This window comes from Stegostoma tigrinum, chromosome 9, assembly GCF_030684315.1.
Source record: "Stegostoma tigrinum isolate sSteTig4 chromosome 9, sSteTig4.hap1, whole genome shotgun sequence".
Classification (NCBI taxonomy): Eukaryota; Metazoa; Chordata; class Chondrichthyes; order Orectolobiformes; family Stegostomatidae; genus Stegostoma; species Stegostoma tigrinum.
In genome coordinates this window covers 33,321,699-33,610,056 of record NC_081362.1, presented here as the reverse complement: position 1 = coordinate 33,610,056, position 288,358 = coordinate 33,321,699, and the positions used below count along the sequence as shown (strand labels likewise).

Here is a 288,358-nt window from a genome sequence, read left to right as displayed (position 1 = left end):
CCTCCTTATAAATTTCATCATTGCACAAATCCCACATCCTTCATTTCATTCCTTGCTGACCACAGTCACTTAAGAATTTCCATATTTATCATTTAAGATTGTCATCTTCATTTTAAATCCCCTTCTCTTTGCATCTGTTACCTGTTCCAGCTCAGCCATCCTGATCACTCCCCTCCAAAGCTCTCCATTCCATTCCCATTGTCCTACCACTGGTAGCAATGTATTCAACTGCTTAAACATGTTATAATCTTGTATACCTCTATCAAATCTACCTGATCTAGTAACTTTTCTGGAGCCATTCTGAATCTCCTGTGCACCCTTTCAACAACTCTTACATTCTGAGTGATAAGCATCTCAGTACATTATTTAAGTGTGGAGCTGGATGAACACAGCAGGCCAGGCAGCATCAGAGGAGCAGGAAAGCTGATGTTTTGGGTCTGGACCCTCCTTCAGAAATGGGAGGAGGGGAAATAAATAGGGAGAGCGCGCAGCAATGGCAGAAAGCGGACAGAGGAGCAGATAGGTGGAGAAAAGATGGACAGATCAAGGAGGCAGGGATTAAGCCAGTACAGGTGAGTGGAAGTAGGAAGTCAGGGTGGGGATTGGTTAGTGAGGTGGGAAGAACAGATAGGTGGGAGAAAAGATGGACAGGTCAAGGAGGCGTGGATGAGAGAGGGGCTGGTCTTGGGATGAGGTCAGGGGAGGGGAGATTTTGAAGCTTGTGAAGTCCACATTGAGACCATTGGGCTGCAGGGTTCCCAAGTGGAATAGGAGGTGCTGCTCCTCCAGCCTTCGAGTGGCATCGTTGTGGCACTTGAGGAGGCCCAGGATGGGCATGTCATCCAAGGAGTGGGAGGGGGAGTTGAAGTGGAAGTTGTTGTCGTTTGTCACAAACTGAGTGTAGGTGCTCCATAAAATGGTCTTCAAGCCTCTGCCAAGTGTCCCCAGTGTAGAAGGGGCCTCATCGGGAACAGCAGATACAATGTACCACATTAGCGGATGTGCAGGTGAACATCTGATTCACGTGGAAGGTTTTCTTGGGGCCGGGGATGGAGGTGGTGGGGGGGGGGGTTTCAGGGGCAGCTGTAGCACCTCCTGCAGTTGCAGGGACAAGTGCTGGGGGTGGTAGGGCTAGTGGAGAGTATGGAGCAGACGAGGGAATCACGGAGAGAGCGGTCCCTCTGGAAGGCAGATAGGGGTGAGGACGGAAATATATCCTTCGTAGTGGGGTCAGATTGCATGTGGCGGAGAATGATGCGTTGAATGCAGAGGTTGATGGGGTGGTAGGTGAGGACAAGGGGATTTCTGTCTTTGTTGTTACTGCGGGGAGGCAGTGTGAGGGCTGAGGTGCATGAAATGCAAGAGACGCAGTCAAGAGCGTTTTCAACCACTGAGCAGGGGAAATCGCGGACCTTGAAAAACGAGGACACCTGGGATGTCCGGGAGTAGAACACTTCATCTTGGGAGCAGATGCGGTGGAGGCGAAGGAATTGGGAATAGGGGATAGCATTCTCGCAGGAAAGTGGGTGAGGGGAGATGTATTCTTTACCTGTCCATCTTTTCTCCCACCTATCCATTCCTTCCACCTCACTAACGCCCACCCCCACTTCCTACCTACGAGCCTCATTCCTGCCTCCTTGACCTGTTTGTCTTCCCTCCTACCTACCCACCCCTCCCTCCTCTCTAACCAACCACCATCCCAACTCCCTACCTACACACCTGTACAGGCTTCTTCCCCACCTCCTTGACCTGTCTGTCCTTTCTCCACCTGTCATTGAAAGAAATAGGGAGAGGGGGAAGGCAGACTCCTTCCCCTCCGATTTCTGAAGAACTGTCCAGACCCGAAACGTCAGCTCTCCCGCTCCTCTGATGGTGCCTGGCCTGCTGTGTTCATCCAGCTCCACATCTGGTTATCTCCAGCACTGGGAGTTCCTACTATCTCTCAATGCAATATTTAGTTGTGACCTAGCTCTTGCATTATCAAGGATCTCTGTTTTCTGTTCTAGTTCTCAAAACTCTTCTTAAGAAGCTCTAGATCCCACATACTTGGCCAACTGAATGATTAGTCCTGGCATGTTCAAACATGAATCTACAGCTCCTTCTGTCCTTGCATACCAGAGAAATGTGTTATTATCTCAGTATTGCCTCTGTCTATACTTTTTCATTAATCAATCACCTCTCACTTATCCGGAACAAATTTCATGTGCCACTTGTCTCTCCATTCTACTAGCTTATTTTTGACCCATCACAGTTCACTGTTATCAAAGAACAGTACAGCACAGCCAACAGGGCCCTTCAGCCAATCAAGTCTACCCCAGCATCCCCTGCCTCTTCACTTATCAGTCAAGATGCCTCTTAAATATTTCTATTGTATCCACCTCCACAGGCAGCATATTCCAAGCACTCACCACGCTCACTGTCAAAAAAAAGACTTGCCTCTCATCTCCTTTTCGAACTTACCCACTTCTACCTTAAACATATGTCCCCAAATATTTGGGAAACTGGGAAGAAGACCCTGACTATCCATGCCTCTCCTAATTTTGTGAACCTCTATCAGGTGGCCCTCAACCTTCAATGATCCCAAGAGTCACCATCCACCACGTCCTTCTCCTTTATGAATACTAATGTTAAGTATTCATTAAAAAGACCTCACCCACTTCTTCCAGTTCCACACATAAATCCCCTCCTTTGTCAGTGAGTGGACCTACCCTTTCCTGAGCTATCCCCTCTTGTTCCTTATGAAGAAAACACCTTGGGATTTTGTTTAATCGCGTTTGCCCGAGACACTTCATAGCCTTTTTCAGCACTCCTAATTCCTTGTTTGAGTTCCTTCCACAAACCAAGCATTTTTTTTCCCAATATCTCTTCTCATTGGTAAAACAGTCCAAAACTGTCAACATCCTAGTAAGGCATTTCTGTACCCTCTCCAAAGCTTCCACATCCTCTGGTAGTGTGGAGACCAGAACGGTACATAATTTTCCCCAGATGTGGCCAAAATAAAGTTCAATACAGCTACAACATGACCTGCCAATCTTTATATCTACACCCTGAAAAATTAAGGCAAGCATTATGGATAGAGTCGATAGCCAGAGACTTTTCCCCTAGGGCAGGATGACTGCCACGAGGGGGTCATTGTTTTAAGGTGTTAGGAGGAAGGTATAGAGGAGATAAATGAATAGGCAGGGGATGCTGGTGTAGACTCGATTGGCTGAAGGGCCCTGTTGGCTGTGCTGTACTGTTCTTTGATAACAGTGAACTGTGATGGGACAAAAATAAGCTAGTAGAATGGAGAGACAAGTGGCAAATGAAATTTGTTCCAGATAAGTGAGGGAGGTTCTTCACCCAGAGAGTTGTGAGCGCATGGAATAGTTCGCCAGTGGTAGTCGTGGAAGCAGAGTCATTAGTGGCATTTAAACTACTGCTGGACATGCACATGGACAGCAGTGAATTGGGGGGAACGTAGGTTAGGTTATTTTATTTTTGGATTAGGATTATTCCATGGCACAACATCATGGGCTGAAGGGCCTGTACCGTGCTGTACTTTTCTATGTTCTATACCATATGACCTCTTATCCACTTGTGTTGCCTTTTTCAGGGAATTATAGAACATTACACCCAGGTATCCGTGTTAATGCTTCTTAGGATTCTTCCATTTACTGTGTACTTCCCTCCGGCATTAGAACCTCCAAAACGCATCACCTCATATTTGTCCAGATCAAATTTCATCTGGCTTTTCCTTGTCCAAGTCGCCCACTTCTCTGTCTTCTATGACTACGTCAATTCTGTATCCATCTTGCCAGCTCACTGCGGATCCCACGTGACTTCACCTATTGTACCTGTCTGCCATGAAGAACCTTGTCAAAGGCCTTGCTAAAGTCCATACAGACAATATCTATTCCCCTGCCCTCAATCACCTTCGTGAAACGTGACCGCCTCCCCACAAAGTTTTCCACCTATCGCCAGTAAGTCTGTACTTTTCCAAATGTGTAAATCCTACCCCTAAGAATTTTCTCCTACAATTTCACTACCACTGACAGGAGGTTCACCAGCCTGTAATGTCCAGAACTATTTCAGTTGCCCTTTTTAGACAAAGGAGTCACAGTAGCTATCTGATGGCTCTCTGGGACCTTTCAACTAAACAGGCTACAAAGGTTTCGTACAAGGTCGCAGCAACCTCCCAACCTGCCTCCCTCAGCATTTTGGGGTAGAACCCATCAGATCCTGGGGGCTTCTTGACCTTGATGCTTTTTAAAAACACTCTATAGTACCTCCTTTTTGCTATTAACATGCCCAGAATATCACCATACCCCTCACAGGACTCACTACCCACCATGTCCTTGCCATTTGTGAATACTGATGCCAAGTACTCGTGAAGGGCTTAACCACTGACTTCAGCTCCACACACAAGTTCATTCTTTTCCCTTGAAGAGATTTACCCTTTCCCTAGCTACCCTCTTGCTCCTTATACACGTATAAAACTCATTGGGTTTAACCTTAATCCTATGCTGAAGACATTTCATGGCCCCTTTTAGCCCTCCTAAATCCTTAGTTGAATATTTTCCTGCCAGCTTTCTGCTCTTTGAGGACTCTGTCTGTCTTCAGTTTCCTAAATATTGCATAGGGCTTTAATTTTCTTGGGCTTTGCTGTTGATTTCACTACTAATTCAAAGTTGCCAAATCTCGCCATCTTTATCCTTCATTTTCACGGGAATTTGCAAGTTGAGAAGTCTAAAATCAATTGTCCTTGAAAAGATTCCTCCAGCATCTGCAGTTCCCATTATCTCTGACCCCTATATGACAGATGTGGGTTTACCCTCAAAGAGCCACCCCCCGCCATCTACATTCCCCAGTTCCTGTCGAAGTTTGTGGTTGCTAATCTTCATCCAATTCAGTACTTCCACCAAGGGACTACGATTATCTTTATCAGTAACATAAAACTTACAAAATTATAGTCACTGATCCTGAAATGAACTTGGATCATCTGGCCAGACCGATTCCCTAAGACCAGGTCTAGCATGGCCCCTTGCCTAGTTTGTCTATTTACATAGAACATAACAGCACAGTACAGGCCCTTTGGCCCTCAACGTTGTGACGACCTGCCATACCAATCTGAAGCCCATCTAACCTACACTATTCCACGTACATCCATATGCTTGTCCAATGATGACTTAAATGGACTTAGAGTTGGCAAATCTACTACCATTGCAGGCACGGCATTCCATACCCTTACTACTGAGTAAAGAAACAACCTCTGACATCTGTCCTATATCTTTCACCCCTCAATTTGAAGCTAAGTCCCCTTGTGCTCACCATCACCATCCTAGGAAAAAGGCTCTCCCTATCCACCCTATCTAACCCTCTGATTATTTTATCTGTCTCAATTAAGTCACCTCTCAACCTTCTTCTCTCTAACGAAAACAGCCTCAAGTCCCTCAGCCTTTCCTCCTAAGACCTTCCCTCCATACCAGACAACATCCTAGTAAATCGCCTGTGCACCCTTTCCAAAGCTTCCACATCCTTCTTATAATGCGGTGACCAGAACTGTACACAATACTCCCAAGTGTGGCCGCACCAGACTTTTGTACAGCAACAGCATAACCTCTTGGTTCTGGAACTCGATCCCTCTATTAAGAAAAGCTAAAACACTGTATGCCTTCTTAACAACCCTGTCAACCGGGGTGGCAATTTTCAAGGATCTGTGAACATGGACACCGAGATCTCTGCTCATCTACACTACCAAGAATCTTACCATTAGTCCTGTACTTTGCATTCCGGTTACTCCTAGCAAAGTGCATCACCTCACACTTGTCTGCATTAAACTCCATTTGCTACCTCTCAGCCCAGCTCTGCAGCTTATCTATGTCCCTCTGTAACCTACAACATCCTTCATCACTATCCACAACTCCACCGACCTTAGTGTCGTCTGCAAATTTACTAACCCAACCTTCTACGCTCTCATCCAGGTCATTTATAAACATGACAAACAGCAGTGGACCCAACACCAACCCTTGCGGTACACACTAGTAACTGGTCTCCAGGATGAACATTTCCCATCAACTACCACCCTCTGTCTCCTTTCAGCAAGCCAATTTCCGATCCAAACTGCTATATCTCCCACAATCCCATTCCTCCGCCTTTTGCGCAATAGCCTTATCGAACACCTTGCTGAAATCCATATACACCACATCAACCGGTTTACTCTCATCTACCTGTTTGGTCACCTTCTCAAAAAACTCTAAGGTTTGTGAGGCACGACCTTCCCTTCACAAAGCCGTGCTGACTATCCCTAATCAATTTATTCTTTCTAGTGATTATAAATCCTATCCCTTATAACCTTTTCCAACACTTTACCAACAACTGAGGTAAGGCTCACTGGTCTATAATTACCAAGGTTGTCTCTACTCCCCTTCTTGAACAGGGGAACCACATTTGCTATCCTCCAGTCATCTGGCACTATTTCTGCAGACAATGACGAGTTAAAGATCAATGCCAAAGGCTCGGCAATCTCCTCCCTGGCTTCCCAGAGGATCCGAGGATAAATCCCATCCGGCCCAGGGGACTTATCTATCTTCACCCTCTGTAGGATTTCTAATACCTCTTCCTTGTGACAACGTTGTCGTTTTCTAGAGTGAATACTGTTGAAAAATATTCATCTAGCACTTCCCCTATCTCATCTGACTCCACACACACCCTACCACTACTATCCTTGATTGGCCCTAATCTTACTTTCATCATTCTTTTTATTCCTTAAATACCTATAGAAAGCCTTAGGGTTTACCCTGATCCTATCCGCCAACAACTTCCCATGTCTCCTCCTGACTCTTCTGAGCTCTCTTAAGGTCTTTCCGGGCTACCTCGTAGCCCTCAAGCACCCTAACTGAGCCTTCACATCTCATCCTCACATAAGCCTTCTTCTTGCTCTTGACCAGAGATTCCACCTCTTTCGTAAACCACGGCTCCTGCACTCTACAGCTTCCTCCCTGCCCGACAGGTACATACTTATCTAGGGGACACAGGAGCTTTTCCTTGAATAAGCTCCACATTTCTACTGTGCCCATCCCCTGCAGTTTCCTTCCCCATCCTATGCTCCCTAAATCTTGCCTAATCTCATAGTAATTGCCTTTCCCCCAGCTATAACTCTTGCCCAGTGGTATATACCTATCCCTTTCCATCACTAAAGTAAACATAACAGAATTGTGATCGCTATCACCAAAGTCCTCACCTACTTCCAAATCTAACACCTGGCCGGGCTCATTACCCAGTACCAAATCTAATGTGGCTTCGCCCCTTGTTGGCCTATCTACATACTGTGTCAGGAAGCCCTCCTGCACACACTGGACAAAAACTGACCCATCTATCGTACTCGAACTATAGTGTTCCCAGTCAATATTTGGAAAGTTGAAGTCCCCCATGACAACTACCCTATTTCTCTCACTCCTATCGAGAATCATCTTTGCTATCCTTTCCTGTACATATCTGGAACTATTTGGAGGCCTATAGAAAACTCCCAACAGGGTGACCTCTCCTTTCCTGTTTCTAACCTCAGCCCATACTACCTCAGTTGACAAGTTGACGACGGTAAGCAGGTTAGAACTCTCACTGATTTTTCATTTTTGTTATTTTTATTCTTTTATCAGTTTTGAATTATTAGCTGGAAATAACTGGTGGACTCTGGAACAGCTTGTGCTCAGAAGAAAAGATGTTCATCCAGCCCCACACTTTGTAATCTTGGATTCTCCAGCATCTGCAGTTCCCGTTATCTCTGACTAAACAAACTTTGTTCGTTTGTGAGGCAGGGCCAGAGGGCAAATTGTAGGATAAGCCTTGATTTTAAAACTTGTAACAGACACTGCCATCTTTTTAAACAGAATGCTCCTCCTCGGATTGCTAAGTCAACTAAGTTGGCTATTAACGAGATCAGCACCTGGGAGTGGTTCAGGCAAGTCTGGAGACACACTAGCAGAGGGCAGTTAACTGAATGGTAATTGAGGCCTCATGAAGAATTGATCCATTTATAGGGTTGAACGAGAATTATCTTTGTTTTTTTGAACTATGTTTTCTAAGGGATGGTTCTACGCTGTTGCTGAGACAGCATGAAGGTTTCAAAGCTCCCTGCCTACTCTGACACTGTTTGGGCTTCTGGAAGCCCAAAGAGTAGAAAGCTGAGTTAGAAGTATTACCTATGCCCAAGTGAACTGAGGTGACCCTAATGAACATTTCAAAAAAGAAAATCATGGAGTCACAAAAGAGCCAGAAGACACAGTTTAAAAATAAGGGGTAGGCCATTTAGAACAGAGTTGAGGAAAAACTTATTCACCCAGAGTGGTGGATATATGGAATGCTCTGCCCCAGAAGGCAGTGGAGGCCAACTCTCTGGATACTTTCAAGAAAGAGATAGAGCTCTTAAAGATAGTGGAATCAAGGGTTATGGGGATAAGGCAGGAACAGGATGCTGATTGTGGATGATCAGCCATGATCATAATGAATGGCGGTGCTCGCTCAAAAGGGCCGAATGGCCTACTCCAGCAACTATTGTCTATTGCCTGTGAAACAACATATCTAGAAAACCATTTAAGCAATTTCGCCAATTTTTTTCCTTTTTTTTATTTATCCCCGAACAGTGTTTGTTTGGCTGGCTTTTGTTAAATCTTTTGTAAAAAACTCAAAACAGGTGTCTGGGAATTTATTATTCACAAAGGCTAAGATTGGTTACAGGTAGTTTTCCTATAATGCAACAGTGGCGTTCTTGTATGACCTCGTGGTATAGAAAATCATGTTTTGGGGACGGCGGGGGGAAGAAATTGCTATACCTGAACAGCAGAAAGTTAATGTTATCCACTATTCATCAATCATGTTACAGCTAATTTGCGTTAACAAAACACACATTATAGCAGAACAAGCTGTATTCAAAAGTCTGATTAGGAACCACTAGAGTGACTATTCGAGGGTCTTCAATAGTTTAATTTTACTGTAGTGTGAATAGAGAGATGAAAAGTCTGATTTAGTTCATCTGTTTCTTTCCATGTCGTACAGACAACAAAATTCTCATAATTCAGCCAGGAGAACTCTTCTGGCTTGTCCATAGATAGACCAACAACGCAGGGGACAGTAATGGACCTCAGGTTTGAAAATTTGCACAGGCGCTAATTTAGGTGCTATTACAGGAGCATTATGGGGACAGTGAATATGACTTAGACAGATATAACATAATTATAGAAAAGGATAAGGATGGACCAGGAATAAAAGTTCTAAACTGAAAGCAAAGCAAAAGCAAATTTTTACCAAGATAAAATATGATTTGACCCAAACAGACTGGGAGCAGCTACTTGCAGATAAAAAAAAGGTCAGAGCAGTGTACGGCTTCAAGCAGGATGTAGCAAATGTGCAGGGCAAATATAGAATCGCAGAATCCTACAGTGTGGAAACAGGCCCCTTGGCCCAACAAGTCCACACCGACTTGTTAGGAGCATCACACCCAGACCCATTCCCCCTACAACCTACCTATGCTAAACATTCCTGAACACTATGGGCAATTTAGCATTGCCAATCCACCTAACTTGCACATTTTTGGACCGTGGGAGGAAACCAGAACACCCAGAGGAAACCCACACAGACACAGGGAGAGTGTGTAAACTCCGCACAGACAGTCGCCCAAGGGTGGAACTGAACCCGGGTCCCTGGCGCTGTGAGGCAGCAGGGCTAATCACTGAGCCACCGTTGCCATCCAATTGGCAAGCCAGATATGTTCTTGTAAAGGCAAAAGGTGAAAACAAGGCTAAAGAAACCTGAATATGCAAAGGTTATGGGAATGTGAGAAAATTTGTGAAATACCAAGGGTTCAATACAGCAGAGTGCCCAGTGAGCTATAAAGTGCAGGAGGTTTGAAAAACCAAAGACCTCAGGCCCAGGTGGGAGAGAGCACATGCATGGGGGAGGGAGGGACAGAGACAAGTACAGATTCAGAGGGAGTGTGTGTGTGTGTGTGTGTGTGTGTGTGTGTGTGTGTGTGTGTGTGTGTGTGTGTGTGTGTGTACATGCAAGTGAGACACACTTTGTGGACATGACAGGGTCTAAAGTGTGTATGTGTGTACCTTAGAAATAAAACCAGTCTGAGTCCAAACCAAAACACAGATTCTCAACAAGGCCTCACAGCTAATATCCATTGTCTAATCTAAAATGTCACCTCTTCTTTCCACAGATAAAACCTTTAGTTCTCTCAGGACAGTGACTTGAAAGGAATTAGAGGATTTACATATACATATTAGTCAATTAAAACCTTCTAACAAATTGAAGAATTAACTTCATCCTACAGTTGTTTAGTACATTCTCGTTATAAATTCTGTATCTGATAATACCTCTCTCTCTAACACCTGGAGGAAGAACAAGGCTCTAAAAGCTTGTGTTTTCAAATAAACTTGTTGGACAGCAAAAACTGCAGGTGTTGGAATCAGAGACAACAGTATAGAGCTGGAAGAACACAGCAGGCCAGGCAGCTTCAGAGGTGCAGTAAAGTTGGCGTTTTGGGTAGCGACCCTTCTTCCTGCTAAGCTTAGTGTACTTACACTTTTTGATATCAGATAGGGTGGAGATCCTGTGCAGAATGAAAAACACACCTCCTTTGGAGATCTGGGAGAGGGAGGCTCTGAGTAGGGGTAAGGTAGATTGTAGTGCCAGAAAATGCTGGTGCATTTACTTGAGAATCTGTAGAGAAAGTCATTTTTGGCAACTCTGGATGCTCTGTAGGTAGTGGTCGTCATACTGGTGACGAAATTGGGATAGCCTGAACGTTGTTTGAAGTTCATTGGGGATGCCCTGTCTGCATAGGCAGGTTCTGAGAAGGAAGACGTGGCTGTAGTACTGGGTTTGTTTTAGTATGTGGTCAAAAAGTTTCAAGGCAAAGGAGATTATCAGAGGGTTGCAGTGGTAAAGGGATCCAGAGGGAGGAGGACAACTTTTTCAGATGGGCAATGCTGGAAATCTGAAACAAAAATAAAAATTGCTGGAGAAATCCAACAGGTCTTGGCTGCATCTGTCAAGAGAAAGCAGAGTTGATGTTTTAAGTGCAGTGACCCCGGACTCGCCAGTTTCCTTTAACCACTGTCCTTAAATAATGGAGGAGTTTCTAAACTAATAATTTCCAAATTGAGAACTTTGGAATATTAGCAAATGTAATTATAAACCCTGACAACGACATAAAGAAAAGTAGCATCATCTGCGGTGCAGATGAAACTATAACATTATGAATAAACATTGTTAGATTAGTTGGATGGGCAAGAAGTTGTCACAAATGGATTTCATAATGGGGATAAAGAAAGCATCGACTAAAGAACTTAACAAATCAGACATGGTAGTTTAAGTGGTTAAAAAGCTAGAAAAAGTGGAGGTGCAAAGAAATTCATCATGAACATGCTACAAAAATGGGTGAAAAGCTTAATGGAATACTAGACTTGACGTGGAGGGCAGAAGTCATGCTTCAACCATACTTGGTCAGACTTAATGTTAAGTGTCGTCAGGCATTCTAAGTACCGTATTCCAGGAAGGATGTATTTGATTGGAGTGAGTGCGGTGTAGACTTACCAGAAAAATACTTAATTTGTACGTAATATTTGCCACATATAACACTTCCACATGATAAGTCTTTTAAGTTCTCCTCCCGAGAGAGAGCAGCAGAGGAAAAGACAATGAATATTTTTATGGCCAAGTTAGATTTAGATTTCTGATTCATAAGGAAGTCAAAGGTATGATGCTAGACAGGAAGCAATGGCCACAAATCAGATCAGCCCTGATCTTATCAAATGGTGAATTAAGGGTCCTACTGACCTGCTTGGTCTCCTAAAATGTATTCTCTGTTTCAAGTTTCAAATACAGGTCTATAAAAAAGTAATTGATGCAAGACGAATTATTAACTTTGAAACAGATTTAAATATCTGTATGTGAATTTGCTCGCTGAGCTGGAAGGTTAGTTTTCAGACGTTTCGTCACCATTCTAGGTAACATTATCAGTGAGCCTCCGACGAAGCGCTGGTGTTACGTCCTGCTTTCTATTTATCTCGTTAGGTTTCCTTGGGTTGGTGATGTCATTTCCTGTTCTTTTTCTCTGGCTCCAAATCAATCTACCATCCCCTGAGAAAAAGAACAGGAAATGACATCACCAATGCAGGAAGTGACATCACCAACCCAAGGAAACCTAACCAGATAAATAGAAAGCGGGACGTAACACCAGCGCTTCGTCGGAGGCTCACTGATGATGTTACCTAGAGTGGTGACGAAACGTCTGAAAACTAACCTTCCAGCTCAGCGAGCAAACTCACATCCAGAACCTCAACCTGAGCTCCAAATCTTCTCAAAACTCGCTAGATTTAAATATATTTGTTCATCAAATATACTAAATGATAGGACCCAAAAACAGGTAGCTATATGGTATTAAGTCATGTGATCTCACTGAATGATCTAATAGGTCCACTACTACCCATATGCTATTGCACTGAAGCAAGGACACCGTGGGAGTTACTCAGGGTGGATATTTTCAAGCAACTTGGTCAGTCATGCTATCACACCTCTGGAGCAAGTGGGACTTGATCCTGGGCCTCCTAGCTCAGAGGTAGGGACACCAAGAAACCACAGGAATCCTCAGTTTCTCTGGCTAGTGTTCAAGGCCCACCTACATCCACTTACTTCAATTATAAGATAACATAGCATGGAGCTGGAGGAACACAGCAAGACAGGCAGCAGAGGAGCAGAAAAGCTGACGTTTGGGGTCTGGACCTTCCTTCAGAAACGGCGGGTGGGGGGAGAAGGGGGCTCTGAAATAAACAAAGAGGGGGTGATGATAGAAGGTGGATAGCGGAGCAGACAGGTAGGAGAGAAGATGGACAGGTCAGGGAGGTGGGAATGAGAGGGGGGTGCTGGTCTTGGGAGGAGGTTTGGAGTGGGGAGATTTTGAAGCTAGGAAAGCCCACATTGAGACCATTGGGTTGGAGGGTTCCAAGGCGGAATATGAGGTGCCATTCCTCCAGTTTCTGGGTTAGTTGAAGTGGTTCACGATTTTGTCGCAAACTAAGTGTAAGTGCTCCACAAAGCAGTCTCCAAGCCTCTACATCAATTACTTTCCTTTAGTCATAATGTCACAAGAAGGAAGGGTCACTAATTAATCCATTATGTTCAGTACTGTTTATCTTTCATCATGTACTGAAGCAACCCAAACCACCATGTGGCAAGACCTAGACAACATCTAGGCTTGGACTAACAGTGTGGAACTAGAGGAGCACTGCAGGTCAGGCAACAGAGGAGTTGGAAGAGATAGTAAGAACTACAGATGCTGGAGAATCTGAGATAACAAGGTGTTGAGCTGGATGAAAACAGCAGGCCAAGCAGCATCGGAGGAGCAGGATAGTGGCGTTTCAGGACTAGACTCTTCTTCAGAAAAGAAGAAGGGGGGGGGTCTAGGCCCGAAATGTCAGCTATCCTGCTCCTCTGATGCGGCTTGGCCTGCTGTGTTCATCCAGCTCTGCACCTTGCTATCTCCGAGGTGTAGGAAAGTGGGTTGATACTTATTATCATAGAATTATGGAATCCCTACAGTGTGGAAACAGACCCATTGGCCTAAGAAGCCCACACCAACCCTAGCAGCATCCCACCCAGACCCCACCCCCTTGTAATATCCCTGAACATTACAGGCAATTTCGGATGGCCAGTCCACCTAACCTGCACGTCTTTGGACTGCATGGGGGGAAACTGGAGTACACAGAGGAAACCCATGCAGACATGGGGACAATGAGCAAACTTCACACGAACAGTCACCCAAGGGTGGAATTGAACCCAGGTCCCTGGTGCTGAGAGGCTGCAGTGCTCACCACAGAGCAGCCCTTTAGTTGGGGCCTCTTGTTCTTCTCTGAAAGCACCACTATGTAGCAAGGAAGGAAATTTGAAAACGGTAGATCAATTTGGCTGCTTTTCCAGGAACATAATAAGTGGATGGTATTCTGTCACACTTCTGATTTATTAGTATTAGTATTAGATTAGATTAGATTGGATTCCCTACAGTGTGGAAACAGGCCCTTTGGCCCAACAAGTCCACTGTCCCTCGAAGCATCCTGGAAGGAAACTAACAACAAGAGCACACAAACACCAATTGGCTACAAAAAGACACAACCAATATTCGCTCATCTCATTCCACGTGGACAAGGAGAACACGATTGCGACTGGAACAACACTAAGGTCCTGGAACAGGCTAGGCAGAGACAGGCATGAGAATTCCTGGAAGCACATTCTACTACGAATGAAACCCAGAAGCGAGGCAACCCATCTCAACTGACTCCAGAGTTTAAAAACCAGGCGGGAAAACATACCAACGCTTCTTTGGAGGCCACACCAAGGGTGTTACCAAGCATTGTGACAAAATGTCTGCGAAACAAGAAACCAGCTCGGCGAGCCAACCAACCTCAAACTCAATATTAATTACTATTATCCAAAGACAAGGTTCCAAGAGTTTGGCGCAGCATGTTCCTGATAGTTTGAAAAGCAAGGCTGGCAGGTATAGGGAACACTAGATGACTTGAGGCTCTGGTCAAAATAAGCAGCAGCTAGGATCAAGTGAATCCTTTGAGAAGTACAGGGGATGCAGGAGTACTCTTAAGCGGGAAATCAGGAGGGCAAAAAAAAGGGACAAGATAGCTTTGACAGACAAGGCAAAGGAGAATACAAAGATTATAATAATATATTAAGGGCTAAAGAGTAACTAGGGAGAGAATAGGGTCCCTTAAAGATCAACAAGGTCATCTATGTATGGAGTCACAGATGATTAGATCCGAAAAGAATATTTCTCACCAGTGTTTAGTGCATTCTAAGACGTGGAAGCTATGGAATGCACGAAAAAAAATAAAGATATCTTGAAAAGAGTTGACATGACACAAGAGAGGTGTTCAAGGTCTTAAAATGCATTAAAAAAAGTGTGTAACCCAGGACATTGTAGGAAGGTAGGGAAGAAATTACAGGGCCCTTAGCAGTGATATCATCCACAGTCACGAGTGAGTGCTGGAAGACTGGAGGGTGGCTAATGTTGTGCCATTATTTAAGAAAGGCTGCAAAGAAAAGCCAGGGAACTACAGAACAGTGAGCCTGACATCAGTGGCTGACAGGTTGTTGGAGGGGATTCAGAGACAGGATCTACATGCATTTGGAAAGGCAAAAGTGCTTAGGGACAGTTGACATGACTTTGCATGTGGGACTCTCAAATTTGGTAGTGTTTTTTTTGAAGAGGTGACCAAGAAGACAGATTAAGGCAGAGTGACAGAGAAGGTCTTTAGCAAGGCCCTCTACACTCATCCCAGCCTCCTGAACCTGTCTGTCTTCCCTTGACTGACCAACCACCATCCTAACTCCCCATCTACACTCACCTTTACAGGATCCATCCCCTCCTCCTTGATCTGCCAATCTCCTCTCTACCTATTTCAGAATCCCCTTCTCCTCCCCCATTTTTGAAGAAGGTCCAAACCCAAAATGTCAGTTTTCCTGCTCCTCTGATGCTGCCTGGCCTGCTGTGTTCATCCAGCTCTACACCTCGTTATCCCTCAACAAGGTAGACTGGTTAGTAAGGTTAGATAACCTGGAGTACAGGGAGAATTAGCCAACTTGATACAAAATTAGCATGTTCAGTAGGTGACAGAGGGTGGTGATAGAGAGATTTTGTTCAGTCTGGAGGCTTGTAACCAGCAGTGCGCTGCAGGGATTGTTGCTCAGTCACTGTTGTCATTTATATAAATGATATGGATGAAAATATAGGAGGCATGATTAGTAAGTTTGCAGGTGACACCGAAATTGGTGGTATAGTGGACAGTGAAGAAGACTAAGAGTACAAGCGTATCTTCATAATCTGGGCCAGTGGGCCTAGGAATGGCAGATCGACTTGAATTCAGGTAAATGCAACAAATCTGAACATGAGTTGCACAATTAGGATAGGTCTCTGGGGAATATCCTTGAACAGAGACAGATCTCTGAGTGCAGATACATAGTTCTCACAAATTGGCGTCACAGGTAGACAGCATGGTGAAGGCAGCATTTGGCACGCTTGACTTCAGTCAGAGCACCGAGCATAGTTATGGTTGTATGAGATATTGGCAAGCCACGTTTGTACAATTCTGGAAGGATGTTGTAAAACTGGAAAGGGTGCAAAAAAAATTATAAAAGGGTGTTAACAAGACTGTCTCCTCTCCACCTATCCTCTCCTCTATTCATTTTCTAACCGCCTTCCCCCCCCTCCCTATTTATTTCAGAACTCCCTTCCCCTCCCCCATTTCTGAAGGGAGGTCTCAGCCCAAAACATCAGCTTTCCTGCTCCTCTGATGCTACTTGGCCTGTGTTCATCCAGCTCTTACACCAGGCTTACTTCCATGCTGTGTAATGCTACGACTCTATAAACTATCTTGCATTTAAAGTCAACTATTACAAAAGTTCATACTTTCACTTTATCAGGCTTTAATAGACAATTTTCAACGTTTTGTCATTCTCGCTCATTCTTTCCCCACCGTATTTCTCTTTCTGGACTTGACACAGCATTGAACTCACTTACTTTGCCTCCCTTTTGATTCCATGTGATGTTCATTTTACAATCATTCAGCCTTACTGGTTAAAGTGATAATTAAACTTCTTTGCACAGATCCTCTATTCCTATTTCCCTCACTGTACGCTAAAGTAACCTGCACTTAAAGTAACTAACCAAACAAAGACTTTTAAAAATCAAAATTTCACTTGCCCAAAAAAGTCTTTCAAGAAACCAACTATCCAAAATCTCCAAGCCAGGAAACGGTCATACCACAAGCATCATGCATCAACAAAGATTAATTGTTATGCAAAAACGAACTTCAGGTGAAAACGTAACACTCATTTATTATTATTTTCCTATTCAGTCATACATTTCTCCACTAGCTACTGAATTATCAATAGCATAGTTTCAGCAAAATTAGTACAGGAATAAAGAGGCCCCTAAAACAGCCATCACCTTTAAAGGAATAGACAGCTGCAAAGTGACTTTAAAATAACTGATTTCAAAATAATCAACTCATTTTAACAAAGGGACGAGAAAGAAAAAAAAAGCAGTGCGACGGACAAGTTCAAGAAACTCTTCGCTTACAGTAACTTCTGTTCACATTGAAATGATTTAAGTTCGCTGTGAAGATTCCTCTCATTTGGTAAGTGTTTTAACAGGGGCTCAATAGTACATTAACACCTTTATGGCCACATTAATATATCAGTTCACCCGAACGAAATTACTTGACGCCTGACAGTAACTGCTCCTATCCGCCGAGGGGCAGTCGAGAAGAAAGCAATCTTCTTAGTCACGCAGAATCAATCCCATTCATCCAACGTACACTTGAAATGTCACAAAAACAACTATAAACACTGCGAAGCACTTGTTCCCCAATTCTGAACTTTTATTACCGAATCCTAGAATTCCCCAGCCAGTCTGAGCGAGTGAAGTAGAACTTCCGGACATAAATCCCAATATAACTCTTAATTAGTTGGCTTCCTGTCTTCCTCCGGAAGCGAAATATTCCGCATTTAGCTTTTCCATACCACTTACTATTTCAAGATCAAGAACTGCAACTTCTCAATACTCAGACTTCCTCCAGTCATGGATTTAAATTGCCAAAACCCTCAGCCCTCAGACCCGTTCTCTTCTCAAGCATTCGTTCACCTGCAGGCCCAGTTCACCAAGAATCCGGCCCTGAGGTTCGAGAGAGCAGAGCCACCGAACAGGGAATAGTCTCATGCATCCCGTCGTCTGGTTCCACTCACCCCTTCCTCACAATGCGAAAGTTACTCTTCTGAACAAACACTTACAAGTCCATGATACCGAATAAAATATTCTGCTGAAGTCGGGTATTCTTCAATCCTGGCAACCACAGTCACACACACATACGACACGTCAGAGGCAGATAACACCGATCCAACCAACAGCTGGCGCTCCTCCTCACGTGATACCAAGCTATTGAAAGTTGGTTTAGTGGTATCGTTTTGTCAGAGTTGTACAAAATCATCTTCATTTCGTCTTATTACAGCAAGTGTTTTTTTTTGCAACGAATAAACAAACAGCTGTGAATAACAGAAATTAACGGTACAGAGGAAAGTCTGGTTTAGGGTAGTCTGTACCAGCGTGAAAATATCTCTTGGAACCTAAGATATCGCAAGCGCACCTCCAAGTCGGTTTCAAAAGAGGTGAAGTTATCTACTTCTACCTTTCAGGCAAGAAGTTCCAGCATCCCACCATCCTGTAGAGGTAACCCATCCCTGCGTATCCTACAAATTGCTGTTCTTTATCTCTGTGCCAAACGGAAAAAAATCCTTTCCACCCTACTACTACTACTACCTCTACAACAACAACGAGCTACAAACCAACCTGTTTCATAAAGGTAGAGGAATCACCAGGACCTGATCAATTGTATCCTAGGCCATTGTGGGAAGCTAGGGAAGAAATTACGAGGCTCCCAGCGGACATATTTGTATCATTCACAGTCTTCACTGAGGTGCAGAAAAAAATTGGAGGATGGCTAATGTTGAGCCATTGTTTTAAAAAAGGTTGCAAAGAAAAGCCAAGGAAGTACACACTGGTGACTCTTACACTGGATTGGTTAAGTTGTTGGAGGAGATTCTGAGAGACAGATGTACCTGTATTTGGAAAGACAAGGACTGATCAGGAATAGTCAGCATAGCTTTGTGCATGGGAAATCATGTCTTACAAATTTGACTGCATTGTTTGAAGAGGTGACCAAAAAGACAAATTACGGCAGAGTGACAGAGAAGCTCTTTAGCAAGGCCCTCAAAAAGGTAGACTGGTTGGTAAAGTTAGTTAACCTGGAATACACGGAGAATTAGCCAACTTGATACAAAATTGGCTCATCAGTAGGTGACAGATGGTGGTAGTGGAGGGCTGTTGCTCAGTGTGGAGGCCTAAAACCAGCAGTGTGCTGCAGGGATCGGTTGTGGATCTACTGTTGTTCGTCATTTGTGTATACGATTTGGCTTAGAATATAGGAGTCATTGTTAGTAACTTTGCAGAGGACACCAAAATTGGTGGTATAGTGGACAGAGGAGAAGGTTATCTCAGAGTCCAAGGGAATCTTGATCAACTGGACCAGTGAGGGCAGAAATAGTTTTGAGAATCTCCAGCATTTTGAGTGAAAAATGTGATGTTTCTAACTTAAAACTGAAGACACTAGTGCCAGCAATTATAGTTTTAAAAACAAACATTTTAAACAAAAACAACCCCAACTAGTAACAACACGGGATATGTTGTAAGAATTAATGAGTCCTTGTCAGAAATTTACAATAATAATGGGTGATTTAAACCTACATATGAATTGAACACAAGATTGATAAAAGTAGCCTAGAGGATGGGTTTATAGAGTGTTTACAGGAAAGTTCCTTTGTGCAAATATGCTAGAGCCAACTAAGAGCAGCTTGGATATTTTCCTAATGAACTTGTTCAAAGGTGTTTTAACATACATTTGAAATAGAGTGGGACTTGAATGCAGGTCTCCTACATCAGAGATAGGGTCATTACCACAGCTCCACAACAGCATCCCAAAGAGTGGATTATTCTAGATTCAGAATTATAAATTCAGAATTGATAAATCTCATGGTAAAGAAGTCCCTCAAAAGCAGCGATCATATCATTTTTATATTTCACATTTAGTCTGAGGGCGACAAGAGTGGATCGAGTTTTAAACTGAAATAAACATATTTGTGACGGTATAAAGATGGATCTGTCTAAAATAACTAGAAATCTTGGTAACAGGGTAGACAAATCAAAATACAGTGGAAGACACTTAGGAAAATATTTTATAACACTCAGCAAAGATGCATTTCAGTAAGAAAGCATGAAAAGCATGCATCAATCACTGCTAACGAAGGAAGTTAAAGAAAACATCAAACTGAAATAAAAAGCATATAATTCTCACATTTTTATACAGAGATTTATGGCAGTTCAAAAAGTGTGACAATAAAAAAAGGGCTAAAAATAATAAGGGAGAAATTATAGTGTGAAACAAAGCACGTGTTCTGAACAAAACGATCTTTCATCACTTACCCATAAGCAGAAATTTTCCTTTTATTGAAAAACACTACTTTTTCCACTTCCTCTGTCTATGAACTCTGACTTTGCAAGGCCTGCAACAACACTAAAGCAGCAGTAGAGAAGAAGTTGGGTTTCTTTCACATTCTCAGAAGCAGGCGTGAGAGGATTCTTGCAAACATACGTGGAGACAGAATTCAAATGGATAAAAAGATTTTTCAATCAATCAATGACAAAATATCATTTTATCAGAGATAGTAGGAACTGCAGATGCTGGAGAATCTGAGATAACAAGGTGGAGAGCTGGATGAACACCGGGCCAAGCAGCAGAGGAGCAGGAAGGCTGACATTTCGGGCCGAGACTCTTCAGAAAATGAAGAAGAGTCTAGGCCCAAAACGTCAGCCTTCCTGCTCCTCTGATGCTGCTTGGCTCGCTGTGTTCATCCCACGCTACACCTTGTTATCTACCATTTTATCAATTTTGCTTGTAAAATAGAATCCAAAATTTCATTGTTGGAGTTAGCAGTCTGGAATTCTTTTCTGTGAATGATTGATTGGTTACCCAGCTGTTAAAGAGATTTTACTCTTTGGAATTTTCAAAACTCTTCCGAGAAGATTTTGCTGAAACATGATTTCTGCATCACTGTTTTGATCAGTACAGTGTGGAAACAAGCCCTTCAACCCAACAAGTCCCCACTAACCCTCACTGCATGCCACCCAGACTCATCCCCCTATAACCCACCTAATCTACACATCCCTGAACACTGCAGGCAATTTAGCATGGCCAATCCACCTAACCTGCACATCTTTGGACTGTCGGAGGAAATTAGAACACATGGGAGGATACCCACACAGTCAGTCACCCAAGGGTGGAATCAAACTTGGGTTCCTAGTGCTGAGGCAGCAGTGCTAACCACTGAACCACCATGCCACTCTGAAAAGCATGGTGAAAGGAAGTTTTTGGTTGCAGAGTTCAGAAATACAGATTGGAAGAAAGGCTGTTCGGGCTCAATACTCCGGGGTCATGTACCCAAACGTCTGGGAGGAGCAGAATAGCTACTTAGCCACAGAACATTCCAGGAGTTAAGCAGAAAGACATGAACCCATCTTCTTGAGGGATGAGTATCATAGGGATGTGCTAAAATATATGTTATTAAAGAGGCTACAAAAGAATCTTAGTCCAATCAGATCGAGTAAACATTGTTTTATGAGTGAGAATTTTTTAAAAATTCTTTGAGGAGTTAACAAACAACATGGATAAAAGGGAACCTGTAAAGAATCATGGAATCTCTGTAGGTGTTGTTTACTTCAATTTTGTAAAGACACCTGACAAGATGCCATATCAAAATGATGTATTAAAATGAGATTCCCTGGTGAAAAGGGTGATATATTAATGTGTACAGAAGATTGTTAAGCAAACAAGAATCAGGAGTAGGCATAAAAGTAGCCAGATGGGATGAAGGATAACCCAAGGTCATTTTAGAAGTATATTAAGACCAACTTTATTACCAAGAAAAGAGTGGGGCCTACTGGCGACTCATGTTTCTCACTTGTATTCACAAAAGAGAAAGAAAGATATTGTATTTGGGTGAAGTCCTAAAGCATGTTAAGGTTAATAACATTAAGATCAATAACAAGGTGCTATTAGATGTTTTAGCAGGCATAAAGGTGCATAAATCCCTGGAGCCTGATGAAATGGATCCCAGGCTGCTGTGAAAGGCAAGAGAGGAGATTTCTGGGGCCTTGGCGGAGATATTTAATATTTCGCTATTAATATTTAATATTTCACAGACGATGTGCTAGGTGACTGGAGGTTAGCTAATACAGGACAGCAAGACTAGGCCAAGTAATTACAGATCACTTATCTGACGTCAGTGATAGAAAATAATTGGAAAAAGTTCTGAGGGGCTGGATTAATCAATGCTTGATCAGGAATAGTCAGCACAGATTTATTAGAAGGAGATCCTGTCTGTCTGATTTAAATTGAGTTTTTATGAAAAGGTGACTAAATACATTGTTGAGGGTAGTGCATTTGATGTAGTTTACATGGTCTTCAATAAGGCATTTCAGAGGCTGGTCCAAAAGGTAAGAATTCATGGAACCAAAGGCAAGTTTGCAAAGTGCAACCAAAATTCAGTTGCAAATAGGAGGCAAAGGGTAAATGTGAAGGGATATTTTTGCGATTGGAAGCCTACGACCACCAGTGTATCACAGGGATTAGTGCCAGGACCCTTGCTGTTTGTTATGCACATTAACAAATTTCACGTGAATGTACAAGGTATAATTAGCAAGTTTGCATATAACACCATAAGACACATGAAAAGAATTAGGCCATTCAACCCATCAAGTCTGCTCCTCCATTCAATCATGGCTGATTTGCTTGTCAACCCTAATTTCCCATAACCCTTGATCCCCTCATCAATCAAGAGCTATCTTTCTCAGTCTTAAATAAACTCAATGACTTGGCCTCCACAGCGCTCTGCAACAATGAGTTCCACAGATTAACCGTCCTCTATCTGAAAAAGTTCTTCCACATCTCAGTTCTAAAAGTTTCAATCTGAAGTTGTGCCATTGGGTCCTCGTCTATTCGACTCGTGGAAACATCTTCATGTCCACTCTATCCAGGACCCTCAGTATTCCGTAAGTTTCAATCGGATCCCCACTTCTCCTTCTAAACTCCTTTGAGTACAGACCCAGGGTCCTCATATGACAAATCCCTCACCCTGGGATCATTCTTGCAAACCTCCTCTGGGCCCATCCAACCCCAGCACGTCCTTCCTTAGATACAGCTCACTGTATTCAAATGTGGTCTTCTACAGCCTCAATAATATATTTCTGCTCTTGTATTCAATCCCTCACTGCATTCACCTTCCTCACTGCCAACAGAACCTGCATGTTAACATCAAGAGAATCCTGAACTAAGACTCCCAAGTCCTCTGTGCTTCAGATTTCTGAAGCGTTTTCCCATTTAGAAAATAATCAATGCCTCTATTCTTCCTATCAAAGTACATAACCTCACACTTTTCCCCATTGTATTCCATCTGCTATTTCTTTGCCCACTCTCCTAGCCTGCCCAAGAACTTCTGCAGCCTCCCTGCTTCCTCACCACTACCTGCTCCTCCACCTATCTTTGTGTCAACTGCAAACCTCGCAATAATGTCCTCAGTTTCTTTGTCCAGATTATTAATGTATAATATCGATATTTGTGGACTTAAAACGGATCCCGCAGAACTCCACTAGTCACCAGGTGCCATCCTGAAATAGACTCCTTTGTTCCACTCTCTGCCTTTTACCAGTCACCCAACCCTAACACCATGGTCTCCTGCATTATTTAGCAGGCTCCTGTGTGGCACCTTGTCAAAGGCTTTCTGGAAATCCAAACAGATCACATGCACTGGCTCTCCTTTGTCTAACATGTTCATTATCTCCTCAAAAGAATTCTAAAAGATTTTTCAGGTATGACCTCCCCTTTGACAAAGTCAAGCTGACTCAGCCCTACTTTTCCCAAGCATTTTCAAGTTCTTGGCAATCTCATTCTTCAGAATGGACTCTTCAATCTTAACAATGACTGAGGTCAGGCTAACCAGTTGAATAGCTTCCATTCTTCTGCCTTCCTCCTCATTAATGGAACAGACCAGCACATCAGTGCAAAAGATAAGGCTGAAACTTTCACAACAATCTTCAGCCAGAAATACTGAATGGATGATCTATCTTGGCCTCTTCCAGTGGGGCCCATCATTACAGATACCAGCCTTCAGCCAATTTGATTCACATGTTATCCAAAAATGGTTGGAGACACTGGATACTGCTAAGGCTATGGGCCCTGAAAACATTCCGGCAATCGTACTGAAGACTTGTGCTCAAGAACCTGTCATCCTCAGAGCCAAGTTCTTCAAGTACAGTTACAACACTGGCACCTACCCAACAAATTGAAAAATTGCCCTGTGCTTAAAAAGCATAACAGATCTAACCCGGCCAGTTATCAGCTCAATGACCTTCCCTCCATCATAAAGGTCACAAGTGGGGATATATGCCAATAATTGCACAATGTTCAGCCCCGTTCGTGACTCCTTGAACACCTGAAGCAGCCCATATCTAAATACAAGAGTTGGACAATTTCCAGGCTTGGGCTGACAAGTGACAAGTTACATTGGGGCCACACAAATGCCAGGCTATAATCATCACCGCCCCTTGACATTCAATGCTGTCACCATCACTGAAACACCCACTATCATCGATGATCAGTGGTTATCATTGATCAGAAACTCTGCTGGATTCACCACAAACACAATGGCTACAAGAGCACATCAGAGGCTAAGAATACTGCAGTGAGTAACACACGGCCTCACTCCCCAAAGCCCATCCACCATCTACGAGACACAAGTCAGGAGTGTGATGGAATACTCCCCACTTGTCTGGATGAATGCAGCCCCAGCAACACTCATGAAGCTTGACACCATCCAGGACAAAGCAGTCTGATTGGCTGGCATGCATCCACAAGCATCCACTCCATCCACCACCGATGCTCAATAACAACAGTGTACTATCTACAAGATGCATTGCAGAAATTCACCACAGATTCTCAGATAGTACATTCCAAACCCATGACTAATTCCCCCTGAAGGCAGTAGATATGTGGGAACACCACCACGTTCGAGTTCTCCAAGCTGCTCAGCATCCTAACTTGGAAATATTTCACCATTTCTTCACCGTCACTGGTCAGACTCCTGGAATTCCCTCCATACTGGCATTGTGGATCAACCCATAGCAGGTGGACTGCAGCGGTTCAAGACAACAGCTCACCACCACTTTCACAATGGCAACAGGAATAGGTAATAAATGCTGGCTGGCCAGCAATGCCTACCTCCAAAAAAACAAATAAATTAAAATGGGTGTTACATTAGCCACTTCCCAGTACTCCCTCACTTCAGCGATTCCTAAAAGATCACCACCTCTAAGTTCTCAGAGATCTTCAGAACTCTGGGATATAATCCATTTGGTCCATTTATCCATCTTTAGACTTTCAGCTTCTCTAGTACATATTCTCCTTAACAATGGCAATATGCTCACTTCTGTCCCATGACTCTCTTGAAGTTCTGGTGTGCTGCTAATGTCTTCCACTGTGAAAACTGATGAAAAAGTACCTGTTCAGTTCCTCCATCATTTCTTTGTTCCTCAATACTAATTCTCCCACCTCATTTTCTAGCAGTCCAACATATAGTCTTGCCTCTCTCGCCTTTTAGATATCTAAAAAAAACTCTTGCAATTTTTGTAATATTACTAGCTAGCTTACTCTCATATTTCATCTCACTGCTTTTATTGATTTTTCAGTAATCTTTTGCTGGCTTTTAAAGGCTTCCCAGTTCTCTGGCTTTCCACTAATCTTTGCCATTTTATTTTTGCCTTGCTTTTATGCTGTCCATGATGTTCTTTGACTGCCATGGTTGCCTTGATTTCACCTCAGTATATTTCTTATTCCTTGGAATGAGTTACCCACAGAAACATCTGCAAATGCTGCTTGATCTTGTTTTCTGCTAGGCTCCCTTCCAAACAATTCTAACCAGCTCATGCCTCATGTCTTTGTGGTTACCTTTACTCAATTGTAATACCATTACATCTTATTCCAACTTCTCCCTCTCACATTGCAGGATAAATATTATCATACTATGGTTACTGCCCCCTAGAGGTTCCTTCACCTTAAGCTACATATCAAGTCTGCCTCATTAGATATCACCAACTCCAGAATTGCCTGTTTCCTGATGGGATATAGCACAAGCTGTTCCAAAAATTTATCTTATAGATGTTGTGATTGTAACGAAGTCAGCCAGCTGGACATCTACAACAGAAGTTGCTGGGAAAGCTCATCAGGTCTGGCAGCATCTGTGAAGAGAAATCAAAGTTAACATTTTGCGTCTAGTGACCCCTCCTCAGAAGGGTCCAAGTTCATTTAGTTTTGAATATAGAAAAATCGAGTTCCCTGATTGGGGTTGTTAATCTGGTCCAATCAGGGAGACCTTGCTTATATAAGATGATGAATGTCAGAGATATGGAGTTTGCGAATGCCTGATTCAGTGAGAGACAGTGCTATTAGTCTGAGTGTAATACAGTACGGAAACCCAAACTGGTCCATGCTGCCCACTCAGCTAGTTCCAACTGCCCACATTTGGTCCACATCCCTATAAAAACTCTTCTCATCAATCTATCAAAATGTTTTTAAAAAATATTGCTATTGTACCTGCCTCAGCCACTTCCTCTGGCAGCCCATTCCACATATGGACCACGCTGTGTGAAGAGGCTGCTCCTCAGGTCTTTCATAAACCTATCCCCATTCACCTTAAACTACATGCGTTCATCCTATCTCTGCCCCTCATGATTTTATACACCTCAATACGGTCCCCCTCATTCTCCTATGTTCCAAGGAATAAAGTCCTATCCTGGCCATCCTCTCCCTACAACTCAGGCTGATTAGTCCCAGCAACATCCTCCTAAATCTTCTTTGCACACTTTCCAGTTTAACTATATCTTTCCTATAACAGGGTGACCAAAACTGTACACAATATTCTAAGTGCGGCCTCAACAAAGACTTATATAAAACTTAAGCATAACATCCCAACTCCTATACTCAATGGTTCGAAAAATGAAGGCCAGCATGCTAAACGTCTTCTTCACCACCCTGTCTACCTGAGACGCCGCTTTCAACGAATTATGTGCTTGTACTTCTACATCCCTCTGTTACAGTATATGTTCTGAGGAGTGTTGTGTAAATGGCAAAGTCCTACCTTGGTTTGACTTTCCAAAACACAACATCACACACTTATCTGTATTGAATTGTGTTTGCCAATCCTCAGTCCATTTCCTCGTCTGATCAAGATCCCTCTGTAAATTTAGATAACCTTTTTTGCTAGCAAACGATATTTCCTAATTTTGTATCATTCGCAAACTTACTAATCATACCTTGTACATTCACATCTAGATCATTTATGTCAATAACAAATAACAAAGGCCCCAGCACCGACAGCTGTGGCCCAGTCTGAGAACCAATCTTCAACCATCATCCTCAGCTTCCTATCATCAAGGCAATTTTGAATCCAATTACCTAGCTTTTCCTGGGTCCCACGCTACCTTCCATGTCTGGCCTGCCACGTGGGGCCAATTCAAAGGCCTTACTGAAGTGCATAAGACAAGATTCTCTGCCGTACCCTCATCCACTCTCTTGGTAATCTCTTTGAAAAACTCAAAAGATTTATCAGATGCGACTTCCTGTGCACAAATCTATGCTGACTATCCCTAACCAGACCTTAACTATCGAAATGTTGGTTGATCCTGTCCCTCAGTATCCTCTCCAATAACTTGCCTACTGATGTCAGACTCCTGGCCTGCAGTTCCCTGGCTTGTCTTTGCTCCTTTTCTTAAACAATAGAACAAAATTAGCCACCTTCCAGTCTTCCAGAACTTCACCAGTGGCCATTATCAAAGAAAAGGACGATTGGCGGTGGGATGCCAGACTCTGAAGTGTTATTTCAGTAGGCATTCCAAAAATTCCTTTTCTTGTGATTTACTCCCAGCCTGATTTTCCCAGCTCGTCTGCATTTTCATAGAATCCTTATAGTGTGGAAGCAACCCATTCAGCTCGTCAATTTGTCACTAACCTCCAAAGAGCATCCAACTCAGATGCAACACCCAACCTATTCCTGTAGGCCTACATTTCCCATAGCTAAATCACCTAGCCTGAACATTCCTGGATACTATGGGCAATTTAGCAAAGACAATCCACTTAACCTGCGTATCTTTGGACTCTGGGAAGAAACCAGAGCACCTGAAAGAAACCCACACAGACAATGGGAAAATGTGCAAACTCCACACAGACAGTCACCCAAGTGTAGAATCAAACCCACATTCCTTGCGCTGAGAGGCAGCAGTGCTAACCATTGAGCCATATTGACGTCCCCTATTATTATTGTAATAGTGCTTTTCTTGCATGCCTTTTCCATCTGCTGATCTATTTTCTTTCCTTCATCCTGACTACTGCAAGGATGCCTGTACACAACTCCTAACAGGGTCTTTTTTCCACTTGCGGTTCCTCAACTCTACACACACAGATTCTAACACTATCACTTCTTGCTTTCAACTTAATTTCCTTTCTTACAAACAAAGCAACTTCACCTCCTCTGGCCATCTTCCTTATTTTTCAATAGGATTGTGCATTTCTGAATGGAGAACTGTGAATATCCTTGAATATTTAGCTCTGCGCCTGATCCCCTTGCAGCCATGTCTCTGTGATACCCACAATATAATATCTGCCAATTTCAAAAGCCTATTTCAATCTGTACTACACATTCATTGATAACACGGTGTGAAGCTGGATGAACACAGCAGGCCAAGCAGCAGAGGAGCAGGAAAGCTTGATGTTTCAGGTTGGGACCCTTCTTCAGAAATGGGGGAGGGGAAGAGGATTCTGAAATAAAAGGGGAGAACGGGGGAGGCGGATAGAAGATGGATAAAGGAGAAGATAGGTGGAAAGGAGACAGACAGGTCAAAGAGGCAGGGTTAGAGCCAGTGAAGGTGAATGTAGGTGGGGAGTTAGGGAGTGGAGAGGTCAGCCCAGGGAGAACGGACAGGTCAGGGAGGTGGGATGAGGTTAGTGGGTAGGGGATGGGGGTGGGGCTTGAGGTGGGAGAAATGGTTAGGGAGGTGGGGACTAGCTGGGCTGGTTTTGGCATGTTGTCGGGGGAGGGGAGATTTTGAAGCTTGTGAAGTCCACATTCATACCCTTGGGCTGCGGGGTTCCCAAGCAAAATATGAGGAGATGCTGTTCCTGCATCTTTCGGGTGGCATCATTGTGGCAACGCAGGATGGACATCTCATCCAAGGACTGGGGGTGGGGTTGAAATGGTTCGCGACTGGGAGGTGTAGTTGTTTGCTGCGAACTGAGTGTAGGTGTTCCGCAAAGTGGCCCCCAAGGCCTCCATTTGGTTTCCCCAATGTAAAGGAAGCCACAACAGGAACAGCAGATACAGGTGAATATCTGTTTGATGTGAAAAGTCTTCTTGGGCCCTGGGGTGGGGGTGAGGGAGGAGGTGTGAGGGCAGGTGTAGCACTTCGTGCTGTTGGAAGGAAAAGTGCCGGGTGTGGTGGGGTTGGAGGGGAGTGTGGAGCGAACAAGGGAGTCACAAAGAGAGTGGTCCCTCCAGAAAGCAGACAAGGGTGGGAGGGAAAAGTGTCTTTGGTGGTGAGGTTGCATTGCAGATGGCAGAAGTGTCGGAGGATGATGCGTTGGATCTGGAGAGTGGTGGGGTGGTACGTGAGGATGAGGGGAATTCTCTTTTGGTGGCTAATACAGGGACGGGGTGTGAGGGATCCATTGCGGGAAATGCAGGAGACACGGTCTCTGTTTGGGGGAGGGAGAAAAACAAGGACATCTGAGATGTACAGAAGTGGAATGCCTCATCCTGCGAACAGGTGTGGCAGAGGCGAAGGAATTGGGAATAGGGGATGGCATTTTTTGCAGAAAGGTGGGTGGGAGGCGGTGTATTCTAGGTAGCTGTGGGAGTTGATGGGCTTGAAATGGATATCGGTTTCGAGGTGGTTGCCTGATATGGAGACAGAGATCTAGGAAGGTGAGGGACGTGTTAGAGATAGTCCCAGTGAACTTGAGGTTGGGGGTCGGAGGTGTTGGTGAAGTGGACGAACTGTTCGAGCTCCTCATGGAAGCACGAGGTGGCGCCGATACTGTTATCAATGTAGTTGAGGAAGAGGTTGGGTTTAGGGTCAGTATAGGTACGGAAAAGGAATTGTTCCACGTAACTTACAAAGAGGCAGGCATAGCTTGGGCCCATGTGGGTACACATGGCCACCCACTTTGTCTGTAGCAAGTGGCGGGGGGGGAAGAGAGCCTATATAGTCTCTCCTTACAGCTCAATCTCTCCATCCCAGGCAATGTAGTGGTGAACCTCTTCTGTGCTTTCTCTAGTACTATCACATTCTTCCTGCAGTGAGCTGACCAGAACTGCAAACAGTACTTTTGCTGTGGCCTGACCAATGCTCTGAAGAGTTCTTTTCATCCTCAACTATCACCCCCTCAAATTCTGAATCCAATTCATCATCCTCCAACATTTCTGTCACCTACACTCAGACCCCAACACCAAAAAGACATTTCTGTCCCCAAGCCTGTCTACTTTCCACAGGGACAATCTATTCCATGACTCCCTAGTCAGCTGAACACTCCACATCAATTTCTCCACCATGCCCAGTACCTTTCCCTGCAGTTGGAATCATTGAAAATAGCTAAAATTCAATTGCAAATGAAGCAGTTGAATGAGAGGAAATGGCAAGGGAAAAAGAAAGAAAAAATGAATAGCCCAGGCAGAATGGATAGTTGCATGAAGGATAAGAATGGCAAGTGTAGGGAGCATTGGATAACGAGAGATATTGTGAGCCTAGTCAAAAAGAAAAAGAAAGCATTTGTCAAGGCTAGGAGACTGGGAACACAAAGCAAAGTGGAATACAAGAAAAGCCGAAAGAAACTGAAGCAAGTTGTCGGGAGGGCTAAAAGGGATCAGGAATAGTCATTGGCCAACAGGGTTAAGGAACATCCCAAGGCTTTATATGAAGAGCAAGATGGTAGCCAGGGAGAGGGTTGGCCCACTCAAGGACAGGGAAGGGAATTTGTGTGTGGAGCCAGAGGAAATGGGTGAGGCATTAAATGAATACTTTGCATTAGCATTCACCATAGAGAGGGACTTGGTGGATGATGAGTCTGGGGAAGGGTATGTAGATAGTTTGGGTCATGATGAGATCAAAAGGGAGGAGGTATTGGGGGTCCTGAAAAACATTAAGGTCGACAAGGCCCCAGAGCCTGATGGGATACACCCAGAACACAGAGGCAAGGAAGGAAATTGCTGGGGCCTTGAGAGAAATCTTTATATCCTCACTGGCTACAAGGGAGATCCCAGAGGATTGGAGAATAGCCAATATTGTTCCCTTGTTTAAGAAGGATGACAGGGATAATCCAACTAATTACAGGCTGGTGAGCCTTCCGTCATTGGTAGGGAAATTGAGAGGATTCTTTGAGACAGGATTTCTACCCACTTGGAAATAAGTAGGCATATTAGCGGGAGGCAACATGATTTTGTGAAGGGGAGGCCATGTCTCACTAACTTGATTGAGTTTTTTGAGTCAGTAACTAATATGATTGATGAGGGTGGGGCTGTGGATGTTGTCTACATGGACTTCAGTAAGGCCTTCAACAATGTACCCCGTGGCAGACTGATACAGAAGGTAAAATTGCATGGGGTCAGAGATGAGATTTCAAGATGAATACAAATCTGGCTGAGTCAGAGAAGACAGAATAGCAGTGGAAGGGTGCATTTCTGAATGGAGAACTGTGACTAGTGGTGCTTCTCAGGGATCAGTGTTGGGATCTTTGTTATTTGTAATAAATTTAAATGATTTAGAGGAAATTGTAACTGGTTTGATTAGTAAGTTTGCGGATGACACAAAGGCTGATGGAATTGCGGATAGCAATAAGGATTGTAAGAGAATACAGCAGGAGATAGATTGGTTGGTGACATGGGCAAAGAAATGGCAGACTGAGTTTAATTTCAGAAGATCTAATCCAGGTGGAAAATATACAGCAATCTGGCAGAACCCTTAAGAGTGCTGATAGGCAGAGGGATCTATGTGTACAGGTACACAGGTCACTGAAAGTGGTAATGCAGGTGGAGAAGGTGGTCAACAAGGCAAACAGCACATTTGCCTTCATTGGTCAGGGCACTGAGTTTAAAAATTGGTAGGTAATGTTGCAGCTTTAGAGAACTTTGGTTAGGCCGCATTTGGAATATCGTGTTCAATTCTGGTCACCACACTACCAGTAGGATGTAGTGGTTTTGGAGAGGGTACAGAAAAGATTTACCAGAATGTTGCCTGGTATAGAGGGCATTAGCTATGAGGAGAAGCTGGAGAAACTTGCGTTGTTCTTTCTGTAATGATGGAAATTAAGGGATGATATGATAGAGGTCTACAAGATTATGAACAGCATGGACCGAGTGGATAGTCAGAAGCTTTTTTTCCAGGATGGAAGAGTCAGTTACTAGGAGGCATAGGTTTAAGGTGCAAGGGGTAAGGGTTAAAGGTGATGTACGAGGCAAAAACACAGAGGGTGGTGGGTGCCTGGAACTTGCTACTGGGGGAGGTCATGGAAGCAGATGTGGTAGAGACTTTTAAAGTCTATCTTGACAAATATGTGAAGAGGATGGGAATAGAGGGATACAGTCCCCGAAGGGTAGGGAGTTTTAGTTGTGATGGGGTAGCATGTCAGTGCAGGCTTGGAGGGCTGAAGGGCCTGTTCCTGTGCTGTAATTTTCTTTGTTATTCATTCTTTGTTCAGAAAGAAAAGAATAAGACAGAAATTTTGAACTTTGGAAGTTTGTACTGAAAAGGGAAAGTTGACTTATAGTAGTGGAGGTAACAGGTACAAGATGGGAGTACTGATGAGGTCAGTGATGAAGAGCAAGCCCAATCTAGCCAAAGACCTTTTGGGAATCTGTTTAAATACATCTAAGTATTGTCAAGGTTTGACAGTAAAGGTACCAAATTGAGGAAGGGCAAATTACATTAGTACTGGGCAGGAACTAGAGAGTGTTAATTGGGGGGGGTGGGGAGGTGTTATCGGATAAGTACATATTTGACATGTGGGAACTGTTTAAATGTCTGTCGGGGAGAGTTCAAGATCAGCATGTTCCAGTAAGAAGGAAGGACAGGGAAAGATAAGGGACCCTTGCATAACAAGAGAGGTTGTGAATTTAGTCAAAAAAGGATAAAAGAAGCATATGTAAGGTTTAGGAAGCTAAAAATTGGGCAGGACCATGAGGAATACAAGGAAAACATGAAAGTACTCAATCAGGGAATTAGGAGAACAAGAAGAGGCCATGAAACTACCTTGGTGAGTGGGGTTATAGAGAATCCCAAGGCATTCTATAAATACATTAAAAACTAGCATAATTCAGGAGAAGGTAGGACTACTCAAAGAAAAAGGAGAGAACTTGTGCTGGTAGGTGAGATCTTAAGTGAATATTTTGCATCAGTATTCACCCAGGAGAAGGATATGGAGGTCAGTGAGATTTGTGTGGAGCATGCTAGTATGCCAGAGCATTGAGATCAAGAAAGTAGTGGTGCTGGATCTCTTGAAGTGCATTAAAATGGAGAAGTCCCCAGCATCCAATGGTTCTGAGGAAGGTTCACCAGACCCAAAACATTAACCTGATTTTTTCTTTACAGATGCTGCCAGACCTGCTAAGCTTTCCTAGCAACTTTATATTTGTTCCAATGGTATCTAGCCCAGGTTATTGAGAGAAGCAAAAGAGGGGATTGCTAGGGCCTTGACCAAAATCTTTGTATCCTCACTGGAGAGGTCCTGGAAGACTGTCAAGTAGATAATGCTGTTCATCTGTTCAAAAAGGAAAATAGGATAATCCAGGAAATTGTAGACCAGTGAGTCTGTGGTTGGGAAGCTATTGGAGAGAATTCTGAGGTCTGATTTAAGCACATTTGGAAGGGCATGGCCTAATTGGGGACAGTCAGCATGGCTTTCTGCAGGGCAGGTCATGTCTTACTAACTGGATTGAATTTTTCAAGGAAGTGACTAAGATGATTGATGAGGGTAGAGCAGTGGAAGTTGTTTACATGGATTTTAGTAAGGCTTTTGACAAGGTCCCTCATGGTTAGTCCATCCAGAAGATTAAGATGCATGGGATCCACAATGATTTGGCCATGTGGATTCAGAATTGGCTTGCACATAGAAGACAGAGGATGGAAGGGTGTTTTTCAGGCATGACTAGTGGTGTTCCGCAGGGATCCGTCGTGAGACCACTGCTGTTTGTGATATATGTAAGTGACTTGGATGAAAATGTAGTTAGGTGCATTCATACGTTTGCAGACAATACAAAGATCAGTGGAGTTGTGGATCGTATAGAAGGTTGTCAAAGGATACAGTGGGATGGATCAGTTGCAGGTATGGTGGAAAAATGGCAAATAATCTGGCTAAGTGTGAGGTGCCACACTTTGGGAGGTCAAATGTGAAGGATGAGCTTACAGTTAATGACAGGACTCTGAGCAGCATTGACATACAGACGGACCTTCAGGTTCAAGTGCATAGCTCCCTGAAAGTGGCCATGCAAGTAGGTAGCGTGGTAAAGAAAGCAAAATGGTGTGCTTGCCTTTATTGGTCAGGGAATTAAGTACAAGAGTCAGGCAAGGATGTCATGTTGCAGCTTTATAAGAATTTGGTTCAGCCAAACAGAGTATTGCGTTCAATTCTGGTCACCACATTACAGGAATGATGTGGAGGCTTTAGAGAGGGTGCAGGGGAGCTTTACCTGGATACTGTCTGGTTTTGGTGGTCTGAGCAATAAGGAAAGGCTAGAAAAATTCAGGTTGTTTTCTCTTGAGCAGCAGAAACTGATGGGGTGACTTTATAAAAGTCTATAAAATTATGAGATGCTTAGACAAGGATAATGGTTAGAATATGTTTTCCGGAGTTGAAATGTCCGATATGAGGGGGCATAAATTTAAGGGGGAATGTTCAAAGGAGGCATGAGGGGCAGGGTTTTTACACAGAGAGTGGTAGGAGTCTGGAATGCACTGCTAGGGTGGTGGTGGAGGCAGATACAATTAGGGCATTTTAGGGACTTTTAGTTAAGTACATGATTATGCACGAAATGGAGGGATATGGTCCAAGGGCAGGCAGAAAGGATTTGTTTCATTTGGCATCATGTTCAGCACAATGTTGTGGGCCAAAGTACCTGTTCCTGTGCTGTACAATTCCAAGTTCTATATGTTCTCTGTTCTTTGAGGTGGACACAGATGCGTTTTTCATTTCATTTGAGAAAGTGGCTAAACAAATGAAATGACCACCAGCCACATGGGTATTGTTGATTCTAACAAAGTTGGGAGGTAGAGTTATTGAGGTGTTTGCATCTCTGTCAGAGGAGGTATCTGGGGAATATGGGGTGAAAAAAACCACCTTAAGTGCATATGACTGAGTGCAAGCCTACAGACAATGGTTTGGGAATCTAAGGTGGGAACCTAGTCAAACACAGAGTTTGAAAGGATCAAACAAAGTAACTTTGAAAGATAAAAGCATTGAAAACTGATCAGACATGTGACACTCAGACTGTTACTTTGGAGTTCAAAAATTCACTTCCTGAAATACAGAGAAATCATGTGGAAGAGCAGAGAGTTAAAACTACAAGATTAGCAGCAGAAATAGTAGATGATTATGAGTTAGTTCATAAATCAAAGTTTGGCTTCTGACATGAATTTCAATCTGTAAGGGACAGAAATTGTGGAAAAGACAAAGTGGTAAAGGAAAAGGAGATCTCACTGAAGACAGTAAATAGAACTTATCACAGGTTAAAAAGGAAACCCATGAGGGGAGAAGAGAAGTAAAAAGCCTCATGCGTTTTCACTATAATAAAATAGGTTCATAAAGTCATAGTTTTGGTAGTTTTAAAAAGAGCACAGAGAAGATGGATGTGGTAAAGAAGGATAAGCCACTGGAGTTTGTTAAGGTGGTAAAGGAGTGGAAGTTAAACAGTGGAAGCTAAAAAGCTGCAAAGAATATACAGTCTGGTCAGGGGCTGTTTGAGACGAAAGTACCTGACAGTTTTTAAGAATTTTCCTACGCAGGTAAGGTTTAGATCTCGATATAGATTCAGAATTTATTGTCACATTTACTCAAGTACAGAAGTACATTGAAAAGTGCACAATGGTGTCATCTTAGGTACAAAGGTACCTGGGTAGAAAAACGTAGGCACAAACTTGTAAAAGAAACAAAATTTAAAAAGTTAAGCATTTCCTTCATCGAAGAAGTAGAAAAATAATGAAAAGATAATAGCTCACATTGTAGTACTTCATAATATAAACTATAAAAATAAAGGAATAGGGTTAAAAGTCTTTGATGTGTCCTCCGCTTAGCTTGCTCTCTTGGAAACCTCAGCTGCCTGCTCTCAATGCCACCACCACAGATATGAGAGGACCTCCCTTGCCACTCGCTCTTCCCATGTTGGGCTGTGATGCCCTGGCTGCTGCTGCTGACTCCCTGTTCTCCTCCTGCTGTCTCCAGAACATGCCCAGGCAGGACCTACTCACACATCGAGACACCACATCACCAGGCCAAGACTGGACCAAGACACTGCCATGACCTGCTAAGATACCACTAGGGTGAAAGACGACCACAGGCCACTGAGATACTGCCATGGGCCACTAAGAGACTGGGCCAAGACACCACCACACTGGGCTAACAGGCCAGTATGTGCCACAGAGACTGAGCCAAGAGACGGTCACAGACCAAACAAAACCCAGATGACATCTCGCCAGATCTATGTTGAGGGCCAGAGTGAAGAAGAGAAGAAAGAAAAGTAGTCAAGGGATAGAGCGAGAGTGCGAGAGAGCGAGAGAGTGCGAGAGAGCGAGAGAGCGCGCGAGAGACCGAGCGAGAGTGAGAGCGAGAGCGCGCGACAGCTCGAGAGAGCACGAGAGCGAGAGCGCGAGAGCAAGAACGAGCGCGAGAGCAAGTGAGAGAGAGCGAGAGAGAGCGAGACAGAGCGAGAGTGAGAGCGAGAGCACGCAACAGCGAGAGAGCGAGAGCGAGAGAGAGCGAGAGCGAGCGAGAGTGAGAGCAAGAGAGTGAGAAAGCGAGTGAGAGAGAGCGAGAGAGAGCGAGACAGAGAGAGCGAGAGAGAGCGAGAGAGAGAGCGAGCGAGCGAGAGCGAGAGAGACCGAGACAGAGAGAGCGAGAGAGAGCAAGAGAGCGAGAGAGAGCGAGAGTGAGAGAGGGAGCGAGAGAGCGAGAGAGCGAGAGCGCGAGAGAGAGCGAGCGAGAGAGCGCGAGAGAGTGCGAGAGAGAGCGCGAGAGCGAGAGCGAGCACGAGAGCGAGCGCAAGAGCGCAAGAGCAAGAGAGCGAGAGAGCGAGAGCAAGAGCGAGAGAGCGAGACAGAGAGCGCGAGAGAGAGCAAGCGAGAGAGCGCGGGAGAGTGCGAGAGAGAGCGCAAGAGAGCGAGAGCGAGCGCGAGAGGGAGAGCGAGCGCAACAGCGCAAGAGCACGAGAGCGAGCGAGAGAGCAACAGAGCGAGCAAGAGAGCGAGAGAGTGAGAGCGCGAGAGAGAGTGCGAGAGAGAGCGAGGGAGCGCGAGCGAGAGTGAGAGCGAGAGCGAGATAGAGAGCGAGAGCGTGAAAGAGAGCGCACGAGAGAGCAAGAGCGAGAGCGCGAGAGAGCGCGAGAGAGCGAGAGAGCAAGAGAGAGCGAGAGAGAGAGCACGAGTGCGCGAGAGAGAGCATGAGAGAGCGCGAGAGAGCTCGAGAGAGAGCACGAGAGAGAGCACGCGAGAGAGAGCGCGCGAGAGCGAGAGAGCGAGAGCGCGAGATGGAGCGCGAGAGAGCAAGTGTTCAAGAGAGCGAGAGAGCGAGAGAGAGCGCAAGAGAGAGAGCGCGCGCGAGAGAGCCCGAGAGAGAGTGCGAGAAAGCGAGAGCGCGAGAGATCGAGAGAGCGAGAGTGCGAGAGAGCGAGAGAGTGAGAGCAAGCGCGAGAGCGAGCGAGAGAAGCAAGAACGCGAGAGCGCGAGAGTGCGAGAGCTCAAGAGAGAACGAGAGTGCGAGAGCGAGAGAGAGCAAGAGAGCGAGAGAGAACGAGAGAGAGAGAGCGAGACAGAGAGAGCGAGAGAGAGCGAGAGCGAGCGAGAGCAAGAGCGAGAGAGCGAGAAAGCGAGCGAGCGAGAAAGCGAGCGAGCGAGAGCGAGTGAGAGCGAGACAGAGAGAGCGAGAGAGAGCAAGAGAGCGAGAGAGAGCGCGAGAGAGAGCGCGCGAGAGAGCAAGAGAGAGCGAGAGCGAGCAAGACAGAGAGAGCGAGAGAGATCGAGAGAGCAAGAGCGAGCGAGAGCAAGAGCGAGAGAACGAGAAAGCGAGAGGGCGAGAGAGCGAGAGAGAGAGAGAGCGAGACCGCAAGAGAGAGCGCGCGAGAGTGCGAGAGAGCGCGAGAGTGCGAGAGAGCGAGAGAGCGCAAGAGAGCGAGACCGCGAGAGACAGTGCGAGAGAGAGCGAGGTAGCGCGAGCGAGAGAGAGAGCGAGAGAGAGCGCGAGAGAGAGCGCGCGAGAGAGCAAGAGTGAGAGCGCGAGAGAATGAGAGAGCACGAGAGAGCGAGAGAGCACGAGAGAGAGCGTGAGAGAGAGCGCGAGAGAGCTCGAGAGAGAGCACGAGAGAGAACACGTGAGAGAGAGCGCGCGAGAGCGGGAGAGAGAGAGCGCGCGAGAGCGGGAGAGCGAGAGCGCGAGATGGAGCGCGAGAGAGCAAGTGCGCGAGAGAGCGAGAGAGCGAGAGCGCGAGAGAGAGCGCGAGAAAGTGAGAGTGTGAGAGATCGAGCGAGCGAGAGTGCGAGAGAGCAAGAGAGCGAGAGAGCGAGAGCAAGCGCGAGAGCGAGCGAGAGAGCGAGAACGCGAGAGCACGAGAGTGCGAGAGCGCGAGAGCTTGAGAGCAAGAGCGTGACAGAGCAAGAGCGCGAGAGAGCGAGAGCGTGAGAGATCGAGCGAGCGAGAGCTCGAGAGAGAGCGAGAGTGCGAGAGCGAGAGAGAGCGAGAGAGCGAGAGAGAGCAAGAGAGCGAGAGCGAGAGCGAGAGAGAGCGAGACAGAGAGAGTGAGAGAGCGAGAGAGAGCGAGAGCGAGCGAGAGCAAGAGCGAGAGAGCGAGAAAGCGAGAGAGAGCAAGAGAGCGAGACAGAGCAAAAGAGCGAGAGAGAGAGAGCGAGAGCGCAAGAGAGAGTGTGCGAGAGAGCGAGAGCGAGAGTGCGAGAGAGCGTGAGAGAGCGAGAGCGCACGAGAGAGCGAGGGAGCGCAAGCAAGAGAACGAGAGAGCACGAGAGAGCAAGAGCCCGAGAGAGTGAGAGCGAGCGAGAGAGCACGAGAGAACGAGAGAGCGAGAGAGCGCGAGAGAGCGAGAGAGCGCGAGCGCGAGAGAGAGTGAGAGCGAAAGAGAGAGCGAGAGCGAGAGAGAGAGCACGAGAGCGAGAGAGAGCGAGAGAGACCGAGAGAGCGAGAGAGAGCGTGAGAGAGAGCGCGAGAGAGAGCCCGAGAGAGAGCGCGAGAGAGCAAGAGAGCGAGAGAGCGAGAGCAAGCGCAAGAGCGAGCGAGAGAGCGAGAACGCGAGAGCGCGAGAGAGCGAGAGCGTGAGAGAGCAAGAGCGCGAGAGAGCGAGAGAGCGAGAGCGTGAGAGCGCGAGAGAGCGAGAGCGCGAGAGAGCGAGAGAGCGCGAGAGAGCGAGAGAGCACGAGAGAGCGAGAGGGCAAGAGAGAGCGAGAGCGCGAGAGAGAGCATGCGAGAGAGAGCGTGAGAGAGCGAGAGCGCGAGAGTGAGAGAGCAAGAGCGCGAGAGAGCGAGAGAGAGTGAGCGTGAGAGAGCGAGAGCGCGAGAGAGCGAGAGTGCGAGAGAGCGAGGGCGCAAGAGCGAGAGCACAAGAGAGCGAGAGAGCAAGAGAGCGAGAGAGAACGCGAGAGCGCGAGAGCAAGCGCGAGAGCGAGCGAGAGAGCGAGAACGTGAGAGCATGAGAGAGCAAGAGCGTGAGAGAGCGAGCGAGCGAGAGCATGAGAGCGCGAGAGAGCGAGAACTCGAGAGAGAGCGAGAGTGCGAGAGCGAGAGAGAGCAAGAGAGCGAGAGAGCGAGAGCGTGAGAGCGAGAGAGCGAGAGCGAGAGAGAGCAAGAGAGCTAGAGAGCGAGAGCGAGAGCGAGCGAGAGCGAGAGCGAGAGAAAGCGAGACAGAGAGAGCGAGACAGAGGGAGCGATAGAGAGCGAGACAGAGAGAGAGAGAGCGAGAGAGCGAGAGAGAGCGAGATTGAGCGAGAGGAAGAGCAAGAGAGCAAGAAAGCAAGAGCGCGAGAGAGACCGCACGAGAGAGCGAGAGCGCGAGAGAGCGTGAGAGAGCACGAGAGAGAGCGAGAGAGCAACAGAGCGATCAAGAGAGCGAGAGAGTGAGAGAGCGAGTGAGAGCGGGAGAGCGAGAGCGCAAGAGAGAATGCGAGAGAGAGCGAGGGAGCGCGAGTGAGCAAGAGAGCGAGAGAGCGCGAGCGCGAGAGAGAGCGAAAGCGAGAGAGAGCGCGAGAGAGAGAGAGCGCAAGAGAGAGCGTGAGAGCGAGAGCGCGAGAGAGAGCGCGCTAGAAAGCGAGAGCGCGAGAGAGCGAGTGAGCGCAAGAGAGCGAGAGAGCACGAAAGAGCGAGAGAGCCAGAGCACGACAGAAAGCGCGAGAGAGAGCACGCGAGTGAGAGTGCGCGAGAGCGAGAGAGCGAGAGCACGAGAGAGAGCGCGAGAGAGAGCGTGAGAGAGCGAGAGCGCGAGAGAGCGAGAGAGAGCGAGAGCGAGCGTGAGCAAGAGCGAGAGAGCGAGAAAGCGAGAGCGCGAGGGAGAGCGCGCGAGAGATCGAGAGCGAGAGTGCGAGAGCGAGCGAGTGAGAGAGCGAGCGCAAGAGCGCGAGAGCATGAGAGCGAGCGAGAGAGCAACAGAGCGAGCAAGAGAGCGAGAGAGTGAGAATGTGAGCGAGAGAGCGAGAGCGCGAGAGAGAGTGCGAGAGAGAGCGAGGGAGCGCGCGCAAGAGATCGAGCGCGAGAGAGCGCGAGAGAGCGAGAGCACGAGAGAGCGAGAGAGAGCGAGCGCAAGAGCGAGCGCGAGAGCGCGAGAGAGCGCAAGAGAGCAAGAGCGCAAGAGAGCGAGAGCAAGTGGAGAGCGGGAGAGCACGAGAGAGCGAGAGCACGAGAGCGCGAGAGAGCGCAAGCACGAGAGAGAGCGAGAGAGACAGCACGAGAGAGAGCGCGAGAGAGAGAGCGCGAGAGAGAGCGCGAGAGAGTGAGAGCGAGAGAGCGAGAGAGAGCGAGACAGAGAGAGCGAGAGAGAGCGAGAGAGAGAGCAAGAGAGCGAGAGAGCGAGAGCGAGCGAGCAAGAGCGAGAGAGAGCAAGACAGAGAGAGCAAGAGAGAGCGAGAGCACGAGAGAGAGCGCGAGAGAGAGCACAAGAGAGAACACGCGAGAGAGAGCACGAGAGAGCGAGAGTGCGTGAGAGAGCACGAGAGAGCGCGAGAGAGAGTGCAAGAGAGAGCACGCGAGAGAGAGCGCGCGAGAGAGAGCCCGAGAGAGAGCACAAGAGAGAGCGCGAGAGAGCAAGAGAGTGAGAAAGCGAGAGCACGAGAGAGCGAGAGAGAGCGCGAGAGAGCGAGAAAGCGAGAGCAAGCGCGAGAGCGAGCGAGAGTATGAGAATGCGAGAGCGCGAGAGAGCGAGAGCGAGAGCGCGAGAGAGCAAGAGCACGAGAGAGCAAGAGCGTGAGAGCACGAGAGAGCGAGAGCTCGAGAGAGAGAGCGAGAGTGTGAGAGCGAGAGAGAGCGAGAGCTCGAGAGAGAGCGAGAGTGTGAGAGCGAGAGAGAGTGAGACAGAGAGAGCGAGAGAGAGCGAGAGAGTGAGAGAGAGCGAGAGAGCGAGAGAGCGAGAGCGTGAGAGCGCGAGAGAGCGCGAGAGAGCGAGAGGGCACGAGAGAGCGAGAGCGCGAGAGCGAGAGAGCAAGAGCGCGAGTGCACGAGAGAGCAAGAGAGAGTGAGCGCAAGAGAGCACGAGAGAACGTGAGAGCGAGAGAGCGAGAGCGCGAGAGAGAGCGAGTGAGAGGGGGCAGGAGAGCGTGAGAGAGCGCGAGAGAGTGCGAGTGCGAGAGACAGTGTGAGACCGAGAGCGCGAGAGAGAGCGAGAGCGAGCAAGCAAGAGAGCGAGAGCGAGAGCGAGCGCGAGAGAGAGAGTGAGCGCAAGAGCGCGGGAGCACGAGAGAGCGCGAGAGAGCGAGAGAGAGCGCAAGAGAGAGAGCGCGAGAGAGTGCACGAGAGATAGCGCGAGAGAGCGAGAGCGCGAGAGCGAGAGCACAAGAGCACGAGAGAGTGAGAGCGCGAGAGCGAGAGTGCGAGAGAGCGAGAGCGCAAGAGCGAGAGCGCAAGAGAGCGAGAAAGCGAGAGCGCGAGAGAGCGAGAGAGCGAGAGCAAGCGCGAGAGCGAGAGAGAACGCGAGAGCGCGAGAGCAAGAGAGTGAGAGAGCAAGCGAGCGAGAGCGTGAGAGCGTGAGAGAGCGAGAACTCGAGAGAGAGCGAGAGTGCGAGAGTGAGAGAACGAGAGAGCGAGCGAGCGGGAGCGAGAGAGAGCGAGACAGAGAGAGCGAGAGAGCAAGAGAGAGAGCGAGAGAGAGCGCAAGAGAGAGCGCGAGAGAGCGAGAGAGAGCAAGAGAGAGCGAGAGAGCGAGCAAGCGAGCGAGAGCGAGAGAGAGCGAGTCAGAGAGAGCGAGAGAGAGCGAGAGCGAGAGAGAGCACGAGAGAGCGCGAGAGAGCGAGAGCGCGAGAGAGATTGCGAGAGAGCGAGAGAGAGCACAAGAGAGAGAGCGCGAGACAGGCCGCGCAAGAGAGAGCCCGAGAGAGAGCATGAGAGAGAGCGCGAGAGAGAGAGCGAGAGCACGAGAGCAAGAGCGCGAGAGAGCAAGAGCGCGAGAGAGCAAGAGAGAGCACGAGAGAGAGCGCGAGAGAGCGAGAGCAAGCGCGAGAGCGAGCGAGAGAGCGAGAGCGAGAGAAAGCAAGAGAGCGAGAGAGAGCGAGACAGAGAGAGCGAGAGAGAGCGAGACAGAGAGAGCGAAAGAGAGTGAGAGAGCAAGAGAACAAGAGAGAGCGAGAGTGAGCGAGAGCAAGAGCAAGAAAGCGAGAGCGTGAGAGAGAGAGTGCGAGAGCGCGAGAGAGAGCACACAAGAGAGCGAGAGAGCGCAAGCGAGAGAGCACGAGAGAACGTGAGAGCGAGAGAGCGAGAGCACGAGAGAGAGCGAGTGAGAGGGGGCAGGAGAGCGTGAGAGAGCGCGAGAGAGTGCGAGTGCGAGAGACAGTGTGAGACCGAGAGCGCGAGAGAGAGCGAGAGCGAGCAAGCAAGAGAGCGAGAGCGAGCGCGAGAGAGAGAGTGAGCGCAAGAGCGCGGGAGCACGAGAGAGCGCGAGAGAGCGAGAGAGAGCGCAAGAGAGAGAGCGCGAGAGAGTGCACGAGAGATAGCGCGCAAGAGAGAGCACGAGAGAGAGTGCGGGAGAGAGAGCACGAGAGTGCGAGAAAGCGAGAGCGCGAGAGAGCCAGAGCGCGAGAGAGCAAGAGAGCGAGAAAGCGAGAGCGCGAGAGAGCGAGAGCGCGAGAGAGAGTGCGAGAGAGAGCGCGAGAGAGAGTGCGAGAGAGCGAGGGCGCGAGAGAGCCAGAGCGCGAGAGAGCAAGAGAGCGAGAAAGCGAGAGCACGAGAGAGCGAGAGCGCGAGAAAGAGTGCGAGAGTGAGCGCGAGAGAGAGAGCGAGAGCGCGAGAGAGCGAGAGCACGAGAGAGTGCGAGAGCGAGAGATTGAGAGCGTGAGAGAGAGTGCGACAGCGCGAGAGAGAGCACGAGAGAGCAAGAGTGCGAGAGCAAGAGAGCGAGCGAGAGCGAGACAGAGAGAGCGAGAGAGCGCGAGAGAGCGTGAGAGCGTGAGAGCGAGAGAGCGCAAGAGAGCGAGAGAGCGAGAGCGCGAGAGAGAGCGAGTGAGAGAGCGCAGGAGAGCGTGAGACAGTGCGAGAGAGTGCGAGTGCGAGAGACAGTGTGAGAGCGAGAGCGCGAGAGAGAGCGAGCGAGAGAGCGAGATCGAACGTGAGAGCGAGCGCGAGAGAGAGAGTGAGCGCAAGAGCGCGGAAGCACGAGAGAGTGCGAGAGAGTGAGAGCGCGAGAGACCGAGAGAGATAGCGCGCAAGAGAGAGCCCGAGAGAGAGCACGAAAGAGAGAGCGCGAGCAAGCGAGCGAGAGCGAAAGAGAGCGAGTCAGAGAGAGCGAGAGAGAGCGAGAGAGCGAGTGAGCGAGCGAGAGCGAGAGAGAGCGCGAGAGAGTGAGAGTGAGCGCGAGAGCGAGCAAGAGAGAGCGCGAGAGAGCGAGAGCTCGAGAGAGATTGCGAGAGAGCGAGAGAGAGTGCAAGAGAGAGAGCGCGAGAGAGCGCTAGAGAGAGCGTGAGAGATAGTGCGCGACACAGACCGCGCAAGAGAGAGCCCGAGAGAGAGCGCGAGAGCATGAGAGAGCGCGAGAGAGATTGCGAGAGAGCGAGAGAGAGCGCAAGAGAGAGAGCGCGAGAGAGCGCTAGAGAGAGCGCGAGAGATAGTGCGCGACACAGACCGCGCAAGAGAGAGCCCGAGAGAGAGCACGAGAGAGAGCGCGAGAGAGAGCGCGAGAGAGAGCGAGAGCACGAGAGCGAGAGCGCGAGAGAGCAAGAGCACGAGAGAGCAAGAGAGAGCACGAGAGAGAGCGCGAGAGAGCGAGAGCAAGCGCGAGAGCGAGCGAGAGAGCGAGAGCGAGAGAGAGCGAGACAGAGAGAGCGAGAGAGAGTGAGAGAGCAAGAGAACAAGAGAGAGCGAGAGTGAGCGAGAGCAAGAGAGAGAAAGCGAGAGCGTGAGAGAGCGAGAGATAGTGAGAGCGAGAGCGCGAGAGAGAGCACGCAAGAGAGCGAGAGAGCGCAAGCGAGAGAGCACGAGAGAACGTGAGAGCGAGAGAGCGCAAGAGAGCAAGAGAGCGAGAGCGCGAGAGAGAGCGAGTGAGAGGGGGCAGGAGAGCGTGAGAGAGCGCGAGAGAGTGCGAGTGCGAGAGACAGTGTGAGACCAAGAGCGCGAGAGAGAGCGAGAGCGAGCGCGAGAGAGAGAGTGAGCGCAAGAGCGTGGGAGCACGAGAGAGCGCGAGAGAGTGCACGAGAGATAGCGCGCGAGAGAGAGCACGAGAGAAAGCGCGAGAGAGCGAGAGTGCGAGAAAGCGAGAGCACGAGAGAGCCAGAGCGCGAGAGAGCAAGAGAGCGAGAAAGCGAGAGCGCGAGAGAGCGAGAGCACGAGAGAGAGTGCGAGAGAGAGCGCGAGAGAGAGTGCGAGAGAGCGAGAGCGCGAGAGAGTGAGAGCACGAGAGAGTGCGAGAGCGAGAGCGTGAGAGAGAGCGCGAGAGCGCGAGAGAGAGCGAGAGAGAGCATGAGAGAGCGAGAGTGCGAGAGCGAGAGAGAGCGAGCGAGAGCGAGAGAGAGCGAGACAGAGAGAGCGAGAGAGTGCGAGAGAGCATGAGAGCGAGAGAGCGCAAGAGAGCGAGAGTGCGAGAGAGAGCGAGTGAGAGAGCACAGGAGAGCGTGAGACAGCGCGAGAGAGTGCGAGTGCGAGAGACAGTGTGAGAGCGAGAGCGCGAGAGTGAGCAAGCGAGAGAGCGAGATCGAACGCGAGAGCGAGCGCGAGAGAGCGAGCGAGCGCAAGAGCGCGGGAGCACGAGAGAGCGCGAGAGAGCGAGAGAGATAGCGCGCAAGAGAGAGCCCGAGAGAGAGCATGAGAGAGAGAGCGCGAGAGAGAGCGCGAGAGAGCGAGAGAGCAAGAGAGCGAGAAAGCAAGAGCGCGAGAGAGCGAGAGCGCGAGAGAGCAAGAGAGTGAGAGAGAGCGAGACAGAGAGAGCGAGAGAGAGCGAGAGCGAGCGAGAGCAAGAGCGAGAGAGCGAGAAAGCGAGCGAGCGAGAGCGAGACAGAGCGAAACAGAGAGAGCAAGAGAGAGTGAGAGAGCGAGAGCGTGAGAGAGAACGAGCGCAAGAGCGCGGGAGCACGAGAGAGTGCGAGAGAGCGAGAGAGAGCGCAAGAGAGAGAGCGCAAGAGAGTGCACGAGAGATAGCGCGCAAGAGAGAGCACGAGAGAGAGAGCGCAAGAGAGAGCGCGAGAGAGCGAGAGTGCGAGAGAGCGAGAGTGCGAGAGAGCGAGAGAGCAAGAAAGCGAGAGCGCGAGAGAGCCAGAGCGCGAGAGAGCAAGAGAGCGAGAAAGCGAGAGCACGAGAGAGCGAGAGCGTGAGAGAGAGTGCGAGAGAGAGCGCGAGAGAGAGTGCGAGAGAGCGAGAGCGCGAGAGAGCGAGAGCGCGAGAGAGAGTGTGAGAGAGAGCGCGAGAGAGAGCGCGAGAGAGCGAGAGCACGAGAGAGTGCGAGAGCGAGAGAGCGAGAGCATGAGAGAGAGCGCAAGAGCGTGAGAGAGAGCGAGAGAGAGCACGAGAGAGCGAGAGTGCGAGAGCGAGAGAGAGCGAGAGAGCGAGCGAGAGCGAGAGAGAGCGAGACAGAGAGAGCGAGAGAGCGCGAGAGAGCGTGAGAGCGAGAGAGCGCAAGAGAGCGAAAGTGCGAGAGAGAGCGAGTGAGAGAGCGCAGGAGAGCGTGAGACAGCGCGAGAGAGTGCGAGTGCGAGAGACAGTGTGAGAGCGAGAGCGCGAGAGCGAGCGAGCGAGAGAGCGAGATCGAACGCGAGAGCGAGCGCGAGAGAGAGAGCAAGCGCAAGAGCGCGGGAGCACGAGAGAGCGTGAGAGAGCGAGAGCGTGAGAGAGAGCGCGAGAGAGCGAGAGAGATAGCGCACAAGAGAGAGCCCGAGAGAGAGCATGAGAGAGAGAGCGCGAGAGAGCGCGAGAGAGCGAGAACGCGAGAGAGAGTGCGAGAGAGAGCGCGAGAGAGAGTGCGAGAGAGCGAGAGCGCGAGAGAGCGAGAGAGTGAGAGCACGAGAGAGTGCGAGAGCGAGAAAGTGAGAGTGTGAGAGAGAGCGCGAGAGTGTGAGAGAGAGCGAGAGAGAGCACGAGAGAGCGAGAGAGCGAGAGAGCGCGAGAGAGCGAGAGCGAGAGCGCGAGAGAGAGCGAGTGAGAGAGCGCAGGAGAACGTGAGACAGCGCGAGAGAGTGCGAGTGCGAGAGACAGTGTGAGAGCGAGAGCGCGAGAGCAAGCGAGCGAGAGTGCGAGATCAAACGCGAGAGAAGCGTGAGAGAGAGAGCGAGCGCAAGAGCGCGGGAGCACGAGAGAGCGCGAGAGAGCGAGAGCGCGAGAGAGAGCGCGAGAGAGCGAGAGAGCGAGAGCGCGAGAGTGCGAGAGAGCGAGAGAGCGAGAGAGCGAGAAAGCGAGAGCGCGAGAGAGCCAGAGCGCGAGAGAGCAAGAGAGCGAGAAAGCGAGAGCGCGAGAGAGCGAGAGCGCGAGAAAGAGTGCAAGAGAGAGCGCGAGAGAGAGTGCAAGAGAGCGAGAGCGCGAGAGAGCGATAGCGCGAGACTGCGAGAGAGCGAGAGAGCAAGAGAGCGAGAAAGCAAGAGCGCGAGAGCGCGAGAGTGCGAGAGAGCGAGAGTGCGAGAGAGCGAGAGAGCAAGAGAGCGAGAAAGCAAGAGAGCGAGAGAGCAAGAGCGCGAGTGTGCGAGAGAGCGAGAGTGCGAGAGAGCCAGAGCGCGAGAGAGCAAGAGAGCGAGAAAGCGAGAGAGCGAGAGCGCGAGAAAGAGTGCAAGAGAGAGCGCGAGAGATTGTGGGAGAGCGAGAGCGCGAGAGAGTGAGAGCACGAGAGAGTGCGAGAGCAAGAGATTGAGAGCGTGAGAGAGAGTGCGAGAGCGCGAGAGAGAGCGAGAGAGAGCACGAGAGAGCAAGAGTGCGAGAGCGAGAGAGCGAGCGAGAGTGAGAGAGAGCGAGACAGAGAGAGCGAGAGAGCGAGAGCGCGAGAGAGAGCGAGTGAGAGAGCGCAGGAGAGTGTGAGACAGCGCGAGAGAGTGCGAGTGCGAGAGACAGTGTGAGAGCGAGAGCGCGAGAGAGTGCGAGCGCAAGAGCGTGGAAGCACGAGAGAGCGCGAGAGAGCGAGAGAGATAGCGCGCAAGAGAGAGCCCGAGAGAGAGCACGAGAGAGAGAGCGCGAGAGAGAGCGCGAGACAGCGAGAGCGCGAGAGAGCGAGAGTGCGAGACAGCGAGACAGCAAGAGAGCGAGAAAGCAAGAGCGAGAGAGAGCGAGAGCGCGAGAGAGCAAGAGAGCGAGAGAGATCGAGACAAAGAGTGCGAGAGAGAGCGAGAGCGAGCGAGAGCAAGAACGAGAGAGCGAGAAAGTGAGCGAGCGAGCGAGAGCGAGATAGAGCGAAACAGAGAGAGCGAGAGAGAGTGAGAGAGCGAGAGCATGAGAGAGAGCGAGCACAAGAGAGAGAGCGCGAGAGAGTGCACGAGAGATAGCGCGCAAGAGAGAGCACAAGAGAGAGCGCGAGAGAGAGTGCGAGAGAGCGAGAGTGCAAGAGAGCGAGAGAGCGAGAGCGCGAGAGAGCGAGAAAGCGAGAGCGCGAGAGAGCCAGAGCGCGAGAGAGCAAGAGAGCGAGAAAGCGAGAGCGCGAGAGAGTGCGAGAGCGAGAGAGCGAGAGAGATAGCGCGCAAGAGAGAGCCCGAGAGAGAGCACGAGAGAGAGAGCGCGAGAGAGAGCGCGAGAGAGCGAGAGCGCGAGAGAGCGAGAGTGCGAGAGTGCGAGACAGCGAGACAGCAAGAGAGCGAGAAAGCAAGAGCGCGAGAGAGCAAGAGAGCGAGAGAGATCGAGACAAAGAGAGCGAGAGAGAGCGAGAGCGAGCGAGAGCAAGAACGAGAGAGCGAGAAAGTGAGCGAGCGAGCGAGAGCGAGATAGAGCGAAACAGAGAGAGCGAGAGAGAGTGAGAGAGCGAGAGCATGAGAGAGAGCGAGCGCAAGAGCGCGGGAGCACGAGAGAGCGCGAGAGAGCGAGAGAGAGCGCAAGAGAGAGAGCGCGAGAGAGTGCACGAGAGATAGCGCGCAAGAGAGAGCACGAGAGAGAGCGCGAGAGACAGTGCGAGAGAGCGAGAGTGCGAGAGAGCGAGAGCGCAAGAGTGCGAGAGAGCGAGAGCGCGAGAGAGCGAGAAAGCGAGAGCGCGAGAGAGCCAGAGCGCGAGAGAGCAAGAGAGCGAGAAAGCAAGAGCGCGAGAGAGTGCGAGAGCGAGAGAGCGAGAGCGTGAGAGAGAGCGCGAGAGAGAGCACAAGAGAGCAAGAGAGCGAGAAAGCGAGAGCGCGAGAGAGTGCGAGAGCGAGAGAGCGAGAGTGTGAGAGAGAGCGCGAGAGCGTGAGAGAGAGCGAGAGAGAGCATGAGAGAGCGAGAGTGTGAGAGCGAGAGAGAGCGAGAGAGCGAGCGAGAGCGAGAGAGAGCGAGACAGAGAGCGAGAGAGCGTGAGAGAGCGTGAGAGCGAGAGAGCACAAGAGAGCGAGAGAGAGAGCGAGTGAGAGAGCGCAGGAGAGCGTGAGACAGCGCGAGAGAGTGCGAGTGCGAGAGACAGTGTGAGAGCGAGAGCGCGAGAGCGAGCGAGCGAGAGAGCGAGAGAGAGCGAGAGAGAGCGAGAGAGAGTGAGAGAGCGAGAGCGTGAGAGAGAGTGCGAGAGAGAGCGCGAGAGAGAGAGCGAGAGCGAGAGAGAGCGAGAGCACGAGAGAGTGCGAGAGCGAGAGAGCGAGAGCGTGAGAGAGAGCGCGAGAGCGCGAGAGAGAGTGAGAGAGAGCATGAGAGAGAAAGAGTGTGAGAGCGAGAGAGAGCGAGAGAGCGAGAGAGCAAGAGAGCGAGCGAGCGAGAGTGAGAGAGAGCGAGACAGAGAGAGCGAGAGTGAGCGAGACAGAGAGAGCGAGAGAGCAAGAGAGCAAGAGAGAGCGAGAGCGAGCGAGAGCAAGAGCGAGAGAGCGAGAAAGCGAGAGCGTGAGAGAGCGAGAGAGAGTGAATCAGAGAGACCGAGAGATAGCGCGAGAGCGAGAGCGAGAGAGAGCGAGAGCGCGAGAGAGCGAGAGAGAGCGAGAGAGAGCGAGAGCGCAAGAGAGCGAGAGAGAGCGCGAGAGAGAGCGCGAGAGAGAGCGCGAGAGAGCGAGCGCGAGAGAGCGAGACAGAGCGATAGCACGAGAGAGAGCGTGAGAGAGAGCGAGAGAGAGAGCGAGAGAGAGCAAGAGAGAGCGAGAGAGCGAGAGGGAGAGCGCGAGAGAGCGAGAGAGCGAGAGAGAGAGAGAGAGCGCGAGAGACCGAGAGAGAGAGCGAGCGAGCGAGAGCGAGAGAGCGAGAGAGCGAGAGCGTGAGAGAGAGCGAGTGAGAGAGCGCAGGAGAGCGTGAGACAGCGCGAGAGAGTGCGAGTGCGAGAGACAGTGTGAGAGCGAGAGCGCGAGAGCGAGCGAGCGAGAGAGAGCGAGAGAGAGCGAAACAGAGAGAGCGAGAGAGAGTGAGAGAGCGAGAGCGTGAGAGAGAGTGCGAGAGAGAGCGGGAGAGAGAGAGAGTGAGACAGAGAGAGCGAGAGTGAGCGAGACAGAGAGAGCGAGAGAGAGCGAGAGATCAAGAGAGAGCGAGAGCGAGCGAGAGCAAGAGCGAGAGAGCGAGAAAGCGAGAGCGTGAGAGAGCGAGAGTGAGTCAGAGAAACCGAGAGATAGCGCGAGAGCGAGAGCGCGAGAGAGCGAGAGAGAGCGAGAGCGCGAGAGAGCGAGAGAGAGCGCGAGAGAGCAAGACAGAGCGAGAGCGCGAGAGAGAGCGAGAGAGAGAGCGCGAGAGAGCGAGAGAGAGCAAGAGAGAGCGAGAGAGCGAGAGGGAGAGCGCAAGAGAGCGAGAGAGAGAGAGAGCGCGAGAGACCGAGAGAGCGAGAGAGAGAGAGAGAGAGCGAGCGAGCGAGAGAGAGCGAGACAGAGACAGCGAGAGAGAGTGAGAGAGCGAGAGAGAGCGCAAGAGAGCGAGAGAGAGAGAGAGAGCGAGAGAGAGAGAGCGAGAGCGAGACAGAGAGAGCGAGAGAGAGTCAGAGAGAGCGAGAGCGAGAAAGCGAGAGAGCGAGAGAGAGCGAGAGTGGGAGCGAGCAAGCGAGAGCGAGAGATAGCGAGACAGAGAGAGCGAGAGCGAGACAGAGAGAGCGAGAGAGAGAGAGCAAGCGAGCGAGAGAGCGAGAGAGCGCGCGAGAGAGAGCGCGAGAGAGCGAGAGAGAGCGTGGGAGAGAGCGCGAGAGAGAGCGCGAGAGTGCGAGAGAGCGAGAGAGAGCAAGAGAGAGCGAGAGAGCGATCGAGCGAGCGAGAGCGAGAGAGAGCAGTCAGAGAGAGTGAGAGAGCGAGAGAGCGAGCGAGCGAGAGCGAAAAAGAGCGAGACAGAGAGAGCGAGAGAGAGCGAGCGAGCAAGTGAGAGAGCGAGAGAGAGTGCAAGAGAGAGCGCGAGAGAGCAAGTGCGAGCAAGAGAGACCGAGAGAGAACGAGAGCGCGAGAGAGCGAGAAAGAGTGTGAGAGAGAGCGCGAGAGAGAGCGCGAGAGAGCGAGAGAGCAAGAGAGAGCGAGAGAGAGAGAGAGCGCGAGAGAGCGAGAGAGAGCGAGAGAGCGAGCGAGCAAGCGAGAGCGAGAGAAAGCGAGGCAGAGAGAGCGAGAGAGAGTGAGACAGAGAGAGCGAGAGAGCAAGAGAGCAATAGAGAGCGAGAGAGAGCGAGAGCAAGAGCAAGAGAGCGAGAAAGCGAGAGCGCGAGAGAGCGAGAGCAAGAGCGCGAGAGAGAGCGTGCGAGTGAGCGCGAGAGAGCGCGAGCGAGCAAGAGAGCGCGAGAGAGTGAGAGAGCGAGAGAGCGAGAGCGCGAGAGAGTGCGAGTGCGAGAGACAGTGTGAGAGCGAGCGAGCGAGAGAGCGAGAGCGAGTGCGAGAGCGAGCGCAAGAGCGAACGCGAGAGAGAGGGCGAGCGCGAGAGCACGAGAGAGCGCGAGAGAGCGAGAGCGCGAGAGAGCACGTGAGAGCGAGAGAGCGTGAGAGAGCGAGAGAACGAGAGAGCGAGAGCGCGAGAACGCGAGAGAGAGCGAGCGAGAGAGCATGAGAGAACGCGAGAGAGTGCGAGCGCGAGAACGAGCGAGAGAGCGAGAGAGTGAGAGATCGCGAGAGCGAGAGAGCGAGCGAGAGAGCGAGAGAGCGAGCGAGAGAGCGAGCAAGAGAACGAGAGAGCGAGAGAGAGAGCGCAAGAGAGAGTGAGCGAGAGAGAGAGAGCGAGAGAGCGAGACAGAGAGCGAGAGAGTGAGAGAGAGAGCGAGAGAGCAAGAGAGCGAGAGGGAGAGTGCGAGAGAGCGAGAGAGAGAGCGAGAGAGAGAGAGAGAGAGCGCGAGAGACCGAGAGAGAGAGCGAGAGAGCGAGAGAGAGAGAGAGAGAGAGCGAGCGAGCGAGAGAGAGCGAGACAGAGACAGCGAGAGAGAGCGAGAGAGACAGAGCGCGAGAGAGCGAGAGAGAGCGAGAGAGGGAGCGAGCAAGCGAGAGCGAGAGTGAGCGAGACAGAGAGAGCGAGAGCGAGACAGAGAGAGCGAGCAAGCGAGCGAGAGAGCGCGCGAGAGAGAGCGCGAGAGAGCGAGAGCCCGAGAGAGCGAGAGAGAGCGTGAGAGAGAGCACGAGGGAGAGAGCGAGAGCACGAGAGAGCGAGAGAGAGCGAGAGAGAGCGAGAGCGCGAGAGAGCGAGAGAGAGCGCGAGAGAGAGCGAGAGAGAGCGCGAGAGAGAGCGCGAGAGAGCGAGAGCGAGCGCGAGAGAGCGAGACAGAGCGAGAGCGCGAGAGAGAGCGCGAGAGAGAGCGAGAGAGAGAGCGCGAGAGAGCGAGAGAGAGCAAGAGAGAGCGAGAGAGCGAGAGGGAGAGCGCGAGAGAGCGAGAGAGCGAGAGAGAGAGAGAGAGAGAGAGCGAGCGAGAGAGAGCGAGACAGAGACAGCGAGAGAGAGTGAGAGAGAGAGAGCGCGAGAGAGCGAGAGAGAGAGAGAGCGAGAGAGAAAGAGTGAGCGAGAGCGAGAGAGAGCGAGACAGAGAGAGCGAGAGAGAGTCAGAGAGAGCGAGAGCGAGAGAGAGCGAGAGAGGGAGCGAGCAAGCGAGAGCGAGAGATAGCGAGACAGAGAGAGCGAGAGCGAGACAGAGAGAGCGAGAGAGAGCGAGCAAGCGAGCGAGAGAGCGAGAGAGCACGCGAGAGAGAGCGCGAGAGAGCGAGAGCGAGCGCGAGAGATAGGGCAAACGCAAGAGCGCGAGAGCACGAGAGAGCGCGAGAGAGCGAGAGCGCGAGAGAGCACGTGAGAGTGAGAGAGCGAGAGAACGAGAGAGCGAGAACGCGAAAGAGAGCGAGCGAGAGAGCATGAGAGAACGCAAGAGAGTGCGAGCGTGAGAACGAGCGAGAGAGCGAGAGAGTGAGAGATCGCGAGAGCGAGAGAGCGAGCAAGAGAACGAGAGAGCGAGAGAGAGAGCGCAAGAGAGAGTGAGCGAGAGAGAGCGAGAGAGCGAGACAGAGAGCGAGAGAGTGAGAGACAGCGAGAGAGCAAGAGAGCGAGAGAGTGAGAGCAAGAGCGCGAGAGAGAGAGCGAGAGAGAGTGAGAACGAGAGAGATAGCGAGAGAGCGAGTGCACGAGATAGCGCGAGAGAGCGCGAGCGAGAGCAAGAGAGCGAGAGCAAGAGAGCAAGAGCAAGAGAGTGAGAGCGAGATGAGCTCTGGCTGAAGCATCCGACTCTGGTGCCATCTTGGAAATTATTTCCTGATGTGTCCCAAGAAGAGCAGATAAACAAATTAAGATTTTAAGGGATATTCAATCTTTGATGTTAAGGGGTGAGGTGACATGTAATTCAGAAGGAAAATTGCTGGAAGAGGTGGTAGTACGTGGAATTTACGGTGAGAAGAATCTTCCTTTATATAAAGTGAGGTTGGAGAATTCAGTGAAAAATGTTGGTAAGAGCAATGGAGAAATTCGCTGTTCTAGAAATACAGTTTATTTTTGGTAATGACATACTTGGATCACAGCTGGGAGTGATACCTATTGTGACTGAAAGGTCAGTGGAAAATCAGATCATTGACATATTACAGGGACTTTTCCTGATTGTGGTAACAAGGTCACAAAGCCACAGGTTGTAAAAGGAGAAATCAAAGAGTAAAGATAAGCAAGTTGAAGTTCAATTTATCAAAAATTGTGTTTGATTAAATGATTGAGGAAAAAAACAAGCACAGGTGGAGGACAAAGTGGATATCTTTAGTTCTGACAGGTTAGTTGAATTACAACAAAGAGATGAAAAAATAAAAGCATCTGTATCCAAAATCATTCTTAGAAGAAGAATCTGACTATATCCCAGAACGTTACTATCTTAAAGATGAAGTTTTGATGGTGAAATGGAAACCATCACATATTCAGGAGAATGAAAAATGGGCAGAAGTTCATCAAGTTGTATAACAAGTGGGTGATAGAAAGGTGGTGTTGTGGGTAGCAAATGAGCTACCAATAGGAGGTCATTTGGGAATAAGGAAAACTCAAGTCAAAATATAAAAACCTTTTTTATTGACCTCAACTGCAAAAAGACGTGAATGAATTTTGCCAGACATATTACACATCAGTAATACGAAAACCTCACGCAGTGATAAAAGCAGCATCTGAGGAACTTTTAACAAGAGTTTTAATTGATTGCCCAGATCCACTCCCTGAAACAAAAAGGGGGAAATCAATATTTGTTGAGCATAATGGATGTGTCTACTAGATTTCCAGAAGCCATTCTAATTCACAATATCACATAAAAGGATTGTAGAAGAGCTATTCAAAATTTTTTTACCAGATATGTACTACTCACAGAAATACAATTGGATCAAGGATCAAATTTTACATCAAAATTATTCAAGATAGTTATAGATAGCTTAGGAACAAGATAATTCAAATCAATTACATACCATCCCAAATCATAAGGGATCGTTAGAACAGTGGCATCAAAAACCTTAAAGACCATGTTGGGGGCTTATAGTCAAGACTATCCAGAGGATTAGGATAAAGGAATTCTATTTGTACTTTCTGCAACTAGGCATGGGCCTAGTGAATTAGTTTTTAGACATGGGTTGAGCGAACCACTGAAATTATTTAAGGAGAAATTGGTGAGTCAGAATTCAGAGTCTACAGAACAGAACCGACTCACCATTTCATAAGTAATTCATAAGGCCCGCCATTTTTCAGCTCCAGCTGTAAGAGCCATAACTGAGTCATGAAACATATCTTCCAACACGTATTGAAATATCGTGTGAGAATCTGCGAAGAGAAAGGAGGCTTTTGGTTGGGATAAGGGTGAATGTTGCCTGACCTTTCACGCCTATCTCTCCTTGTTTGGAATTTCTGTGCTTAATTATATGCAACCCAGGTATTCTCGTCGCCATTGGTTGCAGCAGGAGGCAAGATTTGTTGGGTGTAGGCTTACTTGCTGTGAAATTTTCCATTTGCTCTGAACCTATATTTCCATCAATTTATCCTACAACAAACAACCTAAAACAGCTATTTCATGCACGTTTTGCCAATTACAGCAATTTCTTTACCATTGCTACGATACGTTAACGTCAAATGCAGTTCATTATTACCTATGTTTGAAATGATTAAATATTGGTAGGTAACAAAGATAAATATCTCACCGGCAAACGTTTTCTTTCAACAGCCAACACTGATTTGCAGTACATCAACAATTACTACATTTGAGAAAACAATTTTGTTTTAAAGTGCAAATATAAGACATAAGTATATAACATAAGTGCTAATTAAAATAAAAACATTACTCGCCTATAATATCGATTATCTTTGTCGAGAATCAGATCATCCTTTAAATCTATATAAACTCCTTTAACCCTTTTGCAGAAATATTTCAGTTCAGCATACAGAGGATTTTCAAACCATGGATCTGAATCCATGGCTTGCTGGTGTTTCCAAGTGCCGGCTGACTCCTTACAGGATCGAATATCGTCGGAAACAGTACGGAATCATTAGAACCCACCTTTATTTGCCCAAATAATGAAAGCAAACATCGTTTCAATGTACGTGATGAAATAAATCAGCTGCCCCTTTGTTCTGGAGTGATAACGATTAGTCAATAAAATACACAGAACCGTATGTCAGGAGGATACTGGCTACAAACTAGTAAGAGTGAGGTCTATATAGTCACTGGACATGTAAATCCTATCCGTCCATGTCCATATCTCAATATCAACATGTCCAAAAGCTGCCCCAATATGTATGTAATGAAGGGATTGAACATTTAAAGTGATGAACCTTGAGATACTGATCAAGTCGGTTGCATAAAATTGGATAGGGGTGAGATTCTTTTGTAGTGCTGGAGTTGCACTCATCCAGGCAAGTAAAAAATATCCCATTGCCCTTCAGACATGACCATTGTAGATGGTGGAGAGGCTTTGGGAAGTCAAGAGTTAAGTTGCATGCCACATTCACAGCTGTTCTTGTAGTGACAGTATTTATAAGCCAGTTAAAAGTCTGGTCACTGGTAACTCCCAGTATGGGCATGATGGGAGATTCAGTCACCATTCACTCAAGGGGGGACATGGTTACATTCTCAAAGACAACACAGTGCGGAGTTGGAGGAGACAGGTCAGGCAGCATCAGAGGAGCAGGGAAGTTAACATTTTGGGTTGGGACCCTTCGAAAGGCAAGTGCATAGTACCTCTATAGCGTAAATGATAGGTATCAACACAAATCTGAATATTGTCCAAGTTTCTGAATGTGCATGTGGACTGCTTAATGTTTGAGGAGTTACCAATGGAACAGAACACCATGCCATCAATGGCAAACATCTGATTTCTGACTTTGTATGAAGCAGTTGAAGATGATTGGGTCTAGGTTGCTACCCTGAGCAATGGGTCTAGGCCCAAAACATCAGCTCTCCTACTCCTGTGATGCTGCTTGGCTGCTGTGTTCATCCAGCTCTACACCTTCTTATCTCAGATTCACAAGCATCTGCAGTTTCTACTATCTCTGAAACAATTCCAGGAGTAGTGACTTGGGATTGAGATGATTGGATTCTACTGACTATGAACATCTTCCATCATGCTGTATGACTCCAACCAATAGAAGAGCACTATTTCAAGGAACACACAAAAATCAAAAACTTTGGAATAAAGCGTTCCCTACCTCAAGCAGTGAATAATGCACAGCAGCTCAGCAACCTGGAAGGTGCAACACATGAATAATAATAATGAGGTTACCTAAAAATTTAAGTGACAAGCTGAGCATCAAATCAAATTACAACAGTGACAACAATTTATATTTATACAGCACCATTAATGTAATGAAGCATCCCATCATGATTCACAAAGGACCTTTACAAAACAAAGTATGACACCAAGATATATATTATGAGATAACCAAAATGTTGGCCTAAGGTCATTTTAAGTTATGTTTTCAAGGATGAAAATGAGATTAGATTAGATTCCCTACAGTGTACAAACAGGCCCTTTGGCTCAACAAGTCCACACTGCCCCTTGGAGCATCCCACCCAGACCCATCCCCCATAACCCACACACCCCTGAACACTACAGGCAATTTAGCACGGCTGATCCACCTAGCCTGCACATCTTTGGACTGTGGGAGGACACCAGAGCACCGGGAGGAAACCCACGCAGACACGAAGAGAATGTGCAAACTCCGCACAGACAGTTGCCCGAGGCTGGAATCGAGCCTGGGTCCCTGAGGCTGCAGTGCTAACCACTGAGACACTGTGCCACCCCTAGATGTAGAGCAATTCCCTGCCCAGTGAAATGGTTGAAGCTAACTCACTGAATGTTTGTAAGGCAAGGCCAGATAAATTTTTGAACAGTAAAGGAATTAACGGTTATGGTGAGTGGGCTGTTAAGTGGAGCTGAGTCTCAAAGATCAGCCATGATCTTATTAAATGGCAGGGCAGGCTCGAGGGGCCAGATGGCCTACTCCTGCTCCTAGTTCTTAAGTTCTTATTCCATGGCTTGGGATCGAGGCAACTAAAGGCACAGCCAAATATCACACTATCCCTACAGTGTGGAAACAGCTCTTTGGCCCAACAAGTCCACACCGACCCTCAGAGCATCCCACCCAGACCCATCCCTGTGTAATCCACCTAACCTACACATCGCTGAACACTATGGGCAATTTAGCTTAGCCAATTTACCTAATCTGCACATCTTTGTACTCTGGGAAGAAACCAGAGCACCCAGAGGAAACCCACATAGACACAGGGAGAATATGCAAATTCCACACAGGCAATCACCTGAGGCTGGAATCAAACCTGGGTCCCTGGTGCTCTGAGGCAGCAGTGCTAACTATTGTTCCACCAGGCATTGGGAATGCACCAGAGGCCATAATTAGACAATAGATATGTCAAATGATTGTGGGGCTGGAGTAGACTACAATGATAATAAGAGGCAAGGCTAGGACGCAATTTGAAAAGTAAGGACAACAATTTTAAAATCAAAAGATTCATTAATTATTTGCAAATGCAGGCCATTGAGCACTGAGATAATGGGTCTTGCTGTGAGTTAGGGTGAAAGTGCAGAATTTCAGATGACCTCAAATCTACAGAGGGTACAATGTGGGAGACCACCCAAAAATTCATTGTGTTAAGGATATAAAAGAGCTGATGTGACAATGTTTCCTCTATTCTCCTCATTTCAGAGTTGCCTCCAACAAGATGTGTGAATGATAGGGAATGGTTAAAACAGTTGCAGTGTCGTGATTTCCAGTCATAAAGACAAAGTTGCAAGTCTCTGAACTTGCAAACAAGATTATGGTCAAAATTTCTATAGAGGCAAATCCTTGCAGGTGGAAACAAATTAGACCCCTTCACTCTGCCTTGATTAACAGTTGTTGGCAGGATTCTATTTTTCCAATTGGAGGAAATGTTCCCTTTTATCATATCATTTTCACACGATCTTTTCTCTACCTAATTCTTGAAGTAATATGATTTACTGTCTAAAGTCTGTTTTGGCCATAGGTTCAATAGTTCTACAGCTCATACAAACTATTCCAAACTAAAAGCCATTGCTATGGAACAGGGTGTCTAATGATGGTTGCTTGCACCCTCTTCTCATAAATCAATTTTCCTGCACCTTTTCTCATTAAGATTCAGGATCACAGATACTGTGTGAGGTTGGTGGGGTGGGGCTGCAATTTTGACTGTTGGTAAATGCAGTGACAATAGAGCTGTAAATTCCATAAATGGCTTAATCATTGGCGTACCTGTTGGATCTCCCATCCATAGTCATTTATTTGAAAACATTCATAGAAATGAGTAGCAGGATTAGGCCAGTCAGCTCTTCGAGCCTGTTCTGCCATTCAGCATGATCATGGTTGTTGCTCTATCTCAATTCTCACTTTCTAGTGAAGTCTACAGGTTGATCACCCTCTCAGTGTATAAATGTTTTGTTATCTCTGTCCTAAATGGCCCACTCCATATCCTGAGATTGTGATTCTAGATCCCCCATCCAGAGGAAAAATCCTCTCTGCATCATTTGTCTAGCTTCTTAACAATCTATATATTTCGATCAAATCCCCCCTCATTCTGTTAAACCTTACAGAATATAAGCAAAATCAAACCAAGCTCTTCTCATACAATAGTCCTGCTATCCCTAATTTTAGCTTAGAATGTTTGCTGCATCCTGTCAATGGCAAATATACCCTCTGTTAGATGGGGAGACCAAAACTGCACAGAATAATCTCACCAAGGCCTGTATAACTGCGGTAAGACATCGACTTCTGAACTCAAATCTCTTGCAGTGAAGGCTAACATTCCTATTGCTTGCTGCACTTGTCTGTTTACTTCCTTTGATTGCTGTATATAGTCACCCAGATCCACATTTCCAAATATGTCACCATTTAAATAATATTCTAGCTTTCTGTTTTTCACACCAAAGTGTATAACTTCACATTATCCTTGCTATAATGCATTTGCTTTGTGTTTGCTCGTATATAACTTGTCTAGATCACCCTAAAACCTTCGTGTAACAATTTAAGAGCTCATAATCCCACTTGAGTTTATGTCATCAGCAAATTTGAAAATATTGAATTTGGTTTCCTCATCCAAATTATTTATATATATCGTAAATAACTGAGGCCCAAGCAATGACTTCTGCAGTATATCACTATTGATGGCCTGCTACCTAAAAATTCCCATTTCCCATTTGCTGCTTTCAGACTGTCAACCAATTGCCGCTATATTATCCCTCGTCCTATTTTGCCAACTAACATCTTATCAAAATCCTTCTTGAAATCCAAATACACCGTATTCACTGGTTCTTCCTTATCTGGTTCTACTAGGTACATTCACAAAATCCTGGTGATTAGTTTAAGCAAGATTTCCTTTTCATCAATCGATGCTGACCTTCTCTAATCCCATAAATGCTTTCTAAGTGTTTTGTTATCATATAGAGGACAAATTCTTGGAGTGTGTAGAAGATAGTTTACTGGATAAATATGTTGGGTAACCAACTAGAGAACAGGCCATCACAGACTAGGTTTTGAGTAATGAAAAAGCAATAATTGCCAACCTGCCTGTGCAAGATACCTCGGGAAAAGTGACCATAATATGATAGAATTCTTCATTAAAAGTCCTGAACTTAAATAAAGGAAATTTTGATGGTATGAGGCCCAGGTTGGCTATGATAAATTAGGGAAAATTTCTTAAGGAAATGATCGTAGCTTGACAACGGCAGATATGGAAGACTGTATGGAAAATAAAATGGCCAAGGCTAATAAGGGAAATTAAGGATAGTATTAGATCCAAGGAAGGGGCATACAGAAACAGCAGCAAACCTGAGGATCAGTAGCAGTTTAGATCTCAGCAATGGATGATGTGGAGGTGCTGGTGTTGGACTGGGATGGACAAAGTCAGGAGTCACACTACAGGATAATAAGAACTACAGATCTTGGAGTCAGAGATAACACAGTGTGGAGCTGGAGGAACATAGCAGGCTAGCCTGCCTCAGAGGAGCAGGAAATTTGGCATTCCTGACCCAAAACGTCAGCCTTCCTGCTCCTCTAATGTTGCTTGGCCTGCTGTGTTCCTCCAGCTCCGCACTGTGTTATCCCAGGAGTCACACAACACCAGGTTATTTTCTAACAGGTTTATTTGATGTAACAAGCTTTTAGAGTGCTGCTCCTTCGTGTGGTAAAGTGACAAAGGAGCAATGCTCAAAAAACTTGTAGTTTCAAACAGACCTGTTGGACTCTCACCTGGTGTCATGTGACTCTTGACCTCAGCAAAAGATGACAAAAGGATACAGAGAGGGAAAATAGATTGGAAGAGTGGTTTGTGAAGAGGAACAATGTGGGAGAAGACAAATTAAATACATAAAATAAAGCAAAGAACTGTGAATGCTCAAAATCTGCAACAAAAACAGGAATTGTTGGAGAAACTCAACAGGCTCAGCAGCCAGGCAGAGAATGGCAGAAAGAAATGGAATTAAGGTTTCAAATCTGGAATAACTTCTTCAGAAGTGAAAGGTGTTGGAATATGTGTACTTTTGACAGACACAAAGTCCCGGTGCAAATGACAAAGGGTCATCAATGATGGAGTTAGAGAAAAAGAGATGTAAATTAAGGTGCAAAATGTACAGAATATACCCAGATGAACAAAGTGAGAATGCGCAAACTCCGTACAGACAGTCAACTCGCATTTGGAATTGAACTCAGGCCCCTAGCATTATGAGGCAGCAATGCTAACCAATGAGCCACCATGCCACCCATAAATATCGGCATGAAACAAAGATGGTTTGTTGACTTGGCAAATAACAGGGAAGTCATAGTCACTCCTATTTAAAAAAAGCAGGTACCCAGAAAAGTGATCATCCAGTTTGATCTCACCATGATCTCACCAGATCTCACCAATGTTAAGGAGTCCTTTAAGTAAAATGTATGTTTTGGTCTGGCTTCATAAAGTAGGACACAAATCGCTTCCCAAAAATCAATGGAGACCATTGGGTATGGTGAGAGGGAGGACATCAATATTATTAGAGAAACAATGTTGCACACGCTATCGAGAATAAAGGCCATTAAATCCCCAGGCCCTAGTAAACTACATCCCAGAAGTGATTGTTCCAAAAGTCATTTTTCAAGATTCTACAGATTTTGGAACAGTTTCTACAGTTTGGACAGTGGCTAATGTAACACCACTATTTAAAAAAGGTAGTACAGACAAAACAGAAAATGATAGATCGGTTAAGCATGACATTGGTAGTGGGGAAAATGCTAGAGGTCTTTACAAAAAATTTAATAGCAGAACACTTTGCAAACAGTGACAGTATTGAACAGAGTTAATAAAGTGTGGAGCTGGATGAACACAGCAGGCTGAGCAGCATCTCAGGAGCACAAAAGCTGATGTTTCGGGCCTAGACCCTTCATCAGAGAGGGGGATGGGGAGAGGGAACTGGAATAAATAGGGAGCGAGGGGGAGGTGGGCCGAAGATGGAGAGAAAACAAGATAGGTAGAGAGGAGAGTATAGGTGAGGAAGTAGGGAGGGGATAGGTCAGCGCAGGGAAGATGGACAGGTCAAGGAGGCAGGATGAGGTGGTAGGTAGGAAATGGAGGTGCGGCTTGAGGTGGGAGGAAGGGATGGGTGAGAGCCCAGTTCTTCCCCTCCCCCCACTGCATCACAAAACCAGCCCAGCTTGTCCCCTCCCCCCACTGCATCCCAAAACCAGCCCAACCTGTCTCTGCTTCCCTAACCTGTTCTTCCTCTCACCCATCCCTACCTCCTCACCTATACTCTCCTCTCTACCTATCTTGTTTTCTCTCCATCTTCAGTCCGCCTCCCCCTCTCTCCCTATTTATTCCAGCTCCCTCTCCCCATCCCCCTCTCTGATGAAGGGTCGAGGCCCGAAACGTCAGCTTTTGTGCTCCTGAGATGCTGCTTGGCCTGCTGTGTTCATCCAGCCTCACATTTTATTATCTTAACATCCTGGTAAACCCCTTTTGTATCTTCTCCAAATCCTCCACTTCCTTCCTATAATGTGGTGACCAAAAGTGCAAACAATACTTCAAATGCAGCCTAACTAGAGTTTTATAGAGCTGCAACGTGCCTTACCCACTCTTATACTCAGTGCCCTGACTGATGAGGACAAGCATGCTGTATAGTTTCTTTGCTATCTTACTTACTTGTGTTGTCACTGTCAGGAAGCTATGGACTTGCACCCCAAGATTCTTCAACAGGTAGTTCTCCTATAATGTGATAGTTGCATTCTTATGTGAACTTGCGCTATAGAAAATCATGTTATAGAAAATCATAGAATCCCTTACAGTGGCCCTTTGGCCCAAAAAGTCCACACTGACCCTAGGAGCAACCCATGCAGACCCATCCCCCTATCACCTAATCTACTAATCTACAGATCCCTGAACACTATCAGCAACTTAGCCTGGCCAATCCACCTAGCCTGCACACCTTTTGGAGGTTGGGAGGAAACCAGAGCACCTGGAGGAAACCTACACTGACATGGGGAAAATGTGCAAATTCCACTCAGACAGTCACCTGAGGGTGGAATCCAACTGGGTCCCTGGTGCTGTGAGGCAATAGTGCTAACCACTGAGCCACCGTGCCGCCCCATCGTGTTATAGCTACATCACTATACCCATACAGCAGAAAGTTCACTGTTGTACAAACAGCATCTGCTATTTATCAACCGCGTTACAGCCAATTTGTGTTAACAAAATATGTGTTATAGCAGAACTACCTGTATATGTCAATGCTTGTAAGGGTCCTCCTATTAATTGTATACTTTCCTCTCGCATTTAACCTGTCAAAGAATCTTAGAACCCTTACAGTGCGGAAAGAGATTATTTGGCCTATTAAGCTTGCACTGACCCTCCAAGGAGCAAACTATCAGGAATACAGTATTTACCATGGGTAACCCACATCGCCTGCACATCTCTGGGCACTATGAGGCGATTTACCATGGCCAATCCACCTAGCCTACATATCTTTGGGCAGTGGGACAAAACCAGAGTACCCAGCAGAGTACCCAGAAGAAACGCGCACAGACTTGGGGAGAAATGCATTACTTCACAACTTGATCAGTGCTTGGATCAGTGCTATTCACAATATATATTCACGATTTAGCTGACACAGCTAAATATTATCTCTAAATTTGCTATCAACACAAAGCTGGGTGAGAGGATAAACTGTGAGGAGGATGCAGAATTGCTTTACTGTGATTTGGACTAAGTGAGTGAGTGGGCAAATGCATGACAGATGAAGTATAACGTAGTAAACATGTGGTTATTCACTTTGGTAGCAAAAAGAGGAAGGCAAATTATTATCTGAATGATGATAGATTGGGAAAGGGGGAGATGCAATGAGATCCAGCTGTCCTTGTACTCTGGTCACGGAAAATAATCATGCAGGTGCAGCAGGCGGTGAAGAAGATAAATCGTACTTTGGCCTTTGTCGTGAGAGGATTTGAGCACGGGAGCACAAATATCTTATTGTCTTGATGAGATCACTTATGCAGTATTATGTGTATTGTTGGTCTCCTTATGTGAGGAAGAACATTCTGCTTTGGGAGGGAGGGTAATCAGGTTTACCAGACTGATTCCTGGAATGGTAGAACTGACATATGAAGATTAATTAGATTGGTTAGGACTACAGTCACTGGAATTTAGAAGCATGAAGGAGGATCTCACAGGACTAGACAAGGCTAAACTCAGGAAGGACGGTCCCCATGAGCAAGGAGACCAGAACTTGGGGTCATAGCCTAAGGATGTGTTCTAGGTCATTTAGGGCTAAGAAGAGAAGAAATTTCTTTACCCAGAGAGTGATATGCCACAGAATTATCTGCCACAGAAAGTGGTTGAGGAGAAAATATTGTATCAATGGATATGGGGAGAAAGCAGGAATAAGGTACTGAGTTGGATGATTGGCCATGAACAGTTCTGAGGAAGGTCACTGGACTCAAAATATGAACTCTGATTTTTTTCTTCACAGATGCTGCTAGATCTGCTGAGCTTTTCCAGCAACCGTAGTTCTTTCAGTTTTCACTTCTTTTAGTACTCTAAGAAACAAATTTTCTGACTTTTGGAATTTAACAGAATTCAATCCTATTAATTTCTCTAGTACCATTTGTTTTACTGATACTGATTTTCTTCACTTCCTCCTTCTCATGAGGCTCTTGGTTCCCCAAGATTGTAGGAAATTATTGGTGTCTTACTTTGTGATGACAGACCCAAAATGTGTTCAAATCATCTGCCCTCTTTTTGTTCAATTTCTGACTGTAATTTAAGACCATAAGACATAGGAGTGGAAGTAAGGCCATTTGGCCCATCAAGTCCACTCCGCCATTCAAATCATGGCTGATGGGCATTTCAACTCCACTTCCCTGCACTCTCCCCGTAGCCCTTGATTCCTTGTGAGATCAAGAATTTGTTGATCTCTGCCTTGAAGGCATCTAACGTCCCGCTGACTGTAAGGAGCATACATCTGCTTTCACTAATGTTTTTCTCTTAACATGTTTACTAAAGCTTTATAGTCAGTTTTTATGTTCCTTGCAAGTTTACTTTCCAACCCTATTTTCTCCCAGTTGATCAAACATTTTGTCTTCTTTTGCTGAATTCCAAATTTTATATATCTCCTCTTTGGATCTAATTTCTTTTGTAAGTTGTGGTTGACCTTAGTTTCAGATTCAATATCTTCACTCTCCACCATGATGAACAATTCTATCATTTGATGGTTGCTGTTCCCAACAGACCCCAAACAAACAGATTGTTAATTAATCCTTTCTCATTGCTCAATTCCTAGTTCATGATAACCTGCTCGCTACTTGTTTCCTCAGATCAAAAAACCCATCATGGAAACATTTCAAAAACTCCACAGTATTATTGTTAGTTTGGTTGGTCCAATCTGCATGTAGATTAAGGTCACCCATAATTGCAGTTGTGCCCTTATTACATGTATCTCTAACTGACAGTTTAATGTTCCCCCATACATTTCTGCTCCCATTTGGGGGCCAATAGACCACATCAATTTTTTTCTGCCCCTTAGTGTTTCTTCTCTCCACCCAATATAGATACTACATCATGATTTTCTAAGCCAATATCCTTCCTCACAGTTGCATAGATTTCATCCTTTACTAACAATGCTACTCCACCCCCTTTTCCTTTTTGTCTCTATTTCCTAAATATTGAACATCCCTGGATTTTCAGTCTCTATCCTTGGCCACCATAACTGAAAGTATATTATAACTTGACACATTTATTTGTACTGTAAATTCATCCACCTTATTGCAAATGACTTTACACTTGTTTTTTAACCTTGTTAATCATCTTAGCTTTATTCTGCACCAGAGCCCATGTTCTTTGCACTTATTTGTTCTACTTTCCACTTTTACTACTTACTTTTTTGTCTTTCATTTCTATCATTGTTTCCCTGTTCTCTGTCACCCACAGTCTTGTATCCATCCTCTGCCATTTTAATTTAAATCTTTTTAAACAGCACCAGCACACAGACTCCCAGTTACATTAGCCCCCATTCTGCCCAGGTGCAATCTGTCCTGTTTGAACTAGTCCAAATTTTCCAGAATCTAAATCATTCCCTCCTCCCCACATTATTTCTTCCAATATTTATCTGATGTATTCTTTTAATTGGACGCTCACAAGCGCATGACTCTGGTAGTAATGCTGAGATTACCACCTCTGAGATACTATGTTTTAATTTACATCTAAACTCTCTCTACTCAGGTTTATATATGTCATTGGTACTGATACATACCGCGACCATTGGCTGTTCACCCTTCACCTTCAAAAATGCCTGACAGCCTTTCTGAGCCACCCCAACTATTAGATTCATTTAAAGTAATAGGGAATTAATCCACAATCTTTTTAAATATCTGTCTTTATTTCTTATTGTGTGTTGACTACATGGTTGTAAGTTAAGATCTCTACAGCAACAGCCATTTCCGTGCCTTTATACATATTTTTCAATTGATCCTCTCTGAAACCGCAAACTGCTCTCCATACCCGAACCACTAGCTGGACATATGCTCATGTCTGCCCTGGAGAAAGCCCTGGGAAAATTGATACAAGAGAGATCTGGGTGTTCAGGTCCATTGTACCCTGAAAGTGGGAACGCAAGTCGATAGCATGGTCAAGAAGGCATACAGCATGCTTTCATTCATCAGATGGGGTATTGAGTACAAGAGTGTTACAGTTGTATAAGACTCTGGTTTGACCACATTTGGAATACTGTGTACAGTTCTGGTCAGGGAGGGTGCAGGGAAGTGGAGTTGAAATGCCCATCAGCCATGATTTGAATGGCGGGGTGGACTTGATGGCCTGAATGGCCTTACTTCCTCTCCTATGTCTTATGGTCTTATGGTCGCCACATCACCGAAAGGATGTGGATGCTTTGGAGAGGGTGCAGAGGAGGTTCACCAGGCTGTTGCCTGGTCTGGAGGGTGATGGCTATGAAGAGAGGTTGAGTACATTAGGATTATTTACATTAGAAAGACGGAGGTTGAGGGGGGACCTGATTGATGTCTACAAAATCATGAGAGGTATAGACAAGGTGGATAGCAAGAAGTTTTTCCCAGAGTGGGGGACTCAATTACTAGGGGTCATGAGTTCAAAGTGAGAGGAGCAAAGTTTATGGGAGCTCTGCGTGGAAAGTTCTTTGTGCAGAGGGTCGTTGGTGCCTGGAACACCTTGCCAGCAGAGTTGGTAGACGCAGACACGATAGTGTCTTTTAAGATGTATCTGGGCAGGTACATGGATAGACAGGCAGCAAAGGGATACAGACCTTTAGAAAATAGATGACAGGTTTAGACAGAGGATCTTGATCGGCGCAGTCTTGGAGGGCTGAAGGGCCTGTTCCTGTGTTGTAATTTTCTTTGTTCTTTGTTCATAGTCACGACATTTAGCTGCTTGTCGATCTGCTGTGACTCCCAGTGTTGTTACTACGGTCTGCATGGTTCGAAGTTTAGATTCTGTTCCAGGCAGTCAGCCTCTTCAGTGACTTCACCATACATTCTACAAATAGTCTCCCAACTGGGGACTATAACGTCTAACATTTTTGCTTTTTCAGCTTTTAATCCTGTTGCAAAGGCAGATTTCAGGGGTTCTAGATAACTGCTGTCAATTTCTTCCAAGTCTGTGTCCTTTGCCAGGCTGGAATGTTCTATACAGATTACCACAGACCTTTCTGGATAGTCCTTTAAATCCTCATTACATGTCAACAGAAAGGCAGTAATTTTATTTCAATCTGTTTTGGGTTGGCTGTAATTCTTCAATCAGTTCTCAACGGCTTTCCATCCATCACTGAGGTCTTGTCCATTGTTACCTAATTCTTCTCTGACTTTCTTAACCAGTTTCTTGCTCGCATTACCTCCTAAAAGGTTGGGCAACACTTGTACTCCATCCAGAGGGTGCAGGCATGATGTATTTTTAAGCTTTTCCAATTCAATCCACATTTCCATGCCTCCCTTTTCAGGTGATGCAGTTCTTTGGACCATCTTTCCACCAGTTTGGGATTGGGAGGCTTGTGGTCTGCCAATTATGTATATTCATTTTTAACTATACCTTTGTTATCCTGTCTATTCCTCCTTATGGGTCCTGGTCTGTACAGGCCATAAACAGTCCATTTCCTCAGACTCACTAGAACTGGGACAGATTGTTTTCCCCCATTTCCCAAAACCTGCACTTAGAACACAGAATATAGATCAGCAATAGCACAGTACAGGCCCTTCGGCCCACAATGTTGTGCCAAACTTTTACCGTAAACCTAAGAACTATCTCACCTCCACTGCTACCTTATACTATCATCCATATGCCTATCTAATAGCCACTTAAATGCCCCTAAAGAGGCAAAGTCCACTACCCATTTCATGTCCCTACCTGAGTAAAGAACCTACCTCTGATGGCTCCCCTATATCTACCTCAACTCACTTTAAAACTATGTTCCCTCATAATAGCTACCTCCACCCTAGGAAAAAGTGTCTGGCTGTCCACTCTATCTGTACCTCTGATCATTTTGTACAACTCTATCTAGTTACCTCTTATCCTTTGTCGCTCTAAAGAATAAAGCCCTAGCCCTCTCAACCTTTCCTCATAAGACCTTCTCTCCATTCCAGGCAACATCCTGGTAAATCTCCTCTGCACCTTTTCCTACGCTTCCTCATCTTTCCTGTAAAGATGCAACCAGAACTGGTCACAATACTCCAGATAACAAAGTGTGGAGCTGGATGAACACAGCAGGCCAAGCAGCATCTTAGGAGCACATAAGCTGACATTTCGGGCCTAGACCATTCATCAGAAAAATGGCAGGGAGACAGAGTTTTGAAATAAATAGGGAGAGAGGGGGAGGTGGATCAAAGCTGGATTGCAGTAGGAGAGAGATCCTCTGAGGTTTGTCCAGAGGGAGGAGAGTAACTTATTCAGATTAGGCATCCCTGGAAGAGGCTTCGCAATGAGGTTAAAATTGTATCAGAGATTAGATTCCCTACAGTATGGAAACAGGGTCTTCAGCCCAACAAGTCCACACCACCCCTTGGAGCATCCCAGCCAGACCCATTCCTCTATAACCCACACACCCCTGAATACTACAGGCAATTTAGCATGGCCAATCCACCTAGCCTGCACATCTTTGGACTGTGGGAGGAAACTGGAGCACCTGGAGGAAACCCACGCAGACACGGGGAGAATGTGCAAACTCCACACAGACAGTTGCCCAAGGCTGGAATTGAACCCAGGTCCCTGGTGCTGTGAGGCTGCAGTGCTAATCACTGAGCCAGATAATGGGAACTGCAGATGCTGGAGAATCTGAGACAACAAAGTGTGGAGATGGATGACCACAGCAGGCCAAGCAACATCTTAGGAGCACAAAATCTGATGTTTTGGGCCTAGACCCTTCATCAGAAAAGGGGGAGGGGGAGAGGGTTCTGAAATAAATAGGGAGAGAGGTGGAGGCAGATCGAAGATGGATTGCAATGGGAGAGAGATCCCTTGAGGTTTGATACAATATTAACCTCAATGCGAAGCCTCTTCCAGGGATGCCTAACCTGAAGTAGTTACCCTCCTCCCTCCGGATAAACTTCAGGAATGGGAGGAGGATTAACTGCACCTCCCAGTCGTGCACCTACGCTCGGTTCGCAATAAACAACTGCGCCCCCAAGGTGTACACCTATGCTCGGTTTGCAATAAACAACTGCACCTCCCAATCGCGAATCATTTTATCTCCCTCTCCCATTCCTTAGGCGACATATTCATCCTGGGTCTCCTGCAGTGCCATAACGATGCCACCCATAAGTTGCAGGAACAGCAACTCGTATTCTGCTTGGGAACCCTGCATCCCAATGGCATCAACGTGGATTTCACTGGCTTCAAAATCTCCCCTCCCCCCACTGCATCCAAAACCAGCCCAGCTCATCCCTGCCTCCCTAACCTGTTCTTCCTCTCACCTATCCCCTCCTCCCACCTCAAGCCGACCTCCATTTCCTACCTACTAACCTCATCCTGCCCTCTTGACCTGTCCATTCTCCCCGGACTGAGCTATCCCCTCCCTACCTCCCCACCCATACTCTCCTCTCCACCTAACTTCTCCCCTATCCATCTTCGGTGCGCCTCCCCCTCTCTCCCTATTTATTTTAGAATCCTCTCCCCATCCCCCTTTTTTGATGAAGGGTCTTGGCCTGAAAATGCATTGGTAAAAGTTCAGAGGAGGTATACTATTTAATACCTGGAATGAGTGGGGTACATAAGGATAGGATGGATGGCTGGGCTTGTTTCATTTGACTTTAGATGAGTGAGGGTTGACTTGTTTGAAGTGTACGAGATTTTGAATAGTCTTGACATGCTGGATGTGGAGAAGGTGTTTCTTTTTATTGGTCAGTAGAGGCTCAGGGGTACTGTTTTAAAATTAGGTATCACCTGTTTTGGACACAGAAGAGTGTGATAATGCTGTGGCTTTGAGAGGCATATTTTGTCCTGGTGTCTTTTAAGAGAGAGATTGAACAAGAGGTGATGAGTGGCTTGTGGTAATGTAAACAGCTTGTAAGGCCTTGGGATTTTGTTTTAAAAAGTGGAACAGTAGAAGCATCCTGAGTGGGTGTCTTCCAGCTCTTACAGACGAGGATTTCTAGATTTTTTCCTAGTTTATAGTTTTAACTTTCAGTAGTTTCTAATAGGGCCGCAACAGGATTGGAATCTGCAGTAAACGTCTCCTGTCTGCTACTCTCTGTGCTTGATTTATCCGTGAGACAAGCCTATTTTCTGAATTTTGCCATTGAGTGTGTTTATGGAATGTTACGATATTGGAACAGTTAATTTGTAACAGTTACGATATCTATTATTCTGTAAGTTTTCTAATAGAGTTAAGTTATTCTAACTTCTTTCCTTTGTTGTAGTTTAACTGGAGTATATGAATAAATTGTTTAACGTCAAGTAGTTTGTCCAGTCAAATTGCATCTATAACACAGCACTTTACATTTGCCTTTTTCAAAAGAAAATGTACGGGTCGAGCCTACATACTTAAAATATTTTGAGGAAGTCTGGTCTCTAACAAGAGAACTTTTTTTGCCTCTCAGAGGGTTGAACAACTTTGGAACACTTTGCTTCAGAAGGCAGTGGAGACAGTGGAATTGACTATTTTGATGACAGAAGTGGATAGATTTGTGTTAGGCAGGGGAGTCAAAGATTATCAGGTAGTTGGGAATGTGGAATACAAAACACAAGAACAGCCATTGAATGGCAGAGCGGGTCTGATTGAGATTGTTGACTTGGAAAAGGATGTTGCTGTTGGATCACCTATTCTCACACCAGATTTGGACATCTTGTCAAGGCACCACTCGTGGTACTTCCCCAGTGCTTCAGAGGTGACCTGTGTAAATTTTCCTTGTGCCTGAAATATATAGGAGTGTGGGATCACTGCTGCCAAGTAAACCATGAATATAGGCTCAAGTTTGAGATCCTGGTCCTGAAATACTATGTTCCTCATTTGGCCGAAACTTGAACTGGACATATTGAAAGAAATAATGATGCGTAACTTCAACCAATGGAACCTTTTTAGACAAAATCAAAATCAATCCAACTTCTGTCATTGAGTTGTATTATGCAGATAATGCTTTGTTATGTGCTCACTCAAAAATTAAGTTCCCACCCATTGTCAATTCTTTCTTTGAAGCATTTAGGAAAATGTGCTTTTCACCAAACATCTGAACAAGTAAGGTCTTCTTCCAACCATTCTCCTTAACACAGTGCTTCCCCCGATTAGTAATGCTAAAATCAAGACCCTGGAAAACACGAACCATTTTCCATATCTTGGGATTCTTCATTCAACAAAGGCAGGCATATGCTTTTGTCATCATCATCATTGGTAGTCCCTCGCAGACGAGGATGACTCTCTTCCGCTCACAGCGTGAGTCCATAGGTGGCTGGCCAAACTGATGTGGCAGGCTCTGTAACACTTGGGAGAGAATGTGGTCACGAGAAGGTGTGGGTGGAGTTTTGATGTGGCAGTGCAGTCCTTACACTGTTTTCACTTGGCTTATAATTTATCTTCCAGCAAGTCTCAAACTGCTTGACTCCTTCCCAGTTGGTCCTCCTCCACTTTGGATGGTCTTAGCCAGTGATTTCCAGGTCTCTGTAGGAATGTCACACTTCACCAATGAGGCCTTGAGGGTATCACTGATGTGCTTCCTCTGACCACCTGGGACTCGCTTGATGTTTAAGAGCTAGGAGGAGAACACTTGTTTGAGGAGATTTGGGTTGGTCATGTGGATGATGTGCACACCCCATCGCAGCCATTCAAGGGTGGCCAGTGCCTTGACGCTGGGGATGTTGGTCTGGTTGATAATGTTTCTGTTGGTTCATCTATCTTCCCAGCAGATGCACAGGCAGCATTGGTGGTAATGCTCCAGCGCCTTGAGGTATCGACTGTAGACAATTCACATCTCAGAGCAATACAGGAGTGCAGGAACCACCACAGCTCTGTAAACCATGAGGTTGGTGTCAGATCTGATGTTACTGTTCTCGAGCACCCCTTTCCTCAGGCAGCTGAAGGCTGCGCTAACACATTGGAGGCAGTGCTACGTCTCTTAATAAGTAGCTGCTTTGGCCATTGGAACACTCTCCAGGTACTTGAAGTGGTCAACATGTTCTAAGGCCTCCCCATGAACCTTATGATCACAGCCAGGTTGTTGGAAGACCTTCATGTTGTGGATGTTCAAGGTGAGATCCATGCTCTCATATGCCTCCATAAAGATGCTGATGATGGTCTGGAGTATATCCTCTGACAATTGCACATGTGCAAAAATCATCCACATGCTATAGGTCTATGGTGCTGATTGGGGTGATTTTGGTTTTGGCTTGAAGGAGGAGGAGGTGGAATAATTTCTTGCTGGTTCTGTAAGTTAGCTCCACTCCAGCAAGGAGCTTATTGGCTGTGAGGTAAGGTGAAGCATTGCTGCGAAATAGATGGATAGCAGCATTGGGCTGATGCTGCAGCCCTGCTTTACACCAGTCTGAGCAGGAAATGGGTCAGTGGTTGAGCTATTGGTCATTACTGTGACTTCCATGTTATCATGGAGCAGACGAAGGATGGTGACAAACTTCGTGGTGCAATCAGAGTGGAGAAGGGCATAATGCAATGATGTCAGGTAAATTTCGAGTTTGAGTAATGTAACTATTTCTGCCTATTGGAAAGGCATCAGGCACATGAGCACTTGGCTCACATTATGCTAGCATTTGAGCAGATTGTCTCTTCAAGATGATGGGTGCATGCTATTTTTCTCCCAGACCAGTTTAATGTTCTACAATCAGCAGTTTAACCCTGAAAATTTAATCACAAACAATACTTTTCTTTTAATTAATTTGAACAAATGAAAAAATTGGAAGGGGTTTGTGTCAGTTATTTTTTTCAAAAGCCCTGCTTGCTCAGTTGGTAGATATCGGCACTCTTAATCCCAGGGTTGAGGTTTCAAGTCCCACATATTTGGGTGATGAGTTTTTTTTCTTAAATATTTGTTCAAAATTCTTTTTCATTCAGATGGGTAGTGTCTGGGTGGGGTGGCAATTCTGAGCAGGCATCTTGGTAGAGTGATGGTAGGCAGGGTGAGAAACTGACAGGATGATTGGTGGATGGGATGGCAGATATGTCAGATGGTAGGTTGGTGAATTGATGAGATGGAGAATTAGTCAGTGAGGAGTGTAACATGTTGGTAGCTGGCTAGGATGGCAGGTTGGTATGGTGACAGTTTGGTCATCTTTGAGGCTCACCTGTGGAAGATAGCATCTTCAAAACAGATGTGATGGAGACAGAAATTGGGAGAATGGAATGTAATATTTACAGGAAGCAGGGTGTGCGGGTTGTCCAGGTAAATGTGGGAGTCAGTGGGTTTGTCATGGATGTCCGGAGCCAGTCCACCCCAAATTAAAGGAAAAAACAAATGAGATATGAACAAACTGCTCAAATGGATTTTACATACCTATTTAAAAGTGATGAAGTTAAAAGGCTGTGGAGACAGGGCTGTAGAGTGGAACTAGCTGGGTAGCTCTTTTGGGAGTTGGTACAGGTACAGACACAATGGGTCGAATGGCCTCCTTCTGTACTGTAAAATTCTATGTTTCTATACAAATACTCGCAATGTTGCAAAGAGGCAGTGCTGGGTTTAGTGTATATTTGACAGAGTCATGACAGTCATGAAAGCCATGAAACTACTGGTAGCAGATTTCTGACCAACAGGTTGACCAGCATCGTGGTCACCTTCAATGTGGCTCTACAACCGGCCAAATCAAAGCCAGGGCACTGCAGTAGATTTTGATCTTGTTTCATAGACATCTATCTGGCTTTTTCCCTCCGAGAATCAAAGTAGGACCAAATCTGCCTTCATTTGAGGGATTATCTAAGTCATGGGTTTTGAGAAGATTTGTAGCTCAGGTTGAGTTTCTGGATGTGAGTTTGCTCGCTGAGCTGGAAGGTTAGTTTTCAGACGTTTCGTCACCATTCTAGGTAACATCATCAGTGAGCCTCCAGTGAAGTGCTGGTGTTATGTCCGGCTTTCTATTTATCTGTTTAGGTTTCCTTGGGTTGGTGACGTCATTTCCTGTTCTTTTTCTCAGAGGATGGTAGATGGGCTCCAAATCAATGTGTTTGTTGATAGAGTTCCGGTTGGAATGCCATGCTTCTAGGAATTCTCGTGCATGTCTCTGTTTGGCTTGTCCTAGGGTGGATGTGTTGTCCCAATCAAAGTGGTGTCCTTCCTCATCTGTATGTATTAGTCAGTCAGATAAGTGTTTTTATCCATGTTTCTGTGTTGTCTGTGTTGTTGTTTCGTGTGAGTTTGTCTAGTTTTTTTCTACAGGTCTAGTTTTTTTTGTTTTCAGCGTTTGCCGTTGTCTAATGTCTATGGCTTGTTGTACTGTGTCTGTCCATTCATGGTCTGTCACATTAGTGTGTAAAGTTTTTTGGCGTGAAATTTCCCCATTGTATTTATGGAGTCTGTTGGGGGCATTATTGATACACGGTTGGCCGTCCTGCAGCGGCTTCCACCCCTGCTGGCTACGTCCAGGCCAGTCATCCTAGGCGGAGACTTCAATTGCATCATCGATACAGATGGAAGATCCGGCATGGGGACAGCGGGTGGAGGGAGTCAACTGGACATCACGTCCAGATTCCTGATGGGCACGGTGAAGGATGCCAAGCTGCTCGACGTCTTCAGCACCCCTGCAGACGGAGCAGAGCGGAGGTACACCTGGTCGCGGCCAGACGGGTCTATTCTCAAGGATAGACTTCCTGTTTGTGTCACGGGCGTTCTCGGTCACGTCCACTGGTGTCGAGCCGGTGTTCTTCTCTGACCACTGCCTCCTGCTGGCTGGCTGTCACTTACAGGATGACCAGCCGGCCGACGTGGAAGCTCAACACGACTCTGTTGACCCCAGAGAACGTCGAGGAGCTTAAGAGGGAGTACGCTGGTTGGAGAACCGTGAAACCCCTCTTTGAGTCTCCGGGCGACTGGTGGGAGATGGTGAAGGAGAACATCAAGAGGTTCTTTGTCCTCAAGGGTGTTCAGAAGGCGAGAGAGAGGCAGGGAAAGCTGTCGCGGCGCAGAAAAGGGTGCAGAACCTACTCCTTCTGCAGTTGATGGTGGTCGATGTCATGGAGGACCTCTGCGAGGTGAGGGGCCAGCAAGCCTCGCTCTTCGCCGCGGAGGCCTCCATGTTAATCTTCCGGTCCAGGGTCTGCTCCGTGGAGCAGGACGAGACGTGCTCGCGTTTCTTCTTTCAGAAGGTGCACAAAGAGAGCTCTGTGCTTACAGGCTGAACGAGGACGATGGCTCGGTGACGTCGTCTCGGCCCGACATATTGAGGATCAGCAGATCCTTCTATGCCAGACTGTCCGACACGAAGCCCACGGACAGCACGGCCTCTGAGTCATTCCTGTCGTCTATCATGGAGGTCTTAGACAACAGCACGAGGGAGTGGCTGGACTGGCCGATATCCCTGGACAAGCTGACCAGAGCCCTCAAGTCCTTGGAGAGGAATAAGGCTCCCGGGAGCGACGGCTTACCGGTCGAGCTGTATTCCGCTCTGTGGGACCTGGTCGGCCAGGACCTGCTGGAGGTGTACAATAGTGCGCTTCGGGCAGGGGAAATGTGCAAGTCCATGAGGAAGGGCATCATCACCCTCATTTACAAGAGGAAGGGGGAGAGGGAAGAAATTAAGAATTGGCGCCCCATTTCATTATTGAACGTGGACTACAAAATCCTGGCAAAGGTAATAGCCAACCGGGTCAGGTCTGTCCTGGAGTCGGTGATTCACCCTGACCAAACCTGTGCTGTGCCGGGCAGGAAGGTCGCTGAGAGCCTCGCGCTCATCAGGGATACGATTGCCTGCGTGCAGGACAGGCGGGTGGACACCTGCCTCGTCAGCCTGGACCAGGAGAAGGCCTTCGACAGGGTCTCTCATGCTTACATGAGGGACGTCCTCTCCAAATTGGGGTTTGGGGAGGGCATCCGCAATTGGATCCAACTGCTCTACACCAACATCGTTAGTGCAGTCTCGATCAACGGGTGGGAATCGGACAGTTTTCCCGTCAGATCTGGAGTCAGGCAGGGCTGCCCGCGCTCTCCTGCCTTGTTCGTGTGCTGTGTGGAGCCCTTCGCCGCATCCATCAGGAAGGACATGAGCCTGAAGGGCGTGACTATCCCAGGCAGAGGAGGCCTTCAGGTCAAGACCTCCCTGTACATGGACGACGTCGCCGTCTTCTGCACCGATCGTCGGTCGGTGAGTAGGCTGTTGGACATCTGCGGCCAGTTTGAACTGGCCTCGGGTGCCAAAATCAATAGGGGTAAGAGCAAGGTCATGTTCTTCGGGAACTGGGACGACCGCTCCTTCATCCCCTTCACCGTCAGGACAGACTACCTGAAGGTGCTGGGTGTTTGGTTCGGTGGAGCTGGGGCTTGCACTAAGACTTGGGAGGAGCGTATCGCCAAACTGAAGCAGAGGCTGGGCAGGTGGACGCTCCAGTCCCTCTCCATCGCGGGTCAGAACCTGGTTGTCAGGTGCGAGGGGCTTTCCGTACTGTTGTATGTGGCGCAGGCCTGGCCTATTCCCTGGACCTGCGCCGCTGCAGTCACCCGGGCCATCTTCCACTTCATTTGGTGGTCGAGGATGGACCGGATCCGCAGGGACACCATGTACAAAGACCTGGAAAATGGGGGAAAGGACATACCAAACGCCACCCTCGCCCTTACGGCTACCTTTGTGTGCAGCTGCATCAAGCTGTGCGTAGATCCTCAATACGCAAACACCAAGTGTCACTACTTACTGAGGTTCTACCTGTCCCCGGTGTTGCGAAGGATGGGCCTGGCCTCATTGCCGAGGAACGCTCCGAGTAGTTCGACCGTCCCGTACCGCCAGTCCTTCGTGGAGAAATTTTTGAAAGGAAACACCTTTGACCACAAGGCTGTCAGGCAGTGGTCAGCACGTAATATCCTCGAGACCTTTCGGGAAAAGGAGAGGGTGGATCCTGTCGTGTGGTTCCCCACGCAGACTGCCAAAGTCGTTTGGCAGAATGCCTCATCGCCAGAACTTTCAAACAAGCACAAGGACATTGCTTGGCTGGCGGTGAGAGGGGCTCTGCCAGTGAGATCCTTTATGCATGCCCAGAACCTCTGCGCCACCGCACGCTGCCCTTGAGGCGGCTGCGGGGAGGACGAGACTGTCGATCACCTCCTCGTCCAGAATGGAAAAAAGGGCCCTATCTGGTAACTGGGCCCAGCTGCCGCCTTCCCCAACTGGTCAGGGGGCCAACGGAGACTGTGCGGGGTGACAACTGCCAGGGTATTTTTTTTTTGTTTTTTTTCTTGTTTTTTTTCCTTTAGTTGGTGTACGTACCCCCTGGGTAACCCAGAGCAGCTTGCATGACTGGGTAGGTGTATAAATATGTTTTATTTTTTCTACATCTTATGAATAAAGTATATTTTTTTAAATAGAGGTGACGAAACATCTAAAAACTAACCTTCCAACTCAGCGAGCAAAAATTCACATCCATTATCTAAGTAAGCACGTGTAAACCGTTGCCCAGACAACACAGATTAAATAAAAACCAAAAGAACTGCGGGATGCTGTAAATCAGGAACAAGAACAAAGTTGCTGGAAAAGCTCAGCAGGTCTGGCCACATCTGTGGAGGAGGAAATAGAGTTAACCGCAGGACCCTTCTGAAGGTCAGCGGACCCAAAACGTTAACTCTGTTTTCTCCTCCACAGATGCTGCCAGACCTGCTGAGCTTTTCCAGCAACTTTGTTTTAAAACGTAGAATTAATGCCGGAAAAATCTGACAAACCTATCGTGATTAATTATTTTTATGGAGATGGAGGGAATTTGATAAAAGTAGTTAAATCTACTTCATAGCACAGACACAAAACAAAAATTGCTGGAAAAACTCAGCAGTTTTGGCAGCATCAATGATGATAAAGCAGAATTAATGTTTCGAGCCAGTCACCCTTCATCGGAATGTTATCTCCTGGTTTCTTTCTACGGATGTTGTCAGACCTGGTGAGTAAAATTACCCATAATGCTGCATAGTCCCGGCATACCCCGCGTACTCCTTTTCCGGCTTGCTTGGAGAAGTTGAAGATGGCGGCGATAGAAGGAGCGTTAAATGTGTTGGGGCAGAGAACGTCTGGAGATTCAATTCGTACCCAGAATGGTAAACTGCAGTAGATTGAATTTACGAACGGAAAAAGTTTCCTATTCTCAGTTCTTTGAGTGGTATTTCCGCAAGCAGAAAGATGTGGGATCATGAGCAAGGTCCCTCGTGGGATAAAGACATGTGCGTTATGGGTGGATGAGTACGAGGAACGCGAATTCGAAAAAGGAGCTATGTCTGCGAGTTCGGCTTGTAGTTGTTGGGTTGTAGTACCGCATGTAGGCTCGGCCCCGCTAGTCTCCTCCGAATGTTCCAGAAGCTTCCCGCGTAGAGAACCGCCCCCACGTTCGCGTTTTCATTCAGTGTTTCAATAAAAATCTGACATGTTGTAGGACCTCAAGATGTTGAAATGATATTTAGATGAAGAGGGTCCATTTATTCTGTGAATTGCTTGAATTTATTATGGGATCAATTTAAACTGGAGATGAGCATTTTTATAAACTGCGTGTTAAAATTAGATGTGAGGCTGGATGAACACAGCAGGCCAAGCAGCATCTCAGGAGCACAAAAGCTGACGTTTCGGGCCTAGACCCTTCATCAGAGAGGGGGATGGGGGGAGGGAACTGGAATAAATAGGGAGAGAGAGGGGGAGGCGGACCGAAGATGGAGAGTAAAGAAGATAGGTGGAGAGGGTGTAGGTGGGGAGGTAGGGAGGGGATAGGTCAGTCCAGGGAAGACGGACAGGTCAAGGAGGTGGGATGAGGTTAGTAGGTAGCTGGGGGTGCGGCTTGGGGTGGGAGGAAGGGATGGGTGAGAGGAAGAACCGGTTAGGGAGGCAGAGACAGGTTGGACTGGTTTTGGGATGCAGTGGGTGGGGGGGAAGAGCTGGGCTGGTTGTGTGGTGCAGTGGGGGGAGGGGATGCACTGGGCTGGTTTAGGGATGCAGTAGGGGAAGGGGAGATTTTGAAACTGGTGAAGTCCACATTGATACCATATGGCTGCAGGGTTCCCAGGCGGAATATGAGTTGCTGTTCCTGCAACCTTCGGGTGGCATCATTGTGGCAGTGCAGGAGGCCCATGATGGACATGTCATCAAGAGAATGGGAGGGGGAGTGGAAATGGTTTGCGACTGGGAGGTGCAGTTGTTTGTTGCGAACTGAGCGGAGGTGTTCTGCAAAGCGGTCCCCAAGCCTCCGCTTGGTTTCCCCAATGGAGAGGAAGCCGCACCGGGTACAGTGGATGCAGTATATCACATTGGCAGATGTGCAGGTGAACCTCTGCTTAATGTGGAATGTCATCTTGGGGCCTGGGATGGGGGTGAGGGAGGAGGTGTGGGGACAAGTGTAGCATTTCCTGCGGTTGCAGGGGAAGGTGCCGGGTGTGGTGGGGTTGGAGGGCAGTGTGGAGCGAACAAGGGAGTCACGGAGAGAGTGGTCTCTCCGGAAAGCAGACAGGGGAGGGGATGGAAAAATGTCTTGGGTGGTGGGGTCGGATTGTAAATGGCGGAAGTGTCGGAGGATAATGCGTTGTATCCGGAGGTTGGTAGGGTGGTGTGTGAGAACGAGGGGGATCCTCTTGGGGCGGTTGAGGCGGGGGCGGGGTGTGAGGGATGTGTCGCGGGAAATGCGGGAGACGCGGTCAAGGGCGTTCTCAATCACCGTGGGGGGAAAGTTGCGGTCCTGAAAGAACTTGGACATCTGGGATGTGCGGGAGTGGAATGTCTTATCGTGGGAGCAGATGCGGCGGAGGCGGAGGAATTGGGAATAGGGGATGGAATTTTTGCAGGAGGGTGGGTGGGAGGAGGTGTATTCTAGGTAGCTGTGGGAGTCGGTGGGCTTAATACAGACTAAGGGGGTGGCCATGGGCACCCGCATGGGCCCCAGCTATGCCTGCCTCTTTGTAGGTTACGTGGAACAGTCCCTCTTCCGCACTTACACAGGCCCCAAACCCCACCTCTTCCTCCGGTACATTGATGACTGTATCGGCGCCGCCTCTTGCTCCCCAGAGGAGCTCGAACAGTTCATCCACTTCACCAACACCTTCCACCCCAACCTTCAGTTCACCTGGGCCATCTCCAGCACATCCCTCACCTTCCTGGACCTCTGTCTCCATCTCAGGCAACCAGCTTGTAACTGATGTCCATTTCAAGCCCACCGACTCCCACAGCTACCTAGAATACACCTCCTCCCACCCACCCTCCTGCAAAAATTCCATCCCCTATTCCCAATTCCTCCGCCTCCGCCGCATCTGCTCCCACGATAAGACATTCCACTCCCGCACATCCCAGATGTCCAAGTTCTTTCAGGACCGCAACTTTCCCCCCACGGTGATTGAGAACGCCCTTGACCGCGTCTCCCGCATTTCCCGCGACACATCCCTCACACCCCGCCCCCGCCACAACCGCCCCAAGAGGATCCCCCTCGTTCTCACACACCACCCTACCAACCTCCGGATACAACGCATTATCCTCCGACACTTCCGCCATTTACAATCCGACCCCACCACCCAAGACATTTTTCCATCCCCTCCCCTGTCTGCTTTCCGGAGAGACCACTCTCTCCGTGACTCCCTTGTTCGCTCCACACTGCCCTCCAACCCCACCACACCCGGCACCTTCCCCTGCAACCGCAGGAAATGCTACACTTGTCCCCACACCTCCTCCCTCACCCCCATCCCAGGCCCCAAGATGACATTCCACATTAAGCAGAGGTTCACCTGCACATCTGCCAATGTGATATACTGCATCCACTGTACCCGGTGCGGCTTCCTCTCCATTGGGGAAACCAAGCGGAGGCTTGGGGACCGCTTTGCAGAACACCTCCGCTCAGTTCGCAACAAACAACTGCACCTCCCAGTCGCAAACCATTTCCACTCCCCCTCCCATTCTCTTGATGACATGTCCATCATGGGCCTCCTGCACTGCCACAATGATGCCACCCGAAGGTTGCAGGAACAGCAACTCATATTCCGCCTGGGAACCCTGCAGCCATATGGTATCAATGTGGACTTCACCAGTTTCAAAATCTCCCCTTCCCCTACTGCATCCCTAAACCAGCCCAGTGCATCCCCTCCCCCCACTGCACCACACAACCAGCCCAGCTCTTCCCCCCCCCCACCCACTGCATCCCAAAACCAGTCCAACCTGTCTCTGCCTCCCTAACCGGTTCTTCCTCTCACCCATCCCTTCCTCCCACCCCAAGCCGCACCCCCAGCTACCTACTAACCTCATCCCACCTCCTTGACCTGTCCGTCTTCCCTGGACTGACCTATCCCCTCCCCACCTACACCCTCTCCACCTATCTTCTTTACTCTCCATCTTCGGTCCGCCTCCCCCTCTCTCTCCCTATTTATTCCAGTTCCCTCCCCCCATCCCCCTCTCTGATGAAGGGTCTAGGCCCGAAACGTCAGCTTTTGTGCTCCTGAGATGCTGCTTGGCCTGCTGTGTTCATCCAGCCTCACATTTTATTATCTTGGAATCTCCAGCATCTGCAGTTCCCATTATCTCTGTTAAAATTAGATGCGTGATTCAACTTTTCCAATTAATATTTATTGAATGTTGCTCCAGAAATTGCTAGCAAAGGTTTTTTTTTCATTTTGTGGATCTTCCCTGTGCTGCTCGGTTACCGCGTGCTTTTAAGATTTTATGCTTTTTATACATTCAAGCTTATGATATGAATCCTCAGCTTTAAGACTTGCTCATGGTTTTGGGGTAGATCCGTAGCTCGGTGTGGGTGTTGGGGTTGGTTGGCTAGCCGAGCTGGTTGAACGAAACGTCTGCGGAATGACAAACCAGCTCGGCGAGCTAACTAACCTCAACTTGCTTGCTCATTTGTTTGTCGATAGGAATAATTCATCGTTATGCAGGTGTTCATTGCTTTAGATGGGGGAATTTTAATTACCTTAATATAGACTAGGATAATACAGGTGTCAAGGTGATGTCTTGAAACCGATTCAGAAGTTTTTTTGATCAGTGCCTTTACCTTCTAGTGGGGAAGGATGTATTGCTGAAACTGATTCTAGGAATGCTTTCCTGCTCTTGGGATGCTGCTTGGGCTACTGTATTCATCCAGCTTTACACCTTGTTAACCAGGAAATAGGTGTGTGTAAGGGAGTGTTTGGGGAAGTACCATATACTGGGGAGGAACAGATCGCAAGCAGTCAAAATGAAAACACTTGTTTGGAAAATGACCATTTTTAGCATGTTCAGAACAAATGTGTCTCAAAATTAGAGTTGCTAACTATTGGGGCAATAACTGCCTTTTAATAAGAATTGTCATGATACAGAAGGATTGATAGAACATGTGGCACATGTCTGCACTGGTTTTCCTGCAGGTATTATAGTCAACCATACTGTTGCAAATTGCTTCTTTTCAAAGAATCTTGTATTGCCACCTTGGATGACTGAGAAGGAGCTAGTTTGGCTACTGCTAACGAATTGATCCATAAGGGGCAATGTAGAACAGCCAAAACACTTTCTTAGAGAAGAAGCTAAAGCAAAATTTATGTGGTAGATGTCAAGTTGTGAATGCAAGTGAGAATCAGACTGAAACACAAAAATATCATGAGAAAGGGTTACTAGCTAACATAAAAGGAGCCCAGAAGTTGCTTTTTGAGTGGATTGTGATGTTGATTGAGAACCACAAAAGTGACACATGTTTGGATGTTGTGGCTGAACTGCTGTCTGCTTTGCGAGAAAGGGAATGGTTCTGAATAGTAATAGTGTTGGAATAAGTAATTGAGACATTGAACATGCTCATAATTGACAAAGAATTGATGTCAGTAAGCCAGACTAAATACTTCTGTGGATATTCTGCAATTATGGATGGGAATTGTGGAGATACTGTCCACAATCTTCCAATATCACGAGGCACGTGAGTAGTGTTTGAGGGCTCAGGAATTGTCAATGTTACACTCTTATTCAAAGAAGCAGTCACAAGCTAGTTGGCGATGCCTAACCTGAAGAAGTTCCCCTCCGCCCTCCGGACCAACCTCAGGGAATCTCTCTCCCATTGCAACTCTCTTGTCTCCATCTTCAGTCCGCCTCCCCCTCTCTCCCTATTTATTCCGGAACCCTCACCCCATCCCCCTCTCTGATGAAGGGTCTAGCCCCGAAATGTCAGCTTTTGTGCTCCTGAGATGCTGCTGGGCCTGCTGTGTTCATCCAGCCTCACATTTCATTATCTTGGTTTACCTTGAGAAAGCATTTCAGAAAAAATTCTGGAGACATTTACGTTACTTGGATAAGTGTGATTTAGCTGAGGAAAGACAGCATGAATTTTAACAAGTTGCATTTTAACAGATTTATACAGTTGACACAGCTGATGTGGTATAAATGTACTTTGAAAATGCATTTTGAAAAATGCCATGTAGCAGCTTTCAAGTGAAACGATGCCTGTGGAATAAAAGAAACATTGGCAAAAATGACTGAGTAATGGGGACTGTGCACTAAATATAAATCAATACAGACACTTTTTCAAATCAGTGTAGTGTATATTGAAATGTTGACCTTATTGAAAAACAGGAGGGGCCAAATGGCTGGCTTCTCCTATATCTTTTGGATTTATTAGAATGGAATAGAATTCCTACAGTGGGGAAACAGGCCAATCTGCTCAAGAAGTCCACAGATTCTCTGAAGAGCATCCCACCCAGACTCACTCACTCACTCCCCTGTCCTTGTCACCGTTTGTTTCCCATGGCTCATCTAGGTAACTTACATATCTCTGGATGCAATGGGTAATTTAGCACGGCCAATCCATTTAGCCAGCATGTCTTGACACTGTGGGAAGAAACCCACACAGACACAGACACAGAATGTGCAAACTCCACAGTTGTCTGAGACTGGAATTTAACCTGGGTCCCTGGTGCTGTGAGGCAGCAATGTTAACCACTGTGCCACCCCTAGTATTAATGACTTAGCTAAAAAAGTTACAATAACTATGTCGATTGGAGAAATTTAAGTTCACAAAAAGTAACAGCTCAGTACATTGGAATAGTTTCTTACAATGAGAGATGAAAGCAACCCTGGGAATGAAAGATGGAGTAGATTTATGTCTCATGTGACTGAATTAATGAGGGATCTTAATAAGATTGTCTAGAAAAGACTAAGACTTGAGAGCAGAATTAGACCATTCAGCCCATCCAGTCTGCTCTGTCTCTCAATAAGATCATAGGTGACCTAACCATCCTCCCTCCACTTTCCTGCCTTTTCCCTATAATGTTTGATTTCTTTACTGATTAAAAATCTGTCTGTCTTAGCCTTGTATAGATTTGTGACACAGCCCTCTGTGGTAAAGAGTCTCACCATCTCACTATGCTGAGAGAAGAAATTCCTCCTCACCTCTGTCTTAAATGTGCAGCCCTTTATTGTAAAATTATGCTGTCTGGTCCCAGGCTTTCCTACAAAAGCCTTTCTACAACTACCTGTTATGTGCCTAAAAATCTTGCATATTTCGATAAGGACATGTCATTCTTCTATATTCCAGTGAGTATAGGACAAATCTACACGACTTTGCCTCTGTAAGACATTCCCGACTAGACATTAGCCTGGTAAACCTTCTCAGGACAGCCTCCAATTCCATTATATCACTTTTTAGATAAGGAGCCCAAAGCTGTTAAGTATTTCAGCCAAGGCCTGGCTAGTGCCTTTCATAGTTTCAGCAAAACCACCCCACTTTTATTCTCTGGTTCCATGCCTTGAATGAAGCTCAGGTGGGGTGGGGGGGCGGTGGGGGCAGGGGTACCACTTCATGTAGTTGCAAGGGAAGGTGCTGGGGTTAGTGGGGAATGTGGAGCAGACAAAGGAATTGTGGAGAGAGCAGTCCCTACCAAAGCCAGATAGGGACAGGGAGGGTAATATACCTTTGGTTGTGGGGTTGGATTGTAGGTGGCGGAGAATGATGCGTTAGGTATGGAGGTTCGTGGGGTGATTGCTGATGACAAGGTGGATTGTCTTTATTTTTGTTGGGGGTAGAGAATGTGACGGCAGTTATGTGGGAAATGCAAGAGATGCAGTGAGGGCTTTTTTTGACCACCGAAGTGGGGGTGTTGCGGTCCTTGAAATAAGACACCGGGGATGTATGGGAATGGAATACCCCATCTTGGGCGCAGATGCGGCGGAGGAGTTGGGAGTAGGGGATTGCATTCTTGCAGGAAGGTGGGTGACAGGAGGTGTAGTCTAGGTAGCTGTAGGAATTGGTGGGCTTGATATTGGTGTTGCTTTCAAGGTTGTCACCAGAAATTGAGACAGAGGGGTCCAGGAAGGGGGGAGAGAGATATCAGAAATGGTCCAGGTGAATTTGAGGTTGGTGTGAAAGGTGGTAGTAAAGTTGGTGAACCGTTTAGGCACCTCACGGGAGCAGAGGACAGTGCCGATACAGTCACCGATGTAGTGGAGGAAGAGGTGGAGGATAGTGCCAGTATAGCAGTGAAAGAGGTACTGCTCCATATATCCTGTGAAGAGGCAGGCATTGCTTGAGTCCATGTCAGTTCGCGTTGCCACCCTCTTAGTCATTAGGAAGTGAGAGTTTTGTCAGGACAGGTGCACCTACCTGTGGCTGCAGGTGAAGCACATCTGTCAATGTAGTCTACTGTGTCCACTGCTCCCAATGTGGCCCTCTGTACATTCGTGAGACTGTGTTTTTGTAGAGCACCTGCGAACCATTTCAACTCTCCCTCCTCCTCCCTGGGTGGCATGTCTATCCTGGCCCCCCCCTCTAGTGCCATCCACAAACTGGAGGAGCAGCTCCTCGTATTCTGTCTCCAGACCCCGCAGCCTGATGGTAAAATCCACGTTTAGGCCAATTTCGAAATCTAACACCTCCTCCACCCCCCCCCCCCCCCCACCCGCCTCATCCCATGTCCAACCCTTCCTCTCATCCCTTGACCTGACGTAACTTGTCCGTCTTCTCTCCCACCAATCTGCCCTCCCCATCTCGCTGACCAATCCTCACCACTTCCTACCTGGACTCACCTATCACCATCTCACCTCCCAGCACCACCCCTCCTCCCTCTGTTTATTTCTGAGCTCTCTTCCTCTTCCTCATTTCTGAAGAAGGATCCTGACCTGAAATGTCAACTTTCCCTGCTCCTTTGATGCTGCTTGGCCTGCTGTGTTTCTCCAGTTCCACACTGTTGTCTCTACTTTTAGACCGTAAGACATAGGAGTGGAAGTAAGGCCATTCGGCCCACTGAGTCCACTCTGCCGTTTAATCATGGCCTCGGGGCATTTCAGCTCCACTTCCCTGCACTCTCCCCATAACCCTTAATTCCTTGCGAGATCAAGAATTTTTCAGTCTCTGCCTTGAAGACTTTTAACATTTATGCTCCATTGCCTTTGTAATAATGGCTAGCATTCCATCTGTCTTCTCACTTAGCCACTGAACCTCAATGCTGGGTTTTTGTGATTTGTGGACAAGGATTCCCAAATCCCTCTGTCAGCATCTCACTAGTCCTTCTCCATTTAAATAATAAGCTCCTCCATTCTTCCTGCCAAAGGATGTAACCTCGCATTTCCCCACATTAAGCTATTAGGATACATTTGCCAAGGTTTTACCCGCTTAAGCTGTCCATACCCCTTTGCGTACTCTTGTACTCTTGTCATCCTTACCACTTGTCCCCTATTACTCCCCCCCCACCCCTCAACCTATTTTAGTTATCTGCAAACTGGTCTATTGTACGTTGAGATAACAAGGATGGACGCAGCAGGCTGAGCAGGAAGGCTGACTTTTCAGGCCTAGATCCCCGCAGGACCGAAACGGCGGCCTTCCTGCTCCTCTGCTACTTGGCCTGCTGTGTTCATCCAGCTCTACACCTTGTTACCTCAGATTCTCCAGCATCTGCATTTCCTACTATCTGAAACCATTGTACATTGACTTGTCTTCCAAGTAGTTAATGCGATGTAAATAATTGTGGTCCCAGCACTAATCCTCCGGCATGTCACTACGTACAAGTTGCCATCTTAGAAAATCACCCTCTTACTCTACCCCTGTCTTCTAATAGCCAATCTTTTATATATGCAATTAAAATATATTATCTTCAACGCAATGGGGTCTTATTTGGTACCTTACCACTGCTTCTCATTTTCCATTGTGGTTGTGTACTCTTCAGATTCACTGGAATTCTTTGTCGAACATTATTTTCACGTCAGGAAACCATCCTATTATGTCTAATTTTCATATGTAGCCCTAAGTGCTCTGCCATGGCATCCTTTATAATACACTAACGTTTTCCCAATGTGAGATGTTAAAGTAACGAGCCTATAGTCACCTGGGTACAGCAAGGACCGCAGACACTGGAAGCCAGAGTCAAAAATATGTGGAGTTGGAAAAGCACAGCAGGTCAGACAGCGTCTGAGGAGCAGCAAAGTCACTGTTTTTTGATCAGAACCCTTCATCAGGACTGGAGAAGGGAGGGAATGCCAGAAATAAATGGGTAGGAGGTGTGGGTTGATGAGATGGAGCTAGGTGGATGTGGGTAGGGGTTATTGTGGTTGGCCAGTGGATGGAGTGGATAGGTGAGTGAGAAGATGAACTGGTTGGGAGTGGAGAGATTTTGAAACTGATGCAGGTAAAGGTTTATTGTGGGAAGGGTAGATGGATAGGTGAGTCAGAAGATGGATGTGTGGGTAGAGGAGAAATTTGAAGAAAAGCTTAGTTTTTTTTCTACTTCCTTCTTTAAATGTGTTTTGTTTGCAGTTTTCCAGTCTTCTGGAACTTGTTAGAATTCTTTGATTAGTACCAGTGAATCCAGTAGATTTCTTAATATCCTAAGATACATCCCTTCACGACTTGTTACCATTTAGCTCCATTATTTTCCCTGGCCTTTTTTCTCTAGTGTTAGCTACTTTATTTATTTGTCTTTATTTATTCTCCTCCTTTTGCCTGTATGTAGTAATATAGACAATGTAGTAATTTTGGAATGCTATAAGTATCTGATGCAAAATATTTACCCAACTCCTCTGCCACTTCCTGATTCCCTAGTATTTTCCCTGCCATGTTTTCCAGGGGGCCTATTTGGCTTTGGCTTCTTGCTTCCTAGTTATATATTTAACAAAGCATTTGCGGTTCCTGTTGATATTACTTGGAAGTTTACCCTCAAAGGTTTTTTTCTCCCTTATCTACTTCCAAGAATCACCCTTCCTTCCCAGAAAATCACTGTGCTGTGAGTCAAGAATAATTTTCTTCAAAAGCTTGCTGAAGTTCCTCGACTGCTTTAGCTGCTAAACCCCCTTCCCAGTTGACTGCACTCAGCTCTACCATAAATCCAGTGTCACTATCCTTGTTTATGCTTAACACCATTGTTTTCCCTTCTCTAAAAAGTGAATGCTGAATTCCACCACGTTAAGGTCACTGTTTCCAAGGGATGCTGACATTGTTCATTAAACTTGTATTGTTATGCATCACCAGGTCAAAAAGAGTCTGATCCTGGTCGGACCCACAACAGAATTGTTCCAGGAAGCCATCTTAAATACAACAATTTCTTCGTCATGGCTTTTTCTGTCAGTCTGACCATCTCAATCTACGTGATTTGAAGTCACCCATGCTGTCTTTTCCCCATGACCTCATTATCTCTTGATTTAATCTCTGTCCTAGTGTATAACTTGGTGGGTGGGAGAGGCTGTAGATGACTATTGCCATCAATGTGTTCTTTTTACTGCATCCATTTTCATTTTTTAATCAAAGAATGATTACAATGTGACAACATTTCATACCAGAATTGCAGGTGAAAAACTTGAGTCAGTAGCTGGATCCTTGAACTTTTAAACCAAGTAACTGTAAGATAACAAGTCATTAGTCACACTGGGAAGTCATTCACAATAGTTTGAAGATTCTGGTTTCCTTGCTAAGAACCCAGCACTGCTTACCACAGCATCTGTTCAAATTACATCCTCCTTAAGGAGCATGTTAAAGGAAATGCTGTGCAGATGTGCTTTGAGAATGATATCAGTAATAGAAGCTTCTAATTTTCAGGAGAGGCCTGTAATTGTTTTTCTTGGACCAGAGATGCTTAATGAAGGATTGAAATGGAGATGTTAGTTGTGTTCCTAAAGTGTTGTTCCTAGCCATGCCTCTAGCCAAGCTGTACCAGTGCAGCAATGATACTAACAGCTACCTAATGAAGTGAAAATTACCTAATTATGGCCTGTCTACAAAAGCAAAATAATGTTTTGGAGTAGATTTGTAGCTCGGATTGTGGGTGTTGAGGTTGGTTGTCTTGCTGAGCTGGTTTCTTGTTTTGCGGACGTTTAGAAAAAGCAAAATTAAATTCAAATATTGCCCCATTGTCTACTTTAAATTATGAGCAGAATGGCAATCCGTGTCATTAATAGTGTTATGCAATGGCATTTAATCCTCAATAATATGCTCACTGACTCAGTTGAAATGGAGTTCATAATATGCCACGGTGGCATTTTAAGCATCTTCTCTGTTAATCCTGTTAAACAACTGTACTCCATTGCTTGTAACTGACTTCCAAAGATAATTCTCATGTCTTTTTATGCCGGTTTAATTTTTTTTCAGTGATGGCAGCAGCCTCCATTGCCAACATTGTGAAAAGCTCTTTGGGACCAGTTGGCCTGGACAAAATGTTGGTGGATGATATTGGTGTAAGTAAAATTTGCCACTCTTTAAAGTTTTGGCACCGGATGTAACCTCCACTGAGTAATCATTTGCTTTTTCGTAAGCATGAAGTGACTTGTAATATTTGGCCAAAAGGCTGTCTCTTGACCTGTGCGATTGAATACAACAAAGTCTAGCTATTTCCTCACTCCTAAATACATGCAATTTTGCTTTTATGGATTTGAGTGCAATCTTTTCCATTTCTGTGGCATTTATCCTGATTCCCTTTCACCTTTCACTCTATATGTCTTGCAGTCTCCCTCTTTTCAAAGGCTCAAGCCTCCTCACTTTGCTGTTGCTCCCTTCCTCATACCAGTTTATTCTGTGGGAACGAAAACTTGCAATTTCTATTTACTGAAATGTTACTTGCTTAGCCAAGTAAACATGAGAACCATGGGGTTCTCAAAAGTTTGAGGTAGGACAGGGAATATCGGCAGAGTTTTGAAGACATGAGAATTTTAAAATTGGATCAGGAGTTACTGTATGTCAACTAGCTTTGGAATAATGGTGGAACAGGCAGTTAAGGTGTAAGTTCAGGTACACAGCAGAGCTTTGATTTATTGCAAGTTTATACAGGGTAGAAGGGGAGCCTGGCCAGGAGGGCATTATAGTAGCTAGGTCTAGGATATAATTTGCATGTGTGTTAACAGATAACTTGAAGCAGGAATAAAGTTGATGTTGCATAGTTGTGTTTTTGAAATTCAGCATGCAGTCCAACATCACACTGATGTACTGTCTGATTCCTCTGCCTGGTAGCTACCCAAAGCTGATTAGGTTTTGTGAAGGGAACTGCATTTGAGAAAGGACCCAAAATAATGGACCACAGACAGTGAAGAGGGTGGTTATATTGGGGGAACAACTAGGTGAGGCAGACTAATGGCTTTAATGTGAGAGATGCCTCAACGCGTACTGTCTTGCTGAATTGGATTTCACAAACTGTTGGAAATTTGAAAATACAGTGCTAAGTTACTCAAGATTTTTGGTCAGAGGAGTTCAATGAAGAAAGTGGGATTAATAGATGATGAAATGTAAGAGCAATTCAAGGAAATGATCAGAAGTGGCCTTCCCCGTGGTAGTATGATAGTGGTTGAGAGATCATTTGAGATTGTGAAATGGGGAATATTCTATTTGGGACAAGTCTTAGGAAAAAATGATCAGTGACCTTCTGAGGAGTGTGTGCAAAAAGTGAGAGAACTGCAGAAGACAGAAAAGTGCAAGGGGTAGATAAGGCTTGCGTCTAGAATGCCAGTCAAAGCACTTACAGAATTGAAATGAGGACCTTGGCTACACAGGTGTAGTTACATGTGAGATCAAAATGTAATGAACAGTAATTATGAGAAAATGCACCAAAAAACTGAAGTTTAAGTTAGAAGTGCAATGGTTTGGCTGTAGATTGGTAGGATCAGAGATGTACTGATCTTCAAGTGCCTGGATGGATGACACCAGAAACGATTAGACAAGCTGTACTTCTAAGCATTTCTCTAAAGCAGTGATCACTAACACCAGTCGGTCACCAGGCCTGTGAATTGATAGTCCTTAAACTATGTAACAGCAAAGTGCCACTCCGGGTGCAATTTTTCTAACATTGAAATTGCGAACCATAGTAAGGTTAGTAGGTTCTGTCACAATAATTCCCCAGATGTCAGTGGACATTCATGTGACTAATCGGTTTCCAGTCCATGTTCCTCCAATCACCATTAAGATTAAGCTTTTGGTTAATTTGACAAACTGATCTGTAGGCCATGCTCTTCAGTGACTTGCTTTACTGTCTAACCTTCCGTATGAAAAATGATTATTGAAAGCGAGCAGTGTTAACTTGTGAATCAATTTCAAACTTCTTTTCGTTGTGTAAGTTTAAAATGGATGTAAGTTATAGACAGCAATTTATCCATAGAACACAAGTGGTCTGATGCATATCAGCAAGCCAGATTTTTGCCCTATTGTAGTGAGAATGTAGGCTGCTGGTAAATTTGACTAGTTTGATTCAGCCTCTGAGTCTGCTGAAGAGACATCATAAGACTATGCACAGATCTCTCCCCCCACCCCCCAATTGCTTTTCTGATTGTCATTTGACTTGATCTGTCCAGTTTAATGTTGATTTTAATATTTAATAAACTGTGTTCAAGCCAGCATTGTTGCCTTACACTTCAGTTTTGTTTAAGTTAAGTTCTGTTCTCTGGAATGTTTATTTGAGAATTTTCTTTCAGTGATAGTGTGCTTTCCATGCTTTCCTATAGTAATATCACGCTTGCATTTGTTTTAAAAGCCACAAAGCTGTAGAAGAATTGCATCAGTGATAATGGGAACTGCAGATGCTGGAAAATTTCTTTTACAGCTTAACAAAGCGTGAAGCTGGATGAACACAGCAGGCCAAGCAGCATCTCGGGAGTACAAAAGCTGACGTTTCGGGCCTAGACCCTTCTTCAGAGGGGATGAAGGGTCTAGGCCCGAAACGTCAGCTTTTGTGCTCCCGAGATGCTGCTTGGCCTGCTGTGTTCATCCAGCTTCACGCTTTGTTAAGCTGTAAAAGAAATTTTTTTCTTAAAAGTATGCTCATCGAGAATTAGTGCTGTCCTGCAAAATACATGAGCTATTGTGAATGGGACAGAATAAATTATTTTAAGATTTCTTATGGATCTAAAGGTTTTGCTATTTCTTAAATTTTATGTACTTCTGAACTTTTAGGACGTCACCATCACTAATGATGGAGCAACAATTCTCAAGCTGCTTGAAGTGGAACATCCAGCTGCCAAGGTGCTATGTGAATTAGCTGATCTGCAAGACAAGGAAGTGGGGGATGGTACAACATCAGTTGTAAGTAGATTTATCATTGCTGTGCTTTGTGTGCTTTTAACAAATGCTGGTGAGAAATATCTGTGAATTTGCCTGCGTTGTTCTAAAGTACAAATTTTAAAAAAAGATTATTTGTGGGATGAGTATTTCTGGTTGGTCAGCTTTTAATGCATGTCCTTAGTTGCCCTTGAAAGTGATGGTGAGCTGCCTTCTTTTAACTGCTGCAGTTCACATGCTGTGGGTAGACTTGCAATGCTGCTCGCTTAATTATGTTAAGTCTTGTACTGGATGGGGAAAGATGGATGATGTGAGCATTCATGAATACCAAAGCGTCATCAATGGGGTACAGAAAAATAATTTTTCCATGCACTGGTTCACGTCCTAAGTCTTGGGATCTCAAGATACTGTCTTCCGAAGGCGAAGGGAGGTGGGGGAGGGTTGGAGGTGAGATGCCTCCACCCCCCCCACCTCCCTCTGCTTCCGCCCGCCCCCAGAGGAGGTTAGTATTTTGAGATCCCAAGGCTAATGACGTGAGCCGTCAGTATATGGAAAAATTATGTTTCTGTACCCCATTGATCCCAAGTTGACAGTATTGAATTATGCTTTGTTATTCATGAATGCTACACTTTACATGTAAGTGCTGAAGTTTATTAACTGGAAATTGAACTAACCACTAATTTTAATTTTAGCGAATTTCACATTGAAACTTCAAAAGTTGGATTTTCAGAACTAAAAATGTAACTTTGCATAATCTGCAATATTTAAATTTCTTAAATTGTTCAATGATTTGGTTTTGTGTATGAATTAAAAAGATAGTGTTGCCTGTTTTTAATTGATTGTTCTTTGTTATTTTGTGCATGTTAGATTAACAAACCTATCTGTCAGCTTTAAAAATGCATTCTGGATGGGACGAATAATTAATAGTAGACAGATTGTGTTCCTTTATCCTTAATGCAGGTTATTATTGCTGCTGAACTACTTAAGGGTGCAGATGAATTGGTTAAACAGAAAATTCATCCAACCTCTATCATTGGTGGTTATCGCCTTGCCTGCAAGTAAGTGAATATTTTTTCTGAAATGTCAAGTGTATGCAAGTTATATAATTACTTGAACTTGACAGATGTGTGGTGGCTTTTAAAGTTTTATACTAATTTCTGTGGCATGAAATAGATAGCTGTATGTCCAGTTGAATTTTGCTGTTGAAATTGTTTTTTTCAAGTGTATTAAAACTTGAAGTACTGAATTAGTTTTTGTAGCATTGTATAAGGGTCAGTCACTGTCATTAATGCAGGACACAATGATAGGTGCAAAGAATAGGACAGAAGGAATGTTGAAGTAGTTGTTAGATTAAGTCCAATTTGGAGCAAGCATGTGGGAAGAGTTTGTTTGCAACAATTTAGTACAGGTGGAAATGTTTTAAATAAAAGTCTGTCAATCGCTTTTGAATTGAACGAGAACTCAAGTGAACTTGCTGTGCATGAATATGATGGAAGTTGTCTTCAACAGTGCTATCAAGCAGCACTTGCTTAAAAGTAGCCTGCTCACTGATCTCAATTTGGGTTTTGTCACAGCCGTTCGGCTCCTAACCTCATTACAGCCTTGGTTCAAACACGAACAAAGCAGCTACATTCTAGAGGTAAGAGTGACTGCCCTTGACATCAAGGACACATTTGACTGAGGGGGACTTCACCCCAGCAAAATTCCAGTCTGTAGGAATTGGAAGAAAATGCCTGCTGGTTGAAATCACCTAGCACAAAGGAAGATGATTGTGGTTATTGGATGTCAGTCATCTTGGCTGTAGGGCATTTTGCATGAGTTCCTGAGAGTAGATATTCTTACCAACCTGTCCAAGAACGTTATGACACACCTCTGGAGCAAATAGGACTTGAAAGGCCTTGTGACTCGAAGGTAGTGAGTCCTAGGCCCAGTCAACAGGGAATATAGCCATTGACACATGACATTAAATCAAAGAATCCCTACTGTGTGGAAGCAGTCCACTTGACCCAATGAGTCCAAACTGACCCTCTGAAGACCAGCCTGTCCACTACTCTATCCCTGTGACCCTGCATTCCCCATTGCCAAACCAGCTAGCCTGCACAACTTTGGACTGTGGGAGGAAACCAGACCACCTGGAGGAAACCCACACAATAGGAGATTGCGCAGACTCTACACAAAACTTCCCAAGGGTGGAATTGAGCCTGGACCCTTGGTGTTATGAGGCAGCGATGCTAATCACAGCCACCATGCTTGCCCTAATGCTGTCAATGGCATTGCCGTCAGTGAATCTCCTACTATCAACATCCTGGATGGGGGTTCTTCACTGACCAGAGCTGAAGTGGGCTAGCTATGTAAGTGGTTTGGCCACAATAGTGGGTCAGAAGCTAGGAATCCTGCAGTGAAGAACACCATCTGACTACCAAAAACGGTCTGCTGTCTGCAAGATTTCCTGAATGTGATTGATTACTCCTCACTTGTATGAATGACTACAACACAATACTCAAGAAACTTGACACCATCCAGGAGAAAAGAAAACCTTGATTTCCTCCACATCCACAAACATTTACTCCCTCTGCCACCAACATTCATTAACAACGGTCAGTACTATCTAGAAAATGCACTACAAAAATTGTCCAAAGTTCGTTAGACAGCACCTCCAAACCCATGACCACTACCGCCGAGAAGGATTAGGGTACGAGATACAAGGAAATGCAATCACCTGTAATTTCACATCCACGCTCTCCTGACTTGAGAATGTATCTCTTTCTTCAATGCAGTGGGGTTGTAATCCTTGAAGCTGCTGCCTAATAAGTTCTACCCCAGCTACCAGTGATATCCACATTGCGTGAGTGAATTTAACGAAAAGTATTTTGAGAATCTTTGGGTTTTACAAAGTCTTGAGTATGACCATAACTTTGTGTATTTTTGGAGGAGCTGAGAATGTTTATACTGTGATTTTCTTTAATAATAGTTGAGATATGAATGCATACTCTTACACGTTGCCTATTTGCTCTGCCATGTGGGAAATGTTAGATATTTGATGCTAGAGCGGTCATGTTATCACAACCAAGACATCTTACAGTCTTTTTCAGAAATTCAAGGTTGACACTTAATTATTCCTCCATGGTGCAAATGGGAACACCACTACTCTTTCTTTTACAGTAATATTGTACACAAGATGAACTCTATTAATAAGCACAATTGCTCCAATCAGTGGTATTAATCGGAACGTTTTGTCCCCCTTAAAAACTTGCTAATTTAAGAGAGTTGTAGAGCAGTAGTTGGTACAGCTGTAGTCTTAATATTTGAATTTTAAAGAGGAATAGGTATTTATTTTCTTTAAAAAGAAAGAAATTCTGTAGAAATTGCTTTTTTGCTGACGGTTATATTTGATGAATTGATTAACTTTTCCAAGAACCCATATTGTTTGACTAGCTTGACTTTGTTTCTTGGCTTGCTAGTTATTGCTTGTGGGGAGAAAAATATAGTCACAGCAATGTACTGAATTTGTTTCTGTACAAATGAAATGACTGCACAGAAGTATGAATGCTGTTTTCATGTTGCTGTTGATGTATTCTTGCTTTTACCTTGTAATAGATACATTAAGTAATTAGAGTTGTCTTGCCGTGAATTGAGTTACATTCAGAACGAGAAATACTAGGTTCTGAGCCCACTTAGATGACGTTTTCACAGAGGTAGTAGGAGATAAGTGTGTGGAGCTGGATGAACACAGCAGGCCAGGCAGCATCAGAGGAGCTTTGGGTCTGGACTCTTCTTGAGAAATGGGGAGGGGAAGGGGGCTCTGAAAGAAATAGGGAGAGGGAGAGGCGGAGAGAGAGGCAATGATGGAAGGTGGATACAGGTGCAGATAGGTGGATAGAAGATGGATGGGTCAAGGAGGTGCGGTCAGGCAAGTAGGTAGGAAGTGGGGTGGGGGTTGGTCAGTGAGGTGGGAGGAGTGGATAGGTGGGAGAAAAGATGGACAGGTCAAGGAGGTGGGGTCAAGATGGACTGCTCTTAGGGTGAGGTCGGGGATGGGGAGATGATGAAGCTTGTGAAGTCCACATTGAGACCATTGGGCTGCGGGGTTCCCAGGTGGAATATGAGGTGCTGTCCCTCCAGCCTTCGGGTGGCATCGTTGGGGCACTGGAGGAGCCCTGGGATGGACATGTCATCTGAGGAATGGTGGCGGGGGTGGGGGGGAGGAGTTGAAATGGTTCACGACTGGGAGGTATTGTCGTTTGTCACGAACTGAGCATAGATGCTCCACAAAGTGGTCTCCAAGCCTCTGCTTGGTTTACCTGATGTAGAGGGGGCCCACATTGGGAACATACCACATTAGCAGATATACTGTTTAACGTGAAAGATTTTCCTGAGGCCTGGGATGGGGGTGGGGGGGAGGGGTGTGGTTTAGTGGGGTGTGAAGAAGACAAGGTAGTCACTTTTACCATGTTTATTTGCAGCAATTTGGGTATAAGATGAAGTTGCTTTAACCATTCAGATGATGAGAGGAATATCTGTTTTAAAATATATCTGCTTTACAAAGGAAGACCATTTGTAACTTTTAATTTTTTCATGTTTTTTCTTTGTGAACATTCATTTTATTTAGGTGTTTGTATTAATGTGCTATATATTTTTCTCTTGTAAAAGATTCAACCATAAACGTTAATAAATTACGACAATGTAGTATAAATATATTCCTTTTTATTAACAGGGAGGCAGTCCGTTACATTCAGGAGAACTTGACCATTAATATGGATGAACTAGGCAGAGAGTGTCTTGTCAATGCTGCTAAAACCTCCATGTCATCAAAAATAATTGGAGTGTATCTTTTGAACAGAAACAAGGAGTGCATTTGGTTTGTTGGAAGGATAAATTCAACGTGTGATTTTCTTCTCCTTGTATTCTAGTAGGCATTCCAAATAGATTAATTGAGAATGTGATATTTACATCTTGGCAAGGAAAATGACACTTTTTTAAATGTTAAGCTGGTATTGCTAGTTTAGCACTTCGGTTTGGACTTGATGTGCTAAATGGCTTGCTTCCAAATAGGAGGAATTCTGTTAATATAGTTTGGTAAATCCTTTTTCTTAAGGTACTTAGGCTGGCATGATAGCTCATTGGTTAGCACTGCAGCCTCACAGCGCCAGGGGCCTGGGTTCGATTCCAGCCTCGGGTGACTGTACAAACTCCACACAGACATTCTCCCTGTGTCTGCATGGGTTTCCTCCCACAGTGCAAAGATGTGCAGGCTAGGTGGATTGGCCGTGCTAAAATTGCCCATAATGTTCAGGGGTGTGTCAGTTATAGGGGGATGGGTCTGGGTGGGATGATTCAAGGTGTGATGTGGACCTGTTGGGCTGAAGGGCCTGTTTCCACGCCATAGGGAATCTAATCTAAAATTGTGCTACAAAGTATTGTTATTACCTTGAGATTTATGATGTTTTGTTGCTGTTCTGTTTCCATTTGTCTTGGGAAATAATGATTGCAGCAATGGTTTCTTATATCTTGCTAACTAACAAATTTGATTTGGATGTAGATTATTCCAATTTAGTTTTTTTATGCTTGTGCATTTGAGACAGATGTTATTGAATTTTGTGAATGAGTGGGAATCTATCTGCAAACAGTTCCATCTAACGGTTCCAAGTTGACAACAGATTTAAAGGTGTTGTGTACTCAGTGAAATGTAATCTCTTACCCATGAGGAGCTCTTACTTTAAGTAATTTTCAGTCACTTTTTTAAACTTCAATAATTCTTATTAACCTTGACTTGAATTGCACAGCAATGCAGATTTCTTTGCCAACATGGTGGTAGATGCTGCTCATGCAGTGAAATTCACAGATGCTAAAGGCCAGGCACGCTATCCAATCAAGGCGATAAATCTGCTTAAGGCTCATGGACGGAGCCAGAGAGAGTGTCTTTTGGTGAATGGCTATGCACTTAATTGTACTGTTGGTTCACAAGGTAAATGTTCGTTCTAAATGGTGAAATTGAGGCACTTTTAAATGTCAACTATAACACCACTAAAGTGTAATGGAGTGAAGTGACCTCTGTGTGAAGGCAAATAGAGCATGACTTCTCAGCAAGTGAATGTTCTCCGCAGTCAACTTGGAACCTTTACAGACTGCAGGGACCTGAACACTGCTGCTATACCTGCTAGTGCAGAAATGCAAGATGTAATACTTGCAAGGGTGTTACTGACAAACTTTGTGTAAAATCAATTCCACTTATTTACAAGTGACCTCTGTGCATGATCTGATATGGTAATTCAATACTGTCTACACTGTGATTTGGAATAGTGATATTACAAATAATGACTGGCTATAAACAGCCAGACCAGCATTCACTAAAGTTAGTTGAGTAAGAAGAATATTAGAAAACAAAATAATGCCACTGAATGAAGGGTAGGTATTGGGTCATGGCCATGTCACTAGTCCAATAATCCACAACCCCAAGCTAATGACCTTGATCCTACAGTAACCAGTGATGAAACTGGTTTTCTGTGTAAATTCGGAATTAAAAGCTAGCCTGGTAGCAATTATATATCAACAGTTGATCATCATTTTAAAAACCCATCTGGTTTACTCGTGTCCTATAGACAAATGAATCTGCCATCCTTAACCTGGTGTGGCTGAGATGTGACTAACCCGTGACCTGTTTGTGCCTAATGAATCTAAAGGGATATTTTTGACTAAGTGTTGTAATAGACCGGTCTGTCCATATAGCTGTATGAATTTCAGAAGTAATGTTCTACACACCATTTTTAGTTTAAATAGGCTCATGGATTTATCTGGTTATGACTTGGATTAAGCGAGGAAGCATATGAAATAAGACTCTGGGCTCAAATTGGAAGGAAGTGGCTAATGATGTCTTAATCAGTTCAAATAATGTAGAGCCAATTTTAAAGCAAAGAAGGGATATGAGATAGCATTAGCACTTAAGGTTAAGGATGATCTACAGATTAAACAAGTACATTAAGAGCAAGCGGGTAACTAGAGAAACTGTAGGACCTCTTGAAGATCAAGGAGGTCATCATCTTTGTGTTGAACCCCATGAGAAGGGAGAGATACTACACGATTATTGGGCGGCACGGTGGCTCAGTGGTTAGCACTGCAGCCTCACAGCACCAGGGACCTGGGTTCAGTTCCAGACTCGGGTAACTGTCTGTGCAGAGTTTGCACATTCTCCCAGTGTCTGCGTGGGTTTTCTCCAGGCGTTCCGGTTTCCTCCCACAGTCCAAAGATGTGCAGGCTGGGTGGATTGGCCATGCTAAATTGCCCATAGTGTTCAGGGGTGTGTGGGTTATAGGGGGGATGGGTGTGGGTGGGATGCTGCAAGAGGCAGTGTGGACTTGTTGGGCTGAAGGACCTGTTTCCACACTGTAGGAAATCTAATCGAATTTATGGCATCAGTTTTTACTGTGAGAAAGAAATGCAGTCGAGAGAATGCAGAGAAATTAACTTGGTTTTAAAAACAGCTCATAGAACATTGAGCAGTACCGCACGCTGGAGGCCCTTCGGCCCACGGTGATGTGCCGAACTTTTACCCGAAACCTAAGGTCTAGCTAACCTCGACTGCTACCTTTATACTATCATCCATATGCTTATCTAACAGCTGTTTAAATGCCCCTAATGAGGCCAACTCCACTACCCTCTCCGGCAATGCATTCCACACCCCTACCACTGAGTAAAGAACCTATATCTGGCATTTACCTGATATCTACCTCCTTTCACTTTAAAACTATGTTCCCTTGTATAAGCTACTTCCACCCTAGGAATTCACATTACAGAAGAGGAAGTTCAGCCAGTCCTAAAGAAGAAAAGGGTGGATAAATCTCTGGGACATGATCTGTTGTATCCCAGAATATTGTGGGAAGTAAGGGAGGGATTGAGACCCCTTCCAGAAATATTTGCATCATCTGTTAAGTGGCATGAGGTGCCGGATGACTGGAAGGTGGTTAATGTTGTAGTGTGGAGCTAGAGGAACACAGCAGCCTAGGCAGCATCAGAGGAGCAGGAAAGCTGATCTGTCGGGTCAGGACCCTTATTCAGAAAAATGGTGCCGACCCAAAATGTCAGCTTTTCTGATGCTCTTCTGATGCTGCCTAGCCTGCTGTTTCTTGAGCTCCATACTGTGTTATCTGCGACTCCAGCATCGGCAGTTCTTAATATCTCTGGCTGATGTATCGTTGTTCAAAAAAGGTTGTAAGTAGAAATCAGGGAACTATAGACCTGTGAGTCTGACTTCAATTGTAGGTAAATTGTTGAAAGTGATTGTAAAAGGTAGGATTTATGGACATTTGAAGAGGCAAAAATTGATTAGGGATAATGAGGAAAATTGTCTCACAAACTTGATAGTTTTTTGAGAAAGTTACCAAAAAGTTTGGCAATTGCAGACCAGTAGACGTTATTTGGATTTTAGTCAAGCCTTTGACAAGTTTCTGCATGGTAGACTGATTACCTAGTAAAATTAGGTCACATGGGATTCAGTGTGACCTTGCTATTTGGACATATGGCTTAGTGGCAGGAGACAGTGATTGTGAAAGGTTACTTTTTGGGCTGGAGACCTGTGACCAACAGTGTTGCACAGGGATTGTTTCTGCATTCTCCTTTGGAATTTGTATAAATGATTTGGATGATATGAAAGGCATGATTAGTAAGTTTCACATGACACCAAATTTGGTGGCAATTGACAGTGAAGAAGGTTTTCTAAGATTACAAAGGAATCTTGATCAAATTGGTCAATGAGCAGTAGAATGGTGGATGGAGATAAATACCAGGCATTGCATTTTGGTGCGACAGGCAAGAGTAGGGCTTATATAATTAATGGTGGGGCCTTGGATAGTGTTGTAGCACATGGGCCTAGGTGTGCAGGTGAAGTTTCTGTCTCACACACGATGATTAAAAAGGCATTGGCACACTTGCCTTCGTTGCTCAGCCCTTTTGAGTGTACGAGTTAGGAAGTAATGTTGAAGTTGCACAAAGACAGTGGTGAGGCCTCCTCTTGGAATACTGTGTCCAGTTCTAGTCACCCAGTTATGGGAAGGATATTATCAAGCTGGAGAGGGTTCAGAAGAGATTTACCAGGATGTTGCTGAGTATGGAAGGTTTGAGTTGTAAAGAAAGGCTGGATAGGCTGGGACCTTTTTCACTCGAGTGGAGGAGGTTGAGAGGTGACCTGATAAAATAATGAGGGGTAAAGATGGAGCTCATGGTCATTGTCTTTTCCCTAGGATGGAGGACTTCAAGTCTAGCGGGCCCGTTTTTAAGGTGAGGGGAAAGAGGTCTAAGACACGAGATGCAAGTTTTATTAGATGGTTGTATTTGTGATGTGAACTTCCTGAGGAAGTGGTAGATATGGGTGTAATTACAACTTTTAAAAGACATTTGGATAAGCATATGAATAGGAAACATTTGGAGGGTTAGGAGCAGGCAGGCGTTTGGTATGGAATTATGTTTGTGGACTGGTTGGACTGAAGGGTCTGTTTCTGTGCTATATGACTCTGTATGTCCCACAAATGTCTTCACTCACACAGATGAACACAGTATGTTATGTAGACAGTACAAAATTGCAAGGTTTTGCTATAGTTTGAGTGAGGAAGCATTTCAATGCAGGTAATTAAGGTTATCCATTTTGGACGAATAAAGAATGGCTTTGAGTGTCTAGTGATTAAATGCTGCAATGGTGAATAAAAGTATTTGGGACTTTGTGTGTGTCCATCTGTAAAGTATGGTTGCATCCAAAAGCCAGATGGAATGCCACTAGATTAGAGAATTTGAGTATAATAGGGAGCAGGTGCTGCTAAAGGTTTAAAAGGTGTACACACAAGGCTTGTTAGAGATCAACACCTTAGGTTGTATGTGTAGTTCTGAGCACTGCCATTGGAAAGGGTATGTTGTCTTTGGGGAAGGAATTCAGGGCAGATTCACACGAATAGGCTATCGGAACTAAGCAGTCCAAGTTGCGGCAGTAACACAGAAGATTGAACTGTGGCAGTGTGGGCTTAATTCAGGGGTGAAGCTCTTGGAATTGATATCATGATTCAAAAAGTGACTCTGGTTTGGCTGTCCAGGAACCAGGTCTAGAAGCTGAGCAGATGCTGTCTGGGGAAAGATACTTTCTTTTTTCATATTTGTAGACTGCTAGGAATAGAGAAAGAGTTCTGAGTTTGGTGATGAGTTGATATGGTTGAATAATCGGTTCTTGGATTATTTTCTGTAGTTGATAAGTTTTGAAATGGCAGGAGAACTTGGCCTTGTGGAATGCTCCTCATGCAGTGTGAGAAATCAAAGACACTTTGTTGCACTGTGTCTGGAGCTGCAGATGGACTCCCTGTGGAACATCTATGAGGCAAGTGTGTCATGGATACGACTTTGTATGCTGGTCACAAACGGTGAGGGCTGTACACTGGAGTTGGGTAACCACCGAGAAGCGGTCTAAGCATGGGAAGGCAGTGGCAGTTCCACATAAGCAGGTATACCATTTTGGGCACCTGGGAGTTTTAGACTCTCAGGGGAAAGCTGTAATGGAAACACAGCTGGCATTGTTGTACAGCGGAAAGGATCGAAGCGTGGGTGAGCAGGAGTGATAGGGGACTCTGTAGTGAGGGGCGCAGATGGGCATTTCTGTGGCTGCACGTGATGCTCCAGGATGGTGTTGTCTCCTCGTTTCCAAGGTAAAGGATGCTTCTGAAGGGGGAGGATGAGCCAGAGGTTATGATCCATGTTGGGTACGAACAACAGAGAGAGAGGTGAGGCTCTGCAAAGGGAATTGGGTAGGAAGTTGAAAAGCAGAATGTCTCGGGATTATTTCTTGTGCCACTGAGGCTTAGGAATAGGAAGATAATATACTTAGGCACATTGCTAAAGAGTTGATGCAGGAGAGGGAGGCTTTAAGGTATGTAGAATTTGGGACGTTGTCTGGGGATGTGGGACCTCTACAAGAAGGATGGTTTGCACCTAAACGGGAAGGGCACCCCACAATCCTGGCAGGGATGTTTGATAGTGCCAGTTGGGAGGGTTTAAATTAGTATGACGGGGCTGGGAACCAGACCAGTAGGTCAGCAAGTAAAATGACCGAGGAGCAATCAGACAAAGACAAAGAAGGCAGGACTGGTGGTGTGAGGTGTATTTGCTTTAAGGCAGACGAATTTCGAGATCGGAATAATACATGTGACTACGATATGACTGTTACGGAGACTTGGTGGAGAGGGTTTCGGAACTGGAAGCTTAACGTTTGCGGGTGGGAATGTTTCAGGAAAGATCGAGAAGGATGTAAGAGAACTGGGGAGTAGTCCTGTTAATAACTAAGGGAAAATCTCGCAGCTGTACTGAGGGAGGACTCATCCGGCTAGGTGAGAGCACAGGATTGGGAAGGGTTTTTAAGGTCTTAATGAAAATTTGTAGCTTGGGTTGAGGATGCATTTGTTCGTTAGCTTGCTGATCTGTTTATTCTGTGTGGTATGCAGATGTTTTATTACCCTTCTCCGCAACATCAGTGCGACTTCTAATTGAAGCATCGGTGTTTTGCTTCCTTCTGGATTTGTATGATCCTCTGGTGCAAAGGTCTTGTTGCTTCTGATTCTATTGTTTTTTGTGACAGTCTGTCTAAGGGGTCTGTTTGTGTTTGTTTATTGAGTCCTGTGTTGAGAACCAGGCTTCCAAGAATTCCCTTGCGTGTTGCGTGTTTCGTGTTTGCTTGTCCAAGTATGATCATTGTCCTGGTCAAACTTGATGGTCCTCATTGTGTGTATTGAGACAAATTAATATTGGTCATGTCTTTTTATTACGAGCTGGCCTTAGTGTATTCTGGTTGTCTGTTTCCTCTCTGTTTGTCCAATGTAATGTTTATTGCACTCGCTGCACAGTATCCTGTATATCACATTGGTTTTGTTTACTGTTGGTATGCAGTCTTTAGTCTTTGATAACATTTGGTACGATGTTGCTGTAGATTTGTGTGTAGTCATGATTTTTATGCTTCTTAGGAGCCTGAGTCATTTTTTTTGTTACATTTTTTGATGTAGGGTAGCACTGTTAGTGTCTTCTGTTGTACCGTTCCTTTGACTGTTGTCTTTGTTTTGTGGGCATCTGCGGATGAAACTACTTGGGTTATGGGTGAAAACTTTGTGTAGGTGTTCCTCTTCCATTATTCAGAGTCTCAGGGTGCTGCAGTGTGATGCAGCTCACTTAAATAGTGTCTTGGTGGGGTGGTCGCTATTGAAGTTAAGGATTTGGTCAGTGTGTGTACCTTTTACGTCGAAGAACAGGAGTTGTTTGTTGAAGCCTTAAATTCAAGAGCAACCACCCCACAATACACAAACAGCTGTATCAAGATACTACCTTGGTGAGCCTCATCACACTGTAACAACCCCAGAACTTTGGAGAATGGAAGAGGAACACCTACAAAGTTTTCACCACCAACAGAAACCCTGGAGGTTTCATCTGCAGATGCTTTAAACGATAGTCAGAGGGCACGATACAACACTTGCAACACTTCCCTATATCAAAAAAAATCAAATGTCTACCAGATGCCTAAGACGCATCAAACCATGATTGCACACACACCTACAGCAACACTGCGCCAAATAATATCAAAGACTGAAGGTGCATACCGACTATAAACATGACCGTGATGCATAGAACACCATGCAGCAAGTGCAATAAACATTACGTTAGACAAACAGGGAGGAAACTGACAATTGGGATACATGAACACCACCTGGCAGTTAAAAGACACAACCAATATTTACTTATCTCAATACGTGCAGACAATGAGGACAGTCAGTTTTACTGGGCCAAAGTGATCAGACATGCAAGAGAATTCCTGAAAGCCTCAACGTGGAACCCTATTAACAGACATAGAAGTAGACTGCTGCTAAACACAACTGGAAACGACAAGACCATCACTCTAGAGGATCATTATAAATCTGGAAGGAAGCTGAACACCATTCTTTGATTAGAGGTTGTACTCAAAATGTTGTCTTGAAGGGTAACAAAACGTTTGCATACCACAGAACAACCAGTTTGGTGAGCTAACAAACAACTGCATTAGAAATGATACACTCACTTTGAGGTTATACTATAGTCCTCCCGATAGCCAGCAGATGGAGAGATTATGGAATATGTGAAAACAGTGGTGATGCTATGGTGGGTGATCACAACTTCCCCTGTGTTGGCTGGGACTCGCTAAGTGTCAATGGTTTGGATGGATGAGTGGGCTTTGGGGACTGGATATAGGTAATATTTGTTACATGTGTCCAGGATGGTTCTTTTGAAAGAAAATGTAAATAGCCCAACAAGGCCACTCTAGACCTGGTATTGGGCAATGAGCTTGACCAGGTGATCAGAGTTTGTGTGGAGGAGCATTTTGGGAACAATGGCCATAATTTTCTGTTTTATGTTAGCTATGGATGAGGGAAGGAATAGTCATGAAGTCATACAGCATGGCCTTTGGCCCAACTTGTCCATGCCGATCCAGTTTCCTAAACTAAAATAGTCCATTTGCCAGCATTTTCCCCATATCTGTTCCAAATGTTTCCTATCCATGAACCTATATAAATGTCTTTTAAATGTTGTAGTAGTAATTGTACCTCCCTTTTACCACTTGCTCTCTGTTTGTTCTACGTACGCACCACTCTGTGGAGAAACAGTTAGCCCCTTGGGTCCCCTTTTAAATCTTGCCCCTGTCACATTAAACCTATGCCCTCTATTTTTGTATTCCCCTACCCTGGAGAAAAGACTTTGGTTATTCACCTTACGTATGCCCCTCAGGATTTTACAAACCTCTATCAAATCACTCCTCATCCTCATACACTTCAGCCCTTGGCTGAAAGTATTGAATTATGGGAAGGTGAGCTGCCATGAGATGGGAACTGGAGCTGTAATAACTTAAATTTAAAACACCAAAACCTGAACTATACCATCCTTAACCACCTTCATGTCACCAAAGCACAGGAACAATCCATCTGTCATGTTGGAATGTTTTAAAAGATAGTTGACTAGAGGGTTGGCATCAGCATATTCCTGTGAAAATCGAGGATAAGGATGGCAAGATTCAGGAGCCTGAAGTTGAGAGTTTAGTCAAATAGAAAAGGGAGACATAAAGTTTAGGAAACTGAAGGCGCATAATCCTCCAAAGAAAACAGCAGGAAAGAACTTGAACAAGGAATTAGAGCTAAAAGTATAGAAATTGGCAAGTCATGTCGCAGCTGTATAGCACTTGAGTTAAGCCGTTACTTGGAATATCATGGACAGTTCTGGTGACCGCATTACCGGAAGGATGCAAAGGCTTTGGAGAAGGTGCAGAAAGAATTTACCAGGATGTTGCCTTGGTTGGGCGGGGGGTATCAGTGATGAGGAGAGATTGGACAAACCCAGTTTGTTTTTACTTGAACATTAAGGATGAGGAGTGATCTGATAAGTGTACAAAATTGACTATCTGTTCTATTCATGGTACTCAATCTTTCTCCCAAGGGCAGAAATGTCCCTTACTAGGGTACACGGATTGAAGGTAAAAGAAGGGTATGTCTTTAAAGGAAATGTCAAAAGCGAGTTCGTCTCTTTCTTCTCTCCCCCCCGAGGGTAGTAAGTGCCTGGAATGCATGATAATAAAATGTGAGGCTGGATGAACACAGCAGGCCCAGCAGCATCTCAGGAGCACCCTGCAATTGCCTGGAATGCGTTGCTAGAGATGGAGGCACATCCAGTAGCGACATTTAAGATACATCTTGATACATAGAACAAAACAGCGCAGAACACTCCCTTTGGCCCTCGATGTTGTGCCGACCTGTAAGCTAATCTAAGCCCATCCCCCTATACTATCCCATCATCCATATGCTAAATCATACATATACAAACAGGCAGGGAGTAGAGGCATAAAGACAGTGTAGAAGCAACAAGATCAGTGTAGAAGCAACAAGATTTTTATTTAGGGCATCATTTGTCAGTGCTGCCTTAGTAGGCCAATGGACTTGTTCCTGTGCTTTGTTGACATGAAGGTGGTTAAGGATGGTATAGTTCAGGTTTTGGTGTTTTAAATTTAAGTTATTGTAAAGATTAACAAAGCTTTATTGGACGATCAAGGGAAGGAACAGTATAGCCTTCAGATAAACTCGATCAATGAGGTAAGAAATTAGAAAATACTTCCCTCAAAGATGTGGATCTCACTCCAGAAAAATCAGTGGGTGATTTTTTTAAAAAATGTGGTGTTGTAAAAGGGCACTTCTAAAAGACCGAACAGTGGAAGGGGTTGAGTTTAAATTTAAACTTACGTCCATTTTAAGTTGTTGTCTAAATAACTGGTCACAACATTTGATCTCCCATGATTTTAATTTTGTTAACTTGATGCTGAATAGATCAAGGCAGACATTTACGTTAATATCTTGTCATATAACTATATCCCAAAGCTGGAACTAAATATTCAATGGTCATGTGACTTCCTTGGAAAGGAAAGAGCACTGGGGTAGCATTGTCGATCCACCTCTGAATGAATATGATCGCAAGAAATGATCTTAATTTGTAAGGTGTTGTCTGTGAATGGAGGTGAGGAGGAAAGAAGGCACAAATAGGTGTAGCTTATTGTCCTCTTAAGAGCGGCAATAGGGTAGGATAGAAATGGAGATAATGAGGGCATATAACAAGGCACATTAATCACGGGTGACTAATCTTCATGTTGATTGGGATGGTCAGATTGGCAGAAGTCCTGAGGAAGAAATCATAGTATTCAGAACAGTTTCCACAAGTTGTGGATCCAACCAGAGATCAGGCCGTTTTGAGTCTGGATACCCATGTGGCAGGTTCAATAAATGATCTCACCATGGAAGATTCCCTTTGCAACAGTGACAATAAGATGATAAAATTTAACATTCCAAGTGAGAGGGAGGAACTTAGCTCGGAAACAACTAAATCTAAATAAGGATAATTACAAAGGTGTGAAGGAGGAGCTGACTGAAGTGGACTGGTGAATCAGGTTTAGCAGCCAAGATTGCTAAAAAAACAATAGACATTATAAGAAAACAATTCATGACTCCCAAGTAAGATATGTTCCAGTGAGGAATAAGGTTTCTAGAAAAATGAATGAGCCAACTGTGGTTAACCAGGGGAGTTAACGATAATGAAACTAAATAAAAACAAAGATTAGAAATATTTAGATTAGAAAAAAGATTAGAAACATTAGGAGTAAGTGGCAAAGATTAGAAATAAGTTACGATAGGAAAAGTTTTAAAAGCTAACAAGATGACCAAAATAAATGAAGGCTAAAATAAACTGAGGGTCAATCTATGAGTAACATCAGGATGGACAGCAAGCACTCCTTCAAACGTTTTGAAAAAGGAGCATGAAACCCAAGTGAAACTGTAGAAAATGAGGCTAGGGCAATAATGAGGAACCAGGAAATGGCAAATAGGAAGAGTAAGTACTTTGCATAAGTCTTTACAGAAGGAGACAGTAATTACTAACATTTCCTTGGCTGCACAAGCCTGCAGGTGCTGCATGGTTCTGTACATTGTGGCATTGACTTCCAGTTTGCAGAAGTCACAACTGCATACAGGCCTCTGAGACCTACAAAGTTGATAAGAAAATTAGGGGAATGCTCTAATAACAGCATTCCAAATTTCCAAATTGTTTCAGGGGTAAAAGGGGGAGAGGGAACTAATAGGGCTAAAGACCAATAATACCTGATGAGATGTGTCCTCAGATATTAAGTGAAGTAACTGCAGAGATAATGAGTGCACTGGTGCACTTCAAGGAATCCTCAGATTCTGGAAGAGTCCCAAAGTCTGTAGGACAGTTGAAGACTGGCTAATTGACTGGGCATAAACTTTGGTTCATGGCATATAATGTGGGTAAATGTGAGGTTATGCACTTTGGCAGTAAGACTGCAGAAGGAAATGGAACAGACAATTTGGGAGTCCTCTTCCATGAATCATAAAATGAGCATCAAAGTTTACCAGGTACAGCGATAACAAGTAGAATGTTGACTTTTTTTATTTTAAAGGGGGTGGAATATTAAAGTAGAGAGGTTTGCGAAAATGTATAAGGCACAAACAGATCATAGCTGGAATACTATGATAATCTTTGGACCTCTTTAATCAAAGCAAGTATCTACTGGCGTGGGAGGCAGTCCAGGGAATGAGCTACCCTCTTAGGACGAGGTTGTGTAGGCTGGGCCTGTACACATTTAGAAGAATGAGTGTTGATCTTGTAGGAAGATACTCGGTCCTTGGAGGACTTGATAGATGCAGAAAGGTTGTTTTCTCCCTGGGGAACAGCCAAGGATCAGCGGGCACAATCTCAGAATAACAGACAAGTGGAATTGTGGAATTCTTTACCACAGAGAACTGTTGCAGTGGGGTCATTAAAGATTACGGGGAAAAAGGAAAGTAAAATTGGGAGTATTCAGATCAGCCATGATCTCGAGTGACAAGGCAGTCTTGGTAAACCATGCATATACAATAATACTAAGTTGTAATCTGAAGGTAACCGGTGATCTGGTTGCATGAATACAAGCAACCCAAATGCCCAGCCTTCCTTTGTGTATTCAGTCTGTGGATATTGTCAGCTGAAATCAACTGCAGACTCGTGAACAACATCGCCAAGCTTGGAACTCTTACCAGTTAGGTTGAATCCCAACCACTGCCATGGCGAAGGCTGGGCAACACTAACAATTATGACTGAATCTGACCTGCTCTGTCAGTCAGAATACCTATGTGGCACTTCTAGGCTAGATTGTGAAATACTCTTGAAGTTATGTTGTGGTTTACTTTGTTTTTATTCATGGGTTGCGGACGTCACTGGCTAGGCAACATTTGTTGTCCATGCCTAATTGCCCAGAGGATGGTTAAGAGTCAACCACATTGCTGTGGGTGTGGAGTCACATATAGTCCAGACCAGGTAAGGATGGCAGTTTGCTTCCCTAAAGAACGTTAGTAAACCAGATGGGTTTTTCCCCTGACAATCAGCAGTGGATTCACGGTCATCAGTAGATTGTCAATTCCAGATATTTATTGAATTCAAATTCCACCATCTGCCATGGTGGATTTTGAACCCAGGCCCCTAGAATATATCTGGGTCTCTGGTTGAACAGTCCAGCAATAATACCACTAGGCTATGCCTCCACTTTTGAACCAGTTTAAGCTTGATCTGATGTTTCTGATTTTTGTTTCACTAGAGTTAACTATGCTCTATATTAACTTGCATGACTTGAGCTTGATTTTGAGTTGATTACATTGAATTTGAAATTTTTTGGGCCTTAGGAATGACTAAAAGAATTATTAATGCAAAGATTGCATGTTTGGACTTCAGCCTACAGAAGACAAAAATGAAGTTGGGTGTTCAAGTGGTCATCTCAGACCCAGAAAAATTGGATCAGATTAGACAAAGGTACTGCAGAATTGAAGCTGGAGATCGGAATGATGCTTTTTACTACAATTTACTGTCATTCAAGTGAATACTGAGATGTTTGATTTATTTGTTTTTTTTTTATTATTCTGAGATTGTAGTTGGGGAATTTTGAGGGTTTTGTTTGTGATTTGAGTTGGGGGATTATCTCTCTTCCCCTTAACCCCTTTTTGTAGTTGTCTGAGACCTGAACACCTTAACTATTTGTTACAAAACTGCTGATTACAAAGAAGGAAATTTGGGTAGTTCCTTCACATGCTTTTCTGGCTCCCTGTCAAACAGAAACATTGTTGGCCTGTTCTGTCGTTGCAGATCTCATTCTTTTCTGTCAGGTGTTTAGTACATCTCCAGAATCTATCTCTCTCCATTTTTTTCTTGAAGGTGGTTCAAAACAGAACTTCATTTCTGCCTACTGCCTAAGCATTAAAACTGCCCTTATCGAAGACACATCAGTCTTGTGTGACTGTTTAATTAACTTAGCCTTGTGGAGTTGTTGTTTGCCACTGATAGGCTGGCTGTACCATCACTGTTGAATCCCTGTCCTCCTTTTGGCCAGCTGAGTGGTCTTGCTCCTATATAGCTGGTTATGGCCAGCAAGTCTCTGGCATGACTTCTCTTCCTAATTCTGCGTGATTACTTTTTGAGGCGCCAAGGACCAAGAGTTTTGTGTTTTGTGTTTGTTTTGTTCAAATTTTTGGAAATTCAGGAAAAGCACTCTGGTCATAAGTATGCCTATGGTCTCCAGCTCTACCTTGCTGCCACCACCACCACCATTGTCTGTTGTGTTGCTAGTCGACATCGATTGAGAAATAAAATCGTTGTCTTATCCCTGTCACATACTCTGTTCCTTTGCCGCTGATGCCATCTATCTCCCCATCTCTCTCCCTGTTAGGAGGCTAAACTTGAAGACTTGCAACATTTTTGGATTGCCACTAGCGACTCTGAACTGAGTTTCTGACCCTATTTCCTCATCTTTGCCAAAAACTGCTTCTGTCCTTTGTCAGGGCCTTTCTCTGCCCTTGTTAGCGCATGGTGTTGAAACTGTTACTTATTTTCTTGTTTGCACTTGACACCTCAATTCAGTTTGAGTGAGGGTGAAGTGGATTCAAGGCTGACGTTTTAAACCAATCGGTTCAATTATGAGGACATGAATTGATTACTGACCAACCTCTCAAACTAATTAGTGATGTAGTAGCAGACATACTAAGAATGTCAGAGTACACAAAAATGCATTCCAAAAACAAGTGAAGCTCCAGCCATCCAAGGTTAACTAATATAGTTCAAGAGAGTATAAAAAAGCGTCAAATTATCAGGCAGGAAATTAGGCACATTATAAAAACCAATAAAGAAAGATTAGTAAAGAAGGAAAGACTAGCAACAAATACTGGCTGGAAAAATAAAAATCTAGAAATATTATGGATGGAATTTCTATGAATATTTAGCAAGGAAGAGATTTATCAAATTGAACAGGGAAGTGAGTTTGGGGAATTAATATCCGATTAATTGAATAGGTGATGTGCCTATTTGCATATCTTCATTAGAGGATAGATATAACATCCCAGAAATAGCTGTCAGTAAATGAAAAGGGGGTTATAGTCACCAGGGAAATAGTACTGAGCAAATGTTTTAAGAATAAAAAACAAGATCTATTCCTCTTTTCATTGATCTTATCATTCAGAATTCAGACAGCAATAAATGTCTCAAAAAATATGTAATCCAATGAGCAAAAAATGAATCACTTTCGAAGTATTTAATTGCAGGATATCAGTCAGATCAACACCCTTAAGACTGGAGTGGACTAATCCCAAGTCTGAACTACAGCAGTGACTTCCATTGAAACTATTTGTTTCTGGATCAGAAGTCCGGCAACACTAGGTTATAGTTCAGCATAATGGGAAATGCTGATGCTGGAGAATCCGAGATAACGAAGTGTGGAGCTGGATGAACACTTTGCAAACCAGGTTATAGCCCTGCAGGTTTATTTGAAACCACAAGCTTTTTGTGCATTGCTCCCTTGTATGATCTTTTGATCTCTAGACCTGTACGTTCTGTGCTTGTGTGCTTCACTTCACCTGTTGAAGGAGCAGCACTCTGAAAGCTTTCAATTTCAAATAAACCTGTTGGACTATAACCAGGTGGACAAGTTGCATGACATGTCCAACACCGGTACCTGCCCATCATGGTCCCTACTGGGGAGAGCAGGAAAGCGAACTGTAGCTAAGGTATCTACTCCAGTCTCTCTGCCCAGACAATGGATTCCTGCATTTATTATTGCTGTCAAGTACTTTGAAAATGTGTGTTTTGATTCCCATTTTTTCTTCTCTTCCTCTCTTCCCACCCCCCAACAAAAATTTGCTTAGCTCACTGTCCAGCATGATCTGAAACTTGTCACCACTTATCACTTGTTCAGCAGATTCCTTCACCAGTCTTTTTATCTTGAGATTTCAGCAATCCATCAGCTCTGCAGAATAAGAACCAAGAACACAGAAAATTACAGCACAGGAACAGGCCCTTCGGCCCTCCAAGCCTGTACCAATCGAGATCCTCTGTCTAAGCCTATCATCTATTTTCTAAGCATCTGTATCCCTTTGCTCCCTGCCCATCCATGTACCTGTCCAGATACATCTTAAAAGACACTATTGTGTCTGCGTCTACACCTCCCTTCGCAACACGTTCCAGGCACCCACCACCTTGTGCGTAAAGAACTTTCCACACATATCTCCCATAAACTTTCCTCCTCTCACTTTGAACTGGTGTTCGCCAGTAATTGAGTCCCCCACCCTGGGGGAAGAAGCTTCTTGCTATCCACCTTGTCTACACTCTTTGTGATTATTGTAGATCTCAATCAGGTCCCCCCCTCAATCTCTGTCTTTCTAATGAAATTAATCCTAATCTACTCAACCTTTCTTCACAGCAAGTGCCCTCCATACCAGGCAACATCCTGGTGAACCTCCTCTGCACCCTCTCCAAAGCATCCACATCCTTTTGGTAATGTGGCAACCATAACTGTGTGCAGTGCTCTGAATGTGGTTGAACCAAAGTCTTACACAACTGCAACATGACCTGCCAACTCTTGTACTCAATACCCCATCTAATGAAGGAAAGCATGCCATATGCTGCCTTGACCACCCTATTGACCTGCGTTGCCACCTTCAGGGAACAATGGACCTGAACACCCAGATCTCTGTCAATTTTCCCCAGGACTTTTCCATTTACTGTACAGTTCGCTCTTGAATTAGATCTTCCAAAATGCATCACCTTGCATTTGCCCGGATTGAACTCCATCTGCCATTTATCTGCCCAACTCTCCAATTTTTCTATATTCAGCTGTCATCTCTGATAGTCCCCTTCACTGTCTGTTATTCCACCAATATTTGTGTCACCTGCAAACTTGCTAATCAGACCACCTATGCCTTCCTCCAAATCATTTATGTATATCAAAAACAACAGTGGTCCCAGCACAGATCCCTGTGGAACACCACTGGTCACAGGTCTCCAATTTGAGAAACCCCCTTCCACTTCTACTTTCTGTCTCCTGTTGCCTATCCAGTTTGTTTATCCATCTAGCTAGTACACCCTAGACCCCATGTGACTTCACTTTCTCTATCAGTCGCCATGGGGAACCTTATCAAACGCCTTACTGATGTCCAAGTATCTGACATCTAGAGCCTTTCCCTCATCAATCAGCTTTGTCACGTCCTCAAAGTTTTCTATCAAGCTGGTAAGACGTGACCTTCCCTGCACAAAACCATGTTGCCTATCACTGATAAGTCCATTCCGTTCCCATTTGGAAGAAATCCTACGCCTCAGTATCTTTTCCAGCAGCTTCCCTACCACTGACGCCGGGTGCACTGGTCGATAATTACCTGTATTATCCTTGCTACCCTCCTTTAAAGAAGGGGACAACGTTAGCAATTCTCCAGTCCTCTGGGACCTCACCCATGTTTAAGGATGCTGCAAAGATACCTGTTCAGGCCCTGGCTATTTCTCGTCTCGCTTCCCTCAATAACCTGGGATAGATCCCGTCTGGACCTGGGGACCTGGCCACCTTAATGCCTTTTAGGATACCCAACACTTGCTCCCTCCTTATGCTGACTTGACCAAGAGTAAGCAGACATCTAAACCTAACCTCAACATCTGTCATGTCCATCTCCTTGGTGAATACCGATGCAAAGTACTTGTTAAGAATGTCACCCATTTTCTCTGGTTCAACGCATAACTTTCCTTCTTTGTCCTTAAGTGGGCCAATCCTTTCTCTAGTTACCCTCTTGCTCCTTATATATGAATAAAAGGCTTTGGGATTTTCCTTAACCATGTTTGCTAACAATATCTCATGTCCCCTCTTAGCCCTCTTAATTCCTCGTTTCAGATTCGCCCTACATTCCCGATATTCTTCCAAGGCTTTGTCTGTCTTCAGTCACCTAGACCTTAAGTATGCTTAAGGCTAATCAACCTCTCTTTAAAAGCCTCCCACATATCAAATGTGGATTTACCTTCAAACAGTTTGTCCCAATCTACACTCCCCAGTCCTGCTGAATTTTGGCAGGACTTAGCCCAGTTTAGAACTCTTCCTTTCGGACCACTGTCATCTTTGCCCCTGAGTATTGTAAAACGTACGGAATTGTGGTCACTATTTTCAAAGTAGTCATCTACTGTAATTTCAACCACGTGGCCGGACTCATTCTACAACACCAGGTCCAGGGTGGCCCCTTCCCGAGTTGGACTACATACGTACTGCTCTAGAAAATGCTCCTGGATGCTCCCTTCTGCATCTTGACCCCGAACACTGAGTGAATCCCAGTCAATGTTGGGAAAGTTTAAAATCGCCCATCATCACCACCCTGTTGCTCCTACACCTTTCCATTATCTTTTTACATATTTGTACCCCTCTCTCTCGTTCGCTGTTGGGAGGCCTGTAATACAGCCCCAACATAGTTACTGCACCCTTCGTATTTCTGAGTTCTACCCACATTGCCTCACTGCTTGAGTCCTCCATAGTGCCTTCCTTCAGTACAGCTGTGATATCCTCTTTGACCAGTATTGCAACTCCACCCCTTCTACCTCCCTCTCTATCCCGCCTGAAGCATCGATATCCTGGGACAACTAGTTGCCAATCTTGCCCTTCCCTCAACCAAGTCTCAGTCATAGCAATAACATACTCCCAGGTACCAATCCAAGCCCTAAGCTCATCTGCCTTACCTACTACACTTCTCGCATTAAAACCAATGCACCTCAGACCACCTGTCCCTTTCTGTTCATCTGCTCCCCGCCTACTATTCCCTTTAGTCACACTGACTCCATTATCTAGTTCCCTACAGGCCTACGTTTCTACCTCCTTTCTGTCCAGTATTTGGTTCCCATCCCCCTGCCACATTAAACCCTCCCTCAAAGCATTAGCAAAAGCAGCCTCAAGGATATTGGTTCCAGTCCGGCCCAGGTATAGACGGTCCGATTTGTAGTAGTCCCACCTTCCCCAGAACCAGTTCCAGTGTGCCAAAATTGTGAACCCCTCCCTCCTGCACCATCTGTCAAGCCACGCATTCATCCTGGCTATGGAAGGTATGTTGCCTCCCTGGTGCCAGGGTCCGGGACGTCTCCGATCGGGTGTATAAGGTTCTAAAAGGGGAGGGCGAACAGCCAGAAATCGTGTTACATATTGGCACAAATGATATAGCCAGAAATAGGATTGAGGATATAAAAAGTGACTTCAGGGAGTTAGGATGGAAGCTGCAGAGCAGGACGAACAGAGTAGTGTTCTCTGGTTTACTACCAGTGCCACGAGATAGCGAGGTGAGGAACAGGGAGCGGGCGCAGCTGAACACGTGGCTACGCAGCTGGTGTAGGAGGGAGGGCTTCAGATATGTAGACAATTGGGATGCCTTCTGGGGAAGGTGGGACCTGTACAAGAAGGACGGGTTGCATCTGAACTGGAAGGGGACCAATGTCCTGGGTGGAAGGTTTGCTCGAGTAGTTCAAGAGGGTTTAAACTAGTATGGCAGGGGGGTGGGAACCTGAGCTGTATACCAGAGGTGAGCGTTGATGCAGGTGAGGCAGTAGCAAGAGGTAGACCAGCTAGTGGGAAGGATTTTCCTGGGAAGGAACCAAGGGTTCGGTTAAAGTGTGTTTGCTTTAATGCAAGGAGTATCAGGAATAAAAGTGATGAACTTAGAGCATGGATCAGTACCTGGTGCTATGATGTTGTGGCCATAACAGAGACATGGGTTTCTCATGGGCAGGAATGGTTGCTGGATGTTCCAGGGTTTAGAACATTTAAAAAGAATAGGGAGGGGGGAAAAAGAGGAGGGGGTGTAGCACTACTAATCAGAGAGGGTATCACAGCTACAGAAGCTTCCATTGTCGAGGAAGATCTGCCTACTGAGTCAGTATGGGTGGAAATTAGGAACAGCAAGGGAGTAGTCACCTCGTTAGGGGTTTACTACAGGCCCCCCAATAGCAGCAGGGAGATTGAAGAAAGCATAGGTCAACAGATTTTGGAAAAGTGTGCACGCAGTAGGGTTGTTGTAATGGGTGACTTTAACTTTCCTAATATTGATTGGAACCTCCTTCGAGCAGAAGATTTGAATGGAGCTGTTTTTGTAAGGTGTGTTCAGGAGGGTTTCCTAACGCAGTACGTTGACAGGCCGACGAGGGGAGAGGCCATTCTAGACTTGGTGCTCGGAAACGAGCCGGGGCACGTTTCAGATCTTGTGGTGGGAGAGCATTTTGGTGATAGTGCCCATTACTGCCTCACATTCTACATAGCTATGGAGAAGGAGAGGATTAGGCAAAATGGGAGGATATTTAATTGGGGAAGAGGAAACTATGATGCGATTAGACATGAGTTAGGAAGCATGGACTGGGAGCAGTTGTTCCATGGTAAGGGAACTATAGACATGTGGAGACTGTTTAAGGAACAGTTGTTGGGAGTGATGAGTAAATATGTCCCTCTGAGACAGGCAAGAAGGGGTAAGATAAAGGAACCTTGGATGACGAGAGCGGTGGAGCTTCTTGTGAAAAGGAAGAAGGTAGCTTACATAAGGTGGAGGAAGCTAGGGTCTAGTTCAGCTAGAGAGGATTACATGCAGGCAAGGAAGGAGCTCAAAAATGGTCTGAGGAGAGCCAGGAGGGGGCACGAGAAAGGCTTGGCAGAAGGAATCGGGAAAACACAAAGGCATTTTACACTTACGTGAGGAATAAGAGAATGATCAAAGAAAGAGTAGGGCCGATCAGGGATAGCATAGGGAACTTGTGTGTGGAGCCTGAGGAGGTAGGGGAAGCCCTAAATGAGTTTTTTGCTTCTGTCTTTACGAAAGAAACGAACTTTGTAGTGAATGAATCCTTTGAAGAGCAGGTGTGCATGCTGGAATGGATAGAGATAGAGGAAGCTGATGTGCTGAAAATTTTGTCAAACATTAAGATTGACAAGTCGCCAGGCCCGGACCAGATTTGTCCTCGGCTGCTTTGGGAAGCGAGAAATGCAATTGCTTCGCCACTTGCGAAGATCTTTGCATCCTCGCTCTCCACTGGAGTCGTACCTGAGGACTGGAGAGAGGCAAATGTAATTCCTCTCTTCAAGAAAGGAAATAGGGAAATCCCCGGCAATTATAGACCGGTAAGTCTCACGTCTGTCGTCTGCAAGGTGTTAGAAAGGATTCTGAGGGATAAGATTTATGACCATCTGGAAGAGCATGGCTTGATCAAATACAGTCAACATGGCTTTGTGAGGGGTAGGTCATGCCTTACAAACCTTATCGAGTTTTTTGAGGATGTGACTAGAAAAGTTGATGAGGGTCGAGCTGTGGATGTAGTGTATGTGGACTTCAGTAAGGCATTTGATAAGGTTCCCCATGGTAGGCTCATTCAGAAGGTCAGGAGGAATGGGATACAGGGGAACTTAGCTGTCTGGATACAGAATTGGCTGGCCAACAGAAGACAGCGAGTGGTAGTAGAAGGAAAATATTCTGCCTGGAAGTCAGTGGTGAGTGGGGTTCCACAGGGCTCTGTCCTTGGGCCTCTACTGTTTGTAATTTTTATTAATGACTTGGATGAGGGGATTGAAGGATGTGTCAGCAAGTTTGCAGACGACACAAAGGTCGGAGGTGTCGTTGACAGTGTAGAGGGCTGTTGTAGGCTGCAGTGGGACATTGACAGGATGCAGAGATGGGCTGAGAGGTGGCACATGGAGTTCAACCTGGATAAATGCGAGGTGATGCATTTTGGAAGGTCGAATTTGAAAGCTGAGTACAGGATTAACGATAGGATTCTTGGCAGCGTGGAGGAACAGAGGGATCTTGGTGTGCAGATACATAGATCGCTTAAAATGGCCACCCAAGTGGACAGGGTTGTTAAGAAAGCATATGGTGTTTTGGCTTTCATTAACAGGGGGATTGAGTTTAAGAGTCGTGAGATCTTGTTGCAGCTCTATAAAACTTTGGTTAGACCGCACTTGGAATACTGCGTCCAGTTCTGGTCGCCCTATTATAGGAAAGATGTGGATGCTTTGGAGAGGGTTCAGAGGAGGTTTACCAGGATGCTGCCTGGACTGGAGGGCTTATCTTATGAAGAGAGGTTGACTGAGCTCGGTCTCTTTTCATTGGAGAAAAGGAGGAGGAGAGGGGACCTAATTGAGGTATACAAGATAATGAGAGGCATAGATAGAGTTGATAGCCAGAGACTATTTCCCAGGGCAGAAATGGCTAGCACGAGGGGTCATAGTTTTAAGCTGGTTGGTGGAAAGTATAGAGGGGATGTCAGAGGCAGGTTCTTTACGCAGAGAGTTGTGAGAGCATGGAATGCGTTGCCAGCAGCAGTTGTGGAAGCAAGGTCATTGGGGTCATTTAAGAGACTGCTGGACATGTATATGGTCACAGAAATTTGAGGGTGCATACATGAGGATCAATGGTCGGCACAACATTGTGGGCTGAAGGGCCTGTTCTGTGCTGTACTGTTCTATGTTCTTTCACTTCTGCTCTGACCAGCATGTGGCCCTGGTAGCAATCCTGAGATTACTACCTTTTGAGGTGCTACTTTTTAACTTGGCTCCTAACTCCCTAAATTCTGCTTGTCGGACCTCAACCCGTTTTCTACCTATATCATTGGTGCCTGTATGCACCAAGATAACTTCCTGTTCGCCTTCCCCCTTCAGAATGTTCAGCAGCCGATCAGAGACATCCCTGACCCGTGCACCTGGGAGACAACATTCCATTTGGGAGTCTCGTTTTCGACTGTAGAAACGCCTATCTTACTCCCCTTACAATCGGATCCCCAATGACTATAACCTTTCCCCTCTTTTTTCCCACCCTTCTGTTCAGCAGAGCCAGCCACGGTGCCATGAACCTGGCTACTGCTGCCTTCCCCTGTTGAGCCATCTCCCCCATCAGTATCCAAAATGGTATACCTGGTTCGGAGGGAGATGACCGCAGGGGACACCAGCACTGCCTTCCTTCTCTTTCTCTGCCTTTTAGTCACCCATTCCCTTTGTCCCTCAGCAATCCTTTTCTGCAGTGTGACCAACTTGCTAAACGTGCCATCCGCGACCCCCTCAGCATCGCGTATGCTCTAAAGTCAGTCTGTCTGCAGCTCCAGAGCCATGATGCAGTCTAACAAGAGCTGCAGCCAGACTCCCTTCCTGCACACAAAGGAATCAGGGACATCAGCCTGTTACACTGCTGCAATTCTGATTTTCCCCTTTTGAACTTATTTTTGTGTAAATGTTTTCCTTTTTGCTGTTGCTTTCTCTGCTATCTTGTCAATGGTATTAGAAGTTACTAGGCAATAAACTCAAATCGGCTTAGTGTAACTAATTCGATAGTAACAATCTTGAGCCTGAATTGTGAGCGAATAAATCACTGGGTCCTGATTGACTTAACCCTAATTTCAGCCAAGTGACGAGAGAGAGAGTTGATGCATTGGTTTCAGTTGTCTCTGGCAACACATTCCAGGCACTTATCACCCTCTCTTTTTTTTTTAAAAAAGGAAATTGCCTCTCCTGCCCTTTTAAAATTAAACTTCTACCTTAAACCTGTGACCTTAAGTAATTGACCTTTTATATCCCAGGGAAGAGACTGACTATTCGTACTATTCATGCTACACATAATCTTGTAAACTTCTTTCAGGTCACTCCTCATCCTTCAACATTGGAGTTTTACAAAAGGTTTGTCCTTGTAGCTAATACTAGGCAACCGTTTCCATACCTTCTCTAAAGCTTCCACATCCTTCTAGTATTGTGGTGACCAGAACTGTAACCTGTATTCCAAATGTGACTTAACTAAAGTTCTGTACAGCTGCAGCATGACTTGCCAATTTGTATACTGTGCCCTGATGATGAAACCAAACAAGCCTTATGCCTTTTTGCCCACGTAATCCAGTGGTGTTGCCACTTGCGGAGCTGTGGAACTGTGTACAGATGCCTAGATCCCTTTGTATATCAATGGTACTGAGGGTTCTGCCACTTACTGAATAGGGAGGGTAAATTCAAGTAACCTGTTCTGGCCAACATACTATGGTTATTATTGCCAGCAAACCTTTTTAAGGTATACATCACAGACTACTGTGAAAAATGAAAGCTTATCTAAGTGGCAACATTTTCAGCATGAATAGAAGTTTGTTGAGCTAAAGATAAACGGTTGTAGTAGGTGTTTTTTCCCATTTGTGAGATGTAACAAATGTAATGTGATGGAATAATGCAGGGGCCTCAAGTTTACAACTTCTAGTTATGTAGAGTAGTAGATGAAGAGGCTGAAGGTATGATTGCTAAATTTGCTGATGATATAGCTTGAAATGCAGAAGGTTAAATGAGGATATATGGAAGTTATAAATAGATACAGGGTTGAAAAAAAAAATAAAGAATCTGGCAAATGAGTATACTGAGAGAAAATAAGGAATTTTCCTGCCAAATGGACAAGCATGCTACCTAAATAGTGAGAAATGGCAGTGCTCTAAGATGGAGACATCAGGGTGTGCTAATGCATAAATTGCAAAAGTTAGTATGCAGGTACAGTAAATATTTAGGAAGGCTAATGAAACATGATTGTTCATTGTGAGGGGAATTCATTACCGAGATTGGGAGGGTTATGCTCCAGTTATACTAGGCATTAGTGAGACCATATCTGAAGTATTGCTCAGTATAGGTCTGTTTATTCAAGGGGGCATGTAAATCTATTGAAAGCCGTTCAGAGAAAGTTTTCTCGGCTAATAATTAACTCGATTGAACTGTCTAAGATCTTGAGGGATCTTGACATGATGTATGTGGGAATGATATTCCCTCTTCAATTTGAATCTAAAACTAGAGATCTCCATTTGAGATCGAAGTATCTTTCATGCTGATCGCTGGCTGTCTTGGAGTGCTATTTGTCAAAAGTGAAAGTAGAGTCTTTGGATTTTTACAGCTGAGGTAGGTAGATTTATGATAAGCTGGATTATCTAGCCAAATGGAAATATGGAGCAAACGGGTTAGCCACGCTGTTAGCAAATGGCAGAGCAGGCTTAAAGAGAGTTCATGGCCTACATTTATTTATTTGTATGTACTTGACCTCTTGACTTGGCTTTTAACTTGCAACTTTTCAATGGCCCAGTGCTCTCCTCAAATCCTACCTCTTACCAATTTGTCACCCGTTGTTGTCCTGATTTTGTTTCTCTGCAGTTCCTTGGTCCCTTATTTTCAGAACTCTGACCCATCCCAACATTTATACATGCCAGACTTTTAAATATATTTGGGATTTAGGAAGTTAAACAGATTTTGTATAATTTAATTCCTTCTATAAATACATTGGTGTATTATGTATAAATGCATCTTGCTTTTGTTCCTGTAACAGTAATTAAAAGTAATAGCTTTAACTTTTTGTGGTCAAGTTTGTAATGGTCCCTTCCTAAGTTTGGTTTTACCAATTTGCCTGAGATCAGCTAATCAGAAGCCTTCTGGATAGCTTCATTGAAATCACTACGTTTGTGTTTAATGTTTTGGTAATTCTCTTTCTGGATATTGAAGTGTTGGTATTTATGATTGCGGTTTTTTTCAGAGAATCTGATATTACCAAAGAGCGAATTCATAAGATCTTGGCTACAGGAGCAAATGTCATCCTGACAACTGGTGGCATTGATGATATGTGCCTAAAGTATTTTGTGGATGCTGGTGCCATGGCAGTCCGCCGATGTCTGAAAAAGGACTTGAAGCGAATTGCAAAGGCAAGTGGGGGTAAGTTGAAATTCTGACTTGGCAACTCTTCCTGTTTTGGTTTCGCCTTGCTGTTATCAGCATATTTTTTTGGAACATATTTGGAATATGTTTGTTTATTTTGCCTAATTCAATTTTGAAGGGCATTTTTTCATTGTTTCTAGAAGATGAGCGTTTGCTTCAAATTGTTTGTGTTTTTTTTAATCAACCTGTCAAGATATGTTCTTCATCTCTAGAGCTGGTGGGACTTGAACCTGAGCCTCCTGGCTCAGAGGTCGGGTCATTGTCACTGTGTCACAAGAACCCCTAATTGTATGCTTGTTAAAGATCATCAAATATGCAGTGACAAAATCTTGGTTGTGGGATGGGGGTGTGTGGAAGAAACAACATCTGGTTAGGTGATCGCTACTAACTGTGAAACTCATATCCGTTTCCATCCTTGAGCCAGGTCGCCCTGTCCAGGGAAGGCACCAAGTCACAAACTAACATTTTTTGAGGGGCCTGTGCAATGCAAATCTGCTCACCTGAAGCATAAACATTAACTGTACATACGTGGGAGCAAGGACTTGAAGCAACCCAGTGCACAGTGAATATTTTACCAGTTGACACTAGCAGCTCAGGATATTTTGTTTTAAGTGTTAGAGCTTTTGAAATAAAAGCAGAGAATCATTTTGGACCATAGCAGGTAGGAACAAAAGTAAGCCATTCAGCTTACAGAATCTGCTCCATGCAATGAGATCATGGCTGACCTGAGAATTCTGAAGCCCACTTTCCTTCCTTATGCCCAAAACCTTTCATTTGCTTATTGATGAAAAATCCATTAATCTCATCCCTCAATATATACTTAATGACCCAGATTTGACTGCCTCTACGTCAAATCACTACCCTCAAAAGAAATTCATCCTAATCAGTCTTTAAAGTACGATCCCTTGTGACAGTCCCCCATTTTTTGACATGGGGCAAGTAGGCATTTTGCATCCACCTTGTCTTTGTAGAGAAACAGATCCTTCAGTCCAATTAGTCCATGCCTACAATGTTCCCCATGTAAACTAATTCCACCTGTATCTGTTTGGCCCCTATCCCTCCTAAATGGTGGACTGGCCCATAGTGTTCAGGGATGTGTAGATTGGGTGTGATATAGGGGGATGGGTCTGGATGGGTTGCTCTGAGGTCCAGTGTGGACTTGTTGGGCTGTAGGGATTCTATGATTCTTCCGAAACTAGGTACAGTGGTCAACCCAGCCCACTGCTTTACAATTTTAATCCACCCCTGCTACACTATTACTACACTATCAACCAGGATATTTGTTTGATTTCTGCTCAGATGAAACCCATCTCTCCTGAACAGCTTCCTCCTTTCCTAAAAGGTGATTCCAACGCACCAAAACCTAAACCCCTTCCTTCTACACCATTCCTCAAGCCACAGATTTACCTCCCTGATCTGCCTTTGCCCGACTGGTGAAGTTCAGCAAGTAACAGGGAAGACAAATGGAATGTCAGCCTTTCAAAGGGAAAGAGGCACAGAAGTAGGGAGGCTTTACTAAAACAATACAGGGCATTAGTCAGCCACAGCTAGAATACTGTTCTAACCCAAAAATAAACTGGCATGGAAGGCAGTCCAGACAAGGTTCTCTAGGTAGACACTATGGGCTGTCTTATGAGGATAGGTTGAGTAGGTTGGACTTAACAAGGATAAGAGGTGATATTATTTAAACATTCAAGATTCCTTATAAAATCATGAGGGCCATAGATAAGGTGAATGACAAGGGTCTTTTCCCTAGGGAAGGGGAGTTCAAATATAGGGGGCATATCTACATGGTGACAGAAGGACTTAAAAGACATGAGGGGTAACTTGTTGTTTACAGAGACGTTCACATGTCGAATGAATTGCTAGAGTGTGATGGATGCAAGTACAGTTAACATTTAAAGATGATTGGATAAGTACATGAATAAAATAGATTTAGGAGGGATAGGGGCCAAACAGATACAGGTGGAATTAGTTCACATTGGGAACATTGTAGGCATGGACTAGTTGGACTGAAGGATCTGTTTCTCTACAAAGCCTCTATGACAAGGTGGACGCAAAATGCCTACCTCCCCCATGTCAAAAAAAGGCATACTGTCACAAGAGATCGTACTTTTAAGACTGATTAGGATGAATTTCTTTTGAGGGTAGTGATTTGACGTAGATTAGACAGTGGGAGGAAACTGGAGCACCCGGAAGAAACTGGCACAGACACAAGAAGGTGCAAACTCCCCACAGACAGTCGCGAGAGGCTGGAATCCTCACGGGTCCCTGGCGCTGTGAGGTAGCAGTGATTCCTCCCACTTCCTACAGACTAAGGGTGTGGTCATGGGTACCCGCGTGAGCCCAAGCTATGCCTGCCTCTTTGTAGGTTGTGTGGAACAGTCCCTCTTTCGCACTACACTGGCCCTAAACCCCACCTCTTCCTCCATTATATTGACTGTATCGGCGCTGCCTCATGCTCCCAAAAGGAGCTCCAACAGTTCATCCATTTCACTAACACCTTCCACCCCAACCTCAAGTTCACCTGGACCATCTCCAACACATCCCTCACCTTCCTGGACCCTTCTGTCTCCATCTCAGACAACCAGCTACAAATGGATGTCCATTTCAAGCCGACTGACTCCCACAGCTACCTGGAATACACCACCTCCCACCCACCTTTTTTTTTGCAAAAATTCCATCTCCCTATTCCCAATTCCTTCACCTCTGCCACCTCTGCTCCTAGGATGAGGCATTCCACTCCCGCATATCCCAGATGTCCTCATTCTTCAAGGACCGCAACTTCTCTCTCCACCCCCTGCGAGAATGCCCTTGCCCGTGTCTCGCAGTTCCCACACTTCATCCCACACACCCTGCCCTTGCACTAACCGCCAAAAGAGAATCCCCCTAGTGCTCTCACACCACCCCACCAACCTCCAGGTACGTCACATCATCCTCCGACACTTGCGCCATCCTCAATGTGGCCCCAACACTGAAGACATTTTTCCAACCCCACCCTTGTCTGCCTTCCAGAGAGACCACTCTCTCCGTGACTCCCTTGCCGCTCCACACTCCCCTCCAATCCCACCACACCTGGCACTTTCACTTGCAACCACAGGAAGTGCTACAACTGCCCCCACTCCACCTCCCTCACTCCTATCCCAGGCCCCAAGATGACTTTCCACGTCAAGCAGGTGTTCACCTGCACATCCGCCAATGTGGTATACTGCATCCGCTGTACCTGTTGTGGCTTCCTGTACATTGGGGAAACCAAGCGGAGGCTTGGGGACCGCTTTGCAGAACACCTACGCTCAGTTCACAGTAAACAACTGCACCTCCCAGTCGCGAACCATTTCACTCCCCCCCCCCCCCCCCCCCCCCCAAAACCCCCTTCCTTTGGCGACATGTTCATCCTGGGCCTCCTGCAGTGCCATAATGATGCCACCCGAAGGTTGTAGGAACAGCATCTCATATTCCGCTTGGGAACCCTGCAGCCCAATGGTATCAATGTGGATTTCACCGGCTTCAAAATCCCCGCCCGCCCCCCCCCCCACTGCATCCCAAAAGCAGCCCAGTTTGTCCCTGCCTCCCTAACCTGTTCTTCCTCTCTTATCCGCGCCTCCCACCTCGAGCCACACTCCCATTTCCTACCTACTAACCTCATCCCGCCTCCTTGACCTGTCGGTCCTCCCTGGACTGAGCTATCACCTCCCCACCCATACTCTCCACTCCACCTATCTTCTCCTCTATCCATCTTCGGTCCACCTCCCCCTCGCTCCCTATTTATTTCAGAATCCTCTCCACATCCCCCTTTCTGATGAACGGTTTAGGCCTGAAACATCAACTTTTGTGCTCCTAAGGTGCTGCTTGGCCTGCTTTGTTCATCCACCTCCACACTTTGTTATCTTGGATTCTCCAGCATGTGCAGTTCCCATTATCTCTAACCACTCTGCCACCGTGCCTCCCTCAGCGAGAGAAAAGAGAGAAGATGGGAATGGGGAAAAGTGAGGCAAGGCTTCATGTTGACGGTGAACTACAAAATGGTTGTCTTCCAGTTGGAGAGGTGGGCAGCACTCCAGAGAGAAGTGCAGAGTTAAATTGTATGCATGTAAATGGACAGACTACGGTGAACAAAATTGGACAGGTGGCAGCAAAAATTGCTGGAGGTGTTTATGGCATTGTAAGCATTGGCAAAAACTTGGCTTAAACCACATATACAGAGTAATTTGTACTTAGACAGACCATAGGTTGGCACAACATCATGGGATGTTCTTGTTCTATGTTTCAAACCAGAACAGGACTAATACTTAATATCCTGGGTTATAAGTCTTTTAATAGAAACAACATGAATAAAAAGGGAGGAGTAGCAGTCTTTGTCAAAGGCGCTATCTTTGCCCTTGAATGAGATGAAATTCCTGAATTAGATTCTGTGTGGAAGCAAGGAGCAAGAAGTGGGTGGTGACTTGTTGGATATTTATTTTTGACCTCCAAACAGTGAGGAAGTATTTACTGGTGGGGCAGATATGGTGTAATTGCTGGTGATTTCAATTACCCTAGGGTAAACTGGGGAAAAAGATAAGATGGGGCATGGAAGGGGAGAAATTCCTGCAGGAGAACTTGCTGGAAAAGCACATTTCTAGACAATATCAGAGAGGAAGCTGTGCTGGATCTGGTCTTAGGAAAAGAGATCAAGTGGAGAAAGTTGAAGTGGGGGAGCATTTGGGAAAAGGGGATCTTAACGTCATGTTCAATACTAAGTAGGAAAAGGATAAAAATCAGTCAAGATTCTGGACTGGGAAAAAGCCAGAGTTTCAGGTGTGAAAGTTGAACTGGAGAAGGTTGATTGGAAATACCTTTTCGATGGACAACACAATGGATTAAAACTGGGAGAATTTTAAGAATGATTAATAGGGTGCAAGCTCATCATATGTCAAAGAGAAATAAATGAGGTATCCAAAGCTCGAGTACCCTGGATTACTAGTATTTTGAGAGAAAATGAGGAAGGAAAAGGCATATGTTGCATACTGGAGCGATAATAAGAATGGAAATCAGGAAGAGTTTCTCAAATGCAGAAGTGGGCCTAAGGTAGGAATAAGGAAGGCTAAGAGAGAGCATGAGGAAAGGATGGTAGGCTGCTCTAAAACAAGTGTTAAAAATGTCATTCATTCATATTAACAGTAAAATATTAGTCAAGAATAGAATGGGTACTATAAGGAACAAATAGAGTAAGCTGCTCCCTTAAGCAAAGGTTAATGTAGATATACTGAATAAGTACTTGTTTCTGTCTTTACCAAATTAGAAAATGGTGGCCTAAATGGTGAAAATGTGGGTGTTGAACAATGGAACAGCATAGAGTTGCTAAAAAGGTTGGCAGCATTCCAAGTAGAGAAGTCACGAGGTATACCTTGGAATGCTGAAAGAAGTAAGGGAGCAAATTGGGGAGCCATTGATTGATAGAAACTTTCCAAGCCTCTCTGAACACAGAATTAGTCCCAGGAAACTGGAGGACTGGTATTTAAGAAAGGGTCTAAGGAAAGTTTGGAAAATTACAGACCTGTCAGCTTGACATCAGTAGTAGGAAATCTGATGGATGCCATGAAATGGGATATGGTAACCATACGTCTGGAGAAAAATAAGTTAATCCTTAATAGTCAACATGGCTTTGTCAAGAACAGGTCATGACTGACATTTTGTTGGTTTCTTTGAGGGTGATTCAAGCAGCCGATGAGGATAATGCTGTCCATGTTGTATATTTGGACTTTCAAAAGGCATTTAATATGGTACCTTGTGGCAAATTGGTTATCAAATTAGCAATGTGTGTGAATGAGTCCCTGGTAATGTGGTTCAGCAGTTGGTTGAAAGATAACAATCGGGTGGTGGGTACAGATGTGCATTTCTCAATTTGGAGATGAGTTGAAAGTGGTGTTCTTGGCAATCGATGTTGGGATCCTTACTTTTTCTGGTTGATATAAACAACCGGGACATGGGTGGTGAAAGCATAACTTCTAAATTTGTAGTTGATGCAAAGCTAGGGAGAATGCTGAATGTAAGGATGGCACTGACTGACCTCAGAGGGACGTCAACAAATTGACTAAATGGGCAGATACCTGCCAGATGCATTTCAATGCTGAGAAATGAGGTAATGCATTTTGATAGAAGAAACACAGAGACAATGCAGACTGAAAGGTACAACTGGAGTCTAGGAGCAAAGGGACACCTGAGTTTACCTGCGTGACTTTGAAGGTGGCCAGGCAACTTGAAATAGTTCAAGGTTTGTAGGATCCTTACGTCGAGTATCAATACACAAGGAAGCGATGTTACCCCTCTACAAATGACTGGTCATAGCATATTTGGAGTATTGTTTGGTTCTGGGCACCTTATTTAAAAAGGGATGTTGTAGTCCTAGAGGAAATTGTGATGATTTAATCTAGGTTATTTTGTCCTAGTTTTTTTTAAGATTGAACAAGCGGTACTGAGCAGTCTGGAAGAAAGTAAACAGCGTGTGATCTTGAGGTGTTTTCTAAGTAGAACAATAGAAGCAGCCTGAATGGGTGTGGTTGAGTTCCCACAGATCAGAGTTTTTGTTTAGCTTCTTGCAATCGCTGTTGGGGCTTTGAAGCGGAAGCTTTTTCACCCTTGGTTATAGCCAAAAGCTGGGGGTGGGGGGGTTTCTGCCTGCTATGGCAATTGAATGAGAAACCATCTGTTTTCTGAATTTACTTTTTTTGCCCAAGGTGTTTTCTATGGGATGTTACTATTTTGCAACACTTAATTAGTAATAGTTATTGTATCTCTTATTCTGGTAAGTTTTCCAATACCGTTCAGTTTTCCCATTCTTCCTTTCTTTTGTACTTTGTAGTGAATGAATAAAGTGTGCTTTGCTTTAAATCTTGTAGTTTGACCAATCAAATTGCATCTGGAATGTAACGCCTTAAATTTACCTTTTTAAAGTAAGAAAAAGTTAGGATCCAGACTACCTTCTGAATTCTTTGCGGAGGTTTGTTTTTATTGTGCAAAGGAAATTCACTAGAATGATACCAGGAAGAAGGGATTTTAGATATAAGGAAAGGGGTGGCATGGTGGCTCAGTGGTTAGCACTGCTGTCTCAGCGCCAGGGGCATGGGTTCAATTCAAAAGATGTGCAGGCTAAGTGGATTGGCCATGCTCAATTGCCCATGTTATCCAGGGATATGTAAATTAGCTAGATTAACTATGGGAAATGTGCAATTACAGAAGGTGGGTGGGTCAGGATGGAATGCTCTTTGGAGAGCGTGTGGTCTTGTTGGGCCAAATAGCCTGTTTCCACACCGTAGAGATTTTATGAATCTGTTAGGGAAATTAAGCTTAATAAGACATGACCTTACTGAAAAATTCTAAATTATGGACAATTTCAACAGGGTAGAGAAGGATATTCTGTTTTCACTGTTGATATGTCAGTAACTAGGGGTCAGAATTTCAAGATTATCAGCATCCCTCGCTAACCTGTCTTTATCCCTCTGTACATGTTTTGACATCCTCACTACCTGCTTAACCAGAGATAACAAGGTGTAGAGCTGGATGAACACAAGCCAAGCAGCCTCAGGAGCAGGAAGGCTGATGTTCCAGGCCTAGACCCTCCTTCAGAAAACGTCCAATTCCTGCTTCTGAGGCTCCTTGGCCTGCTGTGATCATCCAGCTGTCTACACCTTGTTATCTCAGCTTCTCCTGCATCTGCAGTTCCTACTATCACCTGCTTAACTAGTTTTTTTGGTATCTGCAAACTTCACAGTAAATTCATTTTCCTCATCTAAGCCATTTTGTGTTGTACATAATGTCACCCCAACATTGATCCCTGTGGCATACCAATATTAGGGATTGCAGTCCTGAAAGTACCTCCTTATTCTAACTCCAGCTTCTAGTGAGATCGGAGGAACGGTCACTTGACCCGAAACATTAATTGTGATTTCTCCGAGTTAATGCTGCCAGACCTGCTGAGCTTTACCAGCAATTTGTTAATGTCTCTGTCTTCTATTGGTTAGGTAATCCTCTATCAATGCTAATATACTACTTTCAGTACCATGGGCTCTTAGCTTATCAAAAAGCCTATTGTTAATTGTTTTCTTTCTCCACAAATGGTATTTGAGAGCTTTTTAAAATTTATTATGACAATGTTAAAACGTATCGTATAGTGTTCAATACAATTTGGGGAGTGTCTTGTTCATTTTGATCCCACTTCTGGTTTAATAAATTAGTTAAGGGCAAACAAGAATTCAAGGATATTTACCTCAGATATTCCCCTTTGTTTTCTTTATAGCCACTATGTGTTCAACGTTAGCAAACTTGGAGGGAGAAGAAACTTTTGAAGCCTCCATGTTGGGCCAGGCTGATGAAGTGGTTCAAGAAAAGATTTGTGACGATGAACTGATACTGATTAAAAAGTAAGTTGTCATTGGGTAAAATGTGTTTTCTTTTGCTGTAAATACTGGACTTTAAGTTTTGTTTAAAGAGAAGCCTTTTAATAGCGTGTCTTCATTCACTTTGGATTTTTTTTTCTGCTGTTGAACTTTTTTAACCTGTCAGACCTCAGCTAGATTATTGTGTACAGTTCTGAGTTTCAGGACAGATGTGAATACATGGGTGGAGTGGAGAGGAGGTTTGCAAGAATCGTTCTAGGTTCATTTGTGAAGATACATTTGAGACGTTGGGACTTTTGAAGGGGAGATTTACATAGAACATAGAACAATACAGCACAGTACAGGCCCTTCTTTGATTGAAGTGTTCAAATTTGAGTTTGAGCTAGAGGGCCCGAGTTGAAAGTAACTTGCAAAGCAAATGCATTGTGCGACAAACTCCTGCAGAAAGGGTGGTTTGGGCCTGGAATGCGCTACCTGTAAATGCGGTGGAAGTGAGTTCGTAGAATCACTGCTATGTGGGAACAGGCCCTCGGTCCACAGGACATGCCACCTATTCTACACATCCCTGAACAATTAGCAATTTAACATGGTCAATCCACCTAACCTGCACATCTTTGGACTGTGGGAAACCGGAACTGCTGGAGGAAACCCATGCAGACATGGCGAGAATGTGCAAACTCCACACAGTCGTCCAAGGGTGGAATCGAACCAGGGTTCCTGGCACTGAGGCAGCAGTGCTAACCACTGAGCCACCGTGCTGTCCCAAAAAAAAACTAGCAGAGGAGAACTTACATTCCCTGACAGGAAATCTAACCTGGGCTGTGGTGGTGATAGCACTGAATCCTTACCATGAGACTACCAGGGAAGACAGACAATTCAATGATTTACATAGAAAAATAGAAAACGGGGGGCAAAACTGGGCCATTCAGCCCTTTTAGGCTGCACTGCTATTGAATATAATCATAGCTAATTGTCCAACTTCATTACTTGAAAACATTGTTTTAGTTGCGGGGAGTTTCCCGGGCTCACCGAGCCCTAAATGGCTGACCCCATTTCTAGGCTCCTTTCTGAATGTTCTTCCTGTGTAGTCCTCTTAGATTTGAAAAAGTTTGACATTTCTTCTCCTGTGCCCTACCCTTCATCTTTCCAAACTCTAATGAATATGGGTTAGTCCTGCCATCTCAGGGGTCAGTCTAGTAAACTTCCATTTCACTCCCTTCATAGCTAGAACATCCTTACTCTGGTAAGGAAACCAAAACTGGACACTGCTCCAAGTGTGGTCTCATCACAAAGCCCCTGTACAGTTACAGCTAAAAAGTCATGTTTCTGTATCTGAATCCTTTTGCAATGAAGGCGAACATACCATTTGCTGCTTGCTGTACTGCATGCTTAGTTTGAGTACAAGGGCACCCAGATCATACCTTTCCCTTAACCTGTTACTGTTTAGATAATTGCCTTCCTGAATTTGTGGTCAAAGTTAAGAAGCTCACATTTATTCATGTTATACTGCATGTACAGTACTTTTGCCCATCATTCAACTCACTGCACTTCTGCATCTTCTTAGTTCATCCTGCCAGTCAGTTTTGTGTTGCCTGCAGACTTGGAGATATTACATTTAGTTTCTCTTATTATGAATAGTTGAGGCCCAAGCGCTGATCCCTGTAGTACTCTACTAGTCACTAGCTGCAGTGCAGTAAAAATAAACCCTTGCTTTTTCCTACTTCTTTCCTGTCTGCTGATCAGTTCTCTCTCTATGCCAATACATCACCCCTAATCCTATGTACTTTAATTGTCCTTACTAATATCTTACATGAGACCTTATCTGAAGCTTTTCAGGTCAATGACTGAGCCGCCGTGCTGCCCCAAAAAAAACTAGCAGAGAACTTGCATTCCCTGACAGGGAATCAAACCTGGGCTGCGGTGGTGATAGTGCTGAATCCTTACCTTGAGACTACCAGGAAAGACAAAGACTATTATTCAGTGATTTACATAGAAAAATAGAAAACAGGGGCAAAAATGGGCAATTCAGCCCTTTTAGGCTGCACTGCTATTGAATATAATCATAGGTAATTGTCCATCTTCATTACTTGAAAACATTGTTTTAGTTGCAGAGAGCTTCCCAGGCTCACTGAGCCCTAAATGGCTGACCCCTTATCAACTCTGCCAGTTACATCCTGTGAATTCTCATCAAGCATGACTTCTCTTTCGTAAATCCATGTTCTGTGTGATCCTGTCTCTGTTTTCCCAGGTGTTCCATTGTTGAATCTTTTATAACAGACTTTAGCTTTGCTCCACTAACAATACCAGGCTGACTGTCTGATTCCCTGCTTTTTTTTTTCTCTGCTTCAATGTTTTTTAAAGCGTAGTGGAGTTATGTTAACTATACCCCAATCCATTACAACTGTTCCACAGTCTGTAGAATCTTGAAAGATGATACCAAAGGATCCACTATTTTTAGAGGCATTCCCATAACTCTGGGATGTTGATTATCAGGCTCTGGGAATTTATCACCCTTAATCCCATCAATTTTCTCTACTAAACTGACTTCCCACAGTGTCCCCCTGTCACTAAACCCTGTGTTCCCCAACGTTTTGGGGATTATATTTATGAAAAGATAACCAAAATGTATGTGTAATTGATCTGCTGCCTTTGTTTCTCCATTATAACTTACATTGTTTCTGATTGTAGGGGACTTACATTTGTCTTCATTGATCTTTCTTTTCATGTTCCTCTGGAAGCTTTTATAATCCATTTTTATGTTCCCCACATGGTTACTCTTGTACTCTAGGTTCACCTTCTTAATCAATCCGTTTGTACTCCTATGAAATCTGAACTGCTCCCAATCTTTGAGTTTGCTGTGATTTTGTCTGCCCTTTCTTTGGATCTAATTCTGCACTTGATTTCCCTTGCTAAAGATGTTCACCATTGCCTATTACCACTGTCATTCCTTTAACTTGCCTAATTTCCCTCAGCCAACTTATCTCATAACATAGATAATGGGAGCTGCAGATGCTGGAGAATCTAAGATAATAAAGTGTGAAGCTGGATGAACACAGCAGGCCAAGCAGCATCTTAGGAGCACAAAAGCTGACGTTTCGGGCCTAGACCCTTCAGAGAGGATGAAGGGTCTAGGCCCGAAACGTCAGCTTTTATGCTCCTGAGATGCTGCTTGGCCTGCTGTGTACTGCAGATCAAGAGGTTCCTGGTTCAAATTGGGTGCCCCCTCAATGAACTTTATATTTCTCACAGTATGTATGGCGATTGCGAAAAAGTACATGTACGATTTTACCAGAAGTTATGTAAAGCTTATCTATGAATGATAAAGTACTTAGTGCTTCACTTCTTCATCATTCACCAATGAGACACTGAACACCTGAATTGGTATAATGTTCTCACAAACACCATTAAAGGACCAGCGTTCACAGGATAATCTCTCTGATGAAGGGTCGAGGCCCGAAATGTCAGCTTTTGTGCTCCTGAGATGCTGCTTGGCCTGCTGTGTTCATCCAGCTTCACACTTTATTACCTTGTCTCATAGCATTGTAGTTTCCTTTTTTTGGATTTAGGACCCTAGTCTCGGAAATAACTGTTGCTCCCCATCTTAATTTAAAAAATTCTATCAGGTTGTTGTTATTTTCTTCCCAAGGAGTTATCTGCAGCTAGACTGCCAATTATTGCTTTCTTATTACACAATACCCAGTCTAGGATGGCCTGTTTTCTGTTTGGTTCTGCAGAACATTGATCCAGAAAACCGTCTGTACGTGCACCAGGAATTCCTGCTTGGTGGTATTGTTGCTGACTTGATTTGCCCTATCTATAAGCAGCTTAATGTTGCCCATAATTCTGTCTGTACCTCTATTGTCTGACCCAACATTACGACTGCAGTTTTGGGGGATCTATACAGATTCAACTATCATTTTCTGCCCCTTGTGATGTTTCTGAGATCTACCCCCAACAGATTCCACTTCACCAAAGCTAATATCCTTCCTCACTACTATATTAATTTAATATTTAACTAGCAATCCTATACCACCTTTTTTCCTTTTTGTCTGTCCCGCCTAAAAATGGAATATCACTGGATATTTAGTTCCCATCCCTGGTCACCCTGCAGCTATGTCTCTGAAATCCCAATTATATTGTAACCATTTAAATCCATTTGCATCAGTAATTTCTACCTTGTCATTGCACACATAAAGACACATGCCTTAAGGCTTGTCCTGTTAGCATTATTAGTATTGTTCACATTATTTTGCTTTGTGCCTGTTTGATTCTTGGTCCTTTAATTCTCTGCCGATCACTTATTTTCCATTTTGTCTCCTGTCTCCATGTATAGGTTATCATCCACCTGTTGTTTTACATAGAGTCCTCTCCAACTGCACTAGTCTGGAGATGTGCAGGCTAGGTGGATCAGCCATTAGAAATGCAGGGTTACTTGGATAGGGGAGGGATGTGGGTCTGAGTGGGATGCTTTTCAGAGGGTCAATGTGGACTTGGTTGGCCAAATGACTTATCTGCGCCTATAGTAGGGATTCTAAGAATGCTCTCCCTAGGCCTTCAGTTCTGACAGGTGCAACCTGTCCTGCATATACTGGTCCCATCTCCTCCAGATCTTAACCTAATGTCCCAAGAATCTGAAATCCATACCGTCACACCACCTTGCTAGCGTTGTGTTAGTCTATTGTGTCCTGCCATTTCTCCTGTGACACTCACAGCAGCCCTGCCTTTTAAGGTCCTACTTAACTTGCTCCCTACCTCCCTATATTCTACTTAATGTTTTTTTTTAATCCATATCATTGGTACTGATGTGTATTATGACTACTGGCATTTTGCCTTCCCACTCCACAATGTCCTGTACCTGCCCCAAGACCTTCACACATGAGCGTCTTGGTAGCCACAGGAGCGTCTGTTTATTCCTGTTTATAATTGAATCCCCTGGTACTCCAGCTTTTCCACATTAGTTCCTCCTCTATCGTGTAGCAGAGTTAATCGTGATGCAACAAATTTGGCTGTTACTACGTTCCTCAGAGACTTCCTGTCCAACAATATCCAAAGCAGTGTATCTTGTTTAGCAGTGCAATAGCCACAAAGGACTCCTGCACTGATGACGAGTCTCATTAATCTGCGTGGTGATCATCAATTCCCTCCCTCCCTGTGCTGTCTTAGCCTATAGACTCACTACCTTTGACACGCTCTCAGCCTTGTGATGCTGCATATTATCTCTGGGTAAAGCTTCAACACTGAAACCTGGATTTCCAGGAGCTGCAGCTGTACGTGAATCCTGCGCATGTTCTGGCCCTGGTGCTGGAATTGCCCACCTTCCGACATAGACCAGAAGGAGTACTCCATAGCTTTGAGCTCACTTTCCATGCTTTGCATTACCAATTGAATTATTCCCTTAGATTGCTCATAAAATGAAATACTAACTACTTTATGTCCCTTCTCTGAACCTAAACTGAAGACCTCACAAAACCACTGGGGAATCCTTATTGCCTTCTCTTTCAAGCTGACAATGAAGTCATGTTGTTTGTGTTAGGTTTATCATTACCCTGAGCATCGTGCTTTTAAATATCTGATTTTATAGTGAAGTTGGTTAAATTGTGAATAATCTAAAGATTTGGTGCTGAAGTTCCCATTTATTTGCTGCTATACTTTTGTCAATAGTATGGGCAGTTATACGTGTGGGATAAAGCATGTTCAGTCATATGTAACTGAAAGACATTAAAGTTGTTTTTAACAGAACTAGCACTGACTGTACAAAAATCCTTTTATTTCACTTGTATCCATCATCCAATTTGCTGTAGGGGTAATGGTATTTGTTACTTAAATTTCTATTACAATATATTACTGACATTTCAGTGCAAATCTGTAACAACCTATTTGAAGAAACATCCTGAATCTCTTGAATCTGGTTTGTTTGTGACTTACTACTTGGAATCATAAATTGGATACCCAGCCCATGCTCCCCCTTTCCTGCTCATGCCTGCATGTGTGCCCCCTCTCCAGGATCATGATCTGTGTGTCAGTAAGTTTGAATGCTACAGGTTCGAAGTAAGTTGAACCTTATTTTTGTGCATCAACACGTGCTGCCATTTTTAAGACAACTTTTTTGTTCTTTTTCTTTAGCACAAAGGCCCGTACATCTGCTTCCATCATCCTGCGTGGAGCAAATGATTTCATGTGTGATGAGATGGAGCGTTCTGTCCATGATGCACTCAGTGTGGTCAAGAGAGTTTTGGAATCCAAGTCGTTAGTACCAGGTGGTGGTGCTGTAGAAGCTGCACTCTCCATCTACTTGGAAAACTATGCAACTAGTTTGGTATGAGTCTGGTTTGGATATTTTATTCACAAGGAATTCCAGATATTTTCTCCTCCCTGATCATTTAAATTATTTTGGCATTATTAACCTAAATTGAAAATTCAGAGCTCCGAAGTTTATTTTGACCAAGCATTAATAATTATGGTAGTGTAAAGATACAACATCTTTACTATCAAATTTGCTGCAAGAAAATCTTAGTTGAATGTGGTGGGGTAGATAGGGAGATATCAAATTGTAGACTGAGATTTGGATGGTTGAGCGGGATAACACTAATCTTTTTAATGTCTGTACTAAGATAATATTTAATCAAATGGGAATTTTTTTACAAGTAGTCTGACTTATGAATAAATTTAGTCATCACTGATCTATTGTGCCCGTTTACTCGTAGTATTGGGTGGGAATTGTCATGAAATGAGTAAGTGTAATTGCGGAATTTTATTGTTCAGGGATCACGTGAGCAGCTTGCAATTGCTGAATTTGCCCGGGCTTTGTTGGTTATTCCAAAGACACTGGCAGTGAATGCAGCTCAGGATTCTACAGATCTGGTTGCTAAGCTCCGTGCGTTCCACAATGAAGCCCAGGTAAACCCAGAACGTAAAAGTCTGAAATGGTAAGTACAGTTTTTTCCCCTTTGGGTGGAAGTATATTTTGTGGTTATTATCCAGAATTCTAGTTAAATTATTGGTGGTTTCTTGGCTTGGCTTATTTTCACCCATTCAAAAGTATTGTTTCCCCAGTATTCTGAGTTTCTGTAGGTAAAGCTCTGTACAAACATAACTCTTACTCCTAATGGTATCCTTCCGCCCTCAAAAGTCTGTTCTATCATTTGATATGATTATGGCTGATCTGATTGGAGCCCCAATATCCACATTCCTATCCAAGATAACAAGGTGTAGAGCTGAATGAACACAGCAGGCCGAGCAGAAAAAGGGTCTTGACCTGAAATGTCAGCTTTCCTGCTCCTCTGCTGCTTGGCCTGCTGTGTTCATTCAGCTCTACACCTTGTTATCTCAGATTCTCCAGAATTGGCAGTTCCCAGTATCTCTTGAACCACATTCCTCTCTACCCTTGATACTCCTAAGTTCCTTGTAAATGAAAAACCTCTATATCTTTGCCCTAAAATATTCAATATCCTTGCTTCTACTGCTACTCTGGGAAGCAGAATTTAACAGATTCTCATCCTCTTGAATGTTTTTAGAAATTTGTACATGGGATATTGGTGTTGTTGGCTGGGTCAGAATTTATTTCTCCATCCATACTGTCCTGGAGGTGTTGGTGATGAGCTGCTGCCTTAAACCTCTACAGTCTTTAGGTCTGCAGAGTCACCTACAAAGCTTTTGGGAAAGATGTCCCAGATTTTGGACATGATGACAATGCAGGAACAATGTAGTTTCAGGTTGAAGTGGTGCCTGACTTGGAGGGAACCTTTCAAGTTGTGTTTCTATGCATTTGCTGTCCTTGACCTTCTCATTGATTGGATAGATGTTATTAGGTTTGAAAGGAACCTTGATGATCTACAGCGATGCATCTAGATGCAGATCCTCACCGGTATTTTTTCCTCGTCTCCTAATTCTAGTCCCTCTCAGAAGGAGAACTGTAGAACCTTTGTGTTTCAATGAGAACACGTCACTCTTCTAAACCCAGGAACAGCCCTTTCCCACCAATTAATCCCCTTCATTGCAGGAATCCGTAATATTAACCTACTCTGGTGTACTTCTGATTTTGTCACTTCCTGAATGAGATGGTCAAAACTATACATAGTACAGTAGATGTCCTCAACTGTAGCAAAATATCCCTACTTCTATATTTCATTCCTCTTTCCTTCCTAACCAGTTTCTGCACTGTGTGCTGAGTTTTTGTGACTTCCAGATCCGTCTATATCTGAGTTCTGCATTTAAGATATCTCTGTCCTTTCTACTAAAGTGGGTAAGTTTCAATTTCCCATATGCTCCATTAGCCAATTCTTTGCCCCCTCATTTCACCATTTGCAGATTCCTTTTGTCCTGATTTATTACTTATCATTGTCATGAGCAAATTTAACAACCATTAAAACCTCCTCACAAGTCATTTGATATGTTTTGTAAAGGTGTGGCCCCTGTATTTTTTTGTATGGCACTCCAGTGGTTACATCTCGCCAACCTCAAAATAACCCATTTCAGCCTACTTCACTTCTTGTTAGCTAATCAAAGCATCTATCCAAGTTAATAGTTTATGTTCTCCCACAGTGGGCATTTATTTTGTTTAGTAACCTTGGTGGTACCTCGTCAAGTGCGTTTTCAAAATTCAAATAAACTACATCAATGGATTACTGAGCTCTTAACAAATCACATACTGTTTCCCATTCACAGAACCACAGTAACTTTGTTTTCATTGATAATGATATGTGGGCTTTGCTGGCTATGGCAAGATTTATTGGCCAGTTAAGAGTCAAACACATTTATGACAATTTGACAGTGGTTACATGATTTTCATTAGCTATCTTTGAGGATAGAATAGAATCCCTACATTGTGGAAACAGGCCATTTGGCTCAACAAGTCCCCTCTGAAAAGTACCCACTCAGACCTATACCCCTACCCTTTCCCTGTAACCCTGAACTTCCCATGTCTAATCCACCTAATTTGCACATCTATGGACATGATGGGCAATTTAACGTGGCCAGTCCACCTAACCTGCATATCGTTGGACTGTGGGTGGGGAAACCGGGGTACCTGGAGGAAATACACATAAACATGGGGACAGTGTGCAGACTCCATGCAGACATCGCGTAAGGGTAGAATCAAACCCGGGTCCCTGGTATTTGTGAGGAAACAATGCTAATCACTGAGGCACTGTGCTGCCCACATTCCACATTTTTAAACGTCATTTTACTGAAAAGTTCCGCTTGATTGCATTGAGAGTTAATAAATGCCCTGCTACATATCATGGTTTTATGATTTAAAACCACCTTCATAGTTTCCAACATTTTTCTTTTGACAACAGTTAGGCTGACTGGTCTGTATTTTCCTGTTTTTCTGCCTCCTTCCTCCTGATTTGGATTTATTTTCCAATCTGCATCCACTCCTGAGACCCTAGGATAAAATTCATCAGGAACTGTAAGCGTTGAAATCTAATTTTTCTCAATTTTCAATTGATTTAGTTTCCTCCCTTCCTTTCATCTCATGACTGAGCAGTATTTTTGTGATATGATTTCAGACTGTGTTGAAGATGCAAAGCATCTGTTTAATTTGTCTGTAATTCCCTTATTTCTATTTTCCAGGCCTATTTTCTAAGAGGACCACTGTTCAGTTTAAGTATTTGACCTGTAGAAATTATTGCTGTTTTGTATTTCTAGCTACCTTTTCTCTTGTACTCTAATGCCCCTCTCATTTTTAATTAATCTTTGCTTTTATTAGTATTCTGGCCAAACGTCAGATGTGTCACTTAATCTCCTTTCTTTCAATTTGATGCCATGTATCAAGTGTTGTAGATAGGGTAAGTGAGGGGGACAAAACCTTGGTGGATAGATTATAATGTGGTGAAATGTGAGCTTAGCAGGAATTAAGCGGAGCTATATGTTATTTAAATGGAGGAAGACCGTAGAAATGTCTTTGGGATTTGGGAGTCTTTGTGCATAAATCACAAAAGGCTAGCATCTGAGTTCAGCACATAATAGGGAAGGTAAATGGAATGTTGGCCTTTATTTCAAAAGGAACGGGGTATAAAAGTAGGGATGTTTTGTTAAAACTATACACTACATACTGTGTACAGTTTTGGACCTCCATCTCTGGAAAGATGTACTGGTATTAGACAGTCCAGAAAAGGTTCACCTGATGGTGGGTGTGAAGAGCAGATTAGGCCTGTGCTGCTTGGAATGTAGAAGAATGAGATACAGCCTTATTAAAACTTACGAGATTCTTAAGACAGTTGACAGTAGATTCAGGGTGGTGGATAAGACTAGGACCAGAGGGCATATTTTCAGATGAAGGGGTTTAAGACTGATGAGGAAGAATTTCTTAAGGTAGTAAATTTGTGAAACTCATTCGTTGTATACAATGTTGAGAAATTTTTAACATTAAGAGAATCGAGTTCTAGGAAGAAGTTGGGGATTATCAGATTAGCCATGATTTCTTTGAATGGTGAAGCAGACTCAGTGGGGGCTGAATGGTCTATTTCTGTCATGTTATCTTATACAGTGCATGCTGAAGACAGACTTTTGCCCCAGAATGTAAGTAAATTGAAAGAAAATTTCTCATTTCATGTATACCAGTACCAGTTTGTAATCTGAGAATAACAGGTGATCTGTCTGCACAGGTCAAGGCAATCCCAAATGTCTGTTCTTCCTTTGAGCTCGGTTCTTGCATGTTGCCACTGTAAATCAAGTGCAAAGTAGCAAACATCATAGCCAAGCTCTGAACTTTTACCAGTTAGGTTGGATCCCAACCACTGCCATGGGCTAAGGCTGAGCAATAGTTGATTGAATTTGATCAAGTCTCTTTGCTTGAATATGTACGTGGTATTTCTAGCCTAGAGGAAACTTATCCATATCTTGTTTTAATTGTAAATGAAAAATGACCTTAAAAGTTGCAGTTCATTTTTGAAACAGTTAAAACATGAGATTCTGGTTTTTGATCCACTAGAATTGGTTGTATATTCATGCTTTGAATTATATGTAATTCAGCTTTATTTTAGTTTAATTGAAGTATTTTGGGCGTTAAAATTGACTAAAAGAATAATAATGAAGATTGCCTGTTTGGACTTCAGATTTTTTTTTTAATGTGTTCATAGGTTGTGGATGTCAGTGGGAGGGCTGGCCTTGGTTGCCCATCCCTAATTGCCCTTAATGGCACTGGACCATTTTGGTTGCGGGGGGGGGGGGGGGGCGCATTTAAGAACCAAAATAATTCTGTCTTGCATTAAATACAGGCTAGAGTTGGTATGGATAAATTGCTGCTACAGAGTGAGTGTGCAGGAATGATGGGCCAAATGGCCTTGTGTGCTCTAACATTTAAACTCTTAAGATCTCCTTGCTGGTTTGCTGCTCTGTGTTCTCTCACTGTTTATTCAATAACCCCAATAGCATAATCAGATTCTTTCTTAATCTAATCACCTAGATTATTTCCTTTCCCCTTGAGGATATCCAGAATTCTCTAATGACTTGTCACCCACCTTTTCGCTTAAACCTTTTCTGAATGTTGTACATCCTCGTGTGTTAAACATGCAGCTCTCACCATCTAACTAAAGACTAATTATTTTACCTCATCCTTAAGTGATTTATAATATACTTTCAGGTAATATCCAACTAAAGTTTGTTTGGGTGTCTTTTAATGGTTGTCATTTGTTCTCTGGTTATGTGGATTGGTTTCCTACCAGTTTGCTTTCTCTTGCTCAGGATTGGTCTCGATTTAGTGAATGGAAAACCGAGGGACAATAAGCAAGCTGGTGTTTTTGAGCCGACCATGGTCAAAACAAAGAGCCTGAAATTCTCAACAGAAGCTGCAATTACCATTCTTCGCATTGATGACCTCATTAAACTTTATCCAGAAGACAAACAAGACAAAGGAAAGAGTTACCATGATGCAGTTCAAAGTGGAGAGCTTGATGGTTGAAGAATTGAAGTTTTAAATGTTACGTTTATAGCTGCAGTATTTGGATTATTATTAGTATTTTTACAGAAAGCAAAATACAAAGTAAATTTTCCCACTTTCTGCTTTCACTTGTTTGTAGCTATACTGAATATTTAATTATTTCTAGTACTTGCATATTCCACTCAGGAAAAATATCACTTCCTTTGAAACTTGAAATTGCTTGCTTAGTACTTTGTTTTCTTCTACTGGATTGACATTCGTGTCTTGAATAAAGCTGTCAAACTTCTTTGTTACTATTTTTGCTTCTCTATCCATCATAACATTTTCAGATAATCGAACTTTGTTCAGTACCATTCATGACTACTCAGATACTGAAGTAATCCATGTCCAAATGCAGCAAAACCTGCGTTAACAAGTGGCAAGTAACATTCACACTGCATGCAACGACTACTTCTAACATTCGTTGGTATTACGATGCTTGATTTCCCACTGTCAATATTCTGAATGTTAGTATTGATCAGAACATGAACTGGATGGGCCATACAAATACTGTGGCTACAGGAGTTGGTCAGAGGCTAGGAATCCTGCAACAAGTAATTAATCTCCTGACTACCTAAAGCTTGTCCACGATTTGCAAAGCACAAGTCAGGAGTGTGATGGTTGCTTGGATAAGTGAGCTCCGAGAACACTGACCTTGACACCATTCAGTACATAAAAACATAGAAAATAGGTACAGGAGTAGCCTGCGTCACCATTCAATGTGATCATGGCTGATTGTGCAATCTCAGCAACCTGTTCCCGATCTTGAATATATCTAATCAACTGGCCTCAGCAGCTTCCTGTGGGAAAGAATTCCACAGCTTCACAACTCTTGGTGAAGAAACTTCCTCCTCATCTCAGTCCTGACCCCTTATTCTTAGACTGTGACCCCTGGTTCTGGACTTCCCCTAACATAGAGAACGTTATTCCTGCATCGAGCCTGTCCAGTCCCATTAGGATTTTGTTTCTATGCGATCTCCCTCATTCTTCTAAATTCGAGCAAGTATACAGTGTGAGGCCACACCTTGAGTATTGTGTGCTGTCTTGGTCTCCTCCTACTCTGAAGAAGGACATTCTTACTGTTGAGGTGATCCAGTGAAGGTTCACCAGACTGATTTCCTGGGCTGGCAGGACTGACATAGTTGGAAAGACTGGATCGGGAATCATGAACAGCATCTAGCTACCATGCACCTCTCATTTCATTATACATGAACAAAGAGGGACACCAATTTGACTGGGACAGCATTGTCATCCAAGGACAAGTCAGGCAATGACACGGGAATTCTTGGAAGCCTGGTACTCAAACTGGAACTCCATCAACAAAGAGCAAAAACTGCAGATGCTGAAGTCAGAGATATAGGATCTAGAGGAACACGGCAGGCCAGGCAGCATTAGAGGAAACAGGAAAGTTGAGGTTTTGGGTTGGGATCATTCAAAACTGGGGAGGGGGAAGGGAGCTCAGAAACAGGAGGAGTGGAGCTGGAGAAGGTGGTGGGATGTGACAAAGTGCAGGTAGGGAGCAGTGGGGGTTTGCCAGTGGGGTGGATAGGTGGAAGAGAAGATGGACAGGTTGTGCCAGGTCAAGGAGGTGGGAATGAAAGGGAGATTTGGACTTGGGCTGAGGCTGGGGTTTGGGAGATTTTAAAGCTAGTGAATTCCATTCTTAGGCCATGGGGCTGTAGGGTCCTGAGGCAGAATATGAGGTGCCGTTCTATTTGTTGCAGGTGGCGTCATTCATGACACTGGAGGAAGCCCAGGATGGACATTTCATCCGGGGGGGGGGGGGGTTAGAATGGTTTGCAACCAGGAAGATGATGTCATTTGTTGCATACAGAGTGCAGATGCTTTGACAGAACAGTCTCCAAATCTCTGGTGTCACTGATGTAGAAGAGGCCACATCAGGAGCAGTGGATGCAGTAGACCAAGTTGACAGATATGTAGGTGAACCCATCTGACGTGGAAGGTTTATTTTGTGCCTTGAATGGAGGTGAGGGGGAGATGTATGGCCCGGTGTAACACTTTCTGTGGTTGCAGTGAAAGGTGCACGGGTTAGTTGGGAGTGTGGAGTGGACCAGGGAATTGCAGAGAGTGCGGTCCCTATGAAATGTAGATAGGGTTGGGGAGAGACGTATATCTTTGGTTGTGGTGTTGGATTGCAGGAGGCGGAGAGTAATACACTGGTTGCGGAGGTTGGTGGGGTGATATGTGAGAACAAGAGGGATTCTGTCCAGTTTTGTTGGGAGGAGGTGATGTCAGGCAGAGGTGCAGGAAATGCAAGAAATGTGTTTCAGGGCATTTTCAATCAATAAAGGGGGAAAGTTACGGCCTTTAAAATAGGAGGACATCTGTTATGTGCTGGAGTGGAATGCCCCATCTTAGGGGTAGACACAGTGGAGGTGGAGAAATTGGGAGTAGGGAATTGCATTTTTGCAGGAATGTAATCAACAAACAGAATTGGGCCCCATATACAAACGTACAGAACAAAACCAGAGATGACACAACTCACCACGACACAGATAGCATAAATTCCAAGCAGAGTGGAACAACAATGTTTCGTCAGAGGCCTCACTGATAATGTTATCTAGGACGGTGATGAAACATCTGAATGAAAACAAGTTAGCTTGGTGATCAAGTCAACAACCTCGCCCACAACCCAGGCGACAAATCTCTACTAAAACCTTAAATACCTACAGGCACCTCTAAAAATTGCCCGACGATGCGAAACCTTCACTAACCGTCTGAGTACTGCCCATGAATAACTTCACTTTCTCCACGAATCCCACAGGAACCAGGTATTGCCCTGCAGCGTGACGTACATACCTCTACTCAACAACCCACAGGCATACAAAATAGCTGAACAGAACGAGCACAGAATACTATGAGTTATGATTAAACATGTCCATAACTGACTCTACAAGTAAGAATGGGAAATATTGTGCCAAAAATCACAGTACCTAAACACTACAGACCAGCAATGGACTACAACCCTAGAACAGGCCATCACCATCAAACAACACAGGAGTAAAAACTAAGAAGAGACACAAGTTCCAGGAGAAACCTACCAAACTGACCCATCACAAAGACTCACAGAAACTGAGAAAGACGTCCTATTATTGGGACTAAACAATAAAACACAAAGATGCAAACAGAACACACTTCATGGCCAAGAGAAGGTAAGAACTGTCGATGCTGGAGTCTGAGATTATATAGTGTAAAGCTGGAGGAACACAGCAGGCCAGGCAGCATCAGAGAAGCAAGAAAGCTGATGTTTTGGGTTGGGACTCATCTTCAGAAATTGGCTGCTCTGGAAACTACATTAAAAGACGACCGATTCACGGATGAAACACAACAAGCCATCCAACAAACTATAATCCCCATGCTAAGCCGAAAGAATGAATGGCACACCCTGAACACATCAGAGGAAGAAAAGCACTAGAAAAACTCTGGAAAGACAAAACATTAAATCCTACCAGGCGACAAAGGGCGCATGACCGTCATTATGAACAAACTGGACTACATTGAGAAAACACAGGCACTGCTCGCAGATACACTTACCAGCAGGTGCCGATAGATCCAACACTGCAGCTAAGTGATAGGATCACTCAGACACTGAAGAGACAGATGTAGGACAGATAAACAAGACAGACTACATGAGAATGAAACCAGAAGGCATGAACACCGCCCACATCTATGGACTTCCTAAAGTACACAAATTAGACATCCCCCTCAGACCCATTGTCTCCCTACCGGGCACACCTTCACACAAAGCGGTCAAGGACCGACAACAGAGACTGAAACTAGTCAATGGATCATCCCACTCCATCCACTCAACCCAAGAATTGCTCAATACCCTCAAGAACATAAAAATCAGCTACAGTCAGAGTATGGTATCCTTTGACATCGCAGCATTATTAATGTCAATTGACACCCCACTATCCAAAGAAACACTGGCCACATTATTAGAGGAAGCAAGAACACAGACTAGCAGCTCCATCAGCAATGACAACATACTCAAACTACTAGACTGTGCCTCAACACACACTTTGTCTTTAATGGTCAAGAATACAAACAGATCAATGGTACATCCATGGGGTCACCCATCTAAGCCTCATTGTAGGCACAGGCAGTCAGCAAAGACTAGAGCACGCGAGCGTCCCCCTCATTCAACCTAAGCTGTGGATCCGGTACATGGATGACACATTTGTCATCATTAAACGCATCAAACTAGAAGAGACTCACCACCTTATCAACAACAGTTACTGGAATTAAGTTCACGAGAGAAGAAGAAAACAACAATCAGCTTCAGCGTCGCGGCACCAGTTGTTGTTGGAAACAGGTGGCGGAGGAGGAGGAGGACGAGGGTGTAGCGCCTGCAGGCCACTGGCGTCGTTTCCACTCCCCCCTCCACCTCCTCTGGATCTCGCTTTGCGTCATTGGTTTCTCACCCAGAATGGCACCAGGCATTGTGTGACCTGAAGCACCTTCGGTCTTTATCCCTCTGAATGGTTTGGGAGACTTGGGCAGCAGCGACAGCAGCATGGACAGAATGACGGTCAATGCCTGAGACTCCACCTGCTAAAGCGAGGCCTGGACTGTGGTGAGGAGCGGGATGACGTGGTGGCGAAGCGGTTGAAGATTGAAGGCCATGAGGCCATGGAGCAGCTGAAGATCCTGGCCCTGCTGAAATGCAAGGACATGGCCAGCCCCGAGATGCCTCAGGACCTGGTGGTCAAACCAGAGCACCAGAAGGTGGGCGAGGAGAAGCTGAACGGCAGTCTGAAGCCCCACCTGGAAATCCGCACTGTGGGCAAAGCGGGCAAGGAGAACATGGGGGATGAGCCGATCGACAAAAAAAAAGGGCAGCACGGTGGCTCAGTGGTTAGCACTGTAGCCTCACAGTGCCAGGGACCCGGGTTCAATTCCAGCCTCGGGTAACCGTCTGTGCGGAGTTTATACATTCTCCCCATGTCTGCATGGGTTTCCTCCAGGTGCTCCGATTTCCTCCCACAGTCAAAGATGTGCAGGCTAGGTGGATCGGCCATGCTAAATTGCCCGTAGTGTTCAGGGTTGTGTGGGTTATAGGGGGATGGGTGTGGGTGGGATGCTCCAAGGGGCGGTGTGGACTTGTTGGCTAAAGGGCCTGTTTCCACACTGTAGGGAATCATCATCATTCTGGTTCTGAGCATCAGAGTTGAACATATAACCAACGGGGAATTCCAAACCTTGGTAATACAGGAAAGCAACCCACACAGATCACAAGACACCTATAGCTAGCCATACAGCAATGTCCAGAGAGAAAGAGCAGGGCAAGATACCATGCAACATGTGCAACCGGAGGGCATCATGCAAAGATAAATCTGGTGATAACTGGCTTCCATGCGAGATTTTCTGAGGTGAGATTAAACTATCGTTGTAATTAATTTCTAAGTGCAGTTTATAACTGAAAAGGGGAAATATTCTTGGATAATCACAAATGTGTGCATTAAAAATTGAGTAGAACTACATTGCTTCATCGGCGGCCGCAATGATGATGTTACCTAGCATGGTGACAAAAACCTCTGAACTACAACCAGCCAGCTTGGCGAGCAAGTCAACAACCTCACCCAGAACCCAACCTTCAAATCTTTGCAAGAACCTTAAGTAAGCCTCCCTTTTCCTCTTTGTCCTATCCTGTGTATCCCATGATATCCAGGGTACACTGGATTTGTTTTCCCAACCTCTATCTTTATTGGAACATATTGACCTTGTACATTCTATATTTTCTTTTTGAGTGCATCCCACTGCTGTGACACAGATTTACCTTAAAGTCTATTACACTCTGGCAAAATCACATGTAATCCACCCCCTGTCCCACCACCACCGCCCCCCCTCCAACTTCAGAATGCCCTGCAGCCATTCAGTAATACCCCTCATCGTGACACTACAAGGTAACACTATCATCCTGGAGTCCATTTTGCAGCTGCAGAAAGGCCCATATGTTGCCCTTACAACTGAATCCCGTATGAGTGTAGCCCTGATGTTTTTCTTCCTCCCATCCTATGCAGCTGACCCACACATCATGCCATGTATTTGGCTCCCATTGCTTTCTGTTATCTTCTGATACTGTTATCTTCCCAAAAGTACACATCAGATCTTTAAGATAGATGGACAGCTATAGGGGTCTCCTGCATGATCTCCCATCCTGCACTCTGCCTGGTGGTCACCCATGCCCTTTCTGCCTGTTCAGAGTTCACCTGCAGCATTCACCTCACTGAATGCTATCCATGACATGCTCAGTTAAATAGTTGGACATGTTACCTGGACACAGGGTCACTAGGGCCAACTGAAGAATCACACAGTCATACAGTACAGGAGATGCCCTTTGACCAATTGTGTCTATTCTGCTAAAAACTATGTTATATCTATACTAGCTCCACTTTACAGCACCACAGAATACTGACATTATGACATTTCAATTGCTTATCCATGTACTTCCTAAACGTTGCGAGGTTACCTACTTCTACCACCCTCCCAGGTAGTACTTCCACCCTCTGGGTGAAATAATCAAGCCCTTTTAACCTCCTTCCTTTCATCTTAAAAGTGTGCCCTCTTCTAATTAATCTTTCAACTAAGAGGAACAGCTATTTTCTATTCATTGTGTACATGCTGTTCATAATCCTGTGTACCTCTATTAGGCCCACATCAATCTACTCTGCTCCAAAACAAAACACGCTTACCCAACCTCTCTTTATAGATAAAGCACTCCATCCCAGGCAATGTTCTGGTGAATCTCCTCTGCACTCACTCCAGTGCAGTCACGTCTTTCCTATAGTGCAGTGGCCAGAACTACACATAGTGCTTCAGCTGTGACCTAACCAAAGTTTTATACAGCTCCAACATAACCTCCCTGTTCTTATAATCTATGCCTTGAACAATGTAACCAAAGTCCTGTATACCTTCTTAACTGCTTTATTAACATATCTTGTCACCTTCGGGGATTTGTGGACAAGCACCCCAAGGTTCCACTATTCCTGTGAGATTCCTTGTGTCCTCCTGTGCACTGAGTACTCCCTTGACTTGTTACGTTTTTCAAAGTGCATCTTCTCACACTTATCAGGGTTAAGTTCCTACTGCCACTGACCTTCCCATACGACAAATCTGTTTATGTCTTCCTGTATCCTAAGACACTTCTCTTCACTGTCAACCACCCGGCCAATCTGTGTCATCATTACCTCCTACCCCACACTTTCTTACCTATATTATTTATATCACCACTGATCCCTGTGGTACACCACTGGACACCAGCATCAAGTCACACAAACAGCCTTCCATGACTGTCCTGTGTCTTGGGTTGTTAAACCAGTTTTGGGGGATCCAAGTTGCTAAGTTACTCTGGATTCCATTTGCTTTTAACAACTTTATTAGTCTGTCATATGGGACCTTGTCAAAGCCTTGCTGAAATCTTTATAAATCACATCAACAACACTACTGTCATCTACATACTTGGTCACCTCCCGAAAAGTACAACCAGATTTGTTAGACATTACCTTCCATTACAAAGCAATGCTATCTCTGATTGAACCTTGCTTGTCTAAATAGGATTAATTCACTCCTTCAGAAGTTTCTTCAACCGACTCTCTCTCTCTTCACTCATCTGTAATTCCTTGGTTTATCTCTAGAACACTTCTTGAAAAGTGTAATCATATTAACTGTCCTCTAATTCTCTGAAAGCCCCCTGCAGCTAGACAGGAAATAAAAGTTTGGGTCAGGGCACTTGTGATTTCCTTTCTCATTTTTCACAACAGCTTGGGATACAACTCATCTAGATCTAAGTATTTATCCACCTCTAATACCACCTCACTCCCTATATATCTGTGTATTTGCTGTTCTGACAGAGTTATTCATTTTCTTGACATCAACTATTAAGAACATGCCAGCATTTTGTAGAGGTTTGCGGATGGTTTGATGTTCTCTCCAAAGTTTCTTTCCTGCTGAGTTGTTCATTTTCTTCAGATCTGCTGTTGTTTTAAGAATGTGCCAACATTTTGAAGAGAATTGCTGAAAGTTTTGATTTCCTGTTGCAAAGTTGTTTTTCCATGTTAGAATCCTCACTGATATTTCATTATTTTTGCTTTTATTTTTCTTTCAATTTTAGTTTGGAGTTGTGAACTTGGCATTGTGGGCTGAAGATCACTTTTTGGATTTTAGGAAACAGTTTGCAATAAAAGGAAAAGAACAAACCAAACTAAATTAATTCCCAGTTACTGGCCTGGGAACTTCTGCTATCTGGTTAAATGCAGTGCTGTTCCTAGGGTCGTTATGTCGACAGGAACCCTTTTGTTTGTTTATGAGGCCAGGCGTGGAGGTTACTTTCAGGCTGATTCGCTATCACTCGGTTTCCTGTAGACACAACACAGGATCAGCACTGTGTCTAAACAGACAGCAGAACTTCCCAGGTCAGTACCTGGGAATTAGTTCTGGCAAATTTAGGAGAAACCCTATATTTAAGCAAATGGCAGATGTTGTGTTTATGGAGCTTTTGGAGAGGCCTACGTTTGGTGCCTCTGGACTGAGTTATTTTTAAACAGAGGATTGAAAGTTGTCTGCTGGATTATTTGAGAAAGAATCATGTTTGCTCAGCATGCAGTAAATTTTATTTAAGATTTATATGTTTAATTTTTCTAAAATGTTTACATGCTTAATATTAATTCTTTAGGTAAGGAAGGTAGTTTATTGTATATATTGCTATTGAAAGCTGCTTCTTTTCAGGCTTAATGTGATTGAGTAATAAGGCAGGCAAGTGAGTGAATTGATAGTAGGGGAACACTTTGGGTCGAGTAATCTCAATTCTGTTAGTTTTAAAGTATTTATGGAAAAGGATAAGCTTTCCATAAAAGTTAAAGTTTTTACTTGAAACAAGGCAAATTTTAATGGTAAAGATAACAAGGTGTACAGCTGGATGAATACAGCAGGCCAAGCAACACCAGAGGAGCAGGAAGGCTGACATTTCAGGCCTAGACTCTTTTTCAGAAATTTTAATGGTATGCAACAAGAACTTTCAAGTTGATTGGAGTAAACTGTTTGCAGGTAAAGGGGCGTCTGATAAGTGTGATGCTTTCATAAGTGTGATAATGAGAGTTCAGTGTCTTTGTTTCAGAAGGATCCCTGGCAGAAATATTTGTATAATCTGAAACTACGGGTGAGGTACTGGATGACTAGAGCTAATGTTGAAGGGATGTAAAGAGAAGCCTGGGAACTATATACCCATGAGTCTGACTTCAGTGGCGGGTACGCAGTTGGAGATGATTCTGAAAGATAGGATTTACGTGCATTTGGAGAAGTAAGGAATGATTAGAGATAGTGAGCATGGTTTTATGCAAGGGTTTTATTGTGTCTTACAAACTTGATTGAGTTTTTTTGAGGAAACAACCAGGAAGATTGATGAAGGCAGAGCAGTAAACATTGTTTACTTTGAATTTAGTAAAGTTTTTGACAAGGTTCCGCACAGTGGACTAATTAATAAAGTTAGATCACATGGGATTCAGGGTAAGCTTGCAAATTAGATCAAAATTGGCTTAATGGCAGGCGACGGAGAGGAATGTTTTTCTGACTGAAGGCCTGTCACCGGCAGTGTTCTACAGGGATTGGTGCTGGGTCCGCTTTTGTCTATTATTTATATGAATGATTTAGAAAAGAATGTAGGAGGCGTGGCTAGTAAGTTTATGGAATGATATAAAAATCAGTGTTATTTTGGACATTGAAGAAGGTTTTCTGGGATCTTGATCAAACAGACTGAGGAGTGGCACATAGGAGTTTAATTTGGATGTACGGTATTACATTTTGACAAAACAGAACAGGACTTACTTAAAGAATGTCCTTTGGGCAGTTTTATAGAACAGAGAGACCTAGAGGTTCAGGTACATAGTTCTTTGAAGTTTGCATCACTTGTAGGCAGGGTGGTTAAGAAGACATTTTGCATGCTTGGCTTCATTGCTCAGACCTCTGAGTATTAGCATTTAGACATAATGTTGAGGTTGTTCAGGATGTTGGTGATGCCTCTTCTGGAGTACTCTGTCCAGTTCTGGTTACCCTATTATAGGAGGATATTATTGAGGTGGAGAGGGTTCTGAAAAGATTTACCAGGATGTTGCTGGGAATGAAGGGTTTGACTTATAAAAGTAGGCTGGATAGGTTGATACTCCTTTAACCAGAGCACAGGAGGTTGAGGGATAACCTTATGAAGGTTTACAAAATCACAAGGGCATAGATAAGGTAAATGACAGATGTCTTTTCCCTAGCGTGAGGGATTTAAAGACTAGGGGCATATTTTTAAGATGAGAGGAGAAAAATTTTAAAAAGACACGAGGGGTAACTTTTCACACAGAGAGGCGTTCGTGTGTGGAATGAATTTCCAGGGGAAATTGTGGATGTCAATAAGTATATGAATAAGAAATGCTTGGAGATAGGTGGGACTAGTTTATTTTGGGATTATAGTTGGCATGGTCTATTGCCATGCTGTATGACTCTAAAAGATGGTTCATCTATTTTGGGAGGAATGAGTGTTGGAGGGTGTTTTTTGAACTGCTGGGAGAAGTTTTGGAAGATCCCCGGCAAGCAGAAAGCTGAGTTAGAAGTATTACTAGCTTTACTGGAGTGAAATGAACCTTGACTGGTGGCTCAAGAAAAAGGAACCAAGTTGACCACATCTGTATCTGTGAAACAATGCGTCATGAAAACCATTTAGGTGATCTGGCCAGTTTCTTTTATTTTCTGTTAATTATCCCTTAACTGTGAATTTGGATCAATCCTAATGTGAATCTAAAACATTATTAATGTGAATCTGACTCTGTCTGAAACTGAATCGGAGTCCAAGTAAACTCAAAGAATTATGACTGTGAATCTGATTTAGCGTGAATGTAGAATGTGAATCAATCTGAATTTATGTCTATACGCAACTGAATGTCACTGAATCATTGGGGGTGTGAATCATTTTAAATGCCAATCTAGAGTCTTAATCAGAATTTGAATCACGAATGTGCATCTGCATCATAATTGAGAATCTAAAAATTTGAAATAATGTAAGTCAACATGATTTGAATCTGAATCCATCTTTGTGTGATCTTCTTAATGAGTGACAGTCACGTAATGTATAGCTGAATAAATCAGGATATGAATAAATAATCTAAATGTGAATTTGTATCATTGTGAAAATGAGTCTTTGTAAAGTTGAATCAATAATCTTCATGTGAAATAGACTTAGAATCAAAGGCAGTTTTGTTCACAATTGCTAAGATTCAGGTTACCATTCACAATGCTTGAAACTCACACCTACAATCCTTCAGTCAGTCCGTGCTCGGGCTCACTGCTTTTTCTGGAAAGTGTGTGCTTCCTTTGGATTTAATACCACCTCTAATTTCTTTCGTAAGCAACATTTTATCCACCATACAGGAATAAATAATTGTTGTAATCGATGTAAATGTTCCTTAAATGAGCCATTGTCTATCAACAGTCAACTCTTTTAGAAAGGTTCCTTAATTCATCACTGCTCACTCGCACTTCACAGCCTCGAAGTTCCTTGCATTTAGACTTGGTACTCTAGTTTTAGATTCAACTTCTTTAATCTCCATCTCAATGAATTTATTGGTTCTTCTTCTTCTTCAATGGATCCTGTACTAGTCCAAGACAACTTGTCCAACCGTATATAAAACACAAGTGCAGTTTAACCCTTATTATATGGGTCTCTAATGACCTGTTTAATGTCTTCCCTTACATCTCTGCTACTGTTTGGGGCCTATTTACAGCACCCACTGATGTATTCTTTCCCTTCATGTTTATGTCCATCCACGCACATTCCACAACATGATTTTCCAAATCAATATCCTTCCTTACTATTGCATTGATTTCATCCTTTACTAACAATACTACCCATATCTCATTTTCAAATTTGTCTGTCCTTCTAAGTATTGAATGTCCATGGATACACAGTTCCCATCTTTGGTAGCCTTGCAACCTCCATTATCGCAACTATATCATAACTATTTATAGCTATTTGAGTTGTTAATTCCATTACAATCTGACTCTGAGACACAGACTGTCTACAGTGGACACCTTAGGACACTGCAGCAGTACCACTAATGCTGCACAGGATCTTGTGAACCCACTGGGAAGAAAGATGCACCAACACAAACATCCTCCACTAGGCCAACATCCCCAGCATCAATGTGCTGACCACCCTTGACTGGCTACGATAGGCTGGGCACATCATCCACACGACTGACCTGAGATTCCCCAAGTAGGTGCTCTATAGCCAGCTTCAAAAAGGGCAGACTAGCCCCGGATGGACAGAGGGAGGCCTTACTGGTGAAAAGTGGCATTCCCACAGACATTTGGAATCACTGAACCAAGACTGTCCAAAGCGGAGGAGGAGCATCCACGAAGGGGTCACACAATACAGAACAGTACAATATCCTTTTATTGTCATATGTACTCCATTGTAGGAGTACAGTGAAAACCTTTGCAATGTCTGCCTTCTTGTGGTGACATCTTAGGTACAATTCTTTGATACAGGAAAGGAATAGAAGTAGTTTCTAAGGTTTTTGAGTAGATTTGTAGCTCAGTTTGTGGATGTTGTGGTTGGTTGGTTCACTGAGCTGGTTCGTTGTTCTGCGGACATTTCATTACCCTGCTAGGTAAGAAGTAGTTGCTTAATTACAGAGTTGAAAGTAAGTTAAAAATAAGAAAATATTAAAAGGGGATAACATTACAGTGTTCCAAGGTAATTTCTAATGTAAGGATTGTCCCCTCGCACTGGTCTCTATCCAGGATTCACTGCCTGCGCCCCATGTGCTGCTGTGAGGCTTCTTCCCCACACTGCTCCAGAGTCGCAGCCCATATGCTGCTCCAGGGCTCGCTGCTCATGGTGCTCGGACGCTCACGGGGCATGCCTGCAGCTCCAGAGCACAAGGTCATGTTGCCCATGCTGGCACCTCAAAACCTGCTGTTGGTAAAAAGCAGAAGCCATGCAAAAACCACGAAATAAGCCTGCCGCCAAGCTGATGCTCCACCCAACTCTGCCTGCAAACACCTACTGTCCCAAGTGTAACAGAGCCTGTGGCAGCTGCATTGTTCCGTAGAGCCTCCCACATATCAATTCCAAGAAGAATTAGAACTGAAATGTGTGAAGGGATGATTTCAGTAAACCCATTCAAGGAACTCTGCATAAAATTACAGAAACACAAATATCACTACATAAATATTTGAAAAATATGAAGAGAAATAGGATTTGAATAGCTAACTCCCATTGAAGAGGCATACTAGAACCAACAGTTATGTGCTACTGATTTTCGCTTTCATTGGCATGGTTAATTATAGGCTATTATTTTCAATTACCAGAACCAAGCATACCAAGCATCATTCAAAGGAAAATATAACTAAGACTCAAGCTGAGAGTGGAAGAGAGTCATCTTCATCTGCGAGGGCTGCCAATGAATTAAATGAACGTGAATCATCTACACATTATGACACAATGCGTTGAGACTAGTCTTTCTAACCTTGTTGATCACCTTAGCTTTATTTTGCACTACAGTCTCATTTGTTTCCTGCCCTTTTCTTTCCAGACACTGACTTCTTTTTTCATTTCTATCCTTGTTTCTCCCTCTGTTTCCATATTTAGGTTTCCAACCCTCTTCCATTGTAGTTTTAACCCCCCTACCAGTCTGGCAGGGTAAAATTATGCGACTCAGCAATGAGTTTGCCGTGCATAGGTTTGATAGCATAACAATTATCGTTCACATGCCATTGTGTCACATGTTGACAATGTGCACAAAATTGTCAGTGGCCAGAACTACATGAAGGACAGAAATACTTGGTATGAAGTTAGGTTATTAACAACCAAATGATTGTTCAGTGTCTGGCCTCCTGTGAAGTTTGCAGGAAGAAGGGACGTGTTGTAAAGCTGCAATCTTGTGTGTGTGGAGTTGTGCCGCTTGATCATTTGGCAAAGAGCAACTAAGTGCTTATAGTGAGAGATGCTCTGGCAGACTCCTCTGAGCTGAAGTTTAAGACAGTTCAGGACAGCAATGCAATTGGTTTTGAGTTCACAAAGTTTCTTCATACTTGACTAGCAGTGTATTAGCCACAAATCAACAGTCTATTAGCCCACAATAAAAATCGGCAGCGAACGGGAGTACTCAGTGGTCAAAGTTCACATATCTGTCCCAGCATTCCTGATGATAACCATGCCATTCCCATACAAGACCCAAAACCACTTCCACTCTTGCAGTACCAAGATGGCAGGGAAGGTGGACTTCTGGTGGTGCCAAGATGGGGAAGAAGCACTTCTGTGCTTGGTACTGCTCCTGACTACTGTGCTTTTGTGTTGGCATGGAAAGCACCAATCATAACTCCAGCTCATGTCCAATTTAATACCTAGATGATGTCGGCTGACTACCAGAAAAGAAGTTCCAGTATTTTATCCCAGCAACAACTGTGGAACATGTTTAAAATCAATACAAAATCATACTTTCTGGATGTTTTCAAATATTTAATTATTTAAACATGGTCAAGAAAGCTGCAAAATGTTTTACAGATGTTATTTCAAAAATATTTTTAAATACTACTCATTTCATGGCAGCTTTAAGTCTCTCTCCCACATTTTCCCAGTTGATAACATTCCAGATAGCTTTTAGATAGTCACCTCGCACATTCTTGTATTGCAGATAGTAGGCATGCTCCCACACATCAATTCCAAGAAGGGGAATTAGACCTGAAATGTGTGAAAGGACGATTTCAATAACGCTACTCAAGGAACTCAGTATAAAGTCATTAACAGCTTTTCCAAAGTTTTAGATGCAAACCAGTTACAGAAACACAAATATCACTGCATAAATATTTGAAAAATATGAAGAGAAACAGGATTTGAATAGCTAACTCCCACTGAAGAGGCACACTGGAGCCAACAGCCACTGTAAGCTATGTGCTACTGATTTTCATTTTCATTGGCACAGTTAGTTATAGGCTATTATTTTCCATCGCCAGAAATATGGAAATATCAGGCATCGTTCAAAGGAAAAAATGACTAAGATAAATGATAAATGTGAGTGGTAACAAACTGTTACTGGTTGGGACTTGTATCAGGAAGACAGAAATATCATCAATGTAATATAAAATTGACGGGGGGGGGCTTGTTGAAATATGATACCATTTCAGAAAGACACATTAGTGTGCTTTTTTGATAACCTGATCACTAACGCAACCAATATTGGGCTTGTCATCTCTGAATCTGAAAGTTTTTAAAAGTTCAATCCTATTGATTTAAATATAAAAATGTGAGGGGAGGGTAAGAGCATTGTTTATAAAGATGCAGCTGAAATGTGAGAAGACAAGCAAAGAGTCTAACAAAATTTAGAGAGTGCTCACTAAATTTGAACACAGTCAACATTTACCAGCAAAGTTAAATCAAAGCAAATGATCAATGATTACAACACACAGAACAACTATTTACTATTTCGATCATGTACGTTAATCCATGAGAAGGGGAAAATGAAGATAAAGACAAAATGACATGACTAACCAGTTGTTCCTTGCAATGGGTCCTGATTGGAAGCAGCAGCAAGCTGTAGCCTTCCTGAATTCTTACTGTAGCCCAGCCATCCCCATCCTGAGCCTTGAACACCTACTGAGATTACAGACATATTTTCCTTAAACTTCTCAAATGAACCAAAGTCCCGTTCGATGGTTTCCATTAACTCTCCTAAATAAAAATAAACCAAAATATATTGTAGTTAGGATGCATTTAGCAACTCAATCAATACTAAAATATTCTCACTGAACAGCTTCAAGACCACATCCACCTGTTAAATAACATGAACGTTTAGAATGTTTGGGGTACTACAAAAGTAGGCTGAAGAAATACATTTTGACCCGCTGCCTTACAGCAAGTCACAGAGACTACTTGAACTACTTGTGCATACAACGGAAATTAATCATCAAAAATGTATTTTTTCATCTTTGTGATTCTGAACAAGGTTTTCCCAATCATTTTATTCAAACAATTAATTTCACCATCAAAAAGCACAGCAAATGGCAGGTCATGTCTCTCTTGTTCTCACAATAGACTGCTGCCACTGCCAGTCTAAATAATATAATAAGAAATAGGAGCAGGTTTTTTTTTTAAAATCAAATGTATTCCGAGATGTTATAACACACCTCTGGCGCAGGTAGGACTTCAGCAGAGGTCTAGGCATTTTTTAGGTTTAGAGTTAGGTTGTATTGTGCCTAGGTAGGCCATTCAAGCCTTTTGTTGCGACCCGATTACACTCTAATCCCTTGTCAAAACTCTTCCCATCCCTGTACTTATCCTAATGATTTTTTAAAATGTTGCTTTGTATCTGCCTCAACCACTGTCTCCGGCAGCCCATTCCATATACATACCACTGTTTGCATGATCCTAGGGTCCTTCTTAAATTTTTTTGCCCTCTCACTTTAAACCTATGCCGTCTAAGTTTTCAATTCCCCATCCCTAGGAAAAAGCCTATATGCATTCATCCTATCTCTGTCCTCATGATTTTATACTCCTCAATAAGATCACCCTCATTCTCCTATGTTCCAACCTCTCTCTCTAACTCAGGCCTATCCTTGTAAATCTTCTTTGCACACTTTCCAGTTTTACTATATCTTCCCTATAACAGGGTGACCAAAACTGTACACAATACTCCAAGTGCCGCCTCACCAATGACACATACAACTGTAAAATAACATCCCAATTCCTATATTCAATGCTTCGGCTGATGAGGGCCAGCATGCTAAATGCCTTCTTCACCACCCTGTCCATCTGCAACACCCCTTGCAACGAACTATGTACTTGTACTGCTAGGTCCCTCTGTTCCATAACACTCCTCAGGACCTTACCATTTACTGTAAAAGCCCTACTTTGGTTGGGCTTTCCAAAATGCAACATCATACTCTTATCTGTATTGACCTCCATTTGCCAATCCTTTGCCCACTTTTTGCTGTATTTGGTAAATTTGAACACAAACATTCCAAATCAAATTATATCGTTCAAACTCACCTGCAGGTTCTCCTCCGCCATTAGGAGATAGATTTGTCCAGAAAATTGAATGATTAATATGACCCCCACCATTAAACCGCAGTGCTGGCTGCAGAGAAACTTGAGCTGTCACATCACCTGAAATATATGAAATAAATTTTTGCTATTTTGCAGAAGTTATTCCTTATGTGGAATTATATTTAATTAAAGTACAAGGACATTCTTTCCACAATAGGAAATTGTATTTTTCTTGCAATCAGACTTGCAACTCTTTCTGCCACATTCAAAATCTTGCGTATGTACATTCAGTGATGTCACTGTTCCTGTAAGCCCCTTAAAATAAGATTTATATGATTCCTTATTCTTCCTACAAAAAAGTGAAATTTCATTTGTCACATATCTGCCCATTTTGTTTAACTGCCTATGGCCTTTTACTACTCTGCTTACATTTTCTGTATTTGTATGTTGTGCAATCTGCAGAATTAAAAATTACACCCTAGATACCCAGACCCAAACCATTAACATACAATCAAAACTGAAGTGATCCCAATTTGAAGAGTCATCACATATTCATCCATTCTGTAAAACCACCACCCGCCATTACTCTCCGTTTCACCCCTCTCAGCCAATTCATAACTGTGGAGATTCTGCACCTTGATTCTACAGGTTTCAATTTGCTAATAGATGTGTATATGGTAATTCTTGAAGCTCTTCCTGAAGTCCACATTTTTCCACATACTATATTCATTAAATCTCTCCATTCCCACAAAGTTAAACACTATTCACTATTAACAAATCCCTGCTGACTTTTATTAATGCATAATTTACCAATTGCTGATTCATTTTGTCATGGATTAAAGCGCTAAAGTTTGGTCAATTACATTATTTCACTATTAGTTTATTAACATGCAGTTCACAGAATTGTTATACTCATATGGAGAGCACTAGCCTATCATGTTTGTTTCAGTTCTCCACAGTAACAATTTACTTAGAGTCATTCTCTTGCTTTCTGTTTGTAGCCCTGCATTCTTCCTTTGATGAGAATCAATTTTTTTCTTGAATACCACAAGTAAATCCTCCAACAACTAACAGACAGTGCATTCCAGATTGCAACCACTTACTGTGATAAATGTTTTTTGCCATTATTTGCTTTGCCAATTCCTCAAATGTGTCCACAGCTCCTTCCACTGATAGGAACACAATGTAACTTATACAGACCACATTTGTGCTCCATGACCTTTTTATCAAAGAGGAGGATGCTGTGTTTTATTAACCAGTCTCTTAACCAATGATTTACCTGCAATGATTTTTTTACATTTGTGAAGAAATCCATTCCAATTGTAGCAGGGAAGAAATATGTTCGTGAAATGTAACTTTGAGTAAATATATATTTACTCAAAGAGTTTGTAGGTAGTAACATTCAACGTTGCCCTGAATTTGGGGCAGGGCGTGTTACAACAGTTTAAACAGGCCACTCAGGACAATGTGGGGTGTCCCCGAAGAGCAGTCCTGGAAACACAAATAATTGGGAGAAAAAAAAGAGACATGTTCTTTGTGTGTTAGGACTGCCAGTTTTTTTTTTAAGGAAGGCTGCTGAAGAGTCAAGAGCAGTTAGATGGCTCTGCGCTTTTGGAATGAACTCAGGAAGAAGTTCCAGGGATGATTAAATTGAGAAGGTCAATGGCTGCACTAGTGGGATGGGGAGATTGTCGTGAGGGGTTCGGAAGAAGCAAGCCAGGGTTATGATTCAAATGCAGCTGTGACAATGGAGATTGAAAAGCCACAAGCAGTATTTGCCTAATGCAACTGAGCAAAGTAAGAATTCAGGGAAAACCTTGATGCAGTTTTTAGTCTGAAGCCACCCGTCAGTGAAAAGTTGGAGCTGTGTCTATGAATAATTATAGAGTATCATAGCGAGTTTTGAGAAGATTTGTAGCTCAGGTTGAGGTTCTGGATGTGAGTTTGCTCGCTGAGCTGGAAGGTTAGTTTTCAGACGTTTCGTCACTTTTTTTTATTTGAAAAAATATACTTTATTCATAGAATGTACAAAAAATAAAACATTTATACACCTACCCAGTCATGCAAGCCACTCCGGGTTACCCAGGGGTACGTACACCAACTAAAGGGAAAAAAAAAGCAAAACAGAGAGAAAAAAAAACAAAGCAAAGAAACCGCCCCGGCAGTCGTCACCCCGCACAGTCCCAGTTGGCCCCCTGACCAGTTGGGGAAGGCGCCAGCTGGGCCCAGTTACCAGATAGGATTCTTTTCCCTTTTCTGGACGAGGGGGCTCATACGGTGGTCTTTCCCCACCGCGCCTTGGCGGCGGCTGCCCCAAGCTTTAGCGCGTCCCTCAGCACGTAGCCCTGGACCTTGGAGTGCGCCAGTCTGCAACACTCGGTCGGGGTCAGTTCTTTCAGCTGGCAGACCAGCAAGTTGCGGGCAGACCAAAGAGCGTCTTTCACTGCATTGATGGTCCTCCAGGCGCAGCTGATGTTGGTCTCGGTGTGCGTCCCCGGAAACAGCCCGTAGAGCACGGAGTCCCGCGTCACGGAGCTGCTCGGGACGAACCTCGACAAATACCACTGCATCCCCCTCCAGACCTCCTGCGCATAGGCACACTCCAGAAGGAGGTGATCAACAGTCTCGTCCCCCCCGCAGCCACCTCGCGGGCTGCGTGCGGTGGTGCAGAGATTCCGGGCATGCATAAAGGATCTCACTGGCAGAGCCCCTCTCACCACCAGCCAAGCAATGTCCTTGTGCTTGTTTGAAAGTTCTGGCGATGAGGCATTCTGCCAAACGACTTTGGCAGTCTGCGTGGGGAACCACACGACGGGATCCACCCTCTCCTTTTCCCGAAGGGTCCTGAGGATACTACGTGCTGACCACTGCCTGACGGCCTTGTGGTCAAAGGTGTTTCCTTTCAAAAATTTCTCCACGAAGGACAGGTGGTACGGAACGGTCCAACTACTCGGAGCGTTCCGCGGCAACGAGGCCAGGCCCATCCTTCGCAACACCGGGGACAGGTAGAACCTCAGTAAGTAGTGACACTTGGTGTTTGCGTACTGAGGATCTACGCACAGCTTGATGCAGCCACACACAAAGGTAGCCGTCAGGGCGAGGGTGGCGTTCGGTACGCCCTTTCCCCCATTTCCCAGGTCTTTGAACATGGTATCTCTGCGGACCCGGTCCATCCTCGACCCCCAAATGAAGTGGAAGATGGCCCAGGTGACCGCAGCGGCGCAGGTCCAGGTAATAGGCCAGGCCTGCGCCACATACAACAGTACGGAAAGCCCCTCGCACCTGACAACCAGGTTCTTACCCGCGATGGAGAGGGACCGGAGCGTCCACCTGCCCAGCTTCTGCTTAAATTTGGAGATACGCTCCTCCCAAGTCTTAGTGCATGCCCCAGCTCCACCAAACCAAACACCCAGCACCTTCAGGTAGTCTGTCCTGACGGTGAAGGGGATGAAGGAGCGGTCGTCCCAGTTCCCGAAGAACATGACCTCGCTCTTACCCCTATTGACTTTGGCACCCGAGGCCAGTTCAAACTGGCCGCAGATGTCCAACAGCCTACTCACTGACCGACGATCGGTGCAGAAGACGGCGACATCATCCATGTACAGGGAGGTCTTGACCTGAAGGCCTCCGCTGCCTGGGATAGTCACGCCCTTCAGGCTCACGTCCTTCCTGATGGAGGCGGCGAAGGGCTCCACACAGCACACGAACAAGGCAGGAGAGAGCGGGCAGCCCTGCCTGACTCCAGATCTAACAGGAAAACTGTCTGATTCCCACCCGTTGATCGAGACTGCGCTAACGATGTTGGCGTAGAGCAGCCGGATCCAATTGCGGATGCCCTCCCCGAACCCCAATTTGGAGAGGACGTCCCTCATGTAAGCATGAGAGACCCTGTCGAAGGCCTTCTCCTGGTCCAGGCTGACGAGGCAGGTGTCCACCCGCCTGTCCTGTACGTAGGCGATCGTATCCCTGATGAGCGCGAGGCTCTCAGCGATCTTCCTGCCCGGCACAGCACAGGTTTGGTCAGGGTGAATCACCGACTCCAGGACAGACCTGACCCGGTTGGCAATGACCTTGGCCAGGATTTTGTAGTCCACGTTCAAAAGTGAAATGGGACGCCAATTCTTAATTTCTTCCCTCTCCCCCTTCCTCTTGTAAATGAGGGTGATGATGCCCTTCCTCATGGACTTGCACATTTCCCCTGCCCGAAGCGCACTATCGTACACCTCCAGCAGGTCCTGGCCGACCAGGCCCCACAGAGCAGAATACAGCTCGACCGGTAAGCCATCACTTCCGGGAGTCCTATTCCTCTGCAAGGACCTGAGGGCTCTGGCCAGCTCGTCCAGGGATATCGGCCGGTCCAGCCACTCCCTCGTGCCGTCATCTAAGACCTCCGTGATAGACGACAGGAACGACTCGGAGGCCGTGCTGTCCGTGGGCTTCGTGTCGTACAGTCCGGCATAGAAGGATCTGCTGATCCTCAAAACGTCGGGCCGAGACGACGTCACCGAGCCGTCGTCCTCCTTCAGCCGGCTAAGCACAGAGCTCTCTTTGTGCACCTTCTGAAAGAAGAAACGCGAGCACGTCTCGTCCTGCTCCACAGAGCGGACCCTGGACCGGAAGATTATCCTGGAGGCCTCCGCGGCGAAGAGCAAGGCTTGCTGGCCCCTCACCTCGCGGAGGTCCTCCGTGACATCGACCCCCATCAACTGCAGAAGGAGCAGGTTCTGCACCCTTTTCTGGAGTCGCGACAGCTTTCCCCGCCTCTCTCTTGCCTTCTGAACACCTTTGAGGACAAAGAACCTCTTGATGTTCTCCTTCACCGTCTCCCACCAGTCGCCTGGAGACTCAAATAGGGGTTTCACGGTCCTCCAACCGGTGTACTCCCTCTTAAGCTCCTCGACGTTCTCTGGGGTCAACAGAGTCGTATTGAGCTTCCACGTCCCCTTGCCGGCCGGCTGGTCGTCCTGTAAGTGACAGTCGGCCAACAGGAGGCAGTGGTCAGAGAAGAACACCGGCTCGACACCAGTGGATCTGACCGAGAACGTCCGTGACACAAACAGGAAGTCTATCCTTGAGCGGATAGACCCGTCTGGCCGCGACCAGGTGTACCTCTGCTGCGCTCCGTCTGCAGTGGTGCTGAAGACGTCGAGCAGCTTGGCGTCCTTCACCGTGCCCATCAGGAATCTGGACGTGACGTCCAGTTGAATCCCCCCACCCGCTGTCCCCACGCCGGATCTTCCATCTGCATCAATGATGCAGTTGAAGTCTCCGCCTAGGATGACCGGCCTGGACGTAGCCAGCAGGGGTGGAAGCCGCTGCAGGACGGCCAACTGCTCACTCCGTACCGCTGGGGCGTACACGTTGATCAGCCTCAGGGGAGCATTCCTGTAGGTGATGTCAGCCACTAGGAGGCGCCCCCCCACCACCTCCTGAACTTGAGAGATGGTGAAGTTGTGCCCCCGCAGCAGAATAGCCAGGCCCGAGGAGCGACAGTCGTTACCCCCCGACCAGATCGAAGGCCCACAGGTCCAGGCGCCAGACCATTTCCCGTACCTGCCGAGGTGCGGTATCCCGCACTCCTGCAGAAACAGGAGGTCCGCCTTGATGGTGGTCAGGTAGGCCAATGTGGACACACATCTCGCGGTTGACTTGACGCTGCGCACATTAATGCTCGCAATTCGTACCCCCATTGTGGGCAGTGACTGCAGTACCCTCCCCAAGTCCAAGGTCCAGCCCCTCCATCTGTCCCTTCATGCCCATTGCCCGGGCTAACTGCTGGATGCTCTCTGGGCTCAGGAAACCGTCTGTGGTGCCTTCCGGGTGGCATCCCCCCGTCAGGGGTGCGGAGGCAGGAGGGTCCGGCTCCGGATCAGGCTGGGGACGTGCTGTTTCCTCCTTCCCGCCTGGAAGTTCCGGGGGGCCCTCCAGTGCTCCAGCGGCACTTGACTGGGTGTCGGAGTGAGCCTCAGGACGCCTCCCGTCACCTGGAAGCGGGGTGCTGCTTTCCTTCCCCCTCGAGACCTTTAACTTCTGCTTCGGGTGGGCCCTCTCCGAATCCTCCTCGTCAGAGGAGCTCTTATAGCCCCCCTGTAGCTGTCTCTTCCCTCCTGATTGTTGCGGTTCCTGGGCCCGTCGACGCACCTTCCACCTCGCTTTCCGGACTGTAGTCCACTCCCCTGGGTCGCCTGTCGCCGCCTCCATTGGCTCCGGGTTGTTGGGGGGGATCGGAGCCTGCAGGGGTGCTTTGCTGGCCTCGGGCCCATCCTGCAGGGCTGGGCCCTCCTGCACGGCCTGGCCCTCCTGCACATTAGTGGGGTCCTTGCTGGGCCCTGGTGCCTTCCTCTCCTCCGGGGGGGCTGGCCCCGCATTTCCCCTGCCGGCGACCTGGGCGTAGGTGGTACCCCGCCGCGGGCATGCCCTATAGAAGTGGCCCGCTTCCCCGCAAAGGTTGCAGCTTCTCTCTCGTGGGCAATCCTTTGCAAGGTGTCCCTCCTCCCTGCAGTTCCTGCAGATGGTGACTTTGCAGTCGGCCGCCATGTGACCTGACCTACCACAGGCATGGCAGACTTTAGGTTGCCCTGCATAGGTCAGGTAGCCCCTGCTCCCGCCGATCGCGAAGCTGGACGGTGGGTGTGCGACATTCCCGTCTGCGCCCATCCTCAGCGTCACCTTGACCTGCCTCTTACTCGTCCAGATGCCAAAGGGGTCCACCATGTCAGTTAGGTCCCCTTCCACCTTCACATACCTTCCGAGGAAGGTCAGGACATCAACTGCTGGCACATGCGGGTTGTACATGTGTACAGTCACCATACGGCTCCTCTGTGCTGGCATCACAAACAGTGGGACAGCGGTCAATACAGAGAGGGGGCCCTCACCTCCTTTCTCCTTGAAAACCTCCAGGAAGCACTCGCAAAGCTTGGCACTCCGGAAGGTCACATCGTAAAAACCCCCTCCGGGGAAATCCTGCAGGCAGTAAATGTCCGCAGCAGCAAACCCACAACAGTCCAACAGGACCCTCTTCACGAAGAAGGTGCGGTCCACAGGTGCACCTCCATCCATCTTCTTTACAGAAACACGGATGGTGTTCCGGACCCCCTGACCTGGGGCACGAGCACTTGCCGCAGCCATCATTGCAGGTTGGCTGCTCCCCTGAACCAGCGTTAGGCCGAAGCCAGCATTAAGATCCACTGGTCGCAAGGGTGCACAGCCAACCCGACGTCCTCCTTTCACCTCCAAGACAGCACTCTCGTCCTCTCAGTCCACAAGAGAGTGGGTCTTTATTGTGTTCGAGATGTAAGCTGGTTCACTGAGCTGTAAGGTTTGTCTCCAGATGTTTTGTCACCATTCTAGGTAACATCAACAGTGAGCCTCCGACGAAGCGCTGGTGTTACGTCCCGCTTTCTATTTATCTGGTTAGGTTTCCTTGGGTTGGTGATGTCACTTCCTGCGTTGGTGATGTCATTTCCTGTTCTTTTTCTCAGGGGATGGTCGCTTGGCTCCAAATCACTGTTTGTTGATGGAGTTCCGGTTGGAATGCCATGCTTCTAGGAATTCTCGTGCGTGTCTCTGTTTGGCTTGTCCTAGGATGGATGGGTTGTCCTTCCTTATCTGTATGTAAGGATACGAGTGATAGTGGGTCATGTCGTTTTGTGGCTAGTTGATGTTCATGTATCCTGGTGGCTAGCTTTCTGCCAGTTTGTCCAGTGTAGTGTTTGTCACAGTTCTTGCAAGGTATTTTGTAGATGAGATTCGTTTTATTTGTTGTCTGTATAGGGTCTTTTAAGTTCATTAGCTGCTGTTTTAGTGTGTTGGTGGGTTTGTGGGCTACCCTGATGCCAAGAGGTCCGAGTAGTCTGGCAGTCATTTCGGAAATGTCTTTGATGTAGGGGAGAGTGGTTATGGTTTCTGAGCCCGTTTTGTCTCTTTGTTTGGGTTTATTGCTGAGGAATCGGCGGACTGTGTTCATAGGGTACCCATTCTTTTTGAATACGCTGTATAGGTGATTTTTCTCTGCTCTGCGTAGTTCCTTTGTGCTCTACTTCACAGTAGAGCGAACAGCCAATGGGGAACTTCAAACCAGCGTCTACAGGAAAACAACACATGCAAACCAAATACTGAACTACAGGAGCAACCATCCCAACACCCACAAACAAAGCTGCATTAGAACATTATTCCAACGAGCCACCACACACTGCAGCACAAAGGAACTACGCAGAGCAGAGGAAAATCACCTATACAGCGTATTCAAAAAGAATGGGTACCCTATGAACACAGTCCGCCGATTCCTCAGCAATAAACCCAAACAAAGAGACAAAACGGGCTCAGAAACCATAACCACTCTCCCCTACATCAAAGACATTTCCGAAATGACTGCCAGACTACTCGGACCTCTTGGCATCAGGGTAGCCCACAAACCCACCAACACACTAAAACAGCAGCTAATGAACTTAAAAGACCCTATACAGACAACAAATAAAACGAATCTCATCTACAAAATACCTTGCAAGAACTGAGACAAACACTACATTGGACAAACTGGCAGAAAGCTAGCCACCAGAATACATGAACATCAACTAGCCACAAAACGACATGACCCACTATCACTCGTATCCTTACATACAGATAAGGAAGGACACCACTTTGATTGGGACAACCCATCCATCCTAGGACAAGCCAAACAGAGACACGCACGAGAATTCCTAGAAGCATGGCATTCCAACTGGAACTCCATCAACAAACACATTGATTTGGAGCCAATCGACCATCCCCTGAGAAAAAGAACAGGAAATGACATCACCAACCCAAGGAAACCTAACCAGATAAATAGAAAACGGGACATAACACCAGTGCTTCATTGGAGACTCACTGATGATGTTACCTAGAATGGTGACAAAACATCTGGGAAGAAACCTTCAAGCTCAGTGAACCAGCTTACATCTGGAACAAAATAAAGACCCACTCTCTTGTGGACCGAGAGGAGGAGAGTGCTGTGTTGGAGCTGAAAGGAGGACGTCGGGTTGGCTGTGCACCCTTGCGACCAGTGGATCTTAATGCTGGCTTTGGCCTAACGCTGGTTCAGGGGAGCAGCCAACCTGCAACGATGGCTGCGGCAAGTGCTCGTGCCCCAGGTCAGGGGGTCCGGAACACCATCCGTGTTTCCGTAAAGAAGGTGGATGAAGGTGTACCTGTGGACCGCACCTTCTTCGTGAAGAGCTCCTGTTGGACTGTTGTGGGTTCGCTGCTGAAGACATTTACTGCCTGCAGGATTTCCCCGGAAGAGGTTTTTACAATGTAACCTTCAGGAGTGCCAAGCTTTGCGAGTGCTTCCTGGAGGTTTTCAAGGAGAAAGGAGGTGAGGGCCCCCTCTCTGTATTGACTGCTGTCCCGCTGTTGTGATGCCAGTGCAGAGGAGCTGTATGGTGACTGTACACATGTACAACCCGCACGTGCCAGCAGTTGATGTCCTGACCTTCCTTGGAAGGTACGTTAAGGTGGAAGGGGACCTAACTGACATCATGGACCCCTTTGGCATCTGGACCAGTAAGAGGTAGGTCAAGGTGACGCTGAGGATGGGTGTGGACGGGAATGTCGTACACCCACCGTCCAGCTTCGCAATTGGCAGGAGCAAGGGCTACCTGACCTATGCAGGGCAACCTAAAGTCTGCCATGCCTGTGGTAGGTCAGGTCACGTGGCGGCCAACTGCAAGGCCACCATCTGCAGGAAGTGCATGGAGGAGGGACACCTTGCAAAGGGTTGCCCACAAGAGAAAAGCTGCAACCTTTGCGGGGAAGCGGGCCACCTGTATGGGGCATGCCCGCAGCGGGGGACCACCTACGCCCAGGTCGCCGGCAGGGGCAATGCGGGGCTAGCCACCCCGGAGGAGAGGAAGGCACCAGGGCCCAGCAAGGACCCCACTAATGTGCAGGAGGGCCAGGTCGTGCAGGAGGGCCCAGCCCCGCAGGATGGGCCCCGAGGCCAGCAAAGCGCCCCTGCAGGCTCCGCTCCCCACCCTGCAACAACCCGGAGTCGATGGAGGCGGCGACAGGCGACCCAGGGGAGTGGACGACGGTCCGGAAAGCGAGGAGAAAGGTGCGTCGACGGGCCCAGGAACTGCAACCGTCAGGCGGGAAGAGGCAGCTACAGGGGGGCTATAAGAGCTCCTCTGACGAGGGGGATTCGGAGAGGGCCCGCCCGAAGCAGAAGTTAAAGATTTTGAGGGAGAAGGAAAGCAGCACCCCGCTTCCAGGTGAGGGGAGGTGTCCTGAGGCTCCCTCCGACACCCAGTCAAGTGCCGCTCGGGCACTGGAGGGCCCCCTGGAACTTCCAGGCGGGAAGGAGGAATCAGCGCGTTCCCAACCTGGCCCAGAGCCGGACCCTCCTGCCTCTGCACCCCCGACGGGGGGAGGATACCACCCGGAGGGCAGCACAGATGGTTTCCTGAGCCCGGAGAGCATCCAGCAATTAGCCCGGGCAATGGGCATGAAGGGACAGATGGAGGGGCTGGACCTTGGACTTGGGGAGGGTACTGCGGTTACTGCCCACAATGCGGGTACGAGTTGCGAGCATTAATGTGCGCACGAGTTGCGAGCATTTATGTGCGCAGTGTCAAGTCCACCGCAAGATGTGTATCCACGTTGGCCTACCTGACCACCATCAAGGCGGACCTCCTGTTTCTGCAGGAGTGCGGGATACCGCATCTCGGCAGTTACGGGAAATGGTCCGGCGCCTGGACCTGTGGGCCTTCCATCTGGTCGGGGGGTAACGACTGTCGCTCCTCGGGCCTGGCTATTCTGCTGCGGGGACGCATCTTCACCATCTCTCAAGTTCAGGAAGTGGTGGGGGGGGGGGCGCCTCCTAGTGGCTGACGTCACCTACAGGAACGCTCCCGAGGCTGATCAACGTGTATGCCCCAGCGGTACGGAATGAGCGGTTGGCTGTCCTGCAGCAGCTTCCACCCCTGCTGGCTACATCCAGGCCGGTCATCCTAGGCGGAGACTTCAACTGCATCATCGATGCAGATGGAAGATCCGGCGTGGGGACAGCGGGTGGGGGGAGTCAACTGGACGTCACGTCCAGATTCCTGATGGGCACGGTGAAGGACACCAAGCTGCTCGACGTCTTCAGCACCCCTGCAGACGGAGCGCAGCGGAGGTACACCTGGTCGCGGCCAGACGGGTCTATTTGCTCAAGGATAGACTTCCTGTTTGTGTCACGGGCGTTCTCGGTCAGGTCCACCGGCGTCGAGCCGGTGTTCTTCTCTGACCACTTCCTCCTGCTGGCCGACTGTCACTTACAGGACGACCAGCTGGCCGGCAAGGGGACGTGGAAGCTCAACACGACTCTGTTGACCCCAGAGAACGTCGAGGAGCTTAAGAGGGAGTACGCCGGTTGGAGAACGGTGAAACCCCTCTTTGAGTCTCCGGGCGACTGGTGGGAGACGGTGAAGGAGAACATCAAGAGGTTATTTGTCCTCAAGGGTGTTCGGAAGGCGAGAGAGAGGCGGGGAAAGCTGTCGCGGCGCAGAAAAGGGTGCAGAACCTGCTCCTTCTGCAGTTGATGGGGGTCGATGTCATGGAGGACCTCCGTGAGGTGAGGGGCCAGCAAGCCTCGCTCTTCGCCGCGGAGGCCTCCAGGATAATCTTCCAGTCCAGGGTCCGTTCCGTGGAGCAGGACGAGACGTGCTCGCGTTTCTTCTTTCAGAAGATGCACAAAGAGAGCTCTGTGCTTAGCCGGCTGAAGGAGGACGACGGCTCGGTGACATTGTCTCGGCCCGACATTTTGAGGATGAGCAGATCCTTCTATGCCGGACTGTACGACACGAAGCCCACGGACAGCACGGCCTCCGAGTCATTCCTGTTGTTTATCACGGACGTCTTAGACGACAGCACGAGGGAGTGGCTGGACCGGCTGATATCCCTGGACGAGCTGACCAGAGCCCTCAAGTCCTTGGAGAGGAACAGGACTCCCGGGAGGGACGGCTTACCGGTCAAGCTGTATTCCGCTTTGTGGGACCTGGTCGGCCAGGACCTAATGGAAGTGTACGATAGTGCGCTTTGAGCAGGGGAAATGTGCAAGTCCATGAGGAAGGGCATCATCACCCACATTTACAAGAGGAAGGGGGAGAGGGAAGAAATTAAGAATTGGCGTCCCATTTCACTATTGAACGTGGACTACAAAATCCTGGCCAAGGTCATAGCCAACCGGGTCAGGTCTGTCCTGGAGTCGGTGATTCACCCTGACCAAACCTGTGCTGTGCCGGGCAGGAAGATCGCCGAGAGCCTCGCGCTCATCAGGGATACGATCGCCTACGTACAGGACAGGCGGGTGGACACCTGCCTCGTCAGCCTGGACCAGGAGAAGGCCTTCAACAGGGTCTCTCATGCTTACATGAGGGACGTCCTCTCCAAATTGGGGTTCGGGGAGGGCATCCGCAATTGGATCTGGCTGCTCTACGCCAACATCGTTAGCGCAGTCTCGATCAACGGGTGGGAATTGGACAGTTTTCCTGTTAGATCTGGAGTCAGGCAGGGCTGCCCGCGCTCTCCTGCCTTGTTCACGTGCTGTGTGGAGCCCTTCGCCGCATCCATCAGGAAGGACGTGAGCCTGAAGGGCGTGACTATCCCAGGCAGCGGAGGCCTTCAGGTCAAGACCTCCCTGTACATGGACGATGTCGCCGTCTTCTGCACCGATCGTCGGTCGATGAGTAGACTATTGGACATCTGCGGCCAGTTTGAACTGGCCTCGGGGTGCCAAAGTCAATAGGGGTAAGAGCGAGGTCATGTTCTTCGGGAACTGGGACGACCGCTCCTTCATCCCCTTCACCGTCAGGACAGACTACCTGAAGGTGCTGGGTGTTTGGTTCGGTAGAGCTGGGGCAGGCACTAAAACTTGGGAGGAGCATATCACCAAATTGGAGCAGAAGCCGGGCAGGTGGATGCTCCAGTCCCTCTCCATCGCGGGTAAGAACCTGGTTGTCAGGTGCGAGCGGCTTTCAGTACTGTTGTATGTGGCGCAGGCCTGGCCTATTCCCTGGACCTGCGCCGCTGCAGTCACCCGGGCCACCTTCCACTTCATCTGGGGGTCGAGGATGGACCGGATCCGCAGGGACACCATGTACAAAGACCTGGAAAATGGGGGAAAGGGCATACCGAACAGTGGGGGGGGGGGGAACGAGACTGTCGATCACCTCCTTCTGGATTGTGCCTATGCGCAGGAGGTCTGGAGGGGGATGCAGTGGTATTTGTCGAGGTTCGTCCCGAGCAGCTCCGTGACGCGGGACTCCGTGCTCTACGGGCTGTTTCCCGGGACGCACACCGAGACCAACATCAACTGCGCCTGGAGGACCATCGATGCGGTGAAAGACGCTCTTTGGTCTGCCCGCAACTTGCTGGTCTGCCAGCTGAAAGAACTGACCCCGACCGAATGTTGCAGACTGGCGCACTCCAAGGTCCAGGACTACGTGCTGAGGGACGCGCTAAAGCCGCCAAGGCGCAGTGGGGCAAGACCACGGTATGAAACCCCTTGTCCAGAATAGAAAAAAGGGCCCTATCTGGTACCTGGGCCCAGCTAGCACCTTCCCCAACTGGTCAGGGGGCCAACTGGGACTGTGCGGGGTGACGACTGCCGGGGTATTTTCTTTGCTTTGTTTTTTTTTCTTCTTTGTTTTTTTTTCCTTTAGTTGATGTATGTACCCCCTGGGTAACCCGGAGCGGCTTGCATGACTGGGTAGGTGTATAAATATGTTTTATTTTTTGTACATCTTATGAATAAAGTATATTTTTTTTCAAATAAAACAAAAAGTCACGAAACGTCTGAAAACTAACCTTCCAGCTCAGCGACAAACTCACATCCATAGAGTATCATTTTCAGAATCCAAAGAAGCATGGGCCCAAGAAAGGAGTGTGATTGACTAGAATGGGCCCTTCATAATAGAATGGCTCAAGAAAGAGATTTTAAAGGCCAGATCACCAAAAGTGAAGAATTTGTAAGCCACTGTGAAGTTTAATAAGATTTCAATACCCATTGTATCAGAATTGTCTGAAAGATTTGTTCAGAAATCCAGTCTTGAATAGTCTTAATTGCATTTGCTATTTGATATGCACTGTAGGGTGTACGATTAGATCATACATACTTACCACATGTTGACTCTGGGTGCTAGAAATAAACTGCATACTCATTGTTATTCCACATTGTATTACTGTTCTTTTACTGGTATAGTAAAGTCAATTGTTGTTTTGTTGAAAATTGTGGAAACTTCAGGCTTGAATAAAGCTTGAGGCTTTATTCTCATAGTAAGCCTCTAGAAATCCTTCTTGTCAGCTTTGTTTCAAAGGCTATTAGTCCCTAATGCAATATGGTAATCTCACCTGGAATCAAAAAAAATTGGTGTTCTGGTCTGGGATTATAACAACTCAGATGCCAAAGCTCCTGCACCCCCATCAAAATTGTACCCTTTAATAAACTCTCTCTGCACGGTTCATACTGAAATGAATATCATATTTCTGAATTAAACTTCATCGATAACTGATCCATCCATTCCGCCAACCCATCTACACCCTTTTGCAGTTCTGCATTTTGATATCTCAAACAGTGGGTTGTGAACAAGAGTTTGGAGTTGCAAGCTCTAAGGCAACAAAGGCTGCCAGGGAGTCTGGACTGATTTCTGACAGTTGCAAAGCCTTTGCTCAACAGCTGAAATCAACATCCCAACAACTCACCTACCCTTCCCCCAAGCTTTCATGATGGCATCACATGACTTAAGGTATTAAAACAGGGTAACATCCAGAAAAGGTTTGGAAAGCACTATTCTACACTATCCTACAGTTCACAATGCTTCAAACGCCCAGATCTTCCTCAATTTTTGAAATTATGCCCTTTCATTAATACATATTAGGAAAAGGAAAGGCCCCAACCTTCATCCTTGGGGAAACTCCACTACAAAACTTTCCTCCAATCCAGGAACATTCAACAGGCAACAGCCATGCACACTCCTCCTCCACAGATGTTGGCATCCAGCATGTGCCAACTCACTGAAACCATTCTGGCTATTATGAACAGGCAGTGCTCTCTCAAAGTACAGGAGTGCCTTGCAGTGCACAACAGCAACGAGCATTGAAAGGCTGTGGCAGAGGCAAATTTGCACACAGGCACCAGCACCTAGCTTGCATCCTGGACCAGGTTGCATCTTAGGGACACTGACTTGCTGTCTTAACATTTACTCACTTAGTATTTGTCTGCATGCTCGAAGCATCACTGCCTTACTTTACCGTACAGTCACAGAAATAGGCAGGTGTCTTGCTACTAGACAGTCCTCAGTCTAGGCACGCATCTTGCAGTACAGCAGGTTGTTGCATCAATCTCAAACCTGCATCATGCGACAGCAAAGACACTGTGCATGCAGCAAGCAGACAGCCTTGTGGTATAGTCTCAAGGGAGCAGTTCCCACTGACATACACGGAGGAATCAGTCAGTCAGAAGTTATCAGCACTAAGTCAAGGGCAGCCTCCCAGACCAATCCAGGCAGTCGTGGCCAGGGTCAAGAAACAACTTGGAATTATATTGCATGGGGGTCTGTGCCTCTGCAGTCCAGGGAATGGATCAGGCTCATTCTATTGGCACCTCAGTGGTATATCCAGGGTTAGGGCTAACATGGTTTAGGAGATACATATTCATTAGTCACGGGTCAGAGAACTTCTTGTCAGATCAGTTGAGGAGGTTGTTGCTAATGGGACTGGGCCTCAGCAGGTTAAGCTTCAGGATTGGCGGCTGCAGGACCTGGGTAAGGGCACATTACAAACTGTAAAGTGGGGAGCAGGATTTGTACTGGGGAATACAGTAAAGTATGGTTTGGAAAGGGTGTGTAATGTGGGAGGGAATGTCATTCACCATTAGAAGCACCATAGCTTTAAGGGAAACGAGGAGAGTGAATGACCATACCTGATGTGAACATCTTGTATGTCAGGGGTTGTATGGGAAAGGTAAGCAGGCGTAGGTGGATGTAGACAGGTTGGGTAGTATGAAGTTTATATAGTTAATAGGATGGATCATTAGGAAGAAAATATAGATATTTGGGTGCTCAGTCTGACACTGGAACATCATGGCAGAGGTTTACTCACTGTCACCGTCTATTATGCTGGAAAGTGAAAGCATACAATAGTGATGAAAATGGCCATGACCATACTTGGTGGGATACCTGACTAGATGTATGAGGAAGGGAGCTGCAACAAAGAATGAATGACTGTGAGGACTTTCTAAGGAAGAGACACGTGTCACAGACCCATGCAACGTATAGAACACAATCACACAATACTCCCAGGCCATCACAAGCATTAACCTTCTATACGTGGAATGGCTCTGGTACAACTACTGGACAACTCTGACAGCTACACCTTTGCACAGAGGGAAACAAACATAATGGATGCTGAAGAAGGGTAAACAAAGCTGTTATCACAACCCATTACCACGTACGTATTGATTGTTGCCTTGCTTGCAGATGGTGTAGTACTCGCAGTGCATACCTCCATCCATAGAGCCTCATCTGTGAGGATGAGGTGATGCCAAATGGTGCTAAGATGTGTGAGAGAGACTCTCAAACAGGTCAGTTAACATCAGGAACATTTATGCAAAAACTAACCATTATGTACAAGTCCTGTTCACCTGTGCCAGCAAGGTGCCCTGAATAGTTTCCTTCTTTCTCTCTTTCCCATTACACCTCAGGATAATTCCTGGTTTTGCAGCTTGAGTGGAGGTAACCAGCTTAGAACTGAGCCCATTAGCCCTGGATGTTTGGTGGAGTGGCCATAGGATGTTTGTGACAGGAAGGGCTGGAAATGTTGAGGATTTTGCAATTCTTCAGCTTTTTGGTTTGAACTTCCAAAGGTCATACAGGGATACAATGGAGAAAGAAACCTGACCACTTCCAGCAAAGTTCTGAAAGGAAAGTGTAGAGGGGACTGGGTCAGGTTCCATCTCCGGCTGGATGTCTCAGGCACCACTCCATCTCCTTGTGAGGATGGAGCACATGAACTGGGGTCCAGGCTCTCTGCCTCCTGTACACATTTGATCCTGTGGATGAATTAATGAGGTAAAATGCAAGTATGCAAACCTCTGGAGTTGCCCGAGTGTGCTGGGCCTAGTTTGCCATGGCAGCCGCCAAACTATTCATAGAGGCAGCCCAGATGTTCACAGAATTCATTGCACTTATGCAGTTTGAGTAATGAGGGCCATTGCATTCCATATGCCTACCTGCTGCTATTGTTGCTATGTCCTGTGCATTTGGTTGAAATCCCCGTTTGCCAACGCAACAGGATGTCAGCCTGAGGTTGAACAGGTGTCTAGTCTCCAGCAGTCATCTCAATGCCAGTTGTCTGGACTATTTCTCCCTCAGCTAGCTATGGAGCTGTTGTTGTGAGGTGCTCATCATGTTATCTATGTCTTTGGTTTACACGGAGGGATCAGTTTCTGGACTTAGGGTGGATGAAGAGTCTTGACCCGAAATGTCAACTCTCCTGCTCCTCTAATGCTGCCTAATCTGCTGTGTTCTTTCAGCTCCACATTTTGCTGACAGCTTCTGGACTTGTAGGGTTTGCAGAAGGCAACCTTGCTAGTGTTTCTTCTGAAGCCTCCATTCTCTCATTCTCAAAAGTTCATAATGGGGCTTATTGAGCCCTACAAAAAAACAGGCCCTTTGGCCCAACACATCAGCACCAGTCAGAAACAACCACGTAAATTATTCTAATCCTTGTTTCCAGCACTTAGCCATTGCCTAATATGCCTTTAAACTACAAGTGTACACCTAAATAACGATAAGAGTTTCTGCCTCTATCACCCTTCAGACAGCGAGTTTCAGATTCACACCACCTTTGGTTAAAAAAGCTTTTCGTCACATCTCTAAATCTTCTACCCCTTACCTTAAATCTATGCCTCCTTGTTATTGATACCTCCATCAAAGGGAAAGGTTCCTTTCCATCTGCCCCATCTACACTCCTCATAATTTTATATCTTGCAATCATGTCCCCTCTCAACATCTTCTACTCTAAGGAAAACATCCCCGATTGCTCATGACTGAAACACTCCAGCCCAGATGACATCTTGGCAAATATCCTCTGCACCCTCTCCAGTACTATTACATCACTCCTGTAATGGATTCCAGAACTGCATACAACACTCTTGCTATGGCCAAACCGACATTTTATACAGTTCCAGCATTACCTAACTACTCAAACTCTCTGATAAGGGTCTAGGCCCGAAACGTCAGCTTTTGTGCTCCTGAGATGCTGCTTGGCCTGCTGTGTTCATCCAGCTTCACACTTTGTTATCTTACTCAAACTATATGCCTTGACTAACAAAGGCAAGTATACCATACTTCTTAACCAATTTATCCACATGTCCTGATAATTAAGGTACCGGTGTATATGCACACCAAGGTCCCACTCATCCTTGATGCTTCCCAAGATCCTACTGTTCATCATGTATTCCCTTGTTTTGTTTGTCCCGCCCAAGGGCATCACCTCACATTTACTCGGATCTGAATTTCTTTTATATTCGAAGGCTGTCCACTTCACAATTCACCACCCCAACAATATTTGTATTGTCTGTGAACTTACTGATCAACCCTCCTACTTTCAAGTCTGAATCATTTATATAAACAATAAAAGCAAAAGGTCCCCAAAACTGTGCTGTGGGACCATATTTGACACAGACTTCCCTTAGGATAAATAGCCCTCAACCATCACCCTCTGCTTCCCGCCACACAGCCAACTGTGGTTCCTATTTGCCAGCTCTCCTTGGATCCTGTCAGTTTTTACCTTTGCTATCCATCTCCCATGTGGGATCTTATCAACAGCCTTGCTGATGTCCAAGTAGACGTCATCAAAAGCACTGTCCACGTTTACACACTTAGTTACCGCTTCAAAAAAATTCAATCAAGTTGGTCAGACACAACCTCCCATTTATAAAACCATGCTGACTGTTCTCAATTAATCCTTGTCTTTCTAAAAGCAGATTAATTCTGTCTCTTAGAATTGCTTCCAATAGTGTCCCCACCACAGAGGCTGACTGAACAACCTGTAGTTTCCTAGTTTATCTCTTACTCCCTTCTTGAATAAAGCTACCACATTGAGCAACTGAAAACTTTTGCAAGTGCCCTAGCTATTTCCTCCCTTGCCTCATTTAACATCTGGAATACATCTCATCCTGCCTTAGAGATTTCTCTTTTAAGTCCGCCAGACCACTCAGAACCCATCTGTCAATGCTAAATTCTCTAATAGTATCACAGACCTTCTCTGATTTCTATCCCTATATTATCCCTCTCACTAGAGAAAACTGAACTAAAATATTCATTTAGAACCCTACCTGCATCCTCTGGATCCATGCACAATGGTCCTTTTCTTTCTACCAAGGAGGGTCATCACACACACCTGCCCACCTCCAAAATCACCACAACTTTTTAAATTTTATTTTTAAACTAATAGACGTCACTGGTAAAACACCTATTTTAGCCAACTTGAAGGCAATCAAAGTCCATAATGGGTGATGCAAACCATCGAAAGTGGGGGTTGTGGGTAGGAGAGCTCGATGGGTCCACTGTGGTCCTTAATGGGCCATACTCGTTCCCTTGTTATCCTTTTTGCCTTAATGTAACTGGAAAACAATTTAGGATTTTCATACGTGCCCGTGTCTTCTCATATATCTTTTTAGCTCTCCTAATAAGACATTGGACTGGAAGTAAGGCCATTCCGCCGTTTAATCATGGCCGATGGGCATTTCAGCTCCACTTCCCTGCACTCTCCCTGTACAATCTCTTGTAGGTTCTATAGCTGAAGGTTTTGCTGTTTTGAACCCTCAGTTACTGCCATAGCCCCCTTTTTTTCTCTCATAATCTAATGCAGTATATCCCTTAATATCCAGAGTTGACAGGATTTAATGTTCTCACCCTTTATTGAAACACATTGGTTCTGTATCTCCATATTTCCTTATTGAACGCATCCTACTGTCCTTGGCCGGATTTGCAAGTATCTACTTACAGTACACTCTGCCCAAAGCATATCTGACCTCATTGAAATAATCCACCCCTCAGCCGAGACCTTTGATTTCAGGCCCAACCTTGTTCTTTTCCATAACAATCATGACTTGAATGGACTTACAATTGCTGCTTGCTAAATGTGTTCCAGTAATACCTCAACCACTTGCCCAGCATCCTTCCCTACAATTAAGTACAGAACTGCCTCCTCTCTCGTAAAGAGCTCTCTGTACTTGTTTAAAAAGTTGTTCAGGATGCATTTTAAGAATTTCTGCTCCAGACCTTTCACACAATGACTACTCTAGTTAATTTTGGGCAAGTTGAAATCCCCTATCACAACCCTACTACTTATACACTTTTGAAATGTGCCTACATATCTGCTCCTTTATTTCTCTCAGGCTGTTAGGAGCCTACAGTACACTCCAGCAATGTGATTGGTCTTGTGTGTTTTTTTTAAACACCACCAACATGGCTTCATTTGAGGAGCCTTCGAAGATGTCATTCTTCCTGAAATAGTTCTATCGAGAAATAACATCTTCCTCTTTTACCTCCTTCCCTGTCCCACCTATAGACCCTGTAACCTGGAACATTGTTAACAGACGATCAAGACTGGCAGCTGTCTTACAAACAGCAGTGACATCATACCCTCATGTTGTGCCCTCAGCTCAACTGCCTTGTTCATCAGACACCAAGCATTAAAATAAATACCTTTCAACCTTGCCAAACTCCCTGCACCTTAACAATCTATAATATGACTCGCTTGCTGTCACTTCTAATTTTGGACATTCATCTTCATCTGAACATTCTGTCTGGATCTGTCAAGTCAGCCCTGCTACCTAATGGGTCTTCAATCTACTTCCTATCTCCCCAGATTCTGCTTTCAGGACATCGTCCCCTTTCCAACCCATGTTTTTGGTACCGCTACGTACAACGATCCCTGGCTGTTTGTCCTCCCATTTCAGCAGTAGGGTATTCTGGGTCAGTGGCATCCCTGACCTTGGCACCAGCAAGGTGACATACCATTCTGGAGATAATGGGAACTGCAGATGCTGGAGAATCAGAGATAACAAAGTGTGAAGCTGGATGAATACAGCAGGCCAAGCAGCATCTCAGGAGCACAAAAGTTGACGTTTCGGGTCTAGACCCTTCATCAGAGAGGGGGTTGGGGAGAGGGTTCTGAAATAAATGGGGTCGGGGGGGGGGGGGGGAGGCCTCCCCCTCTCTCCCTATTTATTTCAGAACCCTCTCCCCAACCCCCTCTCTGATGAAGGGTCTAGACCCGAAACATCAACTTTTGTGCTCCTGAGATGCTGCTTGGCCTGCTGTATTCATCCAGCTTCACACTTTGTTATACTATTCTGGAGTCTCTTTTGTGGTGACAGAAATGTCCCCCTTACAATCGAATTGAATCCCCTGCCATCCTTTTACATCCTCACGTGCAGTGTGCCCACCCACAGTGCCACGAATTTGATTACCATTGCTTTCCCCTGCACAATCATTTCCCCCAGCAGTATCCAAAACAGTATGTCTGTTAGAAAGTGAGATGGGCACAGGGGACTCCTACCTTCCTGTGCTCTGTCTAATGGTCATCCATGCTCACTGAATGTGTTTTCCACAACCTGCTCAGAATTACAGATTCTCCAAAATGCAGATCACCAATAGCTGTGGCTGGACACACTTCTGTACACATTTTCACCAGGGCAACTGAAGCTTCCATGATTGCCACATAGTTACAGCAGGAGTATATCACAGGTGCAAGCTTTGCTGCCGTGACTTTTTTTAAAGTACATTTGTAACTCTTTTTTTCTAATAAAAAAGATTGTGATAATTTAGAATACTGCTAACTTACTTTCCCATGCTATGTACTTTCCTTACCCTACTTTACTTATTTATATTTCTTAATTATACTGGACCTGACTTTCATTTGTTTCTGTTGTTTCTCAGTTAATCTCTTCTTTCAAAAAGTATACACTGCTTAAAAAAAATCACAAACCAATCAATATGCCACCAGTGATGTCACTGTTTTGATTTGTTTTCCCAATCAGCAGATCTCTGAAGCTGCAGCTATTAAACTAGGGCTCCTTTCCCTCAGCTGAAGGAACTTACAAACTATGGACAAATAAAAACAGAAAGCATCAGGGAAGGGAATTACTGCCCTGAGTTTAACAAGATAGGGCGGGAAATCTCACAAAACCCTACAATGAAAAACTCTCCAAAAAACTTGATGCAACCTGGACTTAGCAAAATGATTCAGCCTGTGATCTACCAAGCTAGATTCTACCCTGGAAACTGACTTGACCAATATTAGATGAGAGAAAGCTGAGTTAACTTGGGAGTGGTTCATAATCTGAAGATGTTGAATTCAATATTAATTTCAGAAGGTTGTAAAGTGCTTAGTCTGAAAATGAGATGTTGTTGTTCCAGTTTATGTTATTTGCTGCAGCATTGCAGCACACTGACAACTTTAAAAGAAACACAAATTCCTCATTGAGGTAACAAGGTGTAGAGCTGGATGAACACAGCATCAGAGGAGGAGGAAGGCTGACGTTTCGGGCCGAGGCCCTTCTTCAGGCCCTGGACCATTTTCTGAAGAAGGGTTTCGGCCCAAAACGTCAGCCTGCCTGCTTCTAAGATGCTGCTTGGCCTGCTGTGTTCATCCAGCTCCACACTTTGTTATCTCGGATTCTCCAGCATTTGCAGTTCCCATTATCTCTTTGCTCAAAGCTAAACGTGGAACAGTTTAATACCATTATTTACTTGGAGGAACAAAAACAAACTTGTGATGTCCTGGAAAAATGAGACATGCTGCTGAATTGTTTTATCACATACGGAACTGAGTACAATCACTAGAATACCATATGTCAAAGGAAACAAATTATACTGTGTGAAGAAAGGATACTGAATGGTTGGCAAATAGATTCCGAATGGTAATGCACCAAGCAACATCTCCCCAAAGAAAATGTTAATTGTAGTTCTTTTTAAATGTAAACTTGGCAAGTCTCACCCAATCATGACCGTTTGCCAACCAATTAGCATTCTATTCTCATGCAGTATAAATTGTAGCGGCCTTTGAAGTTTGATATTCTCATGATTCTGTCCTGTCGACTGCAAGATAAAATAAAAAGCTAGTTTAAAAAAAGCACACTTTTTTTGGAGATAGTAAGAGCTGCCAATGCTGGAGTCAGAGATAACACAGTGTGGAGCTGGAGGAGCACAGCAAGCCAGGCAGCATGAGAGGAGCAGGAAAGTTGACATTTTGGGTCAGGACCCTTCTTTAGAAATGGGGCAGAACTGCCTGGCCTGCTGTGCTCCCCAGCTCCACATTATGTTATATAGCACATTTTTTTCTTAGTAGTAATAGTATTCGAAGTCCATTATTTCACTCCCGAAAGCATTCTGATTTTTGAAAGAATTATCACTTATTCCTCCCTGGTCAGCTAATTTATACGTTGAATCACAGATCTCATGTACCCTTAAAAAAAAGAAAAAAGCAGATGCTAGACTTCAGGACCAAAAACAGGAATTGCTGGCAGAACTGACTAAGTCTGGCAGAATCTGTGGAGAGAAATCAGTTAACGTTTTGGGTCCAGAAACCCAGAACAGACCTATTCAGTTTCTCCAGCAATTTCTGTTTTTGTTGTGTACACTTACCCTTGGCCAAAGCCTCAGCATATTTCTCTTCTGTGATATTCAAGTTGTTTACATAGGTAGCATGATGCTTGCTATGGTGCAGCTGCATTATTTCTGCACTGATATGTGGCTCCAATGCACCATAGTCAAAAGGAAGATCAGGCAGTGTGTGTTTTTGTTTGGAGGCTAAACAATGAAAATCTGGAGAAATGCTGGAGTAACATCTGCATGAAAAATGGAAGTTATAATCAGTCAAATTAAAAACATATTCACTTTCAAATGCTTGTTCACTTTTGAAACATTAACTACTTTAAATGCTTTCAAGCTTCTGATATTTATCAAGGAAAAAAGTTGAACGGGGTGGACGAAAATGAGTGAAGTGGGACAATGAACAGGAGGGGAGAGGGACAGAGGAAGCAAGTGGGGGAAGGGCGAAACGGAGTAAAGGGGTGGACGGGGGTGGAGATGGGGAGGGAAAGGGATTTGGGGCAGCGAGAAAAGTCGTTGAGACGGTACTCAATCAGCCTTCCGGGAGGATTTTTGCAGAAGCGATGTCAACGTCGAAAGCTTTACTCCAACGACATGAGCGTGATTTTGCCGGTGACTGCCCTACGCGTGCTTTATTTTTAAACTAACAAATATCACACTCACCTTTGAAGATAATTGAGTTTGTTTAACATATTCAGATTTTAGTGTGCGCTGGACAACGTCGAAAGGCACAAACACAAAACCTGTGCTTGCAATCGTACAACACAACGCCCTTGACCTTTGAACTCAGACCCAACCATTTCATTATTTTTTAATTGAATTTTTTTTTTAAAAATCACCTAAATTCAGGAATAATAGCAAAACTAAAACAAGTATTTTGTCGGAAGTATTTATTCTTAAAAAATCGCAAGCATGAATCTTGGTAACTCATCCCTACTACAATCCCTCCAAATTTTTTTGGCACAGCAAAAGCGCTCTTCCGACAACCCAAAGCAGAGGTTTATTTCTGTTGTGCGGTTCTGCGTGTTACTCCGCTACTGAATTTTGAAGTGCGTGTTTCCTTCCCGTGACGCGTCTTAGACGTGAATGGCGGTCGTGGTGACAGCTTGTGCTAGGTTGGCTTGAACTCTGCCCAGCATTAATAGGCATTCAATAGGTTGAATGTGGTACTGTTCGATTTTTCAAGGAAGTCGGGTGAGTGAGTGAACCGGCTGGCTTGCGGGCGCGGCAGTGCGTCAGTTGGATTCGGCGGCTGCTAGGCCGGAGACTCGCGGCGCCATTTTATCTAGGGTTTTTTATTCTACCAAACGACGATTAAGTCAGAAAACGCATACATCTCTGAAGAGCTGGTGATCTAAGCCCCTCCTTACACCCGGGGCCTTGCAGCCAGGCTCACGGTTAGTGTTTTTGGACATAGTGTTTTAGTTTGTGTCTGGAGTTTCTAAAAGTGAGGGTAGCAAGTGTCTTTCCTTGTTATAAGCGTGCACTTGTTTTAAATGACACTAAGCGTGTTTCTTGCTCGTACCACCTCGAAAAATAGCCCTCGAACTAGGTAATGCATGCCGACCATTAGGGCATCGGATAGGATGAGCTTGTTTGTTACAGGGTAAGTTGTTATTGGGCCTAGTAGATTCTACATTCACGGAAATGGGGTATAATAGCGATCCTTTGCAAAAATGAAAGGATTGAGCTTGTGTCATGATCGATAGGAAACCGTTTCTATGCTGCAGAGCGGAAGCCGCCATTAATTTCCGAAATGAGTTATAGATTTTTTTCTCCCAAACGGGCATTTGCCGAATGCCACGGTGGTTATTAAGTAGACATGCTTTTTCTTTCTCGTTGAGATTTGAAACTATTGAGAGTTTCTTAGAGTAACCGATTCTACGTTTGAACTATTGAGTTATCTTTAATAGGTTTTCCTTTGCGTGGATAACAGAAAAGGCTTGCTTACTTGGCTGTATGTGTGTCACCTTTTATGCTACTCAAATTGGGCTGTTATAATTAAAAGGGGAATTTTTTCTGAAAAGTTGAAATAAAGTAGAAAGAAAAGCTTTGACCGCTGCAGTATCTATTGCCGCAGTGTGCCTTTTGTTTCAGTTGCCTTTTGCATGCACTTTGTATTGAGAACACTACTGAGAAGTGAAAAGGCACAAAATGAAGTTGTCGCAAGATGGTTGTCAAATGAGAAGGTTTGAGAAAATCAAGAGATTCCGGAGTACAAAGGATGTTGTAATCTCCAATTTCACTCTAATCTGAAATCAGTGTTTGGTCAAATAATGCAAAAAAAACTAAACATTTTTAGTCATCGAGATAGTCACCTGAAATTATTTTATCACAAACTGTTGGATGAGTTGTATCCTTTCTTTATAAAACTAAACCAGGCGTCTCTGTCAATCTCCTCAGGAATATTTTATAAATCTGTTCCTAATAGATGATGTTACAAGGACACGGACCTAAGGTTTTGGGCATGGGAGAAAGAATTGCTTTGCAGGATAAAGCTGGCTACTTCTGTATAGTCTGAAATTAAATACAGTAAATGTCTAAAGAGACTTGGTGGGTCAGGTGAATGGAGCACAAAAATGCCACGAACTGGTGCACAAAATAATACAAAGTACTGAGTCTCCAAATCTAGGAACTACTTTAGGAGGATTTTATTCGCATTGGGGCGAGTACACTGTCAGTCGGCAAGAACAGTGCATGGACTTCATTGAGCAGAGAGGGGGATGGGGGGAGGGAACTGGAATAAATAGGGAGAGAGGGGGAGGCGGACCGAAGATGGAGAGTAAAGAAGATAGGTGGAGAGGGTGTAGGTGGGGAGGTAGGGAGGGGATAGGTCAGTCCAGGGAAGACGGACAGGTCAAGGAGGTGGGATGAGGTTAGTAGGTAGCTGGGGGTGCGGCTTGGGGTGGGAGGAAGGGATGGGTGAGAGGAAGAACCGGTTAGGGAGGCAGAGACAGGTTGGACTGGTTTTGGGATGCAGTGGGTAGAGGGGAAGAGCTGGGCTGGTTGTGTGGTGCAGTGGGGGGAGGGGATGAACTGGGCTGGTTGAGGGATGCAGTGGGGGAAGGGGAGATTTTGAAACTGGTGAAGTCCACATTGATACCATATGGCTGCAGGGTTCCCAGGCGGAATATGAGTTGCTGTTCCTGCAACCTTCGGGTGGCATCATTGTGGCATCCTGGACACCACCCCCAGGCCTCCTACCCTCCCTCGACCTCTTCATCTCCAACTGCCGTCGAACCTGGACACCACCCCCAGGCCTCCTACCCTCCCTCGACCTCTTCATCTCCAACTGCCGTCGAACAACCAGCCCAGCTCTTCCCCTCTACCCACTGCATCCCAAAACCAGTCCAACCTGTCTCTGCCTCCCTAACCGGTTCTTCCTCTCACCCATCCCTTCCTCCCACCCCAAGCCGCACCCCCAGCTACCTACTAACCTCATCCCACCTCCTTGACCTGTCCGTCTTCCCTGGACTGACCTATCCCCTCCCTACCTCCCCACCTACACCCTCTCCACCTATCTTCTTTACTCTCCATCTTCGGTCCGCCTCCCCCTCTCTCCCTATTTATTCCAGTTCCCTCCCCCCATCCCCCTCTCTGATGAAGGGTCTAGGCCCGAAACGTCAGCTTTTGTGCTCCTGAGATGCTGCTTGGCCTGCTGTGTTCATCCAGCCTCACATTTTATTATCTTGGAATCTCCAGCATCTGCAGTTCCCATTATCTCATGGACTTCATTGTTATGTGGAGAGATTAGGCCTGTTTTCTCCAGAATTTAGACGATTACAGGGTGATTTGATCATAGTCTTTCAAGGTATTAGCAGGAAAGGCCAGAGGAGGCAAAGATAAACTTTTCCAGTGTTTGGAGATTCTCGAATCTTGGGGCCAGACAATCCGTGAGATATGTCAGGAAGCACTTCTACACACAATGGGTGGTAGAGGTTTGGAACTCTTTCCACAAATGGCAATGAAGCTAGATCAGTTCATTTTAATGTTTTTTTTCATTCAGCAAAGATATTAAGGGATATGGGTGAAAAACAGATATATGGAGTTGAAGTTGAATTCAGCCATGAATTTGTTGAAAGTCAGAACATGCTTGAGGTGTTGAATGGTTTGTTCCTGTTTCTATGCTCCTTTCTGTCTGCAGAGGTGGTAGAAGAGGAGACTGGCTTCAAAAGGACATTGGTTATCCTCTTGAGTGAAAAAGCTTAAAGATTTATGAGGATAGAATGGGGGCTGGGGCTGATTAGATTTGTCTGGAGTGAGCATGGACTTGATGAGCTGAATAGCCGCCTTTGCTGCATGAGAGTAAGTACCTATGTGTATCAACAGGTTCCTGGATTTGTCCTGTATGGTGAAGCAAACTCGAATTCAGAGCTGGTATTTCATGTAATAAGGTGGTTTGTTTTTCTAATGATGGCATTATGTTCTGAGAACCAGTCAGGCCGAGAAAGGGAACAGTTGAAATTGGGAGCATGTTGTTCTTTGATCTTTATAAATATTATTAATCTTTATTCTATATATTGAATGTCTTTGGAAAAGAGTGGCAGTAAATCCATCTTATGGGGTTGCATGAAAGGTTTTCAAATTCATCTCGAAGATGCAAGACTCCAGAATATTCTGTGCTCTAGCAGCCCAGAGTTTAAAAATTAAATTTGAAATCTATTTACCTTGGTGCTGTACTGATGTGTACTATTAACCAGTGTTCTCCTGAATAAATAATGTAAATTTTTGAATCCAAATTATCAGTAAAAGTACCCTCCATATTTTCATTGGTGTTCTTGCTTCTGTTTTGTGAAGCAGCCCAGTGGTGGTTAAAAAGTTCCCCTGCAGTATATACACATATAGTAGGAACTGCTGATGCTGGAGAACCTGAGATAATGCGGTGTGAAGCTAGAAGAACACAGCAGGTCGAAGAGCAGGAAAGTTGACGTTTTGGGTCGAGAAATTTCTGAAGGAGGGTCTCGACCCAAAACATCAACATTCCTGCTCCTCTGCAGCTTGGCCTGCTGTGTTCTTCCAGCTTCACACTGTGTTACCTGCAATATATGCAGTTCCTTTTGTGAAACTTTTAAAACACTGACAAAAGAAACTCTCATTGTATTATAGATGCTTGGATCTGCATAGCGAAGTGACTCCCTCCTGTTTCCATCTTCTCAATAGTATTCCTTCTGGTAATAAGCTGCAATAAGCCGATGCATTTAACAGTTCATAGAGACAGGCAATTTCATTTACCTTTATTTTTATACATTCTTTATTGCAGTGTGGTAAATGTTTTGTCACATTTCAATAGTGCTGGCTGTAGTTTGGAAGCAGCATTTATAATGTACATGATCACATAACCTGATTGGTTCATTATATGTACTGAATTCTGTAGCTGAGAAGCTTAAAAGTACTTCTGTTGAAGTTTACACCCTCCTTCTAAAATCCACGTCAGAGCATTGGATCAGTACCCATAACAACCTGAAAGCTTGAACTGGTGGGTAACATGGACAATAATGTTACATCATTTCTTGCAATAATGAGGTATCAAATTAGCTAAAAGGACTATTAGAACTTGGAGCATTCTGAAGACGACTAGAGGCAGTAATGATGCTGTACCCTTTTAAATATGTTCTAGTTTTGAAGTGCTTTTCTATCTTTAAAGATCACAGACAGATGGAAAAGTCTTTATGATTGTAGTTTATGGAAGGGGCGCACAGCTGGTTCAGAGAATTATTCTGTTTGAACTGTCCAAAATTGTAGAAACACTTTATATGCCTATGCAAGTGATTAGAACTGTTTAACAGAGCAGCTTTCCCAAAATCTGTAGTGTAGCTGGGAATGCTGATGTCGGGGTAGCACGGTGGTTAAGACAGCTGTGTCACAGTGCCAGGTTTAATTCCAGTGTTGGATGTGGATTTGCACGTTCTCCCAGTATCTACATGGTTTCCTCTGGGTGCACCAGTTTTCTCCAACAGTCCAAAATGGTGCAGTTTAGGTGGATTTGGCCATGCTAACAGTTGCACTGTAGTGTCTGGGGATGTGCAGGCTAGATGAGGTGGGTCTAGATGGAATGCATTTTGGGCTGAACAGTTTCTTTCTGTGTGTTAGGGATTCTATGATGCCTATTCATTGGCATTGAAACTTGAACAGTGTTTATTTAACAACAGTTTAAACAAAATCCAAAATTGTTGGAAAAATTCAGGTCAGGCAGCATCTGTGGGGTGAAAGTGTAGTTAATGTTTTGGATTCAATGCCCTTTCAGAACTGTTTTTAGCAAAGAAGAGGTTGATATATGCTAGAGAAGGGATTGGGGACGATGGGGATGTGGAGCAGGAAGGACTAAACAATAGGTGGATATGGAGTCCAGAGAGAGAGTGAAAATCAGTTGGACGGTAAAAGGAGTGTGTAAAGGTCAGCCTGGGAAAATGAAAGTGGGTAATAGGGATTGTTAGAGGCTGGCAATGGGATTTGAGTGGTAGCACTCTGTCTGATGACAAGGCCTAGTATTTGGGGTCAGGACATAGTGTTCAGGTCCTGAAATTATTGAACTAGATAGTGAATCCAGAAGGTTGAGGGGTTCCCAATCAGAAAAGGAGATGTTGCTGTTACAGCTTGTGCTGCCGAGCTTCACTGGAGCAGTGTAGCAAGTCCAAAACAGAAATGTTGGCCAGAAAATATGGTGGAATGTTGAACTTGGAGACAACTGCTAGTTCAGTAGTTTTTTTTTGTGCACAAAATGTAGATGTTTGACAAAGCGGTCACCCAGTCTGTGCTTAGCTTCCCCAATGTTGAAAAGACCACATTGCAAGCAGTGAATGAAGTGCAGGTACATCACTGCTTCATCTGAAGGGTGTGTCTGGGGCCTTGGATAATAAGGACGGATGAAGTAAACTGGCAGATGTTACACCTGTGATTTTGAGGGAAGGTGCTGTGGGAGTGTGAAGAGTTGTTGGGAGCGGAGGATGAGTGGACCAAGGTATCCTGGAGGGACTGGTCCTCGTGCAGGGCTGATAAGGGAGGGGAGAGGACTTTGTCGGGTAGTGACATTCCACTGGAGTTGGTGGAAATGGTGGCTAATAATACATTGGATGCTGATGCTGTGGGATAGTAGGTATGCATGAGGGGGACCCTATTGCTGTCTTGGGAGGGAAGAGAAGATGGTGAAGGCAGGAGATGGGTTGGACATAGCTGAGGGCCTGTGAACCACGATGATGGAGAAGAAGGTAGACATTTGGGAGGCCTCTTATCAAAGTTGGTATCGAAGTTGTTTGGCTCGCCGAGCTGGTTTGTTGTTTTGCGGATGTTTCGTTATGATGCTTGGTAACATCCTCAGTGCAGCCTCCGATGAAGCATCGGTGTGTTTTCCTGCCTGGTTTTAAACTCTGGGGTCTGTTGAGATGGATTGCCTCACTTTTGGTTTTCCTTTGTATAGAAGGTATATGGCCTTGAGTTCAATGTGTTTATTAATAGCATGCTTTGTGGAGTGCCATGCTTGCAAGAATTCTCGTGCTTGTCTCTGCCTAGCCTGTCCCAGTCGAAGTCGTGGTTCTCCTTGTCTGTGTGAATTGAGATGTGAGCGTATTGGTCGTGTCTTTTTGTAGCCAGCTGGTGTTCATTTACTCTCATTGTTAGATTCCTTCCTGTTTGTCCGATGTGGTGTTTCTTGCAGTCGCTGCAGGGGATTTTGTGGATGACATTATTATTGCTAGACCATAATTCCAGAGACCTGGGTCAGGTCCTGAGGACCCAGGTTCAAATCTTGCCGTGACAGATGGTGAAATTTGAATTTGATCGGAAAGACATCTGGAATTAAGAGCCTAATGATTATGAAGTTGCTGTTGATTGTTGGAAAAAAGTCTTTTTCACTTATGTCCTTTTAGGGAAGAAAACTGTCATCCTTACCTGGTGTGGCCAAGATGCGACTCTAGACTCCCATCAATGTGCTTTATTCTTAACTGTTCTCTGGGCAATTAGGGAATGAGTAATTTTTAAAAGGTATGCTAATTTAAGACACGAGAAATTTCTTCTATCAGGGCTGATGGTCTTTGGAACTCCTTGTCAGCGAGAGTTACTGGGGAAAGACTCCTTGTATTTAAGGCTGTGACTGACAGAAACACAAGTGGATATGTAGAATAGTAAAATGTGAGGCTGGATGAACACAGCAGGCCAAGCAGCATCTCAGGAGCACAAAAGCTGACGTTTCGGGCCTAGACCCTTCATCAGAGGGTCTAGGCCCGAAACGTCAGCTTTTGTGCTCCTGAGATGCTGCTTGGCCTGCTGTGTTCATCCAGCCTCACATTTTATTATCTTGGAATCTCCGGCATCTGCAGTTCCCATTATCTCTGGATATGTAGAATGTCAGATCAACCATGTTCCTATTGAATGCCAGAGCAGTTTTCAGAGGCTGAATGGCCTACTTCTCCTGTTCCGATTTCTTATGGTGTAAAAAATGCAATAAATTCTGGATTAGATGTAGCATGCAAGTATCAAGTGAGAATGTGATGGTGTGCAATGATGGCCTGGTTTGATGAAAGGAAGCACTGAGTACTGAATAATTCTGGGCATGTGTTGAGAAATGATTAAGGAAAAGAAGAATGGAGATTTACTGGTTTTGGAGAATATTTATTGCTCTGGAGAAATGGGATATCCTAATGGGCTCGAGGACAGAATTGAGTTGGTTGGAACTTTTCATTTTTTAAACAATGGGGTTAAAAATGGCCATTCTGCTATTGGCAGTGTTCAAAGACCACCAATCAATAAGAAACATAGAATATAAGAAACAATGGTAGCATGGGTATGTTTATTGAGTGACAGGAAACAGCATTGGTTTAAAATTTATTTTTCAGAAGGAAGCAGGTATAAAATGAGACTTGCCAAGGATTTGAACTACTCTTGTAAATGGTCAATGTTAGTGACCTACACCTTGGTGTGAGGGCCACAATTTCAGAAGACCCAAAGCATACGTGAAAGAAAACAACATCTTTAGGTAGAGATAGTAGGAACTGCCGATGCTGGAGAAGCTGAGATAATGAGGTGTAGAGCTGGTGAACACAGCAGGCCAGGTAGCATCAGAGGAGCAGGAAAGCTGACATTTCGGGTCTGGACCCTGTTTCCGAATCCTTTCTGAAATCCTTTCTGAAACAGGGTCTAGATCCGAAACGTCAGCTTTCCTGCTGTTCTGATGTTAGAACATAGAACATAGAACAGTACAGCACAGAACAGGCCCTTCAGCCCACAATGTTGTGCCGACCATTGATCCTCATGGATGCACCCTCAAATTTCTGTGACCATATGCATGTCCAGCAGTCTCTTAAATGACCCCAATGACCTTGCTTCCACAACTGCTGCTGGCAACGCATTCCATGCTCTCACAACTCTCTGCGTAAAGAACCTGCCTCTGACATCCCCTCTATACTTTCCACCAACCAGCTTAAAACTATGACCCCTCGTGCTAGCCATTTCTGCCCTGGGAAATAGTCTCTGGCTATCGACTCTATCTATGCCTCTCATTATCTTGTATACCTCAATTAGGTCCCCTCTCCTCCTCCTTTTCTCCAATGAAAAGAGACCGAGCTCAGTCAACCTCTCTTCATAAGATAAGCCCTCCAGTCCAGGCAGCATCCTGGTAAACCTCCTCTGAACCCTCTCCAAAGCATCCACATCTTTCCTATAATAGGGCGCCCAGAACTGGACGCAGTATTCCAAGTGCGGTCTAACCAAAGTTTTATAGAGCTGCAACAAGATCTCACGACTCTTAAACTCAATCCCCCTGTTAATGAAAGCCAAAACACCATATGCTTTCTTAACAACCCTGTCCACTTGGGTGGCCATTTTAAGGGATCTATGTATCTGCACACCAAGATCCCTCTGTTCCTCCACGCTGCCAAGAATCCTATCCTTAATCCTGTACTCAGTTTTCAAATTCGACCTTCCAAAATGCATCACCTCGCATTTATCCAGGTTGAACTCCATCTGCCACCTCTCAGCCCATCTCTGCATCCTGTCAATGTCCCGCTGCAGCCTACAACAGCCCTCTACACTGTCAACGACACCTCCGACCTTTGTGTCGTCTGCAAACTTGCTGACCCATCCTTCAATTCCCTCGTCCAAGTCATTAATAAAAATTACAAACAGTAGAGGCCCAAGGACAGAGCCCTGTGGAACCCCACTCACCACTGACTTCCAGGCAGAATATTTTCCTTCTACTACCACTCGCTGTCTTCTGTTGGCCAGCCAATTCTGTATCCAAGCAGCTAAGTTCCCCTGTATCCCATTCCTCCTGACCTTCTGAATGAGCCTTCCATGGGGAACCTTATCAAATGCCTTACTGAAGTCCATATACACCACATCCACAGCTTGACCCTCATCAACCTTACTAGTCACATCCTCAAAAAACTCGATAAGGTTTGTAAGGCATGACCTACCCCTCACAAAGCCGTGTTGACTGTATTTGATCAAGCCATGCTCTTCCAGATGGTCATAAATCTTATCCCTCAGAATCCTTTCTAACACCTTGCAGACGACAGACGTGAGACTTACCGGTCTATAATTGCCGGGGATTTCCCTATTTCCTTTCTTGAAGAGAGGAATTACATTTGCCTCTCTCCAGTCCTCAGGTACGACTCCAGTGGAGAGCGAGGATGCAAAGATCTTCGCAAGTGGCGAAGCAATTGCATTTCTCGCTTCCCAAAGCAGCCGAGGACAAATCTGATCCGGGCCTGGCGACTTGTCAATCTTAATGTTTGACAAAATTTTCAGCACATCAGCTTCCTCTATCTCTATCCATTCCAGCATGCACACCTGCTCTTCAAAGGTTTCATTCACTACACAGGTCGTTTCTTTCGTAAAGACAGAAGCAAAAAACTCATTTAGGGCTTCCCCTACCTCCTCAGGCTCCACACACAAGTTCCCTATGCTATCCCTGATCGGCCCTACTCTTTCTTTGACCATTCTCTTATTCCTCACGTAAGTGTAAAATGCCTTTGTGTTTTCCCGGATTCCTTCTGCCAAGCCTTTCTCGTGCCCCCTCCTGGCTCTCCTCAGACCATTTTTGAGCTCCTTCCTTGCCTGCATGTAATCCTCTCTAGCTGAACTTGACCCTAGCTTCCTCCACCTTATGTAAGCTACCTTCTTCCTTTTCACTAGAAGCTCCACCGCTCTCGTCATCCAAGGTTCCTTTATCTTACCCCGTCTTGCCTGTCTCAGAGGGACATATTTACTCATCACTCCCAACAACTGTTCCTTAAACCATCTCCACATGTCTATAGTTCCCTTACCATGGAACAACTGCTCCCAGTCCATGCTTCCTAACTCGTGTCTAATCGCATCATAGTTTCCTCTTCCCCAATTAAATATCCTCCCATTCTGCCTAATCCTCTCCTTCTCCATAGCTATGTAGAATGAGAGAGTGTTATGGTCACTATCACCAAAATGCTCTCCCACCACAAGATCTGATACCTGCCCCGGCTCGTTTCCGAGCACCAAGTCTAGAATGGCCTCTCCCCTCGTCGGCCTGTCAACGTACTGCGTTAGGAAACCCTCCTGAACACACCTTACAAAAACAGCTCCATTCAAATCTTCTGCTCGAAGGAGGTTCCAGTCAATATTAGGAAAGTTAAAGTCACCCATTACAACAACCCTACTGCGTCCACACTTTTCCAAAATCTGTCGACCTATGCTTTCTACAATCTCCCTGCTGCTATTGGGGGGCCTGTAGTAAACCCCTAACGAGGTGACTACTCCCTTGCTGTTCCTAATTTCCACCCATACATGTTGCCTGGCCTGCTGTGTTCATCCAGCTCTACACCTTGTTATCTCAACATCTTTAGCTGGTCTTGCTTTTTCGAAGGGTCCCGACCCAAAACATCAGCTTTCCTGTTCCTCTGCTGCCTAGCCTGCTGTGTTCCTCCAGCTCCACACTGTGTTATCTCTGACTCCAATATCTGCCGTTCTTGCTATCTTTAGGTAGTACATGTTTTGGTACCAGAATGCACTATCTAAGACTGTGGTGTTCGCAGTATTAATTTTAGCTTTTAAACTTGCGTTGAAAATTTGTCTGAAAAGGTAGTGTTATTAATTTATAATATTGAGTATAGGGAGAGGAAACTCCAACTTTTTATCAAGCTTTTGTAACAGTTAGACATAATTTAATTTTACAGCATGGAAAGAGGTCTTTTGGCCCATTGTGTCTGTACCAGTCATAATACTCATTTGCTGTAGTCCCATTTTCCACCAATTTGGCCCATAGCCTTGTATGCTTTTGCATTTCAGGTACTACTAAGTACTACTAGAATGCTTTGGGGGTTCCTGCTTCTGTCATGTTTTGAGCAGTATGTTCCAGGTACATCCCCCCCCCCCCCCCCCCCCCCCAACCAATCATTTAGGTGAAAACTTATTTACTTAATCCCCTCTAAACCTCTTGTCATATGCCCCGAGTTATTGGTCTCCTTGCTAAAAGAGAATCTTCTTCCTATATATACCACGCATGGTTTGGTACGTCTTAATAGGTTCCCCGCCCCGGCCTTCTCTGTGTAAGGCAAACAACCAAAAGCCTATCAACTGTCTCTTCATAGCTGAAATGCCCCTGCCCAGATGACATCCTGAGGAATCATCTTTGCACCCCTTCTAGTATAATCACATTCTTCATATAGTGAGATTTCAAGAACTGCACACAGTATCTCAGCAGTGACCTAAAGTAACATTTCATACAACTCAATCATAACCACCTAACTTTGAATTTATTATTGAATGCCAGTAATAAAAGCAGATGTGCCATGTGTCATCCTAACAAAGGAGCATTGGAACAAAGTAGGCTATTCACCCCCTCAAGATTGTTCCACCATTGGCTGACCTGTGGCCAAACATCTGTCCCATAATCCCTTAATAACTTGCTTAACAAGAAAATACACTGTCTCCAATGTAAAAGTAACAATTTATACAGTGTCCAGTGCTGCTTGTGGAAGAGAGTTCCAACATCTACCGCTCTTTGATGTGGTCGATCATCAAAGATCATCCTGAATGGTCTGGCCCTAGTTCTTATGCTATGTCCTCTAGCTCTAGAATCCCCAGACAATGGAAATTGTTTATCTTTACCTACCCTATCTTTTCTTGTATGTTGTTTTCAAGAGTCCTTGGATGTGTACACCAAGATCCATCTGGCCCTCATTACTTCCAAGGGTTCTACCATGTGTCCTGTATTGCTTTGCTTTGTTAGTTCTCCCAAAATGCATCTCCTCTAATTTTTCATGATTAAGTTCCATTTGACCACCCTGTCTATATTGCCCTGTGAGTTCAGGCTTTCTTCATCACTTTGTTTTTATATCATCTGTGACCTTGCTAACCATATGTCCTACATTCCTGTCCAGGTCACCAGTTTACACTTCAAGCAGCAAGGTGCCAGCACCCAACTGTGCAGTATGCAGCTGGTCTTGGGCATCCAGTCATCAAAGTAATCTTCGGCTATCATTGTCTGCTTCCTGCTACTAAACCAGTTTTGGATCCAGTTTGCTAAATTGTCCTGGATGCCTTGTGCTTAGCTTCGTAACCAGTCTCCCACATGAGAACTTATCGCTAGCCTTACAGGAATACTTGTAGACTACATCAACTCCTCTACCGTCATTATCCTTGGAAAATACGGTCAGATTTGATCGACATGATTTCTTCCTGACAAAATCTTCCTGAATAATTTTGATTAACAGTTGCCTGTTAAAGTTGAGATTAATTCTGTCGCTCATGCAATTCTTTTCCAACAGTTTCCATACTGCTTGTCTTTAGACTTACTGTCCTCTGTCATTATTTATCCATGCCACACTTTGTGAGCAGTGGTGCCTTGCAGGTGCCTGGCACTCCCCTGAAGCCAGAGAAGATTCAGAAGTTAATGTCAGAAATCCTGCAGTCTCCACGTTGCCTTCCACAGCACCCTAGGATTCATCTCGTCTGAATATTAGCCACTAAACTCCCTAATAACTGTTCCTTCTCATTGCTAATTTATTCAAATATACCTTTGTCCCTGGCACAGATGCGAGTGCTTGTTTAAAACCTCACCTGTATCTTGCACTTCCAAATTTCCACTTCAGTCATTAGACCTTAACAACACCCCTCACTGTTTTGTGCAGGGAGATCATGCCTCATTGACTTGAGTGGGTTTTTGAGTAGGCAACGAAGATGATGGAGGGAAGAAATGGTTGATGTTGACTACGTGGACTTGACTAAAGCTTTTGACAAGGTCCCTCATGGAAGATTGGTTTAAAAAAAAATGAACTCACATGGTATCAGGACTGAGCTGGCAAGATGGATGCAGAAATGGCTTAGTCATAGGAGACAGAGGGTAGCAGTGGAAGTGTGCTTTACAGAATGGAGGCTTGTGACTAGTGGTGTTCAACAGAGATCAATGCTGGAATCCCTGCTGTTCATGGTCCACATAAATAAATTGGAGGAAAACTTGGCTGGTCCAAACAGTAAGTTTGTGGACGATACAAAAGATTGGTGGAGTCACGGATAGTGACGAAAATTGTCAGAAGATACTGCTGGGTATAGATCAGTTAGTGGAATTGGCAGAAAAATGGCAGATGGAGATTAATTTGGAAAGATGTGCGGTGATGCGTTTATGAATGTCAAGTACGGGTGGATATTACATACTGACAGAATCCTTCGGAGTATTGATATGCAGAGAGATCCGGGTAGTATGCACGTCCACTGATCACTGAAGTGACGGTGTAGGTAGATCAGGTAGTATAAGAGCCCTTTGGCATGCTCCCCTTCATTGGAAGGGGTATTGAGTATTAGGATAGACAAGTTATGCTGCAGCTTTGTAGGACTTGATTTAGGCCACAGTTTGGAATATTACGCACAGTTCTGGTCACCACACCATAGAAGGATGTGAGAGAACGAGGTGTAGAGCTGTATGAACACAGCAGGCCAAGCAGCATCAGAGGAGCAGGAAAGCTGACGTTTCGGGCCTAGACCCTTCTTAAGAAATGGTTTGCTCTTTAAAATGGAGTAACCCATTTCTGAAGAAGGGTCTAGACCCGAAACATCAGCTTTTCTGTTCCTCTGCTGCTTGGCCTGCTGTGTTCATACAGCTCTACACCTTGTTATCTCAGATTCTCCAGCACCAGCAGCTCCTACTATCTCTGTGTAACAATTAGAAGGACGTGGCTGCTTTGGAGAAGGTACAAGAAAGATTTATCAGGCTATTGCCTGGTATGGGGGACTTTAGCTATGAAGAAAAGTTGGAAAGTCTGTGAGAGATAATGGGAACTGCAGATGCTGGAGATTCCAAGATAATAAAATGTGAGGCTGGATGAACACAGCAGGCCAAGCAGCATCTCAGGAGCACAAAAGCTGACGTTTCGGGCCTAGACCCTTCATCAGAGAGGGGGATGGGGGGAGGGAACTGGAATAAATAGGGAGAGAGGGGGAGGCGGACCGAAGATGGAGAGTAAAGAAGATAGGTGGAGAGAGTGTAGGTGGGGAGGTAGGGAGGGGATAGGTCAGTCCAGGGAAGACGGACAGGTCAAGGAGGTGGGATGAGGTTAGTAGGTAGCTGGGGGTGCGGCTTGGGGTGGGAGGAAAGGATGGGTGAGAGGAAGAACCGGTTAGGGAGGTAGAGACAGGTTGGACTGGTTTTGGGATGCAGTGGGTGGGGTGGGGGAAGAGCTGGGCTGGTTGTGTGGTGCAGTGGGGGGGAGGGGATGAACTGGGCTGGTTTAGGGATGCAGTAGGGGAAGGGGAGATTTTGAAACTGGTGAAGTCCACATTGATACCATGTGGCTGCAGGGTTCCCAGGCGGAATATGAGTTGCTGTTCCTGCAACCTTCGGGTGGCATCATTGTGGCAGTGCAGGAGGCCCATGATGGACATGTCATCAAGAGAATGGGAGGGGGAGTGGAAATGGTTTGCAACTGGGAGGTGCAGTTGTTTGTTGCGAACTGAGCGGAGGTGTTCTGCAAAGCGGTCCCCAAGCCTCCGCTTGGTTTCCCCAATGTAGAGGAAGCCGCACCGGGTACAGTGGATGCAGTATACCACATTGGCAGATGTGCAGGTGAACCTCTGCTTAATGTGGAATGTCATCTTGGGGCCTGGGATGGGGGTGAGGGAGGAGGTGTGGGGACAAGTGTAGCATTTCCTGCGGTTGCAGGGGAAGGTGCCGGGTGTGGTGGGGTTGGAGGGCAGTGTGGAGCGAACAAGGGAGTCACGGAGAGAGTGGTCTCTCCGGAAAGCAGACAGGGGTGGGGATGGAAAAATGTCTTGGGTGGTGGGGTCGGTTTGTAAATCGCGGAAGTGTCGGAGGATAATGCGTTGTATCCGGAGGTTGGTAGGGTGGTGTGTGAGAACAAGGGGGATCCTCTTGGGGCGGTTGTGGCGGGGGCGGGGTGTGAGGGATGTGTCGCGGGAAATGCGGGAGACGCGGTCAAGGGCGTTCTCGATCACCGTGGGGGGAAAGTTGCGGTCCTTAAAGAACTTGGACATCTGGGATGTGCGGGAGTGGAATGTCTTATCGTGGGAGCAGATGCGGCGGAGGCGGAGGAATTGGGAATAGGGGATGGAATTTTTGCAGGAGGGTGGGTGGGAGGAGGTGTATTCTAGGTAGCTGTGGGAGTCGGTGGGCTTGAAATGGACATCAGTTACAAGCTGGTTGCCTGAGATGGAGACTGAGAGGTCCAGGAAGGTGAGGGATGTGCTGGAGATGGCCCAGGTGAACTGAAGGTTGGGTGTGGGCCTCCTGCACTGCCACAATGATGCCACCCGAAGGTTGCAGGAAAAGCAACCCATATTCCGCCTGGGAACCCTGCAGCCATATGGTATCAATGTGGACTTCACCAGTTTCAAAATCTCCCCTTCCCCTACTGCATCCCTAAACCAGCCCAGTTCATCCCCTCCCCCCACTGCACCACACAACCAGCCCAGCTCTTCCCCCCCCCACCCACTGCATCCCAAAACCAGTCCAACCTGTCTCTGCCTTCCTAACCGGTTCTTCCTCTCACCCATCCCTTCCTCCCACCCCAAGCCGCACCCCCAGCTACCTACTAACCTCATCCCACCTCCTTGACCTGTCCGTCTTCCCTGGACTGACCTATCCCCTCCCTACCTCCCCACCTACACTCTCTCCACCTATCTTCTTTACTCTCCATCTTCGGTCCGCCTCCCCCTCTCTCCCTATTTATTCCAGTTCCCTCCCCCCATCCCCCTCTCTGATGAAGGGTCTAGGCCCGAAACGTCAGCTTTTGTGCTCCTGAGATGCTGCTTGGCCTGCTGTGTTCATCCAGCCTCACATTTTATTATCTTGGAAAGTCTGTGTTTGTTTTCACTGGAATGCAGGAGGTTGAGTGGCAACCTAATAGAAACTTATAAGATTATCAATGACATAGCGTGGAAAATAATGGGCTTTTTTCCAGAGGTGGAGGGGTCAATTACCAGCGGGCACAGGTTCAAGGTGGAAGGGGGAGGGAGTCTAAAAGAGACGTGCGGGACAGGTTTTTAACGAAGTGTGGTAAGCACCTGGTACGTGCTGCTAGAGGAGGTGGCGGAAGCAGACATGATAACAACATTCAAGAGGCACCTGGCTGAAAACTTGAATAGGGAGGGAACAGAGGGATACAGATCCTGTAAGTGAAGGCACTCTTAGTATGGAAGGGTGGGGAGAGAGTATTTTGGGGAATTGGAGAGGTAATGGGGAAGGAGATTAGTCTGAGTCTGGCACAGTTGGGAAATGGGGCAAATCAAAGTGTCAGGGCAGGCAGGACCAAAGCAGAGTTTGAGTTGGACTGATAAATTAACCTGCATTTATATTAATTCAAAAGGCCTATTGGGTAAGGCAGATGAATGCAGGGCATAGTTGGGAACATGGAATTTGGATATCAGTGATTACAGAGATGTGGCTCAGGGATGGACAGGATTGGCAGCTTAAATGTTCCACTGTATAGGAGAGGTTTACCAGGCTGTTGCCTGGTATTGGGGATTGTAGCTATGAAGAAAGGCTTGGTAAGACTGGGTTTGTTTTCACTGGAATGTAGGAGGTTGAGTGGCGACCTAAGAGAAGTTTATAAGATTGTGAATGACAGTGTGGAAAGTAAGGCTTTTTTTTCCTCCTGAGAGTGGAGGGGTCAATTACTAGAGGACACAGGTTCAAGGTTAGGCGGGTTGGGGTTGGAGTTGAAAAGAGATGTGTGAGGCAGTTTTTTTCGCAATAGTGGTGAGTGCCTGGAATATGCTGCCAGAGAATGTGGTGGAAGCAGTCACTATAACAACGTTCAGGGGGGTACTGGATGAAAACATGAGTAGGAAGGGAACAGAGGGATGCAAAAAGAAAGTGTGACCAGGAGAGGTGAGAATGCTGCATTTTTGATTGAGGATAACATTAGGACTGTACTTAAGGAGGATATCCCTCTGCCTCCAGGGAATTTATTTGGGTTGAACTGAAAACTGAGTAGGGCGAATATGGTAGGGGATTTTAACTTGCCAAACATAAACTGGGACTGTGGTAGTGTTAAGGATTTGGATGGAGGGGAATTTAAGTGTATGCAGATTCAGCATGTGGACATACCTATTCGAGAAGGTGCAAAACAAACTACTCTTGGGAAATAAGGCTGGGCAGGGCAGGTGACTGAGATATCAATGGGGGAACACTTCAGAGCCAGTGACCACCATCCTTTTAGTGTTAAAACAGAGATGAAAAAGGATGGACAGGATCTAAAAGTTTAAGTTCTAAATTGGAGGAAGGCTAACTTTGGTAGTAGGTAAGAACTCTCAAAAGTTGGTTGTGGGCAGATGTCTGCAGGTCAAGAGACATTGGAAAATGGGAAGCCTTCAAAAATGAGATAACAAGAGTCCAGAGACAGTATGTGCCTGTTGGGGTGAAGGACAAAGCTGTCAGTTGGCGGAATGCTAATGACTAGAGAAGTTGAGGGTTTGGTCTGTAAAAAGAAGTAATGAATGTTGGGTATAGAAAGAAGGGATCAAGTGAATCCCTTGAGTCCCAACAAGTCCACACCACCCCTTGGAGCATCCCACCCAGTCCTATTCCCCCTATAACCCCCACACCCCTGAACACTACAGGCAATTTAGCATGGCCGATCCACCTAGCCTGCACATCTTTGGACTGTGTGGGAGGATACCCACGCAGACATGGGGAGAATGCGCAAACTCCGCACAGACAGTTACCCGAGGCTATGTGTAGAACTGCAGGAAATGGGGGAGATAGTAAACCAGTATTTAGCATTAGTGTTTACTGTGGAGAAGCATTTGGAAGCTAGAGAACTTCAGGAAATAAATATGTACATTTTTCAAAAATGTTGCTGCTACAGAGGAGATGGCGCTGGATGTCTTAAAACACGTAAAAGTGGATAAATTCCCAGGAGCTGGTCAAGTGTACCCTAGAACTCTGTGGGAAGCTAAGGAAGTGATTGCTCGGCCCTTGCTGAGATATTTGTATTATTGATAGGCACAGATGAAGTGCTGAAAGATTGGAGGTCAGCTAACATGGTGCCACTATTTAAGACTGGTGTTAAGGAAAAGCCAGAGAACTGTAGACCTATGAGCCTGATATCAGTGATGAACAAGTTGATGGAGGGAATCCTGAGGTACAGGGTTTACATGTATTTGAAAAGGCAGGGACTGATCGGGCATTGTCAGTGTGGCTTTGTGTGTGGGAAGTTGTCTCTCAAACTTGATTTTTTTTCAGTTTTTGGAAGTAGTAACGAAGTGGATTGATGCAAGCAGAGTGATAGATGTAATCTGTTTGCACTTCAGTAAGGTGTTCAACAAGTTTCCTCATGATAGACTTGGAATACAGGGAGAAGTAGCCATTTTAATATAGAACTAGTTGACATAGAAGACAGGATATTAGTAGAAGGTTGCTTATCAGACCGGAGGCCTGTGACCAGTGGTGTGCCACAAGGATCGAGGTGGGGTCCACTGCTTTTTGTCATTTGTATAAATGAATTAGATGTGAGCATAAGAGGTACGATGTCATCGGTAAACTTATAACCAAAATTGAAGGTGTAGTGGACGGTGAAGGTTACCTCAGAGTACAATGGGACCTTGATCAGAGGGGCCAATCGGCCAAGGAGTGGCAGATGAAATTTAGTTTGGATAAATGTGAGGTGCTGCACCCTGATAGGGCAAATCAGGGCTGGATTTTATACACTTAATGGTAAGGTCCTGGGGAGAGTAGCTAGACAAAGAGATCTTGGAATGCAGGTTGATAGTTTATGAAAGTGGAGACGCGGGTAGATAGGGTAGTGAAAAAGCCATTTGGTATTCTTGCCTTTATTGGTCAACTCATTGAGTATTGGAGTTTGGAGGTCATGTGGTGGCTGTACAAGACACTCCGGCAATACTGTGTACAATTCTTGTCTCCCTGCTGTAGGAAGAATGTTGTGAAATGTGAGAAGGTTCAGGGAAGAATTGTAAGGATGTTGCTGGAGTCGGAGGGTTTGAGCTATAGGGAGAGGCTGAATAGGCTGGGGCTGAGAGGTGACCTTATTGAGGGTTTTAAAATCGTGATGGGCATCTATAGTGTAAGTAGGCAAGTCTTCTCCCCTGCATTGGGGGATCTAGAACTAGAGAGCATAGGTTTAAGGTGAGAGAGGAAAGATTTAAAAGGGACCTAAGGGGTAACTTTTCCACGTAGAGGATGGTGCATGTATAGAATGAGCTGCCAATGGAAGTAGTGGAGGCTGGTAAAAATTACAACATTTCTAAAGGCATCTGGATGGGTAAATAAATAAAGAAGGGTTTAGAGGGAAGGGGGCTAAATGCTGACAAATGGGATTAGATTAATTTAGGATATCTGGTTGGCATGGACAGGTTGGACTGAACGGTGTGTTTCCGTGCTGTACCCCTCTAGGACTTTTTGATGGTTGCGTCTGTCGTACCTTACTAGCAATGTGATTTTTTTTTTTTAAAAATTGTTATCCAGTCCTGAAAGGGGGGAATCTGCTGGCAAGACCAGCATTTATTGCCCACCCCTAAGTGCCCAGAGGGCAGGCTAGCGTCATACACATCGCTGTGGTTGTGGAGACACGTAGGCCAGACCTGGTAAGGATGGTGGTGTCCTGCCCTAAAAGACATATAGCGAACCAGATGTTAATTTCTGATTATTGGTAATGGGCTCATGATAATCATTAAACTCTTGATTCCTGATTTTTTTTTATTGAATTCAAATTCCACCATCTGCTATGGTGGATTTGAGCCAAGGTCTTCAGAGCATTACCTGGGTCTCCACAATAACAATCCAATAATCTCACTAGACCACTGCCTCCCCTTTTGTTTTTGGTGGTACCCTTTTTTCAAATTATACCCATGTGGCCTTGTTTCATAGAATCCCTACAGCGTGGAAGCAGGCCATTCAGCCAATCAAGTCCATACTCACCTTCCGAGGAGCCTCCCCTCACAGTAATAGTGAGACCATTAATTCATCTGGCTTAGTTGCGGTTCTCTATGCACTAAAATAATTGCCATCTTGCCTTAGCCATCCTCCATTGTGCCTTCATGTTCTTGAATATACTCTTCCTTCAAGTCTGACTTGGTATTTCCTGTATTAATGACTGTGTATCACCTTCTACTGTACCTCTGTTCTATATTCCACTCCCTTCCAAATTAGTTTAAATCTCCGCCAAAAGCAGTAGTTCAGATACAACCTATCAGGCTTGTACAGGATTGCATCTTTCCAGAAACTCTAGAAGCTGACCCAGCGTTCCAAGAACCTTCGGCCCTTCTCCCATGCCAGTTGTGCAGTCGTGTTTATTTGCCTGTTCCTACACACAGTAATATGTGGTACTGGGAGTAATCCAAAGATGGAAACCTGTTGAGATCCTGCTTTTCAGTCTACTTTCTGGCTGTCTCAGTTCTTGTTTCAGGGCCTCCTCCCTGTTTTCACCTATGTCTTTGATACCTGTGTACCAATCTGACTGTTCTTTTAGACTGCATTACAAACATTCAGTGACATTGTTAACTCTGGCCCTGGAGAGGCTGGGCTTTGGCTGCACTTCCCAAAGGATCTGTTACTGTTTCCAACACTGAAAAAAAACTCTCCTTGAGTGAGATGTACTTGATGCTATCCCAACTACCTGCCTGTCTTCCTTCTGGTGAATGAGTGAAGTTTTGAAGTTAGGAGATGTTTATCCAAATAGATCATTGGGATAACTATTGCTTAAATGCAACGGTGTGAATTTTTTCTGTGTAAACATTATGGTTGTACTTCTATTAAATTGTTTATTTTAGGTTGTATGCCAGAAGTGTCAACTAAGACAGTGGCATTGCAGTGTTTGCCTTAGGATTTTTAAAAGGCATTTGTAATGCATTGCATGTTAGGCTCTGGATAAAGGGTAGAGCATGTGGAATTGAGGCAAGGAGCAATATGTATAACAAGCTACCTTAAAAAAACAAGGGTTGCAACATAATGATGAGAAGTGAGGTCCCAATGGAGTAGTGCTGGGACCACCAATTGTATTTGCACTTGTGTATCGGTGCTTACAATTTTAAAATTTCCTGACAGCATCAAATCAGGAAGTATAAGGATATAGACAGCGGCTAGTTGCAAAAAACTATTAATTTGTCAAATACATGTAAAATGGGTAAGTTGATTTTGATATGGATAATTTGAGTGCATTTTTGTCAGAAGAATATGGAGGCCTTGTAAAATATTTTCAGAAGGAGTCCATGTGAAGGGAAGTGATCTAGGGATACAGATATAAAAATCAAACACCGCTGCTGGCTTAAGAAAAAAGTTGCACAGCAGTAGGGTGCATCCCATTTAAGTGAAATTGGTAAAAAGACATATTGAACTTGATTAGAATCCTTTTTTAGAGGAGAATCATTATGCTGATCCCTTGAATGAAGGAGTTGACATATCAAGAACAGCTAATCAGGTTAGGCTTTTTATTTTAGTTTATTACAATTTAGAAGACTGAAGAGTGATCTTACTGAAGCATACAAGATTTTGAGGGGTTTGACAAGTTAGTTGTTTAAGATGTTTCCATTTATGGGTGAACCTTGAGCTCTGGGACATGGTTACAGAATTGAGGGATACTCAAAACTGAAATGCAAAGAAATTTCTTCTCCCACAAGGTAGCGAATGTTTGGAATTCCCTACCCTTGAAATTTATGGAGGCTAGATCACTGAAAATATTTCAAGAGCAAATAGATTCTTGAAATATTGAGGGAGTTGAGGGCAACAGTGAGTTCTCAAGAAAGAGGCTTTGAGGCCCGTAGCAAATCGTCAATGATCTTGATGAAAGGTAAGGCAGACTTGCAGGGCTAAATAAACTCCAGTTGCTTGTATTTCTTGCATTCTAACTTCGGTAATATGTGATGATTTCAGACTAATTTTTAGAATTTTGTGACTATTAGTTGATAATTATCTTAAGTAACTTTTTCTTTTCAGATACCAGAATGACTAATGAAGAACCTCTCCCAAAGAAGGTAAGCACAACAAAAAATACATAAACTATACCCGAACCTTGTGGTAGCAAAAATTGATGATGTATTTTTCCCTCTTAATAGGTTCGCTTAAGTGAATCAGATTTCAAAACCCTGTCCAGAGATGAGTTGTGTTCCAGGTATTGCTTTGCTAAAATAAAATTTTACATGGGTGGTAACTTTTGAACGTGCATAAGAAATTGTTATGACTTTTATTCATGACGTGATTAGATGGAATTTTTTATGAAGTACCAGGTTTAGGTTAACTCCCTCTCCTTCCTGGACACCTCTGTCTCCATCTCTGGTAACCGCCTCGAAACTATCATCTATTTCAAGCCCACTGACCCAACAGCTATCTAGACTGACACCACCTCTCGCCTTGCAAGAATGCAACCCCTGACTCCCAAATCCTCTGCCGTGTCTGCTCCCAAAATGGACTCTTCCACTCCCGAGCATCCCAGATGTCATCTTATTTTAAGGCCTGCAACAACCCCCTCCCCATGATCAAAAATGCCCTCAACCGCATCTCTTGCAATTCTCACACTTCTGCCCTCACACCCCCTCCCCTCAACAAACATAAAGACGGAAACCCCCTTGTCCTTGCATCACTCCATCAACCTCTGCACCTGGCTTATCATTCTCTGCCACTTGCGCCACCTACATTCCGACCCCACAACCTAAGAAATATTCCCCTCACCACCCCATCTCCCTTTCAAAGGGATTGCTCTCTCTATGACACCATCATCTGCTCCACATTCTCCACCTAACTGGTCACACTTGCACCTTTCCCTGCAACTGTAGGAAGTGCTACACCTGCCTGTACACTACCACCGCGCCCCCACCCACCCCCAACCACCACCACCTCCATTCAAGGCCCAAAACAAACTTTTCATGTCAGACAGGAGTTGACCTGTACCTCTGTCAACTTGGTCTGCTGTATCAGCTGCTCCTGTTGTGGCCTCCTCTACGTCGTTGAGACCGTTTTGTAGAGCATCTTTGCTGTGCACGTGACAAATGACAATACTTTGTGGTCACCAACCGTTTTAACTCCCCCTCTCCCCACCTGGGTGTGACATATCTGTCTTGGGCCACCTCCAGTGTCACAATCTCACCGATCTCCTGGTTTGATTACCTTGGGGAGTCTGTAGAATCAGGATGTGTTGGATCCCTCTGGCTTCCATGTGGTGGTAGTCTGTCTTGCTGATGTTTCCTGAGTTATGTAATTTGCTCAGGGTCCTTGTAATCTGGTTCCCTAACTGTAGTGTCGGATTAGTTGCCATCTGTTGGTAGGTGTCTGTATTTGCTAGTAGTGCATTAGCTTTCTTGATGTATTGGGTTCTGTTGAGGATTACTGTCATGTGTCCTTTGTCCACTGATAAGATTTCAGTGTCTCTGTCTTTTCAGGGCATTCTTCTGGGTTGAATGTGTTCCACTTTCCTGCACATGTAGGGAGTGTCGTCTGTCTGATGATCTGTTGCGCTTCCTCCGCGAGTCCATTGTTCTTTAGTGTTGATTCCAGCGCAGCCAGGAAGTCAGTCTTTTTGGCGCCTCTGTAGTTATGATTCAGTCTGTGTACCAGATCGGTCTTTAAGCAGTCAGTCTGAGATGCTTTTAATCCGTGAATCTGTGTTGTGTGTGGTGTTGATGTGGGTGATTTTGGACAGCTTTCTTGAAGGGCCATTCTTTTCTTTAGTCTTTTATTGTTGAATGCTGATGGCTTTTTCCAGTGTGGATGACCATTCCTGGTTGGTTGCATTGGAGTGCAGAGTTTTTTGGCACGCCACTTCCAGCTTGTATTTGTGGAGGCGGTTGTGGGCATTGTCGATCATAATAACCCTTATCATTCTGTGGCTATTTTGTTCAGCTGTCCTCCATTTCTGTGGATTATTGGCAGGTGGTTTATACTGTAAGCTTTGTGGTAGACCTGCCTTCTGAGGCAGTCATGCAGAAAGTATAGATGATCGTGGGCTGTGCTCAGATGGCTTTTGTTTCCCATCTGCGGGCCAGTTTGAGAGTGTTGTGCCTTCAAGAGTTAATGTTTTCAAGAGGATTTATAGCTTGGGTTGTGGATCAGGGTGTAGATGTGCTCTGAGCCAGTGGGTTTAGGTGCAGACGTTTTGCCACCCTACTGAGTAACATCATCAGTGCACCTCTGGTGAAACATTGCTGTTATGTCCTGCTTGTTATTTGTATGCCTTGGTTTGCTGGGATCATTGCTATTACTTGCTAATACGTTGCTGTTATTACACTGTTTTACAGTGGTTTGTACACAGGGTCTGATTCAGCGTGTTTGATGTCAAGGACGTTTCAGAGATGACCCAAGGCTAGTAAGTAGTACCCTAGGTATTGGAGTAGCCCACAAACTGACAACCATCCTACGACACCTACTGGCAAATGTAAAGGATCCCATACCCACAATCAATAAAACTAGTGTAATATATAAAATACCATGCAAGTACTATGAGAAACACTACATAGGCCAAAGTGGAAGAAGACTGTTAAAATAGATACGCGAACACCTGCCAAGAGACATGACCAATTCTCACTTGTCTCACTACACACGGACAATGAGGAATACGAATTTGACGGGGATAACACATCGGTAATCGCGCCAGCCAAACAGACACGCCAGGGAATTTCGGGAGGCCTGGTATTCCAACCAGAACTCCATCGACAAACACATTGAATTATCCTGTGTACAAACCACTGAGAAACAGAACCAGAAGTAATAACAACCACCCGAGCAAACCGAGGCATTTAAATTACAAACCGGACAGAACAGTGATGCTTCACTGGAGGCACACTGACAATGTTACCTAGCAGGGTGACGAAATGTTTGCACCCAAACCCACTGGTAGTTTACATTTTTTTAATCATACTTCAGTTCCTTCGCTTTCTTTCTTTAATCTGCACTCATTTTATTAGGTATATTACGTGACCAATTCTGCATTCATTTAATCCTCTGTTATGTCTTCTCTAGCGTAATCTCATACAATTAGAGCTTGCAAGGAAACAGTCTAATTTGCTCAGTGCACACAAGGTTCCATTGCTCTTCTTTTCACAGTCAAGGCTGGTTCCTCTTATTGAGATATATTCCAATGCTCTTTGACTTTTCCCTCTCTTGCACTTTTTCTAGCACAACAGTAGTGAACTTCCCCCATGAGGCCATATGGTCCTAGCCCTGCTGGATTGTCATCCAAGTTATAAAGGGCCTCTTGCATCAAACCTGGTCCCCAAAACCCAGAATACTGAAATTCTGCACCATCTCTTGAAGCTGCACGTTAACCTGACTCTTGGTGTTCTTATCTTTAGAACACAAGAACAAGCAGATAAATGCCAAGCTCAAGTTAGCTTTACCCAACAAATTTTCCAAGGTTCTTTGCGCTTTGCCAGCTACAATCTCAAAATGTTTTACCATTTCAAAGATTGAGGCACATGAAGCCAGGCCCCTTTGTCCTGTACATTGTTTAGAAGTTGTTAAGTTTATACTGCCTCCTGTATCTCTTCTGTCAAAACATATTGCCTCTTTCTTTTTCTCTATACTAAATTCCACCTGTCAATTGCCTGATGATTTTGAGAACCTGTTGTCTCTTGGAGTGGTTGTTAATGTCTTCGCTCCTTGTCACCCCACCTTTGGTGATTAGAATGTAATATTAAAGTTCATTGGATTGGAGGTGATGCACTAACATGAATAGAAAACAGACTGGAAGTAGATTAAATAGAGTAGGAATACACAAGTTATTTTCCAAGTGGCAGCCGACGATCAGCCAGTACATCCCAGCTATTCACAAAATTAGTGATATAAATGAGGGAACTAAATGTGGGAAGTTGTGTGTGGACCCTGTGGGGATTGGAGAGGTGCTAAACGAGTAGTTCTCAACTGTTTTCACTCAGGAAAAGGAGAATATTGTAGAAGAGAAGACTGAGATACGGGCTATGAGACTTGAAATGGTTGAGGTTAGTAAGGAGGAGGTGTTAACAATTCTAGAAGGTGTGAAGGTAGATAAATCCCCTGGGCCAGATGGGATTTTTCCAAGGATTCTCTGGGAAGCTGGGGAGGTGATGGCGGAGCCCTTTGGCCTTGATCTTTGAGTCGTCATGGTCATATAGGTTTAGTACCAGAGGACTAGAGGATTGCTAATGTTGTGCCCTTGTTCAAGAAGGGCAGTAGAGATGACCCAGGTAATTATAGACCAGTGAGCCTTACATGTGTTGTAGGAAAAGTTTTGGAAAGGATTATAAGACTTAGGATTTATAATCATCAAGCAAACAACAATTTGATTGGAGATAGTTAATTCGTCAAGGGCAGGTCGTGTCTCATAAACCTCATTGAGTTTTTTGAGAAGGTGACCAAGCATGTGGATGAGGGTAGGGCAATTGATGTGGTGTACATGGACTTCAGTAAAGCCCTTGAAAAGGTTCCACGTGGTAGGCTATTGGAAAAAATGCAGAGGCATGGGATTGAGGGAGAATTAGCACTTTGGGTTAGAAACCGGCATTCTGTAACAAGGCAACGAGTGGTCATTGATGAAAAATATTCAACTTGGAGTCTGGTTACCAGTGATATGCCACGAGGATCTGTTTTGGGACCACTGCTGTTTGTCATTTTTATAAATGACTTGGATGCAGGCATAGGTGGATGGGTTAGTAAGTTTGCAGGTGACTTTGAAGTCAGTGGAGTGGTGGACAGTGTGGAAGAATGTTGCAGGGAGACTTGGATAAACTGCAGAATTGGGCTGAAAGGTGGCAAATGGAGTTCAACGCGGATAAATGTGAGGTGATCCACTTTGGGAAGAATAATAGGAAGGCAGAATACTGGGTCAATGGAAAGATTCTTGGTAGTGTGGATGTGCAGAGGGATCTTGGTGTCCATGTACATAGATCCCTGAAAGTTGCCACCCAAGTTGATAGTACTGTTAAGAAGGCATACGGTGTGTTAGGTTTTATTGGTAGAGGGATTGAGTTCCGGAGTTGTGATGTCGTGCTGCAACTGAACAAAAAGCTAGTGCGGCCTCACTTGGAATATTGCGCACAGATCTAGTCGCCCCATTACAAGAAGGATGTGGAAGCATTGGAAAAGGTTCAGAGGAGATTTACCAGGATGTTGCCTGGTCTAGAGCGAAGGCCTTATGAAGAAAGGCTGAGGGACTTGGGTCTGTTCTCATTGGAGAGAAGGAGGCTAAGAGGGGATTTAATAGAGACATACAAGATGATCAGAGGATTAGATAGGGTGGACTGAGAGTCTTTTTCCAAGGATGATGAAGTCAGCTTGTTTGAGGGGGCATAGCTACAAATTGAGGGGTGATAGATTTAAGGCAGATGTCAAGAGGCAGGTTCTTTACTCAGAGTGGTAAGGGCGTGGAATGCCCTGCCTGCCAATGTAGTTAACTCGGCCACATTGGGGGCATTTAAACAGTCCTTGGATAAGCATATGGATGATGATGGGACAGTGTAGGGGGAGGGGCTTAGATTAGTTCACAGGTTGGTGCAACGTTGAGGGCTGAAGGGCCTGTTCTGCGCTGCATTGTTTTGTGTTCTATATGAAATAGAAGATTCCTGTCTCCATCTCCTGTCCCTTCAAAGATTTGTTTATGATGAATGCTGAATTGGTTGATTCTTCGCTTTGGGCCATGTTGGCAAAGTGGCGTTTTAACATTTAGACCTGTGATCTGGCCAATATTTATCCTTCACTGAACATTGCAGGATAGATCACATTGCTGACTGTGAGTGTTTTGCTGAAATTGGCTGCCATATTTCCTACATTATAGCAGTGGCAGTACTTAGAATTATTCCGTTACGGTGAAGTGCTTATGCGGTTTACAAAATTTATATAAATGCAATCTTTTACTGCATTGAGGACCTCTTAAGAATATGGAAATTGTTGCATCTCAACAGAACCAACTCAAAGTTAGTTTCCTTTCCATATGCTGGCATCAATAATCCAGCTGGATTTTCATAACAGTTACTCTGTCTTGAATTGGAAAGCCACCAGCATCAATCTTAAAGAAGAGGAGAGAGTAACTAGCAAATTATATCAATTAATCTTAATGTCCTTTAGATGAAATCTGCGAGAAATTTTCATTTAAGGCTAGAGTGACTAAACAGTTCAATAGACAATAAGGATTAAAGTACATCAGGGTTTCCTCCAGGTGTTCAGGTTTTCTCCAAAGTCCAGAGTTGTGCAGGTTATGTAGATGGCCATGCAAAATTGCCTATCATGACCAGGCAAATTTAGGTTGGGTGGATCTCCCGTGAGAAATGCAGGGTTATGGGGATAGAGAAGGGACATAGGTCTGGCCAGGATGCTATTCAGAAGATTGGTATGGACACAGTAGGCTGAATGACCGGCTTTCGCACTGTCGGGATTTAGGAATTCGATGATTCTTTCTAAGAAACACAGTTGAACTTTGAGAGATAACAGAAGTTTTGTGTATAAGTATTTGTATGGATTTCTGGAAGGCTGTTGAAAAGGATCCATTGAAAGTATTTCATAAAGATGAGTGTGTCAAGCTAAACACAGCTGACTAGGTTGAATAGGGAGCAGTAGACAATTGGAATAATAGTATCTGTTCCAGCTGGCAGGTTTGATGTTCTGTTCTCCAGTTGTTACTGGAAGGTAGAAGGTAGCTGAACACCCACAATTGCTGACAAGTTGGTGGTATGATGGGAGCAAAATATTGCAAAGGGACGTTAATAGTTCAAGAGTGCACAAAATTGACAGGTAGATGTCAATGTGGAAAGATGCAAGGTGCTCTCTTCTGAACCAAAGATAGATGAGAGTATTTTTTTAAATGGTGAGAAACTCGGAACTGAGTATTCACAGATTTAGTGCTTCCAGTTTCAAAAAAAAATTAAAAGCTTCTCGCTAGGTACTTTAGTCAGGTCACCGGTATGCTGGCTTTTGTCTTGAGGGCTGTAAAACAGAAGGATAGAAATTACATCATGGTTGCACAGATCTCTGGTTCAAATTAATCTGCAGTGTTGGATTCAGTTCTGGTCCACCACCTCAAAACAAATTCACATTAGATCTGTTCAGACATATACCAAGGTTAAACGGTAAGGATGAGTTGCAAACCAGTTTGTATTCTCTTATTAAATATTAAGAGATCATGCAGTTAACATGCTTCAGTTGGTTTGGATTTGACAGGATGGACAGAGGGAGTCTATTTTCTCTTGTGGAGGACGTCCAATACAGGAGATGTAATCTCAAAATTAAAGCAAAGCCCTTCAGGACTCCGGAAATGTCTCGCTGTGGAAAAATAGTGGAATTTAGAACTTTTTTTTTCCCTAAATAATGTTGAGGCTAGGTCTGTTGAAAATTTTAGAACTGGGATTAGTTGACTTTTGGTTCAAAACAGTTATAGATTTAAATTGGATTCATGAATTTATTTAGAGTTCTACCAATAATTGGATGATAGAAAAAGCCCAAGAGACTGGACTACTTACTTGCATTCCAGTGATCAAATCAGATTGTGTGAATGTAGTTTTTATTGTACTTAATTTGAAAACTGTTAAGTGTGTAATATTTGTCTTCCTTCCTCTAGATGGAAACAGCAAGAAGTCTACATTCATGCGTTAGAGACTAAGTGCTCAGAGCTCAGCTGTAAGTTGCTTTAGTTTGTTCGTATTGACTTGACTAAAAGAATATACATTTAATCAAAATAGACAATGAAAATTTTTAAGAAAGTAAAGTTGCTTTAAGTCATTGAGTGCTAATCACCAGTTACATGTGTTAAACATTTGTTTTACTACGCTAAATTATATAATAGAGATAAAGAACAAAGAAAATTACAGCACAAGAACAGGTCCTTTGTCTCTCCATGGGCCTGTGCGGATCGAGATCCTCTGTCTAAACCTGTCATCTATTTTCTAAGGTTCTGTGTCCTTTTGCTTCCTGCCTATCCATGTACCTGTCCAGATACATCTTAAAAGACAGTAGCGTGTCTGCTTCTGCCACCTCGCTGGCAACGTGTTCCAGGAACCCACCACCCTCTGCGTAAAGAACTTTCCATGCATATCTCCCATGAACTTTCCTCCTCTCACTTTGAACTCATGACCCCTAGTAATTGAGTCCCCCACTCTGGGAGAAAACTTCTTGCTATCCACCTTGTCTATACCCCTCATGATTTTGTAGACCACAATCAGGTCCCCCATTCAATCGCCATCTTTCTAATGAAAATAATCCTAATCTACTCAACCTTTCTTCATAGCAGGTGCCTTCCATACCAGGCAACATCCTGGTGAACCTCCTCTGCACCCTCTCCTCTGCACCCACATCCTTTTGGTAATGTGGCGACCAGAACTGTATGCAGTTCTCTAAATGTGGCCGAACCAAAGTCTTATACAACTGCAACATGACCTGCCAACTCTTGTACTCAGTACCCCTTCCAATGAAGGAAAGCATGCCGTATGCCTTCTGACTACTCTATTGACCTGCGTTGCCACCTTCAGGGAACAATGGACCTGAACACCCAGATCTCTCTGAACATCAATTTTGCTAGGACTTTTCCATTTCCTGTATAGTTCGCCTTTGAATTAGATCTTCAAAAATGCATCACCTCACATTTGCCCGGATTCAGCAAATGTCTTTTTTGGCTCTACTGAAGTAGCATGTCAGAAAATCTATAGCTTCCATTTTTGAAGGATCCAACTGTTGTTAAGTGGTGAACTTTTAGAGAAAGTCATTTAACCTCTTTTGCTGAAAGTAATTTGATATGTCTTAAAGTTCCTTCCTTGAGCTTAATTGGTTTGCTTGTTTAAGAATATGCACTACTGTTCTCACGACTTCACTCCTGCCTTATCTTGTAAAAGAGCAGAACAGTGGTAGATTTGGTAATATATATTTGTTAAAAGTTGATAAAAACAGAACTACTGAACTATACACATTATTTTGACTCAAGCTGTTGCTTTTGGATTTTTTTCCTTTGTACTCCACAGCCACACCTTGGAGTAGAATTTCATCAAACCAAATGTAATATGATTCTCTGAACCTACAGGTGGTACAACTGGCTTGAGTACCTTGTTGTAATTTATAATTCAATGATTGACATGAAAGTAAAATTAAAACTTGTATCTAATTCTTTTCTATGAATTATGTAAAATTGAGTTTTGTTCTAAGGATTTGTTGGCAATGTCATCAGATAATATTTAAGGAAGTGTTTTTTAATGTAATAAACAACCAAATTCTCTTTTTGATAAGTGGAAAGAGATCCGTAATTTTTCAAGGTGGAGTGTTTGTCTTAAACATACTGGTTTGCAGCGAGGCTCTGATGTTCAAAGCAAAGGAAACATTTTTGAGTTCCAAAACACTTGCAGGCTTGGGTCTTTTTTTGGTTAAACTGTTTGTCTAAGCAGATAACAACATAATATGATGATCTGATCTGATAATGGAAAACAATGACTGATTAGGGAAAGCCAACGTGGGTTTAGTGTGTGGGAAATTGTCTCACAAACTTGGATTTTTCTGAGTTTATTTGAAGAAGTAGTAAAGACGATTGAGGGTAGAACGGTTGGTGTGATCTGTATGGAATTCAGTAAGGCGTTCAACAAGATTCCTCAAGGCAGACTGGTTAACAAGGCTGGATCACATTGACCATAGAGAGAAGTAGCCATTTGGGTACAGAATTGGCTTAAAGGTAGAAGACAGAAGGTAGAGTTGGAGAGTTGCTTTTTAGACTGGAGGCCTGTGACTGGCAGTGATCCATAAGAATCAGTGCTGGTTCCATTGCTTTTTGTCATTCATGTAAATTGTTTGGATGTGAATATGGTAGGTATAGTTCGTAAGTTTGCACATGACACCAATATTGGAGGTGTAGTGGATAGTGAAAAAGGTTACTTCAGGGAGTACAATAGGATCTTGATCAGATGGATGATTTGAGGAGTTGCAGATGGAGTTTGAAGTACTGTATTTTGGAAAGGCAAATCAGGGTAGGATTTATGTACTTAATTGTAAGGTCCTGGCGAGTGTTGCTGAATAAAGAGACATTGGGGTGCAGATTCATTGTACCTTGAATGTGGAGCCACAGGTAGGATAGTGAAGAAGGTAATTCTTATGCGTTCCTTTACTGGTCAATACATTGAGCACAGGAGTTGGGAGGTCATGTAGTGGTTGTGCAGAATGTTGGTTAGACCACTTTTGGAATACTGTGTGCAGTTCTGGTCTCCCTGATATAGTAAGCATTTTGTGAAACCTGAAAGGGTTCAGAAAAGATTTGATAAGGATGTTTTTTAGATTAGATTAGGTTTGCTACAGTGTGGAAACAGGCCTTTCAGCCCAACAAGTCCACACCGCCCCTTGAAGCATCCCACCCAGACCCATCCCCCAATCTACACACCCCTGAATACGATGGGCAATTTAGCATGGCCGATCCACCTAGCCTGCACATCTTTGGACTGTGGGAGGAAACCAAAGCACCCGGAGGAAATCCACGCAGACACGGGGAGAATGTGCAAACTCCACACAAAGGGTCGCCCGAGGTTGGAATTGAACCTGGGTCCTTGGTGCTGTGAGGCTGCAGTGCCAACCACTGAGCCACCGTGCCGCCCCAATGTTGGAGCGGTTGAGCTATATGGAAAGGCCAAACAAACTAGGACTATTTTTCCTGGAGTGTCAGAGGCTGAGGACTGACCTTTAGAGGCTTATAAAATCACGAGGGGCATGGATAACATAAATAGACAATCTTTCTTTCCCCCCCCCCCCCCACACTCCCCAAAAAAAGAGGGGGAGTCTAAAACTAGTGGACATAAGTTGAAAGTGAGAGGGGAAAGTTTCAAAAGGAGCATCTTTTTTCATGCAGGTTGTGGTGCGCATATGGAATAAGCTGTCAGTGGAATTGGTGGCGGCTGATACAATTACAACGTTCAAAAGGCATTTGGATGGGTACATGAATAGAAAGGGTTTAGAGGAATGCTGGCAAATGGGACAAGATTAATTTAGGATATCTGGTTGGAATGGATGTGTTGGGCTGAAGGGTCCTTTTCAGACATGTACATCTCTAAACCCAATCATGAAATAGTACAGTGCAGAGGTGGTCATTTGGCTGTTTCCAAGAGCAGTCCAGCTAGTTTCTGCACCCCCTCTTTCTCATAACCCTACAATTTCTTTCCTTCATTTTAATTGCATGTCAATTGTGGAGTTAGTTGATGGGTGTAAAACAGACTTGATTACTTTTGAGTCAAAAGGCCTTAGTTCAGATTTCACCTGCTCTGGAGTTGTATAGTTACATTGCCGACCAGGTTGATTTTCAAATATTTGACCACATTTGAATATGTGTAACATGAAATAGCAAAACTAGAGTTGATGAGATTTTGGGAAAGATGTTCCACAGTTTGAAGTACAAAGGAACTTGGGTTGTGGTTGCTAATCAGTCAAGAACAAAGAATAATACAACACAGAAACAGGCCTTTAGGGCCTCCAAGCCTGCACTGACACATTTTGCCCTTCCACACTAAAACTGCCTTCACTTATCGGATCTGTATGTCTCTCTTCCCTTCCTATTCATGCATTTGTCCACGTGCTTTTTAATATTGCTATTGTGTCTGATTACACCACACCTCTGGCAGCTCATTCTAGGCACACAGCACCCTTTGTGAAAAATCTGCTCCACACATCTCCACACCATCACTCCCCTACCCTCCCACCACCCCCCCCCCAAAAAAAAGCACATTGAACCTGTGACGACTCCACCCTGGAAAAATGTCCTTCACTTCCACTCTATCTATGTCATTCACAATCTTATAAACTTCTATTCGCTTGTCTCCCTCGACCTCCTTATTCTACCCAACCTTTCTTCATAGTTAAAATTGCCCTTACCAGGCAACATCCTGGTAAACCTTTTCTGTACCATCTCCAAAGCATCTACATCCTACTGTAGTGTGATGATCAGAACTGTGTGCAATATCAAGTTTGGCCTAACTAAAGTCTATAAAGCTACAGCATGACTTGTTTATCTTTGCACTCAGTGCCCCTTCCAATGAAGGCAATCATGCCAAAGGCGTTTTATACTACCTTATCTGCCTGCTTTGCTGCCTTCAGTGATCAGTGAACCTGCACGCTCAGATCTGTCTGCATATCAATACCTCTTCAAGGTTCTGCCATTCACTGTAATTTCCACCTGTACTTGATCTTCCAAAGTGCGTCTTTTCATGTTTGTTCAGATTAAACTCTGCCATTTTTCTGCCTATGCCTCCAACTGATCTATATCCTGCTATATCTTGACAGTCCTCCTTGCTATCCGCAATTCCTCCAATCTTTATATCGTCTGCAGACTTACTAATTCGTCTAGCCATGTTTTCCTCCAAATCATTTACGTAGACCACTGACAGTGGACGTCTCAGCACTGATCCCCGCAGAACACCATTCATCACAATCCTCCGTTCTGAAAAGCATCCTTCCATCGCTACCCCTTTTAGTCATAGGAGACAGCCAGTTCTATATCTGTCTTACCAGCTCACCCCTGATCGCATGTGACTTAACCTTTTGTACCAGTCTTCTGTGTGATCTTGTCAAAGACTTTACTAAGGACCATGTAGACAGCATCAACTGTTTTTTTCCTTATTAATCATCTTCATTACCTCAAAAAAACTTCAAGTGAATGAGCCACAACCTCCCCTGCACAAAGCTACCCTGTCTATCACTAACCAGTCCATTTGCTTCTAAATAAATGCGTTCAGATCTTGGCCCTGAGAATCTTTTCCGATAATTTACCTACTACCAATATGACACTGACACACCTGTAATTTCCAAGATTATCACTGCTACCCTTCTTAAACAATGGGACGACACTGGCAGTTCTCCAGCCCTCCCTGTGGCCAAAGAGGATACAAAAATTCTGTCCAAGCTTAGCAAGCAATTTGTTCTCTTGCCTCCCTCAATATTCTGGGATAGATCCCATCAGGACCTGGGGACTTATCAATCTTAATGCTTTTTAAGACACTCTTCCTTTTTGATAACAACTTGGCTTAGAAATTCCATGCTCCCTTCCCTGAGCTCATCCTCCTCCAATTCCTTCAGTCAGTACTAACACAAAGTATTCATTTAGGACTTTACCTACTTCTTCTGGTTCCATACATAGATTCTCTCCTTTGTCCTTGAGTGAGCCAACCTTTTCCCTGGCTATAGAACGTAGAACAGTACAGCACAGAACAGGCCCTTCAGCCCACAATGTTGTGCCGACCATTGATCCTCATGTATGCACCCTCAAATTTCTGTGACCATATACATGTCCAGCAGTCTCTTAAATGACCCCAATGACCTTGCTTCCACAACTGCTGCTGGCAACGCATTCCATGCTCTCACAACTCTCTGCGTAAAGAACCTGCCTCTGACATCCCCTCTATACTTTCCACCAACCAGCTTAAAACTATGACCCCTCGTGCTAGCCATTTCTGCCCTGGGAAATAGTCTCTGGCTATCAACTCTATCTATGCCTCTCATTATCTTGTATACCTCAATTAGGTCCCCTCTCCTCCTCCTTTTCTCCAATGAAAAGAGACCGAGCTCAGTCAACCTCTCTTCATAAGATAAGCCCTCCAGTCCAGGCAGCATCCTGGTAAACCTCCTCTGAACCCTCTCCAAAGCATCCACATCTTTCCTATAATAGGGCACCCAGAACTGGACGCAGTATTCCAAGTGCGGTCTAACCAAAGTTTCATAGAGCTGCAACAAGATCTCACGACTCTTAAACTCAATCCCCCTGTTAATGAAAGCCAAAACACCATATGCTTTCTTAACAACCCTGTCCACTTGGGTGGCCATTTTAAGGGATCTATGTATCTGCACACCAAGATCCCTCTGTTCCTCCACGCTGCCAAGAATCCTATCGTTAATCCTGTACTCAGCTTTCAAATTCGACCTTCCAAAATGCATCACCTCGCATTTATCCAGGTTGAACTCCATCTGCCACCTCTCAGCCCATCTCTGCATCCTGTCAATGTTCCGCTGCAGCCTACAACAGCCCTCTACACTGTCAACGACACCTCCGACCTTTGTGTCGTCTGCAAACTTGCTGACCCATCCTTCAATCCCCTCATCCAAGTCATTAATAAAAATTACAAACAGTAGAGGCCCAAGGACAGAGCCCTGTGGAACCCCACTCACCACTGACTTCCAGGCAGAATATTTTCCTTCTACTACCACTCGCTGTCTTCTGTTGGCCAGCCAATTCTGTATCCAAGCAGCTAAGTTCCCCTGTATCCCATTCCTCCTGACCTTCTGAATGAGCCTACCATGGGGAACCTTATCAAATGCCTTATTGAAGTTCATATACACCACATCCACAGCTCGACCCTCATCAACTTTTCTATTCACATCCTCAAAAAACTCGATAAGGTTTGTAAGGCATGACCTACCCCTCACAAAGCCGTGTAGACTGTATTTGATCAAGCCATGCTCTTACAGATGGTCATAAATCTTATCCCTCAGAATCCTTTCTAACACCTTGCAGACGACAGACGTGAGACTTACCGGTCTATAATTGCCGGGGATTTCCCTATTTCCTTTCTTGAAGAGAGGAATTACATTTGCCTCTCTCCAGTCCTCAGGTACGACTCCAGTGGAGAGCGAGGATGCAAAGATCTTCGCAAGTGGCGAAGCAATTGCATTTCTCGCTTCCCAAAGCAGCCGAGGACAAATCTGGTCCGGGCCTGGCGACTTGTCAATCTTAATGTTTGACAAAATTTTCAGCACATCAGCTTCCTCTATCTCTATCCATTCCAGCATGCACACCTGCTTTTCAAAGGTTTCATTGACTACAAAGTTCGTTTCTTTCGTAAAGACAGAAGCAAAAAACTCATTTAGGGCTTCCCCTACCTCCTCAGGCTCCACACACAAGTTCCCTATGCTATCCCTGATCGGCCCTACTCTTTCTTTGATCATTCTCTTATTCCTCACGTAAGTGTAAAATGCCTTTGTGTTTTCCCGGATTCCTTCTGCCAAGCCTTTCTCGTGCCCCCTCCTGGCTCTCCTCAGACCATTTTTGAGCTCCTTCCTTGCCTGCATGTAATCCTCTCTAGCTGAACTGGACCCTAGCTTCCTCCACCTTATGTAAACTACCTTCTTCCTTTTCACAAGAAGCTCCACCGCTCTCGTCATCCAAGGTTCCTTTATCTTACCCCTTCTTGCCTGTCTCAGAGGGACACATTCACTCATCACTCCCAACAACTGTTCCTTAAACAGTCTCCACATGTCTGTAGTTCCCTTACCATGGAACAACTGCTCCCAGTCCATGCTTCCTAACTCCTGTCTAATCGCATCATAGTTTCCTCTTCCCCAATTAAATATCCTCCCATTTTGCCTAATCCTCTCCTTCTCCATAGCTATGTAGAATGTGAGGCAGTTATGGTCACTATCACCAAAATGCTCTCCCACCACAAGATCTGATACCTGCCCCGGCTCGTTTCCGAGCACCAAGTCTAGAATGGCCTCTCCCCTCGTCGGCCTGTCAACGTACTGCGTTAGGAAACCCTCCTGAACACACCTTACAAAAACAGCTCCATTCAAATCTTCTGCTCGAAGGAGGTTCCAATCAATATTAGGAAAGTTAAAGTCACCCATTACAACAACCCTACTGCGTCCACACTTTTCCAAAATCTGTCGACCTATGCTTTCTTGCATATGCTCTTGCTTTTGATATATGTATAAAGACCCTTGGGATTCACTTTATCCTGTTTGCTAACAATGTTTCATGACTCCTTTTAGCCCTTCTAATTCCTTGTTTAAGTTCTTTCCTACTTCTCTTGTATACTTCAGGGGCTTTGTTAGTTCTCATCCTCCTAGACATTATGTATGCTTCCTTTTTCTTTCTGAACAAGGACACAACAGCCCTGATCATCCAAGGTTCACATAACTTGCCAAATCTATCTTTAATTCCCACAGGAGTGTGTCACTCCCACATGTCTGATGTGGATTTATTTTCAAACAGCCACCTCCAATCAACGTTCTCCAGTTCCTGCCTAATATTGTTGTCGATCACTTTCCCCAAGTCTAACAGTTTCACTCCAGAACTGCTATTCGTTATCCCTATCCACAAGTATCTTAAAACTCTCAGTATTATGGTCACTACTATCGAGATGCTACCCACTGAAACTTTACTCACCAGGCTGGGCTCATTTCCCAAAACCAGATCCCATATAACCCCTTCCCTAGTTGGACTGTTTACATACTGTGGCAAGAATCCCTCCTGAATGGTCCTTTCAAATTCTGCCCCATCCAAGCCCCCAGCTTGAAATGAATCCTAGTCAATATAGGGGATGTTAAAAACACCCAGCACAATAATCTTGTGGTTTTTGTCTTTCAAAATATTCTCTCCTCCATCTCCCGCTGGCTGTTGGGAGGCCTGTAGTGTACAGCCAGCATTGTGATTTCACATTTTCTATTCATGAGCTCTGCCCATATTACCTTGTTGCACAGGGCCTTTGTATGCACCCACTGTACAGATGTGAAGTGCTCCTTTACCAGTAATGCAACTCGCTCACCCCTTTTTGCATTCCTTTCTATCACATCTGAAACATCTAAATCCTGGGACATTCAGCTGCCTGTCCTGTCCCCCCCCTTCATAATCGCAGTAATTTCGCAGTTCCGAGTACTAACCAAAGCTCTGAATTCATCTTCTTTGCCTATTTATACTAGCATTGAAACCCACACATTTCAGGTCAGCTTCTCTGCTCTTTTCAGTAGAGTTTCTCTGCCTGTTCTTGTTCTTAGTCATGTTTGTCTTAATTTCTACCTCTCCCTCAGTTGCCAACATCCACTGCCGTACTTCTCTGGCTCCCAACTCCTACCACACTAGTTTAAACGCTCCCCAACCATTCTACTGACTTACCCCAGGGGTAACCTGTCTAGTTTGTACAGGTCGCACACCCCCTGGAACTGGTCCCAATGCCCTGCAAATCTGAACCACTCCCTGTCACACTGTCTTCAGTCACGTGTTTAGATTAGATTGGATTAGATTCCCTACAGTGTGGAAACAGGCCCTTCGACCCAACAAGGTCCACACCGCCTCTTGAAGCATCCCACCCAGACCCATCCCCCTATAACCCACAGACCCCTGAACGCTACGGGCAATTTAGCATGGCTAATCCACCTAACCTGCGCATCTTTGGACTGTGGGAGGAAACCGGAGCACCCGGAGGAAACACACGCAGACACGGGGAGAATGTGCAAAATTCCAAACAGACAGTTTCCCAAGGCTGGAATCGAACCCAGGTCCCTGGCGTTGTGGGGCCACAGTGCTAACCACTGAGCCACCATGCTGCCCATCGTGTTCATCCTATATATCCTGCTGTTTGTACTCTGAGGAACTCGTGGCACTAGTAATCCTGAGAACTAGCTTTTGAGGTCCAATATTTCAACTTCCTTCCTAGTTCTGTATATTCTGCTTTTAGGACCTCCTCTCTTTTTTTTAAAAACCCATATAATTAGTTACAACATGTACTGTGACCACTAGCTGTTCACCCTGCCCCTCTAGAATGCATTGTAGTTGCTCCGAGGCACCCATGGCCCTAGCACCAGGGAGGCAGCACATGATTCTGAACTGTTGTTTGCAGCCACAGAAACGCTTATCTGTTCCCCTCACTATTGAATCCCCTGTAACTTGTAACATTTTTATCCCTCTTTCTCCCTCTCTTTTCAGCAGAGCCGACCATAATGCCACAAATTTGGCTGCAGCTGTTATACCCTGAGAGGCCAATCCCCTCAACAGCATCCAAAGCATCTGTTTTTCAGGGGAATGACCACAGGAGAGCCCTGCACTGCCTGCTTAGCCCTCCTGCTGTGCCTGGTGGTCACCCATTCACTTCCTTGCCTGTGAAACTCTGGCTTCCAAGAGTTGCACCTGGAGGCACGTGCACAGACTGGAATTGTGCTCGGCTTCCCACATTGAGCAAGAGCAACAGACTACGATTTGGAGCTTTCCTGCCATGTCTTACCCCTTTTAGGATTTTTAAACTTAGATGCTGTCTGCTCAAAAACAATTTCTTGAAAAATTTCTCCTGTAACTCACCAACAACCAGAAGCTGTTTAGGTTCACGTTCCTTTACCCACTGGAACTCTTGGTGCTGATGTTCCTCTCACAATGTTCGGTCTCATCTTCTCTCTGAACCTTGCCTCGTTGATTAGAGGAGGAAGGAGGCATGGAAACACTACAGTAAGTAATATTTGGAGCTAACCGTTCTTCCACGATGAGTCAAGTTAGTCAGTTGTTCACTTACTGCAGAAATTCCCCTTGGGCCGTGTCCTAGGCCAACCATCCACAGCCATTTCATCATCATGCCGGAGTGAGATGTGCACGGATAATTTTGCAATGTTTAGTGCCATTTATGACTCTGGTACTGAAACAGGGAAGACCAAATGCCACAAAACTGGACAAAATCCAGGCTTGGGCTGCCACGTTACAATATATGTGTTTGCATGAATAAGGCAATGACTCTGTTCTGCAAGAGAATTTTTTTAATGCATTCACAGATATGGGCATCTTAATTCGGCCAGCCATTACTGCCTGCCACTAATTGCCAGAGGGCACTTAAGAATCAGCCACATTACTGTGGGTGCAGAGTAACATGTAGGCTAGGATGACAGTTGCTTTCTCTAACTGTTGACCCTTGATATTCAATAGTGTTCCCCGACGGCCAACGTTCTGGGGCTTACCAAGATAAGATGGAGATGAACTGGACTAGCCATATAAATAATATGGTTTACCAGAGCAAGACTGAGGCTGGGAATCTTGCAGCAATTAATTCTCACCCTGGTTTCCCACAACCTACGGTAGTAGATTCGCAAACTTTAGGTATATTTAAGTCGTCATTGGATAAGCATATGGACGTACGTGGAATAGTGTAGGTTAGATGGGCTTCAGATCGGTATGACAGGTCGGCACAACATCGAGGGCTGAAGGGCTTGTACTGTGCTGTAATGGTCTATGTTCTGTACCTGTCCACCATCTGCAAAGCGCAAGTGAAAAGTATGATGGGTTACACTTCTCTGGGTGAACGCACATTCCAGGACAGAACAGCATCGGCACCACATCCACAAACATTCACTCCTCCATCGCCTATGCACAGCAGCAGCAACATGCCATCTGCACAATGCACTGCAGAAACTAACAAGGCTCCTTAGACACCACCTTCCATACCTACACATTACCCATTTGCTTTCTTCCAAAACACTTACCATTCAGACTTGGAAATATATCACCATTCCTTCCTTGTCATTGGGTCAGAATTCTGTAACTCTCAGCCTCATGGCATTGTAGATGTTTTTGCACCAAGTGGACTTGATTGGCTGAAGAAGGCAGCTCACCAGTGTCTTCTCAACATTTATAGATGGGCAATAAATACCGACCCAGCCAGCACATCTCTCATCCTGTAAATGAAATGTTTAAATTTCGTTGGGAATGAGTTTTGGTTGGAGATGTGCAATGCATGCCTTTGTAAGTAAAATCTTGAAAGTGTTTGAAGACTACAGTGTTTCATCCTTCACTGCCTGGCTGACACTTGTGCTGTTTCTTGTTGAAGCCTAACTCTTAAATATGTGTAAACCTTCTAAGTCATAACCACTTAGGTCACAAACATTCCTTGCGCTCCTCCTTGTTAACTTGAGGGCACCAATTTAAGATAAGATTATCAACTTTTTGGCTGTTCGAAATTCTTTCCATTTTAGTGTATGTAGATCTTCCATAACTGTAAGCACTTCTGTCAATCCCTACCTTCTCTTACAAGGTGAGCAACCTTAGCTTCTCCAGCCACTTAACTGTATTAACTCATCCCTGGAATCATTCTAATAATCTTGTCTGTATCTTCTCCAAATCCTTCAAACCCCCTCAAAGCAAGCTGTTCAGAACTGTTAAACAGTATTTATCTGAGATTCAGCTAATGTTTTACCTAGACTTGACATACCTCCTTGATTTTGTCGTTCAAGCCTTTTTACTAAAGCCGAAGAGGCAAGTACTTGATGAACTGCTTTGGTAACCTGATGTGCCACATTTGCGTCTCATTTCTTGCACCCCCTTTAAAATCATTTGTCATGAATTGTCTCTCAATTCTTCTTATTAGGAATAGCGCATGACAGACTTATGCATTGAATTTCATTCTACCAAATTTGTCTCTGAGCTTTTTTGGCTGTCATCCCCTCTGTAATTCCAGGTTTCATGTTAGTGCAAGTTTCAAAATGTGCTTTGTCATTTATGTATGTCCAGAACAAGTGAATCTTGCATGTATAGCCTTCTTCAATCTGAAAAATCACTGTAGCTCTTTTTTTTAAATCCCTTAGCCGTTTTTGTATCAATTACTACTTCACCATTTATCCCACAAATTTCTGTTTTGCTAACCAACTTACTGTGTTATGCTTTTTCAAATGATTTCTGAAAGTTCAAACACCCAGCTTGTTAGCTGTTCAGCTCTCATTCACCCTTTGCCACATTTCAATGCTCAATAAAGTTAGTTAAATGCTGTTGCACTTGACATATCTGTGCTGACTGCCCTTTATTGGTCCAAGGTAGGCTAAGTAGCTGTTAATTTTCTTCTAACTTTATTGCTTTCAGAAGCTTCCCTAATATCAGTGTTAATCTCACTCACCTATAATTGCCAGGTTTATCTTTTTCTGCTTTTCGCAATCCACCTGTCCTTTTAGCACCATCTCCATATCTGAGGAGGATTGGATGATTATGGCAAGCACTTCTGTAATTGCTGCCTGCGCTTCCCTCTTCAACCTGGGTTGCATTCCATCTGGACCGAATGACTTATCCGGTGTTAAGTACTGTCAGCCTTTCTAAGAACCACCTATTTCTTCCCATCAAGAAAGCAGAATACTGATTTTATACTTGATCCTTAATGGACCACATTACTCATGAGTCTTTTGCTATTAATGTATCTAAAGCAGATCTTGTAGTTCCCCTTTTTTTTATTGGATTCAGTTTATTCTCTTACTGGCCCTTTGCATCTTATTGTTCTTTCTCACTTCTGTGCACTTCAAGATAATGAACTTGATGTTTCCTTATACTAAGTGGACCTCTATCATATGTCTTTGATCTAATATCTAATTCCTTTATTGTCTGGGGAGCTCTGACTGTTTGCCCACCCTTTTCCCTGCTTGGGAATGTACTGACTGTACTCATACCATTTTTCACTTTAAAGACTGCGTGCTCTTCCAATATATTTCTGTCCAGCAGTTTAGATGACCTAGTCAGATTACTTCTCAATTTGTTATCACTCCTTTAGGGAAGGATTTCTATTGTTCCTTGTTCTTATCACAATCTGAGGAGGGAAAGGATTGAACACTTCAGATCATGATGACTCCTCTTCAGAACTGAAGTTATGTTATTCTTGTATTTTGAGACCACAATTTGAAGGAAGTTCTGATCTTCATATTCCATTTGTCTGATGGTCTAGCACCTTTTGTAGTTTGCTGATGGTTTGCCACTTTTGCATTGGTGGTGGAACAGTTTTGAGGACAAGCAATTGTAGTATCAGCTTCGATGCATTCATATGGCCAACAATGTCGGTGTTGAATAATTGAAATCAAAAACCATGCTTTAGATTTGCAGGTCATAGAAATGTGATGAAATGTGTAAGATTGCTTTAATGCTAAAAGAACTCTACAAGTTGTGGTACTATGAGGTTTTGCACTTGAACCTGACCTTTAAATCTAGGATCAAAGCAAACCAGGCATGTTGGCTAAGCTCATAAAACAAAGAACTACGGATACTGTTAATCTGAAGCAAAATAAAAATTTCTGGAGAAACAGCAGGTCCGGCAGCATCAATGGAGACAACACAATGCCTGAATTTCTGAAGAAGGGTCACTGCACCTGAACTGTTAACTATGGGCAGAAAAAAGAAAGTTGCTTCCAGACCAACTGAGCTTCTGTTTCTTTTTTTGTTTTGGCTAAGCTCATATCAATTTAATATCTTGACAGTATTGAATAGTGAGACTGTGAATATTTGTGCATGTGTTATCTAGTTGTAAAGCAAGATGCCAAAAATGTAACCATGCTAATTGGAATGGCCTCCCACAAGAAACTGTTCTATAAGCAAATGCTTGTTAACGTATTATATTTGTTTGCGCTTCCATGTTCTGACAGCAAATGATGTGAGTGGGTTAAGAGAGTCTGAAGAGAAGCTGAAGCAGCAGCAACATGAGTCTGCTCGAAGGGAGAATATCCTTGTTATGAGGCTAGCTACCAAGGAACAGGAAATGCAAGAGTGTACTGTAAGTATTTTCTATTGTTTTTGGACCCTTCCTAACTTATTGTTTGTTAACATGAGGGCACTGATGAAGTATTGTGAATTACTAGTAAAAGAATGCTGCCAATAATGACAACTACGATTATTCTTTCACTCACTTTCAGAACCTTGTTAACTTTTTAAACGACCACAATCTGGCGAATCATTTAATTTTTGTTTTACTTGTAATCAATGGCCTGATTTTAGTCAATCACTCAGACAAACAGGAATAGTTAACTCAGCTCATTAGGCATGTTTTACTCCTGGACGCTTAATATTCTTACCTATTATATTTTTTTTAAGTCCCCTGCATTAAAATCGTTCATTAGCCTCTTTCATTTGTTCCTCCAAAATGTCCCTCTGTTCTAAGATAACAAAGTGTGAAGCTGGATGAACACAGCAGGCCAAGCAGCATCTCAAGTGCACAAAAGCTGACGTTTTGGGCCAAGACCCTTCGGTCTAGGCCCGAAATGTCAGCTTTTGTGCTCTTGAGATGCTGCTTGGCCTGCTGTTCATCCAGCTTTACACTTTGTTATCTTGGATTCCCCAGCATCTGCAGTTCCCATTATCTCTGTCCCTCTGTTCTGTCCAGTTTCTTTTTCTTTCTGCAGCTCCTTCTTTCATTCTTAGAACCATGCTGACCTGTGATTTTAAAAAAAAGTCTCAAAGAGGAATAACTTTTATTAGCAATTAACTGTTACTTCAAGGCGTTGTCATTGCCTGTCTTAAAATTATAGTTTCTGATATAACATTTGAAACATTTGAATTGCATGTGTTCTTGTTAGAACATAGAACATAGAACATAGAACAGTACAGCACAGAACAGGCCCTTCAGCCCACAATGTTGTGCCGACCATTGATCCTCATGGATGCACCCTCAAATTTCTGTGACCATATGCATGTCCAGCAGTCTCTTAAATGACCCCAATGACCTTGCTTCCACAACTGCTGCTGGCAACGCATTCCATGCTCTCACAACTCTCTGCGTAAAGAACCTGCCTCTGACATCCCCTCTATACTTTCCACCAACCAGCTTAAAACTATGACCCCTCGTGCTAGCCATTTCTGCCCTGGGAAATAGTCTCTGGCTATCAACTCTATCTATGCCTCTCATTATCTTGTATACCTCAATTAGGTCCCCTCTCCTCCTCCTTTTCTCCAATGAAAAGAGACCGAGCTCAGTCAACCTCTCTTCATAAGATAAGCCCTCCAGTCCAGGCAGCATCCTGGTAAACCTCCTCTGAACCCTCTCCAAAGCATCCACATCTTTCCTATAATAGGGCGCCCAGAACTGGACGCAGTATTCCAAGTGCGGTCTAACCAAAGTTTTATAGAGCTGCAACAAGATCTCACGACTCTTAAACTCAATCCCCCTGTTAATGAAAGCCAAAACACCATATGCTTTCTTAACAACCCTGTCCACTTGGGTGGCCATTTTAAGGGATCTATGTATCTGCACACCAAGATCCCTCTGTTCCTCCACGCTGCCAAGAATCCTATCCTTAATCCTGTACTCAGCTTTCAAATTCGACCTTCCAAAATGCATCACCTCGCATTTATCCAGGTTGAACTCCATCTGCCACCTCTCAGCCCATCTCTGCATCCTGTCAATGTCCCGCTGCAGACTACAACAGCCCTCTACACTGTCAACGACACCTCCGACCTTTGTGTCGACTGCAAACTTGCTGACCCATCCTTCAATTCCCTCGTCCAAGTCATTAATAAAAATTACAAACAGTAGAGGCCCAAGGACAGAGCCCTGTGGAACCCCACTCACCACTGACTTCCAGGCAGAATATTTTCCTTCTACTACCACTCGCTGTCTTCTGTTGGCCAGCCAATTCTGTATCCAAGCAGCTAAGTTCCCCTGTATCCCATTCCTCCTGACCTTCTGAATGAGCCTTCCATGGGGAACCTTATCAAATGCCTTACTGAAGTCCATATACACCACATCCACAGCTTGACCCTCATCAACCTTACTAGTCACATCCTCAAAAAACTCGATAAGGTTTGTAAGGCATGACCTACCCCTCACAAAGCCGTGTTGACTGTATTTGATCAAGCCATGCTCTTCCAGATGGTCATAAATCTTATCCCTCAGAATCCTTTCTAACACCTTGCAGACGACAGACGTGAGACTTACCGGTCTATAATTGCCGGGGATTTCCCTATTTCCTTTCTTGAAGAGAGGAATTACATTTGCCTCTCTCCAGTCCTCAGGTACGACTCCAGTGGAGAGCGAGGATGCAAAGATCTTCGCATGTTCTCATGTCTTGACTAATGTTTTGGTATAATAGAGTCACTAACATCCCTGGGTTACAAAACCTGTCTTCCTACTCTAATGTGTAGATGGTAGTGTTACAGACTACTCTCCACTTAGCAGAGTGAGTGCAGCCCTCAAGCTTGATGCCATATAAGGTAAGGTAGCCCATTTGATGGCACCCTATTCTGTATCTTAAATGTCAACTTACTTTAGGTGGCAGTCACATGTACAGTTTAATCATGCACTGCAGAAACTTAGCAAGTTGCACTTAGATGGCCAAAACAAACTAGACGACCAAGATCCACGAATTCAAGTCACTTCATCTTGACATCAAAATATACTGCCCTTCTTATCCTATAGCCAGACCCAAACCTTGGAACCTCTATCAAATAGCAGTTGAAAGTACCTGCTCCATTTGCCTTGATAAGTGCACTTGAAAAACATTCAAGACGCATGTCACCATTTGAGATACAGTAGCCTGCTTGATTGGCACAACATTCACAAATATTCACTCTCTTCCCCCCCCCCCCCCAGCCAAAAAGCTCAGCAGCAGTATGTACCATCCCTAAGATGCATTGCAACAGTTCGCCACAAAAGGCCCTTACCACCTTCCAAACTCATGATCACTACCAGTTAGAAGGATAAAAACAGCAGATAAATGGGATGCTACCACCTGCAAGTTCCCCTCCAAGCCACTTCAAGACTTGGAAAAATGTCGCCATTCCTTCAGTCTCACTGGGACATAATCCTGGAATTCTAACTGTAATAGCGTTTTGGATGTACTGACAACAAATGGACTTTGGTAGTTGAAGAAGGCAGTACACCACCATCTTCTCAATGTCAGCTGGGATGGAGCAATAAATAGCGGCCCAGCTAACAACAACCACATTCCGAGTGAATAAAACAAAAAACTTTCTTGAACACCTTTATCTATTATCATGGCTTTTCTTTGTAATGTCAGCTTAATCCCAAGTTTATCCAATTTCTCCACAACTAAATTCCCTCAACTCTAATGCTATTGGAGAAAGTTTTCTTCAGCCTCCAACACCTTGTCACCTGAAATTATCCTGATGACGTTTGAATTGTTTATAAAGGTATATCATAACCCTTGCTGGTGCACTGTACATCTTTTTATAAAGTGATGGATTCTGTCCATTTTTAAAACAATGCTATCAACTTTGAAATATGGATGTTGTGGGATGAATGTAGGCACTTTGATTTGGCAAAAGAAGTCAACCAACTCAAAATCAACTTGCCAGCTCTTGGTCTGTATCCTTGTCGGTTCCAAGAGTTGCAATTTCAGTGGTTTTATTTTTAATATGAATCCAATGAGTGTCTCCCTTTCTATCAGAGTTCCAAACCAGATGAAAACATTTCTTCACATGCCCCATCTAAATCCTTCTGCCAATTAAATTCAAATCTGCGCCCTTCATTATTGAGCCTTCTATCAAGGAAAATAGGTCTTTCTATTCATCCTGTTTAGGCTGCTCAATTTTGTAGATCTCATTTAAGTTTGTGCCCAGTTTCTTCTTCTAGAGTAAGTAACCCCAACCTGTATAATAAATTCCTGTAGCACAAAATTTTCAGTTCCTAGCAACGTCCTCTAAATCACTGTCCTTGAGATCGTTCCCTTATGTGATACTCTCTAGCTGTGGTCATTCAGTTCAATCAAGACCTTACTGCTGTTTTACCTTTATCCCTTTTTTTGTTTTTTAAAAAAAGCATGTGCAATGATGTCCTTTTGTTCCTCCACACTTCTCAATTTCCTGCCATTTATTGTCTGTGACTTGCCTGTTTTGTTCCTCCAGTGTGCATAACTTTACACATCTCCTGATTGAATTCAGAGTGCCTCTCTTTCTGTCCACCAAACTAATCCATTGATCACACAAACAAAACTCTGTCAACCACACACTGAATTTTTCTAGCACTTACAAACTTCTTAAAAATGTTCCTCTCAAGTATTTACCAACTGCAGATATTTTTGCATATGAATTCCCATGTGTCTTTGCTCCTGTACCCGTTTTTTAATGTCAAGATTTGATTTACATTGCATTTCATTTTTAGTCCCAAATGTGTCCCTGCACTATTTCATAAAATTAACACAGATGAAATTTAATTATCTGTCTTTCTGAAATCATCTACTAAACATCAGTTTAAATATATTTCGTGTTTATTGCCAGTGATTTGGGGTAATAGGAATTTATTAATAGCAATCAATTTTCTAATCAACCTTTTTTTGGTGATGTTATTATACACCATCTGAAACTTTTGGAATGTCTGTACTCAGAAAGGACTGAGCCACTGTCATGAGCCCACAATTTATCTGCTTTAAGTGCAGACCATGCTTCACATTGACAACTTACCATATCCAGTTCAGCACAACATGGCTTTCAGCCTCTTCTACACTTCTGAGGAAGGGTCACAGGACCCGAAAGGTTAACTCTGCTTTTTCCTTCACAGATGCTGCCAGACCTGAGTTTTTCCAGCAACTTTTGTTTTTGTTTCTGATTTACATCATCCACCGTTCTTTCGGTTTTCCTTTATTTCTTGATTGGTATTTTGGTGTTCGTGGTTTATTGAACCTTGGATGAAATTCATACTCTGAGGATGACTATTAATGCTGATCATGCTAAGTTGCCAATGATCTGTCCTTTTTTGGGTTTTCATACTGATTTCAGGAATTCTGAAATTCATGAGGCTTGATTCTTCTGATTGGACATTTTAATTTTAAACTGAGTTTGGTACTTTGATAAACATTTTTTTTATTGTTTACGTTGTACTCTGAGGGGATGCACCTAATGAGTGTATGAACTTGGAATTGGAGTAGGTCCTTTTATTGGTAAAGCAGGCATGGGCATTCAGTAAGATCGTGGCTGAACTTATTCTGTTCTCAACTCCATGTTTTCATTTATGCAGTTTTGGTCTTTCATTGATGCCTTGCTTGTCAAAAATGTAGCTCTTGTCTTAAAAATATTTGACCTTGCCCTCACCGCTAATTGGTAAAGGGCTTCTCTACCCTGTCATTGTCCTCCCATTACTCATTAGCTTTGGAGATAAAGTAATATCATTTCTTCCTTAAATGGGAAACCCCTTATTTTTAAATTGTCCATTTCTCAACTACTGCTCAATGGGAAACATCTGTTGAGCCTTCCACTTAGTCAAACTTCCCTCAACATCTTCTAAATTTTCAGTAAGCACCTCTCATTCCTCAGTTGCGATGCATACAGGCCCAGCCTTTTTCTAACCTTTCGTTGTTAGGTTCCCCAACTTATCCCGGATATCAGTCAAGTTTAACCTTCTCCAAACCCCATCTAATGTATTTATATGCTTTCTTAAATAAGAGACCAAAACTGCATAGAATACTCCACATGGTCTCCCAGTATGCTGTACAACTGTAGCAAATCACCCCTGATTTAATTTAAAATTCCCCTTGCAATAAATGACAACATTCCATTTGCCTTACATGTGTGTTGCGCATACTAACTTCTGTGATCTGCATGTCTAACAAAACACACATCCTTCTGTACATCAGACTTCTGCAGTCAGTCCTTATTTAAATAATCTACTTTTTCCCTGGAGTGGGGGACTCACTTATTAGGGGACATCAGTTCAAAGTGAGAGGAGGAATGTTTATGGAGGATATGCGTGGAAAGTTCTTTACGCAGAGGGTTGTGGGTGCCTGGAACGCATTGCCAACAGAGGTGGTAGACGCAGACATGATAGTGTCTTTTAAGATGTACCTGGGCAAGGAGCAAAGGGATACAGACCCTTAGAAAATAGATGACAGGTTTAGACAGAGGATCTCAATCCGCGCAGGCTTGGAGGGCCGAAGGGCCTGTTCCTGTGCTGTAATTTTCTTTGTTCTTTTCTGTCCTTACTGCTAAAGCGGATAAAATCACATTTGTGCAAATTATACTGTATCAGCCAAACGTCTGCCGATTCACTTGACTTGTACCCCTAGACAGACTCTAGGCTCTGTTCATAAGTTAGTTTCCTATCTATCTTTGTGTCTTCTGCAAACTTGGACACCAGATCTGATCACTGTTGCCTTTTGTTTGCCAGATCTTGCCAACCTGAAGAAGACCTATTTATGTTTACCATTAAGTAATTAACCCACTATCCATGCTGATATGTTTGCCCTTCTGCCATGAGCGCTCACTTTACATAGTAATGTTTTATCTGGCACTTTGTCAAATGCCTTCTGAAAATCTAAATGTATTACATTGACAAGTTCCCCTCTATCCACATTGTTTGTTACTTAAAGAGCTCCATTAAATTATTCAAAACTGACTTCCTTTTTGTCAAACTCTGTTGACCCCGCTGATTTAATTGAGATTTTCAAAGTTCTCAACCATAACTAGAATAGATTCTAGCATTTTGCCACTGACAGATGTTAAGCTGTCATGACATTTCTGCAATGGGAGTGTGACATCCTGATGAAGCTGCCATCTCTTTTATTGGATTACTGTGTTGCATGAATCTCGTGAACTCATGGAAGTAAATAAATGAAAGCAGTGTTCGAAAACGAGCATTCTTTGAGACATGCATGCACTCGCACTAGGGTCAGATGTGCACCACAAAACTGTTGAACTGTCTTCACTACGCACTGCCAGCAGTCACTTTCATTTCTCATCTTATTGATGTATGCTAAAGTTTACTGCACGCTTATTGGTTTTCAGCTCCTGCATACTGGGTAATGTCTGTGAGTGTGTGGTTGTTCATCAGAATTGAAGTCAGCACAATTTGAAAAGGGACTGTAAAGTGCACCATTTTTCCCCAATATTTTCCAGTTTTAAGTGGTAATTAACGTAAAGACTTTGTCAGCAACTTATAGAGCCAGGCTTGATGTGTCAGAGAGTGTAAAAACTTCCAAACAACCAACTAGTACCTGCTGTGCGCACAGTTCTTTGAGTTGAAGACCACGGTTCTGTGGTAATTTGCCTATGAAGCATGGGACGTTGAACTTGTTATAATAGACTACGGAAGGTATTCCTGCTCTTGATCACATCTAGATTGTAGATGTGGTTATTTGATAGCAACTACCAACTGGAGGTGTGCCTCTGTTAATCCTTCTATCTGTTTTTCATAGTTCCCAGCATTCAGCACAAGGAAAGTTAACTCTGTTTGACAAATTGCGTAGTACCACAATTTCTAGTGGCTGTGCATCATATGTGCTGTTTTCATATGAAAAGAAAAGAGATGCGTGGAAAGTTCTTTACGCAGAGGGTGGTGGGTGCCTGGAACGGGTTGTCAGTGGAGGTGGTTGATGCAGACACGTTAGCATCTTTTAAGGTATAGCTGGACAGGTACATGGATGGGTGGGGAGCAAATGGACACAGACCATTTGACCCTTAGATGACAGGTTAGGCAGAGGATCTCGATCGGCGCAGGCTTGGAGGGCCGAAGGGCCTGTTCCTGTGCTGTAATTTTCTTTGTTCTTTGGAATCATTTTCCATGTAGTCTTGTGCGTTGCCTCTTTTTGAAAGCCATTTCTCAACACACTTTGGACGTAGTGGCAGCGACATGCTTTTGTGTATCTACAAAGTCTTGTTTTATGTCATGCCTTCAATGGTCTGCTGTTCAAGTGGCAATTTTACTAACGATTTATACATAAAGTCATTGCAATGTAGACATTACTCAGCCACGGTCATTCATTTCCTTGCTCTGAATGCATTCTGACAAGTTTATTTCCTCCAAGCAGTAGCCATTGATTGACGTGTAATTTACACTTTATATTAATGTGTCAAATAGATCCTAGCTATCTGGAATAAGAACAGAAAATTATGGAAATGACTCAAGATTTAGCATCATTTGTAGAAGAAACAGTTATTTGAAAGGTCTCAAACATTAACCATTTTTAACTGGATCATTGACCTGAAAATGTTACCTCTGCTGCTTCCAAAGAGCAAAAACAAAGCCGGCTAAGTATTTCCTAGAGCTTTTATTCCTTCAATTGTAAATTAATTGTTGGAGTGGAGTTTCTCCTTGTGAAACTTGCAAAACTTGAATAATTGGCTTGGTTTCTTGCAATGTTTGGATGTGATAATATCCCTTTTTTATTGAATTCTGATTTTTGTTTTAGAACTAATCGTTGTACATTTTAGTACACATCTACTAAGAGGTTAATTTGGCAAACAACAAATTAGCAACTAAATAATTTGAAGCAGGATGTGGATTGATCTGAATGTTGATGAAACTTCTGTTCTAAGAACGATTTCAACACTTAATGATTTAATGCGTTAGTATTAGTTCTTGGCCTGTGGACTTGGTATAATGTTTTAAACGTCTTGTTCACTTCACAATCTTATCAAACCATGAGCCTTGTAAGTAACAGTTTAACACTGGTGATTTAATCATAATAAATAAACTTTAATTATTGCCTAACTTTCCAAAATAAAACTTCTTTTTCACATCTCTAACTAATAGAAGTACAATGAGGAAACCATGCAGGAATTTGGATATAAAGCGCTTCACCAAAAATGGTGATACTTAGGTCTAGAAATTGATATCACTGCAAATATGGAAACTCATCCAAAGTTGTTTGATGTTTTATGAAATAATTTATATTTTGGGAACACTGTCCTTTGCATTCGTTTGTTCATTTTCATTGTTCATTTTCAGGTAAGGGGGTGGCCTGCATGGGCCCTAGTTATGTCTGTCTGTTTCTCCATGAGTACATGAAACATTCTTTGTTCCTGTCCTATTCCAGCCCCCACCCGCAACTCTTTCTCCGATACATTGATGATATTATCAGTACTACTTCCCCTTCTCATCCGGAATGGGAAAACTTCATCAATTTTGCCTCCAATTTCCACCCTGCCTTCACTTTTACCTGGTCTATCTCTGACTGCTCCCTTCCGTTCCTTGACATTTCTGTCCCCATTTTGGGCGGTAGACTGGCCACTTAATATCCACTACCAACCCGCAGCTACCTGGATATACATCCTGACACCCAACTTCCTGTAAAGACTCTCATCTCATTCTCTCTTACTTTGTCTGTCTCCATCGTAAATGTTCAGGTGAGGCCAACTTCAACAAGGGAGCCTCTGAAATGTCCACCACCTTACTCAACCGTAGATTCCCCAGCTCCGTTGTCAACAGGGCCCTCAGCCAGGTTCGACCCATCTCCTGCACTTCTGCCCTCACCTGTTCTTTTCTCTCCTGCTACAGCGATAGGATTCCCCTTGTCCTTACCTACCATCCCACCAGCATCCACATCTGCAGGATCTTCAGACGCCATTTCCACCACGTCCAGCAAGATGCCACCGCCAGACACCTATTCCTCTTCCCTCTCTTGCTGACCTTCTGCAAGGACCATTCCGTTAGGGTCAACCAGGTCTACACTTATTTCACCCCCAACAACCCCCCACAGCCCTTCCGCTGTAGCCAGCAAGGTGCAACACCTGCCCATTTATCTTCTCCCTCTAATCCAAGGGCCCAAACATACCTTCTAGGTGAAGCAACACCTCACCTCCGTATCCCAGAATCTGGTCTACAGTAAGAACACAGAAGATGGTAAAATTCAGTAAGAACAGAGAAGAGAAGATGGTAAAAGTGGCGGAGGTGTGGCATTGTTGGTCAAGGACAGTATTACAGTTGCAGAAAGGATGTTTGGGGACTCGTCAACTGAGGTAGTATGGGCTGAGGTTAGAAACAGGAAAAGAGAGGTCACCCTGTTGGGAGTTTTGTATAGGCCTCAGGGTAGTTCCAGATATTTAGAGGAAAGGATAGCAAAGATGATTCTCGATAGGAGTGAGAGAGACAGGATAGTTGTCATGGGGGACGTCAACTTTCCAAATATTGACGGGGAACACTATAGTTCGAGTACTATAGATGGGTCAGTTTTTGTCCAGTGTGTGCAGGAGGGCTTCCTGACACAGTATGTAGACAGGCCAACAAGGGACGAAGCCACATTAGATTTGGTACTGGGTAATGAGCCCGGCCAGGTGTTAGATTTGGAAGTAGGTGAGCACTTTGGTGATAGCGATCACAATTCTGTTATGTTTACTTGAGTGATGGAAAGGGATAGGTGTATACCACTGGGCAAGAGTTATAGCTGGGGGAAAGGCAATTACGTTGAGATGAGGCAAGATGTAGGGAGCATAGGATGGGGAAGGAAACTGCAGGGGATGGGCACAGTAGAAATGTGGAGCTTATTCAAGGAAAAGCTCCTGTGTGTCCTAGATAAATATGTACCTGTCAGGCAGGGAGGAAGCTGTAGAGCGCGGGAGCCGTGGTTTACGAAGGAGGTGGAATCTCTGGTCAAGAGGAAGAAGAAGGCTTATGTTAGGATGAGATGTGAAGGCTCAGTTTGGGCGCTTGAGAGCTACGAGGTAGCCAGGAAAGACCTAAAGAGAGAGCTCAGAACAGACCGGAGGAGACATGAGAAGTTGTTGGCGGATAGGATCAGGGTAAACCCCAAGGCTTTCTATAGGTATTACGAGAGTAAGATTAGGGCCAATCAAGGATAGTGGGAAGTTGTGTGTGGAGTCAGATGAGATAGGGGAAGCGCTAAATGAATATTTTTCAACAGTATTCACTCTAGAAAACGACAATGTTGTCGCGGAAAATACTGAGATACAGGCTACGAGACTAGGTGGGATTGAGGCTCACAAGGAAGAGGTATTAGAAATCCTTCAGAGGATGAAGATAGATAAGTCCCCTGGGCCAGATGGGATTTATCCTCGGATCCTCAGGGAAGAGATTGCCGAGCCTTTGGCATTGATCTTTAACTCGTCATTGTCTACAGGAACAGTGCCAGATGACTGGAGGATAGCAAATGTGGTTCCCCTGTTCAAGGAGGGGAGTAAGGGCAACCCTGGTAATTATAGACCAGTGAGCCTTACCTCACTGTTGGTAAAGTGTTGGAAAAGGTTATAAAGGAAAGGATTTATAAACATCTAGAAAAGAATAAATTGATTAGGGATAGTCAGCACGGTTTTGTGAAGGGAAGGTCGTGCCTCACAAACCTTATTGAGTTCTTTGAGAAGGTGACCAAACAGGTAGATGAGAGTAAACCGGTTGATGTGGTGTATATGGATTTCAGCAAGGCTTTCGATAAGTTTCCCCACAATAGGCTATTGTACAAAATGTGGAGGAATGGAATTGTGGGAGATATAGCAGTTTGGATTTGAAATTGGCTTGCTGAAAGAAGACAGAGGGTGGTAGTTGATGGGAAATGTTCATCCTGGAGAGCAGTTACTAGTGGTGTACCGCAAGGGTCGGTTGTTGGGTCCACTGCTGTTTGTCATTTTTATAAATGACCTGGATGAGGGCGTAGAAGGATGGGTTAGTAAATTTGCAGATGACACTAAGGTCGGTGGAGTTGTGGATAGTGACGAAGGATGCTGTAGGCTGCAGAGACATAGATAAGCTGCAGAGCTGGGCTGAGAGGTGGCAAATGGAGTTTAATGCAGACAAGTGTGAGGAGATGCACTTTGGTAGGAGTAACTGGAAGGCAAAGTACTGGGCTAATGGTAAGATTCTTAGTAGTGTAGATGAGCAGAGAGATCTTGGTGTCCGTGTACACAGATCCTTGAAAGTTGCCACGCAGGTTGACAGGGCTGTTAAGAAGGCATACAGTGTTTTAGCTTTTATTAATAGAGGGATCGAATTCTGGAACCAAGAGGTTATGGTGAAGCTGTACAAAACTGTGGTGCGACCGCACTTGGAGTATTGTGTACAGTTCTGGTCACCGCATTATAAGAAGGATGTGGAAGCTTTGGAAAGGGTGCAGAGGAGATTTACTAGGATGTTGCCTGGTATGGAGGGAAGGTCTTACGAGGAAAGGCTGAGGGACTTGAGGCTGTTTTCGTTAGAGAGAAGAAGGTTGAGAGGTGACTTAATTGAGACATATGAAATAATCAGAGGGTAAGATAGGGTGGATAGTGAGAGCCATTTTCCTAGGATGGTGACAGCGAGCACGAGGGGGCATAGCTTTAAATTGTGGGGTGAAAGATATAGGACAGATGTCAGATGCAGTTTCTTTACTCAGAGTGTAGGAAGGGAATGGAATGCTTTGCCTGCAACGGTAGTAGATTTGCCAACTTTAGGTACATTTAAGTCATCATTGGACAAGCATATGGACGTACATGGAAAAGTGTAGGTTAGATGGGCTTCAGATCGGTATGACAGGTCGGCACAACATCGAGGGCCGAAGGGCCTGTACTGTGCTGTAATGTTCTGTTTTCTATTTGCCGATCACAATGTGGTCTCCTCTACATTTGAGGAAAGTAAGCATAGACTGGGTGACTGCTCCGCAGAAAATCTACATTCTGCTCGCAAAGAAGACCCTGAATTACCTGTTGCCTGCACTTTATTTTCGGGAGGAGAGCACGAGCCAGACAGACAGAGCACCAGGAGGCTGCTGGGAAGATGAGGTTTTAAAACCTTAACGCGAGCGTTGGGGCCCTCCTTTTATGTTTCAGCAGCAGGAGGAGCGGGAGCAGGTAGCTGCCGGGAAGGTGAGTCACTTTTTAAAAACTTACCGTGAATAGACGGAGCGTATGCTGAGCAGGAGCAGACTCAGGACTGCTGAGTTAGTGAGGTAATATATTTGTGTGGTTGCGTTACCTGAAACACTACTCGGGTAGTGTCTCCCACCCATCCTCATCCTCTAACCAAAAAAAAGGTTCTGTGGGCCAGATTGGGAAGGTAACTAGTTTTTTTTTATTCTTCATTTTTCAACAGTCTCTTTGGGAATTTAGAATAATGGGAATGGAGGTCAGGCAGTTGAATGTTCTTCCTGCAGAATCTGAGAGGTAAGGGTCACCACTAGTGTCCCTGCTGACAACATCTGCGGGAAGTGCACCCCACTCCAGCTCCTCAAACCGCGTTAGGGAACTGGAGCTGGATGAACTTTGGATCATTTGGGAGGCAGAGGGGGTTATTGAGAGGAGTTACAGGGAGGTAGTCAGTCCTCAGGTACAAGAAAAATGCAGATGGGTTACGGTCAGGGGACGGAAAGGGAGCCGGCAGGCAGAGCAGGGATCCCCTGTGGTCGTTCCCTTCAACAATAACTATACTGTTGGGGGGGACGACTTAGCAGGGGAAAGCAGTGGGGCACGGGTCTCTGGCACAGAGTCTGTCCCTGCTGCTCAGAAGGGAAGGGGGAAGAGGAGCAGAGCAGTAGTCATTGGGGACTACGTAGTTAGGGGGACAGATAGGAGGTTCTGTGGGGACGAGAGAGACTCACCGTTGGTGGGTTGCCTCCCAGGTGCCAGGGTTTGTGATGTCTCTGATCGTGTTTTTGGGATCCTTAAGGGGGAGGGGGAGGGGGAGCAGCCCCAAGTCGTGGTCCACAAAGGCACCAACGACATAGGTAGGAAGAGAGACGGGGATAGGCAGAAATTCAGGGATCTAGGATGGAAGCTTACAGCTAGGACGAACAGAGTTGTCGTTTCTGATGTGTGGCCCATGCCACGTGCTAGTGAGGCGAGGAATAGGGAGAGAGAGGAGTTGAACACGTGGCTACAGGGATGGTGCAGGAGGGAGGGTTTTAGATTCTTGGATAATTGGGGCTCTTTCTGGGGTAGGTGGGACCTCTACAAGCAAGATGGTCTTCATCTGAACCAGAGGGTTATCAATATCCTGGGGGGGAAATTTGCGAAGGCTATTCGGGTGGGTTTAAACTAATTCAGCAGAGGGATGGGAACCAAAATTGTAGTTCGACTATAGAAAAGGTTGCGAGTAAGGAGGACCAAAATAAAGTTTCAGGGACGCAAGATGGCACCAGCAAGCGAGAAGTTGGTTTGAAGTGTGTCTACTTCAACACCAGGAGCATCTGAAATAAGGTGGGTGAACTAGCAGCATGGGTTGGTACCTGGGACTTTGGTGTTGTGGCCATTTCAGAGACATGGATAGAGCAGGTTCCGGGATTTAGATGTTTCAGTAAGAACCGAGAAGATGGTAAAAGAGGGGGAGGTGTGGCGTTGTTGGTCAAGGACAGAATTACAGTTACAGAAAGGATGTTTGGGGACTCGTCAACTGAGGTAGTTTGGGCTGAGGTTAGAAACAGGAAAAGAGAGGTCACCCAGTTGGGAGTTTTCTATAGGCTTCCGAATAGTTTCAGATATGTAGAGGAAAGGATAGCCAAGATGATTCTCGATAGGAGTGAGAGAGACAGGGTAGTTGTCATGGGGGACGTCAACTTCCCAAATATTGACGGGGAACACTATAGTTCGAGTACTATAGATGGGTCAGTTTTTGTCCAGTGTGTGTAGGAGGGCTTCCTGACACAGTATGTACACAGGCCAACAAGGGGCGAAGCCACATTAGATTTGGTACTGGGTAATGAGCGCGGCCAGGTGGTAGATTTGGAAGTAGGTGAGCACTTGGTGATAGCGATCACAATTCTGTTATGTTTACTTGAGTGATGGAAAGGGATAGGTGTATACCACTGGGCAAGAGTTATAGCTGGGGGAAAGGCAATTACGATGAGATGAGACAAGATGTAGGTAGCATAGGCTGGGGAAGGAAACTGCAGGGGATGGGCACAGTAGAAATGTAGAGCTTATTCAAGGAAAAGCTCCTGTGTGTCCTAGATAAGTATGTACCTGTCAGGTAGGGTGGAAGCTGTTGAGCACAGTAGCCATGGTTTACGAAGGAAGTGGAACCTCTGGTCAAGAGGAAGAAGAAGGCTTATGTTAGTATGAGATGTGAAAGCTCAATTAGGGTGCTTGAGGTTACAGGATAGCCAGGAAAGACCTAAAGAGAGAGCTCAGAAGAGCAGGAGGAGACATGAGAAGTTGTTGGCGGATAGGATCAGGGTAAACCCTAAGGCTTTCTCTAGGTATATAAGGAATAAACGAATGACGAGAGTAAGATTAGGGCCAATCAAGGACAGTAGTGGGAAGCTGTGTGTGGAGTCAGAGGAGACGGGAAGCACTAAATGAATATTTTTTGACAGTATTCACTCTAGAAATCGACAGTGTTGTCGAGGAGAATACTGAGATGCAAGCTACCAGACTCGGTGGGATTGAGGTTCACAAGCAAGAGGTATTAGAAATCCTTCAGAGGATGAAGATAGATAAGTCCCCTGGGCCAGATGGGATTTATCCTAGGATCCTCTGGGAACCCAGGGAGGAGGTGGCCGAGCCTTTGGCATTGATCTTTAACTTGTCATTGTCAACAGAAATAGTGCCAGAAGACTGGAGGATAGCAAATGTGGTTCCCCTGTTCAAGGAGGGGAGTAGGGACAACCCTGGTAATTATAGACCAGTGAGCCTTTACCTCACTGTTGGTAAAGTGTTGGAAAAGGTTATAAAGGAAAGGATTTATAAACATATAGAAAAGAATAAATTGATTAGGGATAGTCAGCACGGTTTTGTGAAGGGAAGGTCGTGCCTCACAAACCTTATTGAGTTCTTTGAGAAGGTGACCAAACAGGTAGATGAGAGTAAACCGGTTGATGTGGTGTATATGGATTTCAGCAAGGCTTTCGATAAGTTTCCCCACAATAGGCTATTGTACAAAATGTGGAGGAATGGAATTGTGGGAGATATAGCAGTTTGGATTTGAAATTGGCTTGCTGAAAGAAGACAGAGGGTGGTAGTTGATGGGAAATGTTCATCCTGGAGAGCAGTTACTAGTGGTGTACCGCAAGTGTCGGTTGTTGGGTCCACTGCTGTTTGTCATTTTTATAAATGACCTGGATGAGGGCGTAGAAGGATGGGTTAGTAAATTTGCAGATGACACTAAGGTCGGTGGAGTTGTGGATAGTGACGAAGGATGCTGTAGGCTGCAGAGACATAGATAAGCTGCAGAGCTGGGCTGAGAGGTGGCAAATGGAGTTTAATGCAGACAAGTGTGAGGAGATGCACTTTGGTAGGAGTAACTGGAAGGCAAAGTACTGGGCTAATGGTAAGATTCTTGGTAGTGTAGATGAGCAGAGAGATCTCGGTGTCCGTGTACACAGATCTTTGAAAGGTGCCACCCAGGTTGACAGGGTTGTTAAGAAGGCATGCAGTGTTTTAGCTTTTATTAATAGAGGGATCGAATTCTGGAACCAAGAGGTTATGGTGAAGCTGTACAAAACTGTGGTGCGACCGCACTTGGAGTATTGTGTACAGTTCTGGTCACCGCATTATAAGAAGGATGTGGAAGCTTTGGAAAGGGTGCAGAGGAGATTTACTAGGATGTTGCCTGGTATGGAGGGAAGGTCTTACGAGGAAAGGCTGAGGGACTTGAGGCTGTTTTCGTTAGAGAGAAGAAGGTTGAGAGGTGACTTAATTGAGACATATGAAATAATCAGAGGGTAAGATAGGGTGGATAGTGAGAGCCATTTTCCTAGGATGGTGACAGCGAGCACGAGGGGGCATAGCTTTAAATTGTGGGGTGAAAGATATAGGACAGATGTCAGATGCAGTTTCTTTACTCAGAGTAGTAAGGGTATGGAACCCTTTGCCTGCAACAGTGGTAGATTTGCCAACTCTTAAGTCCATTTAAGTCGTCATTGGACAAGCGTATGGACATACATGGAATAGTGTAGGTTAGATGGGCTTCAGATTGGTATGACAGGTCGGCACAACATCGAGGGCCGAAGGGCCTGTACTGTGTTGTTATGTTCTATGTTCTATAATGCACCACTCTGTTTCCTGGCCAACATCTCTGACTCTGGCCTTCTGCATTGGTCTAGCGAACCTCAACGCATGCTGGAAGAATAGCACCTCATTTTTGGCTTGATGGACCCTGCAGCCTTCTGGACTCCATATTGAGTTCAATAATTTTAGGGCCTAAACTCTCCCATGACGCAGCCTCCTACCCCACACACCAGGCCTTGTTACCACGTGGCCTGCCATTACACACTACCTGTTGTTAGTCACTAATACTCCCCATTAACAACTCTTCACCTTCCTAGCTTGATCAATTCTTTGTCTATCCAACTACTCTTTTCTCTCTTTAGGCCCAACCATCTTCAGCTGCTTCACCGATGACCTTCTCTCCATCATAAGGTCAGAATTGCGCAATCAGCGAACATTCCCAATGTTCAGCACCAGTCGTGACTCCTCAGATACTGAAGCAGTCCATGTTCACATGCAGCAAGATCTAGACAATATCCAGGCTTGGGCTAACAAGTGGCGAGTGAAATTTGTGCCTCATGAATGCTAGGCTATGACCCTCACCAGTAAGACAGTCTAACCGCCAACTCTTGACATTCAATGATGTTCCCATCACTGAATCCCCCACTATCAACATCCTGGGGGTTACCATTGACCAGATACTCAGCTAGACTCACCAAATTAACACAGTTGCTACAACAGCAGGCCTGAAGCTGGGAATACTGAGCCTGTCCACCATTTACAAGTCACAAGTCAGGAGTGTGACGGAATACTCCCCCACTTGTTAGGGCTGCACTCATCCAGACAACACTGAAGAAGCTTGACACCATCCAGGACGTATCAGTCCACGTGATTGGAACTACATCTATAAGCACTCACTCCCTCCACCACCAATGCCCAGTAGCAGCAGTGTGTACTATCTACAAGATGCACAGCAGAATTTCACTAAAGATCCTCAGATAGCACCTTCAAACCCATGACCACTTCCATCTAGAAGTTCAAGGGCAGCAGATATACGGGAACACCATCACCTCCAAGTTCCTCTCCAAGTCACTCACCATCCTGACTTGGAAATACATTGCTGTTCCTTCACCGTTGGTGAGTCAAAATCCTGGAATTCCCTGATAGCATTGTAGGTCAACCCACAGCAGGAAGATTGCAGCTGTTAAAAAAGGCAGCTCACCATCACCTTGCCAAGGGCAACAGGGGATAGGCAAGAAATGCTGGCAAGCCAGTGATGCCCACATCCCACAAATGAATTTTAAAAATCCTATTGTTTATTCCCTACCCCCCTCCCACCTCCTCTCTCTTCTGCATATAAGAACATAGAACAATACAGCGCAGAACAGGCCCTTCGGCCCTCGATGTTGCGCCGACCTGTGAACTAATCTAAGCCCCTCCCCCTACACTGTCCCATCATCATCCATATGCTTATCCAAGGACTGTTTAAATGCCCCTAATGTGGCTGAGTTAACTACATTGGCAGGCAGGGCATTCCACGCCCTTACCACTCTGAGTAAAGAACCTGCCTCTTGACATCTGTCTTGAATCTATCACCCCTCAATTTGTAGCTATGCCCCCTCGTACAAGCTGAAGTCATCATCCTCGGAAAAAGACTCTCACTGTCCATCCTATCTAATCCTCTGATCATCTTGTATGTCTCTATTAAATCCCCTCTTAGCCTCCTTCTCTCCAATGAGAACAGACCCAAGTCGCTCAGCCTTTCTTCATAGGGCCTGTGCTCCAGACCAGGCAACATCCTGGTAAATCTTCTCTGCACCTTTGTCAATGCTTCCACATCCTTTCTGAAATGGGGCAACCAGAACTGCACGCAGTATTCCAGATGAGGCCGCACATGAGTGTTGTACAGTTGCAGCATGACATCATGACTCTGGAACTCAATCCCTCTACCAATAAAACCTAACACACACCGTATGCCACCTTAACAGTACTATCAACCTGGGTGGCAACTTTCAGGGATCTATGTAAATGGACACCAAGATCGCTCTGCACATCCACACTACCAAGAATCTTTCCTTTGACCCAGTATTCTGCCTTCCTATTATTCTTCCCAAAGTGGATAACCTCACATTTATCCGCATTGAACTCCATTTGCCACCTTTCAGCCCAATTCTGCAGTTTATCCAAGTCTTCCTGCAACCTGCAACATTCTTCCACACTGTCCACCACTCCACCGACTTTAGTGTCATCTGCAAACTTACTAACCCATCCACCTATGCCTGCGTCCAAGTCATTTATAAAAATGACAAACAGCAGTGGTCCCAAAACAGATCCTTTAGGCACACCTGACTCCAGGCTGAATATTTTCCATCAACGACCACTCGCCGCCTTACAGAAAGCCAGTTTCTAATCCAAACTGCTAAATTTCCCTCAATCCCGTGCCTCTCTATTTTCTCCAATAGCCTACCGTGTGGAACCTTATCAAAGGCTTTACTGAAGTCCATATACACCACATCAATTGCCCTACCCTCATCCACATGCTTGGTCACCTTCTCAAAAAAACTCAGGTTTATAATATAAACTGATGTTTTTCCAGCCACCCACAGTTCTGAGGATGGTTAATCGGACCCGAAATGTTCACGGTTTCTTCCTTCACAGATGCTGCCCGACCTGCTGAGTTTTTCCAGCAACTTTGCCTTTAAACTAACTATATCAAATAAAAACAATCCTTGCTCTTCCCAACTCTCAACACACCATAAGAGGCCATGAATTACTACTTGAAACTGAATGTATAAAGTGTACTTATATGGTTTAATGGACTAAGGTAGGAAGTAAGTCAACCTTTCAAGTTTGTCCTTTGAGTGCAAAGCTCTCATAATTTTAGATATTAATTGAATGCATGTTCTATGCCATCTGGAACTTGCTTATCTAGTTAATAACAGTATACAATAAAATAACAAGTTGGAGAAATTGTTACAGAGATAGTAGGAACTGTCGAGAATCAGATAACGTGGTGTGAGGCTGGATGAACTCAGCAGGCCAAGCAGCACCAGAGAAATGTTATGTTTATCTGCACAATACCTTTCTATCATATTAGTAATGTCTAACTGACATGAAGGAGCAAGTGTGATATTTATTTACTTTGAATTTTTGCCCTACACTAGAATTATCTGGCGTTTCATTTGATAGACCATAAGACACAGGAACAGAAGTTAGGCTGTTCAGCTCATCAAATTTGCTCCGTCAGTCAATGAGATCATGGTTGATTTGATACTCCACTGTTTCCGTCTTTTCCTGTTACTGTGGACTCCGTTCCTGATTAAATATCTGTCTTATGGCTAATTTGCTTGATCATAACCAAGAAAACACGTCTTTTTTCATGCAGTACAGTGGTTAACAACATTGTCTTGGAGCCACAGTTCAAAGGCTGCCACTGTGCTTTTGAAATGGGATGGGAACAAACCAACAAAATGCTCAGATACCATTCATATTATATATCCCATACCTTGCTGCCTTGATTTCTGGTAGGATTCCCCTAAAAACAAGATACATGTGACAGGCATGTTTAGTTCAGCTCAGCTACGTTGTGTTTATTGACAAGTAAGTGTTTTGTTGGCGGCAAGATCAGATGTAAGTTTATTTTGAAATGTGCCATTAAATTTGACTGAGATGGCTGAACTGAAGAATCCTGTTTCTGAGATAAAAGACTGCTCTGTTGATTCAGGGAGATATTGTTTAAAACAACACCGTACAGTTTTGTTGAGAAATGAGTATAAAGTTATATTTTACAGAAGATGACCACTGAGATGAAGGAGCAGATCTGGGTATCTCTTATTTCTTTTGCTATAAAGTTAAACTAAATAGAAATTGGTGGACATCTTGTGAATTTGAATTATGTGTAACCTGAGATTAATATTTTAGTATTTAAGGATTAAAGCTAGTATGAATTGAAGGAGCGAACCCGGTGTATTCCTGTGTATTTCTAATAATCCACTTGTACTGTTTATTTACTATTATACTAAGCCAATTATCCTGCTTTCCTAATCAGTAAGCTACTGCAAAGTTCATGAAAGGCAACTAGAAATTTGAAACTAAATAATTGATTTTGTGGTCTATTATATTCACTGTTTTCTGCATGGAGAGGTTCTAAACACAGCAACTAAAAGTTTGGTATTGGCCTTCCAAAATTTAAAGAAAAAAAACAACTGGCTTTCCTTAGTGATAGGTAATTTTCAGTCTTGCAGTTGGTAAAAGTGTGATTTATGACCATATCTCTTCTACATGATAGAATTTGATTGTTTGAAATCTGTCCCCTCTGCCATATGAACATTTATTCTCTGTTTAATATTGTTGCTCTTTTCAGACTTGTGACTGTGTAAACTCAATTAATAAATATCTGTATCAAATGGTCATGGCTAAGAAATGTATGTGTATCTTGCATAATCTGCCTCACTTTCTGGTTAACTTGTTTTCAAACTGATAAGACCTCTCGCTGTCCACCTCAAATTTATCTTCGTTGTACTTTAGTGGTTACTGTGCTGTTGCATCACAGCACCAGGGGAGACCCGGGTTTGATTCCAGACTTGAGCGATTGTTTGTCTGTGTAGAGGTTTGCATGTTCTCCCCGTGTTTGCATGCTTTTCCTCTGGATGCTCCAGTTACCTTCCACAATCCACAGATGTGCAGGTTAGGTGGATTGGCTGTGCTAAATTAGTGAAAAAATATGGGGTTAGAGGATACATTGGGATGCTCTTTGGAAGGTCAGTGCAGACTTGATAGGCTGCATGGCCTCTATCTGCACTGTATGGATGCTACGATTCTATGTACATGTAGTACATTATCTTAGACTGTTAACTCACATTAAAAGTTTTAGGTGTTCATGATAGATAAATATGAAATATGATGTACTTTACAGATTAGGACCCATAGAGAAATACATACAAGACTAGGTAACACAAGACTAGGCTGAATTGGTTGCTGCTATTCTTCCTTTTCAGTTTCTGACTAAATGTTCAAATAGCCCGTTGTTGGATGGTAAAACATGATTACTGTGGCAAAGCATTGACTTCTGAAGCTTGACACGTTGAAACTTGACTTGTTGCTGCAGAGAAAAGGATGAGCATTTTCACTGGTGTAGAAGGCACACCTGCAGTTTTTGAGAGGCTATTGAAGAGATGAGTGGTGTTGAGATGTTGTTAGTTGATGGTTCAAAATTGTTGTATTTGCGTTAAGGTGAATCCTGTTTTGGTGACCACAACTTTTTATTTTGTTTTCAACAGAACCAGATCCAGTACCTCAAGCAAGTTCAACTGCCCAGTGCAGCTCAACTCCGATCCACCTTGGTTGACCCTGCTATTAACTTGTTTTTCCTTAAAATGAAGACTGAACTGGAACAGACTAAAGACAAACTGGAACAAGCCCAAAATGAACTGAGTGCCTGGAAGTTTACACCTGATAGGTAAACAAACAAAATACTCCCCAGTCAAGACCTCCCTGACAATCCCACTGCAAGAATGTATGGTGGGATGGCCAAGTACTCTCTTAAGAGCAAGACAGCCTCAGCCTTTGAGCAAAAAAAAATCCAGATTCATTTACTACTCAGCTTGTTATACTTAATGTAAAACATTGTCAGATGAACGTTCTGTTTCAGCTTTTTGCCCCTTCTACTTCAGAGGCCTGAAGGAGTCGGACTCTTCCAAAGAATGGGCCTGCATCCAACCAAAAAATTTCTTGCCCAATTTTAGACACTTGAAATTTGTTTTTTATAGAAGAAAATAAAGGGAGGAAAAGAAGTCACTTTTCTGCAAAAAAAGGGAATGTAAAGTCTGCTGTACACTTTCTGGTGGCTATGTTTGCAGTCTGAGTTTGGAGGAGAGAACGTAGCTTTTCTCATCTCAGACACTGGGCCTGAATTGAGTTTTCGTGTAAATTCGTTTTAAAGTAGTGGAATGCCCTGCACTCCAAACGTTGCTAGTGACCAATGGAAGTCAGTTTGGTGTAAGACTGAAGACTTCCTGCTTGTATCACGGTGAACTTTCAAGAGGTGAAAAAAAACATTGAAGTGACTTTAGAGCACAGTCAAAGGTTTCAATTTTTTGAACTGGCCATCAACTCTTGTGTTGAGTTGAATTTATAATCCATATTTCACACTGATTTGTTCTGAAGCAACCTTCCCTGTCTCGTGATTATGGTTTCTTTAACTTGATTAACTAATCAACTTGTATGTACCAGACTGTGAGTAGCCTTATAAATGTAAGCGGCAAGTGGAAAGCTAACTGTTTGGTTAGTTTTTATTTGTCAGTGAAATTTAATCCCCTTCCACTGGCTAACTGCTGGAGATACTGTTCTTTTTTCAAAACATAGCGGTTTTTTTTGTACTGGGTTTTGATTTCGAGGTGAATTATCTCCATCAGTGACTTATCTGGAAACAAGTTTGTTCAGTTGTAGAACCTAAGTGTACTGAAATTCAGTTTTATTCTGGGAACTGCAAGTGATTAATTGTATAACTGAAGGTTGCACCAGATAAAATATCACTTTGGGGAATTTTGATTTTTCTATTTTCTTTTGTCATTGGTGGAGGAATATTTAAACACAGCTGAAAGGTGGTATCATCCCCTTCCAATTGAATGAGACAATTTATCTAATTGACATTCTTCATATACAATTCAGAAAATCTGCCTGGTATGTAGCTGAAATCAGTATTACAAGTAGGTTTCAATTTCATATATAAATTATGTTGTTTCTTTATGTAGTGCTATTTCAAAATCACTTGCTTGGACACAATGTTCAAAAGAGACTAAATCTAATTTTCACAATGTGATAGCACTTGTGCACTAAACCAAACTTTAACTTCTCAGCTAAAAACACAAACTTTAAAATTCTGTTTTTAAGAAAATGAGGTGCTAAGTAGGTGCACCACACCATTTGTTTTACTTATTTTTCTGAAGCAGCCTTAGAGTTCTCAGTTCCATAAACAAAATTCCTCAACTACACTAGTTTGAATATTTGTGTCAGAAACAATATTTAGATTGCATTTTCTTGAAAATGTGTATTTTAAGAATTTTGGTGTAGCTTGAGGTGTTGAGATGTCGTGATGACTGAGAAACTTTAATACTGTGAAATTCTAACCTTTTCTGCTCACCAACTCAGGGAGGAAAAAAATTGTAGTTTTTTTTGTATTATGATGTTTTTCCAAGTGCTCATTGTAAAGCTCTGAGTGAAATTTGCTGGTGAAAATCTCACCCTATTACCCTATTTTCATATTGTGGGACGTATTCAATTTCATTGTTCAGTGTTTGTATATTTTTAATATTGCAAAATGACCTGTTTCAGTAAAAAGGAAATTTCACATACTTTTAAAACTGCAAAACTAAATTTCTTGTTCTGTGAAATGTTTGTGTTGCATCAGTCTGTACCAGTGAAGTTGGAACATCAAACTGGTAGAGGTTTATTGAAGTCAGTGGAATGTATATTTTAAACAAGGTTATCACAAAATAGCGCTCTTTGGTTTTTCTTTGAGCCTCTGTTGGTTATGCCATGCTCCTTTTCCACAAAAATATGCTCACAGTTGCTTTAATGCGCAATCCCAGGACCATACCATTTGTTCACATTTGTTCCCAGCTTTAAAATGATATGATTATTAACAGTGTGGGAACCTTACCTGGGCCTTGCAGGAATGGGTGTGTCTTAAATTTTGTGCATAAAATAGTGTTTCAAGTTCTGTGAATTTGTAAAATTTTCTTTTTTTTTGTTTAATCATGTCTTATGTCGCAGTTTAGATGTGTTGTGCAAAATAAGAATTGTGTAGTTACGTGTGGTTGTTTGTTATTATGCATCAATTGTTAATAGTACGCACTGTTTCTAAATGTAGAAGAGAAACTGTTTACAGACAGCATGACAGCTGGTCTGAGAAGAAGTTCAGGCCACAACAAATCTTTTTGTACCAAAGTATTTCAGAAAGACTGTTAAAGGTGGTGATGGATGTTATTTCAACAATGTCAGTTTCTCAAAAATTGCTTTTGCGAAGAGGGATAGAAGCACATATTTCATCGGCAATTCAGTTACAGCTTCAACTGTTTTATTTGATTCTTATTTTTAAGTCCTGTAGGAATAGGCTTACAATATAGCATGATCTCATAACCGGTATGGTTCGTATAAATCCTAATTTAACATTTAAACTACTCAGGCTGGTGTACTGCTTTTGGTCCATCATTTGAAAGTATGGTTGCGCTTTTATTTTCCTTGGAGGTGCAGGGGAAGGAGACAACAGAATTGCATTATTGTGCATTGACTATCTTCCGTTCTGCCTATATATTGTACATTTCTGCACCAGTGATGCCATCATTTGAGGGTATGGTTGTGCCTTTTTTTTTGCTTGGAGGTACGGAGAAAGGAAATAACAGAATTTTATTATTTTGCACTGACCATCTACCCATAAAATGTATGTTTCTGCACCATTTGGTTAATAGGAGCCTAGTTCCTGTGCTTCAAAAATTGTCAGCACTCAGCTGTTTGGTGTCTTTATTGTTTAAGTGTACTTGCATTGACTCAATAGATTTTAAAAGTCTTAAAGCCCATTACCACCATTTTTAATTGTGTGCTGATTGAGAGAATCTCTTGTCAACCTGTTCAACAAACTTTAGACATTTTGTTACTATTCTTGGCTCTTTATTAGTTTTGGTGCCATCTTTTCTGTTTTAAATCCACTGCAGAAACATGATGAGTTTAAAATATGAACTATTTTCAGATGGCCCAATATAACTTATTGTTTTCTACCTCTCTTCATTTTAAGTTTCATTAGAGTTATTTGTGGTACATTCTAAGGCACCAATAGTGTTCTGTCTACTTGGGTTGAAATTTGAGTGATGGTTTCCCATTGATCATGATTGGCCTCATGACTAAGTTGAAACCTGTTGCTGTTCTCATCCAGTGTATATACAGGCCCATCTCATCACAGGATCTTGTATAATCAAGAATGGGTGTTTGAATCTGATTTATCCTTTCTTTACAAGGTTCCCTCAAAATTGGCTGTTGGCCAAATTTTAGTAATATGTAGTCGCTCTAGCTAAGATCAGCTAGGTCATTACAGCCCTGGGATCAAACGTTGGATGGTGATTTGAATATGTTCCTACCACAGAGTATCTGAGAACTTCGAATAATTGTTAATTGAGTTGACACCATTGTACTTCATCGTGTGGATGCCTTTTTTTAAATTTCCCTCCCTTAAGGTCAGAGTTTCATGTGTATAAACTTGTGCATTTTGTTTAGCTGGCCATATGTTTAATCAGATTGAGTTCATACTATTATGCATGAGAACTCTGGATATATTAAATTTGGTTTGAGTTCAGCGCTGCAAAGAAATCTTCTGCTGGAGGTGGCTGACATTTGCTTCCAGAGCATCACTTCTTTCCAGCATGGTGGCACAGTGGTTAGCACTGCTGCCTCACAGCACCAGGGACCCGGGTTCAGTTCCAGCCTTGGGCGACTGTCTGTGTGGAGTCTGCACATTCTCTCTGTGTCTGCGTGGGTTTCCTCCCACAGTCCAAAGATGTGCAGGTTAGGTGGATTGGCCATGCTAAATTGCCCATAGTGTTCAGGGAGGTGTAGATTAGGTGGGTTATAGGGGGATGGGTCCAGCTGGCATGCTCTGAGGTTCGGTGTGGACTTGTTGGGCCGAAGGGCCTGTTTCCACACTGTAGGGATTCTGATTCTTAATTTCTTTATGCAAAACATATTAATTAGCAAGGTTTTAACAGGGGGGGTATGAAAAAAATTATGTATTTAAGACGGAAGAACCCAAGTGGCTGAAGTACGTCGGGCAACAAATGTTTGAGCTTTAATAGCATGTATGGTGATCTCCACTTTATGAAGAACTGTCATTGCCCTCTGTGATGGTAAGTGTCTGTCTTTACAGCCAAACGGGGAAAAAGTTGATGGCCAAATGTCGGATGTTAATTCAGGAAAACCAGGAGCTAGGAAGACAGCTGTCCCAGGGACGTATTGCACAACTGGAGGCTGAATTAGCTTTACAGAAGAAGTACAGTGAAGAGCTCAAAAGCAGTCAGGATGGTGAGTGGAATTCAGTACTGAGTTCTTAATTGCATATGATGAAAGGAAAAACATTCTTTCAGAATAGCACTTTCTGTAACATGTATGGGCATCACTTGCCATTTTTCATGGGTAAAGACAAGGGTTTTTTTTTGTACTTAAGACCCAGCTTCATCTTTCCTACATTTCTTGACTCTACTGTTGAAGTTTCAGACTGCTGAACCAACATCCACTACTGGATGAACAAAATCTATTCAATTTAAAAAGGAATATTAAAGCAGTTGCTTTTTGGGTCCTCACTTCTAAGCTCTGTTCCACAGATGTTTTTACGAGCTGCCCTAGAGATCCACTACCTTGTTCTAAGAAAGGGTTACCAGACCCAAAACGTTAACTTTGTTTTTTTCCTTCACAGATGTTGCCGAACCTGCTGAACTTTTGCAGCAAGTTTGTTATTGTTCTTTTTCCTGACAACTGGTCTGAGCTTTGTATCTTTCCCTAAGCTTTTCTCATATTTGACCCAAAGATGAGTTTATCCTCTAATTTGCATCATCAGTAAGACTGCTTGTTACCACCTCTGCAGCAAGGTCTTATTTTGTCTGTCTCCACTCATCTGTTCCAGGAATCAGTTATGCCATCATCACCTCCAGATGAGACTATTCCAATGCACCTTTTGGCTAGTCTCCCATATTCCACCCTTCATAAACTTAAAGTTATCCAAAGTGTTGTCAACCGTGACTTCACAGTCAACCCATCATTGATGCATATTAATAGCCAGTCAAGCAGTGCTTAATTTTAAAATTCTCATCCTTTGTTTTCAAATCCCTTATCTTCAAGGGAGAATATAGTAGAGGTGCTGATAATTGTCAGTTTTCGCCTCTGATGGCTGGAGAGATGCGAGAGGACAGCCAATGTGGTACACTTCACAAAGAAGGAGCAAGAAATAAACCTAGAAATTGCAAACCAGTCACTGTAACTTCGGTGGTAGGGAAACTGTTGGAAACAGTTGAGATACAACTAATCTGTACTTAGATAGGCAGGGATTAATCACGAACACTCAACATGGTTCTGTTAAGGAGAGGTCATGTCTAACCAACTAAATTGAAAAAAGTATTCAAAGAGATGACCAAATGTATAAATGAAGGCAATACATTTGATGTATTTTACTTGGACTTCAGCAAGACTTTTGATCAGGCCCTACGTGAGAGACTGATAGCAAAAGGAAGAGTTCATAGGGTCCAGAAGGATTTGGCTCATTTCCAGAATTGGGTGAGTGGCAGGAAGCAGAGAATGTTGGTTAAGGGGTATTTTTGTAATTGGACTGTGTCCAAAGGGGTTCAGCAGCGATCTGTGTTGGGACTGATCTGTGGTATATAAATGATTTTGAAGGATTGCTCAGTAAATTTATGGATGATAGAAGAATTGGTGGGTGGTAAATATTGAGGAGAATGGCCTTGCGTTACAGGAGGATATGGATGGGCCTGTCAGATGGATTGATCAGTTGCCGATGGAATTCGATTTGGATAAGTGTGAGGTGATGCACTTGGGCAGGAAAAATGAGACAAGGCATGATGAGCATTAGGAACCAGGGAGCACCCAGGATCAGGGGGACCTTGGTGTGCATGTTCACTGGTTTCGTAGGATAGTAGGACAAGTACTTCAGTCAGGTGGAATGCTTGTCTTTATTAGCCGAGACATAGAGTTTAAGAGCATGGAGGCTATGCTGGTACTATTGAAAACTGGCTAGGCTGCAGCTGGAATAGTGTGCGCAGTTCTGGAATCCGCATAGGAGGGATATGATTGCATCAGAGAGAGCACAGATGAAATTGACCAGATAGTTGTTTGGGTTGGAGAATTTTATGTATGAAGAGATTGATTAAACTGGAATAACAAGGTGTAGAGCTGGATGAACACAGCAGGCTGAGCAGGAAGGCTGAAGCTTCGGGCCTAGATTTTCCCCCCCCCCCCCTTCAAAATTTCTGAAGTAGGGTCTAGGCCCAAAACGTCGGCCTTCCTGCTGCTCTGCCTCTTGGCCTGCTGTGTTCATCCAGCTCTACACCTTATCTCAGATTCTCCAGCATCTGTTCCTACTATCCTTGATTAAACTGGAATTATTTTCCAGTAATGGGCAAGAGGTTTAGGGAGATGAGGGAAAATGTTTTGATTCAGGAATTTGTGGAATCTCTACAGTATAGAATCAGGCTGTTCAGCTCATTTTGTCCATACCAGGGAATGCTGTTTAATTTGTGGGGTTAGAAGAGGTCACAAAAGAGGGTGTCATAGAACAGCAGGAGAAATGTCCTTCAGACCAAAGAGTTCAACCTACTCTCACTTGTAACCCTGTATTGCCTGTTACTAATCCACCTAGCCTACACGTCCCTGGACAATACAGGCAATTTAGCCTGGCCAATCCACCTAATCTGTCTATCTTTTGGATTGTTGGAGGAAACCCACACAGACACTGAGAATGTGTATAGACCTTGTGTGATCAACTGAGGGTGGAATTGAACTCAGCTCCCTGGCGCTGTGAGGCAGCAGTAATAACCATTGAGTCACTGTGCCTATGATGCTGGCAGACTGGAACTCACCACGTTTAAGAGGCAGGAACCTTCCACATTTCAGAAGTAATTAGACATGTACTTGTAATGCCATTACATACAAGACAGTGCTGGAACATGGTATTAGAATAGTTAAGTGGTTGTTTTCGACTAGCATGGATGCTATGGTCTGAAGGACCTTTTTCTGCTGTACTGTAGACCTCTGTGACATGCTCCTTTGCAACGTGTTCTTAACCCCACAAATCTACACCAGCTGTGTTCCTTATTCTGAATGCCTTGAGTTTGATCTAGTCACTTCCTCCATTCATTGTGGCTAGTGCTTTTAGTTGAATAAACCCTAAACTCTGACCCCTTCCCTATGTTTCTTTTTCTACCCTCTTTCCTATCCCCTTAAATTGGCCTCTCTTCGTCTTGACCTGATACTGGTTTATATGGCTTGGTGGTATATTTTTGTTTAATGCTCATTCTTTGAAGTGCCTTAGAATGTTTTATTTAATCTTAAAGATGCTGCATAATTCGTTGTTTGAAATTTAGTTCAAGAACAAAGAAAATTACAGCACAGAAACAGGCCCTTTGGCCCTCCAAGCCTGCGCCGATCAAGATCCTCTTTTGTTCTCTCAAAATCCATAGAATTCCTGCAGTGTGGAAACAGGCCCTTCAGCTTAACGAGTCCACACGGACCCTCAGAGCATCCCAACCTATGAATTCTACCAATATTTTGCTCACATCAATGAAAGAAATGTCAGCTTGTCTAATTTGGATGTGCTTTTCTGACTCAGAAGTTCAGACTTAAGCACCCTAACCTGTACTCAAAATGCTGCATTATCAGAAGATCACTTTTTTTTCAGTAGTGTCTTGACAGCCTGTAAGAATGAAAGATCATGTGCTGTTCAGAAGCATAAATAGTTCTGTCCTAGTCAATATTTCCCTGTCATCTACTTCAACCAGTTGCTGTTTGCAGAACTTGGAACAAAATCATTATATTTTTTCATCTGAAAATACAACAAAAGTAAGTAGTAAATATTTAGTAATAATAGTAATGGAGTATTAAGTAATAAATATAAATATTAAACTGATATTGAATGACGGTGCATGAAGTAATGTTAGAACGTAATTTGCGTGCATAGTAGGTTTTTTGATCCTGAAGATTTATTCAGCTGAAGGTCAGTATTTTCACAGAACTGGGAATAGATTATAACAGTGCAGGAGGAACGCAGCAGACCAAGCAGCATCAGAGGGGTAGGAAAGCTAACATTTCGGATTGGGACCCTTCTTCAGAAACGGGGGAGGGGTAAGGGAGCTCAAATAAATAGCGAGGAGGGATGGGCCTGAGGATGATAGATGGGATGGTGATAGGTGCGTGCAGGTAGGCAGTGGTGGGGATTGGTCAGTGAGGTGGGAGGAGTGGATAGGTGGGAGAGTAGACAGACAGGTCAATGAGGCAGGGATGAAAGAGAGGGTTGGTCATGGGATGAGGCGAGGGGTGGGAGGATCTTGAAACTGGTAAAGTTCACATTGAGACCGTTGGTTTGTAGGCTCCCAACGTGGAATATGAAGTGCTGCTCCCCCAGTTTCCGGGTGGCTTGGTTGTGACGCCAGAGGATGCGTAGGTTGGACATTTTATCATGGGAGGTGGAGTTGAAGTGGTTTGCGACTGGAAGGTGTTCTCATTTGTTGCGAACAGAATGCAGGTGTTCTACAGAGCAGTCTCCAAGCCTTCATTTGGTCACTCTGACGCAGAGGAGGCCACGTCGGGAGCACAGGATGCAGTAGACCACGTTAGCAGATGTGCAGGTGAACATCTGTCTGATGTGGAAATTGTATTTTAGATCCTTGGATGGAGGTGTAAGGGCCGGTGTAGCACTTCCTGTGGTTGCAGGGAAAAGTGATGTGGCATGTGGGGAGTGTGGAGCGGACAAGGGAATCACAGAGAGCGGTCCCTACAGAAGGCAGATAGGGACATTGGGGAGGGAACTGTATCCTTGGCTGTAGGGTCAGATTGCATGTGGTGGAAAATGATACATTGAATCCTGAGATTAGTGGTTTCAAGGGGATTGTGTCTTTGCCCCCGCAACAAAAACAATGTCAGGGCAGAGGTGTGGGAAACACGAGAGGCCGGATGTTGATGGGGTTTCAACGTTCCATTCTCTGCCACCTGCAATCTGACCCCACAACCAATGATATATTTCCCTCCACATCCCAATCTGCTTTCCATAAGGAACACTCTCCTCGGCCCCCTCATCTGCTCCACACTCCCCAACAGCCCCAGCACCTTTTCCCTCCCACCTGTCCGCTCCTCCCACCTCACTGACCAATCCCCATGACAGCGCCTACCTGCACTCACCTATCCTCGTTCCACCTACCTTCCCCATTCCCACCCCTCCCCTCTCTCTCTTTATTTCAGAGCTCCCTTTCCCCTCCCCCATTTCTGAAGAAGGGTCCCAACCCAAAACGTCAGCTTTCTAATCTCTTTTCATAAACCCTTTTTCCTGCCATTGGTATGCTTTTGAGAGGTTTTCTGATTTCTTACTATGGCTGAAGCTCAGCAGAAAAGAAATTCCAGCCACATTTAATTGGGTGTTTATATTGGCTAAATCATTAACTTTTTTTTGCTTAATGTTGGCTAGAAAAAGGAAAATGATACAAATAATTTTTCAGAAGACCTTTTTTATTCATTTGGATTTCTTAACAATTAGTTTGTTACTGGTTAGATCAGCATTTATTGCCCATCCTTAATTGTCTGAGGACAGTTAAGAGTCGACCACATTGTTGTGGGTCTGAAGTCACATCTAGGGAAGACCAGGTAGAGGCAGCAGTTTCCTTCTCTAAAAGATATTAGTGAACTAGATGGGTTTTTCCAACAATTGATGGTTTTGTGATCATCTTGATTCCAGAACTTTTATTGAATTTAGGACCTCAGAATATTTACTCGGTCTACTAGATCTAGCAATAATACCATTAGGTCATCGCCTCTTTTAAAGTGTCACAGAAAGGTTTGTTACCAAAGTCTACATCATCAAAGACACTGCAGCTGCAGAAATGTGGAGATGACTTTGGATTAGAAAACATTGGAAACTAAAAGACTAGACTCTGGAAACCTGAAGTAAAAATAAATGCTGGAGACAGTCTGACCACATCCGTGAAGAGAGAAGCCGAGTTAACGTTTGAAGTTAAATATGACTATTTTGAACAGTGAAGAAATGTGGGTGCTGGTATGCTCTGGGTTCCTAGCTGGAATCTCTTTGCCACTTATACCTTCCATGCTTTTCATCATTATGCTTTATCTGTATATCAGTAAATTTACAAATTACAAAGTTGCAGGATAAACTTGTGTTGATTTGTTTGCTGTCAATGAGAAATGTCTGCAGTTTGGCAGAATTCTATTTTTTTGGATCATGAGGTTTCACCTTTTCCATTTTCTTTCCAACTTCTGGTTCACGTTGGCTGCTGCCCATTTTCAAGTGTTGACATGGATAGGATGGTATTAGAGGTGTATTGACATGGATAGAGAACCGGTTGGCAGATAGAAAGCAGAGAGTTGGAATAAACAGGTCCTTTTTCAGCGTGGCAGGCAGAAATGAGTGGGGTGCTGCAAGGTTCAGTAGTGTGACCTCAGCTGTTCACAATGTACTTTAATGATTTGGATGAAGGAACTGAATGCAATATCTCCAAATTTGCAGATGACACTAAACTGGGTGCCAGTGTGTGTTGTGAGGAAGATGCTTAAGAGGCTGTAGGGTGACTTGGAGAGGCTGGCTGTGTTGGCAAATACAATATATTGTGGGTAAATGTGAGGTTATCCACTTTAATTGCAAATACAGAAAGGCAGATTATTATCTGAATGGTGGCAGTTTACGAAATGTTGAGGTGCGACGTGACATGAGTGTCATGGTGGAATGTCGCTAAATGCAGGAAGAACGTACCCAATGTTGGAGAAGCCTAGAACTAGGGGTTACAGCCTAAGAATAAGGAGTCAAGACAATTCAGGACTGAGATGGAGAGGAATTTCTTCACTAAGAGTTGTGAAGCTGCTGAGGCCAGTTCATTAGGTATATTCAGGAGGGAGCTGGATGTGGCCCTTGCAGCTAAAGGGATCAATGGGTATGGAGAGAAAGTGGGAATGGAATACTGAGATTGTGTGATGAGCTGTGATCATATTGAATGGTGACACAGGCTCAAAGGGCTAAACGGCCTACTCCTGCACTCACTCACTATGCTCCTGCTGTTCACATTTGCAGTTTGACCAACTTGGTTGCAAAGACCTTTAGAAGAATGAGACATGATAAGAAACTGAAGGTCTTGAAGAGTCCTGAGAGGGTTAATGTTGACAGGATGCTTTCCCTATATTAGATAAGAATAGGGAACATAGTTTAAAATATGGAATCAATTATTTGGGATGAAGTTGAGAATTTAGAGGGTCATATCTTTCATACTGTAATCTCAGTGGTGAAAGTGTTGTCTTTGACTATTTTTAAAGCAGAACAGGTAGATTCTTGACCAACAGAGGAATTGAAGCGCTTTGGAGAGAGGTAGGAAGTGGATTACACAGTCAGATCAGCTGTTATCTTATTAAATGCAGAGCAGGCTCGGGGGCCATTATGAGTTCCTCCTTTGTTTACAATTGTAAGGTTGCATGTCCAGTAGTGGTTAGCAGCTGCACATTCTCTCTCTAATTGCTGCATGCTATCAGAAGGACCAGAATGTAGGGGTGAGAAGAGCATTGGTTGCTGAACAAGCTGTTGGTATGTTTGGACGTGCAAAAGGCAGTCCCATGAAACTGCTAAATATAGGAAAGTTGCTGCAGAAGGCTTAAACATTGCAGAGTGGCTGAAGTGGGCAAGTGCACCATGGTCAGTCATGGGGAATGCCATTCTGGACTTTAGTTAGCGTCATTCAGTCCTGGTGGAAGGCACACTAACTTTTTTTTTTACAATGTCACAATGTGATTGTCAGGAAGAGTAGTAGGGTAGTCAGCTGTTCATTGAGAATTCAGAAAAGACTGGATTTCAAATGAGATGAATTTGAAGAAGACTGGAGGGGAGATGGGAAAGAAGCTAGAGAGAGGGGTGTTAAACAAAAGCTGGGAGGAAGCTTGCTTAGGCAAGGGAAAGGAAGTAGAGGCAAGTAATGCGATGGACCTGCTACCAAAGAAATTCAAGAATCTTGCAAGTTGTGTCAGGATGGAGAGGTACATGGGTTATGCTCAGAATCTCTGTTCCTCAGGGTAGATATTTTCTAATCAACCTGTTCAGAGATATTATACACCTCCTTGAGTAGATGGGACTTTGAACCCAGGTTCCCTGGCTCAGAAGCAGGGATGCTATCACTGTGCCCACAAGAGCCCTTGTTTCTCAGGGTAGGTGTGGTTTTAATCAACTGTTGAGAATGTTCCTCAGGATAGTTCCCAGACCTAACCATCTCTGCTTTGTCAGTGATTGTCCTTCCATGATGAGGTTGGAAGTGGGGATGTTTGATTAAATTAAACTGAAGTTATGCAGTGATACCTGCACATTATTCAGGCTTGTGTTAGTTACATTTGTGCCATACAAGCCTACTCAAGAGCATCTCCAACAAGAGAGAATCTAATTATGCATGTTTGGCATTCATTGGCAGAACCCTCACTTGAATCCTTGCTGTCAACATCTTGGGATTACCATTAATGAGAAACTAAACCTGTTCAGTCATCTAATTACTGTTCCGACAAGAGTAGATCAGTCAGAAAATTCTGCAGTGAGTTCTTGTCTGTTACCCAAAAGCCTATCTAATATTGAAAGGGTTTGAGTCTGGAATCTAGTGGAATACTCTGCATTTTGTTGAATGTAAGTCAGTCCATGAACATTAGAGAAGCTCAACATCCAGAATGAAACCAGCTTGATTGGTACTTCATCCATTATCTTAACCGTTCAGTCCCTGCATGGCCCATGAACGGTGACAGCAGGGTACATGCACTGCAACAGTTAAGCCTATTTTTAATATCATCTTCCAAGCCTTGGATCTCCGCTATTTAGTACCTACAAGGCAGCTGACATATGGACCCTGAGATTTCCCCTTCCAAGCCATCCAACTTTGAACTGTATCACCTTTCTTCAGTTTTCAAAATCCTGGAACCACACTTCTAAACCTCCTGTCCCTTACCTTAAGTCTGTGCCTGCTGTCAGTGATGCTTTCACCAAGGGAAAGTTACTTCTTGTCTACCCCAAATGTGCACCTCATAATTTTATACAGCTTAAGGGATTAATGAAGAGAAAAATGAAGAATTTGCCAGTTCAGTGGCTTCAAGATGGATAATAGGCCTTCAGAAATCCTTGAACAATGTTGTATTCCAAGCATATGCATTTTACTTGAATTTGAGTCACTGATTTGTGCAGACAACCTCTGTAGACTGCTGGAGACTTTTACTTGCCTCTTACAGAGTGGGCTTTTTTCCCGTTAAAAACTAGCTAATAAAACTTAAGAGTAATTCAGCGTCAAGTCTAGTAGCTTCCACACACTGTGCCTTCTGCCCAAAACCCCAGGATAAACCAGTTTAAGCAACGTTTTTTCTCTATTGTTTCAACATTGTTTTTGATTGGCAGCACTAGTCTTTCCTTGATTTGATCTATTCAACATCCAACCAGCCGCTGGTCCTTAAGCTGCATATCTTAGTGCTGAAATAAGTGGTGTTCCAGGAGCGGTAATGAACCTGCAGCTATTTCTCCAGGCCAGTTCCTGTAAGCAAACATCAGTTTGGACATTCTTTCTCCCTCTGCAAAACATGTTGCTGCTCAAAACCATCGATGTTCAACACTCGATTCCAAACCAAAAAAAATGAGAAAAACAAAACCAAAATGAAAGCCTCATCAAGCAAGTATAAGTGTTCTCAAATGTTTGTTGTCCTTGTCCCTCTGGGTAATAGAGGTTGCGGTTTTGAAAGATATTGTCAAAACAGGCTTGGTGAGTTAGTGTTTCTTCTTGTGGATGGTCAATACCATGTGATGGGAGTTGAATGAGCTGCTTTGCTCTGGATAGTGTGATGTTAGAGCTGCACCCATCTAGACAAGTAATGAGTATTGCAACACATTCCTAATTTGTGTTTCTTAGATGGTGGACAGGAATTGGGGAGACAAAAGTTGAATTCTCTCAAAATTCCTATCCCCTCTCCAAATTTTATAGGCACAGTACTTTTATGGCTGATCTGGTTGGTTTCTTGTCAGTAGCTCCAAAGTGGTGTTAGTGGAAGATTCAGCAGTAGTAATGCTGTTGAATATCAAATGGTGATGGTTATCAGAGATAGTCATTGCCTGCCACAGATTCTGCTTATCTAATGCCTTCTATGACAAATGTTTCTCGTTATAGAAGGCATTTGATAATCAGAATGTGTGTCAAGTGTTTCTTGTCATTTGTGAGCCCACACCTGAATGCTGGCCAGGTCTTGCTGTATTAGACACTGACTTGCTTTATTGACTTAGTAGTTAGACTTGGCAAATACAATTGTTAAACAAATGTCAATTCAGACCTTCTGAAAATAAAAATTATTTTAGGAATATCCAAACTTTGATATATTTACTAATCAAACCTTTGCATTGTGATAAAGTCACTGATATTTTAATTGGACTTAAAATAACTTTTTTTTAGATTATTCAATGTTAACACTTCTTTAAAGGTAGTATTACTGGAGTTTTCTTCATGTGCGTTGCATGAATGTTTCAAAGTTTTCTGTAGTAAGTATTTGCTCTGATACACATGTTTTAATACATTTTCGATAGGTTCCCAGCTCCAAGTTAGTGATTTTTTTTATATCTTTCTGCGTAGAGTTGAATGATTTCATTATCCAGCTTGATGAGGAGGTGGAAGGGATGCAAAGCACTATCATGGTTCTGCAGCAACAGCTGAAGGAGGCACGCCAGCAGTTGGCTCAACTTCAAGGACAGCAGCATCATCAGGTGTTACTGTCCGGATCTAGTAGGACTCCAGCGCCTGAGCCTTCCGCACAGCGGGAAAGCATTACTAAAGACTGCAGCCGACTTGTGAATGGACCAGCAAATGGAGATTCATCTCCACAAGGGAGAGCTGCAGCTGCCTTTCAAGACCAACCCAACCTTTACAGAGAGTTAAGTAGCACAGAGGATGATTTTCCATCATCTCCGGGCAGTGGGAATAAACTGTCAAACCACAGTGAAGAAAGGTTGGACCAAGCAGGCAGCAGTAACGTGTATCAGCTAGGTGCTGGATATGAGAGTGTAGACTCCCCCACTGGTAGCGAGAACTCTCTTACTCAGCACTCAAATGACACAGACTCCATCAATGACCCTCAGGAAGATAAGCCATTTGTTGTGAAAGGTACCAGAACTATGGGTTCCTGCCACATTCAGAATGGGTTGGACTTGGTCAGCACACAGGGGTCAGTTTTGTAACATTTAACAGGCATTGTTTGCAGTCTTTTTTTATATAGTATCTTTTTATTTGGCTGATGGCTGTTCAGTGACTGTTGAAGCTAGTGTGTAATTTTGTTTAAAATTCAGCTTTTGTGTTTTTGATTTCTTGTAAAATTGTTGCTCCAGTTTAAATTTTTTAAAGCATCATATTGCATTGGCTGTTATTGTTGATACATGTAGACTCAGCTATTTTTATATGATTTAATCTGAATAAAATGTATTACTACAACTTAAATATTGGGGAGAAAAGTTGTGTAAAAACTGGGGGCCTGTATACATCTTGTGAAAAGCTACTGGCATTTTTCATAACTGTTGTACAGACCTGCAGCAAGAGAAGGTTGTATCAAGTATGTGTGATGATTATGTAAACTTGGCAGTAGCGGTTGTTATTTCTCCAAAGGGAGTTTGGATGTTTTACTTGCTATGTTCAGGTTTGCAGAGTCTGTGTAGTTTGTTAACTACAATTTTTTTCCACCATGCATACATGTACATTTTCCCCAGTGACAAGATTGTGTTAAAGAATTAGTGTATATTGTTACCCAGTTTCTAGGCAAGAGTTGTTTCCTCTGTAATGCATATTCTGTGACGATTTCCAGAAATCCCTCACCTGTACTGACCAAACCTAATAAAGTCTTTTAATATCCAATATTTTGTATTTCACTTTCAGTGAGTTATTTATTATGAAATATAAGTCAAGGTGTTGCTGGTTTGGACAAGTGTATATTATTTCCTAAGATGCTTTGGAAGTTGAGGTTACATTCATCACTACTGAGAAGTTTTGGCCATTACGTATGAGTGTCTATTACAGAAAATGTTAGTTCTTCCTATCAGAATGTTCATCAGCCTTATAACCAGTAATGAGAAGGAGGGAAGTAGATGTCATTGTCATGATTGACTAATTGCTGGAACTGTTATTGAATGACGTTAAATCTACATTGCTTTTTTTAAAACAAAAGGTTAATCTTGCAACAAAATCTTCTGCCATGAGTGGTTCCAGTTGATCATGTGATCATAAAGCTGCAATAGTTGGAATTTTTATACAAATGTAACTCACTTTTAAGTACTGTCTAACAAAATTACAGTTTAACTTTTTGAATTTAACTTTTTAAAACTGCTAGAATGTACAAGCTATACAGAAATTAACTGTTGCTAATGGGTGGTTTCTGTTAACTGTCAATCAGTTGCAAGTGGTTATGTGAATGGATAATTCCTGAGAGCAGTAAATTGATTGCACAATTAAAAAGGTGTCGTTCAAAATGAATATTGGTGTATAGTGAGTTCTTTGTGAACAGAATGGAAATGTTGGCAATTTGCTGAAGAGAAGTTGGTGCTGGTTTGTTTTGGCTCTAATGCTTGTGGTTGCTGGTGTAAGACTCTGGCAGTATTCCATTGCTTAGTGCAAATTAATATCGAGAAAGAAAAAGATTATATGCATATAATCTGCAATAAGAAATGGCAGAGCAAAACACCATTCGCTGTTAGAGTGACATCGTATTGTGAATAGAACTAGAATTGACTGGAGGTCAGGGTGGGGCAGGATGTAATGTGGTGGAGATTCAATAATTAGGGGGACAGAGAATTCATAAATCATAGAATCCTGACCGTGTGGAAACAGGCCCTTCTGCCCCACAAGTCCACACCGAACCTTGGAGCATCCCACCCAGAGCCATCCTCCTGTAACTACACATCCCTGAACACGATGGGCAATTTAGCATGGCCAATCCACCTGGCCTTGCAAATCTTTGGACTATGGGAGGAAACTGGAGCACCTAGAGGAAACCCACGCAGACTCAGGGAGAACGTGCAACCTCCACACAGACAGTCACCTGAAGGTGGATTCGAACCCAGGTCCCTGGCGCTGTGAGGCTGCAGTGCTAACCACTGTGCCACCCCATTATTTGTAAGTAGGATCAAGAGACCTGTGTGGTTAATTGCCTCCCTAGTTGTAGGACTCAAACAATTCAAACCAGCTGAAATATTTAGAGGGGGTGATCAGTTATTATGATCTAATTGGGGAATGGGAGGCATGAGGTCTCATTTGGATAACATCAGAAAGCAGGAGCTAAATTATAGAACAGAACCTTGTAATTTCTGGAGTATTATCCAGTGCGCAAACTGGCTTTGTGAGATAACAGTATATAATCTGTTATGACAGGCAAAAGTGTTCCCAAAACACCTAGAGAAGCTAGACTTTCCCTTCATAATCTATTAAAAGAAAAGAAATCCCTGATCTCCACTTTACAAGTAACAAGAAACAATTTGTTTAACCCAACAATGAACAAATTAATAAAATTACTAACAAACTGACAGTTCCCCCTTAGACGATTAACTACTCCTTAACTAATCTAAATTCTACTGGAATGGTATTTAAGTAAAGACAAGTATAAACCCAATAAACTTAATCTTCAAATTTGCACAGACTGTCTTCTGGAATCTTCTGTTGTCTCTGCTGTTTTCACGAAAGCCTTCTGTTAATTGTGCTGTTAGGGAATTTTTATCTCTATAAATTCATCCATGAGGACTTTTAGCTGAAAAACCATGGTACCTTTTGTTTACTTAGATGTTTTTTCCCTGAGAGCTGAAAAATGCTAACTCTAGCAGGTGGCATTTGTCTCTTTCTCAGATGGCAGTTGGCTTTCTTCGATTTTCCATATGTCCTCATCTTATATACCCATAATGACATATTCGAATTCTTGTAATATGTTTGTTTTTTGGGTTGTCAACACCATCAGATTTAAATTTAATTGGTTTTCTGTACCTAGGTGCTTTGTTTAAATTAGTTGGCCAAATTCAAGTTTGTCACAACATCAAAACAAGACTACTGTTTTGCCTGCCACCTGCAAGGTTTCTTTGATACACTTGTTTCAGTTTTTGAGGCTTTCTGTACTGGCAACTTCACTGCTGCTGACATACATAATTTGTTAAAGTTCTAACTCCAGACAAATCTTTTATAGGAACCACATGTTTTAGCTTCCTGCCTTCCCCTTCACAATTACTCTACCTATCTCAATCATTGTCTTTCACTACCCAAGGTTCTTTAACTAATCCCACAAATTACTACCTGGGGGATAGTTGGCAGCCGGCCAGGCTGGAACTCATCTTGACATTTTTGTGTCTCCTGACATTGCTGAATTGTTTTGCAAGGAGTTTCTGAGCTGCTTTATACACAAGTCTGTATGCCACGTGTATGCCTTATTTGAAATTATCTGAGCATGTGACCAATTCTGAGTAGGTAGAGACGGCAGTTAGGAATTTCCTGCAATCTTATCAGAGTTCAGTGACTCTGCATAATTCCACTCTCATAACAGCCTTTTGTTAAGCCTCTTCATTCAGCTTTATAACAACATACTCTCTCTTTCCCACCCCCCCCCCCCTCCCCACCCCACAGTGGTCCTCAGATTAATCTTTGGATAAAAGAGCAAACAAAGAAAATTACAGTACAGGAACAGGCCCTTTTGGCCCTCAAAGCCTGCACAGATCCAGAACCTCTATCTAAACCTGTCTGCCTACTTTTCAAGGATCCTTATCCCTCTGCTCCCTGGCCATTCATGAATCTGTCTAGACACATCTTAAATGACGCTATCATGCTTGCCTCTATCACCTCCACTGGCAATGTGTTCCAGGCACCCACCACCCTCTGCATAAAGAACTTTCCATGCATATCTCCCTTAAACTTGTCCCCTCTCACCTTGAAATCGTGATCCCTAATAATTGAGACCTCACTCTTGGGGGTGGAGGAGGGAGCTTCTTGTTATCCACCCTGTCTATAATCTCTCATGATTTTGTAGACCTCAATCAGGTCTCCCCTCAACCTCTGTCTTTCTAATGTAAATAATCCTAATCTATTCAACCTCTCTCCATAGCTAGTGCCCTCCATACCAGGCAACAATCATAGTGAACCTCCTCTGCACCCTCTCCATAGCATCCACATCCTTTTGGTAATGTGGTGACTAAAACTATGTGCAGTATTCCAAATGTGGTCGAAGCAAAGTCCTATACAACTGTAACATGACCTGCCAAATCTTATGCTTTCGTTCATCAGACAGGGTATTGAGTATGTCATATGCTGCCTTGACCACTTTATCAACCTGCGTTGCCACCTTCAGGGTACAACGGACCTGAACACCCAGATCTTTCTGTGCATCAATTTTCCCAGGGCTTTTCCATTTACCGTACAGTTCACTCTTGAATTGGGTCTTCTAAAATGCATCACCTCGCAATTGCCTGAATTGAAATCCATCTGCCATTTCTCCGCCCAACTCTCCAGTCTATCTATAATTCTGCTGCATTCTCCGACAGTCCCATTCACTATCTGCTACTCTACCAATCTTACTGTCATCGGCAAATTTGCTAATCAGACCATCTATACCTTCAGATCATTTATGTATATCACAAACACAGTGGTCCCAACACGGATCCCTGTGGAACACCACTAGTCACAGTTTTCTATTTTGAGAAACTCCCTTTCACTACAACTCTCTGTCTCCTGTTGCCCAGCCAGCTATTTATCCATCTCGCTAGTACTCCCTGGACCTCATGCGATTTCACTTTCTCCATCAGCCTACCATGGGGATCCTTCTCAAATGCCTTACTAAAGTCTATGTATATGACATCTTCAGTCCTTCCCTCATCTATCAACTTTGTCACTTCCTCAAAGAATTCTATCAAGTTGGTAAGACATGATCTTCACTGCACAAAACCATGCTGCCTATCACTAACAAGCCCATTTTCTTCCAAATTTAAATAGATCCTATCCCTCAGTATCTTCACCAGCAGCTTCCCCACCACTGATGTCAGGCTCACCAGTCTGTAATTACCTGGAATATCCTTGCTACCCTTGTTAAACAAGGGGACAACATAGCAATTCTCCAGTCTTCTGAGACTTCACCCGTGCTCAAGGATGCTGTCCACCCTAATGCCTTTTAGAAGACCCAACATTTCTCCCCTCCTGCCAACTTGACCTAGAGTAATGAAACATCTATCCCTAACCTCAACATCCGTCATGTCCCTCTCCTTGGTGAATACTGACGCAAAGTACTCATTTAAGAATCTCACTCATTTTCTCTGACTCCTCGCATATCTTCCCTCCTTTGTCCTTGAGTAGGCCAACCCTTTCTCTAGTTATCCTCTTGCTCCTTATGTATGACTAAAAGGCTTTGGGATTTTCCTTAATCCCATTTGCTAAAGATATTTCATGACCCCTTTTAACCCTCTTAATTCCTTGTTTCAGATTGGTCCTACTTTCCTGATATTAGGGATCATTCCTACTGAGTTTGCTACATCCTCCAGGGTGCCTCCAGACAGTAACAAATTGACACATGCCCTAACGCAAGTTCATAACGTGGGTAAATACCATGAAGGAACATGGACATCATTAAAAACTGAGTAAGGGTCACTGGACCCAAAATATTAAGTCTGATTTGTTTTATTTAGTTCGCAGATGCTGCCAGACCTGCTGAGCTTTTCCAGAAACTTCTGTTTTTGTTCCTGATTTACAGCATCTGCCATTCTTTTGATTTTTATTTAGTATTTGCCTCCAGACGGTGGTGAGCATTACTTCTTTATAGTGATGTATTCTCAGCACAAAGCATTAGTTCATTATTTGAAATGCTGTTTTGATAAGTACAGTCATAAATGTAAACAAAGCTATAAATCAGTTTACAATATCTTACTCACTTTCCTTCTGTTTCGTGGCAAGTACATTGTTATATGTTTTACACCTCGTAAGAAACACACAATATTGATGCAAATGAATGAATATTAAGAAATGCTGTGAACCAGCTATGTCTAGAATATTCCTACCCCATAGTGAGCAACCATTACAAACCCTCTTCCATGTGAGCTATTTTTTGGTATCTGAAGCCAATCCCTTTTGTCGGCCCCTTCCATTATAAAAATTTTTCTGTGTGAACAAACAAAACAAGACTCGTACAACAATAACTAACGAATTGCAGTACAACAGTTGTGAGACCCTTCTGATTCACAGAAGGACCTGGATATTCAGCCACCAATTCCAAATTTACTCAGGAAACTTGGAGCCGACAAGACCCTGAAGGGGGACAGCCCTTCTGCTGGTGTTTTAACCTCCTTCTCATGTATAGTTCAGTTATGGATAACTTCCGTTGCCTCAAGAATGATCTTCCCCCAGTCTGCAGTGAAATGTGGAATAGATGAAGTTCCAAGCTATCAACTGCTGTAAATTTTTGTATCATTTGGGTGGATGGATAGAGTTATAGGCAGTTCTGGCTTAAACAGAATCTGGGGGCTATAAGTTAGTAGACATATTGCTGATAGCCACATTCTGTCCATCTTGGGTGCACCATGTCTTTTTTGTGGTATCCTGAGGCCACTGTGGTGAAATAGTAGGTGTCTCCCACTCGGGCATACTTAAAAAAAATTGGTTATTCACTGGCACAGTAGACAATGAGCAGCTGTCATAAAGGTCACAATGAGTGAGCCCTTGTTTGATCATTTCTTCTGGGCAAGCCCAGTGGTTTACCCTAGATGGTATTGGGACAAATCCCACCTCCATTTTAGATCCCTATAGTACTATAACATAAGATAATGGGTTACTTAATGATATCCAAATTCCTTCACGGTATTTACTTGCGTTAGGGGTTATGTCAGATTGTCCCCATGTTTGAGTATATGAAGCATTGCAGCAATGTAAAGCCAACCTTTATTATCATTATAGGTGTTCAAGGTGTTGTGAGACCCATATCTCATGTTCAAGGTTGGTGAGAATGTGACTTTCTGAGGTGTCATATGGGTGTTTTCTCCCCCATTCATGTCCTCAGCTGCTCATCTGACACCCAATTCAGTACTCTATGAGCATCTAGTTTCAACATACTTATGCTAAATACAGACAGGACCCAATATATGTTGAACAAAATAACACTTTATTATTGCAGGTTGCCTGTCCGTAAATCTGTTGACAATATTGAGGGTTTAGGGTGCATTAGGTGCTAAGGGCTACTGTATCACTTGCCCTCCTATCCTATGTGTTTCTTCTTGATCCTGGTATTTCCGGCCTACTAGTATCCTCATCTTTCCTTGGAGGCAAATTAACTGGGCCTCCAGTTCAGCTATGTCAAGGGTGTTCACAGTTGCCTGATGCGTAGCCTGCTCTCACTAACTCTATCAACCATGACTTCCTCCTTTTTATTGTTGATGCAAATTCATGACTAAGTTGTCAGCAGAATAGATGGTCAAAGAGCTGCCAGGTTGTGCTATCACACCAGGATGGCACCCTACATGTCTATCAGATTAAACGCTACCTGTATGTGTCTATATCCTGCTACTGGAGTAACTGTGTTCCATTTCTTTTAAAACTTACCTTCTCCCCTTTGTATCTCTGAAATTTGCGACAGTGTGGCTCTGAGGTGGTTCTATTGGTCTCCAATCCTCAAGGCTTATTCTTTCCTCGGGCCACGTAAAAGGTATCATCACCTTTTTGATCGGCTGAGCCATTACCTGAGGGAAGGGCCGGATCCCAAAAAGACCCACATCTCATCCCAACATGTGATTAAATATCAATATAACAAATACTTAAGGTTTTATATTTGTGCTCAATTTATCATTATTCCCTTCCCTCTATGATAAAGGTCTGTCAGTTGCCCGTACCAAGATCCCATGATTACACCAATCGCAATTCCAAGGAAAACTATGACCATCAATCTTTTGGTTTGTATCTTCCTCTCTTTTATCATATTGCTAGTTTCACACAAAACTAAGAGATAGATAGTTTCTACTCTTATTTACTGTTTATTCTTTACCTTTTATGATATTCCTCAGTCAAGGGTTGATTTACCTTTGATCCCTTCCTCTCATCCATTTCTGTTAAAGTGTGGATGTTTCATCCATTGTGTTCTCCTTTTCCTTTTGTTTTTGTTTCTAATTGTGAGTGTGAGGAGTCCATCAGAAACCTAAGGCTTTGGAAGATAATGGTGACCTGCTGGATCTACATTTTGCTCAGATTGTTCTTGTCCTGCGATCCCCTGGTCTGGGTACAAAAACCTGACCCACTCTTAAGCTTCCTAATTCTGGGGCATCACATTCTTCGAACATTGTGTAAATGGGATAATTTCCTGCCTCCCTCTGAAGGATTGTAACTAGTTAATAATGATACCAGCCACTCTTGTTAGGGACTATTAGCATCTTATATACTGATGGACTTGTTTTGTCTATCACTTCATATGGTCCTACAAATCCAGGGTCTAAGAAGGATGATGTTTGTACCTGTTGCTCAACTTACAGCTCCATTGGATTTGTCTTGGAGTCGGTGAGCCTTGCTTTGTTGTTTCTTCCTTCTCTAATTTGCGACCCCATAATTTGCTTCTTTTACATTTTCAACCAGCTGTTGTATCTATTTATCTTTCACTTTTCCATCTACTTCTGGTTTGGTTAGGTCTAATCCTAGCAGTGGCTCCATGCCACAAATCTCTTGGCATGTCATCAAGCTATAAGGGCTAAATCCTGTAGAGGAAGCTACAGTGCACCTTATTGTCATCAAGACATAAGGAAGTGAGTGGTCTGGTGCTGCTGCACCATTTTGATCAGCGTGTTCAAATTTTGATTCTTTCTCTTGACTATCTCACTGGATTGGGGCTTACAGGATATATGGAACCTTTGTTTTATCCCTAACAGTGTTGTGACATTCTACATACTTGGCCTGTAAATTGTGTCCCTTGATTTGATTCATTACTCCTTACTAGTAAAAAAAACTTTTCTAACAGGACCTTTGCCTAATTTCAGTGGTATTAGTTCAAGTAAGAAACAACTCTGCCCCATTTGGTGAAGTTATCTACTATCACCAGAATATACTTGTATCCTCCTGTAGTTGGGAGTATCTAGCAATGTAAACCACTGTGCAGAATGATCCTGTTCAATCTAGTAGCCATTGTGGATGCCGTTAAGGGTGTTACCTTACTGAGTTCTCTAATCAATAGTCGGTTGCCAACTCCTGTCCAGTTTCTTTACCAACCAAATTGGCTAATTTTAGTATTTTGCACTACCTTTTCTATATTACCTTCAGCCTGCTTGCTGTATGCACATGTCCCTTTGCATGTGTCCACAGTTGTGCTTGTGTCTGGCAAACACCTGCCAGATTTTGTCCAATAATTCCAAGTACTGTTAGGTCCTCATTCTGTCGGTGGGGCAGAGCTACATTTCTCCCACCATACCCATTCTCTCCTTATATTGCCCTAGAGGGATTTCAGCAAAAAAAATGCTCCCATTCCCGGCATTTGCCATATTGTACAGTTCAGTGGATTGCAGTACTGTCCTGCTCTAGCCATGTAATCACATCCCAGGATATGTTCTTGATTTGCCAAAAATTTTATTTACTATTGGATGCATCATCTTTACCTCTCCTTTTTGTATATTTAAAGGGCTAGTTATTTGTCCTATTTGAAAATGTCCCATAAGACCACTATTTATAATAAATATATTCAGGGTAGCTTGAAATCCCCCAATTTCCAAAATGAAAATGATAGCGCAGCTTCCACCCCTACTGTCCACTAAGGGTCTCCTTGTCTCATCCTATTTTGCACCTCTCATCTATGGGGCACAACCCACTTGTTGCCTCAATGTATTTAATTCATTCATGGGAGGAGGGTGTCACTGGCTAGGCCAGCTGCTATTGCCCAGAGAGCAGTTCAGAGTCAGCTGCATTGCTGGGGTCTGGAGACGATGTTGGACCTTGAAATCAAAACCACAATTTTTAAATTTGCAAATGACTTCCAATTTTGGGAATAGTCCAAATTAGGGGGACTAGCAATCAAGCACAAATTTTACTTTGAGGGCTAAAATTGAAAAGTTGGCAAGTTATGCTAAGCCTGTACTGAAGCTTGATTAGAGTACTGAGTGCAGTTTTAGTTGGATAGAGCACTGCACAGGCAGTGAAGAAGGTTTGCACAGATGATACCAGAGATGCAGGTGTAGACCTATGAACGCATTGAAAAGCTGGGTTTCTTGGAGAAGAGGGGCGGAGAGTTGAGGGGATTGGAGACAGGAATGAGCTAGTCTTCATCTTGAAGATGAAGATTTGAATAAAGGGGGTATAGTGTAAACACATTATCTTTCTATAATCATGTTTTTTTAAAATTATGGATTGAAATGAGAATTGTTTTAAAACCAGTGCTTTGCATGATTGCTGCCTGTTTTGCAGAGGAAGTAACCTGAAACTCAGAGCATACATTGTTTTGTATGGCTGTTTGAACAAACAGTAGTTGAAGTGGTTGCAGTTGAACTGGTGCCAGAAAATTCATATTGAATGTAGAATCATGGTTGGTATCAAGAAGTTGATTAGTCTATGGACTAGTGACTAGTTACCAATGACTGGGGCCTTTTGCCTGCCAACTGTGTAATTAGTTTTCAGCTAACTGAACAACTTAGAGCTGGAACAAAATAGATGACATCAAAATTCATGGTGTGGCAAGTAATGAGGAGGAAAGCCTTAGACCACAGAATGATATACATTAGGCTAGTCAGATGGGCTGAACAAAAGTGGAACTTAATCCTGAAATGTGTGATGATGCATTTTGGGAAAACTATCAAGGCAAGGGAATATACGTTCAATGATAGGACCCTAGGAATTACAGAATCAAAGGGATCTTAATGCTGGTCCATAAATCCTTGAAGGTAGTACTGTTAATGTGATAACATCCCATTGATGGTGGACGGGGTTAGAGTCCCTAGGTCAGATAACTGAATAAAGAAATCCGGGAGGTTCGAGTCCCCTGGTGGCCAGGGTTAGAGTCCCTAGGTCAGATAACTGAATAAAGAAATCCGGGAGGTCAGAGTCCCCCGGTGGCAGGTGGTAGAGTCCCCAGGTCAGATAACTGGTAATTTTTAAAATCCGGGAGGATAGGTTTCCCCCGGTGACTGGGGGTGAAACCCTGTGTCGGGCAATAGGGAAAAGGGAGGGGGATTAGTATGAGACCTAGGTATAGTGTAGTTACAGTGTCTGTCTGTTTCAACCACCCTGCCTTAGACCGGTTGTTAAGAGGGGAAATCCCCCACGCGAAGGTCAGGACCCGGAAGTGGGTGTTGAGACTAAGGATACTGCTTTAGTGTATAGAGATAGTAAAAAGTGAAAGCGCTAATAAAAAAAAAGCAAAGGAAAAAATGGGACAAACACTGGATAAATCGGGTGTCGGCACTCCTTTACATCGATTATGCCAGGATGATCCCGAAAGTGGAGTACAGTACAGACGTCTGTCAGCATGCTTAAACAAAAGATTGGGAAATGAAAATTGGCCATTGGGGGAAACGTGGGATATAGATTTATGTACTAAAGCAGAAGAAGCACTATGGACATGCCATGCGGGGAGCAGATGGAAAGGGTTAATGTCATTTTGGAGAAAGAGAGCTGAGGAGCTGACTGAAAAATCAAAACTGGCCAGTTGGGTGGATAATGCACGTAGGAGAGGGATCAGTGCCTGTGATAACGAGGGGAAACCAAAAACTTGGGAAGTTTTAAAACTGCAGTGTGAGGATCATGAGATGAATGAAAGGGAAAGAGTTAACCAAAAAAGGCAGGAGAGAGAACAACGAGACAAAGAACGGAGGCGAGAGCGGCAGGCCGCGTTGACAGAAAACAAAAAATCGGAGGTACCTCCTGACATATCTGGCATGCCGATGTTGTTCCAAATTAATGACACAGATGAGCAAGACGAGGAGCACTGGGGAAGGCATCCCTTTGCCCCATCGGGACCACTACCCCCTCCACAACCCTACCCGTTCTTGGCCAATCTACATCAGCAGGCACCCCAACACTGCCATAAGTCCCAGCAACCCCCACCGTACGCTGACCAAACTAAACCTCCTATAGAATCTCCAAGCCCTTCAGTAGTCAGCCCACATGAATCCCCTGATAAACCCACGACTTGTGCAGACCCTATCTCCTGTCGTACCAGATCTAAAACAAAACAAACAGGAAACAGGACGCAGGCCAGACCGTTAGTGAACAAAAGGAGGGACGACAGGATCCTTTTAAAACTCATAAGAGAAGCCCGGGAAAACAAAAGTCCCGGATGCAGCCTACTCGACCCTCTAACACCTGTTTACTGTTTCTTAGTGACTCCACAAGTAGCGAAGAATATGATAGTCCCAACTCACAGGCAGAGGATAGTGAATGTGAGGACAGAGTTTGCAACAGACCCTCGAATAGCCATCCCCTAAAGAAGGACTCCCTGTAAGAAAAATCACCGGCAATTCCCTAATCGCACGGTCCCTCACTCGAACCCAACACAAGGGGGTCAAAATATAATGCAAGTCTATGCCCCTTGGAAGCCACAAGAGATGTGCTTAATTATGTCAAGGGCCCCTGATCGTAAAACTAACCCAGAAGATTTTATAGATTACATTCTGGGCACTATTCAAATGTATCAGGCCACCCCCAAGACCTCTTTAGCCTGTGCTGCATGGCTCTTACCCCTAGTGAGTGTACTAAGTGGAAAGGCGACCGAGGGAACCCGGCTCCCCAAGACTGGGATGCCTTCACGGATCTTGTGACAGAAGGCCTTTAGCTGCAAACCATTAACGATGCGCTCAAGCGAACTTTACAATAGCTGGTAGATGTTACTAAGGTACTCGAGTGCAAACCCAAATGTGGGGAGGACGGCCCTGATTTCTGGGATCGTTTTTGCTCTACCTATGCCACATATTCTGGCGATGCTACCTACATTGCAGGGAACCCCTCACCACAGTTCAATGCTCTTTTGCTGCAGTGTATACCTGAGGCTGTGACGACAGCTATTCGCACTAATAATATGGATTGGCCAGATAATACTCGTCCCCAGATGAGAACAGCCTTAACTTATTACTGGAACACTGTGAAGGAATCCAAAACAACCAAGATCAAATATGACATGGTGCAGCGTCCCCCACGTCAACCTAGATCCAGCCATCCAGCACCCCTACCTTAAGACTTTGCAAGAGCATATGAGATGGAACCCCGTGACTATGTTCCTAGCCGAACTGACAATTACGATCACGGTTATGCAAACCATCCACAGGGTCCTATTGACCCTCAGAATAGAGCGCTGTATGCACCCAGCCCCGCGTTCCTCAGGCCCGGTGCCAGGACGCCCCGCTCTGCCCCGGGACGTATTAACTGTGGCAGCCGGGATCACTGGTGGAGATATTGCCCACAGAATCAAACACGTGGGAGACCCCAGGGAAGGAGGCAACCCTTTTCCACTAATAATCCTTTTTCGGCCTGACTATCTTCACCCCGTAATTTGCCCATTTTAACTAAAGATCCTGAAGATGAACCGATTATTAACCTAACTGTACAGGATGTATCAATTCCCTTTATGATTGATACTGGGGCCACGACATCTACGCTGGATGCTTCATGTATACAGCAATGTGGGTTTAAGCTCTCGCCCGCCTCAGTAAGCCTTAGCGGGCTTTCTGGGCAAGAAGACATCTACTCCTTAACAGAACCGCTGACAGTCCAATTTGGCCCTCAAACCTGTGTTATTCAATTTGCCCAGACTCTCCATTTGGGAGTTAACTTAGCGGGGAGGGATTTGTTATGCCTTCTTCAAACTGAAATTCTTTGTCTAAACGAGGGTATTAGCATAAAAAGTAGTCCGGCTAAACGGCAGTTGTGGGTTCATCGCTCGCCGCAATGGTGGACAATTGACTTATCCCCTCAGGATTTCACCCCTCCACAACAAGCCCCTAGCCCTCATGTTACCTTGTGCTATGACCCTACGGGTGCTTCCTGTGAATTAGCTGCTATCTACGCCCCCTATCTGGGATCAAGCTTATCTGTCACTGTTACAGGGTATATTGAGGGAAAGGAAGGGTCAGCGTTGTTGGTGGAGTTGCCGTCCCACCTATGGCGCCAATCAGGTCTTGTGTCCCCCCCACCTCTCACTGACTGTGAATACTGGCTGTAAGGTTAAGTCCTTGGGATTCCTAGCGCACCTCTTGATCCAACAGGCGGACCCGGAAGTGAAGGGTTCCCCACAGCAGTTAGCTGACGGCCTCATTTTGTGTTATTCAGATCCCTTTACTGTCTTTGGGACATTGTGTCACCACCACCCTCATCATAGCCCCTCCGATGAGCCCTCCCCACACCTGTGGTCTGCTTCCCGACATGAGGTGGGGTACACTCCAGTCACCCCCATACAAATACAGATTATCCCGGGAGTGCCCTTACCCTCGATACCTCAATATCCTCTCAAGCACGAGGCAGTGGAAGGGGTAACCTCCTTAATAGATTCGTTCCTCCAACAGGGCATATTAGTCCCTTACCAATCACCTTGCAATACTCCTCTCCTGCCCGTCCCTAAACCTGGCCAACGGGAATGGCGACTGGTCCAAGACCTCAGACAGATCAATAAGGTAGTCCAACTCTTACATCCAATTGTCCCCAACCATGCCACAATCCCAAGCATCATCCTCTCGGATGCGTGTGTTTTCACCGTTGTGACCTTGCAACATGCATTTTTTGCTGTTCCCTTGGATAAGGAGTCTCAGTATCTGTTTGCCTTTACCTTCAAGGGCCAGCAGTATACCTGGACTCGTCTCCCCCAAGGGTTCGTTCACTTGCCTACCCTGTTCTCACAGATTTTGCACCGCCAGCTCCAAGATCACCGGCTCTTGGATGGCTCCATGGTTGTCCAATATGTCGACGATCTACTCTTGGCAAGCCCGTCAGAATCCGCTAATGTTGCAGACACAAACCGGCTTTTAAATGCTCTCCACTCTTGGGGATATGTAGTGCCTGCCGCGAAGGTTAAGCGTAACCAATAGCAGGTACAGTTCCTAGGGATTTTACTCAGCGCCTCAGAGTGAACACTCACCCCTGAGCGCATTGCCCCTATCCCTATGACCCCCTCACCCTAAACAGATGAGGGCCTTTTTAGCGTTGGTAAATTATTGTTGGCCATGGCTCCCTAATGTCACCTTGCTCACCAAATACCTAACCCCTCTCGCTTCTTGTAATGCCCCAAAAACCTTTACCCTCTCTAGCGAGCAGGAGTCAGCCTTCACAGAATTCAAAGCAGCCCTTGCTGCCGTCCCAGCTTTGGGCAGACCTTTATATGACAGACCTTTCGAGCTATATGTTAATGTTCTAGATGGGTGCGCTACGGGGGTATTAACGCAGACTCACGGTGACTGCAAACGGCCGGTTGTCTACTACTCTACCCGCCTGGATACTGTTGCTCAGGGGTTACCCCCTTGTTCCCAGATTCTCCCCGCGATTTACTCCTTAGTCACTCCAGCCTCAAATGTTACTCTTCACCAGCCTCTTACCATCTGTACCTCACATGCCATTGCGGCCCTTCTCACCAGACCCAACACCTTACCCAGGCGCGTTTGAGCTGCTATGAGGTCTCACTCCTTAACAATCCCCTCCTGACATTCTCCTTCTGCTCCACTATTAACCCAGCCACATTTTTGAGCAAGCCCCCTGATGACTTCTTAGAATCCCCACATGACTGCCCATTGAGGAACCAATTCCTGACCTCTCCCTGCCTGGGCCTTACTGATACCCCACTCCCTTCGCCAGACCTTATCCTGTTTGTTGATGGCAGCTCCTCCCTATCCCCCTCAGGTGCATCTCTCTGGATATGCGATTGTCAATGACGCCTCTACATTGGAATCGGCGGCATTTCAGCCCCCAGTGTCTACTCAGAAGGCAGAACTTTTTGCTCTTCCCCGTGCTGCAGGGTGGTCAGCAACCATTTACACCGACTCTCAGTATGTTTTTGGGGTCTCCCACGACTTTGGCCAGTTGTGGTCTCAGCGTGGTTTTTCAACATCCTCAGGAACACTCATCCAGAATTCACTGTACGTTGAAAACGTTCTCCAGGCAATTCTCCTCCCTAAACAATTGGCTATTGTCAAACGTGCTGCCCATGCCTCCGATGACTCTGTAGTTACTCGAGGCAACGCTCGGTCTGATCAGGCAGCTAAACAGGCTGCGGCAGATCGAATTTTTATTATACCCTCTATGAACAAGCAGGCGGTAAATCGCACGCCTTCAGACAATACGGGCATGCCAGATATGGTCACTGTTCGGCACTTACAGGGGAACGTCCCTGCTTCTGAAAAGAACATTTGGAAGGCGCATGGATGTTTACATTCTGCGTCCTCGAGCCTTTGGGTTACCCCAGTCGGCCAAGTGTGTGTGTATTACTTATGGTTGTGGACTGTCTGCATTCTGACACCCACCTTGGCAAGGAAAGAATGAGTGGTATTATGCTCCGTACCTGGTGGCACCTCAGACTGACTGAGGCAGCCCAGTCTCGTATAGCATCATGTCTCACATGCCAGCAAAACAATGTGGGTCAGGGGGTGAGATGCCCACCAGGAAAAACACCCTTGCCAGGTGGACCGTTTGAATGCATTCAGCTGGATTTTATTGAATTACCGCGCGTAAGCTGTTATAAATATTGTCTTGTCATTGTAGATGTATTCAGTAGGTGGATAGAGGCTTTCCCAATGACTAACAACAAAGCCTCAACAGTGGTAAAACTGTTATTAACTGAAGTAGTACCAAGGTTTGGAGTACTGCAACAAATTAGTTCGGACAACGGCTCTCACTTTGTAGGGAAAATTAATAAGGAACTGTGTGATACATTACACATCCAACAATTCCACTGTGTCTACCACCCTCAGGCAGCAGGGATAGTGGAGAGAACACTTAAAACAAAACTAACCAAGTTGACATCAGAAACCGGCCTTAATTGGTTAAAGGTTTTGCCACTAGCCTTGTATCACGTGTGAATAACACCCCACTCTACTACTGGGCTCTCAGCAGCAGAAATAGTCTATGGGCGACCCAGCCGAACACCACGGGATGCCAATACCAGCCCACCCACCCAAATTGACCTAAATGTGATGGGAGAAGAAATGCAAAGATACTTCCGACAACTAACATCATCTTTAAAGTTTCTCCATTCGCAGGTGAAGTGCGCCTTTGGACAACCTCCGCAGACACTGGAACAAGGCCTCGAGATTCAGGATCGATCTTCGAGGCCGCAGATCGGAGATTATGTACTGGTCAGGACTCGGGTCGCCCCAAGCTTGGACCAAGGTGGAAAGGACCGTACCAAGTGCTTCTTCAGACTCCGACAGCCCTTAAAGTTAAAGGACAGAATTGCTGGATCCACTTAAGTGACTGTAAACGATGGATTTCCTCATCAGCGTGCAGTTAACCATTGGACTGAGTGTTATTCTGCCCATGCATGGCCAGCAGGACAATTTGTTTTATAGAACACACATCCAGCTGCACGGGAATCAGATAGCACGTTACCCACTAGCACGGTCCGTCGAAGCGTTATTTGTAGTGACACCTGCCTGGAACCCTAGTCAGCTTTATGAAATATAGTAAGCCTTGCCGAGGGGAGGGAGGAACGTGGACGAAGGGTGTGCAGGGTACAGGTGTGAAACTGGTAGTTAGTGGCCTCTCTAGTTGTGGGGACACTAGACCTGGGCATGGAAAGAAAGGGGCTAACTGTACAGGTCCCAACATCTATCCGTTTTGCTTTAATGGAACTGGGACTTGTTGTGTGCCTGCTCTAGTTACTAATCACCCCCAAAATGTTTCCTAGCCCCATCGGCGTGTAAAGAGAAATTGCACCACTAAAGGCGGATTGTTGAACTGCCCCTGCTTGAAATCTGAGCCCATAACTGTGACCCCAGGCATACAGTGGACTTGTGGGGATTGCAATGGCACTCATGTAAAAACCGACTGTGGGTCATTTCCATTTAACTCCACAAATTTCCATCCACATAAGGGTCAGTCCTCCTGGCATAGCTATCAAGAAATACGGGAGTCTGTTACATGCCAACATGCAAAAAAGGGAATTGGTTTCCTCCTTAACGGGACCTTCACTACTGCCACTTCAACTCTGCCGGTGCTGTTTGCTGTTGGGACCATTGGGCCCCTCACGGTCCCTTGTCCCCAACAAGCCCGAATTCAACGGCGAATTGTCACACGCTTCCTGAGCCGGGAGTTTTGCGCTGCATGGCAGAACCCAGTTGCCTTGGGCTCTTCCTTAGGATGCAGCTTCCTGGAAACTGTCAGCTTGGGAGGCTCCCCTGGGGTGGTGGCTGCAAAAAATCAAAATTACCTTATATGTGGACTCACCGCCCTGGGAAACAGCACAATGACGGCATTGGAGGCAGTCAACCAAGAAGTGGCTGAACTTCAGCTCTATGCTCAGCAAATCCGGTATGCAGTGGACTATCAGCTGGCTCAACAAGGAGGAGTATGCACTATTATAGGGGACAAGTGCATTACCCACGTCACCAACGAACCCTATAACATTACCCAGGCTATCCAAGCCATACAGGGGCAGTTGGAACAGTACAGTGAGGGACCCCGGCCTGGAGAGGGTTTGTTGGGATGGCTTATGGGCAGTTCTTGGGGCTCATATTTGCTGCATGGGTTAGTTGTTCCAGTCGTTGTCATAGCTGCCTGCTGCACATTTACAGCATGCCTGAACCCTTGCTGCAGGTTAGCAGCTCCCCTCTCGGCCCCATTATAGGTTATCATGAAATGATAAAAGGAGGGAATGAGATGTTAATGTGATAACATCCCATTGATTTCTATGCTTCTACAAATTAAAGTCTTTTATCTGCATTTGATTCCTTTGCAGAGCCTTTAATTTATAGATGTAAACTCTTATCTACCTACACATAGCTATGCAGGCACTGCCCTGAAGCTTCCTGCCCAGCTAGGAATTCAGGGTAAAGCTTTTGTAACTCCTTATCTTCCCACACATCAGTATGCAGACACTGTCTTAAGCTTCCTGACTGAATTAAAATTAGAATCAAACTGTTTCAAATAGGGTTAGGTGGGAAAATTTGTAAAGGTGTGAAACCTCTAAAGCATGTAACTTCTGTCGCTGACAAAGGGGCCAGGGCACTGACTTTGTTCTAGCCAGACACATTGGCAACTTGAAATCAGAATCTGTCCTGGACAACAACTCGAAATCGCCTCCTGCCATTAGCAGCTACTTCACTAGCAATCGATACTATATCCTGGTCTTTTATGTTCTTGATGCAATACTTCTTTGGTATACTGTCTTTGTCTGTTGTAGTAATTGTTTCATGAATCATGTCTTTTGTAAATTGTGAAATTGTTTTCTGTATCATGTCTTCTGTAAAGTATAAAAAGCGGGGACTGTCCGCTGCTCAGGGAGAATTACTTGCGAGACTCTGCACTCTGTGCCGGGTTGAGTACACTGATTCTCCACAGCTTGTACTTGCTTGGTAATAAAAGGATTTGTGTTTTTCTGAACAGGTCAGTGTCTTGTTATTGCAGCAAGTCCGTGAGGGTCTCCAAAAATGAACTTGACAGTACGACAAGAGCAAAATGTGGTTAAGGCAGCATATGTGACATTTGGCTTTATTAGTCAAGGCACTGAATACAACTGCAAGGAGAATATGATGCAGCTGCATAAAATGTTATTTGGGCTACAACTGTCATCTGGAGTCAAAGTCCACTTTAAATCTGAAGAAAACCAGTCTATCCTTCCTCCACCAGTTGCTAAAAGTTGTAGTTTTTAAACTGATAAGTCAGAGACCTTCTATAAGTGAACCAAACATCCTGTGTGCTTTTCGCAAACCTGTGAAAACATTTAGAAACAGAAGGCCAAGAAGAAATGTTGAATGGTTCTTGCTGATCATAACAAGTTTAATTCGTAATGGTTTATTACTGCTTACTTGTACCTAGAATCTATTAATTTGTAATAAATAATAATTCTTAGAAAGCACAGACCTTGTTTCTTTTTGACCTGGATCTGAACATTAGGTACATTGGGTGATTTTGTATAAGAATCATAGAATCCCTACATGGCTCAGTTTTGAAGAGGGGTCACTGGACCCAAAACATTAACTCTCTATCGCTGCTGCCAGATCTACTGAGACTTTTCCAGCAATTTTGTTTCAGATTTCCAGCAGCTGCAGTTTTTTGGCTTTTTGTCTAAATGGCTTAGTATTTTTGCACAGTCTGTCGTAAAACGAAAAGTATAAACATTTCATTCTGTTAACACTCCAAATCCATGATTGCAAATCATGTCTCTTCTTGAAATTGATACATTTTGTGTCAATGGTCCAGAATAACACTGATATTTCTTAAAATAATCTCCACAACATTAATCCACATCCTTTTGCCTCTTTAAAACAATCAAAATTCCAAAAATGATATTTTCCACAGCTTACATCACAATAAATGG

General features: G+C 44.7%; 4 protein-coding genes across 15 annotated transcripts in view; 2 read left to right on the top strand and 2 right to left on the bottom strand.

The window, feature by feature from the left end:
* tmem181 (transmembrane protein 181) overlaps nucleotides 1–17,961 on the bottom strand; it is a 180,895-nt gene extending 162,934 nt beyond the window's left edge. For 2 of the 3 annotated variants that reach the window (XM_048535701.2, XM_048535703.2), the window contains exon 1: nucleotides 17,839–17,961. In XM_048535701.2, the coding sequence (XP_048391658.2) occupies nucleotides 17,839–17,846 (8 nt within the window). In that variant the 5' untranslated portion in view covers nucleotides 17,847–17,961. Of the gene's footprint in view, nucleotides 1–17,793 lie in introns of all 3 variants that reach the window. The other variant, XM_048535702.2, reaches the window with a different exon arrangement.
* Nucleotides 17,962–78,697: 60,736 nt separating this feature from the next.
* tcp1 (t-complex 1) lies at nucleotides 78,698–144,297 on the top strand. Of its 2 annotated transcripts, XM_059648473.1 has the most exons (12): nucleotides 78,698–78,818; nucleotides 90,275–90,360; nucleotides 93,059–93,187; nucleotides 94,124–94,221; nucleotides 97,878–97,988; nucleotides 98,947–99,128; nucleotides 111,415–111,541; nucleotides 123,577–123,752; nucleotides 132,031–132,154; nucleotides 138,254–138,446; nucleotides 138,893–139,056; nucleotides 143,816–144,297. In XM_059648473.1, the coding sequence occupies exons 1-12, from the start codon at nucleotides 78,746–78,748 to the stop codon at nucleotides 144,030–144,032; spliced, it is 1,680 nt and encodes a 559-aa protein (XP_059504456.1). In that variant the 5' UTR covers nucleotides 78,698–78,745; the 3' UTR covers nucleotides 144,033–144,297. The 2 variants fall into 2 exon arrangements, with proteins under 2 accessions (XP_059504456.1, XP_059504457.1); XM_059648474.1 differs by lacking the exon at nucleotides 90,275–90,360.
* A 14,261-nt stretch (nucleotides 144,298–158,558) lies between these two features.
* Nucleotides 158,559–185,532, bottom strand: sod2 (superoxide dismutase 2, mitochondrial). 2 transcript variants are annotated; one of them, XM_048536814.2, is made up of 5 exons: nucleotides 185,397–185,532; nucleotides 184,767–184,969; nucleotides 161,098–161,214; nucleotides 159,601–159,780; nucleotides 158,559–158,793 (listed from the first exon to the last, which is right to left on the bottom strand). In XM_048536814.2, the coding sequence occupies exons 1-5, from the start codon at nucleotides 185,423–185,425 to the stop codon at nucleotides 158,648–158,650; spliced, it is 675 nt and encodes a 224-aa protein (XP_048392771.1). In that variant the 5' UTR covers nucleotides 185,426–185,532; the 3' UTR covers nucleotides 158,559–158,647. The 2 variants fall into 2 exon arrangements, with proteins under 2 accessions (XP_048392771.1, XP_048392772.1); XM_048536815.2 differs by having other exon boundaries at nucleotides 159,601–159,705.
* Nucleotides 185,261–268,794, top strand: wtap (WT1 associated protein). Of its 8 annotated transcripts, none has more exons than XM_048536807.2 (8): nucleotides 185,261–185,345; nucleotides 208,102–208,139; nucleotides 208,221–208,276; nucleotides 215,681–215,739; nucleotides 230,209–230,336; nucleotides 252,412–252,590; nucleotides 257,046–257,200; nucleotides 267,526–268,794. In XM_048536807.2, the coding sequence occupies exons 1-8, from the start codon at nucleotides 185,297–185,299 to the stop codon at nucleotides 268,125–268,127; spliced, it is 1,266 nt and encodes a 421-aa protein (XP_048392764.1). In that variant the 5' UTR covers nucleotides 185,261–185,296; the 3' UTR covers nucleotides 268,128–268,794. The 8 variants fall into 8 exon arrangements, with proteins under 8 accessions (XP_048392764.1, XP_048392770.1, XP_048392768.1 ...); XM_048536808.2 differs by lacking the exon at nucleotides 185,261–185,345 and adding an exon at nucleotides 185,720–185,927; XM_048536809.1 differs by lacking the exon at nucleotides 185,261–185,345 and adding an exon at nucleotides 185,941–186,130.
* Nucleotides 268,795–288,358: the final 19,564 nt, after the last annotated feature.

Bases quoted from the DNA above. Each gene is read 5' to 3' on its own strand.
- tcp1 (XM_059648473.1), top strand. From the start codon at position 78,746: ATGGCGGCGATAGAAGGAGCGTTAAATGTGTTGGGGCAGAGAACGTCT. The intron at 78,819-90,274 runs GTAAACTGCAGT...ATTTTTTTTCAG, and splicing joins TTCAATTCGTACCCAGAATG to TGATGGCAGCAGCCTCCATT. The intron at 93,188-94,123 runs GTAAGTAGATTT...TCCTTAATGCAG, and splicing joins GGGATGGTACAACATCAGTT to GTTATTATTGCTGCTGAACT.
- wtap (XM_048536807.2), top strand. From the start codon at position 185,297: ATGTCAACGTCGAAAGCTTTACTCCAACGACATGAGCGTGATTTTGCC. The intron at 185,346-208,101 runs GTGACTGCCCTA...TTTTCTTTTCAG, and splicing joins ACATGAGCGTGATTTTGCCG to ATACCAGAATGACTAATGAA. The intron at 230,337-252,411 runs GTAAGTATTTTC...TGTTTTCAACAG, and splicing joins AGGAAATGCAAGAGTGTACT to AACCAGATCCAGTACCTCAA.
- sod2 (XM_048536814.2), bottom strand. From the start codon at position 185,425: ATGTTAAACAAACTCAATTATCTTCAAAG. The intron at 159,781-161,097 runs GTGAGTTTGAAC...ATTTTTATTTAG, and splicing joins TGGCGGAGGAGAACCTGCAG to GAGAGTTAATGGAAACCATC. The intron at 158,794-159,600 runs GTTAGTCATGTC...CACACATTTCAG, and splicing joins CCCATTGCAAGGAACAACTG to GTCTAATTCCCCTTCTTGGA.